The sequence below is a fragment of the Zalophus californianus genome, chromosome 3 (genome assembly GCF_009762305.2).
Source record: "Zalophus californianus isolate mZalCal1 chromosome 3, mZalCal1.pri.v2, whole genome shotgun sequence".
Classification (NCBI taxonomy): domain Eukaryota; kingdom Metazoa; phylum Chordata; class Mammalia; order Carnivora; family Otariidae; genus Zalophus; species Zalophus californianus.
In genome coordinates, this window is record NC_045597.1 from 163042799 (window position 1) to 163331156 (window position 288358).

The window sequence follows — 288358 nt, forward strand, 5'->3', positions numbered from 1 at the left end:
TCAGATCTATAGATGATGGGAAACATTATTTATTTCAAGAGATGGTAATGAGGATTAAAATTTGGGTCAAAGCCAAGGTATAACTTATTGGTTATAAAGAATTGCAATTTGATTTTTAAAAGAATCAACTGTACTTGGCATGAGTGGGTTAATATGTAAAAAAATCTAGGAATGTTTAATGCTTACTTTGGGGCGCCTGGGTGGCTCAGTTGGTTAAGCAACTGCCTCCGGCTCAGGTCATGATCCTGGAGTCCCGGGATCAAGTCCCGCATTGGGGTCTCTGCTCGGCCGGGAGTCTGCTTCTCCCTTTGACCCTCCCCCCTCTCATGTGCTCTCTCTCTCTCATTCTTTCTCTCAAATAAATAAAATCTTTAAAAAAAATAATAATGCTTACTTTGAATCAAGCTGATGATAAAATTGCTTTAAAAATGTTACTGTGGGCAGTATTAATAAAAATATTTGCTCTGATTTTGGGAGATAATAGTTTCACTGGACTCTTAGAAAAATAATCCATGTTCAGGGTGCCTGGGTGGCTCAGTTGGTTGAGCGTCCAACTTTTGATTTTGGCTCAGGTCATGCTATCGGGGTCCTGGGATCGAATCCTAGGTAAGGCTCTGCACTTAGCTGGTAGTCTGCTTGAGATTCTCTCTCTCCTTCTCCCTCTGTCCCTCCTCTCTCTCAAATAATTAAAAAGGATTTATTTATTTATTTATTTATTTGAGAGAGAGAGAGAGAGGGAGAGAGAGTGTGCATGGTGGGGGGGGGGCAGAGGGAGAAAGAAACTTAAGCAGAGTCTGCTCTGTCTGAGCCCAGAGCCCAACATGGGGCTCAATCCCATGACCCCGAGATCACGACCTGAGCTGAAACCAAGAGCTGGACGCCCGACCGACTGCATCACTCAGGTGCTCCAAAAAATAAATCTTTAAAAAAAAAAAAAAATCCGTGTTCATTTTAGGAAAACGATGATCAAAACCAAAAAACCCTATAACCCCACCACTCAGATAATATACACACATACATGGTACATGTACTTTTTTTTAAAGATTTTATTTATTTATTTGAGAGAGAGAGAATGAGAGAGCACATGAGAGGGAGGAGGGTCAGAGGGAGAAGCAGACTCCCTGCTGAGCAGGGAGCCCGATGCCAGACTCGATACCAGGACTCCAGGATCATGACCTGAGCCAAAGGCAGTCGCTTAACCAACTGAGCCACCTAGGTGCCCCATGGTACATGTACTTTTATAGAACTTGTGGTGGTTTTCCTTTTTGCTTAAATTATCTTTGTGGCAGCAGATGTATATCTAAAGCCTTGGATTCTTAGATTGCGCTGAGGTTTTTTTTTGTTTTTGTTTTTTAAGTTTTTATTTTAATTCCAGTTAGTTAACAGTGTTATATTAGTTTCAGGTGTATAATATAGTGATTCAGCACTTCCATACCACACTGGGTGCTCATCACAATAAGTGTCCTTCTTAATCCCCATCACCTATTTAACCCATCCCCCCACCCACTTCCCCTCTGGTAACCATGTTTGTTCTCTATAATTTAAAGAGTCTATTTCTTGGTTTGTCTCTCTTTCCACCCCCCCCTTTGCTCGTTTGTTTTGTTTCTTAAATTCCACACATGATTGAAATCATATGGTATTTGTCTTTCTCTGATTTATTTCACTTAGCATTATACACTCTAGTTCTATCTATGTCTTTGCAAATGGCAAGATTTCATTCTTTTTTATGGCTGAATAATATCCCATTTTATATATATATATCATATATATTACATCTTTATCCATTCATCACTTGATAGACACTTGGGCTGCTTCCATACCTTGACTATTGCAAATAATATGCTATAAACATCAGGGTCCATGTGTCCCTTCAAATCAGTATTTTTGTATTCTTTGGGTAAATACCCAGTAGTGCGATTGCCAGATCGTGGGGTAGTTCTATTTTTAAATTTTTGAGAAACTTCCATGTTTTCCAGAGTGGCTCACCAGTTTGCATGGCCACCAACAGTGCAATAGGGTTCCTTTTCTCCACAACTTCACCAACACCTGTTGTTTCTTGGGTTGTTGATTTTAGCCATTCTAACAAGTGTGAGGTGATATCTCATTCTATCTTCCCTGTGTTAAAAGCTCCTTGCTTAGTGGTGATTCTCAGCTGCCAGAAATTATAATCACAGACCTTCAGAGCCAGAAGGGCAGTTTCATCAGTATCACGTGGGAACTTGGTACAACTATAAATTGGGAAAGACCAACTGGATCAGAAACTCTGGGGGTGGGAACTAGCAATTTTGTGTTTTAATAAGCCCTCCAAGGTGATTCCAGTCCACACTGAAATTTAAGAACTGACCTGAGTTAAACCCTTTAAGTTTTTCAGATAGAGAAGGTCCAAAGAGGTTGTCACAAGTCAATTTAGGAAAGCACCAGAATCATCAGGCAGTGATTCCTAGGATGACCATCATGCCTTGGAGATCTGTTTACTGGGCTAACTGCTAAACAGTATTTGAAAGAATGCTAGGTGGAAATAAGTGTAATGGGGGAAGAGTCTGTTTACCACTTAACTCACCTGGTGGGCTTGTTACAGTTCAACAGTAGCCTTTTAATTCCCTGAAGTTTAGTCTGAAAGAAAAGTTTCATCTAATTTGTTTTATTCACTTGATTATTCATATGTATCTTATTCCCTGAAGCAAGTTTATATATCATTTAAGTAACTACCCCCGGTTTTGTCACTACCCTCTAAGGAATCTCTAGTGTAATCCTACAGCTTTCATTTTTAACAAGCTCCTTACACTTAAGTTTGAGAACCACTAATATAGATGTTTGAAATTAAGAAAAAAAGCAGATGGACTAGACTAACATTTTCAATATATTTTTTTAAGATTTTATTTATTTATTTGACAGAGAGACAGCGAGAGAGGGAACACAAGCAGGGGCAGAGGGAGAGGGAGAAGCAGGCTTCCTGCTGATGCAGGGCTTGATCCCAGGACTCTGGGATCATTACCTGAGCCGAAGGCAGAAGCTTAACGACTGAGCCACCCAGGTGCCCCATTTTCAATATTCTTTAATTTGTGTTCCACATTGAAAATTCCAAATAATTTGCTAATGTGTTTATCATACAGCCAATATAACAACACCAGAGATTGCTCCAGAAATTTGTAATGGCATAACATTCTAATGATTTTTTTTAAAGATATTATTTATTTGACAGGGAGAGACGGAACACAAGCAGGGGGAGTGGGAGAGGGAGAAGCAGGTTTCCCTGCTGAGCAGGGAGTCCGATGCGGGGCTCGATCCCAGGACCCTGGGATCATGACCTGAGCCCAAGGCAGACGCTTAACGACTGAGCCACCCAGGCGCCCCTTCAAATGATTTTTTGAAAAAGTATAATATAGGTTTTTCATTATCTGGGGAAGAAAAAGGTTGGGGGGAGATCACTGTAGGAGGGCCAAGACATCACAAAACCAGGAACAAGAGTTTAAATCATGCATTCTGTTCTGAACTACAAATGTAGTCAACCCTGACTTTGCATGGCATAAATTAAGGTCACGGACAACTCAGCAGTTGTCTGAAACTTTAAGATTACATTGTGTGGAGTAGTCAAGATTTAGGAAAACAGATACAGTATCTGGGAACAAGAACAGAATAACTGCAAAATCAAAATGGTTTACCTTGAATTTTTGTAGCATTTTAACATTTTTCAAAGTACTTTCACATAAACTTTTATTTTATCCATGTAACAACGCTGTGAGGAGGGAAATTAGCATCAGCAAAACCGTTTTCGAAACTTTAAATACTGGATCTAGGAAGAAAAAAAGGCGAGGAAGCTGACAGAACCAAAGAAATGACAGAAAAGGATCTCATTTGAGCAAGCACAAAAAGCTGAGGGCCAAAGAACGGAGAATTGAGCGCAGAACTAAGACTAACCTGGCGGGTGGGCAACTGCTTTAGCGGGCAAATAAGTGCAAAAAATCCCGGGTGCGGGAAATTTGGGATTAGGAAACTTGAATTTACTTATCTGTACCAAAGAGAATGGATGAGGTTAAAGAAAAGAAAAATGGAAAGCAAGGAGGCACTTAAAGCTGCACGGAAGTTCTGTGGGCTCCTACTCTACAGTCCAACGACCACGGGGTTTCGGCCTCAAGTTGAGAATAACGCAGAGGGGAGTCGCACAGGACTCAGGCGGGAAGACAGCCGAGCCGGGCAGCGCGTTCACTTGGACCAACAAAGGCCGCCGGGGACACTTCCCGAGCCACGCAACTTGCGGGGGCCGAAGGGTTAACGGCGCGCACGACTCCCGCGCGCTTCCCGGCCCCCCCGTCCCGCCGTCGCTAGGAAACGACGAGAGTGGGGGAGGGGCGGGCGGCGCGGCCGAGGGTGGGAATCTTTTTCGGGCGTCCGGGGGCGGAGGGAGGGGAGCGCGCGTGCGCGCGCCCGGCCGTCCGTCGCCGCGGTGACCGTCCTCGGAGTCCATCGGCTCGCGCCCCGCCCCCGTTCTGCTGCCCCCTCCCCTGTGGCGCGCAGAGGGTGTTTCTCGCTCCTCCCGAGTTGCCGCCGCCGCCGCCGCCGCCGCCGTCGCCGCTGCTCCTCCTCTCCCAGTCTTGGGTTTCCCAGGCGCTGCTGCCGCCGCTACCTCTGCGGTCTGTCTGAGGAGGAGGAGGATGTGAAGATGGCGGAGCTGCAGATGCTGCTGGAGGAGGAAATCCCGGGGGGCCGCCGGGCCCTCTTCGACAGTTACACGAATCTGGAACGGGTGGCAGATTACTGCGAGAACAACTACATCCAGGTGCGAAGCATGTGCCGGCCTGGGCGCTTTGGGCCTCTGGCTGGTGGACGCCGCATGGGGGATCCCCGGGCCGGGGGCCGCTCGCCTGGGGGCGTAGGGCCCAGCTAAGCCTCCGAGGGCGAGGGGTTGGGGGAGTAGAGTGGGAGCTTTTGGGGCTGGTGAATTGGTGAGAAACCTGCGGCTGGAGGAAACTGTAGCTTTAAAGCATTTTTTAAAAAGCCATGAATCAGTCCTCGGTGCGGTGTGTGTGTGTGTGTGTGTGTGTGTGTGTGTGTGTGTGTGTGTGTGTGTGTGTGTGTGTGTGTGTGTGTGTGTGTGTGTGTGTGTGTGTGTGTGTGTGTGTGTGTGTGTGTGTGTGTGTGTGTGTGTGTGTGTGTGTGTGTGTGTGTGTGTGTGTGTGTGTGTGTGTTGTGTCCCCGCCTCTTCGCTTCTCCCCTCGGCCGCCCCCACACTCGGTACCCGTCAGTGTTCTGGATGGCGGAGGAGGCGGAGAGTGGCTTTTTCTATTTGACAGAATCCTCCCCCATATGGCAGGGGTGTGGGGGGATTGATGGATCACCCCCATCCCCCAAGCTCTGGAGGATTTTTAAGGGGCTATGTTGCTGCAAAGTAAAGTGCCTTAGTTTTATATTCATATAAATGCCTCAAGAGACTGGTAATTTTGCTTATTTTTTAGTTTCTAACCGGGGATACAGTAGAAGAGCGGTTGTCTCTTTTTGGAAGTTATTGCCATTTTCCTCCCTGTGGAGAATGCATGATAATGAGCACCCCCCCCATTCCCGTTAGAATAGTTAATTTTCCTGTGGGAAAAAGAATTGTGAGTATTTTTCGGCAGGGATTAGGAAATGATCCTCATGGTTTAATTTTTCCCGAGATGGTTGGTTTGGCACGAAGACTCATAGTGGTAACGTTGTGTATATGTATATGGAGGTGGGGTATATTGGGTGAGATGAGATCCAGCTGCGCCTGCATGAAGCAAAAGATTCTGTGGATTAAAAAAAAATCCTTAAAAATTATCTGAAAGGATAGGTTAAAACACTGCAAATTCAGCATCTTTTGTTTTCCCTATGGCTTATTCTGAATCACAGGTTCTACCTCCATTTTTTTCCCTTCTCATTTAAATTCTCTTGGGATAAAGGTGGAAATGGAAGAAGTATGTTAAATTGTTCTTTCACTATGGTCTTTTTCTTTTTTTTTTTTCCTCCCTTACTCCCACTTCCATCTCTCCAGGCATCCTTCTTAGTATCAGCTATGTTGGGAAGCATTCTCCAGTCTTATATAAACTAAAAAAAAAAAAAAGGTGTTAGAATTTATAGGCTCATAAATTTTGTAAGGATTGCATAGTTGATTAAGGATGTTATTGTGAGATTTTACTTGATTGGATATATACTGAACTCTGTATTATCTTGTAGGGACTATTTGTATTGGGGAAGGAACCAGACCTAATCCAAGGCTTTTCCCTCCAAAGAGGCAGTTGAAAGTATGGCTAATAGGAACAGAAAAAATGTGTCTTGGGTCAAAGATTCATACAAAAAATACAGTGGTCCATATTTGGAGGGTGCTTTGCTAATACTGAGTGGAATAGGAAAGAGTCAAATGTTTAGTTGCTCAATTTTCAACTGATCATTATTCAAAAGCCTATAGCCTGGCACAGTGTAAAGGGTTGATGATACACACCTAATGTCTACAGAATTTCATAGTGTAGTTAATAGGAGAGGCTGATCTGTGAACAAATGAATAATGTAGTGTGTCAGTTTATACTCTGTAAGGGACTGAAGGTGGGAAGAAGGACTGGAGGAAGCTGTGCTATTCTCAGGGAATTCACAGTCTGTAGGAGAGGCAAATCTAAAGGACTGAGTGGTAATTCCATTGCCTCCTGCAACGTATTATGGGATTATAGGTCAGAAGAGACATTGAGAGTGGAAAAGTGACTTCGTAGCGGTTATTACCAGGAGTAAAAAATGAGAAACAGATTTGTCTCTCTTTAGAAAATAATTTCTATTGTGATTTGAAGGTATAGTTTTTCTTAGATTACAATTGATACATAAAGGTAAAGTATATGGATTAATAAAGCTGAGAGGTTAAAGGGGTTAGGGATTGTCCTCTTTTTAAATATTTTATACATTTCTTCTAGTTGAGAGAAGAATATTACTGCCACCATTATCTGTTTGTTTTAGCAATAGGATTAAAAATTTAGTGTGGTGGCATTTTAAAATTCATAGTATAGATATTTAAAGCGATGGATTTAAAAATATTTTTCCAATTTAGCATCTAAAATAGATTTTACACTTTAGATTTTACCGCCCCGGTTATCATCTGTTTCATGATTCAGTGGGTATATTATTTGTGTTTTTCTCTTCCCAGATGACAGCTCTTTGCATGATTTGTTTGTAGTAAAGTTGATAAACAGAACATGCTGATTGTAGATTTCTGCTGACCCAGCTGTACATTTGACCCAACTGGCTCTTTGTGACCAGAGAACTGACCAGCAGCGGTTTTGATGCTGCCTCTTACCCTGCAAAGTTAATTGGTTGTCAGTTTACCCTTGTTGTAACATCATGCCCTAACCACTAGCTCAAGTTAACCAACCTAACATTCATTTTATTTTGTGGAAATGTAATTTTTGCCAGTAAAGGAGAAAAAGATAAATCTGTTGATTATATGTAACAAAGGGTAAGGTTCTTTGTTCAGTGTTCTTAACTAGCTGGTTTTAACTATAGGAATATCCAAATAATTACGTTAAATAAGAATATTCTAAATGTGGATTATATTTAGTGTGGATATTGAGCAAAGGAAGGAAAAATGATTGTGCTGTCCTTCTGGAAACTACTGTGTTTAAATTGTTTCTAATAAAAACATCCTTCAGATATATTACTGGCATTAAGAGTGACTAGGTATTGGGTTGCCTGGGTGGCTCAGTTGTTAAGCGTCTGCCTTTGGCTCAGGTCATGATCCCAGGGCCCTGGGATTGAGCCTCGCATCCGGCTCCCTGCGCGGGAAGCCTGCTTCTCCCTCTCCCACTCCCCCTGCTTGTGTTCCCTCTCTCACTGTGTCTCTCTCTGTCAAATAAATAAATAAAATCTTTAAAAAAAAAAAGTGACTAGATATTGCCTGTGTTAACACACACACAAAATCTACAGGTACAGCAGTGTTGTAAGTAGTAGTTTTCTAGGTTACTAATGCAGCTAATGTGAAAAATTTAAAAATAATTTTTAGTAAAAATTTAGATGGTTTTATTATTTCAACCTCTAGAGTGATAGTAAAAGTTTTTTTTTCCTAAAATGTGATGATAAAAAGTTACAACTAACATTTGCTGATATTTACCTGATTGATTTTATTTCTTCTCTGTAAAAAAGGCCTTAGTAATTGTTAAGGGTTTTTTAAGATACGTGTAAGACCTGTGTTTCTTTTTTCATTCATTAATATAAACATTGATACATTTATTAATATGAACATTGATACCTAACCTAAGAAGTATCCAGAAATTTTAAACAGTATTTTGATTGACTTGGAATCTACCTTTTTACAAATAGAAGAATTTTATGATAATATGAGTTGCTTTAATGTTTTGGTAGATGAAATAAATTTATAGTTGTTACTTTCTAGAGTAATTCTGAAAAACTAAGTTTTTAAAGAAAGTATTTTATTTATTTATTTGTCAGAGAGAGAGCAAGCACAAGCAGGGGGAGCGGCAGGCAGAGGGAGAAGCAGGCTCCCTGCTGAGCAAGGAGCCCAGTGTGGGACTTGATCACAGGACCCTGGGATCATGACCTGAGCCAAAGGTAGATACTTAAACAACTGAGCCATCCAGGCATCCAAAAACTAACATACATAGTTACATTTTTCCTTTTTTTAAAAGATTTATTTGAGAGAGAGAAAGACCATACATGCGCCAACACATGAGTAGGGTGGGGGCAGAGGGAGAGGGAGACAAGCAGACTCCTCCCTGAGTGGAGAGTCCCACTTGGGGCTTGATCCTAAGATTCTGAGATCATGACCTGAGCTGGAAATGAGAGTCGGACACTTGACTGACTGAGCCACTTAGGTGCCCCTACCTTTTTTCCCTTTGTCAGATAAAATAGTTACTGCTTTTTGTGAGTGATAATTCACATTAGATAAATAGTAAAATCGCATTGTCCATGGTTTAGAGTAAGAGCAAAATCATTCAGTAACATGGATTTGCTCAGAAGAACAGAAATTCAAAATGTTTCTTAAGGGGAGCCTGGCTGCCTCAGTCTGTAAAGCATGCAACTCTTGAGTTCAAGGTCATGAGTTAAAGCCCCATGTTGGGCATAGAACTTACTTAAAGATAATAAAATAAAATATATAAAAATTTTCAAAAAATGTACCTTAAATTTTATCTGAAATATATATATTTTTGCTTTTGAATAATAGGACAGATGTCATTACTGGTTTCCCTTTTTTGTCTTTATCAACAAGGATACTCCCAGAATTCATTAAAAATTGCAGGAAGGAGCTAATAAGAATCATGGAGCTAGGGCGCCTGGGTGGCTCAGTTGGCTAAGTGACTGCCTTTGGCTCAGGTCATGATCCTGGAGTCCTGGGATGGAGCCCTCCATCGGGCTCCCTGCTCGGCAGGGAGTCTGCTTCTCCCTCTGACCCTCCCCCCTCTTATGCTCTCTCTCTCTCTCTCATTCTTTCTCTCAAATAAATAAATAAAATCTTTAAAAAAAAAATCATGGAGCTAACAGAATCATGGCTTGTTACCAGATTCATAAAAAAAGTCATTACTAAAACAATGTAAAGGTTTAAAATTCTTATTTAATAAAAACTATTTGAATACATCCTCACTGTTGAAAATTATTAGGAAAAATTAAGGAAGAAACTTAAAATTGCCCAGTCATTTTGAATATACATTTGGTATTTATACTTTTAAATATTTTTGCTATACACCACTATATATCAAAAATGGGTTCATGTTGTTTATTACCTCTATACCTTGCTTTAAAAAGAAACTTTATTACCATTATTATTTTTTAAAAGATTTTATTTTTAAGTAATCTCGCCACCCAATGTGGGGCTCTACTTAAAACCTGGAGATCAAGAGTCCACTGAGCCAGCCAGGTGCCCTTAAAAAGAAACTTTTAATGGTGTTGGTTTGACTTTGTTTTTTTAATAGATGTCACAGAGTATACAGAAGGGGTTTATCTTTATGTGTTTGAGTTCTTTTGTTCTCACAAATAGAGGAATCTTAAAGGCACCTAGTGTGAAGGAGAAAGTTACTTGAGAGTAGATACTTGAAGACCTATATTTACATCCTTCTCTGTGACTTTTGTCTTTTACTCCACAGAGAGGAGAGAACCACATAAGTGGACATCAGACTGGGAGACTGAATTTCCCTAGATTCAGTTGACTTAATTCTTCAGGATTTGATTAAGGTTTATCATCCTCAGAGAAATTAGTCCTGACTTTCTAGCAGATATTTGGTAATTGGATTTTTAGTAATAACCCAGTCATTATCAAGACATTTGATAAAATTGCAAACACAGATTAAATTATATTCCGAGACTCTTACTCATGGTTAAAAACCATGAATGGATGTTATATTTTGTCATATGCCTTTTTCCATATCTATTAAGATGTTCATTTTACTTTTAGTCTGTTGATAAGGTGAATCGTTTGATTGCAAAATATATTTAAAAAAATTACAGAAAGTTTAATCAGTGAAGTAATAGGCATTTTGAGTTACAGAACATCTTTCTTTTACAAGAGATGGATTTATATTAATGTCTAGAAATTTGCTACAATAAGCAACCTTGGTTAAACAGGTGTACATTGTATATTGACTGCTATTTATGCACTCTGCTATATGCTATATTTGTGTGTGCAAAAGAACTGTTTATAAAACCTTATAACATTATTTAAAAACCTTTTCATATTGAGATCACTAAGATGGTTTTTTATTTTTATTTTTTTAAAGATTTTATTTATTTATTTGACAGAGAGACACACAGCAAGAGAGGGAACACAAGCAGGGGGAGTGGGAGAGGGAGAAGCAGGCTCCCCGCGGAGCAGGGAGCCCGATGCGGGGCTCAGTCCCAGGACCCTGGGATCACGACCTGAGCCGAAGGCAGACGCTTAACGACTGAGCCACCCAGGCGCCCCTTGGTCACTTTTTTAATTTCAAGGATTTTGATAGGATGAGATCTGATTGTGTTTGAGGTTCAAAGATGCTAGGTGGTGCTAGGATTTTTTGCATCCTAGTTTAACAAGTCCTGTTTATTTTTTTTTATTTTTAATTTTTAAAATTTTCAGTTTTTTTGCTGTTTTTAAAAAGTAATCTCTACATCCAGTGTGAGGCTCAAACTCATGCCCCCGAGATCAAGAGTTGCACGCTCCACTGACTGAGCCAGTATGGTGCCCCTCACAGGTAGTTGTTAACTACAACTGTATGATGGCAGTATTTTTCTAGTTAAAAAGAATTTCACAGCTTTTTGCAACTAAACTGTAGTCTGTAAAGTTGTAGTTCACATCATAGACCCACAAATAGTTGTATTTTAATTTTCTAGATACAGTGATATTTTAATTTTCTAGATACAGTGCCCTGGGTTCAAGGACTTTATCCCCACATTGAATTCCTTTAAGAATGGTATCTTCTTAACTTTTTATACCTCAGGCCCTCTTTTGTAAATATACAAATCAACCTACCTTCTTCTTTTATATCCGTTTTATGGTTATACACTGACTTAGGGCATAACTGTTATAACTCGCAGCTTCTCCAGCATTTTGCCAAGATGGAGGGGTTTAGATGAATTAGGCCTTCTAGAAGTTATATCAGGGCGACAGATTTGGCAAAGTTCAGAGGTTCAGAGAGGAGTCTTCAGACCCTTTGTGACCAAATATTGTATTATCATTTAGTTTATGACTACTGTAACTCCTATTTTGAACTTACGTGTATGAGGACATTTATTTAAAATGCTAAGACATTTAATATGATACAATATCTTTTGAGTATACAACCTTATAATCCTATGGTATTACTTTCAAATTTTGAAGGAGATTTTGTTATAATACAGAAAATTTGATACTACCTATAGTTCTTAATTTCTAAATATTCAAACTTGTATTTATGTTAATTTTCTGTTGCTGTTATAACAAATTACCACAACTTCAGCAGTTTAAAACAACACAAATTTACCATTTTATAATTCTGGAGGTCAGAAGTCTGCAGTGGGTCACAGAATTGTGTTCTTTCTGGACGCTCTAGGGGAGAATCAGTTTCCTTGCCTTTTCCAGATTCTAAAGGCTGCCCACATTCCTTAGCTCATGACCCTCTTTCAAATTCCAAGCCAGAAGAAATTCCATCACTCCAACCTCAGCTTTTGTTTTCACATCTTTCTGTCTCTGCTTCCATCATCACCTCCCCTTTCTCTCCCCCTGCTTCTGTTGTCAACATTGCCTTCTCTGACTCTGATCCTCTGTCTTCCTTTATAAAGACCCACGTTGGGCCCGCTCTGATAATCTTTCCATCCCATGTTAAGGTAACATATTCACAGATTCCAGAGGATTAGGATGTGTTCATCTTCGGGGGCGGGGCACTATTCAGTCACAATATATGAACATAGCTTTTCCTTCCTTTATCAGTAAATGGCAACTCTAACCCCCTTGATACCTGAGCCCAAAAACTTGGTACTGTCCTTGACCCTTCTCTTTTGCATTGGATTAACAAATGACTCTATCTTCACATGTCTGGATCTGACTTATACCACCTCCCCTGCTACCAGCCTGGTCCAAGCCACCATTATTCCTCAGATTATAGCAATAGCAAGAGCGATCTTTTAAAAATCTTAATCAGATCATGTTCTGTTCAAAACACTCAGAGACTTCCCTTCTCACTCAGTATAAGAACTAGAGTCCTTAACATTGCCTACAAGCCACGAATGATCTAGTTTTCTAGTATTGAATCCTCTCCTAATTTAATTCCTCTCCTCTCCTTTGCTTACTCTATTCCAGTCACTTTGGCCTCTTTTTTGAACATAACAGACATGCTTCTGCTGCAAGACTTTTTTTTTTTTTTTTTTTTTAAGAGAGAGAGTGAGCACAATTGTGTGCACTCAAATGGGAGGGAAGAGAAGGGGCAGTGGGAATGGCGGGGAGAGAGAATCCCAAGCAGGCTCCATGACCAGTGCAGAGTCCTTTTCAGGGCTCGATCTCACGATCCTGAGATTGTGAACCGAGCCAAAATCAAGAGTTAGTTGGTTAACTAACTGAGCCACCTAGTCCACCCGCCCCCTACTTTTTAAAAACAAGTTCTGACTACTTTTATTAAAGAAAAATTTTGCATGAATTACTTCCACTAGTCTGTTCTGGCATGCTTCTGATGATACCAGAATCACCTGGATCGATGATAGCCAGTATACATACTCTGTAGTATTTACCACATGCTGTGCCCAATTTAATATTGTTGCCACTGTAGTGATGGACACCAGTTTTGGTCAACCTGGTGTGGTGTTCTATTTGAGATTACCTCAAGGCTGGGCAGTTGTTGGTGAGGATGACCAGTTTTACTTTGCCATGTCTGACCATTTTCAGAGTCTGCTTCTACCCCAACATGTGCTTTCCATTTTTCATAAGGAATTGGAGCCTAGAGTTGATCAATTCCAGCAACTTTTTCATTTTCTTTGTGCCACCATCTTCCTCCCTTAGGTGCAGGATGGCCCCAACCAAGAGCAGCTGCCAGAGTAGCCAGATACGGGAAAGATGCCTCAAAATTTTTTTACTTTGCATTTACCATGCCCTCCACCAGGAGTATTCATTCCCCAGATAGTTGTATCACTGGATCTCTTACCTTTTTCATGCTTTTGACCAAATGTCAACTTCTATTTTTTTTAACTTAAAAAAAAAACTTCTAAAAATTAATTTTTAGTCCAGTATAATTAACATATGGTATTACATTAGTTTCAGACATATAATACAGTGTTTCAACAATTCTATACATTACTCAGTGCTTATCACAGTAAGTGTATGCTTAATCCCTTTCACCTATTTCACCTATCTCCCTACCCATCTCCTGTCTGGTAACCTTCATTTTGTTTTCTATATTTAAGAGTCTGTTTTTTTGTTTTTCCTTTTTTTTCTTTCTTCATTTGTTTCTTAAATTCAGATTTAAGGAGTGAATTTCACATACATATGAATGAAATCATATGATGCTTGTCTTTCTCTGACTCATTTCACTTAGTGTTATACCATTTAGCTCTATCCATGTTGCAAATAGCAATATTTCATTCTTTTTTATGGCTGAGTAATATTCTCGTGTGTGTGTGTGTGTGTGTGTGTATACACAGATATATATACACACACAAATTTATATATATGTATACACACAGATATATATATACACACACACATATATAAAAATAGATACACATATTTATATATAAAATCATCTTTTTTTGTGTGGGAGCTCCATTATGGGGCTTCAACTCATGACCATGAGATCGAGTCACATGCTCTCCTGACTGAACCAGCCAGGCGCTCCATACCACATCTTCTTTATCCATTTATCTATTCAATGGACATTTGTGTTGCTTCCATAATTTGGCATTGTAAATAATGCTGCAATAAATATAGGGGTGCATCTATCTTTCTGCATTAGTGTTTTCATATTCTTTGGGTAAATACCAATAGTGGAATTACTGGATCATGTGGTAATTCTATTTTTAATTTTTTGAAGAATCTCCATACTGTTTTTCACAGTGGCTGGACCAGTTTACAGTCCTACGTACAGTGTACAAGCGTTCCCTTTTCTCCATATTCTTGCCAACACTTGTTTCTTGTGTTACTGATTTTAGCTGTTCTCTGACAGGTGTGAGGTGCTATCTCAGTGTGGTTTTGATTTGCATTTCCCTGATGATTAGTGATGTTGAACATCTCTTCATGTGTCTGTTGGCCATTTGTATGTTGTCTTTGGAGAAATGTTCACATCAACTGCCCATTTTTTATTTTTTATTGATTTATTTTTAAAATATTTATTTATTTGACAGAGAGAGACACAGTGAGAGAGGCAACACAAGCAGAGGGAGTGGGAGAGGGAGAAGCAGGCTTCCTATGGAGCAGGGAGCCCGATGTGGAGCTCGATCCCAGGACCCTGGGATCATGACCTGAGCCAAAGGCAGACACTTAACGATTGAGCCACCCAGGCACCCCTCAACTGCCCATTTTTTAATTGGATTATTTGGTTTTTATTTGTAGAAGTTCTTTATATATTTTAGATATTAACCCATTATTGGATATATCATTTGCAAATATCTTTTCCCATTCAGTAGGCTTTTAGTTTAGTTGATTGTTTCCTTTGCTGTGCAGAAGCTTTTTATTTTGATGTAGTCCCAATAGGTTTTTGTTTTGTTTTTTGTTTTGTTTTGTTTTTATTTTTGCTTTTGTTTCCCTTGTCTTAGGAGACGTATCTAGGAAAATGTCGCTATGGCTGATGTCAGAGAAATTACTGCCTGTGCTATTTTCTAGGATTTTTATGGTTTATGGTTTTAGGTCTTTAACCCATTTTGAGTTTATTTTTGTGTATGGTGTAAGAAAGTGGTCCAGTTTCATTCTTTTGCATGTGGCTGTCTGGTTTCCCCAACACCATTTGTTGAAGAGAGTGTCTTTTTCCCATTGCATATTCTTGCCTCCTTTGTCAAATATTGACCATACAATTGTGGGTTTATTTCTGGGTTTTCTGTTCTTTCTAAAAATTTTTTAAAGCTTTATTTATTTATTTTAGAGCAAGAGAGCTCATGTGCGGGAGGAGGTGGGGGGAGGGTGGGGGAGAGAGAGAATCTCAAGCAGATTCCCCTCTAAGGGTGGAGCCTGACCGTGGGGCTGCATCTCATGACCCTGAGATCATGACCTGAGCCAGAATCAAGAGTTGGAAGCCCAACTGACTGAGCCACGCAGGCATCCCTGAGTTTTCTGTTCTTTTGATTTGTGTGTCTATTTTTGTGCCAATACCATACTGTTTTGATTACTACAGCTTTGTGGTGTATCCTGAAATCTGAGGTTGTGATACCTCCAGTTTTGTTTTTCTTTTTTAAGATTGCTTTGGCTATTTAGGATCTTTTGTGGTTCCATATAAAACTTAGGATTGTTTGCTCTAGTTCTATGAAAAATGGTATTTTGGTAGGGATTGCATTAAATCTGTAGATTGCTTTGGGTAGTATGGACATTTTAACAATGTTTGTTCTCCCAATCCATGAGTGTAGAGTATCATTCTATTCATTTGTGTCATCTTCAATTTCTTTCATCAGTGTTTTCAAGTACAGGTCTTTCACCTCCTTGGTTAAGTTTATTTGTAGGTATTTTATTATTTTTTGTGTAATTGTATATGGGATTGTTTTCTTAATTTATCTTTCTGCTTCTTTATTGGTATATAGTTATGCAACAGATTTCTGTATATTGATGTTGTATCATGCAACATGACTGAATTCATTTATTCTGTAGTTTTTTGGTGGACTCTTTAGGGTTTTTTACATATACTATCAGATGATGTGATATAAATTGTGAAAGTCATCTGCAAATAGTGAAAGTTTTACTACTTCTTTACCAATTTGGATGCCTTTTATTTCTTTTTGTTGTCTGGTTGCTGAGGCTAAGACTTCTGGTACTATGTTAAATAAAAGTGGTGAGAGTGGACATCCTTGTCTTGTTCCTGAAAAGCTGTCAGTGTTTCACAGTTGAGGATGATGTTAGCTGTGAGTTTTTCATTTAAGGACTTCATTATGTTGAGGTATATTCCTTCTAAACCTGCTTTGTTGAGGGTTTTTATCGTGATTGGATGTTGTACTTTGTCAACTGCTTTTTCTGTGTCTTTTGTAATAATCATATAGTTTTTATCCTTTCTCTTTTTAAGTGATGTATTTTGTTGATTGATTTGCAAATATTGAACCACCCTTGCATCCCAGGAATTAATCCCACTTGATTGTGGTGAATGATTTTTTAAATGGATTGTTGGATTTGGTTTGTTAATATTTTGTTGAGGAATTTTGCATCTGTGTTCATCAGAGATACTGGGTATCTCTGGGTAATTCTCTTTTTTTGTGATGTCTTTATTTGGTATCAGGGTCATGCTGGCTTCATAGAATGAATTTGGAAGCTTTCATTGCTTTTCTGTTTTTTTTGGGGGGGGGGACTCGTTTGAGAAGAGTAAGTATTAAGTCTTCTTTAATTAAAAAAAATTTTTAAGTAGGCAACATGCCCCAAGTAGGGCTCAAACTCAAAACCCCAAGATCAAGAATTGCATGCTCCACTGACTGAGCCAGCCAGGTGTCCTGGTATTAATTCTTCTTTAGATGTTTGGTGGAATTCATCTGTGGAACCATCGGGTCCAAATGTCACCTTCCTTGATAACCCTTCCTGGTCTATATAAAGTTATAACATACTTTGTTTACTCTCCTTTTTGCTTGTACTTTTTTTTCCCATGCTGTATTTTTCTTTGTATTACCATTTAACATACAATGTTATCTTATTTGTTTAATTTGCCTCTGTCTCCCCTGGCTGGTGAGCTCCGTGAGGGCAGGGGGTCTCCCCCCACCCCCACCAGTCCCCTACCCACCTGAGAGAGGAAGGGGGTGGACGGGGAGAGGGAGAGAGAGAATCTTAAGCAGGCTCCACCCCAGTGCGGAGCTTGATGCAGGTCTCATGAGATCATGACCTGAGCTGAAATCAGGAGTCGGATGCTTAACTGACTGAACCACCCAGGTGCCCCAAAGGGAGTCTTTTTCATTGTCAATATCTGGAACAGTGCCTGGGACAAAATAGGCATTCAATAAATATTTGCTAAAAGAATAAGTTAGGTTTTTTTCTTGTAAGCAGTAGAAAATACCCAAATGAGAGTAGTGAAATAAATTAGTTTTCCAGAATGGAAGAGTTTGTATTTGTATGTACAGGTAAATAAAGTTGGTGAATACTTTTCATTTGTCTAGGATATTTGATATAGATGTGACCAACAGAATTGTAAGTGGTATTTCACATATGGCTAGTGCTTTGGAGTTAATTCTGCAGTTGATTTGCTTTCACTTAGTGCATGACTTATTCTATAGTGGATACTCATTAAATGTCTGAGTGGCTCTCACTTTTTGGGTAGTGAGCAAGGGAGATATTCCTATTTTTATTATTTATTTATTTATTAAGAAGATTTATTTATTTTAGAGAGAACGAATGGGAGGGTCAGGGTGGGGGGAGAAACCCAAGCAGACTCTACGCTGAGTATGGAGACCAACACAGGGCTCGATCCCAGCACTGAGATCATGACCTGAGCCAAAACCAAGAGTTGGATGCTCAACTGACTGTGCCATCCATGTGCCCCAAGATATTCCTATAGTTAAGTAAACTCAAGCTTAGCTGTGACCCCATTAAACTAAAATTCTGTGAAGATAGAAATTGTGTTCGTTTTTTTTTTTTTTGCCTATGTCCCTTGTGGTTTGTTGAGTAAAATGATTGAAATTATGACTCATACAATTTAAAATTTTTACATGTGTATATGTTTTTCTTCTTCATTCAAGAAATACTTATGAGTATCTGTTCATGCTGGGAAATCATTGATAACTCATGGAGCTAACAGTCTAATTCTTTGACCATTTTGATTGCTATGAAGAGCCTCTGTTCAGTAAATTCTGAATTGGCGGGGTTTGGACTAAATATAACATGGCACTGCTTTTCTTTGTTGTTCTTGCTGACTGTTATTTGGCTTTATCTATTTATCTATTGAACACTTTGAATAGAGGCAAGGAGATGCATTGTTAGGAACTTCCAGAACCTACAAAACAATATTGAATAGGGGAAGCAACAAGGGATGCCTGCGTTTTTCAATACATAGTACTACAAGTCTTCTGTCGGGAGATCATGTTTGAATAACAGTCCCTTCTCTTCTCCCTTAAACCCTTTTATTGTAGAAGAGCAGACCAGGTTCAGAAAGAGAACTTGAATAACTTAGCTTAATATATAGTACTGTTTTGAGAGAAGAAGAAATTAAAATTTATTGACGTTAAATTCATATTTTTCCTGGGTTTTTATCAGCACATTTGCTTATAATGTAATGTGTATAATTATGAATTTTATTCATGTGCAAATAACAAAACCTCCATATAACATAAATTTAATGTCAGCAGTTTAGTCGATGGTGTAGATGTGTTATATACATGTAATGATAGGGCATTGTATCTCAATTTTTTCTTGTTTTGAAGTGAATAAAGACTGGATCACTCGTATTATTAACATGACTTTTTAAAAAAGATTAAAGTCTGATGAATTCAGATTGGTTTAATATTATTTGGTGTTATACATGAACTGTTTTGACACAAGATGTGTAAATTAGACCAGATCATTTTGGCTGCTACTTTAATCCTGCCTCTGTCTTTCCAAACGTAACAGTTGTCATCAGTTTGTTAAAAACCCTATTTAATTGATGTTTTGGGTTTTATTTTAAACAACATTGACATAACATAGGACTCACCATTTTAACTATTTTAAAGTGTAAAGTTCAGTGGTTTTTAATATATTTACAGAGTTGTGCAACCGTTACCAAACTTCATTTCAGAACATTTTCATTATCCCAGAGAGAACTTGTACCCGTTAAATAGTCACTCCATGTCCCTGCACTCCCTGGCAACTGCAAATCCACTTTCTGTCTCTATTGATTTGCCTATTCTGGACATTTCATAGAAATAGAAACATAATATGTGGCCTTTCCTGTGTGACTTATTTCACTTTAGCATAATAATATTTTCTGCATTCATCCATGTTGTAACATGTTTCAGTACAGGCATGCCCTAGAGATATTGGAGTTTGATTTCAGAGCACTGCAATAAAGCAAATACTGCAATAAACAAATGAAATGAATATTTTGGTTTCCCAGTACACGTAAAAGTTATTTTTACACTATAGTATAGTCTATTAAGTGTATAGTAGAATTATGTCTAAAAAAAACATTGTACATTTTGTTAAAAAATACTTTATTGCTGGAGTGCCTGCCTGGCTCAGTTGGTAGAACATGTGACTCTTGATTTTGAGGTTGTTAGTTTGGGCCCCATGTAGGGCTTAGAGATCACTTTATTTTATTTTTTTAAAAGATTATTTTTTGACAGAGAGACAGCAAGAGAGGGAACACAAGCAAGGGGGAGTGGGAGAGGGAGAAGCAGGCTTCCCGCCGAGCAGGAACCCCTATGCGGGGCTCGATCAGGACCCTGGGATCATGACCTGAGCCGAAGGCAGATGCTTAATGACTGAGCCACCAAGGCGCCCTTAGAGATCACTTTAAAAAAATACTTCATTGCTGGGACGTCTGGGTGGCTCAGTTGGATTTAAGTGTCTGCCTTTGGTTCAGGTCATGATCCCAGAGTCCTGGAATTGAGTCCCGCGTCCGGCTCCTTGCTCAGCAGGGAGCCTCCTTCTTCCTCTGTCTGCAGCTCCCCCTGCTTGTGCTCTCTTTGTCTCTGGCTCTCTCTCTGATGAATAAGTAAAATCTTTTTTTTTTTTTTTTTTTTAGAGCCAAAAGGCCTCACATTTATTACTGAACCAACCTACTGGTGCAGAGGCATAGTCACAGAGAAAAATCATTTCCATGATAAGACAAGTCTATGGCCAGGTAGGAAGGATGTTTACAGAATGATAGAACACATGATCTTCATGCAGCTTAATTAAATATGTGTGCCAATTAAGTGTGTCATTTCATGATGTGTGACGCCTTATAGACCTAGCTTGGTTCTTCTCCAGTACCTCCTCTTGGAGTTGTACCTGATCTTAATACCAATTTTCATCCGAATCCACTGGGGAATGGGACGATTCTGCTTTTGTTTCTTGGCCAGGAGTCGCTTGATTCTGAAAGTCTTGTGAGAAGACATGGTGAGAAGCAGCCAGCCATACAGAGCAGGATGGCGGCGAAAAAGAGAAAGCGAATAAATAAAATTAAAAAAAAATACTTCATTGCTAAAAAATGCTAACCATCATCTGAGTTTTCAGGGAGTCATAATCATTGGTCACAGATTACCATAATAAATATATTAATGAAAAAGTTTGAAATTGTGAAAATTACCAAAATGGAGAGAGACATGAAGTGAACAGATGCTGTTGGAAAAATGGCACCTGTAGACTTGTTTGAAGCAAGGTTGCTACAAAATGTTAGTTTGTAAAAAACACAGCCATCTGGGAAGCACAGTAGAATGAGGCATGCCTGTACTTCATTCCTTTCTATAGCCAACTATTTCATTATATGGATATACCACATTTTGTTTATCTATTCATCAGTTGATGGATATTTGGGTTGTTTCCACCTTTTGGTTATTATGAATAATGTTGCTGTGAACATTTGTGTGTAAGCTTTTGTCTAAACATTATATTTTAAATCCTCTTGGGTGTACATAGGAGTGGAATTCCTGGGTCGTATGGTTGCACTACTTACATTTCTACCAGTAGTGTATGAACGTTCCAGTTTCTGTACATCTTTGACAGTATTTGTTATTTTCTGCTTAAAGTTGTAGCCATTGTAGTTGGTGTGAAGTGGTATTATGCCATTGTGGTTTTGATTTATATTTTCCTAATCACTAATAATATTGAGCATCTTTCCAAGTGCTTATTGACCATTCTTCAGAGAAGTGTCTACTCAAGTTCTTTTATTTCTTCTTTGTTCACTTTTTAATTGTGTTGTTTACCTTTTTGTGGAGTTGTGAGAGTTCTTTATATATTTGGATAGCATATCCTTATTAGATATACGATTTGCAAATATTTGTTTCTAGTTTGTCAGTTGTCATTGCACTTTCTTGATCATGTCCTTTGGATGCATGTCCTTTGATGCACAGAAGTTTTTAGTTTTTGTGAAGTCCCAAGTTATTTTATTTCTTGGGCTTTTGGTGCCATATTTAAGAAACATTGCCTGAACCAGGGACATGAAAATTTATACCTATGTTTGCTTTTAAGAGTTCTGTAGTTTTAGCTACAAATAATATGTGGCTTATTGTATCTAACTTCTTTCACTTAGCATAGTAAACTATGAGTTTATCCATGTTGTGTAGCATATATCAGTACTTTATTTTATGGTTGAATAATATTCCATTGTATATAATATTCTAGTGTGTTTTATTTAGGTCTTTGATCCATTTTGAGTTAATTTTTGTATATTTTGTATAAGGTCACAATCCAGATTGAGCCAGCCAGGAGCGCCATTGAGCATCTTTTCATGTTTTGGCCATCTGCATGTCTTCTTTGGAGAAATGTCTATTCATGTTCTCTGCCCATTTTAAATTGGATTATTTGGTTTTTGGGTGTTGAATTGTCACCTTTTGAGTTCTTGATACAGATTATTTGTATGTTTTCTCTCTCTTTTTTTCCTGATTAGTTCTGGCTAAAAGTTTGTCGTTTGTATTGATCTCAGAGAACTAACTTTTGATATCAGTGGTTTTCTTTAGTGACTTTCTGTTTCAATTTTATATTGTTATGTTAATCACCATACATTACATCATTAGTTTTTGATGTAGTTTGTGCATAACACCCAGTGCTCCATGCAGAACGTACCCTCTTTAATACCCATTACTAGGCTAACCCAATCCCCACCCACCTCCCCTCTAGAACCCTCAGTTTGTTTTTCAGAGTCCATCGTCTCTCATGGTTCGTCTCTCCCTCCGATTTCCCCCCTTTCATTCTTCCCCTCCTGCTATCTTCTTTTTTTTTTCTTAACATATATTGCATTATTTGTTTCAGAGGTATGGATCTGTGATTTAACAGTCTTGCACAATTCACAGCACTCACCATAGCACATACCCTCCCCAATGTCTAGAACCCTCACTGAAATGGACAGATCATCTAAGCAAAAGATCAACAAGGAAATAAAAAATTTCTTTCTTTTTATTGACTGTGCTCTCATGTGTTATTTCCTTCCCTCTGCTTTTCTTTGGTTGGGGGTTAATGTATACTGCATTTTCTTCTTTCTTAAGGTATAAACTGATGTCATTGGTTTTCTTCCTTTCTAATATAGACATTTAGGGCTATACATTTTCCTCTTAAGTACTGCTTTAGTGGCATCCCACAAATCTTAAAATCCCCCCGCCCCCAGACATTTCCCCCCACACTCTCATTTCTCTTTTAATGGCTTTTGTTGAGCAATGAGTTATTTGGAAGTGTTACTTAATTTCCGAAGATTTGGGAATTTTCCATGGATCTTTCTGATAATTTTTTTTTTTTTTAAGATTTTATTTATTTGGCCACCTGGGTGGCTCAGTTGGTTAAGTGACTGCCTTCGGCCCAAGTCATGATCCTGGAGTCCCAGGATCAAGTCCCTCACCTGGATCCCTGCTCAGCAGGGAGTCTGCTTCTCTCTCTGACCCTTACCCCTCTCGTGCTCTCTCTCTTTCATTCTGTCTCTTAAGTAAAGAGAGAGAGCACAAGTGGGGAGGAGAGGGAGAAGCAGGCTTCCCACTGAGCAGGGTCCCGCTGGAACCCAATGTGGGGCTCGATCCCAGGACTCTAAGATCATGACCTGAACCAAAGGCAGACACTTAACCGGCTGAGCCACCCAGGCGCCCCTCTGCTAATGATTTCTAATATAATTCTTCTATAGTCGAACACTTTGTTTAACTTGAATTCTTTTAAATTGTTTTGAGACTCTTTACTGGCCTATAATAAGGTTTAATTTGGTTAATGTTTTGTGTGCATTTGAAAAAAATGTGTATTCTGCTCTTGGAGTGTTCTCTAAATGTTAATTAGGTCGAAGTGGTTAATGGTTAATGGTGTTCAGTCTATTATGTTTACTTTCTGTGTATTTTCTCAATTTGAGAGAGGGTTATTGTGATCTTTGACTATACCTGTGGATTTGTCAATTGCAAGTCTATCAAGTTTTGCTTCATGTATTTTGAAACTCTGTTATTATGTATATAAATGTTTACATTTGTTTTCCCTTTATGAATTAGCATTTTTATCAGAAAATTTTTGAAAATCTGTGGTCATTTTTTTTCCTCTGCAATCTACTTTGTACTTTTGTAGCTACTTCCATCTTCTTTTGGGTAGTATTGGTATAGTATCTTTTCTCATTCTTTTGTTTCTATGTTATCTGTGTCTTTAAAGTGTATTTCTTAAAAAGATTTTATTAGAGAGAGTGTGTGTGCACTAGCAAGAGAGAGTGAGCATGAGCCGGGGGGAGTGGCAGAGGGAGAGGGAGAAGACTCCCCACTGAGCAGGGAGCCTGACATAGGGCTCAATCCCAGGACCCTGGGATCATGACCTGAGCCGAAGGCAGATGCTTAACCGACTGAGCCACCCAGGAGCCCCTAGAGTGTATTTTTTTTTTAAAGGAGCATATAGTTGGGTTGTGCTGTTGTATTTACTTTAACAATCTCTTTTAGTTGGCATGTTTAGATTATTTACTTTTTTGTGATTAGAGGTATGTTTAGGTTCATAAATTATATCACTTGTTTATTTTGTTTGTCTCATCCTTTCTTCTCTTTTTATACCTTCGTTTGGTTAGAGTAATCTCGTAATTCTATTTTTTTTTTTAAGATTTTATTTATTTATTTGACAGAGAGACAGCGAGAGAGGGAACACAAGCAGGGGAAGTGGGAGAGGGAGAAGCAGGCCTCCCGCAGAACAGGGAGCCCGATGCGGGGCTCGATCCCAGGACCCTGGGATCATGACCTGAGCCGAAGGCAGAACGCTTAACGAACTGAGCCACCCAGGTGCCCTGTAATCTCATAATTCTAGGGTGTCTCCTTTGTTGGCTTATTAGATGTAACTCTTTGTTTTCCAATTCTAATGGTTATTTTAGGGTTTGTAGTACTTACCTCAATTTTTCTTTTTCTTTTTTTTCAAGATTTTATTTATTTGAGAGAGAGAATGAGAGAGCACGAGAGGGAAGAGGGTCAGAGGGAGAAGCAGACTCCCTGCTGAGCAGGGAGCCCAATGTGGGACTTGATCCCGGGACTCCAGGATCATGACCTGAGCCAAAGGCAGTTGCTTAACCAACTGAGCCACCCAGGCGCCCTCAATTTTTCTTCAGGTGATGTTATAGCACTTTTTGCATAGCTTGAGAATCTTTCAGTATTATACTTCCGTTTCTCCTTCCCATCTTTTATACTGTTGTCATCATACATTTTATGTTCACATTTGTTATAAACCTTGTAATACATTTTTCTTAATTTTTGTTTAAATAGTTATCTTTAAAAAAACTTAACTTTAAAAAGAATCATATATTTACCAATGTAATTACAGTTTCCGGTACTTGTCATTCTTTTGTGTAGATCTATGTTTTTATCTGGTGTTATTTTCCCTCTCTGCCTATCCTTTATGACTTCCTTTAACAATTCTGTGCAAGTCTGTTGGTGATTATTATTACTATTATTATTTTTTGTATGTTTCCTTTGGTTTATTTTGAAAACACCTTTCCTTTGTCTTTATTTTTGAAAGGTGATTTTGTTGGGTATAGGATTCTGTGTGGACAGTATTTTAAAGATTTTATTTATTTATTTTAGAAAGAGGGTGCATGGGGCGCCTGTGTGGCTCAGTTGTTAAGCGTCTGCCTTCGGCTCAGGTCATGATCCCAGGGTCCTGGGATCAAGTCCCACATCAGGCTCCCTGCTCTGTGGGGAGCCTGATTCTTCCTCTCCCACTTCTCCTGCTTGTGTTCCTGCTCTTGATCTCTCTCTGTCAAATAAATAAAATCTTTAAAAAGAAAAAAAAAGAATGTGCATGAGTGGGGGGAGGGGCAGAGAGAAAGGGAGGGAGTGAGAGGGAGAGAATCTGAAGCAGATTCTGTGCTGAGCATGGAGCCTGATTCAAGGCTTGATCCCATGATCCTGAGATCACAACCTGAGCCGGAACCAAGAGTTGGACACTTAACCGACTGAGCTATGTGGTCGGTATTGTAAAGATGGTGCCCCATTGTTCTCTGGTTTACATTGTTTGAAATGAAAAATTTGCCTTCATAGTTTGTTCATTTTTAGGGTTATGTCTGATTTCCCCTTGCTGCTTGGAAGATTTGCTATCACTTTTTTAACAATTTGATTTTGATATGCTTTTGTGTAGTTTTCTTTCTGCTTCTTGTACTCAAAACTCATTGCACTTCTTTGATCTGTGAATGTAGACCTTCCATCAGATTTTGAAAATTTTCATGCATTTATTCTGCAGATATTTTTTTTCTGTCTACTCCCTTTTCTGGGAACTTCGGTAACATATATATTATGCTATTTGACGTTGTTCCACAGCTTACTGATACTCTTTTTATTAAGTTTTTTTTTTCATTTTGGAGAAATTCTCTTATGTCTTCAAGTTCATTAATCTTTTTTTGTGTGTAATGTTTTCTGTCATTTTTGGATGTATTCTTTATCTCAGACATTATAGTTTTCATTTCTGGGAGTTCGGTTTGGTTCATTTTATATTGGTCGGGTCTTTGCTTAACTTCTTAAATGCATAGAATATGGCTATAGTGATTACTTTAATGTCTTTGTTGCTAATTTTAATATTTGTGTCCATTTTAGATTGGCTTCAATTGATTTTTCTCCTCATTATCAATATATTTTCCTCCTTTTTTATGTTTGGTAACCTTTGATTATCACTCGTGATTATTAATTAACTGGGTGCTTGATCTTTGTTTATCTTCCTATAAATGTTCTTAAGCTTTATTCTTGAACGCAGTTAAGTTACTTGGAAACTGTTTGATCTTTTTGTGCCTTTCATGATTTGTTTGGTGTAAACAGTGGGTTTTTTAGTCTGGGCTGATTATTCCCCACTGCTCGGAAGGCAAGACCTTCTGTGTAGTGTAACCAGTGAGTTGGGAACTTTTCCATTTTGGCTGGTAGGACAATTCACTGTTCCATGACTTGTAGGAGGACCAGGCACTCTTCCTTATAATCCTCTTGGTTGATTCTCTCTGCACCCTTGGGTAGTTTTCTCCTATGCATGCACTGATCAGTATTCTGCCGAATACTAAAAGGAGACCCTCTGCACATCTCTGGATTTCTCTGTGCAACACTGTGTTGCTATTGACTTATGAACTGTTTTTGCCTTGGTCTTCCCAGTTTCTTGTCTCTGTCTACTGAACTCCCAAGTTCTGCCAGCTCTACCAATAATATCTATTTTAGCAGAATTCTTTTCTTCTTCCAATCCAGGATCCAGTTTGGGATTTCTTATTGCACTTATTTGTCATGTCATTTTAATTTTTAGAACAATTCCTTAGCTTTTCTGTATTTTCACTGTATGGACATTTTCTAAAGGTACATACCGGTGTTTTGTTTTGCTTTTTTTTTTTTTCTTTCCCCTTTTGATTGTCCCTTAATTTGGGTTTTTCTGATTGTTTCCCAATGATAACATTTAGTTTATGCATCTTTTTATATTAGGCAGTAAATAGTGATAATAGGTTCTCAGCACAGTGCTTTATATTAGGAGTGTGTACCGTTATTGGGATGTTAAATTTGACTACTTTCAGCTATGTTTGTCATATTTCTGTTATGTAAAGCTACTTTTTTCCTTTTTTAGATGATTTTCTCACATTGCTTTTCATATCCGTATATGATTTCAAGGAGCTTTTTCCTGTATTTTCTTCTAGGAGTTTTATGGTTTCAGGTCTTATATTTAAGTCTTTAATCCATGTTGAGTTAATTTTTGTGAGTGGTGTAAGATGGGGTCCAATTTCATTTTTCAATATATGATTATCCAGTTTTCCCAGCAGTATTTAATGAAGAGATTATCCTTTACCCATTGAGTACTCTTGGCTTATTTGTCAAAATATTGGTTGATGGTAGATGTGAGGATTTATTTCTGGCTCTTGATTCTGTTCCATTGGTGTGTCTATTTTTAGATCAGTATCATAATGTTTTGATTACTGTAGCTTTGTAATATAGTTCAAAGTCAGAAAGTGCGATGCTTAGGTTCTTTCTTAGGTTTCCTTTGATTATTTGGGGACTTTCATGATTTCACATGAATTTTGGGATTGCTTTTTCTATTTCTGTGAAAAATGTGGCACTATTTCTTATAGCTGAATCTGAGTGAAACACCCCCTGCTCCCGAAGACCTTGCATAATGCTCACTATTTAATTGAACTGTCATTGTGCTTTTTATTTCCCTTGCCAACATTGTGATACTTGGTAGATTAGTGTTAAGACATTTGTCAGTAGTCTTTGGGTGTGGAGAGAAACTGTGATGTATTTAAGTTTGTTCTGTGCTACTGCTTATTATTTTTGTTACTGAGGTATAACTAGCATACAGTATTATATTAGTTTCGGGTGTATAACATAATGGCTTGATATTTGTATATATTGGAAAACTATTACCACAGTAAGTGTAGTTAACATTCACCACCATACATAATTTTTTTTTCTTGTGATGAGAAGTTTTAAAGATCTATCTTAGCAACTTTCAAGTGTATAATACAGTATTATTAACTATGGTTACCATGGTGTACATTCAGTTCTTATGAGTTATTTATGTGCTACTGATTATTGGATCTCTAATATCTCTCTTGCCTTTGAATTAGAGTGTGGTAGCATCATTTGTTTTTTTCTATTTATAAGGCAGAGGTGGAGGAGCATGGTTGAAAGGCCTCTGATGACTTACCTAGCCTGTTGGGCCTTCTTTCTTGAAATTTTTATTTTTAAGATTTTATCTGTTAGAGCACAAGTGGGGAGGGGGGTTGGGGAGAGCGGCAGAGGGAGAGGAACAAGTAGACTCCCCGCTGAGTGGGGAGCCTGACATGGGGCTCGTCCAAGGACCCTAAGATAATGACCTGAGCCAAAGTCAGATGCTTAACTGACTGAGCCACCAGGTGCTCTTTCTGTCTTTAATTTATATTTATATTTATGATCATCTGTGCTTTAATATTTTTCCTCATGGACAACTTTTTTTTTTGGTAGGTAGAAAAGCATAAATATGAAAATGGAAATCAATCTGTAAATAATTGTTTCAGTGTTTGTAATTGTAGTTATAAATTATTTCAGAAATGTCGAGAAAATACACAGATTCTCAAATGGCCTCATTTTGTTAGATTTGAGTTTAGTATTTTCAGGTTTTTGTTAATCCATATATAAATAAAGCCAATTAAGAATTTAGATGTATTGGGTGCCTGGGTGGCTCAGTTGGTTGGGTGACTGCCTTTGGCTCAGGTCATGATCCTAGAGTCCCGGGATCGAGTCCCGCGTCGGGCTCCCTGCTCAGCGGGGAGTCTGTCTCTCCCTCTGACCTTCTTCCCTCTCATGCTCTCTCTCTACCATTCTCTCTCTCTCTCAATAAATAAATAAAAATCTTTAAAAAAAAAAGAATTTAGATGTATTTCGGGGTGCCTGGATGGTTCAGTCAGTTGTGTCCAACTCTTGATTTCTGCTCAGGTCATGATCTTAGGGTGGTGAGATGGAGCCCTGCATTGGACTCCATGCTCAGTGTGGAGCCAGCTTAAGATACTCTCTCTTCCTCTCCACTTGTCCCTCACCCTTCTAAAAAAATAATTTAGATACATTTCTAATTTCTTGTGACTTGAAATGCCAAGTGTTACTGTTGATTTGTTATTTTCCACATGTTCCTTACATTAATGATAAAGCTTTGTGTTTAATCTTTGTTTAGAAAGAATCTTACCTAGTGTAAAGTTACCATCTCCCAATTGCAAGTGGAAGACCGACATTGATATTGTTGTTCATAGAAAGGGAAGTTACTGTTTATTTTTTATTTATTTTATTTTAAAGATTTTTGTTTGTCTATTTATTTATTTGAGAGAGAGAGAGCACAAGAAGGGGGAGCAGCAGGGAGAGGGAGAAGCAGGCTCCCCGCTAGGCAGGGAGCCCAATGCAGGGCTCCATCCCAGGACCCTGGGATCATGACCTGAGCCGAAGGCAGCCTCTTAACCAACTGAGCCACCCAGGTGCCCCAGATAATTAAAAAACATTCCAACTGGGCCAGCAATTGCTTGCAAATAGTGACAATATATTGTAATGAAAAACTAAAGAACCATATAATTTTTTGTGAATAAGTATTTTCTTTTTTTTAAGCATTGTTTTATTTATTTTTAAAATTTTTGTTTCATGTTAGTTTTTAATCTCTATACCCAAGCTGGGGCTCAAACTCATGACCCCAACATTAAGAGTCACATACTGTACCAACTGAGCCAGTCAGGTGCCCCTTTGTATTTTCTTTTTTTATGAGATGAGATTGCTTGTGATAAAAATTTGCTTGTAGGGGCGCCTGGGTGGCTCAGTCGTTAAGCGTCTGCCTTCCACTCAGGTCATGATCCCAGGGTCCTGGAATCGAGCCCTGTGTTGGGCTCCCTGCTCCGCGGGAAGCCTGCTTCTCCCTCTCCCACTCACCCTGCTTGCGTTCCCTCTCTCCCTGTGTCTCTGTCAAATGACTAAATAAAATCTTTAAAAAAAAATAAATTCTCATCAGGCATAAAATTAAAAAAAAATTTTTTCTTGTAACTCTCTGTGGACTTTTCCACAGAATAGTTCTTTTCCAACTACTTATCTTTGAGAAATTTAGTGTTGTAGACACAAACCAGAGAAGTCTGTCAAATGTTATTTTTGTGTTTGGCAACTTTTTCAAGTTTGTGCTAACAAAAAAGAATGCTTTGTTGTATCTTTGAGGGAAATAATTCTACTTGTGACATAAGGAACTAGTAAGCATGGACATAAGGAACTAGTCAGCATTGTGAGGGATATACCATGTTGCTGGCCGAAAGGGCTCTCTGGGGAGAGCAATTTATAAGATAGTAAACTGCTGGCAGGAAGGAGGACAAAGGACATCTATTGTGAAATGTCATTCTTTCACATTTTCATTTTCTAATCTTACAATATTAGCTTTAAAATTGACCCTGTTTACCCTATACCTGGAGGCCTTCCTTGGTTTTGCTACCCCACTTCATATGCTAGAGTAGATTTTAAATTTATTCAGCCATTCATTTATTATTTACTAAACTTCAGTTTGTTTTAATTTTGTTTGGTATTCCTTTACTTTGGTAGTATTTTTTTTCCTCTTGAGTATGAAATGGGGTTTTGCTCCTTAAAAATTGTAATTAAGACCTAGTGATTGCCCCAAGGTGTGCCTTAGGTACTTTTATTGTTGATAGTTTGTTTAGAGGCCTTGCGTGTCCCTCAGAGAGTAATAAGTCATTATGTAAAAGGTAAAAATGTGATGGGTTTGTTTTGTGGCCAAACCATGGAGGTGAGTGGAAAACTTTTTGTAGATGAATATCATGAGATCTAAACTTCAATTCTACAGTCCTACATCTAGTAATTCTTTTTTTCTTCTTTTTTCATCTGTAAATGGGAAGGATGATACCCTCTTATTTTATTCAAGTTTTGTTCATAGATCAAAAGTGCACTGGTTTTCGACGAATAATCTTTTGTGTGAGATTCTGATGGCATAGGGAATTAAAAAGAAACTAATAATAAGCAGTGATTCTTGTTCTCAAGATATGTCTAGTCCTGTTATCGCATAATGGAAATAGGATCCAGTACACAACCATACCATTCCTAAGTGGCATGATGAAATTACTTCCCAAGGAAAAGTGCAGTGGGAAGTTGGAAAACAGTTCAATCCAGCAGACATTTATAGACCTCCACCATGTTCTAGCCTTTCTGGTCAGCGAAGAGAACAAACGTAGGACAGTAGTTCCTGTGTTAGAGCTGGGAGAAGAAATTACATAAGGATTGAAATTCTACTTTTGAAATACTTTAGGTTTATTCTGAACAAACTGTATTATATAACATCTAACTATTACCACTCTTTGGTTTCAAACTGGGTGTTACAGTTGCTTTTAGTTATTATATGTTGGTAATGAATTTTTGGTTTGGCAGTTTAAGGCCTGATAGTTGTGACAGGAACATTCACATATAAGAGTTATTGTTTGGGGGCACCTGAGTGGCTCAGTCATTAAGCATCTGCCTTCGGCTCAGGTCATGGTTCCAAGGTCCTGGGATCGAGCCCTGCATCGGGCTCCCTGCTCAGTGGGAAGCCTGCTTCTCCCTCTTCCACTCACCCTGCTTGTGTTCTGTCTCTCACTGTGTATCGCTGTCAAATAAATAAAATCTTTTAAAAAAAAAAAGTTATTGTTTTGTAATGTTTTCAGAATTCTGCAACTTGGATGCTTTCTAGATACTTAGAATTTGGTATTAACCAGGTAATTATATATTAACATGAAGGAGAAATGATTTGAAACAAAAAAGGCTTAGTAACTCCATCCTAAGTAAAAATAATGTCATTAAGGTTCAGTCTAGTACTTTTATGTTTATTCATTCTTGGTGAGTAATAGTCTCCACATTAAACATGAAAAGTTCTTTAAAACTCAATCATTATTTTAATTGGTCTGATGCATGCAGGAAATAATTAGCTTAAGAAGTAGTGGTAAAAATATGCATAATTTAGACACATGCCTTTTATAGGCTGAAGTGACTATGGAAGGGTTTTTTTTACAGGTTTAATTATAAGTTGTGTGTTGACAGGATAATTAAAAGTTGTATGTTAGTAGATTTATGAGCCAAAATTTAATGACGGTGAAACTAAGTTACTGGAAATTTTTTCTCAATTTTTTTAGCTCAACAGTAATTTAATATTATTCCATCAGGTGAAGTAAGGAATTTCTTTTAGTTTTAATTTAAAAAGTTAAAATTAGGGGCATCTGGGTGGCTCAGTTGTTTGAGCGTTCCACTCTTGATTTCATCTCAGGTTGTGATCTCTGGGTCATGAGATCAAGCCTCACATCAGACTCTGCTAGGCAGGGAGTCTGCTGAGATTCTCTCTTTCCCTCTGCCCCTCCCCACCATGTATATATTCTTTCTCTCCCTCTCTCTCTCTTTTTTTTTTTATTAAAGATTTTATTTATTCATGAGAGACAGAGAGGCAGAGGCAGAGGGAGAAGCAGGCTCCCCGCAGAGCAGGGAGCCCAATGCAGGACTCAATCCCAGGACCCTGGGATCATGACCTGTGCCGAAGGCAGACGCTTAATCGACTGAGTCACCCAGGCGTCCCATGAGAATTATTATTTTTTAATTTTTTAATTTTTTTTAAAGATTTTATTCATTTGAGACACAGATACAGAGAGAGAGAGAGCAGGAGCAGGGGGAGAGGCAGAGGGAGAAGGAGAAGCAGGCTCCCCGCTGAGCAGGGAGCCCGATGTGGGGCTCGATCCCAGGACCCTGGGATCATGACCTGAGCCAAAGGCAGACGCTTAACCATCTGAGCCACCCGGGCGCCCCGAGAATTATTTTTTTTTTAAGATTTTATTTATTTGTTTGAGAGAGAATGAGAGAGCGAAAAAGCATGAGAGGGAGGGGAGGGGGTCAGAGGGAGAAGCAGTCTCCCCACCAAGCCAGGAGCCTGATGTGGGACTTGATCCCAGGACTCGGGATCATGACCTGAGCCAAAGGCAGTCACTCAATCAACTGAGCCACCCAGGCACCCATTCTCTCTCTTAAAATAAGTCTTTTTTAAAAAAAAAAAGTTAAAATTAAAGAACTTTTTGTTTTCTGGACCATTTGGAAATAAATTGCTAATCCGATGTCCTATCACTGCTAAAACACTTGAATGTGTTTTTCCTAGAAACAAGAACATTTTTTAATTTAATCACAAAATAACCATCAAAATCAGGAAATATTATCTTTTTTGAATATTCTAGTTGACATGGTTTATTTCTCTATAATCTTAGGACTAGAACATTAAGAACTTAGAGAAATATATCACTTTATATAGAAGTAACTTTTTTACGAATTACAAATTTACCTTTATGACAAACCAAATTAAATAAAAAACAAAAAATGAAGCCAAAAGTTTTTAAGAATTGTACGACTTTGAAATTGACAAAATGATTGTGGTCATATAGTCTAGTATTTCCCACACTAGCATTGTATAACGTGTAAAAAATTTGTGTTGTAAAGTGGATACTGCAAAATGTGCCTCCTTTTGAACTTACAAGGCATAGTATAATTTTAAATTTTCTGGGATGTCTTGTAGTAAAGAAACCTGTTTAAATTACCTAAATGTAGGGGCGCCTGGGTGGCTCAGTCGTTAAGCATTTGCCTTTGGCTCAGGTCATGATCTCAGGGTCCTGGGATTGAGCCCCACGTCGGGCTCCCTGCTCCGCGGGAAGCCCGCTTCTCCCTCTCCTGCTCCCCCTGCTTGTGTTCCCTCTCTCGCTGTCTCTCTGTCAAATAAATAAATAAAATCTTTAAAAATAAATAAATTACCTAAATGTATATCATAAAATATATTAGTCCTTAAAACTATTTTTGCATGCCCAAGGGCTATTAGTAAATACTATAGCATAGTCTTGGAAATACTGCCATAGTTCATTTTCTTTTTTAATAAATGTTGAAGCTTATGTCCATAGAATTTGAACATTTTTTTTTAAGATTTTAAAATATTTATTTATTTGAGAGAGAGAGAGCACATGTGCGCATGAGCAGCGGCAGTGGGGAGGAACAGAGGCAGAGGGAAAAGCAGACTCCCTGCAGAGCCGGAATCCTGAAGTGGTGCTGGATGCCAGGACCCTGAGATCATGACCTGAGCTGAAGGCAGACGCTTAACTGACTGAGCCACCCAGGCGCCCCTGAACATTCTTTTGAAGTCATTTATCCTTGGACCACAGCTTTTGGACTTTCATCTGAGTTTTTATTCAGAAGTTTTAAGCTAAGGTTGCCTTGGTGGCTCAGTTTAGCATCTGACTGGATTTTGTCTTGGGTCATGATCTCAGGGTGTGAGAATGAGCCCCACCTCGGGCTTTGTGCTCAGCAGGTAGTCTGCTTGAGATTTTTCTCTCTCTCTCTCCCTCTGCCCCTCCCCTCCCCCTGCTTACACACACTCTCATTTTCTCAAATAAATCTTTTTAAGGAAGGTTTTAAGCGATTACAGTCCAAGTGTTTGGCAGTTCTTTGCTACTCCTAAGTTTGTCTGTTTTCCCTCCCCTTCCAACCCCATACTTCCCACATGGTTTAAAACAAAAGTCCATTTCTTGCTCTTAGATGGCCTGCTCTGAACTTAGGAACCTTCTGTGGCTCTGCTGCTGTCCAGTATAGTAGTCACTGGTCATCTATGGCTATCTAACTTTTTTGAATTGTGATCTATTTTACATTCCATAAAATTCACCCACTTAACTACAGTTTGATGGGTTTTAGTATACTCAAAGATTGTGCAGCCATCACCACTGTCTGATTCTAGAACATTTTCATCACTCCAAAAGAAACCCTTTGTTACTTTCCCATCCCCCTCTTCCTCTGTCCCCTGGCAACCTCTTGAGTTTTCTGTCTCTATGGGTTTGCTTATTCTAGGCATTTCATATAAATGGAATCCTACCATATGTGATCTTTTGTGTCTGGGTTCTTCCATTTAACATGTTTTTAAGGTTCACTATGTTGTAGCATGTCAGTACATCATTTTGTCTTTTCTTTTTAAATAACAGCTTTATAGAGATGTAATTCACATACTGTGTGATTACTTGTTTAACATGTAAAATTCAGGACTCTTAGTGTCTTTACAGATCTATGCAGCTATAACTATTAATTTTACAACATTTTTATTTCCTCAAAAAGAAACCCTGTACCCTTTAGCTGTCACGTCTTATTCTCCTAGCTATTCATTCAGGTCTAAGCAACCACTAATATATATATATATATTTTTGTTGTTGTTGTTGTTTTTGCTTGTTCTGGACATCTCATATAAATTGAATCATATACCATGTAGCTTTTTGTGTTTTTTCATTTAGGATGTTTTCAAGGTTCATCCGTGTTGTATTATATATCAGTGCTTCATTCCTTTTGATTACTGAATGAATATACATTTTATTTATCCATTCATCAGTTGATGGATTTTTGGATTGTTTTCACATTTTTGCTATTATGAATAATGCTACCACACATACAGAACATATAACATGATACATATACAAGTTTTCCTATGGGCATATGTTTTTATTTCTCTTGAAATGAGAATGGAATTGCTAGATCATATAACTCTATGTTTAACTATTTGTGGATCTGCCAGATTGTTTGTAGTTGTATCCTATTGTATGAGGACTCCAGTTTGTCCAAATCCTCACTGACACTTGTTATTGACTGTCTTTTTGCGTATAGCCATCTTAATAGTCATGAAGTGGCCTTTTTGTAGCTTTAGTGTTCATTTCCCTAGCAACTAGTGATGTTGAGCATCTTTTCATGTGCTTATTGATCGTTGGTATATCTTCTTTGGAGAAATGTCTGTTCAAACCTATTGCACGTTAAAAATTGGATTGTCTTTTAGTTTTTTAATTGCAAAAGTTTTTCAAATATTTAGGATACGGTCTCTTATGAGGTACATGATTTGCAAGTAATGTCTCCCATTCTGTGCATTTTCCTTTCATTTTCTTGATGGTATTCTTTGACCTACAAGTTTTTAATTTTAATGAAGTCTAACATACCTATTTTTTCCTTTCTTTGTGAGCTTTAGTTGTTATATCTAGGAAACCAAAGCCCATTTCAAAGGTCACAAAGATTTGTTCCTATATTTCCTAGGAGTTTTATAGTTTTAACTTTGACATTTAGGTCTTTGATCCCTTTTGAGTTAATTTTTACATATGTTGTGAGGTAGGAGGCTATAATATTTATTCCCTTGCATGTGGATATCTAGTTGTCTCATCATGTGTTGAAAAGACTTTCCTCATCAAATTGTCTTGGCACCTTTGAGAATTACCCATAAAGGACGGTTTTATTTCTGGACTCTTAATTCTAAAACACTGATGCATGTTATCATGCCTGTACTACAGAGTCTTTTGTAGCTTTGAGATTCTGATGTATGTGTCTTTGAAAAGAATTTTGTTCTTTTTCAAGATTATTTTGGGGGTGCCTGTGTGGCACAGTTGGTTAAGCATCTGACCCTTGAATTAGGCTCAGGTCATGATGTCAGGGTCGAAAGATTGAGCCCTGCGTGGGGCTCTGCTCTCAGCATGGAGTCTGCTTGGACTTTCTCTCTCTCTGTTCCTCCGCCCTATGCTCATTGTCTCACTCTTTCTAAAATGGGTAAATAAATCTTTAAAAAAAAGATAATTTTGGTTACTCTGTCTCTTGAATTTGTATGTGAATTTTAGTATCACCTGTTAATTTCTGCCAGAAAGGCTGCTGGGATTTTGATAGGGATTGTGTTAAATTTATAGGTATACTGGAGGAGCCATCTTAATGATATTAAGCCTTCTGATCCATGGACATGGGACGTCTTTCCATTTAATTAGGTCTTCTTTAATTTGTTAAATGATATTTTCTAGTTTTCAGTGTCTTACACTTCTATTTTAAAAGTTGTTTCTAGGGGCACCTGGGTGGCTCAGTCATTAAGCGTCTACCTTCGGCTTGGGTCATGATCCCAGGGTCCTGGGATCGAGCCCCGCATCGGGCTGCCTGCTCTGCAGGAAGCCTGCTCCTCCCTTTCCCACTCCCCATGCTTGTGTTCCCTCTCTCACTGTGTCTCTCTCTGTCAAATAAATAAATAATCTTTAAAAAAAAAAAAGTTTCTAAGTATTTTTTTTTATTGTATTGTAAATGAAGTTGATTTTTTAATTTCCTTTTTGGATTGTTTATTGCTATTGTATAAAAATATAATTGATTTTTGTATATTGATCTCATATGGTTACCTTTTTTTTAAAAGATTTTATTTATTCATTTGACACAGAGAGGGAGATCACAAGTAGGCAGAACTGCAGGCAGAGGGAGAGGGAGAAGCAGGCTCCCTGTTGTGCAGAGAGCCTGATGCAGGACTCGATCCCATGACCCTGAGATCATGACCTGAGCCAAAGGCAGATGCCCAACCTACTGAGCCACCCAGGAGCCCCTCATATGGTTACTTTAAATTAATTAAATTTAAATGAAAAATTTACATTTCCACTAGCTACCTTTTAGTGCTCTATAATCACATACGCCTAGTGACTACCACATTGAATAGCACAGATTTGATTATTTCCAGCATTGAAGATCTGTTGGATGTACAATAAAAAAACAAAACAGAAAAACCAAGAGTACCTCTTTGCCTTTGATTTTCCTCTGTCCAGAGGCACTTTCAACTCTTATTTGTTTCCTCATGTATATCTCAGTATGTCCATGCTCATATTATTATTTTTAATGTTTTGGACATTTCTACTATGAGAAATGGAGACTTTGTTTTCTTACACTTTCTATCTTTTCAAGATGACTTTTAGCAATTTTGGCTTTATTCCTTTTGTCTATTATATTTATGTAAATATTCACATCTGAAGCCTAGAGTGGACTGTGGTTATACTTTTTATTTGAATGTTTTCTTTTCCTTGGCACTAATAATTTCTTATTTTTGGCTGATTCATTACTTTATGTATCTATTTCTAATTCATCTCTAAACTCTTCCCTGGACATAAAATCTTAACATATTTAAAACATATCTGTAATCTGTCAGTTGTCAAGAACTGTGAAGAGTCTGAAATTTAACTCTATACTATCAGGTTAGATGGTCACAGTTTTATGGATGCAGTGGCAGAAGATATGAGACTCTAGGGTCAGAGACAAAGGACTTTATTACTCGCAGGAATAACATAAGGCAGAGTATCAGCATTTTCTTGCACCATGCTAGTTCCCCAAACCCCAATTCTCAGGGTGATATGAAGAGAGACATATCTATGCATGCATTGGGTTGCATTATTGGGAGGAGCCTGAATGTTTTATATTGGTCAGTAAGCATGCCTGCCCTTTGCTCCAGAGGGAAATGGCCTATCTTCTAAAACTGTTTTCTATACAAACATCCTTGAAAAGATAGTCTGGAACAAAGTGCTTTTGCTCACATGATATACAGAAATGCAAAAGACCCATGAAGAATTATCTCTAAATTGCCGGTTTCTTTCTTTTTTTTTTAAAGATTTTATTCATTTATTTGATAGAGAGAGACACAGTGAGAGAGGGAACACAAGCAGGCAGAGGCGGAGGGAAAAGCAGGCTCCCTGATGCAGGGCTCGATCCCAGGACCCCAGGATCATGACCTGAGCCGAAGGCAGACGCCCAACGACTGAGCCACCCAGGCTCCAGTTTCATTTCTACTCTAAGGAGACCCATTTCTTGGAGCCCTTTGCCATTTTCTCCAGTCTGGATCGTTTGGGTTATTGTTTTAGTTCTGCACTGCTTTTGTCTCAGAAATTTCCTTTGCCTCTGGATTTACCTTTTTGCCTTTTGATGTAGATCCTATTTTCTGGATCCCATGATTCCTTCTTTCTTGATTTTTCGTTTTGAGAAAGGGTACTGGGAAAATTTTTAAAAATTTGACACCTGTGTGCTGAAAATCTTACTCAACTTTTCTAGTGAATGATTTGACTAGATATAGAATTATAGTTTGGAAATAATTTTAACTTCCAAATGACTTAGTTGCTTGGGCATCTGACCCTTAATTTTGGCTGGGGTCACAATCTCAGGGTTATGGGAAGCCCTATGTCTTATAACTGGCATTATTTATTGAGCAAGGTAGTACCCTTTTACAAAGCGGTGTCTGCACTAAATTAGTGGGTATAGAAATTTTGAGTAATTCTACTGTATTATTGAGCAGGCCAGTGAAGAATTTTTCCTTTGTGGTTCTTCATGAATCCTGTGGAGATGTAGCTAAAAATAATTTTTTGTTTGTTAGAGCAAATGTTTCTAATGGGTTTTGCTGTGTCAGATCAGTTTAGAAAGAAAAGAACTGTATAGTTAATCAGCATATTAATACATTTCTAGTCTGTAATGCTGGACCTTGAATGACACAGTTCCTGTGCTGTTGATTATGGTGGCAGTAGCCCAACTAGTCCAGGTCCATAGTTGTGGAACGGAATGTGGAATTTTAGTACATATTTTGTACTAAAATAAGTGAAAATACAGATAACATGGTGTCCAGAATGTGCTATTATTGGTCTTGTTTTCATAGAAGCATGAGAGGTGGTTATTGAAAAAATGTTCTTTTTTAAATTTTACTTATTTGACAGAGAACGAGAGAGGGAACACAAACAGTGGGAGTGGGAGAGGAGAAGCAAGCTTCCCACTAAGCAGGGAGCTCAATGTGGGGCTTGATCCCAGGACCCTGGGATCATGACCCGAGCCAAAGGCAGATGCTTAACAACTGAGCCACCCAGGCACCCCCCAAAAAAATTTTTTTTAATTATTATGTTATGTTAATCAGCGTAGAGTACATCATTAGTTTTTGATGTAATGTTCCATGATTTATTGTTTGCGTATAACTACCAGTGCTCCATGCAGAACGTGCCCTCCTTAATACCCATCACCAGGCTAACCCATCCCCCCACCCCCCTCCCCTCTAGAACCCTCAGTTTGTTTTTCAGAGTCCATAGTCTCTCATGGTTCGTCTCCCCCTCCGATTTCTCCCCCTTCATTCTTCCCCTCCTGCTATCTTCTTCTTTTTTTTTTCTTAACATATAATGTATTATTTGTTTCAGAGGTACAGGTTTTTGATTCAACAGTCTTACACAATTCACAGTGCTCACCATAGCACATACCCTCCCCAGTGTCTGTCACCCAGCCACCCCAGCCCTCCCACCTCCCACCACTCCAGCAACCCTCAGTTTGTTTCCTGAGATTAAGAATTCCTCCTATCAGTGAGACCATATGATACGTCTTTCTCTGATTGACTTATTTCGCTCAGTATAATACTCTCCAGTTCCATCCACGTCATTGCAAATGGCCAGATTTCATTCCTTCTGATGGCTGCATAATATTCCATTGTATATATATATATCACATCTTCTTTATCCATTCATCTGTCGATGGACATCCTGGTTCTTTCCACAGTTTGGCTATTGTGGACATTGCTGCTATAAACATCGGAGTGCATGTACCCCTTCGGATCCCTACATTTGTATCTTTGGGGTAAATACCCAGTAGTGCAGTTGCTGGGTCGTATGGTAGCTCTATTTTCACCTTTTTGAGGAACCTCCATACTGTTTTCCAGAGTGGCTGCACCAGCTTGCATTCCCACCAACAGTGTAGGAGGGTTCCCCTTTCTCCGCATCCCCGCCAACATCTGTCGTTTCCTGACTTGTTAATTTTTGCTATTCTGACTGGTGTGAGGTGGTATCTCATTGAGGTTTTGATTTGGATTTCCCTGATGCCGAGCAATGTTGAGCACTTTTTCATGTGTCTGTTGGCCATTTGGATGTCTTCTTTGGAAAAATGTCTGTTCATGTCTTCTGCCCATTTCTTGATTGGATCGTTTGTTCTTTGGGTGTTGAGTTTAATAAGTTCTTTAAGATTTTGGATACTAGCCCTTTATCTGATATGTCATTTGCAAATATCTTCTCCCATTCTGTTGGTTGTATTTTGGGTTTATTGACTGTTTCTTTCCCTGTGTTAAAGCTTTTTATCTTGGTGAAGTCCCAGTAGTTCATTTTTGCCCTTTGGCGATGTTTCTAGGAAGAAGTTGCTGTGGCTGAGGTCGAAGAGGTTGCTGCTTGTGTTTTCCGTTAGGATTTTGATGGACTCCTGTCTCACAGTTAGGTCTTTCAACCATTTTGAGTCTATTTTTGTGTGTGGTGTAAGGAAATGGTTCAGTTTCATTCTTCTGCATGTGGCTGTCCAATTTTCCGAATATCACTTCTTCTCTCTTTTTTTTTTTTAATTTTATTTATTCATGAGAGACACAGAGAGAGAGGCAGAGAGAGAGAAAGGCAGAGGGAGAAGCAGGCTCCCAAGGAGCAGGGAGCCCAACGTGGGACTCGATCTCAGGACTCCAGGATCATGACCTGAGCCGAAGGCACACGCTTAACCATCTGAGCCACCCAGGCGCCCCCGAACATCACTTCTTGAAGAGACTTTTTCCATTGAATATTCTTTCTTGCTTTGTCAAAGATTAGTTGACCATAGAATTGATCCATTTCTGGGTTTTCTATTCTATTCCACTGATCTCTGTGTCTATTTTTGTGCCAGTACCATACTGTCTTGATGATGACAGCTTTGTAATAGAGCCTGAAGTCCGGAATTGTGATGCCGCCAGCTTTGCTTTTCTTTTTCAACATTCCTCTGGGTATTCAGGGTCTTTTCTGGTTCCATACAAATTTTAGGATTATTTGTTCCATTTCTTTGAAAAACGTGGATGGTATTTTGATGGGGATTGCATTGAATGTGTAGATTGCTCTAGGTAGCATTGACATCTTCACAATATTTGGTCTTCCAATCCATGAGCATGGAATGTTTTTCCATTTCATTGTGTCTTTCTCAATTTCTTTCATGAGTATTCTATAGTTTTCTGAGTACAGATCCTTCGCCTCTTTGGTTAGATTTATTCCTAGGTATCTTATGGTTTTGGGTGCAATTGTAAATGGGATCGACTCCTTAATTTCTCTTTCTTCTGTCTTGTTGGTGTATGGGAATGCCACTGATTTCTGTGCATTGATTTTATATCCTGCCACTTTACTGAATTCCTGTATGAGTTCTAGCAGTTTTGGGGTGGAGTCTTTTGGGTTTTCCACATAAAGTATCATATCATCTGCAAACAGTGAGAGTTTGACTTATTTGCTGATTTGGATGCCTTTGATTTCTTTTTGTTGTCTGATTGCTGTGGCTAGGATGTCTAATACTATGTTGGATAGCAGTGGTGATAGTGGACATCCCTGCCGTGTTCCTGACCTTAGGGGGAAAGCTCTCAGTTTTTCCCCATTGAGAATGATATTCACTGTGGGTTTTTCATAGATGGCTTTTATGATATTGAGGTATGTATCCTGTATTCCTATACTCTGAAGAGTTTTGATCAAGAAAGGATTCTGTACTTTGTCAAATGCTTTTTCTGCATTTATTGAGAGAATCTTATCCTTTCTTTTGTTACTGTATTGTATCACGTTGATTGATTTGCGGATGTTGAACCAACCTTGTAGCCCAGGAATAAATCCCACTTGGTCGTGGTGAATAATCCTTTTAATGTACTGCTGGATCCTATTGGCTAGTATTTTGATGACAATTTTTGCATCCATGTTCATCAAGGATATTGGTCTGTAATTCTCCTTTTTGATGGGGTCTTTGTCTGGTTTGGGGATCAAGGTAATGGTGGCCTCATAAAACAAGTTTGGAAGTTTTCCTTCCATTTTTATTTTTTGGAACAGTTCCAGAAGAATAGGTATTAATTCTCCTTTAAATCTTTGGTAGAATTCTCCTGGGAAGCCATCTGGCCCTGGGCTTTTGTTTGTTGGGAGATTTTTGATGACTGCTTCAATTTCCTTAGTGGTTATGGGTCTGTTCAGGTTTTCTATTTCTTCCTGGTTCAGTTTTGGTAGTTGATACATCTCTAGGAATGCATCCATTTTTTTCCAGATTATCTAACGTGCTGGCATATAGTTGCTCATAATATGTTCTTATAATTGTTTGTATTTCTTTCGTGTTGGTTGTGATCTCTCCTTTTTCATTCATGATTCTGTTGATTTGGGTCATTTGTCTTTTTGGTAAGTCTGGATTTATCAATCTTGTTAATTCTTTCAAAGAACCAGCTCCTAGTTTTGTTGATCTTTTCTACTGTTCTTTGGTTTCTATTTCATTGATTTCTGCTCTGATCTTTATTATTTCTCTTCTCCTGCTGGGTTTAGGCTTTATTTGCTGTTCTTTCTCCAGCTCCTTTGGGTGTAGGGTTAGATTGTGTATTTGCGAACTTTCTTGTTTCTTGAGAAAGGCTTTTATTGCTATATGCTTTCATCTTAGGACTGCCTTTGCTTCATCTCAAAGATTTTGAACAGTCGTGTTTTCATTTTCATTTGTTTCCATGACTTTTTTAATTCTTCTTTAGTTTCCTGGTTGACCCATTCATTCTTAGTAGGATGCTCTTTAACCTCCATGTACTTGAGTTCTTTCCGACTTTCCTCTTGTGATTGAGTTCTAGTTTCCAAGCATTGTGGTCTGAAAAGATGCAGGGAATGATCCCAGTCTTTTGGTACCAGTTGAGAACTGATTTGTGACCTAGGATGTGATCTATTCTGGAGAATGTTCCATGGGCACTAGAGAAGAATGTGTATTCTGTTGCTTTGTGATGGAATGTTCTGAATATATCTGTGAAGTCCATTTGGTCCACTGTGTCTAAATTTAAAGTCTTTATTTCCGTGTTGATCTTTGGTTTAGATGATCTGTCCATTTCAGTCAGGGGGGTGTTAAAGTCCCCCACTATTATTGTATTGCTGTTGATGTGTTTCTTTGCTTTTGTTATTAATTAGGTTATATAAGTGGTTGCTCCCAAGTTAGGGGCATACATAGTTACAATTGTTAGATCTTCTTGTTGGATAGACCCTTTTAAGTATGATATAGTGTTCTTCCTTATCTCTTATTATAGTCTTTGGTTTAAAATCTAATTTGTCTGATATAAGGATTGCTACTGCAGCTTTCTTTTGGTGTCCATTAGCATGGTAAATGGTTTTCCGCCCCCTGACTTTCAGTTGGGGGTGTCTTTGGGCCTAAAATGAGTCTCTTGCAGATAGCATATCAATGGGTCTTGTTTTTTTTATCCAATCTGATACCTTGTGTCTTTTGATTGGGGCATTTAGCCCATTTACATTCAGGGTAAGTATTGAAAGATATGAATTGAGTGCCATTGTATTGCCTGTAAGGTGACTGTTATTGTATATTGTCTGTGTTCCTTTCTGGTGTATGTTACTTTTAGGCTCTCTCTTTGCTTAGAGGACCCCTTTCAATATTTCTTGTAGGGCTCGTTTGGTGTTTGCAAGTTCTTTTAGTTTTTGTTTGTCCTGGAAGCTTTTTATCTCTCCTTCTATTTTCAGTGACAGCCTAGCTGGAAATAGTATTCTTGGCTGCATATTTTTCTCATTTAGTGCTCTGAATATATCATGCCAGTCCTTTTTGGCCTGCCATGTCTCTGTGGATAGGTCTGTTGCCAATCTAACGTTTCTACTGTTGTAGGTTAGAGATCTCTTCTCCCGAGCTGCTTTCAGGATTTTCTCTTTGTCTTTGAGACTCGTAAGTTTTACTGTTAGTTGTTGGAGTGTTGACCTATTTTTATTGATTTTGAGGGGGTTCTCTGTGCCTCCTGGATTTTGATGCCTGTTTCTTTCCCCATATTAGGGAAGTTCTCTGCTATAATTTGCTCCAGTGTACCTTCTGCACCTCTCTCTCTTTCTTCTTCTTCTGGGATCCCAATTATTCTAATGTTGTTTTGTCTTATGGCATCACTTACCTCTCGGCTTCTGCCTTCGTGATCCAGTAGTTGTTTTTCTTTTTCTCAACTTCTTTATTTTCCATCATTTGGTCTTCTTTATCACTAATTCTCTCTTCTGCCTCATTTATCCTAGCAGTTAGAGCCTCCATTTTTCATTGTATCTCATTAATAGCCTTTTTGATTTTCATTTGGTTAGATTTTAGTTCTTTTATTTCTCCTGAAAGGGTTTCTCTAATAACTTCCATGCTTTTTTCAAGCCCAGCTAAGTATCTTTAAAATTATCATTATGAACTGTAATTCCGTCACCGTACTAATGTCCGTATTGTGTAGGTCCCTGGCAGTCGGTACTGCCTGTTTTCTTTTTGTTGAGGTGATTTTTTCTGTCTTGTCATTTTGTCCATAGGAGAACAGATGAATGAGAGAACAAAATGGTAACAGGGTAACAACGTACCCAGATAATATACTCTAAACAAATCAGAAAAGACCTGAAACCAGGGTAAAAGAAAGGGAAAGAAAGAAAAAAGGAAAATAAAAAAGAAAATAATAAAAACAAAAACAGAAGAAAACAAAAAAACAATATGATCATATATGATCAGGCTGGTGCATAGATCAGTGCCACACACTAGATTTTGGTGTATTTTGGTCTGTTAGAAGAAAGTGCCTCCCAAAATTTTGAAGAAAGAAAAACATATATGTGGGAAAATAAGGGTTAATATGATCAAGGGGAGGAATATGACTGTAAAGATGTAAATTATAAAAGATCTTATAAAAGGAATTAATAAGTTGGTTGAAAAACGAAAGAAGAGGATTTAAAAAAAAAGGGAGAGAATGTGATCAGGCAGGAGACTAGAACAAAGCCATACACTAGAGATTTGGGGTATATTTGGTCTGTTAGAAGAAACTGTATCCCAAAATTTTAATGGGTAAACAACTTATATATATATATATGTATATATATATATATGTATGTATATATATGTATATATATATACACACACACACCAAAAATAAGGTTAACTACTACAAAGGGATAGAATATGACTCTAAAAATGAAAAATAAGATTTTTTAAAAAAGGGATCAATAAGATGTTGGTGAAAAAGGGAAAAAGAAAACCAAAAAAAAAAAGGTTAAAATTAACTTTGAAGGACTAAAGAATTACGGGAAAAAAGCTATGAATTCTCTGTGCAGTATTCCACTAGCGCTGGAGTTCTGCTGTTCTCATTGATCGGTAAACTTGGTCTTGGCTGGCTGTGCTTGCTGATCTCCTGGGGGACGGGCCTGTTGTCATGGTTCCCAAATGTCTTTGCCGGAGGCAGAATTGCTCCGCCCTTGCCGGTCCGGGCTAAGTAATCTGCTGGGGTTTGCTCTCGGGAGCTTTTGTTCCCTGCCAGCTTTGCGTGCAGCTTTGGAGGACGAGAGTGAAATGGTGGCCTCCCAATCTCCGCCCTGGAGGAGTCGAGAACTCGGGGCTCCACTCCTCAGTGCGACTCCAGAGAAAAGCAGTCACTCCCGTCTCCCTGGCCTTCCGTTGCACTCCGTGCTCACCCGGCCTGTGACCAAGCGTTTCTATCTCTGGCTCACGACCCCGTGTGGAGTCTCCAAACCCAGCCGATCCCTGTGGTGCGCTCCCTGGCCGCTTCTCCCAGGGTAGGAAGGGGAGTCTCCCCAGATCTGCCGCTTGTGGGGTCCCTGCTGTAGGAGCAGTGGCCCGACTGTGCCGCAGATCACGGTTTATGGCAACCCAGAGCTGAGAGCCCGGTCCTCTGCTCCGTTTCTGCAGCCAGCTTCCCTGTTCTCATATCCAGGAGCTCTGCCGCACTCAGGCATCCCCGGTCTTTCTGTGACTCTGAGAGTCCTGAGACCACACTGTCCCAGTGAGGGTTCCACCCCCCCCCCACACTTTAGCCTCTGGAGCGACGGCCCTCAGCAGAGCCGACTTCTAAATTTCCGATTTTGTGCTCCGCGGCTCTATCAATTGCTGGTATTGGCTGATGGAGGCCCCCTTCCCCGCTGTCTAGCCTCCCGAATATCGCCTGGATTCACTTCTCCACACTTCCTACCTTCCAGAAAGTGGTTGCTTTTCTGTTCAGAGAGTTGTTGCTATTCTTTTCTTCAGTCTCCTGTTGAGTTCGTAGGTGTTCAGAATGGTTTGATCCCTATTCAGCTGAATTCCTGAGACCAGACGAAATCCAGGTCTCCTACTCCTCTGCCATCTTGCTCCTCCTCTCCTGGAAAAAAATATTTTTAATTGTAAGAGGAATACATAACAAGAGGGAAAAATACAAAGAATAAAAATTATCTGAAGTTTCACCATCAATGAAACTGTGAACATTTATTTCCTTTTAATAAGTACTGATATTACATAATTAGTATTTTCCTTCTAATATCTATCAATACATAATTTTAATACATATTCATTTGTAACGTTTTATACATACTATTTTACATATTTGAAATACAGTAAATTTCTACCATAAAGGCTTGAAGTTTAAAAGTTTAAAATGTTGGGGCGCTTGGGTGGCTCAGGTGGTTAAGTGGCCGCTTTCAGCTTGGGTCATGATTCCAGGGTCCTGGGATCGAGTCCTGTGTCGAGCTCCCTGCTCTGTGGGAAGGCTGATTCTCCCTCTCCCCACTGCTTGTGTACTCTCTCTCTCTGAGATAAATAAATACAATCTTAAAGTTTAAAAAGTTAAACAATAACCTGAAGTTTAAAAATATAAATTTCTTAGAGTTATAAGGCCATGTTGTTTAAACGTTCTGGAAATAGTTGGATTATATTCAAATTTATGTTATTGGGGGTGTGTTATTTAGGGTTTTAATATATTTAAAATAGTTTTGCATTTTTTATAAGATTGTTCATAAGCAGTTTTTAATACAGATTTTTTAATGATATGGTTGTGCTAACTTTAACTCTTTCTCTGTTTTTGGATGTTTAGATGGTTTCTAGTTATTTGTGTAACAGGATATTAAATGAGGCTTGTCCTGTTTTCTTAGAGTTATAGTTCATGCTCCAGAGGTGAGGACAATATCCAGCAGTTACCGCCATATTTTAATAAAGGGTGTTAAATTACTCCTATAGGACTTGTTGAAAGATGAAACTACTTTTTAAACACCTTGTTCTCTGTATATCTGTGAATGTACATATATTTGGGTATGTTCATACTGTTCATTTACATATATGTATGTAAACAAGTGAAGATTTTTTTTTAAACATTTTATTTTTTAGAGAGTGCACATAATAGTAGGGGGAGGAGCAGAGAGAGAGGGAGGGAGGGAAAGAGAATCTTAAGCAGACTCCACACTGAGTGCAGAGCCCAGTGTGGGGCTCTTCCATGACTGTGAAATTATGACCTGGACTGAAATCAAGAGTCGGATGCTCAACTGACTAAGTCACCCAGGCACCCCAAATGAAGACTTTTTTTAAGGGGGTGTAGAAATGCTGTGCTTCTCCCTCATCTTCATGTAAGTTAAGAGAGTTTTATGAAAATCAGTCATAGCAATTGGGGTTTCCTGTTAAAAGGACTGAGGTTTCACCGCCAACTTGAAGCTTGCTAATTTGTAGAAGTGCTTCAGTTCTGAAGTACAGGGAGAGAATTCTGGGTAGATCCTGACCCTAGTTGAATTGGGCATGGCATGGGAGTGGGCATGAAATTGTTCCCTGACTTCCCTGAGAAAAGTCTGAAGGTTAGATACAGCCTGGAGTTGAACAAGTAAGGAGGCAGTAATGGGAGGACCTAGTACTTAGAGAGTTTTGAGGGGCAAAATGGTGATTTTTCTCCCCATGGGCAAAATAAGTAGAGTAGAAGGTAACTGGAATAGAGCTATAAGAATCTTGCCCAAGAAAACTGACTGCTGTGGGGGAGTTAGCACTAACAGAAGGAGGCTATGTGATTTGTGCCTTCTAAGCTAAATCCAAGTATGGGATGTTAGCCAGGGATTGAATCGCCCATGTATAGAATCTCGGAGGAACCCATAATGTGCTTCACAGGAAAGAAGGGCAGAATTTGGTGTTAGCATAGAGCATTGACATCAGATTCCTACCAAATAGTTATGTAAATCCTTGCACTTTTCCTTTCATTGCTTTTCTTGCTTTTTTCTACTTTGCTGCTTCTGATTCTGTAGAAATGAAGTGTAAGCATTGTGAAGTGGGGAGGAAGAGTGAAAGAGTGGAAGAGCAAGGTAGAGGAATAATGAAATAACATACATTGCTCTCTAATTCTGGTTTGTGCAATTTTCAGTCTAGGCCTGAGCTGAGGAATTAGCATGAAAATTGAAGTTCTGATTTAGGTCAAAATGGTCTTTTTAATGTTTGAAAATGAAACTATTTTAATACCTGAAAATTACTAGAAGAGCTACAAAATTTGATGGTGACATAATCTAGGAGCAGGAAAAGGAGACCCCAACATAGCATGGGTAGGAGGAAAGATTTAGTTAATTTATGATTCTACCCTGTGGAGTTCATTTTATTACACTCACTATTATAGATAACTGTGCCGAGAACATCTGTGAACAGAGTTTTTGTCCACATTTCTCTTTGACTCTTTATCACAGTTTCCCAAAAGTGGGTCAAAGAGTATGAACATTTTATTTATTTATTTACTTATTTATTTATTTTAAAGATTTTATTTATTTGACAGAGAGAGAGAGACAGCGAGAGAGGGAACACAAGCAAGGGGAGTGGGAGAAGGGGAGAAGCAGGCTTCCCGCTCAGCAGGGAGCCCTATGCGGGACTCGATCCCAGGACTCTGGGATCATGACCTGAGCCGAAGGCAGATGCTTAATGACTGAGCCACCCAGGTGCCCCAGGTATGAACATTTTAAATATCTTGCCAAATTGCTTTCCAGAAAGATTATACCTCAGATACATTTTAACCAGTTGTGTGGATGGTTATCTGTCTTCATCTTCACCAGGCTTGATTGTTGTTTTTGAAATTTGCTAGTTTGTTTTTTATTATTATTATTTTAAAGATCTTATTTATTTGAGAGAGAGAGCACAAGCAGGAGGAGGGGCAGAGGGAGAGGGAGAAGCAGACTCCCCACTGAGCAGGGAGCATGTGGTGCTTGATCCCAGGACTCTGGGATCATGACCTGAGTCGAAGGCAGATGCTTAACCGACTGAGCCACCTAGGCGCCCCTTTTTGCTAGTTTAAAGCTGCAAAAAATGTATAATTTTTTACATTTTGTAAGTTTTAATTTACAAAGTAAAGTAAATTAAAATACTTTACTTTGCTTCAGTTACTGATACAGTATTAGCAAACATTATCAAGTTTTTGGTGGTTGCTAGGTGTTTTTGTGTTTCACCGTATTTAATTTTAAGTCTTCTGAGATAAATACTAATCTCATCTTCATTAGAGAAGTGAGAAAATTGAGACTTAGAGTAGACTTCTGGAACTTTAATGTGCATCTGAATCACGTAGGCATCTTGTTAAATCAGATTCTAAATCAGTACTTGTAGGGTTTGGTCCAGGGTTCTGCATTTCAAACATGTGGGTTCCATTTGATGGTGTTTATGCTAGTCATTAGACTACACTTTGAGAGACAGATGCTTGGAAAAGTTTAAAACCTTGCTTATGGTAACATAGCTAGTAAATGGAGGAGCCCAAATATGTTTGATTCCAGGCTTTAAGCATGAAACTGTGTTGTGCTAGTGAGGTTAAACTTTTTTTTCTTGTTTATGGCTTATTTTAATATTTTTTCATGAATTTTCTGATCTATTCTTTGCTCTAACTTTGTGTTTTTTTTTTAAGGGTTTTATTTATTTATTTGACAGAGAGAGAGGGAACACAAGCAGGGGGAGTGGGTGAGGGAGAAGCAGCCTTCCTACTGAGCAGGGAGCCCGATGCGGGGCTTGATCCCAGGACTGTGGGATCATGACCTGAGCCGAAGGCAGACGCTTAACGACTGAGTCACCCAGGCGCCTCCTACCTTTGTGTTTTTCTGAATGGTTTTATGTCTTTAGCTCTATTAGTTGTAGGTTTTTTTTTAAAGTAGACTTTGTTTTTAGACCAGTTTTAGGTTTACTGAAAAATGAAAGTGTAGAGTATTCTCATATACCTCTAACCCCACCTCCCCCCTGCTGCCCCTATTATTAACATGTTGCATTAGTGTGGTACCTTTGTTACAACTGATGAACCAGTGTCCATAATTGTTAACTAAAGTCCATTAGGGTTCATGCTTGGTCTTATATGTTCTGTGGGTTTTGACAAATCACAGTATCATAAGGAATAGTTTCACTGCCCTAAAATTCCCCTGTGCTCCACCTACTCAACCCTTCTTCCTTCCTCACAAACCCCTAGCAATCACTGATCTTTTTACTGTCTCCATGGTTTTACTTTACATTTTCTAGAGTGTCATATAGCTAGAATCATATAGTACGTAGCCTTTTCAGATTGGTTTCTTTCAGTGAGCAATGTACATTTAAGGTTCCTCCGTGTGTTTTTATGGTTTAATAGCTCATTTCTTTGTATTGCTGAATAGTATTCCATTGTATGATGTACCACAATTTGTTTATGTATTCACCTATTGAAGGACTTTTTTGTTGCTTCCAATTAATTATATTTGCCAAAACATTCTTGAGCAGGTTTTTGTATAAACCTGTTTTCTGCTCATTTGGGTAAATACCAAGGAACATGGTTACTGCATCACATAGTAAAAGTATGTTTAGTTTTGTAAGAAACTGCCAAACTGTCTTCCATTCACTATCAGTAAAAGAACGTTCTTGTTCCACATCCTCTTCAGCATTTGGTGGCGTTAGTGTTTGGTATTTTAGCCATTCTAATAGGTGTGTAGTGGTATCTCATTGTAATTTGCAGTTCCCTTGTGACATATGTTGAACCTTTTCATATGCTTATTTGCCATCTGTTTATCTTCACTGGTGAATCAGGTCTATTGTTTTTTAAAAAAATCTTATTTATTTAATTTTCCTACGATAATTCTGTTACATTCTCATCTGTCTCATATCCAAAACCTGTCTTCCTGATTACCCTGCCTCATACTTGAGATTAAAACCATTGTACCAAATCTCCTTCATCTTTCCACCTTAAAATCTATAAACCTTATACCTGCAGCAACTTTCTCCTTTTTCTCTTTTTTGTTAAAAGTACTGTCCTCTTTCTGTCAAAGACCACTTGCTCTTTTTGAGCTCTTTCTCAAATATTTTACTTTAACTCTCTTGCCTCTTCAACTGCTCCTGTCCCTTTGGAGCATCTGTATCAGCATGGAAACATGCTGTATCATCGCCCATCTTAAACTGTTTGTTCAACCCTATATTCTCATTTAGCTGTGGTCCCATTTCTTTAATTCCCTATATGAACATTTTTCGAAGATTTATCTACCTGTGTTTCCTTTATTCTTTTTTTTTAAAGATTTATTTATTTGTTAGAGAGCACAAGCGGGGGGGGGCAGCAGGCAGAGGGACAGGGAGAAGCAGGCTCCCCTCTGAGCAAGGAGCCCGATATAGGGACTCGATTGCAGGACCCTGGGATCATGACTGAGCTGAAGGCAGCTGCCTAAGCAACTGAGCCACCCAAGCATCCTTCTTCCTTTATTCTTAACATTCATTCTAATCTGGTTTCTACAGTACTATTAAACAAAAATACCTTTTTTTTTCAAATTAATCAAATGATTCCATATTGCCACAGCCATTCACTGGGTGCTTTTCTGACCTCATCTTTCCTGATTTCTCAGTAGCATTGACCATGTCTTCCTTCTTGAAATAGTTTCTTCTCTTGGTTTCTGTAATATTGCAGTCTCCAGTGTTCTACCTCATTCATCATTTACAGATTCTCTACTTTCTCATTATCTAGTCTCTGAAGGTTGGGTTCTGAAGGATAGTTCCTACTCATCTCTTCTCTTTATACTCTACACTTCATTTTTTTCATTTTGTTTAACTATTTTTTGGCACCTACTATGTATTGCACACTGTTTCTAGGCAGTTTTGGGGATACAGGAGTGTTCTGCATTTCCATGCTTTTAAATACTCCATTTTCTTCCAGACTTCTTGATATCTGTCCCAAATAGGTTCCCATTTTCTTTTGACTTTCTTAGAGACAACTCAGATTCAACATGATTCTAGTAATGCATAAGTGGGAACAGACTTCAGGATTTAGCCTTATATCCTTAGAAAAGAGACTAGTGATAAATAGTAATTGTGGAGGTGAGATCTTACATGTAATTGTGAATTTCTTAGCTTTTGAGATAGCAGAGGCTTCTTTGTCAATTTTGATTTGAGTTCTGTCTTATAGATGACATGTGTACATGTGTAGTAAGCCATTTGTGTCTACTTCAGTATTTTCTTGGTGTATTGTGGCTAAGTGCTAACACCATAATGGTGAAGCTTCACTAGGAAGTAAAAGTAGTTTTTGCTGACTTTATTATCAGAAATAGAAGAATTCAGTCACAGTTTGTTATGGTTAGTGTGTTTATGCTGGTGAGTTCATTGTTACTAAGCACCCTTTCCCTGTAGCTAATGAAAGACTTTAGTAGTGGCTGTATTTTGGGCATATAGGTATATTTTAATTCTAACTGAAAAAAATAAGAACTAATGGCTGTATTTTGTAGGAGAAAAATTCTAAAGTGTAGTCTCAAAAAAATGAATATTTTTGGTTTGGTTTTAGACTAGGACTATACTAGATTATACTTTGGGGTGGCATTGATCCAGAGGTCTGAAGATGACTCTGAAAGTTCCAATCTTAAAGTTTTAAAAAATTGATAAAACCAAATGATATACCATGAATTCACAAAGTTTATTCTCCATTGATCCCATTATCATAACCTAAAAGGTATGTGTTTAAATATACATATATATTGTGCCCTTAAGAGATTATCATTTATCCCTTTTTTTTTATTTAGTGGTTTTTATTGTGATAAATATACATATTGTACGATTAACCATTTTAACCATTTTTTAAGTGTGCAAGTCAGTGTTATTAAGTACATTCACAGTATTGTACAACCATTACCACTGTCCATCTCCAGAACTTTTTCATTATCCCAAACAGAAACTCTGTACCCATTAAACAGTAGTTCCCCACTCTCCTCACTCCTTAGCCCCTGGCACCTCTGCTCTAATTTATCTGGATGAATATGCCTATTCTATGTACTTTATATAAGTGAAATTATAACATTGTTCTTTCATGTCTTGCTTATTTCATTTTTTTAAAAGATTTTATTTATTTATTTGAGAGAGAGAGAATGAGAGATAGAGAGCATGAGAGGGAAGAGGGTCAGAGGGAGAAGCAGACTCCCTGCTGAGCAGGGAGCCCGATATGGGACTCGATCCCAGGACCCTGGGATCATGACCTGAGCCGAAGGCAGTTGCTTAACCAACTGAGCCACCCAGGCGCCCTTGCTTATTTCATTTAAAGTTATGTTTTCACGGTTCATCCATGTTGTAGCATGTACCAGAATTTCATTTCTTTTTAGGTTTAATTATATCCCATTGTTTGTATCCACCAGATTTTATTTATCCATTCATCTGTGGAGGGACATTTAGGTTGTTCCTATCTTGTAAGTAATCTGCTATGGAGACATTGGTGTACAAATATCTTTTTCAATACTTGCTTCAAATCTTTTGGATATATACTTAGAAGTGGGATTGCTGGATCATATAGTAATTCTATGTTTAACTCTTTGAGAAACTGCCAAACTGTTTTCCACAGTTTCCGCACCATTTTACATTTCTACCAGCAGTGCACAGGGGTTCCAATTTCTTTGCTTCCCTGCCAACATCTGTTATTTTCTGTAATTTTTTAAAAAGATTTTATTTATTTATTTGACAGAGAGATAGCGAGAGCAGGAACACAAGCAGGGGAATGGGAAGGGAGAAGCAGGCTTCCCGCCGAGCAGGGAGCCTGATGAGGGGCTCGATCCCAGGACCCCGGGATCATGACCTGAGCTGAAGGCAGACGCTTAATGAGTGAGCCACCCAGGTGCCCCTCTGTTATTATTATTATTATTATTATTATTATTATTTTAAATAATAGCCATTCTAAATGTGTATGGAGTAGTATCAGGTGGTTTTCGTTTGCATTTTTCTAATGATGTGATGTTGATCATGTTTTCATGCACTTTTTGGCCATTTGTATGTCTTTGGAGAAATCTCTATCAAATGTTTTTACTCATTTTTTAATTGGGTTTTTGTTGAATTGTAGGAGTTCTTTATATATTCTGGCTATTGATCCCTTATCAAATTATGATTTGCAAATATTTTCTCCCATTCTGTGGGTTGTGTTTTCAGTATCTTGATAGGGTCCTTTGCACAAAAGTTTTTAATTTTGATGAAGTCCATTTTATCTGTTTTTTCTTTTGTTGCCTGTGCTTTTAACGTCATCTGTCACCTTTTAAAATCTGTTTGCTTAGTGTACATATGACATTTTAAAATGTGAATTTCAAAAGAGAAAAGTTACTCTTCCATTACCCTAACATTTCAACTGATGTAAATTTTCCCTTTCCCTCACTCTTGCATGTTTTTACATAGTTAAATGCATACTGTATGTTTTCTTTGTAGTCATTTATAGAGTTTTTCCATGATTAAAGAAAGTATAATGAAGTAATAGAAAGCAATAACAAGTATAAATATTACATAATATAATGAAACAACATATTAAAAATTTTAGACACTGCGTAATAGTCAGGTTTGCTTAATTTATTTTTGCATATGTAGGTTGTTCCCCTTTTTTGTTGTTTCTAATTAGAGGCTTATTTTTTAATGCTACCGTAAGAATTTAGGAAAATAAAACATCATTAGAATGTAGCACATTTTACCATAAGTATATACTCACAAGTTCGGTATTACTTTAGCTTTCTTAAAAGTATTTGGCATCCTTTTTATGAGTTCTCTTTCTTCATCTGCCAAAACAAGATACTCACAAAGCAAATTTAAAACAGTTGTGGGTATGTTTTTTAAACCTTTTTTTTTCTTGTTAATTACTTGGTAAAAATGCTCTTTTGTTTTTGTCATTTTTCCTTCCCCCCATCATTTGTATAGCTGAATATTTTCCCATGTTCATATCTGTCTTGTGTTCTTTTTTTGGTAAATTGTCTATGTTTATCTAATTATGTTTTACTGTTTTTCACTATGACGTATGACTCATTCTAATTTGAATGCCATACTGTTTTTTTTTTTTTTAGACTGCCTTCTCCATCTAGAAATCTGAAAGCAAAGCATGAATATATTCTTTTATAGGCATCATAGAAATTAATAGTTGAATAATTCTGAAGGCATAATAAGTGTATATTTCTAATGTTTTGCACAGTCCTTTGGCAAAAACTTTCCATTTGCATGTAATGATTGTCATATATTTTAGAAGTTATTATTGGAATTTCAGTGAAATTTAGTGATGGGGTCTTTCAAATTTGGTTTAGTTAGGAGATTTGTTGGAATGCAGAATTGAAAGCTCAGTAAATAGGTATTCTAAGAATACTCCCCTTAGCCCCATTATTGAGTCAGATGCTGTGACTCTGCCATGACCTAACTAGATTAATTACATGTGTGATATATTTTTTTAAGATTTTATTTATTTATTTTTAGAGAGAGAGAGAGCATGAGAAGGGAGAAGGGACAGAGGGAGAGGGAGAGAAGTAGACTCTGCCCTTGTGAGAGCCTGACGCAGGGTTAGATCCTATGACCTGGAGATCATGACCTAAGCTGAAATCAAGAGTTGGATGTTTGAGCCACCCAGATGTCCCCACACATGTGATATTTTAATTTCTTACATGATGAGAAGGAAGTTCTAGCACATTTGATAAGAAGGAAGTTCTAGCACATTTCAGTCTTAATTCAGGGTTGGTAGTGAAGTAATGATAGGTTAATAATACTGAACTTCATGTTTTCTGAACTAAGGAATCTTTTTCATGCCTCTTTGTCCTTGTTTAGGCTGTTTCTTTTGCTTTGAATAACTTCTCTCACCCCTGCTTGGCAGTACTAACTCCATTCTTGAGACTCTACTTGGATGGTCATCTAAGCTAGTGGTCCTACTTGGGTATTCATATGCTTGAACATTTTGCATTGATATTTTCTGTTTGCCTTTCTCTGTATTCGGCTGAAAACTTTTTTTTTTTTTTTTTAAGATTTTATTCATTTGGGAGAGAGAGAGAGACAGAAAGCCAGAGAGAGAGTAGGGGTGGCGGAGAGCAGAGGGAGAGGAACAAGATTCCATGCTGAGTGTGGAGCCTGTCATAGGGCTTGATCCCATGACCCTGAGATCATGATCTGAGCCGAAACCAAGAGTCAGATGCATGACTGACTGGGCCACCCAGGTGCCTCAGGACTGAAAAATTCTTGAGTGTAGAGAAAATGGATTCATTTTGATATCCTATTGCATAATAAGATATTTGTCATGTAATATGTGTTCCGTGAATAAGAGTTTATTGAAACAAACTGATGGAATTAAATCATGGAGGGTCTAGAAGGAATTGTTTAATACTGTAGATGGGCCAAAGTACCCATGAGAATGGGTACTGGAGTAGAATTTAGGCAGCAGAATTGAAAGAATGTAAGGCACAGTTAGAATATGAGTACCTTATATTCTCCTGAGAACTAAGTACCTATCCTTTACCTAATCTGGTTATAGTTACAGTCAGAACAAAAATAATTGTATATTTTCCAGGTAGTGTAATATACTGGACTGGACTAGGCAAGAGACTTAGCGCTTGGGAAGAGAAAGAGACAATAGATCTCAAGGGTGTTATCTGTAGAGGAGAATTCTCTCCTGCATGTTCCCACTCATCCTCCCTAAATATTGTCATTCTCTTCCTGCCCCTTCCCCATTATCTATACACTTAAATATCTGCCAAACCTGTGATTATGTTTAGAAGTAGAAAGGAAAGGTAAATAATGGTAGGAACCTAGATATTACAGTTTTGAGCTGCTTCTAGAGGGCATAAAGTTCTTACTCTTTTTATTTCCAAGTACCAACCACAGAACACCAAATTGAGAAATTAGTTTAAATTTTCTTCTTAGGGATACATAATAACCATGAATAATAGCCTGGATGGTGCCAAACCTTATGGAAATCCAGGAAATCTCCCTTATATCACTTCTCTTATTCCACCTCCACTTCAGTTGGGTGATAAAAGTAACCATGATTCTCTGGAACCTTAAGATAGATACAGTTCAATAAATAATATGTGACTTCTGTTTGTAATAAGGTATGAAGATATGTAAGGCATAGTGCTTACCCTCAAGGGCTTACTACTAGGGGGTGTGGGGTCAATGAAACATGCACGTTATTATAAGATATGTGCTGAAAATCTGATAAAATGCTGTCGGAATTCTCAGTTAAAAATGATGAGTATCACAATCAGGGATGGCTTCCTTGAAGAGGCAGGAGTTGGTGAAGTTGATGGGTTACTGGTGAAGTAAATAAGCAAAGACACAAAGGTAGGAAATCATGATCTGTGTTTTGAGAACCATAAATCTCATTAAACTGTAATCTAAGGTCCTAGTAGGGTTGAATGGGAGATAAATTCTAGGCCATATTTAGGGAGGCTTTAAGTGATAGTAGAGGAGTTTATATAGAAGTAGGTAGGAGAAAGCTGTGGGGGCTTCAGAACTGATTTAGGACGATGAATCTTCAGGACAATCTTCAGATTGTAAGATACTACAACTGACCCAGGAACTAGTATAAGTAGTACCAGCAAGATATGAGGAGGGCCTGGAGTAGAATTTAGGCAGTGGAATTGAAAGAATGTAAGGCACAGTTAGAATATAATTATCTTTGCAACTGATAAAGGTATAGGATACAGAGAGTTGGAAAGTATCTTAGATGATGGAGTAATGATGTTATGAACAGAATCAGGAGGAAGTGGTTTTGGGGAAGGTGATGAGTTAGCATTTTACGATATAAAAGATGAGATACCGTGTAAACAAAAATAAGGGTTTGGGAGAGATGTAAAGTAAGCTGTAAATAGATTTTAAAATTCTGTGCTTGGAATTGACAGCTGAGGAAGGAATGAAGTGAAAAGAAGTGAAGGTACAGCAAGAAGAGAAGTAGTTTGAAGACAGAATTTTTGGGAACCTTTCCATGTAGAAAGTAATTGGTATCATGAGGGGAAGTAAAGAGATAGCAGGATTGGAAGGATTAATCTGCACAATATGGACCTGCAAGGGAGGTTACTATTCTGTGTAAGAATTTGTCTTCATGGGACTATTTGTATTTACCAGAGCATACGTTATGTTTTTTTATAAACCTATGATAATTTTTCTCTTATCTAAGTGATTTTTTTCTTTTATGGTAACTTAATCTCATTTAAATAGGAATATTAAATAGCTGGGTTGAAGTGTCCTATTGCCTTTAGTGCGTGACCTATAGCCATAATATAGTCAATAGCTAAATTTATAGCAAAAGTTGTACAGTCACAAGTATTTACTTATCAGATTTTGCTGCTTAGGAACTACAAAACAACCTCTATTAAAGTGCTGTTAACAGTTTCTTTTACATGAAATAAGATATTTTAGCTTCTTTTGTCATTAATAGGTTAAAGATAAAGTAGAAATTTTGATACCAGTTTTACTGAAATAGTGTCTGTCTACATTTATTCCAGTCTTTATTGAACACTTAATGGGGAAAAAAAATCTCAAACTTAGTAGATATGCTGCTGAAGTGAGCACAAAAATTTCAAACTTAGAATATCAGCTTTTATTATACCAGGTTCTTATGAAACCTTAATGTCCTTGGATTGACTTATCCATAGTGTAGATATGCAGCAACCCAACCCTTTAAAACTTCATTTTGAATTTAGAAATAACAAGAAAATGGTGATTAACATAACATAATGAAATAAAATTAAAAAAAAAGAAAAATAAGAAAAAAACCTTTGAGCCCAAAATAACTGTTTCAGTAAGCATACAAATGTAAAATACATTTCAGAAATATTTTAAAAAATTGTTTTGGAATTTTTATGCCTTAAAAATATTCCTTAGAGTTGACTAGGACAGAACACTCCATTTTCTGTTCTTTTGTATTAATGCATGTGTTACAGTTAAAAAAAAAACTGATAGCTTTATTTTTTTCTGACAAAGCAAGTAATACTTGCCTGAAGTAAAAAAAAAAAAAATGGACCATATTAAAAATCTTTATTAAAAGACCTAAATAAATTGTATTGCCAGTATTCAGAGAAAACTTATATTAACATTATGGGGCTTATTTTTTTCTTTTTTCTTGTGCACATATTTACTTACAGGCACCTCACAGAATTAGGATGATTGTGTTAAAGTTTCTTTGTAACCAGCTCTTTTGAACTTAATTATTTTGTAGCTATATTTCCATCTCAGTAATTCATAGCAGAACTATTTTCATTACTATATGAATGTACTATATAAATGTATTGTTAATCAGTTTTGTGTTTTTTCCCTTTTGCCATTCCCTCTGTCTGTGCCTTCTTTCATATTTGATTATTTTTCTAAGATAGATTTAGAGCTATAAATGTAGTGGAATTTATATAAGCTCAGACCAAAAGAGTGAAACCCTTGGAATAGAGATATGTTTTTAGGGTCAGTTATGGCCTGATGAAGGCAGAGAATATTTGTTCTTAGCGTCAGACTCAGATGTATCAATATTGTTAGTTGATCACGTGCTGAAGTGGTTCCAGAATTGCTGTATTGAAGGATTGGAGGGGTAGCTATATATTTGAAAATGAATGTTCTTAACATTCAAATTGAGTGGTAGAGGGTCTGATAGAGAAAATGGTGAGGATGGCTTCACTCTCAAATATGCCCATTGGAAATAGGTTAGGGGTAGAGTTAATGGCTAAGTAAAAATTATGGATTTCTGAATAAGTTCTGGTTCCAGTATTATAATCTCATGACTTAGAAGCTAAGATGGAATAAGCTTTTTACAAATTAAGGAGAAAAAATATAGATGGTTGTTCATATAGAGAGTTGTTTATATATAGGGTATTTATCCTATGAAAAAATTAACTCATGTCCCCATTGTGAGCCTCTTTTGGTTATTAGTGTAAAGTAATAATGATGTAAAAGTGTCCTGACATTGTTATTTGAAGCTTAAAAGGGAGCAGAGTTCTTTTTACACACTTACTTAAGACTTGTCATAAATGGTTTATTTATTTATTTATTTTTAAAAGATTCTATTTATTTATTTGACAGAGAGAGACACAGCGAGAGAGGGAACACAAGCAGGGGGGAGTGGGAGAGGGAGAAGCAGGCCTCCTGCTGAGCAGGGAGCCCGACGCGGGGCTCGATCCCAGGACCCTGGAATCATGACCCACTGAAAGCAGCCACTTAACCAACTGAGCCACCCAGGCGCCCCAACATTTTAAACTTTTAAACTTCAAGTCATTATGGTAGGAATTTACTATATTTCAAATATGTAAAATAGTATGTATAAAATGTTACAAATGCATATGTATATACAATTATGTATTGATAGATATTAGAAGGAACATCCTAATGATTGAGCCACCCAGGTGCCCCAAGATTTTTTGCCTCTTCTATTAATGAAAATAGTTGCTGTCTGTGAATTTTGTAGAAGAATGAGTATCACAGATAAATGAATTATTTCTAGTTCATTAAATGTAATCTTATTCTGTGGTACCAAGAAAAAAGTATTTATCTCCCTTAGTCTACATGTATTCTGGGGCTATTACCTTAATGTTTACAGGACTGTATTTGCATTCTTTTTTCATATTTACATATGAATTGACATAGTAATTCTTTTTTTTTTGTTAAGATTTTATTCACTCATTTTAAGATTTTATTCACTCATTCACTCATTGGGCTGGGGGAGGGGCAGAGGAAGAGGGAGAGAAAATCTTAAGCAGGCTCCACGTCCAGACGTGGAGCCCGATGGAGGGCTCCATCTCAGTACCCTGAGATCATGAACTGAGCTGAAATGAAGAGTTGGGTGTTTAACTGACTGAGCCATCCAAGTGCCCCAGAACTGACATAGTAATTCTTAAGCTTGTGTAAAGGACAACCCTATTTATTTATTTACTTATTTATTTATGGACAGACCCCCCCCTTTTTTTTTTAAAGATTTATTTATTTGAGAGAGCGTGAGGGGGTGGGCAGAGGGAGAGGGAGAGAGAATCTCAAGCAGACTCTGCAACAAGAGCGGAGTGCGATGCAGGGCTCCATTCCATGACTCTGAGATCATGACCCCAGTGGAAACCAAGAGTTGGAGGCTCAACTGACTGAGTAACCTAGGTGCCCCAAGGACAAACCGTTTAAATGGAAAGAAAGAAATCTGACTGCCTGTGTTAACTTATTTTGAAAAATACATTTAATTTTTATGCTAATGTTATTTAATGTTCAAACATAAAATTATATATAAACCACTTACAATTACAGCTCTCGTAAAAATTATAAATATGTAGTAAATTTATAAACAAAACTAAATGAATAAAAATAAGTCAGAAACAGCAACGTCATGGGTGATATTTTGCAAAAACTCAGTTGTCCTTGAAATTTGACTATGGTAGCAGGTTTACTGATTCTTTTGAGCAGTATTACAGAGTGTACGATGGACTTGCCCTGTGGTGGTTCCTTGGAATGAATGAAGTCTCCAAGTTTTTTAAGCAATTGCAAACCCTGTAAGAAAACTTTCATTTGTTTGTACAGCACAGTGTAATGTATATTTGGTCATCATTTGGTGTGAGTTCATTATTTATATCTTAACTTTGCTTGTTTTATCTCATTAATTTGCTTTATAATTACAGTAGGATGATTTGGGCCTAACACAATTGACCCTCAAAGCAGTGCTGAATTTGCTTTGTTTCTTAGTTATTTGGTAATTTATATTATGTAATGTTAATGTGTGAATTTTAAAATTTTGTAAATACATTATTATGAAAATAAAAAAATAATACAAAAAATTATTAAAGAGATCTGCTGATTCCCGGAGAATATCTGTGAACTTCCATTTGGGAAAGAGTGATTTAGTATCACTCATAGTTGTTCTTAAATAGGTGTAATCTGATATATTAAAAATCCTACAATCTGTGGCTCTTGTTTGAATAATCTGCTTAGGCATAGTGTGAAAAATTTTGGCAAACATTAGCTAGAATAGAAGAGTTGGAGTTTTGTTACCTTTAACTGTAGGGTATCCATGTTAAATTCTTAAAAATAAATTTCGGTTTATAGTATAATTTATAAGCATAATTCCAATTTTAAATAAGTAAGTTTAATGACAGTATAATTTTTACATCTTTAGAAAAAGTTTATTTTTAATTTTAAGGGCACCTGGGTGGCTCAGTTGGTTAAGTGTCTGACTTCGGCTCAGGTCATAATCTCAGGGTTCTGGGATTAAGCCCTGTGTCCAGCTCCCCACTGAACAGGGAGTCTGCTTCTCTCTCTCCCTCTCCCTCTGCCCTTCCCTCTGCTCCTGTGCTTGCTCTCTCTCTCTCTCTCTCTCAGATAAAATCTTAAAAAAATAACTTTAAAATTTTAATTCTAGTATAGTTAACATGCAGTGTTATATTAGTTTCAGGTGTACAATATAGAGACTCAGCTATTCTATCTATACATTGCTCAGTGCTCATCATGATAAGTGTGCTCTTAATGCCCTTCACCTATTTTACCCAATCCCCAACCTGTCTCCCTGAGGTAAGCATCAGATTTGTTCTCTATAGTTAAGAGTCTGTTTCAATTTATACATCTTTTGTTTGCATCAACATTTGTGAAATTTGACATAGATATGCCTGTCTTGAAAGTAGCTGATAACAGAATCCTGGAATGTATGTTTGTATGTTTGTTTTTAAGACTTTATTTTTTTAGAGCAGTTTTAGATCCTCCGCAAAATTGAGAGGAAGGTACAGAGATTTCAACACCCCCCCACCTGATTGGTACATTTGTTACAATTGATGAACCTATGTTGACACATCATTATCACCCAAAGTCCATAGTTTACTTTAGGGTTCACTCTTGTTGTTTTACATTTTGTGGGTTTTGACAAATGTATAATGACACATATCCATTATGGTATCATACAGAGTATTTTCACTGCTCTAAAAATTCCCTGTGTTCCACCTATTCATCCCTCCCCTGACCGGCCCCTGGCAACCACTGATCTTTTACTGTCTTCATAGTCTTGCCTGTTCTAGAATGTCATATTGTTGGAATCATACAGTATGTAGACTTTTCAGATTCATCTTTTTTCATTTAGTAATATGCATGTAAGGTTCCTCCGTGCCTTTTCATGGCTTGATAACTCATTTCTTTATGCCATTGTATGATGTACCACAGTTTTTATTCATTTACCTATTGAAGGACAGACTGGGATTGTTTCCAACTTTCAGCAGTTATGTATAGAGCTACCGTAAACATTCGTGTATAGGTTTTTGTGTACCCATGAGTTTCCATCTCCTTTGGGTAAATACCAAGGAGCTGAATTACTGGTTCATCTGGTAAGAGTATGTTTAGTTTTGTAGGAAACCACCAACCTGTCATCCAAAGTGGCTGTACCATTTTGCATTCCCTGATGGCATATGATGTGGAGCATCTTTTCATGTGCTTATTTGCCATCTGTATATCTTCTATGATGAGGTGTTCGTGAATGTCTTTGGCCCATATTTTAATGGAATTTTTTCCTATTGATTTTTAAGAGTTGTTTGTATATTTTGGATAACAGTCCTTTATCAGATGTCTTTTGTAGATATTTTCTTCCAGTCTATGGTTTGTTGTCTTATTTCTCTTGACATTGTCTTCTGAAGAGTAGAAGTTTTTAATTTTAATGAAGCTTAGCTTATCAATTAATTCTTTCATGGATCATGCCTTTGATTTTGTATCTAAAAAGTTATTGCCATACCCAAGGTCACCCAGATATGGGTGTTATGTTCTAGGAGTTTCTCCTGTGTTCTAGGAGTTTCATAATTTTACAGTTTACTTTTATGTCTGTAATCCATTTTGAGTTAGTTTTTGAGAAGAGTATAAATTCTGTATCTAGATTCTTTTTTTTTTCATTTAGATGTCCAGTTTTTCCAACACAATTTGTTGAAAAGCTTATCTTTGCTCTATTGTATTGCCTTTGTTCTTTTGTTAAAGATCAGTTGACTGTATTTATGTGGGTCTATTTCTAGGCTCTCTGTTCTGTTCCATGAAACTTTTTTGTCCCTTCTTTCACCAGTACCACACTGTCTTGATTACTGTAGCTATAGAGTAAATCTTGAAGTTGAGTAGTGTTAGTCTTCCAACTTTGTTGTTCTCCTTCAATATTGTATTGCCTATTCTATGTCTTTTGCCTCCCCTTGTACATTTTAGAATCAGTTTGTTGATATACACAAAATAATTTGCTGGTATTTTGGTTGGGATTGCCTTGACTCTATATTTCAGTTTGAGAAGAATGGATAGCTTGACAGTATTGAATCTTCCAATCCATACATGGACTGTTTTTCCATTTATTTAGTTGTTTGATTTTGTTCATCAGAGTTTTGCCATGTTCCTCATATAGATCTTGCACATATTTAAAAAAATTTTTAAGATTTTATTTTTTGAGAGAGAGTGTGCGCAAGAGCATGAGGGGGAAGGGAGAGAAAGGGGCAGGAGCAGACTCCCTGCTGAGCAGCAAGCCCAATGTGGGACTCGATCCCAGGACCCTGGGACCATGACGTGAGCCCTTAACCAACTGATCCACCCAGGCGCCCCAATCTTGCACATGTTTTATTAGATATATACTTAAGTGTTTTATATTTTTGGTTATTAATGTAAATGGTATTGTGTTTTTAATGTCAAATTCCACTTGCTCACTCCTGGAAAGCAATTGACTTTTGTATATTAACTTGTATCCTGCCACCTTGCTGTAATCTCTTATTAGCTCCAAGAGTTCTTTCGTCAGTTCTTTTGGATTTCTATATAGGTAATCATGTCATCTGTGTCCTCTCCTCTCAGAGGGTTCCAGGAATAATTTTTTTCTTTTAATAGATTAGAAACCATATAGTTTTATTAAATAAAATATATTCAATTCACACATAGTTCAAATAAAGTACTTCAAAATCCACTATGTGCTCCCTGGTCAAAAAAAACATTACAAGCAATCAAGAAGCATTCTTGTTCTTCTCATATAATGATCTAAGAGTTGTGCTTTCTTTGGTTTTCAAGACTGAGGCCAACTATTTAGTAAATATGGATGTACAGTAAATGTATGCCCTTTTAGGAAAGAGTTAGCTATACTTTGATATCTGTGAAGATTTTTTTTGTTTCAATCTCATCAGCTGATATTCATGACTTCTATATATTCATGATTTTATGACATAATTGCCATTAGGAAGATACATCAGGATTTTAATGGATTGCCAGCTTTTTTTCCTAAAGAGCGATTGGTACAGCAATATGTTTATAAGATTCAGAGTGTTCCTTTGTCTTATTTCAATGATGCCCTGAATACATACTTTACGTTGCAGAAGAAGAATGATGCCCTGAATACATACTTTATGTTGATTTACATCAATGTTATATCAGCCACAAACAGCATCTCTATTTAGGTTTTCTTCATACATTTTACATTATAGGGTCCTCAATCTTCCATAGAAAAGTAGATATATGCAAAGCCTATTTAATATAAAACGGACTTTCATATCTTTGATACAGCATCAGTCAGCTACATGATTTCATATATAGACTAGGAACAAAGGCAGAGCATGAAGTGATATTTGTTTTTCAAAAAAAATCTCAAATACTATCAATATAAAAAAAGGTGCATTGAAAATAATTACATCTTTCCAAATATCCTCTTGATCCTTTGAAGAAGGTATATTATCAAATTAAGTGTTTTAATTTTGAATTATTCTCTATAGTAAATACTCTGATTTAGAGTAATGTCTGAAAAGTGTTAATGACTTGCTGCTTTTACTATGAATTCAAGAAAAGTTGTTGATTTTTTTTTCATTGTGCTGAGCTTTTTACTTGTTAGGATGCAGTGGTGACTTCCAAGCTCCTTACATGCACAATCAGAATCTACAAGCCTTTATAGTGCTTTTTTTTTTTTAAAGATTTTTATTTATTTATTTGACAGAGAGAGACACAGTGAGAGAGGGAGCACAAGCAGCGGGAGTGGGAGAGGGAGAAGCAGGCTTCCCGCTGGGCAGGGAGCCCGATGTGAGGTTCGATCCCGTGACCTGGGATCATGACCTGAGCCGAAGGCAGACGCTTAACAACTGAGCCAGCCAGGCGCCCCTCTTTATAGTGTTTTTTAAAAAGTATTTATCTTCAGCCAAATTTGGTTTCAACTCTGTTGTTAATTCAAGTATTGAGGAGAGTGAAATTACTAAGGATTAAAATAGAAAAATAATTTTGCTCTCCCTGGAAAAACATATCTAGGTTGTTAATTTTGACTGTTATACTGTATAGAAGAGAGTGGAACATAGTGGACTTTTGAACAGTTAATGACCACTCAGAGAGATAATGACAGTTGTTACATAGAAGGATTTGTAGTTTTAGAAAGTGGTTTTACATTCATTATCTTATTTGGTGTTCACACTGCTTAGAATGGTTGATACAGAGGTTTATTTCCTCTGCTTTGTAACTGAGGAAATTGAGAAACTGTTACTTTTGTCCAAATTGATATGTTGTAGCAAATAGTAGAGCTTACATAAGATAAAAGGTTTCTGGTTCAGAGGCTTGTGTACTTTCTGCTGAACCACAGTCTTTCTCTAGAACTAGGACAAGAAGATGGTGTCTAGCATTTAGCAGCATAGAATATGTATCTTTACCATTGTTTTGCCTTGGGACCTTGGAAATAATTAACCACTTTTTACTGTGTACTCTGTTTTGATACTTAGCAATTTATGTCTCATAGAGTTGTAACACTTAAAATGCTTGAGAAGAAAGGTATCTTTTATTATTTTATTTTTTTAAAAGATTTATTTTATTTATTGATGGGGGGAGAGGGTGGGGAAGAGAGGGAGAGGATCTCAAGCAGACTGTGCACTGAGCGTGGAGCCCAATGTGGGGCTTGACCCCACGACCCTGAGACCATGATCCAAGCCAAAATCAGGAGGAGGACACCCAACCAACCGAGCCACTCACACGCCCCTTTAATTATTTTTATTTTAATTTCTCATTATTTATCATGATTATTACCCATTTTTATTTACTTTGTCAGTTTTATTTATCATTATCATAATTGTTTTATCATTATTATTACTTTAATGAGATATTACATTATAGATACATTTCACACTTAGAGTGGAAGGGAAGGACAAATTCAGGAAAGTAGAAAAATGGATGCCAGAATTTATACGTTCAAATCAGTGCTACCTTTCCAAACAGTAATCTTGATAAGCTATATATTTGCTGCCATTGTTCAAAATATCCAATGGAACTAATTTTTTAAATAATGGCTATAGGATTTTCTTTGCATTTATACGAAGAGGTACCTATTCAACATTAAAGTATTAGTCAACTCAATCAGTAGTTGTTAGGTTTACATGATATTGATAATTAACATTCAGAACCTTTTCAACTAGGGTGTGTAGATTCAGAAACAATGGTTTTGATGAGTGTTTTTGTAGAGTAGATTGATAGACTGAGTTATCTTTAAATTAATGATTGTTTTTTTTTTCCCCCTTAGTCAGCAGATAAGCAGCGAGCTCTAGAAGAAACCAAAGCCTACACCACCCAGTCCTTAGCAAGTGTTGCCTATCTGATAAATACCTTGGCCAACAATGTTCTACAGATGCTGGATATTCAGGCATCCCAGCTACGAAGGATGGAATCTTCAATCAATCATATTTCACAAGTGAGACTACACTGTTTCTCTGTTTTGCCTATGAGGAACACTTTTTAAACACAAGCTATCTGTATAATGCTGGCAGCCTTTACTGTGTGATTTAACTCACATGTATGATTTGGAAAATACAAATTCAGTGTCAGCTTGTTTTTGATTCTTTTTGTGGAGTGATTATCTGTGATTTTTTACAAGGAAGGAGATTTTAATGGTTTCTATTAAAATTCAGTAGTCATATTAAAATAATCAGCCTTGAGGTAAAAATGTGTCTGGTTTCTTCCAACTTTTACCAAGTTTCATGTTTCTTTATCTTTTTAAAAAAATATTAATGTGATAGTCTGATCACTTCTTTTTTTTTTTCTTGGTAGGATTTTTGTTTACCAGGATGGTACATACCTCAATAATGAAAATATTAATCTAAGTGAACTTACAGAATTATCTTTATATAAAACTTAAAAAAATTAATGTTACACTTTTTCCATTTTAAAAGCCATTCTCATAATACATAGAAAAAGAATAAAATGGAAAAAAAACCCTTTTTCTACTGTTCAAACTTTTTACCTTTACTACTTTGCTTGACTTTGTTTCAATACTTTTTTCTTGTAAATAGTTTTTAAAATGTAGCTGTGATTATATTATGTATAGAATTTTGGATTTTAGTCTTTTAACTTACTATGATAACAGACATCTTCCCATGATGTTAAAAGCTCTTCATAAACATTTTCAGTGGCTGCATAATGTTGCATGTATATGTCATTGCTCTCATAACCATTTCTGTATTTTGGAGCCATTTAAATACTTCGGTGAAGGGGCGCCTGGGTGGGTCAGTCAGTTAAGCATCTGCCCTCAGCTCAGGTCATGATCCCAGGGTCCTGGGATCGAGTCCCATGTTGGGCTCCCTGCTCAGCAAGGAGTCTGCTTCTCCCTCTGCCTGCTCTGCCTGCCGCTCTCCCTGCTTGTGCTCTTTCTCTCTCTGACAAATAAATAAAAACCTTAAAAAAATTGAATAAATACTTCAGTGAAAAGCGAGTTTGTAATTGCAAAATGAATTTTAAAAAACATTAAAAAGATAAAGGTTTTGATATGCCTGCTTCTCTTTGTTGAGATCTTTGGAGCTTTTCTAGTTTAGCACTCTTGTTATTTGAGTAACTTAATGTAGTAGTCATTTTTTTAAAAAATATTATTTATTTATTTATTTATTTGTCAGAGAGCACAGCTGGGAGAGTGGCAGGCAGAGGGAGAAGTAGGCTCCTGATGTGGAACACCATCCCAGGACCCTGGGATCGTGACCTGAGCCGAAGGCAGACGCTTAACTGACTGAGACACCCAGGTGTCCCTTGATGTAGTATTCAACACTCTTTTATACCTAGATGATTAGAACTCTTCTGGAATAACAAGTTTTAAAATGTGCATCATAAAAAAAGGTACATTATATTTTCTTTTTGTTTATCGTAAGAGTTTAGGACTCTTCTGAAATTGACTAATCCAACAATTTTTCAAAGTCTGAACCTTAACTTATGTAATTAAATAAAATACCGTCCAGATAATCAAATCAGATATGGGAGGACTCACTTATATTTCTGTTGTTTGAAAGTTCATCAGACTAATTTAGAGGGATTTTGTGTTATTTAATACTAAATTTAATCTTAAATATGAATTTGCCATGGTAAGGGTTTCTTTATATCCCATATAAACTTTTTTTAAAAAATTATTTGAGAGTCAGAGACAGCACGAGATGGGGGAGGGTCAGAGGGAGAAGCAGGCTCCCCACTGAGCAGAGACCGATGTGGGACTCAATCCCAGGACCCTGAGATTATAACCTGAGCAGAAGGCAGATGCTTAACCGCCTGAGTCACCCAGGTGCCCCTAGATTTTTTTTTTTTTTTTTAAGTAGGCTCCATGCCCAGTGTGGAGCCCAGTGTGGGGCTTTGAACTCATGACCCTGATCAAGACCCGACTGAGCCACCCAAGTGCTCAGTAGATTTTTGAAGATGATTCAAAACAAAAATAAAATAAATAAATAATTTTTAAAAAGAAGATTCAACATACTCAGGGCTATATAAACTTCTGTAGATTTTGTCTAATTTGCTGCTTGTTGTATTGCTGTGTCTCTTAAAGTAAAAAACAAGGGAAACCTGCAAAGAATTGGTGAGTTTCGTTTTTTTTTTTTTAATTGGTGAGCTTTAATGAATGAGAGGTAAATTTTAATCTGGAGAGACCCCTTAGAAGAAATGATGATGATGAAATGGATGAAGTTGGTTTTCTATAGGAATGTTGACAAATTGCTAATCTGATAGAGAATTTTGAATTTACACTTGAAAGTCTTAAAATTTCTGCATGTTTGAAGTCTTAGCAAAGGACCCAAAATCGAAAGAAGTGCAAATGCAGAAGAAAAATTAATATATTAGAGTTCCTAAAGAGGATGAACAGCTTGTTATTAGTTTGTAAGAGAAAGTAGGAAGATTGTGAAGGTAGAAGACAATAAGCAAATGACAGTGAAAGATAATCATCTATTTTTTTTAAGTAATCACCATACCCAGTGTGGGGCGTGATCGAACTCATGACCCCGAGATCAAGAGTCAGATGCTCTACTGACTGAGCCAGCCAGGTTCCCTAATAATTATCTGTGTTTTGATTAGAATTCTGTACTACTTTGGTAGAGGAGAGTAGCAGTCTTGAGGAAGAAAGCGAATAAGTCTACCCTAAGTTGTAGTTATATGTATTAGTTAATGAGAACACTTTATTTTTGAGTAGCACATAAATCTACGTATAATTAATAGGTCTAATTAATGCTGTCTTTTAAAGTATTTTAATGGAATAAGTGAAAAATGGGAGAGGTGAATGGATAGAGATTTAGTAGTCAGAAATAACAGGGGCCTGAGTCAGAGCCCTGAGTATGTTGAATCTTCTTTTTAAAAATTATTTATTTATTTTATTTTTGTTTTGAATCATCTTCATTTGGAGTTGAACAATCCCTGGATGGGTGAGGGATCTGCAGCTGTCCAACACCTGTTAATTCTATACAAAATAGTATGTTGGGTGAGAGGTTGAATAGGAGAAATGGGGTGATGAAGGCTATATCTAAGAAATGAGTAATTTTTAAGAAAATTACATATTTTTTATCATTTGGTTTAAGGATTGAAATATTTTTCAATTATGTTTAATGTACAGGTAGAGTCGTTTGTTTTAAAAGTCAGTTGAACATCAAAACTGTTACACTTTTTAAACTGAAAGATTATAGTATGAGAAAATATTTTCTGTTTACAAGGCAAATACTCAGTAAATACTCTAAATACAAGGATTGGCAAGGTTTTTCTGTGAAGGGCCAGATAGTCAATATTTTAGGCTTTGTGGGCCAGATATGGGATATCAGTCTCATTCTTCTCTCTGTATGTTTTTAAACAACTATTTAAAAATGTAAAAAATATTTTTAGCTTGTAGGTGATATAAAAGCAGTCTGCAGGCCAGATTTGGCATGTAAGCTGTAGTTTGCAAGCCCTTGTTCTAAAATACTGTTTTTTCCAAATGTTTGGTACTTATATTTTTTATTATTCTTATGCTTTATTAAAAATATTATGTTTATAGAGGGAGCCAGGAAGTTCTTACAATATCTTGAGACTAGATTTTTTTTCTCCAATTTGAGCAAAAATAGTAGGTTCCAAGAATTGAGAGAGAAGATTGGGTTGAAGAAGCAAAGAAATGGAGGTTCAGTCAGGTCAAAGACAAGATCACATGTTTGTTGGAATGGTAGTAGGTATCAGGAGTTGTTTTGTAAAGATTGTCTGGTAGAGTGGTTGAGGACTAGGAGATACTAGATTCTGAGGTATTTGGTTTCTTTCCTTATCAGTATCTTTTTCCTGTCTCCTGGGTAAGAACCTTATCACTCTTCAGCCTCTTGTGCTCTAGCTATTTCTCCATAGGTTTGGGAGCGGGGAGGGTCAGGGGTCTAGGTTTTACTTTGGTTCTTCTGCTGACTTGCCTGACATTTGACCTACTTGAACTTCAGTTTTCTCGTTTGTAAAATGGTAGGACTGATTAGATGATTTCTGAGCTATCTTCCATTTTGAATTCTTTTTTCTTTTGAGATTCTCACAAATGAACTTGATTTATATTTGCTTTTTTTCTTTCTATTCTGCTGGCTTTGCTATTCACCTCAATCTGTGCCCCACTAAACTCAACCTTCTATCACTCTGATGTAACAACTATTTTCTAATTAGAATGTGAGGATGGGAATTCCATTGACTCTACCAATTATGTATCATGAAGATGTATCAGGAACATACATAGTTGTGTTCAACACAACAAAGTAGTAACTCCTCCTCTAAATGTCAAAGGTTTTGAAAAACAGGATAGAATTGATTACAAGTATTTAGTATCAGACTTTTTTTGTAGTAAATGGATAATAGGGTGTTAAGTAGTGTACTAATTTATACCACACTCACCATCAGAAGTATTAGGATAGGTTCTCGATATGGATTACCTTAGGGATTTTAAAGATCGCAATTTTATTATTATTATTATTTTAAGATTTTTATTTTTAAGTAATCTCTTACACCCATTGTGGGGCTTGCACTTAGAACCCTGAGATCACGCTCCACTGAGTGAGCAGCCAGGTGCCCCAAGGATGGCAGGTTTGTTTATTTTTTTTAAGATTTATTTTATTTTTTAAATAAATGATTCTAATACTTTCTTCTTCAAGATTTTTTTTTTCTTTAAGATTTTTATCCATTTATTTGATAGAGAGAGAGTGAGAGAACCCAAGTAGGGGGAGTAGCAGAGGGAGAAGAAGAAGGAGGCTCCTCGCTGAGCAGGGAGCCTGACATAGGGCTCAATCCCAGGACTCTGGGATCATGACCTGAGCTGAAGGCAGACGCTTAACCGACTGCCTTCAAAATTCAATTTTAAATTAAGGAAGTCCTACTAAAGACTATCAATATGTAATTATGCATAGAAAGTAGGATTTATACAGTTCTTAAATTAACTTCTTATGTATAGTTTATATCATTTTATTAAAAAATGAATAACTGAAAATTACCATTTAGTAGTAAGTAATTTATTTTATGGAAGATGAATAATTTAAAGCATATTTGTCATTTAAATAATTAAATGCTTATTTGAAACATTAACTTACTAATAAAAAAATGGAGACATATTTGAAAACATCCAACTTAGTTGAGTTAATCCACTATAGCTATTTGCAGATGTTTTCCCACACATATGGTCAGCTGCCTGAGGTAGTGCTGTGCAGTACAGTCAACTCTCAATTATCTGTGTTAATGGGACACAACAGAGCATGGATAATCCTAAAACAAAGTACTTTATACAGTACCTTCTTGATATCTGTTGTGGCTTGTGTATGTGCTTGAATCCATGAAGGAAATGTGAGAATGGGTCTCAGGCTTGCAAGGGAGCTGGGAGCCAGTATGACTATCTCAAGGTGATAGGTGTTTTAGAGGCCTTGGGTTTGGCACTGCATAGCTGAGGTGTCTTGGGGGGAGCCTGCAGCATGTGAGATCAGACTTGACAGTCGCAATGAGAAGGATAGAGAAACAAATTGATAAGGATCTGTTAATAATAAGAGTAGTCCACACAGTTGCAGTGATATTACTTGGTGTGTTTTTGGTTAACAGGTAGCAAAAAACAATGGTGTTTATTAGAAGTGTACTTGCATTAGTTTTGGTAGTCTTTGCTTTTTAAACACATTCTTTACTTGCCACAGGTAAGTGCTATTATTGAGACCTTTACTAAATAAGAATAAATTTATTGTCATGTAACTAGTTAGTTACTTCAGAAGTCCAGGACAAATTTGGAATACTTTTTACTTACTATTAAAATTCTTCCTAAATATCAATGTTGAACTTGTACTTCCAAAATTTAACTTCAATGCATTCTAGTTTTGTAATGTCAAAGAATATTATGAAGGCAAATGCAGTGGTGATTAGTGAAAGCTATGAATTTAAGAAAAACAGAGTAGCCATATTTTTTAATTAAAAACATCATAGGAGCTTTACAAAAATTCTTTTAAAACTGACAGTTGGCTGTGAGTTGATGAGTGCTGAAGCTCGATGTTAGGTATATATAGAGAGGGGAGTGTTCATTCTATTACTCTATCTAGTTTGAATATGATTTTCCCCAAAAGAAAGCTTTGAAAATTTGAAGTAGGTGATTGCTGAAAATTTCAGAATGTTATGGATCAAATTTTCTCCTCCTTTGTTTTCGGTTATTATTCAGACTCCAGATAAAACCATAGCTATTTTCTGAATGTATATTTGATTTTTGTTCACAAGAACTCCTACATTCAACCTAGTATGGTAGTAGGATGGTAGGAATACAAATTATGCTCTTTGATTTTCTTAACCATTTATTACTTTTATTAATGTAGATGTTTTTAAAAAGCTAATGACACCAAATATCTGTACTTAGCCAGTCACTAGAGACATTAATCTCTTAAGTCAACTCTTGTAACAAGTTTGGAAACAATGAGTGCATAATGTAAGGACAAGTGAATTTATTCTTTCCTCTACATCATTGGTTTTCAAGCAAGGAGTTATTCCCCCCATGGGGACATTTGGCAATGTCAGACACTTTTGGTTATCACAACTTGGTTTGGGGGAGTGCTACAGGTCTACTGGGATACTTCTTCACATCATACAATACTCGGTACAGCCTCCCACAACAAAAAATTATCAAAATGTCAGGAGTGTTGCTGTTGAGAAACCCTGCTCTAGTTTTTCTAAGATGTAGGAATTCTTTTAGAGTAGACAACTAGGAATATTATATAACCAAACTAAAATCTTTTGATTTTCCATGGATGTATGCTGTTAAGAATTATGTTTTAAACATGCCTTCAGTTTTTACTGAGAATTTATAAAAGAAGCAACATTTTTCTCTTCAAAATTCCTCCAACCAATTCCTTTTAAAGTTTAGTGCTGGGAAAATTGTCCTTCCTGATGAAGGGTTATGTTTTCTTGTAACTCACTGCACTTTGCCTTCCCTCGCAAGAAGCTGCTATTTTCCTTTGCTATATTGGTTTTTGTTTTATCCTTAGTGTAATGATCTGCGGGTTTGGGCTGTGTGTTTGTGTGCATATAAAGTGAACAAAAAAGTAGTATGTAAGTGCCTCCAGTTCCCAGGCTTGATTGGGTGTTTTCAGTGCTTTTTAAAAAAAGTCTCAATTTTTTTCAGACAGTTAAAAAATATGTGCTTACTATAAAATGTAACCATATATTAATGCAGATATGGAAAGTTGCTTCCCCATTTTTGTTCTCCAGAAATTTATTAATATTTTCACCACAAAAATTTGAAACTGAATTTTAATTTGCAGTAAACTTAGAATTCTATGGGTGGTTGGGTTTGCATTCTTATGGTTTCTTTTTTTTTTTAAGATTTTATTTATTTATTTGTCAGAGAGAGAGAACACAAGCAGAGGGAGAAGCAGCCTCCCTGTTGAGCAGGGAGCATGAGAGCCTAATGTGGGACTCGATCCCAGGACCCTGGGATCATGACCTGAGTCGAAGGCAGACGCTTAACCAGCTGAGCCACCCAGGCGTCCCTTATGGTTTCATTTTTGAATAGGATAATTACATTTCTAAAAACTGGAATAGAAACTGTCTCAAGAAGATTACATTCTCTGATAAATTTTCTCTTATTGATATGGTGAAGACCAGTTATAAAAAAAAGGTATCCAAAAAAGTACCATATTTTCTTTGGTTTTTGTTTATTTTGAAGCATACTTAATACATATGAAATCTTCCTAGCCCATGTTTTGAATGATTCAGGATGACTCATTAAAAATTATTCAAAATGAGATTTTTATTTCTCTGAAGTTAAAAGTAAGTAAATACCAATATTATCACTAATATATAAATTTCTTTTTTTCTGTTACAGTAGCTCTCCCAAGTAGTTGGAAAGAAAAGCAGATTTTGTAATTTTTACTTAACATGCTCAGAAAAAGCTCAAAGATTATTTTTGCCTTAAAAAGAAATATTTAAAATGATAAGGTTACTACCTTGGCCAGGCTTTGATTTGATGCTTCATTTAGATACTAGTTGTGAAGCTTATGGATACTGTTGCTTTTAAGATCTTTTGGTTGAAATAGGAGGCTTCGGATTTGTTTCAAGTTCCCTTCATACCTTGAGTAGTTTAGAGGAATAATCAGCTTTCAGATTTCTTTCTTTGTTTTTTAAATGTTATTTATTTTTTATTTTTTTAATATTTTATTTATTTATTTGACAGAGAGAGACACAGCGAGAGAGGGAACACAAGCAGGGGGAGTGGGAGAAGGAGAAACAGGCTTCCCGCTGAGCAGGGAGCCCAATGCGGGGCTCGATCCCAGGACCCTGGGATCATGACCTGAGCTGCAGGCAGACACTTAACGACTAAGCCACCCAGGCATCCCGACTATTTTTATACTTTTATATTTATATTTTGTATTTATATTTTAGGGCTCTTTTTTTTTTTGTAAATAAAAAGGCATTTGAACACCAATGGAAATTATACTAACAGGTTATTTTACAATGTAACCAAATTAATACCTGGGGCTTTCTTTATCATTGTGTTAGTTTAAATATTAACGGAGGGGAAAAAATTAGCATTCTTTAACCCACAGGTTGGCACACTTCTGTAAGGGCCCAGCTAAGAGATACTTGAGGCTTTGCAGGCCATGCAGTCTTTGTTTTAACTACTCATCTCTGCCCTTGTAGTGTGAAAATATGTAAGCAAGTAGAATAGCTATGGTCCAATAAAATTTTATTTATGGAAACTTGGAGTTTGCATAAATATGGAAATTTGAAGTCTGTCTAATTTTCACATGTCATGACATTATTTTTCTTCTTTTTAAAAACCGTGAAAACATGTAAACACTACTCCTGGGTTGTAAAAAACAAAACAAAACAAAAAACCACTTCAGGTTGTTAAAAACAGGTTGTGGACCAGATTTGGTCTGCCAGCCATGATTTGCCAACCCTTGTTTTAGCGTAAGAATGGAGAAAGCCAGTAGGTCCAAAAAGGACAAAATTTAGCAGTTGGGGTTAAGTATATGAATAATGATATTAAATCTATAAGCATTTATATTTTGATTTTTCTGGGCAATAGAGCTATACATTTTTGTGTTGTGTTTATATTATATTTTGCAGACCGTTGATATTCATAAAGAGAAAGTTGCAAGAAGAGAGATCGGTATTTTGACTACCAATAAAAACACTTCAAGGACACATAAGATTATTGCTCCAGCCAATCTTGAACGACCAGTTCGTTATATTAGAAAACCTATTGACTATACAATTCTAGATGATATTGGACATGGAGTAAAGGTAAGTATAATTTTTGTCAACCTTTTAAAAACAATAGTCCATAATGGAACTAACTCTTTAGAAAATTAAGCTTTTGTTTTTTCTTTCCTGGAGGCCCAAGTTTTGGCCCAGTTGTGGTTCTGAAGATTCCTTGCTGCTGCAACTATTTTATCCTTCTTGCTGCTTCTTAGTGCTGTTTTCAAGTTTTAAATAGTCATCTTTAAATGAATTGCGTTTATGTAACCAGTTATGAGACTACCTCATATAGATCGGGCACATAAGTGTGGTATAATTTTTCTAATCTTTTAATGATTTAATATGACTGATTAAAAAATTACTCAGCATGTTCTTAAAGTATCTACCTTATCTCAAACATTTATCAACAAAACTTTGGCATTTTCAGAAAGAACATGTATAAACAACCATGTGCTTTGAAACGTTCTAAAATAATTTTACCTTAACATTTTGGGTGAGAATAGTGTAGATGAAAGTAGTATGTGAATTAATATTTCCACTGCTTTTGAGTATGTAGCCATTATATATTTTGGCTATTTTTTTTTAAATGTATTAGAGTGTCTGCTGTATATGTATAGTGCCATGATCAAAACTGAGGTGCATATAAATTTCATTTACATTGGTATTTATACTTGAGAAACTATTTGGAGCTTCAGCTAAGTATTAAGTTAAAGCTTTCACCTTAATCAGTGATTTGAAAGGCAATGACTTATCAAATGTGACTTTGAATAAATATTTACATACGTGAGAAACTGTATAGTTTATACAGTTGATGTATGTCTATATAAGCAAATTTAAACTAAAAAAATACCCTATTACTATGGCTAGAAATCAGTTAAATGTAAATTTAATGTAGGTCTGGGTAAAAGAAAATATACAGTGTAAGTTTTTTAAAATTTTTTTTCTTAGAATTTTGATATAAGCACTATTTGGAATTTGATATTTAATTTTATAAAATACTTAAAATTTTATAATTTTGAGGTTTATTCAAGGCTAATAACTGCTAATAGAAAATTTTAGGGTAATGCCAGAATCTAATTACAAAAGGCACTTAGATGTATAAAACATAATATTTGTGCTTGTCCACTTATATAATAAACACATGATTTCCTTCCCACTCCAGTTCTTTCTTAATTCAAGTAAAATGTTCTTTTGGGACTCTAGTCTTTCTTGTTATTTGGACTTTTAGTGTTTAGGGATCACTGTTTGAAGAAATCTTTAATAAAGTTAAGTTTTTGAATAAAACAATGTCATATAATTTCATCAAAAAAACCCTCCTGTTCATGACACATTCTGCTTTGACCACTCTTTCTATGATCTACTGAAACATTATTTTTTAATGCTGAATGCTTAACTTGTTTTTTCTTTGTTTTTTTCCTTTCTCTTCACATCCTGAAGTTCCAACTAACCTTTCAATGCTTTTTTCCCTTACCTCTTTTATTTGCTCCATTTATGCATTAAGTGGTTGCTTAGATTTAAGGTAAGAGATTCCAGGGCTGGATTTCCATTCTTTATTCTTATGTAGAGTATTACATATGGGGAGTGAAGAGATATTTGGCACTTGGCCTTCTAAAATCAACAAATAATTCCTCTTTTTAATTTTAAAAAAATTTTTGTCATGCAACTCTGTGGTGTGTTTTCATGTTCTGTGAGGGCAGATTTTTTGTCTGTTTTGTTCACCTGTCCTGTGTGCCTAAAACAGTGCCTGATGCATACACTAGGTGCTTAATAAATGTTTTTTATTCAAAAATGCTTATTTTGCAATGTTAATATATTTTGTGAAACTAAAATATAAGTTGCCCTATCATAAAATGTCTTTATGAAGTAAAATTAGATGGACTTTTGTAAATGTAGAATTTATTTTATGGATTGGAGGGCCAATTATTGTGCTTTATTTAACCCTCCCCCTGTGTAATAGCCTTTTTATTCTATAAATGGTGTGCTTTATTATACATCTTGTGGCCGGTATGTCATTATCTCTTGACTCTTATTCAATGTAAAGAAATTGAGAAGTGGAAAATATTCTGTGTTAGTTTTTTTTAAGTTGCAGTATCATGTATTTTGCAAAAAGCAAAATTAGTTTCTCTTTTTGAAATTGCTATATAAGATATATATCTCAGTATAAACTCACTCTAAGAGTTTTACTAGCTGAGTATTATATCAAAACATTACAAGTTCATGAGTGTTTAACAAAATACACATTAAGAATTAGAGAAGTAAGTTTTAGTAACACTTGAGGGTTTGTTTTTCACATTTTAGTATTTTGGAGAATTAATGGTAAAAGACATTCAAGTGTATTCAAGAAGCGTTTAAATAGAAGGTTACTAAAATTATTTCACCAAACTGAGCATGTATTTCCTTTTTGTTCTTATTTTCTTAGCTGAACTTTATAATTTCTTTTCAAATACATTTTCTTTCCAAAACCCTGTTATTTGCCATGTCTTCAGTATAGAAAGTGTTAACAAGAAGATAACTGAGATCTGAATCATTAGCTACTGATACTAACTATGGCCACAGACATTTCAACAGATCCTGGTAGAGAGATGTGACTAGAGGAGTCAAGCAAATAAACTTATTGCTGAGTAGAATGTTGGGTCCAAGCCCTCAGTTTTGGTGAGTGGGGCATGTGGAATTGTGAGGATATTCCTTCTGCATTAAATACAAAGAACTAGACCCAAAGCAGTGTGTGACTACCTTGGCTCTTTTCCTGTAAATACTATATTCAAATTTTAGCTATTGATGTGTTTTCTCCAAAGTGATAAAAGTGCACAGAAAGATTACCTGAAGGAAAAACACAGAAATGGACCAATTCTTTTCCCCTTTTAGACCAGCTTGCTTAAGCTACTATCCCATATTTCCTCCAAACTCTACAATGATTCCTTCTTGACCTTCCTGGATTCAGGATCTGTTCCAGGTGGGAGATAGACCAAAATGAGTAGGAAATGAGAGAAGCCCCTAGAAAGCAAGGAAATACCACACTTGTATTAGATTCCTTAATGTCTTTGCTGTGTGTACCAGAAAGCTCCACTCGTGAGTACTGTGGCTCTATGTAGGTGTTTCTGCAATATCTGGGTAGGGTTGCCTGGTAAGAAGAGTACCCTGAATTCATCCTAGAAGCTAGAATGCACCAGTGCTGTGTCTTTTCTTTCTTCCTGTCCTCCTTGTGAATGTCTGTCTTCTCTGTAAACTTGTAGCACATGGTTAATAATTTTAAGTGAACCAGAACAAAGTAGAGTGAAAAAAATGTTCAGCGTAGGGGGCCTGGGTGGCTCAGTCATTAAGCATCTGCCTTCAGCTCAGGTCGTGATCCCAGGGTCCTGGGAATCGAGCCCCACATCAGGCTCCCTGCTGGGCAGGAAGCCTGCTTCTCCCTCTCCCACTCCCCCTGCTTGTGTTCCTGCTCTCGCTGTCTCTCTCTCTCTCTCTCTCTCTCTCTCAAATAAATAAAATCTTAAAAAAAATGTTCAGCATGTAACAAATCATTTCTCTTTTTATTCTGGTATTGAAATATGAGTGGTTTTGGAAGGGTTATTAATGGAATAATTTAATACATTAAAGTAGAAAATAGAATTAAAGAGGAAATGTTATAGTTGGAAGGGACTGCAGATAATAAACTAGTTCAGTGGTTTCCAACTGATCTTGGAGACCTGTGGATTATATCAAGTGCCCTAGAGGTCTCCTGATGTTTGTTGGTAGGATTATCTGCTACTTCGATTTCCTCAGTTCTCCATGAACTCTATGTTTGCACTTGTTGCTGTCAGACTTTTGATGCCTCTCAGACAGACTCTAAACAAAGATCACCCTTGGAGGCCATACACATGGAATTTGACTTAGAAGAATCCTCCATACTAAAAGTTGAATTTTTAACATTTTATATAGCATGTTCTCATGGTGGTTCATGGTCCTTTTCATCTGAAATTTAGGTTATTTTTTCCTTTAGTTGACTGGGGAGAACAAGTTGTAGAGTTTAATTCATAAGAACTTTGAAAACAATGTGGTGATATTTTTACAACAAAAGGCATAAAAAGCTAAAGGGTGGAATGCCATATTGGAAGTGTTTTCATATGTACCTGAGGCCATAGAAAGATGGAATTTACCTTGAACTGGGATACCTTTCTTTGAAATGGATTTTTCTTTTGAAAGCAGTGAAATTGTCCCTCATGAAGCTAAGCTTTAGTACTTTTTAAATAAGTATATTAATCAAAAATAGTAAGGACTACTAATCTGTTAGTGTAGTATTTATTTCAGTTGAATATGTTGTGCAAGCAGATTCTAAAGGAGGGGTTAAGGATTTGTTTTACAATTAACACACTAAGAATATAACACTTCTGAAAATTTTGCTTGGGATCTTTAAGATCCTTAACCCTGTGTAAAAAATGGCTTTAGTTTTTCACTCGAGTGTGTTCTTTAACAAGTGTTGTTATTCTCTACAGAAGGATGATAAATTGCTTCTCACATTTCCAGCTTTCACGTGCAGCTCAGGGGTCACTCTTGAGCATTTATCTGACACATCATTTGGAGGGAAAACTCCAAAGCAGCAACCCTTGGGAGACCCATCTGGTTTTGCCTATTCCAGTCTTAAGCCACCAATTCTATTTTGGCGAAGGCCGGTTGTCAGAAAGTATTTTTAAAATCAAACAGATTTGCTCATCTTTATTCCTCTTGTCCTTCTTTCTTTACCTCTCTTCCCCCTTATTCCTACTCTTTTATTCCCTTATATCTGTATCGGATTATTTCAGGACTCTTAGTACCTTGGGCTTTTTGTCTTTCTCTTACTAAAAACTTTACCTCTTCTGAATTCATAGTCGAACTCCAGATTACAGCTTTGATTTCCCTCCAAAGATCTCCTGGTCCTTTTCCTGTCAGCCCTGGGAATTGAAGTAGGAACATACGTCCTCTGAGGAGAGGGATGGAGCCTCTAGGAAGCCCAAGAACTCTGTCCTGGCCGGGGCCATGGGGACTAACACTGGACAGTGAATGAAGGCCCAGAGGTGCCTGACCACAGCCTCCGCCCGTCCTCACTACTCCACGTCCAGATACAGACTCTACGTAGTGCTCTTCTCTCTGTGTATTGAAATCCTGCTCTTTTTTTTTTTTCTTTTTAAACAACAGTCCAGCTTAGATTTTTCTCTAAACCTTTCTGTAGTTTTTCCTTCTCATATTGATATTTCTTTTTTGGAGATTTCTATATAATTTGTAGACATTCTTTTTTGCTTAAAACACAGGAGTCTTATTCCACAATACTCTAAGTTCCTTAAAAGCAGAGGAATCATTTTATAGGCCTTTGTGTCCCGTTCTACCCCACCAAATGTCTCCCTTAGTTTTCATATTTCTTTTCCCTTGTACCTAGTAGTCTGGTAGGTGAGTGGTTGAGAAATGAAGGATATACCACAGATACCATTTTAGAATGTGTCTGCCACTGTTTTATCATAGCAGGTCATATGTCAGTGGGAGATTTCTTCATAGCAGAAGTGACGTCCTTTGTGAACTTAGAGATACCTGGCCAGCCAGCTTTATAAAAAATACTGAAGTTCACAGGGTACTGGAAAGCACTGAGTTTTATAATGAACATTATATTATGATATATCAAGGTTCAAGGAGGTATTGAATGTACCAAAAAAGCATATGAAGCAAGAAAGGTAGGAGCATTGTAGAAAAAAATATTAAGGCATAAGAATGGGCCTGATGCTTGGTGCTAGTTTGTAGCGATCTCCAAAGCCTCGGAAATAGGACCACTCTTTGAACATAAAGGAACTTTTCTACCTCCAGTTTTATCTGCATTCCTTAGTCACAGGCCAGTGGCAAAGTATTTGAGCTTTATCACTTAAATGAAATATTTCTTCTGCTTTGAGGGGTTTTTATTGGTAGGAAAAGAAGCGGGGGGAATGTTTCCTAAGGAATGTTCCTCCTTATACTTAAAACCTGCTTTACTTAGCTCTGAATAATGACTTTCCCCTTTATGGAAACAAAAAATACCCACATAATTGAATGATTGTTGTAGTCAGCCACCAAACTTCATTCTGATTCCCAAATAAGACTTTGGAAAGTATGATGAGCAATCCCACTCGTGGTTCAGGACCATTAACTACATGTTTATATGCCAGATGATAGTTCGGTTTCTGTTTACAATTTGTTTTAAAGTTTCATGTGGAATTGCTGTTATAAAGTGGGTTTTATTTATTCCGAGTTCCTGGTGTGTTCTCTCTTTCTCTGTCTCTGTCTCTTGGTCTCTCTCCCTTGAGGTCCCCTTCACCATACACACAATTTAGTCCTGTGTTTTGCTGCTTGTGAGGAAATGTTGTCTCCCCATAAACTTCCCTCAAAATAGTGTTTAAGACCATGGCAGCTATCCAGTAAATTTTTTTGTCAAATGATTTTATATTTGAAATATACTTTCTTAAGTTTAATTATAATACAGATCCTACCTATGATAAACAAATTAAGTTTTATTTGGCAGTTATTCCTGTTCTTTTTCCTTTTCCTCAAATTAGGTGGCAATATTTATATTCTTTTTTTTTTAAGATTTATTTATTTGTGAGAGAGAGAGAGCACAAACAGGAGTGGGAGCAGAGGGAAAGGCAGAGAGAGGGGGAGAGAAGCAGACTCCCTACTGAGTGCGGAGTCCCACAAGCCCATGACCCTGAGAGATCATGGGTCCTGAGCCGAAATCAAGAGTGGGATGCTCAACTGCTCCACCTAGGTGCCCCCCAGTATTCATATTCTGCATAGCATATTTATTGTTTTACTTAGCATAGAAGCATTTTTCACAAAGGAAAACCACCTTGAAGAAATATTGAAAAACTCTTTTAGCTTAATATAAGGGTACAGTATCAGTGATGTATAAAATTAGATTTTTTGGACATTCTGCAGGGCCTCTTTGGTTTCTTCACGGATTTAAGTTACTTATCCAAACCCCATAACCAAGCAGATACAATCATTTGATGATCCTACAGATCATAAAATGTATCAAGTTTTGTTTATGGAAATGTCCATCAGATTTTAATTTATAGATTGTTTATTTTATATTTTTTAATTGTTTAAAAGATTTCTAGAAGATACTGCAATTTAAATAAAAACACCTCAGATACCAAAACATTGAATCAAAGTTGGAAAGCTGTTTTCAAGTATTTTAGCTATTCCATGTATAGAATAAAATTCTCTTTTACTTTTTCTGTCCCTGCTCCTTTTCCTTCCTGTTTCTAGCAAATTGATGTAGTTTAGTGTTGGCTCACCTACTTCTCCCTCGTCACTTAAAGTAACTTTGGGTTTCATGTTGTTTAAGGTTGAGCTTAAAGGACTTTGGTTACTACTATAAAAAATCTTCTGGTATCATAAATGAAGATTACAGTGTGAAAAGCTACTGGTTATTCGTCATATTACTCCTAAAATTTTCCCTAAATGTGGATTGATTTTTTTCCAAAACTTTTTCTGGCATTTTCATTTTAAGATACGATTAGCATACCCTCTGCTTATTAATGAGGGGGAGAACAAGGAGAAGTTAATTTTTATTCTTACTTGATAACTGGTTTGTTTTGTATTTGTTTAAAAGTAACAATAAAAGGATTTCAGATAAATGCTTCACTTTAAAAATATTGACATCTGAAAGGTATCATTTGTCATTAAAGATTGTTTTAACATCACACACAACTTGTTCACTGGGCTATTCATTTGAAGAGTTTGTTTCTGGATATATTATTTCTTGCCTATTCAGATAACAAGTAGTATTTTAGGAGTTTTAAAAATTTCATTTAAGCCAGAGTTACTTTTGACAGCTTCAATACTCTGTATACGATTATGATTTGTTTTCTTAAAATTTATATTTTGAAATTACAATTATAAATGTATTCTGATTTCAATGGTGTCCTGTCTTGCAGTTTCATTTTATAATTTGAATACTCCAGACATACTCTTATTAGAAAAGTTAAGATCCCACCCCCTTTTGTTTTTTGAAGTGTTTGGCAATCCAGAATATTAGGGGCTTAAAATAGGGTCAGGTATGAACCTATATGTTGACCATTTACTCTGACCCATTGGTAATCTCAAATAATTTGAGATTGCATTTGAACTATATTTGTGAATGACTTCTCTTACCCCTTTAAGACATCCAGATTTCTAGAGCTTTCTGTATAAGTTCTGATACACTTCTTTGGTGCCATCAGTTGTTCCCAGATTACACTACTCTCCTACCTTTGCATTTTCAGTTAGAGATAGAATAGTGAGGAGTAACGGCCCAGCTCTGATTTAGGACTCTGTTACATCTTTCCCATAATCTTTATTTTGGGCCTGAGTGGGTCTAATTCCCAGTGAAACTAGGACATTGCCAGTGGCCCCTGTATTGCTCATAATTGAATGGGATACCTCAGCCCTAACTTTCTAGTTCAGAGGTTTAGGAACATGCCTTAACTTCTGGCAGGTTTCAGGCGGGTGATTCCTTAATAAGAGAACATTAAAGAAATCTGAATTGTAAGGCTGATCCACTATTTTAAAAATTGAAAATTTTTTTCGGTGTATCATACAGTTTAACTATTTTATATTCTCTAGTTACAATGGATCAAAACTATACTGCATATTTTACTGGGAAATGTGTATTTTTTTATAATATACTTGCCATCTAAAAAAGGAATTGTTTAAAGGCATTGTTTTTGAGTTTCTCTTTATTAAAACTAAAGTTCTTATAGTTATCCTATTGAATTTCAATTAAATATAGTATCAAATAATCTAACCAGTGATCTGTTGGTGTGATGGCCTAATGGCAAATACAGTCTTTGCATATAATTATGTTTACAATCATTTGAAAATCTCATGTTAGGAAGAGTCCTTTGAGTACAACTGTAGAATAACAGTAGAGTAGAAATTGCATATGAAATGCATGGCCTCTAATTTCTTTTTCCTCTTTAAACCTTACCCTCCTTTGTTAAATAGCATAACATTATTTCCCACAAGTGATATTTTGTTTCACTACATACAAGTTTTGATTGTTCCTCAACATTTTTTTAGGTGAGTACCCAGAATATGAAGATGGGTGGGCTGCCACGTACGACACCTCCAACTCAGAAACCCCCCAGTCCCCCCATGTCAGGGAAAGGGACACTTGGGTAAGTATGTAACTAAGTAATAATTGAAAACCATTTCATGTAGTGTTGAAAACTAAACACTACATACATTTAAACTATTTTTTAATATTTGAAACAAGAACATTTTCTCCCTAAGATTAACTTTTTTGTGTGTGTAACTTTCCCCTTTTCTGGGAAACCCCTTTATACTTTAAAAAGATTTTGTTTAAATGTTATTTTTCTAATGAATTTTAAATTTGAGGTAAAATCCTAGTCCAAGTTCATGATTTATTATAAATTGCACTCTAATTTCAGAAAATTTTTAGAGTATTTCATATTACATTTGACTATGCTTATTTACACGATTCTTGTGAAGAACACTGTGTAGATTACAAAATTCTGTATATTCTTTGTTGTTATGAGAATATCGAGCTTAATTTAGTCCAGCAGAAGTGAGCTCTGGATTTGACTTCTGGCAGAAATGGCCAATTAATGTAAAAGCGTCTAACATTTTTCTTCTGTAGCATCATAGTACAAAAATTTGGTTTATTGTGGCACCTGGCTGGCTCAGTCAGAAGAGCATGCAACTCTTGATCTCAGGGTTGTGAGTTCCAGCCCCACGTTGGGTGTAGAGATTACTTAAATAAAGAAATCTTAAAAAAATTTTATCATGGAGATTTGTGATCAGTCTGGACATAATATATCCCAGAAGCCAGATGACTAAAACTGTGGTCCAGCTCTGCTCCTGCTCTTTTGTCTTGCATAGTCAGCCTCTTCGCAATTCAGTTTTTTCATCTGTAAAAGGGGGTAATAATTGTCCTCTATTAACTTTTCAGAGTCATTGTACCACAAATTGGATTTTTAAAAAATGTATAAGACAAAATGCTTTGACAACCATTGGCTTTATTACATATGCTTAAAATTTTTTTAATTGGCAATGTTGTTTTTGGCCCCCTCACCAAAAAAAAAAAAGAGAAAGAAAATGACAGAAAACCTAATTAATCACCATGGGTCAGGGCGGAACAAAGATGAGTTAGGACATAAAAGAGGATAGTGTTGGAAGAAGAGTTACAGTTAGGACAGTGGGAAATAAAAGAATAAAAATGAATTCCAGCCAGAAATAAGATGATTTTATTTGGGGACAACAAAACAAATTCTGCTTAGATTAGAGAGGAAATTAGTAGATCAAATAAGATTTAAACTTCAGGGTAGAATGTTGATGACATGATAGGGTGTAATTGTGCAGAGGTAAGAGTAGAGAGATCAAGAGGAAGTATTTATTTTCCTATGGAATGTCCACATTTCTATCATTTGTAGTGCCCAACAGATTTTGTTAGGTTTTAAGTCAAGATGCTTAGCAAAGTAACCCATTGTCATCTCGAGTAAAATAAAACTTTGTGTTGCTCTCAAATTTTGAAGATTTATTCATATACCAGAATTTTTTCCCTTGTGTATTAGCAAGGGTTCTGCAGGGTCATTGGAGATCAGAGTTGCTGAACACCACAAGCCAGTTGATGGTCACAACCTGACTTTTTTTGCATAGCCTTTGCCTAGCCATCATATTTTGTTCTTTTGCCCCTAATTTTTTACTTTGTTTTTATCATTGCCTTCATTGTATTGTTCTCATTCAGCAAAGGGTTTTTTCTTGCATGAAACAGAATGTTTTTATTGTCTGGGAAAATTGGAAATCAGATGTTTGGAAATTAATCAGTTTCCTATCTTATGTTTTTTTTTATATTTACATTATAATTTCAGAGATGCCTAAACTTTTTAGTATTTTAAATCCAAGTTCCTGGCATTCCTTTTTCTTCTTTGGACCCAGTATCTCATTTATTGCCCTTTACTTCTTTTTAATTATTAATGTTCACATGCATTTGTGCAAGATTTTGAGGGTAGTAGAATGGACAGGGTCAGTGCAAAGTGATCTCACCCAAAATCAATGAACCATAATAACTTGAGTAGCCCAGGAGAGCAGTTTTAAAGGTACCCTGGGACTTTGCGGGGAGTGAATTATTGAGAATTTTACAAGGGAGCAACATCATTTCAGGAAAAGAAAGCTTTTTAATTTTCACATCTTGAGATCCCAATTTTTATTCTTTTAGAAACCAGAATCTTATCTGCAAAATGTCAGTTTCATGTCAATTGACTATCATGTCATAAAGAATTTAGAAACTTAGGGATGAGAGCTAATTTAATAATCACTAATGTGCCAATGTGCATCCTATTTCTGATCATATTTCCTTCCTTTTCTCATTCTCTTCCTTTTAAAGGAAATTTTGAGAAGGACATATATTAATAAAATCCAGTCCTTTTTGTGCTTTACAGTTCAAAACAAATAAGGTAGAAAGACTTAAATGGTCTTTTCTTTTTCTCTCCTTTTTAAATGCTGAACTCTGAGGAGGGCAGGAGGTAAAAGAGAGCAAGGTTAAAGTTGAAGGAGGTGAAATGAGAATGGAGGGAGATGAAACTTGTGTATTTCTGTGTATGGATATAGTTCAGTTTCTGTGTATTTACTTTATGGAAAGGGAAATGACTTGTTACAGTTGCTATTGATCTTCATTGTGGGGGTTGTGGAGCCAAATTCTGGATTTATTTACCCTATCTTTGAATATCTTTGGTTAGGGAGAGAGGGGTGAGGAAGATAATTAGTGCATTCATGCAGTGCAGTTGGGAAGCTTTTCACATGGTATTAAAATAATTTGAACTCATCCCCCCCATCCTTCCCCCTCCCCCCAAAAAAGAGAGGACAGTCTGGGAAACACTGGCTTACTTGGTGGGAGAATCTTTGTGCTCTCAGAGGATGAGTGAACAAGATTGCATTAGTACAGGGAATGAGGTTTGAGACTAAAGAATAGCAATAATCCTCAAAACCCCAATGGCAGAGAAGTGATACTAAAGGAAAGACTGAAATCGGTAGCTGGGTTATGTTAAAACATAAATACAAATTGTATTTCACTACTGGCAACTCTTTGAATTTGTTGTGCCGAAACTTGCTAATCACACAATACATACGCTCTTCTTTTTGTAGGCGGCACTCCCCCTATCGCACACTGGAGCCAGTGCGTCCTCCAGTGGTACCAAATGATTACGTACCTAGCCCAACCCGTAATATGGCTCCCTCGCAGCAGAGCCCTGTGAGGACAGCTTCTGTGAATCAAAGAAATCGAACTTACAGGTATTTTCTTTCCCTCAGTGCAAATGTGATGGTCATAGTACCATAATTTGTTTAGATTACTTCAGTTAAATCTCTCTCCTTTTCCAAGCACTAAGTTCTTTTCCTCACTCTACTCCCCCAGACCTCATCTGAATCCACCTCTCTCTCCTCATGTTCTGATGAAGCTTTGAGGTCAGGAAGTTGAAAAAAACAAACAAAAAACAGACATCTTAAAATACAAACTTCTCTACAAAATTAATAGTTATAGTTGACCTGAAAAAAAGTTACGGACCAGATGCGGGAAAAATAGTTACAGATCAGATATGGGAAATTGCAAGTTGTTTTTTGGTGGAACTTTACAGATGAAAAACTATACATAATAAAACAGTAATATGGGATGGTACATCAAGATATCATTACAAATAAAATTAATCAACCTGTTTAGGAAAACTTTTTATTATAAAACAAGTTTCTTCAGAGTGTAAAAATTTTTTTTTTGTTCAAAAAATTTTATGTTCAACACATAAAATTTTTGTGTGTTGAACCCTACTACTTACCACTTACATTTCTGAGGAATTTTTCCTTCTTTCTCCATTTCAGTTTCAAGCATCTTTTGATGCTTATTAAAATGTGGTCAGAACAAGTTTCTTGAACTCAGTATTTTTCCTGTTTTACTCAAATTAGTACATGAAGTGGAGGGTTTTTGCATTATCTTTCTTTAGCAGTACTCATTTCAGAAAGTTTGGGGAAATGCGGGTGATATCTGACTGTATATAAATAGTCCTGTTTGGGCGGCTCTCCTTTCTTCAGCAGCAGTGGGAGCAGCGGAGGAAGCCACCCGAGCAGCCGTAGCAGCAGTCGGGAGAACAGTGGAAGCGGGAGCGTGGGCGTTCCCATTGCTGTTCCTACTCCGTCTCCTCCCAGTGTCTTTCCAGGTAACACATGAACAGCGCCTCGTCTTCGCTTGTCTTTTTTGAATTTGAACTCAGTTTCTGATTTAATTACAGGGGCTTTCTTCCTGATGATCAGGATTTTTTTTTCCCTTTAGGACTCCATAAATGTTGGGAAATCTTTATGCATTTGTCATTTTTAACCAAGCAATTCTGAGTTTATGCTCACATACTTCTGTTATTTGGCTTTGGGTCTTTGGTGCAGTGGCTCAGTTGGTGCTTTGAGGTTTCAGGTACCTCCTGGGTGTGATTATGTTTAATTCCAGCTAGTGTTACGACATTGCATGTGTCTGGACACGGTCAGTGTTAGAGTCACATTGGTAACAAAGGATTGGACAAATTTAAAGGTAGTTCTGGCAGTTAAATTTAGTGGACTTTTGGAACTTAATACTCTCTGAAATACTACCTTTTTTCCCCCAAAACATAAAAATGTGCTTGTTTAATGTGAAGACACCAAAGTTAAAATTTAGTTTTAAAAGCATGACACAGAAGACCTAGGGATAGAATTTTTAAATTTAATTTACTTATCATGGTAACCAAATAGATAATATCTTTTTAAAAATCATGAAAAAGATTTGTGTTTTTCTAAATTTTTTTTTAACCTAATATGTTTTTGTCTGGAATATGTGTTTATTTTCTGACTTTTGTAATTCAAAATGGAATACTGTTTCCTAATGTATTATGTTTAGTTTTATATACTATTTACAAAATACAGTGCTAAAAATTACAATATAAAGGGAACATCTTTCTTCCAGAGTAGTGGCTTTCAGGAAAAATGGAATGCTGTTTTTAATGAATTAAAAAATCTGTACATTACCCTGAGCATTTTGATTTGCTGCAAACCAAATAATCCTTTAATATAAGCTTCATTTTTTTTTTAACCATGCTCTTCTATTCTTGGGTTAGTGTTAAGCACTGAATATTTAACATTAGGTTCTCTGAGACCTTTTCTATTCCCACCTAATGGGCCTGCCTCATTAATGCTACCTCTTACTGTCTTTCCCCTCAGCCCCTGCTGGGTCTGCTGGTACTTCTCCCCTTCCTGCTACTTCTGCATCCGCCCCTGCCCCTCTTGTTCCTGCTACTGTCCCTTCCTCCACTGCCCCAGACGCTGCTGCTGGGGGGGCCCAGGCCCTTGCTGACGGCTTCACTTCTCCAACTCCCCCTGTTGTTTCTTCCACTCCCCCCACAGGTGAGTACGGCTTGTTCCTTTGGCAGGCACATCCAGTCATCTGGCTCTTTTACCTGGAGCTCTGGCTTTATGACTTTTGTTTGTGCCGTGTGTGTGTGTGTGTGTGTGTGTGTGTGTGTGTATGTGTGTGTGTAAAATCTGAAGAACAATGGACTAACTTAGAAAATGGCATGTGACCAAAAAGTAGAATTTCCTGAGGAAGGATAAAGTTCACATACATTTCTCCAGCACAGTAACACAAATATACATTTTTTTAATTGCTTGAATTTCATTTACTGGAGATTTGTGAATTTAGTGTGAAGCCATCTTCTGTACAGTTTTGAGAAGTTGTTGTTAGAAATAGTGTTGCAGATTAAGTCTTTAACAAAGAGAAAAGCCTATGGAAATAATTTTAAGGTATATTTTATAGGAAATATTTGATGTAACAGTTTGGAAGTCTCTGTAAGTCTATCAAAGCAGCTCTGGAAACACATAGACAATGGACTTTTTAAGAATTTCAGGTTTACAGGTTTACTTAAGTGTTACTTAAGGTTGACTGGTGTTTTAGTTTTTAAAACTGCATCCTAAAATCTGTCTTGATGGGGAAGGGGAAAAAGGTTCAGTTGCTACAAAATATATTTGCAAAGTTAATAGTGATGCTGATTATTAGCAAACAAATTCTTTATTATAAAAATGTATGTGTTTGGACATGTATCACCTTAGCTTGTCAAATACTTCATAGAATATATATTTAGCTCTGCTGCTATAACCAGATGTTTAAATGTGTTAAAGGACACTTTTAGCTAAAATGGGTTTTGGATGTTGTTTTATGGGATAGCTTCTGTAATAGAACTTTTTAAGAAAAGCTTTCCATTGTAAACATAAATGTGGGCTATTCTTTAATCTACACACGTTTCTGTTAGGCCAGACCGTCTAGTTAAATATAGGAATCTTGTTATGCTCCAGCACCAATGAAGTAAAAAATACATCTTGAAGTTGGTTGTAGGCCCAGAAGGAACAAATCACTCCCACCCAAGAGTCAACATTTTTGTAATAAAATCATAATAGGTACTGCTTCATAGTCTGCACTGAATAAACATTTGTTATATGAGTGGATAAGTATACTTTTTCTTAACAAAAAGCAAGGTGAATGCCTTAATAACAATTTATGTCAGTATACTTTCTTTTATACTGTCTTTGAATCACCAAGTACTTTTTTCTTTTCTTCTTAAAGTATAAGTTACATACAGTAAAATTCACCCTTTTTAGCATGTACATTTTTTGTCAAATGTATACAGTGATGTAACCACAACTCCAGTCAAGATGTAGAATAGTCCTATTATCTGCAAATTTCCTCTATGTTCTTTGTAGTCAGTCATTCCTTTTTACTTCTAGCCCCTGGCAACCCTTTGATCTGTTTTGTTTTGTTTTGTTTTTGTCTCTAAAGTTTTGCCTTTGTAAGAATATGTAAATAGAAGCGTATGGTATATAGCTTTTTGGGTCTGGCTTTTTGGCACCAGTGCATTTGAGATTTATTCATGTTGTTTCATGTTTCATTATTTTGCTCCCTTTTATTACTGAGTAGTGTTCCATCATTTGGATGTACCACAGTTTGTTTATCCCTTTCCCTGTTGAGGGACGTTTGGATTGTTTCTGATTTGGGGTTTTTATGAATAAAATTGCTGTAAGCATACACATGCGGACTTTGTGTGAGTGTAGGTTTTCAGTTCATTTGGGTAAACACCTAGGGAGGAGGATTGCTGGTTTGTATGGTAAATGAATGTCTAATTTTATGAGAGACCGTTGAATTGTTTTCCAAAGCAGCTGAACACGCGGCCACCGGCAGTGCGTGAGACATCCCTGCATACTTGTTAGCACTTGTATTGTCCATTTGCTTTTTTTTTTTTTAATTTAGCCAGTCTAATAGGTATACGGTAGTTTCTTGTGTGGTTTTGATGTTCTTTTCCCTAATGACTAATGATTTAGAACATTTTTTTGTGTGCTACTTTGCCATCTGTTTATCTTCTTTGATGAAATGTCCTTTCAAATGTTTTGCTCCCCTCCACACACCTTTTGAATTGGGTTGTTTTCTTATCAAATTCCTTTATTTCTGAATGTAAGTCCTTCATCAATTATACGATTTGGAAATATTTTCTTCCATTTGTGACTTATCTTTTTATTCTCTTAATGGTATCTTTTAGAAGGGGAGTTCTTCATTTTGATTGTGTCTAGTTCATTGGTTGTTTTTTTTCTTTTATGGATTGTGCTTTCAGTGTCATACTTTCAAACTTGTTACCTTACACAAGGTCACAGATTTTGTTCTGTTTTTTTTTTTTTTCTAGAACTTTTTAGTTTTAGATTTTATAGTTAGGTCCGTGTTAATTAAACTGTAGTTTTGTTTGTTTTTTTAACCCAAAGCAAAGTAAATGCCTTATTAATTGAATGAATAGAGAGTCTTTTATGTAGTGTTTTTTAATTACTGAGGACTTATGTGAGATTTTAGACTGGATCTAACTTTATAAAATTCATAATGGTTTAATTATCAGATGCTTTTAACTTGAAGATGGTAGGTTTGTTATTAGTTTGTTACAGATTGATTACTAAAATGCCAATAATGTATTTGTATCTGGTGATTCAAATGACAAAATGTACCTTTTAATTAATAATTTATTAGTTTATATATTTTTGCATTTTTTATCATTGTTACAGAGACTTGACAGATTATGTTTAAGCTTGAATGCTCCAGATTTTTTGTACAACAGAATTGATTTTTAGGTTTTGATGCTGTCATAATGTAAAATGATATAGCAGATCTTGAGTACTTTTATAATATTTTTTATATGAGTTCATATGAACCCAAGTTTGATAAAGTTATGGAGTTACTGAAGCCCAATTTTACTCAGGTAAATCCTTTTTACGATCATGGATAAGATGAAAAATTGCCAGAAGTGTTTTTCTTTCTTTTCTCCTTTCCCCCTCCCTTTCTTCCTTCCTGCACTTTCTCCTCTTTGCTCTTCCCTTTCTCTCTCCTCACCTCCTCTCTCACTTCTGCTCCCTCCCCTCTCTCTCCTCCCCTTACCTCCCCTCCTTTCTTGCCTGCTGGAGTGACCTCTCATGGGTGCTCCAGTGCTCTGTCTGATCCATCTGTAATAGTAGGCCTTCAGCTGAGTGAGGTGAAGTGTAAGTGGAGTCAAGATAAAATTTAGGAACTGGATTGCATTAGGGAATTGGATAGATTAAGAAAGAATGTCTTTAGTTAGCATTAGCTGTTGAAGTACTTGGCAAAATTGAGTGAAATTGCTAATAAATATTATAGGTTTGGAGATAGTATTACAAATAAGATATATTTTGATTCACTTTTTTTGTATCTTAACTTTTTTCTTAATTGTAAATTTCTAAGCTCTAATTTTAAGACAAAATAATCTAGCTTTGGAGATGGAGATTTTTTTGATTGAATAAAGATGTGTTTAATTTGGAATTATGTCACCTGATTGCTGAAATACTTTGCTTTGCTTTAAACTGCTTTGCCACCTTAAATTTGCTGCCATTATTATTATTATTTTGGATAAGACCGTGTGTCAAACATTTTTTCTTTTGCTTTCCCAAATGTCATTCTTGTTTAGTTTAGTTTTGTTTTTTTAAGGATTTATTTATTTATTTTACAGAGTGGGGGTGGCGGTGGGGAGGGGCAGAGGGAGAGAGAATCCAAGCAGGACACAGGGATTGAATTCAGGAGCCTGAAATCACCACCTGAGCTGAAACCGAAACCAAGAGTCAGGTGCTTAATCCGCTGTGCCACTCAGGTGCCCCTTTTTCTTTCTCCCTCCCTCCCTCCCTCCCTCCCTCCCTCCCTCCCTCCCTCCCTTATTTCCTTCCTTCCTTCCTTCCTTCCTTCCTTCCTTCCTTCCTTCCTTCCTTCCTCTTTTGAGAGAGAGTGCATGTGAGTTGGGGGGTGGAAGCGCAGAGGCACAGAGAATCTTAAACAGGCTCCACGTCCAGAGCCAAGTCTGACATGGCACTCGATCTCACAACCCTGAGATCATGACCTGAGCTGAAATTAAGAGTCGGATGCTTAACCTACTGAGCCACCCAGGTGACCCTTGTCTTGTTTAGTTTTCAGTGGCCATTTTTGGGGGGTAGAGGAGGAAGTAAGCCATAAATTTTAGTTGTGATGATTTTGAAACCCTATCAAATTATTAGTTTAATAAAATTGTAATTAGTAATCTATTTAGAACGTAGCTTTTCCAAACCTAATTTTATTTACTTATTTTCCTGCTTTTGCACTTTGATATATCAGCTCACCAATAACTGTGACCTTGCATGATGTTTATCAGATAGCAATTAAATTAGCTAAACATTGTTATTTTTAATAATCTTATTAAGATTCAGGCAATGTACCTAAAGCATTTCATTACCTGAGATAATTATCTTTTAATGACAAATTTATGCTCTGTCCCTTTTCCAGGTCATCCTGTTCAGTTCTACAGCATGAACAGACCTGCTTCTCGCCATACTCCTCCAACCATAGGGGGATCGTTGCCCTATAGACGCCCTCCTTCCATAACGTCGCAGACAGGCCTTCAGAATCAGATGAATGGAGGACCTTTTTATAGCCAGAATCCAGGTTAGATTTTCTTTTGCATTCTGTAGAATATATCTAATTAGAAATTTCCATTACGGGGGAAAAACCTTTAATTACAAATTACTAACACATAATAGGTGTTTAGTACTGTTTGTTGAGTGAATGGAAGAATGAATACAAGGTTGCTAATACTGTATCATCCAGTTCCTTTTTTTTTTAAATCAGTACATGATTTCCATATAAAGTTGTAGAACTTCATTTTTCTGAACAGAATCTTTGTGCTAGTGATTGTTTGCTTTTAAGAATAATGTTGTAGTGAACAGTATTTCCTTCTTATTTAATCAGATATCCTTGCTCTATGAATACCAAATAATGAAAATTGAGTGTTCATGAACAGAGTTTGTAAGTGGTGTAGTAAAAGAGAAATATTTTTGAAGCTGTTTGTGCTAGGCACTTACGCGATCTTACTCGATTCTCATACTAAACCCATGACGGAAAAGCTAGGGCTTGGACAGATTGGTCCAGATACTACAGTCATCTTTCTGTTGCGTCATGCATACAGAAAAAATCTGGCACATATTTAAACCATATGTAGCCATTATTTTTGCTTCTGTCCCAGAGAGGGTAAGAGCAAATATTAGACCGTATGACTGTTGTGGACATGGTATAGCAACTTACTGTGTTTTTCTGGATTTTTGCCCAGAGGCCAGTAAGCCTGTGTATCTTTAATATTAGGGGACAACCCATTCCATCTCTGATAAGCCCTGAAACTGGTCTACTGTGGCTACTACCTTTTGGTGAAACTTTATTTCTTTGGAGTCATGCAGAAGAAATTTGATCCTCCTTCTACATAACTGCAGTTTAAAGAATGCTTTTATATATATTATCCCATTTGATTCTTATAATCATGTGATCATTTTCATCTGTATTTTGTAGGGTGAGGAACTGAGGTGGACATCAGGTTAGGATTTGAACTTAGGTCATCTGCCTCTAAGTTCCGTGTTCTTTCTTCATACTAGCCTCCTTACCTTCAGATTTTAAAAAATCTCTCTTTTACTCTCCTAGTCTTCTCTTTGGTGGGGGGGTGGGGGGGGTGAGGAGGATTATCCACATTGTGATATAAAATGCATGAGAGCTAGACACCCTGTTAGTCTTTTATACAGTTTGATCCTGGGAATAGTGCTCAGTAGATTCACTGGTTTTCTGTGAGATGGACATCTGGCAGCACTGTTACTGTATTTGGTTGGGTTTGAAAGGGCATGATAACATAGGGATTAAAATATGGAACACCCAGCGTCTAGTGCCACGTCATAAGAGTACAATAATTGTTTTCTAATGAGATTATTTCAGAAGCAAGTTAATGAAAGGAACACTTTGATCAGGGCTTAACTGAAACCCCTTTGGTTGTCATTGATTCTTAATAATCTAGCCAAAGAAATAGGAACACCAATTTATTATTCATCTTGTCAGCAGCAAAGAGGGTCACCAAAATAAATAGAGTTAAGCATAAGTTAACAGTTTTTAACCTTAAATATGCAGGTGAAGGCCCTTGGTGGTAAAGAAGTATGTGTGTACACACACGCGTGCATACACACACACACGTACATTTACATATATAGACCTAGTTTGGTAAGTGTCCTAGTTCAGGCTGCTGTCATAACGTGCCATAGGACAGGGTGACTTATAAATAACAGAAATTTATTTCTCACAGTTCTGGAGGCTGAAAGTCAGATCAGGGTGCTAACATGGTCAAGTTCTGGGGTTCTCTTCCAGGTTGCAGACTGCTCTCTTCTCGTATCTCACATGGTGGAAAAAGAGAGGGAGTTGTCCAGGTCTCCTTTATAAGGGCACTGATTGCATTCATGAGGGGTCTACCCTCATGACCTAATTTCCTCCCAAAGACCCCACCTCCTAATACCATCACAGTAGAATTTCATGAATATGAAATTCAGGGATGCATAAATATTCAGTCCATAACATTAAAGAATCAATAATAATCAAGGTCTTTGGTAATAGATGATCCTGTATTTTACTGCTCACAATTTCTTAAAGCAAAGACTAAAAAATCTAATTCATAAAGTGAGATGTTGGTTCCAAGAAATGTGACTGTATATAGTTATATGAGCGAGGTATTTATGAACAAGAATGGTATTTTACACAGGGAAAATATCAAGCTGTAACCATTGAATGTTATTAAAAAGAAACAGTGAAAAAATAATATTGGGTTGGTGGTATTGCAGAAGAGAAGCCATTAACATGTATCCTCTAAATGATAGTTAAGTTACGGCATTACCATAAATTTCCAGAAGAATACAGATGTGGGGCTTTAGCAAAGTATGAATAAAGAGCAGTAGCAAGAAGCAATTTTCAAATCCTTATATTAGGCAATCTTGAGGGTTTGTTAGAGAATGCTTATTATTTTTTTTTTAAATGCTTACTGTAATAAGAGCAAAAAAACAGGAAAACAACTGAAAAGTGTTACATTCTTAGATGACCATGTAAACCAGATAAACCCTTTATACTGATTATTAACACAAGCTGTGTTTTTAAACTTTTGTGTTAATTTGCTACTTTTTCTTGGCATAACATCTTATGGTGATTTTTTTGCTTGGAAAGGAATAACAATGATCCAGTTCTTTTAACCCTTCTGAAACTACAGAACTGATAATTATTTGGTAACCATATTCTTTTCCATCAAAAAGCCTCCTTACTGGGGTGCCTGGGATCAATCCCCGCCTTGCCTAGGGCTCCCTGCTCAGCAGGAAGCCTGCTTCTCCCTCTCCCACTCCCCTGCTTGTTTTCCTCTCTCGCTGCCTCTCTCTCTGTCAAATAAATAAATAAAATCTTTAATTAAAAAAAGCCTCCTTACTGAGTATGATTAGTTGAGTTCACTTTTAAATACTCCCTGCTGTTCGTGTTTAGGAAATATTTCACTCTTAAAATGAATTGCTTAAATCATTTCCTTCACTGCAATGTAAAATATAAGCACCTAAACTTGAATGTGCTCTCAGATGTCTATAACCTCTAAAGGTGGTGGTTTTTTTTTTAAGATATATTTATTTATTTTAGAGATGGTGGGGGAGGGGGAGAAGAAGAGAGAAACTTAAGCAGACTCAGCACCGAGTGTGGAGCTCACTATGGGGCTCTCACAACCCTGAGATCATGACTTGAGCAGAAACCAAGGGTCGGACACTTACCTGTGCCACTCAGGTGCCCCAGTGGTATCCTTTAATGGTTTTAAAAGTAGTATTTAGAATGTTTATTATGTCTGATTTTCTCAGAGTATTTATAAATCTGTAGAAATAAGCTGTAAAATTCCAGGTTATTTTTTCAAAACGCGTTGAAGTAGACATTTTAAAACAATAAGTCTCAAAGATTATGCTCCAAAGGATTTTATAAATAACCAGGAAGGTCATGTTTGGAAAGTCTGTATATTTCATCAGCAACAGGCTCATCCTCTAAGTTTGGTTTGCTTGCAGAGCCTATTACTTTATACATGTCTTCTTTTGCTGTGTGTAGAACTTGAGATCTCTTTATAAACTCTAGTTTGGTGAGGCCATCTCTTCACATTAACATCGTTAGTGTATATTGTGAACATAAAATTCCTGAATCTAAGTTTGGAGATCTTTTGGTGGTTATAGGGAAAGGGTCTTGTCACATGAAGAATCATCTTAGCTAAGTAGAGTGAAAACAAGTGTCTAATTACCTCTGCTCTTCCCTGTTCACAAGATGCCTGGGACTAGAACCAAATATTGCAGGTAATTCTTCTCATCAAAATCCTGCTTAAATCTCCTAGAATGGTTCATTTTCAGCTCAGCTGTAATGACAATAAATCTAGTCTCAAGTAGGATGTTCTGGTTGACAGGAGTTCTGGTCAGATGAAATCTTAACATGGTCCGGAAAAAAAAATCCTGTGATATCTGAGTTAATTTGGACCATCACATTAAAATTTTGCCCTGGGGGAAAAAAGTAACATTTGGGGTGACCTTTGTAAACTGTTTGGAACTGACTTTTTTAAACATGGTCTGGCTTTGAGAAAAATCCAACTTGTTTTGTTACAAAGTAAATCTGTTTTAGAAAGATTTGTGATTGGTTTTTACCTGGGCTGTTCTTGGTGGATTTCTTAAAACCATATGGTTTCAGATTTTCACTTGCAGAACTAGAAAAAAAATAGAGAACATACTCATCTTAAAAAATAATAATACACTTGATCTACCTACAAAATGACTGTTCTGAGTTAAGCTCCTAATCATTTTGGTTTTGCTGAGCACCAGAAGGTCATTTAAAAAAAAAATTGGATGAGAAACAGTGACCAAAGTGGGGAATTCCCTACTTTTCTGTTATAGGACAGGTTGGGACTGGTGCTAACAGAAGAGGAACATTTTCATCTTATTTGATGGGAACATACACCCAATAAAAACTTTCCTAGAATGCCAGTTGCTGTTTGCTTCTCTTTCTCTTTTATCAGCTTTGTCTCTGCTACTTCTGTGTTCATTATGTCATCTTCTTCCTCCAAGTTTAGAAACACAGGGTATTGGGAACATATCCGCAATTGTCCCAAGCCTCCGCGAGGGGGAGACACGGCATCAAAGGGTTTACTACCAAGAAGTAATGACTTTAGGGAAAAACCTAATTAAAAGGTGCGTTTTAAGAAAGTACCCATTTCTAGGGTTATTCTACGTTGCCCCTTATGTCTAGATATTCTTCGGTATTGACTAATAGCTTAACTCTTGTCTGTATATCATCTGCGTTCCTTAGTTACCAAGTGGTCCTTTTTCACACTGTTACTAAGATCTCTTCTCTTCTTTGTGCTTATGCTGCCTTGATTTTTGGGGGCCAGGTCCTGGGTTAGGCATTCTGCATGCATTAGTTTTTTGTTTTTGTTTTCTTTTTAAGTCTTGGCAACCACTCTGTAAAGCAAACCACTCTTTTTCATCACATTTATGGATTAGGTCCAAAGAAGTTATTGCTAGGTGTTTAACAACAAGGAAGTGGGGAATCAGATACTTGATGCTGAGTGACTTTGAAGCCCAGTCTCTACCACTGGGTACTCTGTCACCTAAGGCACTTCCCTACTTCATACCTACCCACTTACTCTTCCAGGTTTGTATTTTCCCTCTGTGCTCTTTTGTGCCGGCCATATATATAGAAACATTTCCAGTCCTGTGAACTGGTCATGCTGTCTTGTACCTCTCAGCCTTTGCCCCTCACTTGGTTCTCATCTTGTCTTTCTCCATTCTTGTCTGCTTGTTCAACTCCTTTTCTTCTGGTGCCCGCTCAGAGAGTGTTTCTGCATGGCCTTCCTTACCACTAGCGCGTCCCAGTGCCCCCCAGCCCCCACCGGCGCCTCACACCATCCCCATGCCGACTCTCCCACCACAGCCCCCGCCAGCGGATTGCTATAAACATTGTGGGGTTAAGGTTATTATTTTGTTTTGTAACCCCAATTAGAATGTGGTTTCTTTGAGGGCAGTGACTCTTTTTCATCTTTTCAGTTGCATTAGTCTTAACTGTAATTTAGAGTTAATAAAGCTGTTCTCTTCTTTTATGGGAAGATGCATACTACACTTTATACCCATTCTGAAGGAAACTATAATTGTAGAATTAATCTTGGGCAATTGTTTGGCATGTACCTCATTTATTTATTTACATACATTAAACATTTGTTGTAGGCTGACTAGTGCTAGGCACTGTACCAGGTGTTTGGGATAGAAGGAAAGGCACCCTGGGGAGGAGAGAATGATTTGAATGAGTTCAGTGTTTTTTTGGTATGAATTGGGATTATGAAAAATTGTAATGACACAGACCTAACTCTCAGAATGGTTTTGATGCTGGCCTCCTAGCAGAGTGCTTGCCACTTACTAGAAAGTCAGTAAATATTTAATGAATGAATGAAGAACCAATTAATTTGCCTGTTAATGAAGTAATGAAAAGTATAAATTTAGGATGTTGGGATGCAATTTTTTTTTCCTGGTATTGATGAACATTTAAACTTGTAACCTTTAAAATCCTGAAGACCAAATTATTTGTAATAATCTGCAGAAATTTTTTGAGAAGACATGTTGTTAGTGATATGACAAGATCAGTTTGCCGTTACATGTTAGAATAGATCTGTATATAATAAATGCTTCCTGTTACAATTTTTAGAACTTTCTTTAAACTCCCCTCAGTACTTTGTTTTTTGTGTTAATGTATTATCCCTCAAAAGAGGATCTTTAAGATAGCTTATAAAATATTTGTACATAGTGGTTTCCCTCCTTATTATGTTCATTTTATTGTATTAGCCTTTCCTTTTAATGTAACTCGCCCTTACCCCTTATCCTCCACACCTTTTTTGTTTTTGCAGTATCTCTTGCTCCTCCTCCTCCCTCCATTCTACAGGTAACTCCTCAGTTACCTTTAATGGGATTTGTGGCCAGAGTCCAAGAAAATAGTAAGTTTATGTCTTCTTTATGCTGTAGATCAGATTATAGGCATAAAATGTCATTTATATATGATTGGCTGAATAGTAATTCATTCGCTGATGCTTCACATATTTGCATATTATGAACAAGTCACTGGGTGAGCAGCTAGTGTGAATGATAAAATAATTAAGATGAAGTCCTCTGCTTTCAGGTAACTTAAAATCTGGTAGTGAAGATAAGACAAAAGTAAAATAAAGCACATGTAAGAAAAGAAAGACCACATCTAACCAAGGAGATGCTACTTAGTCACCAGATATCCCATCTTTTTCTTGGGGTTGCTCAAACAAGTAGTAGCCTAGTTTCCCATCACTGGAGTTGTAGGGTATTGTGGCCAGCTTGAACATCTTCCTCCAGTCTTGTGATTCCAGGTATAAAGATGGCCATGCCGTGGTAGGACTCAGGGGACCAAATTGCCAGTCTGTCTCCCAAAAGGCCCCGTAGATTGGCGATGAATTTACATTGGCCTGTGGTCTGGGGTCGAGACATGCAGGATTAGATAACTAATTTTATTGACCCATTCAGTAATCTCCTAGGGAAGCATTAAGGAAGCTCAGGAGCCTGATACCTACAAAGCAGGAGGCCTGTATCACATTCAGGGAGGAATTGCTGTTACACACACCCGGGAACATAGTCCGTAAGATAGACGAATTCTCTTTTTATGAGTGGTCTATACAAGGAGCCCACATCACAATCATCAGGTTGCATGATGGGCATGGAATCTGAACCAGGGGAATTACATTAATGAAAGTTTTAATGCCATCAGTATGAAGAAGCCCAATGTATGCATCTCGTAACAGGGATGGCCTGACCAGAGGGGTAGAAATGTTTGCACTCTGTTGCTTAGGACTCCTGCTTCTTCGATGGGCATTGCTGATACTAGAATGTGAGCTCTCATGAGAGCAGGAATTTTTGGTTGTTCTGTTGGCTGGTTGTTTCCCCAGCACTTAGAGAAGCATCTGACACAGAGCAGACACTTTAGTCCCTGGATTTTGTTTTTTTGTTTGTTTGTTTTTTTGTGCTTCTATAGCTAACCAAATGCCTCCTTTTTATGGACACATTTCTTTGTTGTATTTTAACTGGTTATAATCCAGTCTTACTTGCCTAAGGGCTCAGTGTCTCTTTCAGGTGCCTTTGCATCTCTGTTTGCTAGCTTCTGAAAATAGTTTAACTTTTGCTTATTGGAAGGTAAACCATGAGCATGAGCACCTCCAATATTTAGCAGTGTGATTGCCTTTTGGGATAGTCTTTTCTTTCTTTCCATAGTCATATATATATATATATTTCTCACCTACAAAATGTATAAAAATAAGAAAACTTTGTGTATGAGGTGAGCTGTGGCTTATTTTCCAGACACAGCAGACTTCTGCATTCAAATGAATGTTGTTCTCTTCAAAACATTCACCTTGAAAAGATACAGACTTGTCTTTTAGAATTATCTTCATAGTTTTCAGGTATACTATTTTGAAGATACTCTGGTAGCAGATAGTCTGTAATAAGATCGATGTTTGGAAACAGTTTGGAATCATTTGGAACCAGGTATACTGGGCTGAGTAGTGCAGCTATGATTCTATTATTCTTCTTATAATCCTTCTATGGCTCCCCATTGCTCTTTGGATAGAATTCAAACTATTGGAAGGCCCTTCCTGCTTAGTCCTCTTCAGCTTCCTCATGCCTCTTTCTACTGAACTCTGGCCCGTTCTTTGAAGGGTTCCTACTTTCTTACCTTTGTATTTTTTTTTTCCTTTACATCTGACATGAAATATCTACCCTCACTCCATCCTACCCTCTGGCCATTAACTCTTACTTATTCTTCAGGTTCAGGAAACCTTTCCTGACCTACATAAGAGTTTTGGTCTGTTGCTGTGTTTTCCATAGTGACTTAAAGCACTTACTGCACGTAATTACTAGTGAAAATTTGGTTGTCCGTGTCTCTGTGATTTTTGCCTATTGCTCTGTCCCAGTGCTGAGCATAGTAGCTAACCATAGTAGGCTCTCAGTTGATGTTTGTTGAACAAATAATCGTGAATCACGACTTTAAAGTTACTGATCTCGTCCCATAATAGTGTATCTCTTAAGATAACAGGCACTGAAGTTCAAATTCCTGCTCTTCCACTTACTTAGTGTAGGACTACTTAATCTTGGAAAGCCAGTTTCCACATCCATAAAACGAGGATTAAAAACATACCTCACAAGGTAAAGATTAAATGAAATTATCAGAAAGTGCTAGCTGAGTAATTGGAATATTTTAAGTAAAAAATGGTAGCTTATGTCCGTCTCATTAAACTAACTCTGAGGTGTTCTAAGAAATGGTAAAAATAAGCAATGGCAGAATCTTTGAGTAATTTTGTAGTGTAATTTCTCAAGGTGATTGTTTTGAAAGACAGTGTTCCTTTGGATCTTTGTTTTTATGTAATTGTTTAGTCAATCTCTTTACCTTGTAAGTGCAAATAGGTTATATTGTTGATTCTTATCCCAACCATATGTAATTTGTCATAGAATATATGCTAAATCACCTATCTATAGTTTTTATTTAAAAAACCCATTAGGAGTAAAAGAATCCCTTTTAATGGGTAAAGTTTTGAAGTGCGTCAAGCAGAGAGGTTGGGAGGTAGACTGGCAGCAGGTGGAAAAATACTGGGATAGGACAGAATGTGATCCTGGTGTGGCCAGTCCTCCCCAGACACCAGCGGTCTTCTCAGATTCATCAGTAGGCTTAGATGACAGATAGAAAATAAACAGGATTGCTCAGGGGATTTCACAGAAACAGTACTGGTACCTCATAAATAAGAATTAATAAATAAAATTGGGCAGCTGATAAATGCAGCTTTACCCAGTTTATTTTGTTGAGCTGTGCTCAGTTATGTACCAAGCATTTTGAAAGCTTTGAGTTGCCTGAGTTTGGAGATAATCTTTTAGATGTTACTATATGCTGATACTTGAGCTGTGGGAGCAGATCTCCACAAGGAGAGATTTTTAAGTCACTCTTGGATATTTAGCTTGAGGAAATTCTGGATCATAAATCAGTCTGAATTAGTTGAAATTCTCTTTCTCTATAAAAAACAGCAAACACAAACATCTTCATGGATGAAGTTACCCAAAGTCTTGTGATTTCCATTCCACTAATTTGGTAAAATGCTATTTTAAAAAAAGTTCATTGAAAGGAATGCAGATTGCTAATATTTGACTATACACAAGCGCATTCTAATTTATTATAAATTAAATATGCTTGTACATGTCCAAATTATTATTATTTCTGATAACCACTGCTCCTTGGATATAATATAAAACGAAACTATATTGTACTTATCTCTTTCTTTGAAAAAGAGGATTCTGCATTAGCATAAACAGGTTCCAAGAGGCTCATTTAATAATTACTGTTTTGGCTAAGCTTTATTCATCACCCATCAGTCCTCACCCAAAGGGAGGAGAAAGTCATGCTTGGAGATTTGAAACATTATAGTTGGTGGGGAGCCTTCTCCTTCTCTTGCCCACTCATTTTTTGAAAGATCATTATTTTCAAGTCTAGATTTATATTCCGTGTATATAGAAGCTTGGATAGGAAATACTGAACTTTGCATAACGTGTAGTTTTGTTATCAGCTTGGTACATTCTCAGTTTCAGATACACCACCTCCACCACCACCTGTGGAAGAACCAGTCTTTGATGAGTCCCCCCCCCCTCCTCCTCCCCCAGAAGATTATGAAGAGGAGGAAGCAGCTGTGGTTGAATATAGTGATCCTTATGCTGAAGAGGACCCACCGTGGGCTCCAAGATCTTACTTGGAAAAGGGTAAGTTTCAGAGGGATATCTAGAGGGATGGGAAGACACCTCTACATAGAAATGGAATTTACTGGTACTGAAGAGAACCTTACTTATTTTTTTTACTGATAGGTAAAGTTTTGCTTGCACAACCTATGCAACATCTTATTAGTTTACAAGGTTCGTGATTTTTGAAAGTCACACTAGTAAAATTCTGTGACTATCCGATTTTATACTGATGGTTATTTATTGTTCCTACTGAACATGCTTTTTTATGAGTGGTTTCTGTAAGACAAAAATTTTAAAAATTGGGTTTTTCTGGAATGCCTCAGGAAGAGGATGATTTTTCCAAATTATTAGTTATTTTTGTGGTATCTTCTAGTAGATATTTTAGGCCAAGCATCTGCATATGAAACTTTCTTCTAAACAAAAACGGTTTCTCAGTTTCTTTGCAAAGTAGTACTGGGCATTTTTTTAAGTGAAAAATTTCTCTGAATGAAACTTTTCTGACACAGGCTTCCAAATCTCACCAAGACTAGCTCAGAAAAAAATGTATCCTATTTTGAAATTTTCTATTAAGGAAATCAAAGCCACTAACTCACTGGTTTTAAAAATTAACCACATTAGAATCACTGGGGGAGCTTACCCTAACAAATAGTGGACTTCCACTTTTGGCCAAGGTGAAGCAGATCGGATTTACCTTTCCTCCTAAAGCAGGAACGAATTCAGAAAAAAGTATAAAAAATAATGATTTTCAGACATTGGACAACAGGCAGTGGTAGACTATGACCCCATGATGGAGAAGGAAGTCAAACAAGGTAAACCTTTGATTGTCCTAGCTTGCTAACTAGGGGAAATTTCTGGGCTACAGTACAAGGACGTGGAACCCAAACAGAGCCTGGAGATCTCACTGCATAGACAAGGTAGAGATCAGAGTCTTGGGAGGCCACAGAGAAGAAGTAGTTACACAAAGAGGACAGAGCTCTGGAGATCTGCAGAAGGGTCTCTGTAAGTCTTTGATTAAATACTCATCTGTGCATGTGTGTGAAGAAACTACCTGAGATTGGAAAAGAACAACCAGAAAGAAGTTTACAAAAAAATTATTGGAAATAACAAGTCTGAGAATAGTTCATGCTCCTGAACCAGCCAGAGTAGAAAGACCTTGCAATATACAAGGCACAGAGAAGAGGCCTCAAAACTGTGTCCCCTTAGTGATGGGGCCAAATTAGCCCTACACTAAAGGTTGCTCTGGACTTCCCTAATAAATGCTTAAATGCAAACCTTGAAAGCATCCAACTGATTTCAAGTAACTTAACTGATCTCCAGATCAAAATCCAACATTGTTCAAAAAAGTAAAAAAAATCCAGGGCACCAAAAAGTGAGATCCACAGTGTCTAGCATCCAATCAAAAATTCCAAGGCATGTAAAAAAGCAGGAAAATATAACTCATAACTAAAAAAAGTCAGTCAGTAGAAACAGAGCTAGAAATGACTGAGATGGTGGAATTACCAGACAGGGCTGTTATATATTACAAATGCCCATGTGTCCAAGAAAGTAAAAGAAAACAAAAAAACAAGAGAGAAGCAGAGTATCTTTAAAAAAAAAAAAGAGAGAGAAACCCATATAGAATTTCTAGAGATGAAAAATAACAGTATATAAAGTGACACTTCAGAAGAAAAGATCAGCAACTTGGACGATATGGCAATAAAAACTATCCAAAATGAGAATGGAGAAAACGCAAAAAACAGCAACAGATATGTGGGACAATATCAAATAGTTCATTTGCAGAAGATACGATCTGTTGGGTTTTTTTTTTAAGATTTTTTTTTTTATTTGAGAGAGCGAGAGAGCACAAGCAGGGGGAGCAGCAAGGGGGGGGAAGCAAACTCTCCTGCTGAGCAAGGGAGCCTGATGCCAGGCTCCCAGGACCCTGAGATCATGACCTGAGCCGAAGGCATACACTTTACTGACTGAGCCGCCTAGGTGCCCCAGAAGATAACGATCTTATATGTAGAAAATCCTACAAGGAATCCAGAGAGAAGCTGGTAGAACTAAAAGCAAGTTTAGCAAGATTGTAGGCTACAAAGTCAATGTGCAAAATTCGTTGGATTTTGTTTATTTTTTAATTTTTTTAAAAGATTGTATTTGAGAGAGAGATAGTGACAGAGTTAGAGCATGAGGGGGCAGAGGGAGAGGGAGAAGCAGGCTCCCCACTGAGCAGGGAGCCCGATGCGGGGCATGATCCCAGGATCCTGGGATCATGACCTGAGCCGAAGGCAGACGCTTAACCAACTGAGCCACCCAGGTGCCCCAAATTATACGAGCAACAAACATTTGGCGTTTGAAATTTACAAGACTATACCTTTTGTAGTAACATCGAAAATATGAAATACTTCAGGATAAATTTAATAAAATATATGTAAGACCTATATGATGAAAACTGTAAAACATTAAGAGAAATTAATAAAGGCCTTAAATCAGGAGATATATTATGCTCTTTGATTATTGTTCAATAATTGGGTTTTCCCCAAATTGATCTGTAAATTGAATGCAATTTCAGTAAAAATCCCAGGAGCCATTCTTATAGAAATTGACAAGGGGATTCTAATAGTTATATGGAAATGCAAAAGATCTCGTAGAATCAAAACAGTTTTTTTTTTTAAAAAAAGACTAATGTTGGATTTAAACTAAGGCTATAGTATTCGGGACAGTGTGGTGTTGATAGAAGTACAGAAATATAAATCAATAGAATACAGAATCTAGAAAAAGATCCATATACATTGTTTAACAAAGGTTGTCAAGGTAATTCAATGGGGGATGGGTAGTGTTTTCAACAAATGTGCTATAACAATTAGATAGCCATCATTTGGGGAGCTTATATTAACAAATAGTGGTCTTCCATTTCTGGCCAAGGTAGAGCAACAGTCATCAGATTTATTCTACCTAAAACCGTTAGGAGTGAGTCCACAAAAATTTGTGTGGTGAAGTAAAGGTAAAAAATTCATGTTCATGTACTTTCTTACCCTTATTTTACCATACACAAAAATTAACTTGAAAGGTATTTTTTTTCAAAGATTTTATTTATTTATTTGACAGAGACACAGCAAGAGAGGGAACACAAGCAGGGGGAGTGGGGGAGGGAGAAGTAGGCTTCCCGCTGAGCAGGGAGCCCGATGCGGGGCTCGATCCCAGGACCCTGGGATCATGACCTGAGCCGAAGGCAGACGCTTAACGACTGAGCCACCCAGGCGCCCCTAGAAATGTATTTTAGACCTAATGTACAACCTAAACTGTACAACTTCTGGAGAAAAATATAGGAGAAAATCTTTATGTTTTGGGATTAGGAAAAAAATTATAGAGAGCACATAAAAAATTGATAGATTGAATTTCATTAAACTTTTCTTCTTCAAAGATGCTGTAAAGAAAATAACAAGGCAAGCCTAGACCGGGAAGGATTTTTGCAAAATAACTCAGTAAGGAGGCAAACAGCTTGTAGAAAAAAAAAATTTGACCACACTTCACAAGTTAGCTGCATGAATTGCAGATAAGCACATGAGAAGATGCTTAACATTATTAGTCATTATGGAAATGCAGATTAAAGCCACTGTGAACCAAACTAAATCCTACTACACACCCTCTAGAATGACTCTAGTTAGAAACCCTGACAATACCAAGTGTTGGAGGAAGTGTGGTGAAACTGGAACTCTTAGGCTTTGCTGATGAGAGTGCAGCATGTTTCAGCTACTTTGACAAATAGCTGTCTGTTTTCTTATGAAATTAGACATACTTGCCCACCTGATCTGGCAATCCCTTCCTACATATTTACTTAAGAGGAATGAAGATCTATGTTCATGCGAAGACTTGAACTCAAACCTTCATAGCTGCTTTATTCATAATAGCTAAAACCTGGAAACAACTCAAGTGTCTTTCAACTAGTGAATGGATAAACTAGTTGTAGGATATCCATCCATTCAATGGAATACTGTTCAGCAAAGAAAAGGAACAAACTTATTGATACAAGCAACAGTATGGATGGATTTCAAGCATTATTCTTAATGAAAGAATCTAGACACTAAAGACTCATACTTCATGATTCCATTTAAATGAAATCTAGAAGATCAGTGGTTTCCAGGGACCAATACTGGTGGGTGAGGAAATTTACGTAGGGGCAAAAGGAAACTTCGGAGTGGTGGGCATGTTCTGTATGATGATTGTGGTGGTGGTGGTGATGTACTTGTCATGTATACAGTGCATACATTTGACAAAACTCATTGAACTCTACACGTAAGTGGTTGTATTTTGTGTCTAAATTACACCTTAATAAAGCTCTTTTTAAGAAAAAAAGCCCAAAGTCCTACAGTAGTAGGGTATGGCTTTGGGCATTGACATGTTTTACAAACTCCCTATCTTTACAAACTCTTAGATAAAGCGATGACAGTTTTCAGCTCTGAAAAACCAGCTCAGTTATTCCTTAAAAGAAGGGCACAATGGAAGAGAAAGGTTTGCTTTCTAAAAATGTACTCTTCAGTGAGTATGTTAAAAATCTGGGGAAATTTATAAGAGAGGAAAGTGAGTTGCTTTCAGTCCAAGTAACTCTTTAGAGTTTAAAAGAATATGCCTGAATTGTTCTCTAAGATGTTTTTCAAAGTTTGATTTACCTGTTAAGTTCAGAATTTTAACATGAAAATCAAGTAAGCTCTTACTCTTTCTGGCAAAACAAAAAGAACCAACCATGCTTTGCTTATGGTTGCTTTTTTGTTTGAATGTGCATCAAATGTTAAGGCTGCTGCCTAATGACTCATTTTGTTAGCTTAGACTGTAGGGCCTGCCTGCATTCTAGAGTCACCGAGGCAGCATTTAATATGTCTGCACCTCCAGACCTAAGAAACCAGAATCCATGGGCATGCATCTCAGGCATCAGAATTTTTTAAGGTTCTTCCGATAATTCCAAGGTTGAGAACCACTGCCATAGGAGGTTTATCTTAACCTTTGATTACTGCTATACTAGCCAGATGGAGATAATGTGTATACGTGAGGATCTTGATTTAACTTGGGTAAAGAACAGATGTTTTTATGTATTTATTATGTGCTTAGCATAATGCTAAAGTTACTACGTATGTAAGGCAATTAGTCTCCCCATTTTGCAAACTAGGAAATTGGGGTTCAAAAACAATTTATATAACAGAAAATGTTAGTGTTACAAAAAAGATAGTATATCATAATAGTTACTAATGATAATAAAAGAAGCTAACATTTATATAATGTTTACTTATCATAAACAAGGCCCCTGGGCTATATCTTGTATGTGCATTGCTTCATTTAATATAACAGTGTTCTGTTGTTTTGAGGTATTAGCACTATTGTAATTCCCATTATACAGTTGAGTAAAAAGAAGCTTAACAAAGTTAAGTATGTTCTATAAACTTACAAGTGCTAGAGCTGAGATTTGAACTAGGTGATATAACCCTAGAGCCCATATTCATTTTTTTTTTTTTTTTCCCTTAGAGCCCACATTCTTAACCACTGTCCTCAGCTTGATCTCAGACCTGGGATTGAGTCTTACCTGTACTTTTTATTAGCGTTAAATTCTTCCTGGCAAACTTCAACTTGTCAGTGCCCATTTTATGTCCCTTCCTTCTGTCAAGCCATCTGTTCTTGTGTTCTTCCAGCTCAATGATGTAACTTCTTGGTAGAAGTATAAACCATGTATGGTAACTCATCAGACAACATTTCTGTCTTCACAAGACTATGACAGTCCCTTGTCTTGTTTCACCTTTTATCTCTAAAAATCAGCATAAGATGCTCCATTAATGATTGTCAAAAAGTGAATAGGGCCATTAATTCTACCTGGGGATTCCAGAAAGCTGGTCAGAGGACATGGCATTTGTGGTGTGTCTTGAATGATGAGTAGGAGTTTCTCAGGCAAAGAAGAAAGATAAGAAGGGCTGTCCAGAAGGATTCACTCAGAATCCTCTGAGTGAAAGGGCACGGTGGTTTGGGATATGGTGAGTAGTGTCACGTGTAACATGGTGGGTTGTAGGGAGAGGGTGGGGTATGAAGGGAAGTGAGTTGTAATTAGTAGTGGGAAGCCTTGAATACCTGCCTGAGGTGTTTGCATTTTTTTTTTCTTTTTAAAAAATCTAATGGTAGAAGGAAATTGCGGAATATTTTTAAGCAGGTTTATAAGTTCCCATGAACTTATATTTTAACTTTTTTTTTTTTTTTAAGATAACCTGGTAATAGTGGTAATACATTAGGCAGTAAGAAAAATAGGAATAGGGAAGACCAGGCTGGATACCTTTCTAAGCAAGAGATGAGGGCCTCAAGTGAGGCCATGGTGCTGAAAACCTTGTTCACATAAATAAGCAGATACAAATGGAAGTATTTTTCATGTGGCATGCCACTCAATTTTTTTTAACTCCTTTAGAGTTATCTGCCAAAAATCAAATAATGTTCTGCCTTGAAAAATTATGTTTGATCATGTGTCAGCTGGTAACTCCAGTATAGTATTTCTTAAATTTTGTTAAAAGCAAAGGAACTTTGCAAACAGGTTGGGTTGATCAGTGGAGTGATTCTTCTTAATACCACACCAGTATTTTGAATTGTCCCTTTGGCACCCAGAACTGTTTTGTACTTTTAGTCCACTATTAAGGATAAACAGGAAATGAGAATTTTTATGACTGATGTCTGATTGAAGGTATCTCCAGGAGACCAGTTTTAGGAAGCCATACATATATATATATATATAAAATTATTTCCAGCATAGTTAACATACAATGTTATATTAGCTTCGGGTGTAAGGAAGTAGTATTTTTAAAGCTGAAAATCTAGAAAGTATCTCTATAAAATTATCTGTCACTCCTATTGCTCAGAAGATCTTTAGGTACTGGGTGATAGGTGTATTCTTAAAGCCTGCTGCCCCAACTAGGGCAGTGACTGCTGATGATGGAGAAAAGTGTTTAGATTTGAGAGGTTTAGGAGGTAGAATTAGCAGGACTTCTCCTCCTAATTACTTGCAGGGGGTTTGCATTTCCAGAAGCATTAAGAATGTTATCAATTCAAAGAAAAGCTAAAAGATGTTAAGTTTACTAGAAGTACGAAGTACTCTACATATCTTGTATTCTCTCCATTTAGTTAAACTTCTGTGTCATCTAATGTATTTGTATTTAGGTGTTTGGTTCTGTTTTGAGAAGTACACTCTACGAACTCTTCCGAGGCTCCTCTCAAGTATTTTCTGGTATCCTTAATAGATTGCTGTAATGGCAAATATTCAGAGATTAAGAAAGCCATATTAATTTTTACTGAAGCAGGCCAGAACAAAAAGTAACTAGGGCAAGTCACTAAATCATAAGTCCCTGTTGTTTTGTTCTCTTATTTATGTGAGGATTAAGTTTGCATGAGAAACTAACAAAGTCAGTATATATACTTATCAGAATGATGGCTAGATGGAGATTTTATTGAGTGAAGTTCTGAGTGGTATAGTAAAGGTACGAAGGATCCTTTTATAAAAATAAATCTTCATGTGGAGTTGAGCAAGTTATAAGGTATCCCAAGTTGAGGTCTAACAATCAGCAACCAGAGATTGTGTCAGCTTTGTTACCAAGTTAATTAAGCAGTGAAAATTACAGGAGGCCTGACAGATATCTTTGTTTTCTTAAAACTTTTGGCCCATCATTGTGGATATGTTAAATTGGCAAAATGCAGCCTGTGTTTTGAAAGAATATATATAGTAAACTCTCACTTTTGACACACGGAACTCGTGGGAATTCAACTGCTTATTCTACTTCATGAATAGGTATAGGTTCTAGAAACTTGGAGATGTCCGCTATTCCCTTATTCTCATTTTCTCACTTGCCTTTTATGGTGCATCTTACTGCACTAGTATAATTCGCATGTTTAAAGATACGTGTTTTTACACAATATGGTGCTTAAACAAGCTCAGCTGAAGTAGCAGCCATCTTGCCCGATTCTGGTTCAGTAAGGTATTTTCCCCTAGGCTCCTGAAGGGTAAGTTTGACTAAATGTGATTTTTTTTTTTTCCTTCTCTTTTATACTCTTCTGAACCTGACCTCTCCAAGATGGGATTTCATTGTATATAACTGGGTATTAGAAAAAAATTTTTTTAGTTTGTGTTTAGAAAGTCACTGAAGTACTGCGGCAGTTGGGAAAGGATGGATATTCATTTATTTGTGTCTGTCTTCCTGGGGATGTTATTCTTTTCATATCCTATTTTTTTCCCCTCTCTAGTTGTGGCAATTTATGATTATACAAAAGACAAGGAAGATGAGCTGTCCTTTCAGGAAGGAGCCATTATTTATGTCATCAAGAAGAATGACGATGGTTGGTATGAGGGAGTTATGAATGGAGTGACTGGGCTCTTTCCTGGGAATTATGTTGAGTCTATCATGCATTATTCTGAGTAAAGCTCAGCAGAGCTGTGTTTCCCGCACAGGAATAGTCAGGTCTTCCCAGATTATCAAAAGGCCCTGGGGATTCCCCTCCAGTGAAATGAAGGAAGGATACAAATGACACAAACTACTTATGTTTTTTTGGTTTACTCCCCAGTATTAAAAAAGCAAGCTGAATCTGAACAAATGGATCTTTCTGCCATTATTTGTACTATGCTGAGCTGTTTGGATTAAAATAAAGTGACCATTTCTAAATATGTCAGAGGTATAACAGCATATAACTCTGTAAAACAAATCAGGTTAAGACTGAATCAGAAAATCTGGGATCTTTCTCAGGAATATTGTACACCCTTGGGATTTCTCCTCCTGCAGAATCTGTGGCATTGGATGTTCTTCAGTGCCTGTGCTAGAGGGTCAGCCTCGTGGCCCTAGTGCTGTACCCTAGCCCCACACTTTCTTCCACTTGGATGAGGAGGAGACAACTAGTATTTAAATAGCATACGTAACCATTTTTATAACTGTCTCGATGGCTTTTTTCCTCTTAACACTGTAAATTCCGCATTCTCTCAGCACTTGAGTGCACCAAGTGAGTGAGTGCTGCTGACTTGCATCCCCCCTTCATGTTTTTCAGTTTGTAGATTGAGGATGATGAAGTGAGTCCCCAAACATTGCGAGGGTGGTTAACAGTTGCTGGTTTGATTTCAATGTGCTGCGGCCGCTGCAGGAGACTGAGCTGCCACCGAGGGCTTGTGGGCCCAGGCGTGTGACGCGTGGTCGCCTGGCTCACAGACTGAAGCAGGCGTGTGAAGCTAGACGTGAGGTTCCTGAGGTTCTGAAGAGACTGACCTGGAGAAAATGTTGTGCTCTAGGCATCCTAGACCTTTGCCTTAGGCACTGTTTCCAGGAGTAGAATCTTGGAGGTCAGACCAGCTATTTTACTTCTCTCACTATTTAGGAAAACATTCTTTCTTGGAAAATAGCAGTTATTGTGAAGTCCCTTGACAGTCACTGGGAATCAAAGGCTTGCTACTGTGCTCCCCGAATGTTGTTAATGGCCAGTGTTAGCTGCTGCTGAGTCTACTTATTTCTAGGAAAGGTAAATACTCTCCCGGTTTTTGATTGGCTTTTGAAGTCGCTGCTCTTGGCAAGAATTTGAACCTTCTATCTTGGACTAAGAATAGTGGGATGAGAGGTTTAAGGCCAAATACTAATCTACTTACATAGATAAAAATCAAGATAATTTTGAGCGAAACAGTATTTTTTTCTGTCTGTACAAGTTACAGCTTCAAGTGGAGCCTGTAAGGCAGCTGGCTTTAACCATCGCTTCTTTAGGCAGTGTAAGAAATACTCATGAAAGGGTCCAGGAGGGTTTGCTGCTCAGCAGCTGGATTTTGTGGTGAGGACCCAGCTCACGGGCCCAGAGCTGCCATGGGTTTGTCCCCGTCCCAGGGACTTTGCCAGGTCATTTCCCGGTGCTGGGTAAAATGGGGAGAGGCAAGCACTGCGTTTATTTCAAACGAAGGCCTTGAACAGGATAATGTAGGTAGGGGGATCTGATTGAAAAATGAACAAGTGCACTAGTGTATGAGGGAATTCAGATGGTGTAAGCAGAAGTTAGTATTCCACTTGTAGATCTGTTTTCAGAGCACAAAACTTCATCACTATTTAACAGACCCAGATATAGGGTTCCCTTATCAAGACTTCTTGTTTTAAAGTTGCAGGGGGTTTTCCCCCACATATTGCAAGGTAGCTATTTTGCGTTTAGATTTCTTCAACATGAGCGTTCATTAACTTGCCTCCACTTCGTGCTTTTGTTAGGTCATCTTGACATTCTTTATGCTCTGTTTTCCTTTAAAGTAATGGCCCTGAGTGTCCTCTGAGCCTTCAGGTTCATTATGGACCAAGACTATCTACCTGGATAGGTTAAACTCTTCTTAGTGTTGGTGTGTAACTAGGAAAACTGTTTTGAAATTTAGATGTGTTCCAGTTTTTACTTCAATAGCTTTGTGCTGAGAAAGCTTAGTGGATTTTTAAGGCAAGAAGGTATTTTGAAATCCAGTGTAGTATTCACAGCTCACACCTACAGAAGCAGAGAAGATAATTGTGCAAAAAAAGTTGGTGGCGGTCACCTTGCTTGTTGGACCCCTGCTGGATTGTGGCCTGCAGAAGACACTGGTGCAGTCCTTCATACTGAAGACCTGCAGCAGAGGGGGCTCCATCGGTCAGCTGACTTTTTCTGTATTATTTAACACTAATGTATACAATTATTTTAAAAACACCTGTTGGATTTTCTGCATATTTTAAATTTTTGTACAGTTCTGAATTCTATATATTGTCTTGGAAGGATTCTATGTAATGATGACGGGCCAGGCCTACAGTAATTGGAGACTTTTAATGTATGTAATATTTCACAGATTGCATGCTATTAATAGTCTGTGAAGGTAGTATTTCTTGATTTATTGTAAGTTCCCCCCCCAATTTATTTATTTTTTTTATGAACTACAGGATGGTTGGTAGTAGGAATTCCAAATGAATGCAGAAATCTTACAGGATACATAATATTGTGGCAAAGATGATTCAAGTCTAAAATCTGACTTGTAAGCAACCATTTTAACAGGATAGAGGGAATCTAATGGGAGAGGGGATTTTTTATCCTTCTGAAGTGCTTTTCCTTAAAAAAAGTAAAAGTGACTGAAGAGTCTCTCCCCCTCCCACCCCCCACTTTTGGTACTACTTTTTGAAAGGCCTGGGGGAGATGAATGAAAATAACTTTCTTGTTGACCTTACGGCTAAGGCAATAAATCAAAAACCAAATTAGTGTCAAGATCTAGACCTGAGAGATTCAGCCTGCTGTATTTGGAGTAAATACGATTCTTTTAAGATGTCTTGTTCAGTATTCTCCATTTTTTGGCTACCTGCTGTTCTCATCTTTGGGGTGGCAAGGGCCTGCTACTTTTGCTGTGTTCCTAGAAGTCACTAGGTGAGACTTTCTTATCCCTCCCTTTCTTTCCCTCCATCCTGCTGCTGTTTCTTACCCAGCTAGACAGAAGGTTTATGCATCTTTACAGTGATGTCTGTGATGGAGCTGTGCTCCCTAGCAGTCTTATGTTGATTACAGATGATTACTTAGGATTTTTCCGCTTGAGAGGCATCAAAATGATGGTAGTTTGCTTTTATCCTTTTGTGTTCATTTTCTTTTAGCAGGTACCTTTCTGCATTAAGAACTGTTCCTTTTATTTTTTAATTACCTTTTCTCCTCGGTGGAGAGAGCATGACATATCCTGAAGGCCACCTTTCCCTTGGAAAAGGGTTTGATGAAGGAATTGGCAGTCACCTGCCAAGTCTTCGAAAAAAATGGGGATCTGAGTCACTTCCCCTCTGTTCACTTCTGAACTTCTTTGGCCAGGAACTCCTGACTGGTGTTAAGGTGATGATTTCCCTTCCATGCTTTACTTAGAATCATAGAATTTTAGAGCTACGTTGAGATTTAAAAAATTTTAGTTCATTTTAATTGATGAGGTTAGATGTTTCATTTCAGATAATAGCTAGTTAACAGTAGAGTTCCTGACTCAACGCCTGTACTTTCTACAGCTGTCTTAATTGAATATGCTGTATGTTTCTTTAAAAATTATGAGTGCTACTTGATGTCTTCAGGAAGATACTTGAAAAGATACGCTGTTTCGATAAATTCCATCAGTATTCAAACTGTTTAAAGAAGTGTACTAAGCACAACTTAGTGAAAATTATCTTCATGTTAACCCTTCTACTACTCCACTCAGTACTATGTAGCAAAAATAGGTTACCTGATTTCAGCACTGGCAGGAGCACAGCAGAGAGCCTTAGTTGAGAGCCTTATAAAACAGTACTTAAATGGACATTATGCTCATAACCTTACGTTTACTTTATTCCTGTTTCTTATCGAGAATTTCATAAATCTTAAAAAAAACTGACAAATGAAACGATAGGGCCTAGCTGTGTATAAATGATCCTTGCTCAGTATCTTGAGATTTTTTTGTAAAACACAAACACGAAAAGCTTATTTTCACATTACGATGGAAATGTCTTTTGCAACTTCAGAATTCTATGGAAAAGCAGTTTTTCATATTTTGTGTCCATGCATCTTTTTTCTTAAAATGGTTTACAAGAAAGAATGTTAAACAACTTGTGATCTGGCCAGTTGTATTTTTAAGCTCCTGCAGGGAGGGTTGGTATCCTGAATTGAGTAGAAATCATGCAGGAAAACTTGAGGGAGCAGTCTGTTGCCAGTAATGTTTCTTGTGTGTGCCATTAAGCCACCTCCAGCTGAGTGTGGGGGAATCTTCACTTTTTAATTTCAAAATTGTATTTGAAATTGTTGTTGTGTACTAAGAACTTGACCTAAATAAAATTCTACAATGTCCAAATGTCTTGTGAATGCTTTTATGCAAGTAACCGAAGAGGTTACTAAGGTGGTAAATCGAAGTGTACTGGAGAGAATCCTTCCCTATTGCTCTAACCTGAGGGTTTTCTGATCACTTGCCCCTAAATACAATTCTTTTAATACAAAAAAGGAGAGGGCTTTTTTTTGCCCTCGTTTGACAAATGATAGTGATTTGTAAATAAGTTATAAATACACATTTATACATACCTTGACGTGGCAGGCCAACACATAATTGGTGTGATACCAAAGCTTTGAAACAAAAAGCATCCCATTTTGAATTTGGTTGTACTTTGTTTAAAGAAGAAAATCTTAGTTTCAATAGTCAAAGCTTTCTTTCTCCTCTATTGGTACAAACTAAAAGTTAACCAGTTGAACATATCAAATTGTAGTTTAATTTACCTTCCCACTTAATTTACGGGCACCACAACATAAACAGCCCAAACCAATTTCTTAAGGATGCCGATCCACAAACAGTCAAGTCCCCATGTTTAAATGAAATCTATGTATTCTTTTTATTAAGGATTGGGTAAGCAGACATAATGAAAACACAAACAAAAATTTACACTGTATGACTACTGTCCTAAGCCGTTACAATAGTTCACCAACAGTAACTGGTAATTTGGAAAATAACTTAATCCAGCAGTAGAACAAAAAAAAACAAAAAAACATCGTCAGTAGTACTGAATATATCTCTCTCTCATATATATATATCTATATATATCTATATATAGGTTTGCACAATCAGGGAGCAAGGCACATAATGAAATGAGAGCGTACATTTAAGCAGAAGAAAATAGCAACAAAGCTGAAAGAAAAACTGTAACTTCACCTTTACCGAGCTGTGCATAATCATAATCTTGAATAATGTTCTCTATTAGGTACTTTATAATGCAGTTCCTTTTGCCTTCTTTTCATGCTTTAAAAAACTATATTCCTACATTGTATCTATCTATCTATGGCAAAGCTCCCACAGCCTAGATAACAGTGTAAGCCTTGACTCCATTTTTTCAAGAAATGGGAAAAGGAGCAATCCCAGTTAAATATGTGCAACTTTCCTTTAAAACAGTAAACAGTGTTTTTACAACATTTAGCACAAGCTAATGATATTGTAAATGTACATTTCTATAAAAGGAGTTCACTAGTGGCAAATGGTAAAATTAAGCAAAATCATTTGAAACATTCCAGTTAATGCTTATTTTCTAGTTAATGCTTATTTTCTAGGAGGGATTATTTACAAGAAGAAAAAAATATATAGGAAGTAGGAATCATGAAAAATGGCAGTTTTTGGTATTAGGTTACAATAAATCTGACAAACAATGGACAGTTCCCAAAATGCAAAGACTTTCTGTAAGTGCTGCAAGCGTGTTCTGCCTAAGAAGAGGTTGAGGCTTCAACAGTTAAGAGCTTGGTATTAATAGCCATCTGTGATCAACAGGGTCACTTCTGAACTTAGCCATCTTTTAATATGTAGTAATTGCCATCACCCTGACTCGACTCACTTCTCTAAATGTCTTTGGTAGAAAACGGCCAGACCCCATTCAGGTAGATGAAAGCCATCTCTTGTGAGACAGACACTTTCTCTATTTCTGCACAAACTACAAATACTCATCTTCCTTCTCTTTCATTAGCACCTCAAAGTTTGCTTGTTGGATATTTTTTAAATGCTATTCCTCCAAAAGAGTTCAAGGCACTGGGGATTATAGCAGATAGTGTCTTCTCTTCAGCAAAGAGCAAACAAATTGGAGATTTTTTCCCCTTAATGTGTTTATCAAGTATATTGTTATTTAGCAAATTTATTCTACAGCTTATTTTCAGGTTTCTTTTACATATAGACCTTCCAAGGGCACAGTAAGAACAGAGCACTTATTTAGTTGGAGGGATAGACTGGTTAAAAGTGTAGAAATGTTCTACTGAATTTTTAAAGGAAAATCAATCTTAAAAAAAATAGGATATTTCATTGTACTTGCATCTCTCTGTGCATCAAATCTCAACTTGGTGCGTGAGCACATATTCCTGTAGGGCTAGGGATAACCCACATTGATGTAAAGTGTATAAGCAAAAGCCAAAAGTGCCAAAAGGTACTGGCAACCTACAAGGGAGTTTTAGAAACAGACATCTTCTCATCAAGTGTAGAAATCCAAATTATTATACCTACTTAAAGCAAATCATTACACCTATAATCATATAGGGCCATACAGGTTTTTAACTGGTCTAAACTTGAATAAAATCTGAGACACTGTTTTCAGTTGTAATTTGTTAGCTCTTGAAGGTATATGAAAAATTAACTAGGGGAAAGGTTTTTTGTTTAAATTCACCTCGTGTTTGTAACAAATTGCTTTTAGCAGAAGAAAAAAAGGTGACAAAGGGTTCTGTTGGTGGCTTGATAGTCAAATAAAACCGGTCCATACCATTACCTGACACTTTTTTTCCCAGGCTATTTCATTACCTTACATCCTTGACACAAGCTTATTAGCGGCTGTATGCTCCTAGAAGAGCAGCTTCTGAAACTAACTGGATGCACAGCTCCTATTAATCTTGATCTCAGCTGTCACTGTATTGGAGTTATTTATTCATGATCTCCCAATTTTGTCTATAAACTTTCTTGATAAACTCAGCACTTTTTAGTGGCAAGTAAACTTTCAGAGAGAGGACTTCCAGGATAGTTCGTGGCCCTTAGCGGAGTATATGCTGCCAGTGGGCAGGAGCACTTTGATTTTAGAGGGCTGTAAAACACCGGCACGTCTACGTTACTTTGACATTTTCTGGTGAAAATTATTTCCTGTAATTTTTAAGTCACCAATCTTTCTCATCTTAAAAAGTCCCAGAAATGAAAAAAAAAAATCCCATTTACAGTTAGGTGGGTACCTATAAAAGCCATAAGAATACCTATCCTAAGGGAATATTATAGCAGCTGAAGAAATAATGTGTTTGAGTAGTAAAAACGCAGCTGAATAAAATTTCAATGAGTCTAGCATTTATATTCTTACCTAGAACCTATGTCGTTTTTTTTGTTTGTTTTTTAAAGATTTTGTTTATTTGACAAAGAGAGACAGCGAGAGCAAGAACACAAGCAGGGGGAGTGGGAGAGGGAGAAGCAGACTTCCCGAGGAGCAGGGAGCCCGATGCGGGGCTGGATCCCAGGACCCTGGGATCATGACCTGAGCCGAAGGCAGACGCTTAACGACTGAGCCACCCGGGTGTCCCTATGTCATTTATTAACAGAATAGGCTCTGCTGCCCTTCAGAATTAGTACCCAAACCTTAAGCACAGGGTGATCACCAATTCTGAAATGATCTGTGGTAGGAGTGGAGGGTGTCACTTATTAACCAAGTCACTAGCTGAAACAGGCGCCTGTTTGCACTGCCCTCGACAGCACGCTATTCACTTCTCAGTACAGCCAAGTCAGCTGCCCAGATGTTCTTCTCTGACCAGAAGCAGATACATGGGTTTGGAAGGCTTCTGAGCAGACGGCAGTGGAAGAAGGCAGTCCGTGTTCTCCAACAACACACCAGAGAGAAGTTCCAAAAGTTAACAGTCATCTCAAAGGAACTCCACACAACTTCATCCCAACAAAAATCCCACTAGGGAGTAAAAAGCTAGAAGTATAATCTAATGTATTATTTTGTGGGTTTTTTTGATGCAGTGTTTCACATAAAACAAAGGGGGGAAAAGTTGATTAATAGCCTTTTCTGTCTTTGGAGAAACGTAAAAGAAAACCACCTGTTGGAGACAAGCCCTGGGATTCGGGCATAAACAACACAGCTCTCCTCTTGGTGCTGCAAGCGTTCTAAAGGATGTCTGCTCTTTCAGGAAAGTGATAATGTGGGAGCATCAGTTTGGATGGCTGTCAGGACTGACACAAGCCAAGAAGTCCTAGGGAACCCCACACTGACTAAAGCAAGGCTGCATCTTAGGGCCCAAATCATGGGTGAAGGAAGACTGAGGGAATATTATTGTTTTTCCCCTCCAGGAAAGTTGAAGTCCACCTTCATATAAAATAAAGACCATCACCACCACAAAAACCCTAGTGATGAATATTTCTATCACTGGATTCCTATTAATCACTTTACCTGACAAATAAGGGTGATCCTTAGAATATAAAAGTGCAGGCAGCAGGCAGAACTGTGGGAAATTACTTCACTCACGAGTTACAGCGGAGCTTGGCCATCTGTGCTCAACCATTACCAAAATTGCTGTGCGTGCTTAAATTAACAGTGCCGATGTGTTAAAGGTCACTTCATAAGCCTAAAAATATCAAGCGCACAAAGTTTGAGAACAAATGAGAAGATCCAAAAAGTATCTTTTAAAGAGCAGGGCTTTAAAAAATGCACAATGGTACATATTCTTATTGCTCTATAAGCACAGGAACTGCTGAATAATATCCTAGAGATCTAGGCAATGGAGAGGTGCCACTTCATATTCTCTCTGATGCAGTCCTTTTTTTGGAGGTGGGTTTATAGGAGTATCTTGTGTATATAGTACAACTTTAGCTTATTCTTAAATTCTTTACTATCTCTGCCCCACTGCACTGACTTCACTTTTTTCTTATGGGACAATGTCAAAGATTTTTGCAGTTTGCACTGGTAATTCTTATTCACGACAGGTAGAGACTTTGATTACAAGATGTGCTCATGTATATCACTGCTGGGATGGCTAGTTTTTATTGTTTAAGAGCAGCTCTGAGATTGCATTTTATTTGTAATGGTCACTTCATCATCATAAACTGATGAGACAGTACATATTTCTCTCATATACCAAGGAAAATTCACAGAACAACAACAACAAAGGTGTTAAGCGTAGTGTGAAGCATAGAGAATGTAGTGTGTCATTAGAGCAATGATTCCATTTTATACCAAACTGCACATGCAGAATATGTAATGTCATTCACTGTACTTGGACTACACTACTCCACCAGAACACCCGGGAACCTGGACAAATCTCCACAACCAGGCCACAGCAAGCAAGAATCCGAGTGTGCTCTAGTAGCTAAGGATGAAATGGTCAAAAACCTCTCTTTTCCCCTTCCTCTGGGAGAGTCCCATACTCCAGTGGATTCTCTGTTATACACTACAGTCCATACATAACCTGACAAATGATACCTGCACAGGGGGCAGTCCTGCTTCTTTCCTAATCACCCATTCTAGAGCAACACACAAAAAAGACGCAATTCAGAAGCTAATTTTGTTTTTGTAATGATGCACTGTATCGGACATGGGATGTGTATATTTGATAGAGCAATTGTCTACAGATCTCTACTATCAACATCTACCTAAAGCACACACTATAAGATAACTGGTGACCCAAAAACATACTGGGACAGAGCATTCCAGGGGTATTGTGTCAGATATTCCCTTATGACAAATCAAAACAAGAATCACGAAGCCAAGCTTGATGAGGCTTCGCAAAGCTCATGGAAAAGATTCCAACAGTACAAAAAGAACTATCCAGGATTGCAGTACTAAATCACCCATGTACTGTAGGCAAAGAGCTTACCTGTGACAGAACACATCCTAGATACAGGTGGGATCATGGCGGCACTACAACTAGAATGGTTTAGTTCCATCGTGTGTTTACTTCCTATGCACAACGGCGGACGGACACAGCATCTGTGGAAACTTCCCCATTCTGCACTAGTGACCCACCCATGACGCTGACAGTTTCCTGATTTAAAGTGCCCCTTCATGTATAAGTGATGAAGTGTCAGCCAAGCAGTTTGAACTTCAGCCAACTGGGGAAGAAACAAACACAAGAGTCCCATCGATACACCAAACACTCTGCTGTCTTCGCAAACTGAGAAACAGCACATAATACATCTATTCCTTATTATATAATACACAACATGCACAGAGAGGCTGCACATGAACACTTATGAAATGCCTTCTAAGTCAGTGATTAGAAGTTTTTGGTCCAATCCACGTGGCAGGTAACAGAAATCGTAAGGGACAGGACACGCATCCCCTTCCATGCCTCTTCCACCAAAATATGCAAACCCATATTCAGGTCAGGAGAGCAAAGGAATACTCACTCACTCTCAGCTATGTACACACACACACACACTGTCCGTACATGTATAGCCATGCGTGTCCACGCACACGTACACACACGTACAGCTGGATACTACCTGAACAACATCATACTAGGAGGCTCTGAACACCAGAGGTCGTAGGTGTCAGGTGAGCTGATTGTAGAACTGATTACAGATACCATGAAAACAAAGTCCTGCGGTAGCTACTACCAGTCCCTTGAGAGCTTGGTGTTCTGGTCTCTCTTCGGGGGTGCGGGAGGGGGTCCTCTCCGCAATGTTGCATAGCCCGATATATGACTACCTCCGTAAGCGGCTTTCTGCTGATCAGAAAGCAGTTCCGGGGGGGGGCGGCGGCAATGCCATATCATCCATGGTGGCCGTGGGTTCCGCTCTGGACATGCGGGAGGAGGAGAGCGAACCATGCCGGGTGATGGACTTGCGTTGCAGTGTCCTGTTGAGGTCGGCAAGGAATCCAGGCTGGACACTAAGGCTGGACTTGGGAGAGGTGGGCACTTGCGGCACAACTGTGGCCATTGCTGGCTGCTCAGAGATCTCTGCTTGAGTGAGGCGGGTGCTGTCGTTCCGTTTGGGTCGTGTGGGTGGAGGGGCCTTCTTCGTTGATGTTTTGGACCATGGCTGTGGTTGAGGATTAACGACTGCCACTTTTGGAGAGGTGTTTCCCGAGAATACAGCTGGAATCTCTATGGGGGGCAGAGGAAGCTCTATTTCAGGTGGAGGGGGTGGAAAGTCGGAATCGGATGGAGGAGAAGGAAATTCTACCACAGAGTCCTTTCCGCGCCCACTCAGGACAGATGTTTTTGTCGACACACACCCTTGTTGGAGAACTCCAGGAAGGTTAACTCCAGAAAGATTTAGTTTTCCGGGTTTGGGGGGCGCCGCCGGAGGTGGTGGGCTCTCTTTGCTGGGAGATCCTGAGGGTTCTGCTGGCGATGCAAACTTGCTCACTAGACTGTCTACTGAGGGTCTCTTGGGCTCAGGGTGCTCCGTGCAACTGCTGGACTTAATGCTGGAGTTTCGCTGTGGGGTTGGGGGAGGTTTCTTTGCCCCGGGGCTGGATGTCTTACTGGTCTTTTTGCCTGGAGATCCACTTTTGTCAGAGGCAGGAGAAGCTGAGGGCGTAGCTGTCAGGGGTGCCGGGACCGGGGCCGGTGGTGGAGGAGGGGGAGGGGGAGGGGGAGGAGGGGGAGGAGGGGGGGGAGGAGGGGGAGGAGGAGGGGGAAACGCCAGGCTGCTCTCAGGAGGAGGGGGGGGGAAATCCGGAGAGGGGACAGGGATAGAGCTGGGCTGCCACTTGGGTTTCGCTCTCACAGCAGGAGGGGACTGTGGGGCCACATGTGCGGAGGGAGGCCTGAAGGGCTGCTCCACGGGAGGAGGGGCTGGAGGGGGCGGAAACTGGCTGGCTATCTGCTTCACGACTGAGGGCACCGGAGACAGTGGAGAGGGAGGTGGTTTTACGCAGAAGCTCTGCTGCTTGGGTAACGTGGGTGGGGGGACTGGACCAGGAGGAGCAGGGGGAGAGGGTGCGATATGGGACACAGGAAAAGCTGGCTGCTTTTTTGCTGGGGGGGCTGGAGGAGCAGGTGTGGGTGGCACAGCCTGTGTCATAACAGGGGGCACAATCTTGGTGCTGGTCGGTGGGGGCATCGTCACAAGGGGTTTGGGGGGCGCTTGGGGAGGGAGGGGTGCAGGGACAGGAGGGGGTGGTGGGGGCGTCGGAGGGGCCACCTGAGTGGCATGCTGAACGTGATGGATCTTCAGTGGAGGAGGTGGAGGGCTGAACTGTGGGAGGGATGGGGTACAGGGTGCCGGTCTGAGCTGGGCCATAGCTGAGCCCGGGGTGGGGGGCGGGGGCGGGGGTGGGGGCGGGGGAACGACCCCACTGGGGGGCACCAGGATCTGAGGCTTTCCTGACTGGGAGGTGGAGGCCAGAGACTGCATCACTGAGGGCGGCGGAGGCTTGAACAGGGGTCCTGAGTGCTGAGAAGCATTCTGCAGCCTGGTTATTGTGCTGTACTTGACGAACATGGTGGCTGCTGAGCCAGCTGAAGGTGCCGACTGACTGGGCAGAGGTGGGGGAGGTGGGGGGGGGGCGGAGGGGGGGGGGGCGGGGGCGGGGGTGGGGGCGGGGGTGGTAGAGGCGGGGAAGGCTGTGAGGCAGTGTAGGGGGTGACCAGCTTGGGCTGTGGGGGTAAAGGGGGCATAAGTGAAGTGTAGGGTCGATTCATAGACTCCATTCTGGCCTAAAAGGAGCATAAAGGTGGGGGGGTGGGAGAGAGAAAACACAACAAACACAACAGTTACAGTGGTAAGCTTTGCGTCAAACTAAACAGCAAGGAATCTGGGACATGGGAGAAAGGACTCTGCAGTGGGACAACGTCAGGAAGGCGAAAATCAGACTCCCTGGGCACCAAGGGTACAGGGAATTTGTTCACCCAGCAATACTCTCAAATGGCAAGACTGCCTAACAATCTAGGGAAAATGTCCTGCTGATCAGTGGCGGGCTGTCTGATCTCCGAGCCCTGACTTTCACACGCCTGCCACGAACAGGAGGCCCCGTGGGAGGACCTCTGTGCCCTGACCCCCCTGGACTGTGGCAAGTGGAGACGTGATGGCTCGAGTTCACCTTTCAGTCCATGGCCGCATCCACATCAAGCAGATGCCATAACTGGGTTTAGGAGTGCTGGTGGAGGGCCTCCCGAGGCGTGAGGATGGCTGTGTGATGCTAGCAAGCTGACACGGGAGAACATGAGAATGTTCAGCAGGGCGTGCACAGACACACACTCGTGTTCGTGTGAGACACTTGCATCCAACATGCACAGAAGTCCAGCAATGCAGGTAAAGGGGGGGCATTCTTTACATTTGTTTTACTGGAAAATACATAAAGAAATGCTTTATAAACATTACAGCAAAAGATTATAAAAATACCATACAGAAAAAGCCAGGAGAAAATGAGGGGAAACCTTAGAAAACTAAAGGAAATATATCAAGGAATGGCAGCTAGAGTTTGCCAACAACCTGCTGACCAGCCCCTTGGGCACCTCTGGCACTGCCTGGGTTACCACATCTGGTCATATGTGTCATGGAGCCACTCATGCACGAATGTGGTTCAAGTACTTTTGAAAAGAGCAAAGGAAGGGCCCTTGGTTTAATAAAGCTTGGGCATGTATTTTAGGTGCTTTGAACAGACTCTGAGGATCCAAGATAAACCATTTGTTTCCAAACTACAAATGACATCTAATTAGCATCAAGAATGCTCAGGTTAGTAGACTAGAAGGCTCAGGGTGGGGCTGAATTCTAATGCCCACCAGGACACTCACATGTTTCTTTAAAAATTGCACAAAGTAAAAGCATTAGTCTGCGAGACTTGGTTACAGGAGTCACCCAGGTTAATGTGTTTCCAAAGAACAGCCCCTGACCTTAACTTGACCCTGTCTTGGCTGCTGCAGGGGTGCAGACCTCAGCCGTGCTGGCCTTCTCATTTGGCACCTGAGGCTGAGGTAACAGAAGAAACACAGGTGGGGTCAAGACAGACCATCGATGCTGCACAGAACGGTTTGCGCTCCAGAAACTACCATGACCAACTCTGTGGCTTCAGCACAGAGCATTCGGACCTTTATTATTATTTTTTTTCCTCTTGGCCTTTCACTTAAAATGTACATGGCTAACACTATTAAAAATTTAGTAAGGGAGCAGACTTTTCTTTAGATATCTGAATTGTGCAAATCTGCTTCTCTAGCTACACATACGGAGTTATTAGGACCAGATAGGGCTGTTTCATCCAAACTGAATAAGTGGGAAAGGGAGACAATTATTTCTTAAAATCTGAGCCCCTGATAAGGGAGTTAAACAAACTGTCAGTGCTTTGAAAATTCAGGTCATCAGAACCAATTTTCAAATATTTCTTTCTAAGACAAAGTGTTCCACCCCGACACTGGGCTACTAATGCCTCTTGCTGAGGAGCAGTTAATACACCACATATGCAAATAAAAGAATACATTAAAGGAAACGATCCATTTAATTCTCTTTGGTGAGTGTACTTGTGTAAGTGATTCAGACCAAAAGAACAAAAAAAATCATGATGGTTACTGGGTAGAAACACAATGCTCAGGCCAGCTGTGCCACTGGCCCCTCAGTGACGGCAACGGCGTGAGCGCCTCCCGCTCAGCGGGCGAGGGCAGCTGCGACACGAGGCTGCCCTCCGAACTTCAGAGGCAGTCTGATTTGATGGCTTTCACTCGGGCTAGAGAACCTACATATTTCTAAACAGTCCTGCAATAATTATAATTCATCCTTCAGTGTCATTGAACAAGCTACCGTGCAAAGCTCAGGGATCCAAAATTTTAAAGGGATTAATCTGAATTTATGTCTTCTGCATATACTAAAATTTGAGAAAATCTCATGTGCAGAGAAATGCCAAAAAGCGTAAAAGAATAGAAGACGAAGGAGTCTGAATAGATTAATAATGAGTAACGAACCATTAACAGCTTCTCTGAAACAAAGTTAGGTAGGGCCCTGGCACTAAATGGTGTTGCTCCATCCCAACTGATTAAGGTGAAAGGGAAGAAACCATTATTCCTTAAAAGTCTGAACCATTGATAGTCATTAAATTGCCAGTTTGAGATCTTAGGTCACTAGAGCCAATTCACAGATACTGATTTCTGAAGTGAAGTCAAAGTAAGAATACTGAAATAGGGCCAAGGAAGAGTTCTAATAAAGGAATAAAAGCAACAAACTAACCCACAGAATATCAAAGATTTTTTTTTTATATAAATTATCACCAGTGTGTTACCTACCTTGCTGGACTCTTCCAACTGAGTACCACGTTTCCAGGCTTCAGAGAAGATGGAGCTCACAATACTCTGGGAGCGGACATGTCCTGCTGGCTGAGTATCAGATACTCCACTGTCAGATTGAGTAGAATGATTTGACTGAGACTCTGTTTAAAATAGATTTTCAAAAATAGGATAAATAAAGTTGTTATTCCCACAGTACGAATATGTACATTTAGCGAGCTCTTTTACACAAGATCAGATGCTATGCAGGACTGCAACAAGTTACTTTTACTCGACTCATTTCGTATAAACACAGTCTGAACTTTCCTCTAGAAAACTTTCCTTATCTTAGGGCTAATAGGAAATCTTGATTCTTTTTAAACAGTTCACCATGACAGACTGAACATTACAATGAAAGATTCGTGTAACGTTACTGGTATCCTGACAACCTTGAAGAGGTGTTCTTGCCTTGCCTGGAGGCCAGGCTACAGTGTAGCTGCTGCCGGGTGGTGCCAGTACCTGAATCCCTAGAAAACACTTCTCACTTGAGCTCAGGGTTGCTGAGAATGGTGGAGGATACACTGGATGTGTCTCTGACATTGAGGGTGAGGGACCCCAAGTAAGGTTAGATAACCATGCAGAAGGAAGCACCTAGCCCACTGGCCAACATCTGGTGGAGATTCAGGTGTTAAAGCTAGCCCTATCAATGACTCTGGGGGGGGGGTATTATGAGATTGCTTTTTAATCCAGTCCAGCCAAGTTAGCCGAAGCAATACAGAGACAATAGCCACAAACTCCTTTGGATAAAGTTAAGACATATCCTCAGGCAAAAATACAGGATAAAACCTTTGTTTTCTTCTTTCTTCATCATTCAATTGCTGAGTCTTTTTAAAGTTTTTTATTTTAATTCCAGTATAATTAACAGTTATATTAGTTTCAGGTATACAGTATAGTGATTCAACAATTCTATACATTACTTCGTGCTCATCACAATAAGTGTCCTCCTTAATCCCCATCACCTATCTCACCCATCCCCCGCCCACCTCCCGTCTGATAACCGTCAGTTCTCTCTAGTTAAGAGTCTGTTTCTTGGTTTGCCTTTGTCTCTCTTTCCTTTGCTCATTTGTTTTGTTTCTTAAATTCCACAGATGAGTGAAATCATTGGTATTTGTCTTTCTCTGACTTATTTCACTTAGCATAACATTCTCTAGCTCCACCTATGTTGTTGCAAATGGCAAGATTTCATTTTTTATGGCCGAATAATATTCCTGTGTGTGTGTGTGTGTGTGTGTGTGTGTGTGTGTGTGTGTGTAGGTGTGTAGGTGTATATATATATATATATATATATATATATATATATATATATATATACACACAAACCACATCTTTATCCATTCATCTATCTATAGACATCTGGGCTCTTTCATAGTTCCATAGCTTGGCTATTGTAAATAATGCTGCCATAAACATAGGGGGGCGTGTATCCTTTTGAACTAATGTTTTTGTATTCTTTGAGTAAATACCCTGGGGTGTGATTCCTGGATCGTAGGGTACTTCTATTTTTAATTTTTGGAGGAACCTCCATACTGCTTTCCACAGTGGCTGCACCAATTTGTGTTCCCACCAACAGTGCATAAGGGTTCCTTTTTCTCCACATCCTCGCCAACACTTGTTTCCTGTGTATCTGCTGAGTGTTTTTTAAAAAGTTGCAACTTCACTAGCCTCCTGTATCCCTATTTAATTACTAACCAGAACAACCGCCTATAGGATAGGAGGCTGGAACATGTGAATCCTTGAGCTCTCTTCAGCATGAATGTATAAGATTTTGCAATTTATATTTAAAAATCTGCATAATACTTAACACTGTATAAGGAGGGATGATGCTGGACTAGGAAAAGGCACCACACCACTTCATAAAATGTGTGGATAAATGTACCTGTATTAATGCTATATTAATTTAAAAAATATCATGGCATCTTTTATCTCAATCTTTCCCTTAGTTTTTCTAAAATCTTAACTTGTGACATACTCTTACCTTGCCTTTCTCAATCCATTATCTCAAAAGTGTCTTCCTCCCCTTTAATAAACATTTATACAGAATAGTTTTAGATTTATGGAAAAGTTGCAAAGCTAGCACAGAGTTCCTACATACCTAGCACCCAATTTACCTCATTATTAACTTGCTATATTACCATGTACATTGTCACAACTAAGGAACCAACACTGACACATTACTATTAACTACACTCCAAACTTTATTTGGATTTCACTAGTTTTTCCATAATGTCTTTTTTTTTTTTGGATCCAGGATACCACATTATAGTTAGTTGTCAATGTCTCCTATGACAGTTTCTTAGGCTTTCCTTGTTTTTAATGCTCTTGACAGTTCTGAGGAGTACTGGGTCAAGTATTTTACAGAATGTCTCTCAATTTTGATTTGTCTGATGTTTTTCTCTGGATTTGACTGAGTTATGAAACTTGGAGAGGGAGACCAAGAGAGGGAAAGTGCCAATCTCATAACATTATGTAAAGGGTACATGCTATCAATAGAACATATTACTGAAGGTACTGACCTTGATCACTTGGCTGGGGTACTGTTTGTCAGGTTTTTCCACTGTAAAGTTACTCCCCTTTCCCCACATCCAACTACCCTCTTTGGAAACAAGTCACTCTGCACAACCCACACTTGAGGAGGGAATTAAGCTCCATCTCCTTGAGGGCAAGTGTCTGCATAAACCATTTATAAATCTTCCCTACAGAAGATCGGTCTCTTCCCCATTTATTTATTTATTCAATAATGTGTATCAGTATGGACTGATGGCTGTTTACTTTATAATTTGGATTATAATCTTACACTATGTTATTCTGTTGCTCAAATTGTTTCAGCTTTGGCACCTGGACACTCTCTCAGGTTGGCTCCTGTGTCCCTTTACACAGCCCCATCACTGTGTTTTTTGAGTACTTTCTTCATCCTAAGCTGCTTCAGGCTCATCTTATTCTCTGCCACAGCCCTAGTTCTTTGTTCTGGAAAATGGTATTAGAAAACCAAGATCAAGGCACTCTATTTTCACTGCTCTTGGGGTGTCACTGCTCCTACTTCTCTCAGTGGACAGCACTAAGAAATAAATGCCTACTAACCCATACACATTCTCATTTTGTTTCTACTTACTTAGAGATGAAATAGCCATACAACTTTTTAGTCAAATGATTCTTTTTTAAAAAGTTCACATTTTTATTTTATTCTAAAGCAAATAGATTCTGAAAATGGTAGAATTTCCTTAAAATGTATATACGTAGCCGGGTAAAAACATTTACTGAAAGATTAATTTATATATTATACTAATAAATAATGGGAGGGTTTTTTTTTTCATTTAAATATTTCCTAGTTATTATTTCTTTCATGTGATGTCAGAACAAAAAAAGTATTTTGCTTTTAGAGGACATAGTTATCATTCATGGGGAAATTTCCATTTTGAAGGGAAAGAAGCATTTCCATTTCCATTTTGAAGGGAAAGAAGCATTTATTTTAAGGTGTAATCATAGCATACTTGTTTAAAGGATGTGGGAATCTGAAAATAAGCACTTTTTGAGTATCACTGATTTCTTGTGAAAACTTTAGTAAGTCTGATGGCTTAAACAGTGATACTGAACTAATTCTAGTTATTTCCACTCTGCTGAAATGTCAGGAAACCTATGGGGAAGGAGGGCAGTTTCATCATGGATTTTGAGTATGCAGACTTCCTTCAAGCAACTTTTCTATCCCCAGGTATATATTAACAGTCACAGTTGTTCAGCAGTATGATTGAGTTTGAAATAAACTTTATAAATATATATAACAACACTCCTGGATTTAAAACTATATACTGGTGCTCCATACCAAATACATTTATGAACTAGCCCATGATATTGTCCCCTCTTACCACCAAAACAAAATTTTTTTTATAATTTAGACATTAGCTACAGCTCTGGTTTTAAGAACCTTGCTGAAATAACCAAAGCTGCTGTCAGTCTATAGAGATTTCTTCATATTGGCTGTCAGCATTTTGAACTACCTGGGATGCTTGAAGAACTGGATCCTGATTTAATGCTGGAGCTGGATAAGGAAGTCCAATCATAAGCCGACTCTGTCCTCTTCAGGGCTTCTTGATAGTTCATGTAGAGCTGTTTCCCGTACTAAACAGAAGGCAGTAAATGATGACAACTGAACATTATTGGGTATGATACAGATGGATGAGGTAAGAAAGGGGGATACTTTTCTGTTTACTGATTCATAGTTTGCATTAAAATTTATACCTATAGTACTTCAAAAATTATTTTTAATACCAGTAAATTACCATCAACTCTTATTTATCCTCATTTTAAGAAAGGGAGCAAGAAGTTAACACTTGATTTGTTCATTATAAATATAAAGATTTTTTTGTTATTCCTAAAGCAATTTTGATTTTATAGCTATCATAAATTTTATTTTCACTTAATGGGCATAAATATTCCTTCATGTTTTATGTGTAATCCTCTTCAAGGTGTCCTTAAAATTTTTTTCAAAGACTTTTTTTTTTTAGAGCAGTTTTAGGTTCACAGCAAAACTGAGAGGAAGGTAAAGAAACTCCCCATATGCCCCCTGCCACTATCCGTGCACAATCTCTCTCATTTATCAATATTCTCCAACAGAGGGTACATTTGTTTCAATCAATGAACCTACATTAACACATAATAATCAAAGTCCACAGTTTACCTTAGGTTCACTCTTGGTGTTATACATTCTATGGGTCTGGAGAAATGCATAATGACATGTATTCACCATTACAGCATCACACCAAGTATGAATATTTTCACGGCCCTAAAAATCCTGTGTCCTGCTTATTTATCCCCCTCTTCCCAACCTGAGGCAATTTAATTCTCAAAAAATTTCTTTTGCTTAGGCTAAACTCTGCTGTATAAGAATCATATAATGTGTTCGTCAGAGCCAAAATAAATCACTCGGATGCTACACAAGCTTTTACCAGCAGTATTATTCCATGGATACCAACTGTTAAATGTTTATCCCCTAAGACATTTAAAAAACAAAACTTAGGCCTCAGGAAACACTGACAAAATCATAAACATGAAATGATTAGAATAACTGTCATGACAATCAAAACCATATCATGAAACACCTCATTATTCTATCAAACCAAAACAAAACACCCTACCTTTGCAATGCGGATACCATTGACCCACTGATGCAGGGTCCTCACATCATCACAACAAAGGTACTTGATGTACTGAGATTTCTTCTGGATCTGTGGGTGCTGCAAGATTAAAGGCAAAGTCCAATTCAGTACCCTGAAGAACTAAAGAAAAACTACCAAAGCTTAAACAGACCCTGACAAGTTACAGGTCATCAGAATTACAGCCAAAAATAATTTGTACCTCTTATATGGCCATAAGGCCAAATAACATGGCCCATAAGTATTTTTACAAAATAAACTACAAAGCAAGGCCCCTGGATGGTTCAGTTGGTTTAGCAGCCGACTCCTGATTTTGGCTCAGGTCATGATCTCAAGGTTGTGAGATCAAGCCCCTGCTTAGGATTCTATCTCTCTCTCCCTTTCCCTCTGTCCCTCCCCCCCTGCTCTCTCCCTAATAAATAAATTTAAAAAAAAATTAAAAAAAAACTACAAAGAAACGTGTTAAATTTTAGGTCAAGATATGCAAGTTAAAAAATACCTTTATAGCACAGCAGATCCCCAAATACCCTTCTGTATTTCAGAGAAACATAGTCCATTGAGGTTAACAAACTCAACAGAACTCATCTATAAGACTGTGAAAAGGGAAGATTTTGATTTCCCTTTGAGCCCACTGGAATCAGGAATTCAGAAGACTCCAAACAAGAGGGTGTTTGGTAAAGCTTCTAGTGCTTCTGTGGAGGTGTACCAGTGGGTGGGGTGGGTGAGTGCAGGGCACAGCACCTGGAACATGAGTGGGCGCTCACACCTGGTGCAGTGGTGCCCCCTGTTGTGGACTAAGCACTGCTCTGCACCCTATCTGCCCACAGCACATGCCCTCCAGGGAATGAGCAGCTTTTCAACTGCATCATCAGATTCAGTTTTCACTTTTCAGCTGCAGTTTGGATGGGAGGTGATTCACTAGACCAGCTATACAATGCAAGTGCTAGAACAGACTTAAGGTATTTTAACTCTACTGGGCCACAACCACTACTTCCCTGGAAAGAAAAACCCTAAATCACACTTGGTTCTGAATGTAATAGTTGTTAATTATTACTTCTCTTTTCAGTTATTCTGAAAAAGATTTTTTAAATCGCTACATTTTACCTGGGGAAATATTTAAGATTATGTTAAATTATAAGAGGCTTTAAAGATTCTCTAACCATATTTGTTGTGGAAATCCAGGAGATCAATAAAATAAGCAATTGGGTAAGTTCTCAATGCTGCAGAAATAGATGACCACCCATGTAAGTTATGTATCTGCATTGTTAGAGATCAATCTTGGGGCACCTGGGTGGCTCAGTTGGTTAAGCATCAGACTCTTGATTTTGGCTCAGGTCATGATCTCAGGGTTGTGAGACTGAGCCCCGAGTCAGGCTCCACACTGTGCATGGAGCCTGCTTAAGATTCTCTCTCTCCCCCTGCCCCTCCGATCACCCTACTCACTCTCGCATGTGCTCTCTCTTTAAAAAAAAAAAAAAAAAAAAGGTCAATCTCTCTGGTCTACAACGGGAGAAATTTAAATCCATTTATTCTATTCTATACATTGCTATATAGAGCTCAGCTCCTATAATAAAACATTTAATACCAAAACCAATTTAGTTACTAAAGGCTAGAGTGAAAGTTTTAAACAATAAATCATCAACAAAAAGAGGCTGGCAAATGGCATGGATGGAACTAGAGGGTATTATGCTAAGCGAAATAGAGAATGACAAATACCATTTCACTCATACGTGGAAATTTTTTTTTAAAGATTTTTATTTATTTATTTGAGAGAGAATGAGAAAGAGAGAGAGAACACATGAGAGGGGGAGGGTCAGAGGGAGAAGCAGACTCCCTGCTGAGCAGGGAGCCCGATGTGGGACTCGATCCCAGGACCCTAGGATCATAATTAATTTTGGCTGTAACACACACTGCTGGTTGCCTTCCCCACACCTATTCCCTCTTCCTTACTTCTTTTCTTAAAGAGCCCCAATTTTTTTGGATGTCCGTCGACCTTTTATGTCAGGGTGTGAATTCTAACTAGGCTAAGCCAAAAACACTGGAATAAACTTAACCAAGGAGGTGAAAGACCATACTCCAAAAACTATACAATACTGATGAAAGAAATGGAAGTTAACACAAAGAAATGGAAAGACATTCCCTGCTCATGGATTGGAAGAACAGGTATTAAATGCTCATACTACCCAAAGCAATCTACAACTTTAATGAAATCCCTACCAAAATACTAATAGCATTTTTCACACAACTAGAATAAATACTAAAATTTGTGTGAAACCAAAAAAGATCCCAAATAGCCAAAGCAGTCTTGAAAAAGAACAAAGTTGGAGATATCATAATCCCAGATTTGAAGATATACTACAAAGCTGTAACCATCAAAACAGTATGGTACTGGCACAAAGAAAGACACACAGATCACTGGAACAGAATGGAGAACTCAGAAATAAACCCATGCATATATGGCCAATTAATCTGTGCCAAAAAAGGCAAGAATATACAATGGGGAAAAGATGGTCTCTCTTCAACAAATGATGCTTGCTGGAAAAACTGGACAGCTACATGTAAAAGAATGAAACTGGGCCACTTTCTTACACCATCCACAAAAATAACTCAAAATGGATTAAAGACCTAAATGGGAGACTTAAAACCATAAAACTCCTAAAAAGAAAATACAGGCAATAATCTCTTGGACATTGACTCTACAACATATTTTTGAATTATGTCTCCTCAGGCAAGGAGAAATAAAAGAAAAAATAAACTATTGGGACTACATCAATATAAAAAGCTTTTGCACAGCAAAGGAAATCGTCAGCAAAACAAAAAGGCAACCTACTGAATGGGAGAAGATATTTGCCAGCGATGTGTCCATTAAGGGGTTAATATCCAAAATATATAAAGAACTTTACAACTCAATCCCCCAAAAATACTGTGATCAAAAAATGAGCAGAGGATCTAAACAGAATTTTTCCAAAGAAGACATATAGATGGCCAACAGACAGATGAGAAGATTACTTGTCATCAGGGAAATGCAATTAAAACCACAATGAGATATTACTTTACACTTGTCAGAATGGCTAAAATGAAAAACAAAAGAAATAACAAGTGTGGGTGAGGACATAGAGAAAAAGGAACACTTGTGCACTGCTGGTAGGAATGCAAGCTGGTGCAGCCAACTGTGCTAAACAGTATGGAAGCTCCCCCCCCCCGCCCCAAATTAAAAATTACCATATGATCCAGTAATTCCACTACTGGGTATTTACCCAAAGAAAAGAAAAACACTAATTCAAAAAGATATATGCACACTTATGTTTACTGCAGCATTATTTACAACAGCCAAATTATGGAAACAACTCAAATGTCCGACAGATGAATGGATAAAGATGTGATGTGTATACACGTATACACACACACACACACACACACACACACACACACACACACACACACTAGAATATTACTCAGCCATTAAAAAAAAGGTGGGGGGGAATCTTGCCATTTGCAACAACAGACTGACCTAGAGTATATAATTTTAAGTGATATAAGTCAGTAAGAAAGACAAATATCGTATGATTTCACTCATCTGTGAAATTTAAGAAACAAAGCAAATGAACAAAGGAAAAAAAAAGACAAAAAACTAGACTCAGATACAAAGAACTGGTGACTAGCACGGACAGGGTCGGGGGGGGTGCGTGAAATAAAAGAGATGAAGGGTACACATTTATCTTGATGAGCAATGTATAAATTGTATGAATCATTACATTATATACCTGAAACTACTATAACACTATGTTAATTATGCTTCAATTTAAAAAATAATTTAAAAAAAAAGTGGGCATGTACTCAGGCCAATGACTCTCAAGAGGAGGACTCAGGAGGTAGCTCCTGGGAAATATTTCCTCCCACTTGAGAGAGACAAGTACGGGGAGAAATAGTCCGTCTTCTTCTGCTGGAAAGAAACAAATATAGGGAGAAACAGCCATCTTCTGCTGGATTTTGCTAAATCCATTGCATGGATCCATCCTCCATGTGATGCCTACAACTGCAGTGGTCATCTGTAACTGTGAGGTGAGCCAGCCTGAGGATAAGCTGATATGCAGAAGATGGAAGAACAGGGAAAGAAGGAAAGAATTTCGGTTCTTATGGACAACTCTGAACCACTGAAACAACCAACTCTTGCTGTCTTCATGTTATGAGGATCCCCCCCAAATAACTTTCATATATATTGATGTCTATTGATATTTACCATCTAAGAAGATTAAAACTAAGAAAAATTTAAAATATGAGAATATACAAGTATTTGTTCCACTACACAAGAGAGCAAAGATATCATCATATCATGTAATCTCTTAGAAAACTCCCTTATACGTTTATGAGAGAATGAGAGTGTAAGAGGCAAATAACATCTCAGCATTACTGGAATAATAATTTTGACTCACAGACGCCTTGACAGAGTTTCAGGAACTCCCAGGGGAGCTTGGACTTCATTTTCAAAACTGCCAGATTAAGCTACTTCGTAATGACTTTTAGAAAATTATTTGCTGCTGTTAACCTAAAGGATATAGTGGTATTCTCCAAAAAAGGTTTATTTAATAAAGGGGCACCATTACAATGGTATTTTTATTTTTATCAGAGCAATCAAAAACTCCACCCAAAACCCCAAACCCAACTGATAACTCTCAGAGAAAAGCAAAATCAAACAATGATATAAACATATAGACCTAAGTAGTTACCAAGAGGTGACTAAAATAGAGCCAATGAGAAAAACTTAATCATTTCCATAATTATCTTGAATTTTAAAATGTTGTCTTTAACAGTAGCATCAATCTAATTAGGGCTATGTAGCTAGAGGTCAGCTGTGGTGTAAGCACATACTTCTTTTCCTTACCATTCTTCACCATTCCTTTAAAAGCCTATAGGAAAAGCAAAAACAGTATACTTGATAGAGATACAAACCATTCTAAAATGTCCAATAACTCATTCTATGTCTAACATCAATTAAAATTCCTAAAAAGGGAATGTGTTTACCTTTAGCACTAGACAATAATCTGTAGGTGCTTTGTATTTGTTCCGGTAGTCCTGTCCATAATAAACATTGACATGATCCAGTTGGAGAAAGCATACCAGTTCCCGAGAGACCTAAGATAAAAACACCAAAAAGACTGACTTAACAATAATGTATAAACAAGCAAATACCATACCTGGTAATAGTTTCTAGTTGAGAATAAAAACTTTACAAAGTGGAAACCAATCTATTTTGCAGTTGACAAGACAGTGACATTCTCAATGTTCCTTCTTTAACCCAGGATACAACAAAAAAGCAGTCCATTTCTGTCTGCCATTCACAATGAACACAGACTTGCTTGGAAAGGGTGGCATTTTAAGGAGACTTTAAATATAATACAGCATATCAAATATAGTATATAGTAGAGCTCTGGAAAAAAACATCATGTAGTTTGGTGCTCATAATGCGTATCTCAAGTACAATGATTCTCAAGTCAGGGTTTCCTCACCTTAAATAGAGGAAACAAAATATGCCTCTCGGGAGGGTGGTAAAGCCTAGATGAGAGGATGCTCTAAGGAGTTTAAAATAGTGAGGGCCCCCACTAAGCACAAAAGTGGCAGCTACCAAGGGGACCCTCAGCAGGAGCATATTATCCAAGAAAGGCTGAAATACCTATAATCCCAGAAAGCTATTCTCCCCAAACAATAACAAGCAAAAACTACTCTGACAGAAGTTCTGAAAATAATAAATAAAAGTATGACTTCAAATGTGGCAAGAGAACTGAAATGGGCCCAATGAATGACCAGAGAGTGAACACGTCCAGGTTTCTTCTTCTTTATAATAGATCAATAAACAAAGCAAAGCAATATTCTGTGTGTCCTACAACAGCTGAAACAAGGGACGCCTGGGTGGCTCAGTCGGTTAAGCAGCTGCCTTTGGCTCAGGTCATGATCCCAGGGTCCTGGGATCGAGTCCCACATCGGGCTCCTTGCTCAGCAGGGAGCCTGCTTCTCCCTCTGCCTGCTGCTCCCCCTGCTTGTGCTCTTTCTCTCTTACTCTATGCCAAATAAATAAAATCTTTAAAAAACAAAAAAAGAGTTGAAACAAATCAGAGCCTGGATTCACCTTGTCAGCATACTTACTACAAATTAACTGTCATAATGAGGAAGCTCAAAAGTCAGCAGAGGGGACACACCTTTGCTTTTCCTTTAGGGACATAGTAGATACCAGATGCTCGCAAGAGAAAATAACGCTTTTTCCAGGACTTTTTGCCATCATCTTTCAACCACAGGACTCCTTCAATTTCTGGTACAGTTACAGAACTTCCACAAAAACATTCCTAAAATAAGAAGATGATTTGGAAAGATGTGATCTTTGGATTCTCAGAACAAAATTGTGTTTACTCCTGTGAAGTTCATACTGTAATTATACCAAAATGGCTTTGGTATTAAGGCCACACTACTAATATTACCTCAATTAGAACTTTGTATTCTAAACATATAGATTCATTTTGAAACTACTATGGCAATCCCTATGAACTTTTACCTAACATTGTTTTGAAGAATCTAAATTGAATTGTCAACTGAGCTGCATACAACAGGATTTAAATGCATCTGTACAGCACAGTAACACTAAATTTAGTAAAAGTGTCAGTTAACGTAAGCATTAGACTTTATTTTTCTCCAAATTAACAACACATTTAGATTAGCTGTCAAACCAAATTTGTTTTAAAAAGCAACATGCTAAGTGAGTAAATACTCACAATTTAAAAACTATCAATTTATATGATTCTAAAACAAAGAGGACATTTATTTTTTAAATATTTAAAACTAGGTTGAAAGGAATGTAAACAAACTCAAAATTATGAATTCTAATGTCTGTACTTAGATAAAAATGTAATTAAAAAATCAATCATGTATTTGGCAAGAGAAAAATAGAAATCCTCACTAAATGTTAACATAGGACATTTTGAGCCTAAATTAACTTCTCTCTTCCCAAAGTACAGAGAAACCATGAATTACAAAGAGGATTTTTAATTGTAGCTATTATCACTATGAAAAGCTGAGTGCTGATCTTCATCTTCCTGCCTTATTGCTAAGAATTTATTCTGGTTTTCAAACATACTAACTTCTTTGATTTTAGTTCTCTAAAATCAGCAAAGGCCAAAAACCTAAAAACTGAATTATGTTTGAATTTGTTTTATTAAAATAAGGGGATGTGTGTTTGTGTGTGTGTGTGTGTGTGTGTGTGTGTATAAAATGATCATAATTTTTTTAATTGAGTTAAAGCTAAGGCTTGAAATATTTTGTAAATAACCAGTATATTCAAATTTCTCTCTAGGTGAGCAGATAAAGCACCACAATCATGTCCTTCATTGAGCAGCCTTTTTCCCCACTTGTCTGCTCCTAACAGCTCATGACTCCTTTTAGTCCACTAATATATTACTTGGCAAAATAACAGTTTTTAAGAGGTTCTTCAGTGGCCTAACATTCACACAGCTGAACTCTCCCCCTCAGGCTATGGAGGAATATAGGCTTCTCTAGTTACAAGTGTAATTATGAATATATAGCACTGACATACTTGACTTCAAAAAAGGTGCTTAATATTTTAATATTGTAATGTGCAGGAAAAAAGGGGGTGGGGGGAGTGAAGAGTCATACCTCTAATAGCACTTCTTTGTTTCTATCTGCCATCTCAGCGGTTTCCTTTTTCCCCAGAAGGTAATTCTGGAAAAATAAATAAATGAAAGTTAAAGATAAACCCACCCTATTATTCCCTTGGCACAGGTGCATATATGATTTCTTCTAGAGATATAGCAACTGTGTCTGCCTGTAGAGAATGACAGGAATACTGCTTTGAACATTAACTTGTGCCTGAGCATCATTGCTAAAATGCTTAATGCTGGCCTTCTCCTTACTTTAGCCATTATCTTGAAATATTTCATAAACTGCCCTCCCCCAAATCCTGGGATGATACCACAATGTTATGTACAACTAATGAAAGGACCTGAAAGGTTTACAAATTAAGTACAATGAGTAAGGTAAATTTCCTTAAAATATGCTAAGCTTAACTGACCCAGATGCAGAAAATTTATGTTCTGGCTTTGAAAGAAGAAATCCAATTCTCTGACATTATCATAATATCACTTGCCTCAACTAAAATCTGAATTCAATTAGCCTTATAAAAAACTTTTTTGCAATCACCTATAAAAAAATCTATTGGTATTCCCAAATGTGTATTATTCACTAATAATATCCAGTAAAGATGTGTCATGATTAAGCTGTCTGAAGGATATTTAATACTTTTAACACTACTCTTTTTCATTACTACTACTTCTCTCACCTACTGATTTTTATAAAATATTTGTGTATTATGAATTATTAACTCAAACATTATTCTGGAATAAACAAAGATGCCAAATAAATCAAGGTAACATATATTAAAAGTGGAACCATTTATAATCAAGGTTATTGAAATTAAAAAAAAATATTAAAGTGTCAACTGGATAAATGGAGAAAGTAGAGAACTTAAATATGTAAGTACTCTTCTTTGATGGAAGAGAAGCTCACCAAGTAAATAGCTGAATTCAACAGCTCTGGATTACAAAAAGCAGAAACCTGGTAACTCCCTGGAGTTACTTCTGCTGCCCCAAGGGCTCACTCCATCTGGCTCTGGGTGACTGGTAATCTCTTTGAGGCCTGACACCTGGGCCCCAGAGGACTTTCCACCTCAGTGGAAGTAGTAAATGGAAGCAGTTACTACTCCCATAGTAAATGCTCCCGTGGGGTTTTGCAATCACAATGCTCCAACCAGGTGGTTGCCAGTTTTTTAGCTCTATTAACTTAAAAGTAATAGAATAATATGAACATTTAGAAATCATGATCTCTGTAAGATATTTGGCCTCACCTGTGGGTTTTTGAAAAGTGCATATTTTTCTATACGTTCCATAAATACAAGCTTGTTTTGGCTATCTCTTGTCCAATTAAGAAGATTTTCAACCAAGTTTTCGTGGTCTTCAAAGATTCTCTCTGTCCCAAGATAAAATATCAGTACTTTGTTAGTATTCATCAGAACTGCATCAAAGACATGAAACCTTGTGAAGTAATTCCAAGCAGAACCACAGAATTTTACTTGACATTATAGCTCTTGGCCCTTAGAAATGATCTAGTCTTCCCTCTATTTTCAAATAAGGAAACATGCCCACTGTGTCAACTGACTTCAGCAAAGTCACACAACTGCTACATGGAAGAATTAGGACTAAAATCTAGGTCTTCTGTTAGGTTTTCCTCAGCCTTCAGCCTTTTCCCATCCACCCTTGAAAAAACAAAAACCAGGGGTGCCTGGGTGGCTCAGCCAGTTAAGCATCTGCCTTCAGCTCAGGTCATGGTGTCAGCTCCTGGGATCGAGCCCCTCCCTCCAGCTCCCTGCTCAGCGGAAAGTCTGCTTCTTCTCCCTCTCCCCCAGCTCATGCTCTTTCTCTCTCTCTAAAAAAAAAAAAAAAAAAAAGACTGTAGCCAATTACATAAAAGGTAGTAGAGAAATATTATATATATGGGTCTTTAACCTACAGCCACGGACATATTCCAAAAATTAGTATCCAGACATTTTCTGTGTATCATGATGCCACATCTATGAACTCAGACCTTTCTAATTCTCTAAGAATAGTTATGAGTATTATTAGAATACCTTTTATACACATTAATAAACTAATAACTTATGTTTAGGGGGCTATGTTTGTGCGTTCTGACAAAAGGGTTATCAAATTTTTATTTCTCTGGAAACCAAAGTGAAATATTTAAATCGGTACTAAGAGAAATGCAAATACTTTTTAAATTAAAATATAAAGTTAAAATTGATTACTGATTAAATAATACCTAATAAAATAACAATTGCCCGGTGCTATAATCACACAACACTATAAGAAGAAAACTTTTTTTAGAGTCAATGATGGCGTTAAAAATTAGGAATTTTTAAAATTAGAAAACACCACACTAAACTATAAATCATAGGAAATTAAGATTTAGTACGTCTAGCTAAAAATAAAAAAGATAGGCTTTATGTTTTCCCTAAAAGTCAAATGCTGGTATAAGAAATTCAGAACAAATATGAATAAATAGAATGGTCTTAGTAAATGTGTCTGTCTATGCAGTTATTTGAAGGGAAAAAGTATCTTGTTACTTAAAAAAAAAAAACAAACAGTTTTAGCCATAAGACGATCTGAAGTGAACTGGGAATGATCTTGTATCCAAAGCAATCTCAAAATACTTGGAGAAAAAAAAGATAACGTAAAAAGCTAAGGCTATATATAGGAAAAAAAAGATGACTCAAAGTGCTTTAGTTAACATGAAAACGGTTAGGATTGCATAGAAATTAAAAAGTAAATAAAGCAATTAGATTACTAACCCATTTGTAATTCAGAGATGGTTTCTACCAGCGACCAGTCTAAACTATAACCGCAGTGGGATTTGTCCATTAGGTTATCCAGCACTTGTCTCACTGTCTGCCTCTCATCCACCATCATTGTTTTAGAACTATCATCAGACATGTGGACTCTAATCACCAACTATAACAGGTAAAAAGGAAATTAAATACAAACCAAAATGAGGCATTCTAGAAATTTCTTCCAATATCAAGTCATCTTCTGAGTAATGTTGTTCTTAGTTAAATATAAATTAAAACACAAAAAATGACTATTATGCAAGAAGGATATTCTAAAATTAGGTATCAAATAACCTACCTAAACAAATTGAAAGCATTTTTAAAATTATAATAACAGATAAGATTATAATAAGACTATTTTGTTTTACTCTTTTAGGAAAATTTAAAACAAAGTTATTTCTTTATAATAACATTTTATCTATAAAAAACATATATGAAAAATATATTAGGAAGAAATGTCCCTCTACTTCTCTGTATCTTTAAGGTATGTTATATAAACAAGGCAATTCTTTATAAATCTGACAGAAAAAAACTGATAAAAAAAATCCCAAATGAAGAAAAAGCCCAAATATCACCTTTTTCACTTGTGCCTCTTTAATTTTCTCCAGGGCAACTCTGATCTTCTCAGCTTTCAATTTTGCTGCCTGTTCTTCCTGTGAACACAAAGCACTGCAGATAAACTAATGCTAAAATAATGAGAATTTTTGAACTCTTTTTATCTTAAGGATGTTGCCAGTATTGAATTTCAGTAAGACTATAACTTCACATACTTATATAGAGCACATTTAAAAAATAACCCTGTTAACAAAGTGAGAACAGACATAGTACACAAAGGAACAGTTTTAAGATGCAAACTTTAAGATCTCTTATATTAAGAGACCAGATTCCATCTTCCATCTTCTAGAGAAAAAGAAATCTGTGATATAGCAAATTAATGAGTTTGATTCTGTCAATCTGAAGCAGATGAATTTCAGACAGAAGAAACAGGAGTGTATAATGGGCTCTGTGCTGGCCTGCCAGTTTGCCATACCTGCACAGTCCCTTGACTCTGAATTTATACCCGCCTCCGAAGTATGGGCAATCTTTTGCATACTAATGTTTTGTTCTGTTATACTGAAAATGTATCATTACCATAAAACAGCAAAAGACAGTACCTATTTCTTTGCAACCACATAAAAATCCTTAATAAAAAATATAGGCATGTTCTCATCAATATACCAATGCAAACAAAGGAGGATGCATTATACTCTAGGTTTCATTCTGTTTTGCAAAGTACACAATATAATCAATGTCTCATGTTAGTAAACTCAAATTTGTTTCTATTAATTCACTGATGAAATTCTTAAAATGCTAAATATAATTTTCCAAATATTTAATTTCTAGTGACTTCTTTATAAAATTTAATTATAAGTAGTAATAAAATTATCAAGAACTATAATTATAGTCACACCATTTATTTTTTCCTAAAATAACATATAGTATTGTAATATAGGTACTTACCTGTACTTTCCAGCAATAGGCCATTGTACACTGTAGCCTTAATCTCCAGTTGAAAAAAACTCATGTAAGTAAATCTTCGCTTTTTATGAAGGATTACTTTCTAACTCTAAGCTTTTGATTACTCTGGAAAATATCTAAGGAAAATATACACTGCCATCTTATATATTCCTATATTTAATATAAGACTTAAAACAAAAGAAAGACCTAGTTATATCAGCCAATTTTATCTGCTCTGGATTATGATTAAAAACCATCCATTTCATTCTCTAGGCTATCTTCCCTCATTTCAAGCTTAGTAGTTACTACTCTGTAGAACAGAGAAAACAGTAGTTAGAGAAGACAGTGGGTTTGTTTGCCAGAAATCGGATCCTTTTCAATGAAAGGAGCCAGTGAATTAACATAATAACCAAGGTGTGGAAATACTATCTGTAAACCCAATTAGAGAACAAAGAACTTTATTTTAACAATGAAGGGGGTAAGATAAGACTTGATTCTTAGACTATTATATAGTCATTTGATTATAAGATCAAATCATTGTGTCCCTGCCTTTATGCAAATAAACATAATTATAAAATATGTTGCCTAAGTAATTTTTTTATTTTAATAAGTTACTTTTTTCTTTTTAATGCAGGCTATACAATGAGAAAACTACACTACTGTCATTAAAGCTCTCAGTTTCTGGAATAATGTGTCTTAGATAAACAAATCATTGTTAGTTAAATTACCAAACCTTGTGTTTTTGATGAGTATAGCACATACTCTAGAAAGGAATTTTGAATACTACCATTTCCCAGTGGTTTCATGAAACCAGCTGACAGGTTTTTTTGGAAGAGAAAGAGGGAAGCAGGAACTTTATGAATGTTTTCTCAATGGGATAATGATCTTCTGTTTCTCATGGCTCATTTGCTACATCTTTGTATTAGTATGAATGACTGTTACAGAGAGGAAAAATTTACCAAGGCATATTTTCAAGTTTTACTTCATGTCTCTGAAAAGCAAATTTAAAAATCTCAAAGTCTGATAAGGAAAGACTGATACATAAAATCAATGCTTTGTGTATTTGGAATATAAACATGAACTTCTAAAAGGCCAAATTCTTTTATAACATTATAATTATTCTGCAGAAGTTAAAAAAAAAACTGAAGAAAATGAACAATCCAGTAAAAAAATGGGTGTTCTAAAAGACATGAACAGACAACTCACCAAAGAAGATACACAGATAGCAAATAAGCCCATGAAAAGATGCTCAATATCATATGTCTTTAGGGAACACCAAATTAAAACGAGATTATCACTATATAGCCTATTAAAATGGCCAAAATCCAAAGCACTGAAAACATCAAATGCTGGTGAAGTAGAGGATCAACAAGAACTCACATACATTGCTGGTGGGAATGCAAAATGGTAGAGCCACTTTGGAAGATAGTGTGGTGGGTTCTTATAAAACTAAACATGCTCTTACAATATGATCAGGTAATGCTCCTTAGTATCTACCCAAATTTCATTTGGGTAGATACTAAGGAGCATTACTTCCATCCAAAAATCTACACCCAGCTGCTTCTAGCAGCATTATTTATTTATATTTTTATTAGCAGCATTATTTATAATTGCTAAAACTTAGAAGCAACCCAGATAGCCTTCAGTAGGTGAATGGGTAAACTGTGCTACATCCAGCCAATGGAATATTACTCAGGGCTAAAAAGAAATGACCAAGCCATGCAAAGACATTGAGGAAACTTAAATGCATATTACTAAGTGAATGAAGCCAATCTGAAAAGGCTGCATACTGTATGATTCCAACAATGACATTCTAAAAAAGGCAAAACTACGGAGAAGGTAAAAAGATTAGTGGTTGCTAGGGGCTGGGGAGAAGGAGGGATGAACAGGTGGAACACAGCACTTTTGTAAGAGTGAAGCTATTCTGTATGATACTACAATGGTAGATACATGCATGTCCTTAACACATTTGTTGAAATCCACGGGATGTACAACATGAAGCGGGAACCCTAATGGAAACTATGGACTCGGGGTGATAATGATGTGTCAACAAAGTTCATCAGTTGTATCAAATGTACCACTCTGGTGGGAGATATTGATTATAGGGAGGCTATACATGTGTGGGGGCAGGTAGTATAAGGGAAATCTTTGTACCTTCCCCTCAAATTTACTGTGAATCTAAAACTGCTCTAAAAAAATAAAGTTTATTTTAAAAAAGAATATACAAATTTAAATATTACATTCTGATATTGGTTATAAATATAAAAATAGTATTTTCATACTCCCATTTTAGTGTGATATTATTTGCCAAATACAACAGAACACAACCAGCGCTATCTTTTGAAGGACTGATATAAAAAGTCGTTTAATTGTAAGATTAGTTTAAACCAAGTTTCTGTTCTACAGGCTAACAGGAAAATATTGACACAGTGGAAGAAAGGATAAAAGAAACAAGAGATTCAGTGCAACCATTTAACATACGTTAAACAAATTAGATTTCCTAGCCATCAATAAGAAACCATCTTTTTGTAAAGCACCTAGGTGGGGCTATTTTAACTTTAACATCCAAATTTAGCTCTTCCATTTGCTCAAAATACTACTCTTTAATAACTACCTAAATTGATCTGTTTTAAAACTGTATAAAATTCAAATTTAGGAGCTCTGTGCTTAATTTCAACCTAGGCAAATTTTAGTTTATTCTTCCCCAGTTTATTAACAAGGATGATCCTTGGTAGAAGCTTTTTGAAGAAACAACTGATCAAGATACCTCTTACTTTTAGAGTCTGAATATCATCACTGGAGCAAAACTGAAAATTAAAATACTTATATCAAATTGCAAGATTCATAGTATTTTATGCTTCCATAACCTCTTCCTGAGAAGGTTTGATTTTTACCCACATTTCCATAGTATATTCATATCTTTACTTTTAACCATTACAACCTAGGGGGAGGAAGAAATTGTTTTAAGCTCATAAAGTATGCAATATAGGAAAGATCAATACATCTTTGCTGATGTGATTAGACTCTACAGGAAGAAGACATCTGATACTTTACTTATAGAGGCAATGTAAATCTATGTTCAATGTCTGCAGCCTAATTTCAATACAATGAACAAAGCTTTATTCATCTCATGTTCTCCTCTTTTTGCTAATACAGACCACCTCGGTCTTAAGCCTTCTGCCCCCTTATCTTCTGACTATCCCTTTCTTCACGTTTGTCCCACAGCTATCCTCAACGTAAGTAAAAGATATCTTACACATATAAGAACTTTCTCCTCTACCATGTCTCTTAAAAGAGCAAAAGACAACCCATTTTCTACCTAAAAAACTCCTGTGCGGCTATCAATAACCATCAAATGCCAAGCCTCCTCAAATTTACATAAAGAACAAAAACTCAGTGAAGATCTTATGATTAAATGAAAGGCAATGCTGTGGTTACAAAGTGTTAAAACATTCTCTTGAGTGTAAAAATTAGAATACTGACAGGAAGAGTGACAGTTGCTAAGAGATGGCCAGTGAATTCCTTCAACTAAAAAAATTATTAAGGCTTTGTAGGTTCAGAACAAATCCAGTTGAAATTAAGGGGCTCAAAAGGAATTAGCAGTTTCTTTAGGATCTAGTTTATTTCACACTTTACAGCAATAAAAAAATTAGATAAATTTAAAAAGGTTCAAAGAGGGCGCCTGGGTGGCTCAGTTGGTTGGGCGGCTGCCTTCGGCTCGGGTCGTGATCCTGGAGTCCCTGGATCGAGTCCCGCATCGGACTCCCTGCTCAGCAGGGAGTCTGCTTCTCCCTCTGACCCTCCCCACTCTCATGTGGCCTCTCTCTCTCTCTCATTCTCTCTCTTTCAAATGAATGAATAAATAAATCTTAAAAAAAAAAAAGGTTCAAAGAAAACTTGGAGTGGTAAGTTCACCACCCATGAAATGCTCTACTCTAGAAAATTACTTAGAGCCACAATAATAACAGTAACAAACTACTTTACTTCCCTGACATTGATAGACTTTCACTGAGAAGAGAACTAACATCAACTGAACACCTAAAACTTGCCACACACTAAGAGGCGTGGTTACACATGGCATCGCATTTAATTCTCAATAATGCAAGGCAAATATCACTATTATATACATTGTACTGATTAAGGCTCAGAAAGACTAATCTTTCTAAGATCAAACAGGCAGTTACCCAATGACTAACTACTTGCTCTCTCCACTAGCAGTAAGTAAAAACTAATTGTCAAAAATGAAAGACTTATAGTAATATAATAGCACTTTTATAACTTCTCTGAAGCAAAGAAAAATGGTGGTTAGCATTACAACAGTTCTTGAAGGTCACTAAAGGACCATTCTGTGACAGATGTTTGTTGAGACTGTGCAGGCTTGGGTCTGACTGCAGGGGATAGAGTTCCTGCTTTCAAGGAGCTTACCTTTAATAAGAGACAAGACAATAAAGAAATAGATGTGTGGTTAGTCAGTCAGGGATAAGTTCTACAGAAAAAAATAAAGCAGGGTAGAGGAGTGAAGAGTGACAAAAAATGCACTGTTAGATGAAGAGGTTAGGGAAGCCATTTAGAACAGTACCCAGAGATTTAACGGCATCAGATCAGCAATATGTCCTTTGCCCACTGCACCCATTTATGGAACTAATGCCATTCCTAGAAAAACTGGTTGGCATAATTTTTGCAGATGTTCCCAGCTCAGAGCTGTATGTGGGATAGTTATTTCATTAACAGTGGTATAGTGACAACTGGATTTATGATGGAAAAAAAAACACAAATAAAACAAAACATTCTTTTGCTGCTTTGGCACAGTGCTACTATGTTCATTCTACTGTGTACTAATTACTGGGTGTTACAATATCTTAGTTTGGAAAAGTGTGTATCAGAGGTGGGTAACTGGGGTACCATGCTTTTTGGGTAAGGGGAGCCAGACTGCCACATGGGGGCATGCAAGATGTGTAAACCCATTTTTGTTTCAAAACAGCCAAGTGCTCTGGTATTGACGGCATTGACACTGAGAGGCTCCTGCAGCTTGGGTTATCTAGGAATTTCTGCTACCTCCCTGACTCCACGCCCCATTCCAGCCTAAATGTTTAGGTTCTACACGAGTGAATCACATTCCTGCTCAAATTTCTTGTATGTAAGCAGGGTAGTATGTAGGAGGAAGCTGGAGCCAGACGTTGGCTACACACACCAGCAACTCTGACACTTGGGTAATGGGAGAAGAGCAGATGCAAGCAGAGGTGGCTCTGACGCTGCAGTTGGCACCACTGTCTCATGGGCACAGGGAGAAGAGAAGTTATGGACTGCATTTATCCATAACTTGCACAGACTAACTCTCCCTGTGGTAGGAACTTTGTATTGTTCCCTGCTACATCTCCAGGGTTGTGAACATAGTAGGTATTCAGGAAATACCTGTTGAATGGACGAAGTTATTCTCTTCAACAGTTTGCCGCTACATTTAGGAAAAAATACAAACTCCTCAGCATGCCTTGAATAATCTGGTTCCTGACTACTTCTCCAAACTCAAATCAAGACACTCACTCCTGTCTTCATTCAACTACTGTGGCTCCAGCAACATAGCCTTTTTTTAGCTTCTCAAACCTGCCAAACTCTTCTCCCTGGGCCTACCTACAGGGAACACTAACCTGCACCCTCAAGCTGGCTTTTCATCCTTCAATCTTTAGGTTAAATGGCGCCCCCTTAGAAGGGCCTTTTCTGAGCTTATCATCTAAAGGAAATGTACTCCCAATACTCTCCCCAGTATTCTCTAATGCTTTACCTTTGCTTCCTCCATAGCACTTAACATGATTTAGAATTTGTTTATACTTGCTTATTAATATTTTTTATCTATCTTCCCAAGCAGACTGTGAGCTCCTGAGGGAGGGGGTATATGTCCATTTTATACAAAGTTATAATCCCAGCCCCAGGATAATACATGATACAACAAATATTTGTTCAGTAAATAAACAATGGAAAGGGTAAAATATTACATTTGAGAGCAGTGTACAAAATGGACTGGAGGAAGGAGAGGCAAGAATGAAGAGAGCAGTGTGGTAGCTGATAAGAGATTAGGAGCCTATTTTAGGGTGCTGGCAATGGGAACAAAATGGATGGGTGAACTTAATCCTGCAAATTCTCCACTAGAGCTTTAAGATAATAACTGAGAAGAAGAAAGGCAGCATGGAGGGTAGAAGGCTCACACCTTGGTAACCAGGAAAGTCATAGCATTCTGAACAGAAACAGCAATGTCAAAAGAAGGATATAAATCATGAGGCAGCAGGGTGAGTGTAGCTAGAGATCTGTGGGACTGGAGGTGCTGGTAAAATGCTGGTAATCTTCCAAGAAATACCTGATAGCGACCTGGAAATATGTTGCTCTTAGGTAGAGAGATCTGATCTAGAACAGAGATCCTATTTGAAGTTATAAGTGTAGATTGCAGGCAAAGAGAGAGTGAACAGAGGAGGAGCTGAGGAAAAGGAAAGAACTTTGCTGTGGTTCTAAAGTAAAATATGGCTATTATCCACTTAGACTTCTACATTTCCCTAATCTTAAATTGTTTCTACCCTATTCCTAGATCTACTTTAAAGAGAAACTCAAGCAAGAGAAAGGGTTTTACTGATGACTCTTGGGTCTTCTCTTTGAGCTGCTTCTCATGGAGATTTTAATTACAGCCTTATTACCCCCTTTCACAAATTTAAAAGGTTAATTAAAAAAACCCTCATACACAGTAATAGAGACATTACCCATAATCACCATCATATTCCAAAGAAACTATCTATAACCAAGTCTGATATTCTTGAATTTAACATTATTTAAATAAGATAATGAAATAAAAACATGACTATAAAGGAGGTTAAAATCTCTTCAGCTTCCCTATTCTGTTATTCCTTAGTTAATAATGACAATGGCTAAAGGATTTTAAATTGATCTAAAATATTAGCCCAATGAAAATCCAGTTAGACTGATTCAAACCATTCTTAGGGCAGAGAATTGAGAAATTAAAATTGCAGCCTTCTCTTCCAATTTGATTAAGCTAATGTAAAGTAAGATTCTGTTTATATAAATAAATGTTTTAATTAAACAGTGTGTTTATAATATAAACAAGAATTAGAAAACAAAATTTGTTAAAGAAACAGCATGGATAGATAACTTCTAGTAATAAAAGTTAAAATTAAAGCAGTTTTTAGACTTTAAAATGAAGTGAAATGTTAAACTAGAAAAAGTGCAACATACAGGAAGATGGGCAGGTATTTACAATATTTTCAATATTTTCTGATATTGAGGGTAGAATATTAAGTCATTATATCTTAAGTCATTAAGATCAGTAAATAATTACCTTCAGTAAGAAAAAAAATAACAACAAAGATGCTGAAATAAGAAAGCACAATCTGAGAAATCTGAGAACACAATCAAAACCAGAAATTATATTCTACCTGAAAGACAATAAATATTTACATGCAGGTGGAAAGAAGAAGTATCACCTTGGTCAGCAAATGAGAAGGTTTTCCTGCAATGTTTCTCAGAAGAAGGGAGGTTTCCCTGTCCAGATAGGAGTGCTTGTGCAGAAAAAGAGAGAGAAAAACAAAAAAGGCAACAGAAGTCAGTGGAGGTTTTGTGTGTTTAAAATATAAAGTAGACAAGAATGATTCTCTATCATTAATCTCACGTCTTTTTCCTACAGTGAAATGTGTCCATAAGAAAACTTAAAAAAAAAAAAAAACAACAAAAAACAAAAAGAAAGAAAAGGATTGGGAGACAGACACCCTCTATGCCAATAGGCACGCCCTAGCTGACTCGTGCCAGTCCCTCACTCTGCAAAAATGGATCATGCACTGCATAGATCACAGAGCCAGCTTGTCTTCTAGGGCAATGTTTGTGAGTACTGTGCGCACAGCACAGACAAATAGGTGTCGAAGACCAATAACTAAACATATTCCTTCCTCTAATCAAAGCCTATAAAGACCTATATAGCTTTAAGTAGTATATTCTTGTGAAAACAGAATAAGACTTTTAAAAACATTTTTAAAGACTCTGCAAGTATTTCTGATCAATTCAATGACAGCTACACCAAGAGAAAAAATGTCCATAAATATTTTGCCTAATGGATATCACCTGTTTTCAGTAAAATCTTATTTATTCACTCATTATATCAGAATACTAGTAAGATTATATTGCACAGTAAAGGACTTACATAGAAAAAAATGACATGAACAAAATATTATAGTTCCTTTAAACTGATTCAAGCAATTAATATATTTTCATAAAAATGATTTGTGAATAACAAAGGCCCTAACTATCCTCTTTCCCCTTAATAACTTTTTAGTAACATGTTCAAGGTAGTTTATGCAAATGTATTTAAACTCACAAGAGTATAAATCAGAGCTGTTTCCATATAAATGTAATTTAGACTTCCTGTCCCTAAATAATTCTGAATTAGCATCTATTTTTTAATGCTGTGTAATTACTAACCACCATTTAAAACAACACATTGGCGGGGTGCAGGGTGGCGCATTCGGTTGAGCATCCTACTCTTGGTTTTGGTTGGGGTCCTGATCTCAGGGCTGTGGGACTGAGCCTCCACATGGGCTCTGTGCTCAGTATGGAGTCTGCTTGGGACTCTCTTTCCCTCACCCTCTGCCCCTCCCCTCCACCTAAAATAAAATTATTAAATAAGTCTTAAAAAAGTAAAATACACTGGTGCAGCTGAGTGGTTATAGAAAATATTCTACGACATTATATTTTATATATCTAGCTATATATCAAGTTATTCTTAAGAAAAAAGTTCTTTGGAAAGAAATATTAGAGCAGTACCCACTCTTTTTCTGTTCACTGTCACAGATAATAAAACATACTACTTCAAGATCAGAAACACTGTTAAAGAATATTAATCTTTGCTCATATCTACAGTATGTTGAGTTTACTATATAGTATTTCATTGCCTATGTATTTTTTTTGTTTTTAAATACAAGATGAATTATAAGCATACCTGCCCTTTTCACCCACTCCTGCAAAAAAAAAAAAAAAAAGCCCAAAACAAAGAAAAAAAACTAAGGTTAAAAAAAATTGGACATATTCATCAAGATCCACACTAACAGGGTCAAACAATAACAACAACAGAGACAATTATCTCTAGGTCCTCATTTACCTAATGGTATAATCCTCCGGAAGGTAAAGATTAGTTGGCTTATCCAAAAGACAAGAGGCAAGAGAAATTTCTAAAACTTCAATTTAATTTGAGGTTAACAATCAGCTAAGACCAGGGAGAAAACTGGGAAGGACAATTAAAAAGAGCAACTTTAACTTTTTTTGCTCTTATTCCCATTCATTTTTTGCTATTCACATGTAATGGGAACAAGTGTATTCTTACACAAATATGTAAAATACATAGAAAATAATTTATAAAAAACCTGCTCGTTTCCTTTATCTTACTCAAAGATTAGTTTCTCAGAAGAAGATCCCCCAAATAAGTAAAATACTTAAATTCTATAAAAAAAAAAAATGCTTCAGGCCATGAAAACAAACTTTTTTTGGTAAATATAATTCTAGACATTAAATTCAAGTTTAAACTTAAAAATCTTATAAGATTTACTCAATCACTCCTCAAACTCAGATCACCTCAAGACTTCAAATCACTAAAAAAAAAAAAAAAAATCCATGATCTATCAGCAAGAAACAATGATATCTAACTGTATTTGTTTAAAGACTCAGAAGTAGAAGTTATCCATTTAAAAATATTAAAAGGGTTAAACAGCCTAAAATAAAAGGGAGATAATTATATTATTATAGCTAGTGTACCAAAAGTAATCCACATCTAAAAAAATGAGACCATATACAATAACTGAACAAGACGATAAATTATTTTGTGTGGGACAGTCAGGTAGCTATTCACGGCTTACTCACTAGCAGGGAGGGAAGCCAGGCCTGCATGTTTCCTCCACCTAAGCTACAGGTATTTGTAGCAGAAAAAATGAAAACGTAGAAACCACAAGCAGCAAACTCCTTCCTTCAATAAATGCCTTACTTTATTTATCTTCCCCTAATGGTGCCAGTCATACGTTGCTCTAGAATTCCTCAGAAAGGGGGCCAGGGTGTCGGGAGAATTTGTTACTGGAGAAAGATGCAAGAGGGATGAGAAGAGTGGTGTGCAGCTGGAGGACTGAGAAAAGCAAAGGACACAGTGGTTTGGGCATGTCCTTAAATCAACCTTCTGTCTTGGAACATGTTGCTGATAACAAAAATGCACATCACTTCATTTAAATAGGGCCTTCTTATATTTTCTTTCATTCACCACTAACAACACAAAGTCAGTGGCTTATTTTTAATCCATTTCACTGGTTTATTAGCTTATTTTCTTTCTCTCTTCCACTTTCCACAGGTTTCAACTTTAAGCCTGGAACCATGCAAGGCACTGGAGATGCAAAGGTGACCAGGATAGGCATTCCTTGCTCTAACAAAGTTTAGAGTCTAATAGGGAGATTAACTGACAACTACAATACAATGTGTTAAGTGGTATGGAAGCAAGTAGGAGGTACAGGGGCTAACGCAGAATCAGGGGCTCAGGGTAAGTATTTCTGAAAAAGCTTAGAGTCCTGGAAGATGTGTAAGAAGCAGCTGGGGGTGCAGTGGGAGGCAGAGACAGAGAGCATATAGGGATATCAGAGGTTCTGAAAGGAGGTAGTACTGCCTTCAAGGTGACATTTCAAAAAATGGGGATATTTTGGGCTGTCACAATGAAGAGGAGGGGGGTGTCATTGGTATTTATTAGGAGAGAATGAGAAATGCTGGATGCCCTGCAGTATGGAACAATGTCATGTGATAGCAACAAAAGTCCCACATCACACATGAACTTTATTGTCTTTATATGGAAAAATCACATAGATGGGAAATGCTGTTCATAACACAATCTGAGCTTAGAACCTAACTCCATTTAAATGTATGGTGTATTTTAAATATGATGTATTTCTGTACGATTTGAATATTGAATTTAATAATGAATATTAAATCTTGACTTTTCCAAGAATGCTATTTGCCCTGTAAAACAAATTTAGGGAAGCCTGCAGTTTTTGTCCAGAATTTACCAAGAGTTATTATGTTGGAAAATCATTTCACCAATAGAAACCCAGCTTGAAGAGCTGCCAACACCAAAACTGGCAGCATCAATGTGCATTCTGTCACATGCAAGTAAATGACAGGAGACATGTGAAATTCTTTTTCACAGAATAACAGATATTACTAAGTTAATGAAAAGACCTAAAATGCAAGAATTCCTGAGCTTTATTAATAAAGATGGTTTAAAAATATTCCAAATTACTATGTCTTATTTAAAATAGTTACAGCACAATGAGAAATCTAAACTGTAAAAAGAAATATCAAAATCATTTTATCATGGCCTCATCCAAAGTTATAAGATAGGGAATGGTTTTGTCACAATTATACATAAGACTTGGGCGCCTGGGTGGCTCAGTCGGTTAAAGTGGCTGCCTTTGGCTCAGGTCATGATCCCAGGGTCCTGGGATCTAGTCCTGCATCGGGCTCCCTGCTCAGTGGGGACTCTGCTTCTCCCTATGCACCACCCCCTCACTCATGCTCTTTCTCTCTCTCTCTTTTTTTAAAGATTTTATTTATTTATTTGAGAGAGAGAATGAGATAGAGAGCATGAGAGGGGGGAAGGTCAGAGGGAGAAGCAGACTCCCCCGCTGAGCAGGGAGCCCGATGTGGGACTCGATCCTGGGACTCCAGGATCATGACCTGAACTGAAGGCAGTCACTTAACCAACTGAGCCACCCAGGCGCCCTCTTTCTCTCTCAATAAATAAAATCTTAAAAAAAATTATACATAAGATTCATTTGTAAAAATTTTATACTTCCCCATTTTCTTTTGTTTGAGTCTATAAATTGTCTCAGCACATTATCCCTATTTTGTTTAAGGCTTTTTTTCTTTTTCTATTACCATATACAGGTATGTTTTGTCTGCTATTATTTGTCACAATATGTTTTAGTTCTAGGCCCACCCATATTTCTGCTTTCTCTATCCTGTAAAAAATGACTTCTGATCTTTTCACTTGTCTTAAACCCAAATTATAAGTGGGTGTATGATTATGTCATCGTGTCTTTTACTACAGTGGTGGCCAAACATTTAAAAATTGAAATACATTATTATATTATAAATCACTTTTTGGTTATTCTCCTCTATCATGGGTATTAGAGCATTAAATTCATTTTAAAAAGTAGATACGTTGGTAGGTTAGATTATGTATGAATTTCATTTGGGACAAAGATAGTGATTTAAATTGTTATAAAATGGGAGTACCAGGACTGAAAGGATTAGGAAGTGAAATAAGCAGATGACAATGCAAGTGTTAGAGCAAGCATGGCTGATACTGAAGAGTGTAAGGGAGGGGCCGAAGGTGAGGTAAGGAAAGTGTTTTTCACTATGCCAGATATAACCCATTAGTAGATTGTGAAACCAATTCACTGGGTTACTGGGTTATTACCAGGCAAAGGAAGGAAGGAGGGTCAAAGGGAATCTGATTCAGCAGGGTGGGGGTCAGGAACTTGGGGGCTTTTTATGCTTCATAGATGATTCTGAAGCAGCACCGTCCAACTGAATACAATACACAAATATAAAATTTTTTAGTAACCATATTAAAAAGAAAAAGGCAAAATAAACATTAGTATCTTTTATTTACCTGAAAATATCCAAAATAGTATAATTTCACAAAGTAATCAATAAAAAATATTAAAGAGATATTTACATTTTTTAAATACTAAGTCTTTGAAATTCATGCTGTATTTTATCTTTATAGCACCTCTCAATTTGGATTAACCACATTACACGTGCTCAACAGCCACAGTGGCTAGTGGCTACCATGAGGAACAGGACAGCTCTGAAGCATCCAGATTTGTCAACACTGACCAGAGGATACATTTTTGAAGAAAGAAATTAGGTTTTCGGTGAAGCATCAGTGTAGAAGAGTCATTCTACTTGATAATGCCATTCTGAAGAACAGCTAAATTTGTAAATAGCTTAAGAAATTTACAAAAGCCCTTAGCTTCAGAATAGAAAAGAAAGCATGTGGTTTTAGGCTCCGATACACAATTTCTCTATATCAGATATGCTACCACCTATATGATCTTACCATAAGTATTAATATTCAATGGTACTGTATCATACAGTTCCGCATTTGTTTTCTGCTCATTTATTTTTAAAATTGGTTTAATTTTTATTAAAAAAACCTGAGGTTTATCAGGTTTCATCATCAGGAGTTCTAAAGAATGCATTCTTCTTCACTGCTATTTAAGTAGTCCCATGGACATGTTTACAGAACTTACAGCTGTCAGCTCAGCCTGCTCTTCTGTGAAGTCAATATGATGCTTGGCCTGCTTGCTGGAACATCTCAGAGAAATAGCATGCTGTGAAAATGCAGGAAGGAAGAAAATGATAGGTAAAGGAGGTGGAAAAGGTCCAGTCTCATTATCATGCAAGAAGAGACAACGATCACTGAAATGAACTGTTGAAACAAAACAGTAATGAAAAGTTGCATGCATCTTTCATTATATTATGCAAAAATAAAAAAGAACTAAATGATCCTAACCCCTTGATAATGTATATATAGAAAGAACAAAGCAAATGTTGCAAAATGCTAAAAATCAGTGAATCTGAGTAATGAGTTTCATGAGTTCTTTGTACTATTCTTTCCATTTCTTGGAAGTTTCATACTATTTTAAAACAAGTTTTTTTTTTTTAATCTATTCTCCGTAGACTCAACCTCACACAAACTCCCATATTTCCAAATGCTTATTGGTTAATTTCAAAAAAAAAATGACTGCCTATAGACCATGTTATTAAACAGTATGATGGAACATTAGTTATTAAAACTCAACACATCGTCACCAAAAATGAAGGTAGGCAAAGTGACAAAAACAGTAGAAACAGTACAGGTGCAAAGATTAAATGCTGTTACATTCTTAAAGATGGAAAGGAATTATGGGATGATATAAACAGTTTATTTAATATTAGGTTCCATTTCCACAAAATATTTAAATACTTTTCTACAAAAAAAAAAAATCTCCCCCAAATCTAATTTTTACCTCAAAATGAATCTGGGGATCAATTCTACACATCAATTTTGCTCTAAACATGTACAGTTCCAAAGACTTTTGTTCATTATCAAGCTATCAAATTCTCCAACAATCCCTCAAAAACTCCAGAAGTCTCTGCAAAGTTACTGATGGATCACCATTTTCTTGAACTGAATCTGTAACACGTTAGAATCAAGTACCACTTACAAACCAGAATCTTGTGCTGATGTAAGGGGGTAGGGGATGGCAGGTGTATAGAAAAGCACTGATCTCACACTGGAGCTAAAACGTAATCAAGAAATGGCCTTATACCAAAGAACAAAATAAAACACATCCTCTTGATAGCTAACACTTTAGATTACAACTGGAAAAATGAAGTGGTCTGTGAATACACATTAGTGTTTCAATAAAACAGATTTACATTCAGCCTTTACTGACGTGTGCATTTTTCACAAATACTAAAAATGAGCACAGCACTGATGGTAAAGAACGCAGACGTTAGGGCTGGAGGGACTGAGTTTGAGCCTCAGCTCAGCCATTTACTGGCAATGTGACTCTAGGCTTACATTTAACCTGTTTTCTCATGTGTAAAATAGTGATAACAGCATTTTCTCCAAAAGTTGCCATAAGAATTAAGTGAATAACATTACTATTATTACAAAAGTGGGAAACCAGCAGCCCTCATCTGAATTTCATTTAAGCCTCAATTCATTTAAATCAGAGCTAGTTTATAGAATTGTTAAATTTTAACAATATGTGTAGGAATATACTAAAACACCACAAGATGGGGATGTTACTGCATAAATCTCTTTGCCCTTTTTCTTCCGCCCTTGTAGTTCTGTCTCTAGGTCTGGATCTAAGAGCACTGGCCAGTCTAGCCTTGTCTTGATTCTCCTACAATTCTGTGATGAAGCAGCATGGTATTGCAATATGAGCTCTAAAACCAGACTGCCAGGGTTCAAATCCTGGGGAACTTAGTCACTCTCTGCCTAAGTTCCTTCCATTGTGAAAATGGAGGTAATGGAATCTATTCCACAAGACACTGCAGATTTAGCACGTTGTTAAGCACAATGCCTAACACAGAATCAGAATAAGCGCTCAATATAGTAGGGGATATTATTTTTCTATTTTTCCCCCCCTTTTTTCCCTTCTCTCCTATTTACTAGCCGTTATATAGCCAGTAAATGTCTGAATTCTTTTTAAAATTATTTCTTTTAGGCACCTAGGTGGCTCAGTTAGCTAAGTGTCTGCCTTCGGCTCAGGTCATGATCCTGGGAGTCCCGGGATCCAGCCCTGCATCATCATCGGGTTCCCTGCTCAGCGTGCTTCTCCCTCTGCCCCTCACCCCGCTCATGTTCTCTCTCTCTCTCAAATAAATAAAATCTTAAAAAAAATTTTTTTTAGGGACACCTGGGTGGCTCCATCATTAAGTGTCTGTCTTCGGCTCAGGTCATGATCACAGGATCCTGGGAGAGAGCCCCGCGTCGGGCTCCCTGCTCAGCAGGAAGCCCGCTTCTCCCTCTCCCACTCCCCCTGCCTGTGTTCCCTCTCTCGCTGTCTCTCTGTCAAATAATAAAATATTTAAATTTTTAAAAAATTATTTTTTATATTTTATAGTCCTTATTCATTTGAAAAACAGATGAATCCATTTTTATTCTTTTCAAAAAAAGGTCCTTTACCAGCCCTCCACCACAGAAAATAAAAAGAAAAACAAAACAGACCTAAAATCAAATAACGAAGACCTTTTATTTCTTCAGAGATGAAAAATTACACAGATTAATAGGAAATACACAAAACAAGCATCATGGCATATATGCCAATGTCGACTGGGGTAGCATGTTTGAAAAGTATGAGTGAGAACTAGACTTTCACCCTGGTTTTCACTCAATCTTCACCTCTTCTTTCATCTGATACCCATTCTTTTTGCTATTTATTAACCTCACTAGGCCAGGGAAATCTGGAATTAAACACCACATGGGTACCTGTGAATTTCAGTGAAATGTAGCAACACAGCCATTAGAATTTTAAAAGAAATGTAGCTGGGGTAATTGAGAAGTCAATTAATAATCCCAATCTTTTTAGATATGTAGGCCTCTTAAAGTTTGAGAAAGCCCTGTGTTCTTATCCAGTTAATACTTCAGACCAAAAGGTTGTTTGCTAAGAATAATTTAGGACTTAAATGCCAGTGGGGTCCCCACCCCAGTGCTACAATAAACACAACTGCTTATTTTCTTTTCACTACCTCAAAATTTCTGCACACATTAATTCTTGAAATAGTTCTGAAAAGTGAAGGAACTGGAAGAATTTATTGCACTGAACCTATAATATGCTGTTGGCATATCACAAAAAGTTATAATGGTATATCCATGAAAGATTTCATTTAGGAAAAAACTATAAATATGAGGAAAACAATTATAACATTCAAAAGTTTTAGTAGCTCAGATACTAAGGAATATTTTCCTATCATATTATTTATAGTAAAATCATCAAGTATTAGAAAGATTCAACAAAGTCTTTTGAATCTGCCATAAACTACAATAGTTTTTTTTTTAAGATTTTGTATTTATTTGACAGAACGAGAGAGAGCATAAGCAGGGGGAATGGAAGAGGGAGAGGGAGAAGCAGGCTCCCTAAGCAGGGAGCCTGATATGGCGCTCGATCCCAGGACCCTGGGATCATGACCTGAGCCAAGGGCAGATGCTTAGCTGACTGAGCCACCCAAGGGCCCCTACAATAATAGCTTTTAAAAGCATTTTCATTTTAAAAGTACATTTTCATGTATAAATTTCCAAATTCAGAGGAATCATTAAAGTTTAAATCTCACCAGAAAATATAAATGAATGTGCTAACATTAACCTTTTATCAGTGAACCCTATTTTATATAAAATTTATAATATGCAATTACCATTTATATTTGCAAACTTCTACCTAATTGAAAACTATTGCTTTATCAGTTAACATAAATAAAAGTACCATAACAATGCCAGGAAATCAGCTGCAACATTTATCTCGCATTGGTTAAGATACAAAGAGACCTTATTAAAATTTATTTCAACCACACTGAATTCCAATTTAAAAACTTAGATGAACATCACTGATGGACTTCAAAAGAATGCTGAAATTATTCCATAATCCATTTTTATGCTTATCCACGGAAAATATTTTATACTAAAACATTCTTTAACATTTAGGAAATAATCATTTTTTAACAATCAGCTTCACTTTATTTTTAAGATACTGATAAAAACTGGGAGGCAAATGTAGTTTCGTAATTCAAATACAGGATTCTCAGTTACTTGACCTACTTAATTTCTTCTTTGGAATAAATGCCCCTACCAAAGGGATAGTGGGAGGCTTAAATGAGACAATATATGTGAAGTGCCTGAAAACACAGTATTTCAAGAAAAGTCAGGAAAGAGAAAGGCAGGGAAAAAAGACTTACTCTTCCTGATGTGAAACTGTACTGTGCCTATCCCTGTTCGCTTTCAGAGAGCAACAAGACAAAGAGATAAGCCACAGTATTATTTCATTTTTAGATGGGCAGTTTACCCATGTCCCCAAGATGGAACAGTACCAATCTCAAACTAACTTTTCTAACTAGGCTCAGATGTTTGGCAAAGAACTAGGAGGCAGTATGACTGGGAAAGTTAAGAGAAGGAGGAAAGAAAGGAAAACAGAAGCAGAGGTAATGGGAAAGCAAATCCTGTAAGGACCTGCAGGCCATCGCAGGGATTTTGGTTTTATAGTAAGATACAAAGTCTTTGGGTTTGAAAAGAGGAGGGGCAAGATCTGACTAACTTTTAATAGGACCACTCTAGCTTTGGTATGGATGGTAGACCCTTACGGAGAAGGTAAAACATAGGATAACCAGGTGGGAGACTATTGCAAAAATTTACATCAAGATGATGTTGGCTTGGTGTCCTCACTGAAGGTGGTGAGAAGTGATCAAATTCTGGATATACTCTGAGGGTAAAGGCAACAGAATTTGCTGCTGCACTGGAATGGGAATGGAAAGAAAAAGAGAAGCAGACAAAGACTCCAAGGATTTTGTTTGATGCACTGGAAGGATGGAAGAGCCATCAACTGAGATGGAGAAGACTTTGGAGGAGTTAGTTTGGGAGAAAAGACCAGGGCTTTGGCTTTAGACCAGTTAAATTTGAGCTACCTATTAGACATCCAAATAGAGATACTGATTAGAGATAGGATGTGTGACCCCGGAGTTCAGGGGAAAGGCACACTGGCAAAAGATACCTTGTATTTCTTTGAATCTAAGATGACTTAATACTGGTACTTTGATTTTTTTCAGGAACTGTCAAAAGAAAACTTCGCACAGAACTGCCACCTCGCTGACAGTGACAGATGCCCCCCGTTTCTAAAACATACTCTCTCAACTTTGGCACAAATTTGGGTCAGATAATTCTTTGCTGTGGTGGCTAACCTGTATGTACATTGTAGGGTTTTACCAGTACCCTTGGCCTCTACCCACTAGATGTCAGTAGCACCCTTTTATCAGTGACAACCAAAAATGTCTCCAGACACTGCTGAATGTCCCCTGGGGGGCAAAATAGCTCCCAGTTGAGAACCACTGTTTTAGAGGAATTAAAATGTGGGGGAAAGGTGTGTCTTAGATAAATGAAATAGGGTATTAAAATGCGGGAGTTGTCAGTGCTTAAGCTCACAAGAGTGGATACAGATAGAAAAGGAGTCAGGATTGTACCTTGGGGCACTCCAATGTCAAGAGACTGCAGACAGGAAATGGAGATTATGCTAGATATGGCTGAGTGGTAACCATCTTAGTAGGCCCAAGGAAAGCTGAATGTTAAGCTAGCACTGGAGAAAAGCAGAGGGGCACCCCAATGTACATCATGTAACCTCAAAAGTCTCCAGAAGCAATAGAAGTGATGGTGGGAATGAAAGGAGAAGGACTGACTGGTTGAGAGCATACTTAAGCAGTTCATTAACAGATTCCTTCCTTTACTCACAGACCAACAGTGGTCTCAGGTTCAGACTGACAGTCACTCACAGGATCCAACAGACCACAGCTTGGCACCAAGTTCACTTAGTTCTACAGAAAGACAAAGTGCGCTAGCATGAGACATGTTATCTTTAAAAAGGCCACCAGGAGCCCTTTCTGGACCCACCATTCTAAGGGACAGAAATCATGTAGGTAAGTACAGAAATCACCCTGGCTTAGGGAAACTTCATACTCCACAGGAACCAGCAGTACATTTTAACAGCCAATGAGTGTAGGTTCCAGGAACCCTCGAGGGATGTATTTATGTTCACTTACAAAACTGATAAACTTCACACCAGGAAACAAAGGTCTGTGTCTATTCATAGGCTTCTAAGTTCACTCACAGTCTTCCTGGTCCATATGCACTCACTAATCAGGGGTCAGTTTATAGTAAACAATATTACCTGGAAACATTCTGTATTTATTAGTCAATTTCTAGTAAAAAAAAAAAAAAAAAAAGCCAGGGGAAGGAAAACACCCAAGATCATTTCCCATGAAGAAGAGGGGTTCAGACTTGCTAATAATCCTTTCTATTTTAAAGCAGTGATTCTCAGAGTGGGGACTTTTGCCTTACAGGGAACATATAGCAATGTCTAGAGACATTTCTAGTTGTCACAACTGGGGGAGGTGTGTGTACTACTGGCATCTAGTGGATAGGACAGGTGCCAGCGATGCTGCTAATTTTCCTACAATACACAAGATAGCTCCCACAACAAAGAATTATCTAGCCCAAAATTTTAGTAGTCAATGTTGAGAAATCCTGACCTAAAAGGATTAGATGGAAGTTCATATACTGAACACTGAGGACCACCTTCCATTGCAAGCCTTCTTTCCCAAATGGGCTGCTAAAGCATTCACAGCTGACATATGCCCTCTATGAAGGAGAACGAAAGAATCTTCTCTGGAGAAGCTCACACACCTGAGAGAAAAGACCTAAGAATGATACTAGAGCAAAGACTATGAAAGACGGCAAAGAATTTTAAGATGATATTAATAAACACTAATTTTGTTTGAACTAAGAGACTTAATCAACTGGGGGAAAGTCTGGAGTTGAAACAGTGATAAACAAACAAAAAAACTATTTTTAAATCTCAAGACAATTATTAATTCCAGGGAAGCAAAATGTAATGGCCCAGAAAGAAAATGTAATAAAAGCATATAGTTTAGCACCAAACTGCACGTACGTAGTCATGATAATATAAAAACTGAATAGTAAACCAACCAAAATATACTGGGAGGATAGGGGAGCATGAGAGAAGAAGGGAGAGGAGTTGCCTAAAGAGGAGCTCTCTATATCCTAATCTTCCAGAGTGAGAAGTCAGTAGATACACATACAACTGAAAAATATAAAGAAATAGCAATATAAATATAGATTTAATGACACAGAGGTAAATATCCTGAGAATCAGCTAAAAGAGTAGAAAGTTCTGGCCTCTGAGAGGATATGGCATGTGTGTGCACATGTGTAGCAAAATTTTCTACAAGTCTCACAGAACTATTTGACTCTTTAAACTCCAGACATGCAAAAGTAATTAAAATATTTTTTAGAGATTGTATTTGAGTGTAGGGACAATTTGATACATGGGTTTGGGATCTAGTAAGCCTCAACTGGTTTTCTTGATTTGAAGAACTGACCGAATCCATAAAAAAGTACACCAAACCAAGTTTCAGGTTTGGTTAAACCACTTTTCTACTCATCCAGGAAGACAAAAGAACAGGATGGATAGAGAAGACTTTAACTCCTTTCCTGCTTTATTCCTAGTTTACTCACCAAACTTTATACTTCAGTCTTACACTAAACATTATATTACTGAACACTGGTATCTTTGCCCACGAATACCAGTAGGTCACATCCAAAGAATTTGCTGGGAGAGGACTTTTCACTTTTTACTTTGTTTTTATTGTGTGAGTATATTTTTACAGATGAGACACACATAAAGATCCTTAATGATTAGTTTAACCTGACCTCATGCATCTTGACCCAACTCAAAATAATCTGATTAGAAAGAAGGAATATCAACATATAAAACACAGAATAACCAAGAAAGTACATCCTTAATAAAATATTGCTCATATCCCAACAGGTAAATCTAAAAGACATAAATGATACATACTATAGAGCTGGTGCTAAATATAATCCCTAGGTATCATAAGAAAGAAAGAAATTTTTGAGTTCTCTACAGAATATATACCAGATGAGCTTCATTTTAAATAAGTGAAAATTTACTTTTAGATTGTATACTTTTTCTTTACAAGCAATTAAACTCAAATTTATCTCTAAATCACCATGATTCATGCTTCTTTTATGCTTCACAGTGCCCAGAACTGGGTACATTCATAGGTACAAAGAGTTACTGACTGATGGAAATTAATCTAATGAATTAAATCAACGGGGAAAAATTAATAATGTTGAGTAATAGGTGTAAATTTTAAATTTCTCTATAATTCTTTAAACCTTGTTTTACAAGATTTTACCTTAGTAATGATTATTCATAAATAGATTATTTTACCCTGTGGTAGAGAGGACTGTAAACATAAACTGAACAGAAGGCTGGCTTTATTTTACCCACATTGATCTTTCTTGTTGCTACCCTGTTAACAATATTGCCTTCTTCTTGACAAAAATATTCAATAAAGAATTTCCCTACACCAAACTCAGCTTTTGCTAAACTTATTTTAACAAAAATCTCTTCCTTGCCCTCACCCTATCACATCCAGAAGAACTCTGTCCTTTAAAAATCTGTTCACATATATTATCACTTTTGATTATCTGAACCACCATATGAGGATTAGACCATGTACTATTAGCTCCATTTTACTTCTGAGAAACTGATGTTCACAGAGGCTGAATAACTCATTTAAGGTCCTATGGGTAGTGAGTGGCAAAGGGAACACTTGGAACCCAGTTTTCTTGATTCCAAGCCCAGGGGCTCTTTCCACTATAGTACACTGACTCTTTGATAATAAAATAGAATCTTGGAGGACTACAGTGGTGGTAGGCACCTTTTTCTTAAGTTGTTGTTTTATAATAAACACACATTAAACAGCAATTACTATTATAACAATTATAATAGCTTTGCAAAATGTCATCAAATATAAACCACACTTCAAGTTTTTTAATCATGTGAAACTGATATTAATCCAAGGGCTTCAAAAAGTCTAAGAATAAAATGAAGAAACTCTCTTAATCATTGTGACATTGCTATATCTGGTAATATATTCCTTCTGTAGTGATTTTAAAACTTAGTTCAGAAGGATCCTGACAAATTTTAAATGTAGAAAAAATAAGAAAGTTAACTAAGACTACATTTTAAAAATACCATTTCCACCTTTTTAAAATACTAAAATAGCAGGAAAAAAATTCCATCTACTTACCTCAGTAACTGGCTGCCCCTGATGTGTCAAATCCAGTTCTTGAGGGCGTGTTACTTTATCAATATCCAAAGAATCCATGCTGGAGGTTGCAGAGGTGATGCTGGAACGAGAGGAGTTACTAATAGAGCGCACTTCAGCATCGCTCACTGTGCCTGCTGATGCTGTTCTTCTGTGCTGATTAGTTATTGAGGGCTTAGTATCCTCCAGTACAGATTGCTGAGCAGCCTCATCCATGCTCAAGGAAGCCTGTTCTAACTGTGCAGTGATGTCATCCAGGGAGTAGTTGGCATGTGATGGTTTAGTTATCCTGTTAGATGAAGAAGACAATCCTTTCAAAGTGCCATGTTTTGATGTATGTCGGCTGGCAGGTAATTTCTGAGTGGGTTTTGTTTCTGTGATTTGACGCTTACTATTTCCTGCACCAATACTGCTGAGCTCCTGCTCTATGGAGCAAAGATCGGCCATCAGGGCATCCAGATCCACAGTTTCTCCCTGATTCAGAGCTTCTGCAACGAACAATACATACATGATGTTTCCAGGATAGACTGAATCAGAATTTATATATTCTATTATAAATCTGTCAATGAATGAAGGGGTAAGAAGCAAAGAAATTTATCCTATTGGGCCTAAAGCCTATTGAATATATTATTTCTAAGAGTTTTTTGTTTTAAATCACAGAGAAATTTTTAGAAGCAAATAGTCCATCTTTTAAGATTTGTAGTAATCAGCGGAGAATAAAATTATGAGATGAAAGATTAAAAATAATGCAAAAATCATATACTGCCCTACGGTTTTAACCACATCTCCCATGCAACTTTTTGCCACAGGCTCTATACAGGCTCTATATCATTAATATGATCAGTGCCATGGTAGAGCTGTTAATACTTAAAGAGCTGAGAGCATAGAGAGAAAAATGCAAAGCCTAAAAAATTACAGATTATGATGTCAATTCCAAATATTAGAAAGTTCATTAGGGAGAATACAATAAATAAAGGCCAGAGGGGCTGATTTAAAACTAATTAACAAGTAACTTCACTGGACTTTATTCCAATGAAAATACAACAGTACAAGTAGTTTTGTCGTGAGGTACCACTTGAGTATGTACTTTGTCAATTATTAATAACTAGAAAACTATTTTAATTATGTTCCAGTTCAGTTTTTTTTTGTGATCATGTGAATTAGTAATAAAATGCACAAACCAAGAAATACAAGAACTCACTCAAGTTATGCATGTAGTTTCTATATTGAGCTACTTGGAACTGTAGCTGTGTTGCTTCTGCATTATATAATTTAGTATACTAAATATATATTTAGTATACTATCTTACATTTTACTTCCAATTACATCTTACCATTCAGGTTGTATATGGAGAAGCGATAAGAAAAATTGGCCATATTTGTTTCCTGACGAAGAGGAGATCTTTTTACTGGTTCCATGGGCTTGTCAGAATCCAAACTCTAAAGAAAGTTTAATAAGTCATATTATTTTTAGGCTTCAATTATAAAAAAGATAAATAAAGCTTGCTATTTGATTAGGTGAACTGTCATATAATAGTTAATAAAACCAAAGTCCTTCTAGTTTTAAGGACAAGTATAATTGTTTTTCATATTATTTTGGTTATAATTTTTCAATTTTTAGATAATATGCTTATTACTTAAGGCATTTAAGACCATCCCGGTTTGGAGCGAATGTCTTTCCAAATACATCAAGTATAGTGACTGAGCTCATTCACTATTAGCTAAATATATGAATATGGGAAAGGTAAGATACAAAATACAAAGGATCAATGCAGAAAATTCTGTTATCTCTTCCCTCAGAGGGATTTGTTTTTGGTTCAGCATAGTCTCATTCTTGGCATGAAGTACCCTGAAGATAAGGCATAATTCTGGACTCAAAATAAGTAGATCCAAGATCAGTTTTTTTCTTTGTATTTGTGTATTTTATTAAATTTTTTTTCATCTTAATTCTAGTTAATTTATACTATATTAATTTCAGGTGTACAATACACTGATTCCACATTCTATACATTATTCAATGCTCATACCGTTCCCCCTGCCCTCTGTTAACCATCAATTTGTTCTCTATAATTTAGAGTCTGTTTTATTGGTGTTTTTTTGTTTTGTTTTGTTTTTGGCTTTCTTTAATGATATACTTGGATCCCTTTCTCTTTCTCTCTCGTTTTTTTTTTTTTTTTAAGATTTTATTTATTTATTTGACAGAGAGAGAGAAAGAGCACAAGCAGGGGGAGCTGCAGGCAGAGGGAGAGGGAGAAGCAGGCTTCTTGCTGAGCAAGGAGCCTGATGCGGGGTTCAATCCCAGGACCCTGGGATCGTGACCTGAGCTGAAGGCAGATGCTAAACTGACTGAGACACCCAGGTGCCCTGGATCCCTTTCTTTTTATTCTTTGCCTATCACTGGTTTTTGATTTGTATTTTAGGTTTGTATATAACATCTGCATATAGCAGTCTGTATTAAGTTGATGGTCACTTAAGTTTGAACCCATTCTTTACTTCTCTCCCCCTCACGATTTAGGTATATGGTACCATACTTTACATCCTTTTACTTTTTGAATCCCTTGACTGATTTTCAGAAACATACTTATTTCACTGCTTTTGTGTTTCCTACTTTTCTTACTCCTATTTATGGTTTTCCACTCAGAGAGTCCCCTTTAATATTTCTTATAGGCCTGCTTAAGGGTCATGAATTCCTTTAACTTTTGTTTGTCTGGGCAACTCTTTATCTCCCCTTCTATTCTGAACGACAGCCTTGCTGGACGGAGTATTCTTGTTTGAGGGTTTTTTCCTTTCAGCACTTTGAACATATCATGCCACTCCCTTCTGGCCTACAAAGTTTCCAGTGAAAAATCAGCTGACAGCTTACGGGGTTTCCCTTGCTTGCAACTGTTTTCTCCTGCTGCTTTTCAAATTCTGTCTTTATTGCTACTTTTTGCAATTTTAATTACTATATATCTTGGTGTGGACCTCCTTGGATTGATTTTGTTGGGGGCTCTTTGTGCCTCCTAGATCTGGATTTTTGTTTCTTTCCCCAGATTTTAAGTTTTCAGCTATTATTTCTTCAAATAAGTTTTCTGCCCCCCTTTCTCTTCTTCTGGGATCCCTAAAATGCAAATGTTACTATATTTGATGGTGTCACTGAGTTCCTGAAGTCTATTTTCATTTTGTATTATTACTTTTTCTCTCTTCTATTCAGCTTGACTGATTTCTATTATTCTGTCCTCCAGGTAACTGATCTGTTCTACTGCTTCTAGTCTACTATTTATTCCATATACTATATCTTACATTTCAGTTATTGGATTCTTCATCTCTGATTGGTTTTTATTTTTTTCTATCTCCAGTGAGTATCTCTATGACCATTACTTTAAATTCTCTATCAGTCATATTATTTACCTCTGTCTTATTTAGCTCTCTTGCTGTGATTGTGTCCTGTTCCAACCCAACTGATTTTTAAAGTTCCAGGTGTTAAGTCCCACTGACTGTAAGAACAAAGGGAAATTCAGCCCTGCTAGTTTTCAAAGCCAAATGTTATGAGGATACACCTTCCCCATGCAGGCTCCCTTGTCTGGGTCTGTTTCTCTCCCCTCTCTGTGCCCACGATGGCCCTCCCTCGTGTCTTTGTCCTTCCCCCTCTCTTGGATGTGGCTTCTTCTCTACATTTAGCTGTGGCAAGTTTGTTCTCCCAGTCTTTAGGTCATTTTCTGGGTTATTACATTGATGTGGGGGTTATTTAGCTGTATTCATGAGATACAAAGTGAGGTGAGAATCTTCCTACTCTGCCAACTTCCATGGAAGTCCCAAGACCCAAGATCTTAACAGAGAGTGGCTACAACTTCAGACAATGATGGAATATCCTTGTTCTTCTCAAGCTCTATTAAGATAAGGACAAACTGTAACCCAGCTGTGATACTGCCTACAATAAGTCTAGAATTATACTGTACTTCAGGACAGAGTATCTTGTAAGTTATCTCACTACCTTTTTAAATGACACTTGTCCTCTCTAACCTTTCTACAATAAAGAATATAAGATGCTTATAACAAAGAAATTCAGGGAAAAGGTCTGTAGTTAGTGTCTATTTAAATAAATTACAAATATTAAGAATAGCCTTTTAAAACTTTCATTTCTTTTTATAATTATCAAATTGATTTCAAATAAAAAAGAATGCTGGATAGACTGTACAATCATCGAATTAGATTACACTGGTGCCTTCTTTATTCATTTGTCTCAAGATAAAAGGAATCCATTCAGATAGTGTCCAACCAGTTTTTAAAGCTATCATATGAAGGGGATCCACAATCATTCACTGCCTTATTTCAAAGTTTCACAAAATAGGAAATTCTTCAACCTCAAATCCTGTTCTTCTGCTGCAATTTAAGTCCTAATGCTTCTCTCAGTGGAAATGAAAAATAATAGGTAGGTTTAATATTTTCTGTAAAATAACTTGAATATAATTGAGGACATATTAAGAGTCTATTTACCAGTTCAAATAAACATACTTGTTATAATTATCTGCTGTGCCCACAGTGCTGGGGGAACAAAAGAAATAGTAAGAAATACTCCTTGACACCGAGAAATTGGTAACCTAGTAGGGTGGTTTTTAAACTTTTTTGGGGGGTGGGGTGGGGTGGGACAATTATCATGAGAATTTGGTAAAAGCTCTGAACCTTCTTCCAGGAAAATGCACACAAACAAAAATACTTTACAATGATTTTAAAAGATTCACCAACCACTTAAAATGTAAACTCAATTTAATATAAAGTTGAAAATCCCATTAACATGGTATGTGTGATATGGGTGGATGCACAGATGACACTTGGTAATAAACTAAAATAACAAAACAAACAAACTTGAGGTTTTAGCCACTAATAAAGTACATAAAATATTTTTTGAAAACATCTGAAGTGTTAAAAAGCAACTTGTTAGCAGTGAGCCATTACACAATGGTTAATCTGTTTTGTCTCTAAAGACAGATTTATACAATTAAAAAAAAAAAAAAACAGTCACAGCATTAGTTTATGAGCCAACATTTTTGGTGAGTGACTCTTCACTTTATATGGCAAGGAATTTAAAATACTGGGAAGAATATAAGTACCAAACCACTAGAAAAGCCATCTGCAGTAAAATAGCATAGAGTTACTATTCCATCTTTTTTAAACCTAAGATCCAATAAAACAAGATTAAAAAAGCTTTGCCATGGTTTTATAATGAAGCCAGAAATGAAATTTTGTACATAGTCTAGAATTATGTAATAGAAAATACTTGCATGTGAGGATATTACTTATGTTGTAAAATGTAGTAAATATTCACATTTATTAAGTTATGGAATAGGATTTGCTAAAATTTAGACTTTTAGATTTTGGGTTTTAAACCTTTTTAGCCAGCAGTCTCAGTTTACAAAACAGATTTTAAATAATCCCTCTAGAGGAACAGAATCTCTTGTCACAGGTATTTTTTTGTTTTTAGACTCCTTTAAATAACCACGTAAGATAATACCTTGTGTTCTAGAGTTACCATTCATTTTCCTGTTAACATTTTGGACAATTTCCCTTTATAGCAGTATTTAAAAATGGAACCTATATCCATATCCCTATGTCTACACAGTAAACTTTTAGCACACAGTGATGATTTAAAATCTTCGAACAATTTTTCAAGCACGATTTCTAACCTGAGTGAGTTTGTCTAGCTCCCCTAGCCAGGCTCCAAACATTTTGTCCAGGTCCTGATCTTCCTTATCACTGTCTTCTTCAGCACCATGGTCAATTTCTTCATCTGATAACTGATCCATCTGAAATATAGACATTTGTGCAGAATGAAGTTTAACAGGTTAAACTTGAAAAATTATGCAGCACATGTATATTGTAACTCTCTGGAGTGAAACCTTCCAAACTAGAGATTATATTATGCAAGGAAATTAGAAGTCATTAATGGAGACAGGGTTGACAAATGAGTAGGGATGAGTAATTAAGTCTCAAATTTTTAGGAAATTGTAAAAGAAAAGAATGTATCAGATTTTGACCAGAATCGCAAGTAACAATAATTTTAAAATTGCAGAGCCCTCCCATTAATCAGAGGATATTATAGAAGTGCAGTTTTCTCCACTCACAGATCCTGTTAACACCCCAAAAACCACAAATAATTTCAAGACTTCAATCCAGCACATTATCTCACTTACTCTGTAACAATCTATTTACATACAAATAAGTATAACTTGCAAAACCTTAGTCCAAAAAGCACTTCAGAGAAGACAAAATTTTTAATCTAGTTTAGTCTGTTGAATTAGTTCCTCCTCTTATAGTGTTCTTTCTACCTTACTTTCTCATCAGTTCTGACAAAATCCAAGGAACCAGAACTGAAATAAACTTCAGAAAACCAGAATTGAAAACTTTAAATTCATATACAAAATTTCCTATATGTGGTGACTTTTCAAGTATAAATACTTGAAAGAAGAGATTATTTTCTTTCTTCTCATTAATAATGTGATATCTGACATGGAACCTGCATATTGTTTTGTGAAGCGAAGAAAAGATTACACAAAACAAAGAGCAGTGAATGAGCAGATACTTAAAGTTCTTAAAGATTAATCTGATTAATATAAAATATTTCAATATTAAACACAATCTCTGAGAATCTTTTTTAAAATTCCGGTATAGTTAACATACAGTATAATATTAGTTTCAGCCATACATTGTAGTGATCCAGCAATTCCATGCATCACCCAGTGCTCATCACAGCAAGTGCGCTCCTTCATCCCCATCACCTATCTCACCCATCCCCTCACTCACCTCCCCTCTGGTAACTATCAGTTTGTTCTCTATAGCTAAGAGTCTGTTTCTTGGTTTGTCTCTCTCTGAGAAATCTTTAGTAAAGCCTACTACCTTTGCTTAAACCAACATATTCCAAAGTAATTTGACCACAAATCCTTTCCCTTCAACTTGGAATAATACCTATTAACTTTCCCAAGGACACAATGAATATCATCATTCTATATTCCATGCTCTTGACTCACATTTCTGAAACACAAATTTTGTTCCAGTGGATCTAGGCAATATTTGGAATACTACCTATTGGTTTAAACAATTCCTCAGAGATTAAAGATATCCTTAATCTTAAATAAGAATTTGTACATATTACACCTCCAAAGCAACAATCAACAAAAGTAATTGTGATCCTTAAAATGTGGTTATGAGCTATGTGAGGAATTTAATTATCTAATGGGATGTCATGAAGCTAAATGTTAAACCTTATTTTACTATATAAAATTTTGCAGAATGGGTCAAATAGTGTTGCAAAATCAATCTGAACTGGGACGCTTAGGTGGCTCAGTTAAGCGTCTGCCTTCGGCTCAGGTCATGATCCCAGGGTCCTGGGATGAAGTCCCACATCGGGCTCCTTGCTCAGTGGGAAGCCTGCTTCTTCCTCTGCCTGTCACTCCCCTTGCTTGTGCTGTCTCTCTAACAAATAAATAAAATCTTAAAAAAAAAAAATCAAACTGAACTTAGTTCTAACGATATGGAAAATCAGATCCAATCCCATTTAATCACTTAAGGGAAATAATTTTCTTAAGCTTAATACTACAAAGGATCACAGTTTATCAATATCTCTAATGTAAACTGTTAATTCTCGTTTCTTAATTTCACTCTCAAAGCATGTATAAATCAGGGAATTCTCTTGACAAATGGAAAATATATCCACCAATTCCCCAAATTATACATCTGACTCTTAAAGAGATTTGGTTTTTATAATTTGTTTGTGTTAATACTAGTTGTAGGATTTTTATTCATTAATGAACTATTTACAGAACTATCTCATACTTCATTGTTCTACCCAGGAAAACAAAATGTTAGTACAAAAAAAAACCCCTCATCTGACCAGGTAACTTAATTACTCAAATGATAGTTGCTAGTTTGAGAATACCGAGGAGCAGGAATATCCAGTCTTCGTAATGAAGGCCAACAAGCAACAGAACTGGGAATTGTAAAACTCAACTTCCTCTTCCTAACCTTTAAAACTAAACACACTGGAATAACCCAGAAGCTAAAATATTCTAGGAGGAATTCTGCTTTGAGATAATGAAACTTATGCCTGCACTTCCCTTTTTTTTTAAATTTTTATTGTTATGTTAATCACCATATATCACATCATTTGTTTTGGTGTAGTGTTCCATGATTGTTTGTTCATAACATCCAGTGCTCCATGCAGAATGTGCCCTCTTTAATACCCATCACCAGGCTAACCCATCCCCCTACCCCCCTCCCTCTAGAACCCTCAGTTTGTTTTTCAGAGTCCATCATCTCTCCTGGTTCGTCTCCCCCTCTGACTTACTCCCCTTCATTCTTCCTCTCCTGCTATCTTCTTTTCTTTTTTCTTAAAATATGTTGCGTTATTTGTTTCAGAAGTACAGATCTGTGATTCAACAGTCTTGCACAATTCACAGCGCTCACCGTAGCACATACCCTCCCCAATGTCTATCACCCAGCCACCCCATTCCTCCCACCCCCAACCACTCCAGTAACACTCAGTTTGTTCCTGAGATTAAGAATTCCTCATATCAGTGAGGTCATATGATACATGTCTTTCTCTGATTGACTTATTTCACTAATCATAACACCCTCCAGTTCCATCCACGTCGTTGCAAATGGCAAGATCTCATTCCTTTTGATGGCTGCATAATATTCCATTGTGTATATATACCACCTCTTCTTTATCCATTCATCTGTCGATGGACATCTTGGCTCTTTCCACAGTTTGGCTATTGTGGACATTGCTGCTATAAACATTGGGGTGCACGTACCCCTTCGGGTCCCTACATTTGTATCTTTGGGGTAAATACCCAGTAGTGCAATTGCTGGGTCGAATGGTAGCTCTAATTTCAACTGTTTGAGGAACCTCCATACTGTTTTCCAGAGTGGTTGCACCAGCTTGCATTCCCACCAACAGTGTAGGAGGGTTCCCCTTTCTCCACATCCACGCCAACATCTGTCGTTCCCTTACTTGTTAATTTTAGCCATTCTGACTGGTGTGAGGTGGTATCTCATTGAGGTTTTGATTTGGATTTCCCTGATGCCGAGCGATGTTGAGCACTTTTTCATGTGCCTGTTGGCCATTTGGATGTCTTCTTTGGAAAAATGTCTGTTCATGTTTTCTGCCCATTTCTTGATTGGATTATTTGTTCTTAGGGTGTTGAGTTTGATAAGTTCTTTATAGATTTTGGATACTAGCCCTTTATCTGATATGTCATTTGCAAATATTTTCTCCCATTCTGTCAGTTGTCTTTTGGTTTTGTGGACTGTTTCTTTTGCTGTGCAAAAGCTTTTTTTTTTTTTAATTTTTTTATTGTTATGTTAATCACCATATATTACATCATTAGTTTTTGGTGCAGTGTTCCATGATTCATTGTTTGTTCATAACACCCAGTGCTCCATGCAGAACATGCCCTCCTCAATACCCATCACCAGGCTAACCCATCCCCCTACCCCCCTCCCCTCTAGAACCCTCAGTTTGTTTTTCAGAGTCCATCATCTCTCATGGTTCGTCTCCCCCTCTGACATACTCCCCTTTTCTTCCTCTCCTGTTATCTTCTTCTTTTTCTTTTTTCTTAAAATATGTTGCGTTATTTGTTTCAGAAGTACAGATCTGTGATTCAACAGTCTTGCACAATTCACAGCGCTCACCGTATGTGCAAAAGCTTTTTATCTTGATGAAATCCCAATAGTTCATTTTTGCCCTGGCTTCCCGTGCCTTTGGTGATGTTTCTAGGAAGAAGTTGCTGCGGCTGAGGTCGAAGAGGTTGTTACCTGTGTTCTCCTTTAGGATTTTGATGGACTCCTGTCTCACGTTTAGGTCTTTCAACCATTTGGAGTCTATTTTTGTGTGTGGTGTAAGGAAATGGTCCAGTTTCATTCTTCTGCATGTGGCTGTCCAATTTTCCCAACACCATTTGTTGAAGAGACTGTCTTTTTTCCATTGGACATTCTTTCCTGCTTTGTCAAAGATAAGTTGACCATAGAGTTGAGGGTCCATTTCTGGGCTCTCGATTCTGTTCCATTGATCTATGTGTCTGTTTTTGTGCCAGTACCATACTGTCTTGATGATGACAGCTTTGTAATAGAGCTTGAAGTCCGGAATTGTGATGCCGCCAGCTTTGCTTTTCTTTTTCAATATTCCTCTGGCTATTCGGGGTCTCTTCTGGTTCCATACAAATTTTAGGATTATTTGTTCCATTTCTTTGAAAAAAGTGGATGGTATTTTGAGGGGGATTGCATTGAATGTGTAAATTGCTCTAGGTAGCACTGACATCTTCACAATGTTGGTTCTCCCAATCCATGAGCATGGAACGTTTTTCCATTTCTTTGTGTCTTCTTCAATTTCTTTCCTGAGTATTTTATAGTTTTCTGAGTACAGATCCTTTGCCTCTTTGGTTAAATTTATTCCTAGGTATCTTATGGTTTTGGGTGCAATTGTGAATGGGATCGACTCCTTGATTTGTCTCTCTTCTGTCTTGTTGGTGTATAGGAATGCCACTGATTTCTGTGCATTGATTTTATAGCCTGCTACTTGACTGAATTCCTGTATGAGTTCTAGCAGTTTTGGGGTGGAGTCTTTTGGGTTTTCCACATAAAGTATCATATCATCTGCAAAGAGAGTTTGACTTCCTCTTTGCCAATTTGGATGCCTTTGATTTCTTTTTGTTGTCTGATTGCTGCGGCTAGGACTTCCAATACTATGTTGAATAGCAGTGGTGAGAGTGGACATCCCTGCCGCGTTCCTGACCTTAGGGGAAAAGCTCTCAGCTTTTCCCCATTGAGAATGATATTCGCTGTAGGCTTTTCGTAGATGGCTTTTATGATATTGAGGTATGTACCCTCTATCCCTATACTCTGAAGAGTTTTGATCAAGAAAGGATGCTGTACTTTGTCAAATGCTTTTTCTGCATCTATTGAGAGGATCATATGATTCTTGTTCTTTCTTTTGTTAATGTATTGTATCACGTTGATTGATTTGCGGATGTTGAACCAACCTTGCAGCCCAGGGATAAATCCCACTTGGTCGTGGTGAATAATCCTTTTAATGTACTGTTGGATCCTACTGGCTAGGATTTTGGTGAGAATTTTTGCATCCATGTTCATCAAGGATATTGGTCTGTAATTCTCCTTTTTGATGGGGTCTTTGTCTGGTTTTGGGATCAAGGTAAGGGTGGCCTCATAAAATGAATTTGGAAGTTTTCCTTCCATTTCTATTTTTTGGAACAGTTTCAGGAGAATAGGTATTAATTCTTCTTTAAATGTCTGATAGAATTCCCCTGGGAAGCCATCTGGCCCTGGGCTTTTGTTTGTTGGGAGATTTTTGATGACTGCTTCAATTTCCTTAGTGGTTATAGGTCTGTTCAGGTTTTCTATTTCTTCCTGGTTCAGTTTTGGTAGTTGATACATCTCTAGGAATGCACCCATTTCTTCCAGATTATCTAATTTGCTGGCATAGAGTTGCTCACAATATGTTCTTATAATTGTTTGTATTTCTTTGGTGTTGGTTGTGATCTCTCCTCTTTCTTTCATGATTTTGTTGATTTGGGTCATTTCTCTTTTCTTTTTGATCAGTCTGGCCAGGGGTTTGTCAATCTTGTTAATTCTTTCAAAGAACCAGCTCCTAGTTTCGTTGATCTGTTCTACTGTTCTTTTGGTTTCTATTTCATTGATTTTTGCTCTGATCTTTATTATTTCTCTTCTCCTGCTGGGTTTAGGCTTTATTTGCTGTTCTTTCTCCAGCTCCTTTAGGTGTAGGGTTAGGTTGTGTATTTGAGACCTTCTGCACTTCCCTTCTGAGCACATATTATAATTGCCCATAAGGAAGCTATACTGGAAAGAATGAAATAGGAATATAATTTTGCATATAGTTTTTCAGAGCATAAGCAAAACAGTTCAAAATGAACGGGTTTTTTAAATTATTACGGTGCTAAATGGAACTACAGACTCCACATCAAAGACTGCTGGGTTTTTTGAGCTTTTCCTATTCAAACCCAATAATTATTTGGATTTTTAAGTATCTCTTTAAATATTTTCATTAATACTTTTATTTTACCTAGACTACTGCAGATCAAAGTAGAGGAAAATATGGCTAGGGAGTAATAACAGAGAGTCATTAAATAAATGGAAATTCTGAAGCAACTATTTGACTTTTACTATTCATGTAATCTTTGTCAATTTTTTCCATCCTTGAATTTGTCACCATGTGGGTTATTTTATAAAAATTAAGACACTTATTCAGACTTTTCCAAAAAAACTTAGGTCCTACAACATTTCTAAACAGATCTACACCCTAAAACAGCATTCTTCCTTCTCTAGAAGCTGAAGTTGATCCTTATTCTCCTACCCCCAGAAATGGCATCATTTCTGATTACTACACACACCAAATGAGAGCACCCCCCCATTTTTTTTTTTAAAGATTTTATTTATTTATCTGAGAGAGAGAGAATGAGAGATAGAGAGCACAAGAGGGAAGAGGGTCAGAGGGAGAAGCAGACCTCCCGCTGAGCAGGGAGCCCAATGCGGGACTCGATCCCGGGACTCCAGGATCATGACCTGAGCCGAAGGCAGTCGCTTAACCAACTGAGCCACCCAGGTGCCCCCCAAAAATTTTCTTATAGGCTCTGTACTGTTAAAGACAGCAAATCTGGTACAGAAATTCATCCTCTATTATATATTGATATCTGTCTCCAATTAGATCATAATTCTAAATCTGAATTTCCCCAACATAACGCCCTGACTAGAAATGACAACAGCAGAAACTGCAAATAAAATAATCATGAGATTGACTCAAATAAGACAAGAGGAAAAAGTGAGATTTAAAAGTCAAGGACTAAGGTGATATAGATAACCTTGAAAGCCAAGTCTATTCTTTTCCCCAGAAGGCAACCATATTCTTAAACTTCAGAAGTGAAAGGGTAGGGAGAGAAATACTATTTTAGTCAGAGGACACAATACCTGTGTAAGAGTTACTAGAGAAGAGAAAGACCAATAGAAGGCTACTGTAAATATTATGTAGAGATAATTATAGAAATGGAAATTGAAGTCCTCAGAAGGACTACAACTTACACAAGTCACCTACAGAAAAATACATGGTAATGAATGAGGGTGCCTTATTTATTACTGAACTCCTTTTGTTCCTTTAACAATTCAAAAATTTTTTTTTGTAAAAATAAGTATAAACCACATGAAAACTCAGAATGCAGGAGGAGGTGCAAAGCTGCCACTATAGCATTTCTCCTGGTCTAACAGGCTCAACATCCCAAAGAGGCAAGAGAAGATTTGATTTAATATTTGCTGTACATCTACTATGTGCCAGAAACTGGGGGAAGAGAGATGGACATGATAGGCTCTGTCTTTAAGGAATATATAATCTAGGGACGCCTGGGTAGCTGAGGCAGGGTCCTGGGATCAAGTCCCCCCATCTGGCTCCTTGCTCAGCGGGGAGCCTGCTTCTCCCTCTGCCAGCGGCTACCCCTGCTTGTGCTCTCTCTGACAAATAAATAAAATCTTAAAAAAAAAAAAAAAAGGAATATATAATCTAGTAGGGGACAGACAAGGGAACCAACGATGATAAAACAGCATTAAGTGCTTTAACAGAGGTATGTTATGTGACTGTGGTTTAACTTAGTTTGAGGAAAGAAGAAAGGGATGACGCTTCAGTCCAGACCTGAAGAATGAATGTGCAAGGCAAAGAAAGGGAAGGGTGTTTTAGGTGAAGGGACCAGTATGTGGAAGGGTATAAAGCTGTGACAAAGTAAGACTTGTTGAGAACTCTAATGACTTAACATTTCTAATGCATAAGATGTGTGGTGTAGACCCATGGAAAAATGGGGCTGGAGAGGAATTAGGGGCAAAATTACAAGCCATATCAAAGAGTTTGGCCTTGATGCTATATGGCAAGGTATTCCCAATTGTGGTCTACTAATGATCTACATCAAAATTATCTGGGGTGGTTCTTGTAAAGCCAGTTTTAAAAATGGCCTGTCCAAGATCTACCAAATACTAATTTCTAGGGTCCTGGGACATTTTTAACAAGTCACCCCAGGTATTCCTTATGCCTACTGAAGTCTGACAACTGCTGCAGTGTGTTGTGTTATAATTACTGGGAGGACTTGGCAAGACAAAATTAATGCAGTTTCACACAACCACAATTTGGCTAAAAGCAAAATAAGACATGTACTCCCAAAGCCCATTAAGAAATTAGGCAGTGAGGGGCGCCTGGGTGGCTCAGTCGTTAAGCGCCTGCCTTCGGCTCAGGTCATGATCCCAGGGTCCTGGAATCGAGCCCCGCATCAGGCTCCCTGCTCTGCGGGGAGCCTGCTTCTCCCTCTCCCACTCCCCCTGCTTGTGTTCCCTCTCTCACTGTGTCTCTCTCTGTCAAATAAATAAAATCTTAAAAAAAAAAATTAGGCAGTGACAAAATTCCTTCATTAACATACCCTCATTACCACAGTTCCATGCTTCTTCGAGTTATTCATTTAGATATAATTTTTAGTTCTTTATGCCCAGTTATGTTTCAGTAACTCTATCACAAAAACAGTTTATGAAAAAATTCCTATGCTGCTCTACTCTGATAATTCCAAAGAAAAACAGGTATTAGAGAAGGGAGGCTATAAAAACTTCCAGGTTCAAGGAGTGCTCCCAAATGTGCAAGATACAACTCTTGCAAAATAAAGCAGGAGGAAGGAAACCTAAATCAGACAAAAGCAACAGTAAGAAAAAAACTCTGTTAAAATTAGTAAGGCACAAAAAGAGGAAGAAGACTCACCAAAAGGAGGAGGGAGGAAGTCAGAGCAGAGAAGGAAAAGGAGAGAAATAGGACACAATATAATATAAAATGAAGTGAGAACTGTGGGGGATGAAGGGCCATTAACTATTCATCTGACTAGGGCACCCAGAGAGAGGTGTGCTTGATTTACTTCTCTCTTGACCTACAACTCCTCAACACAGAATACAGTTCTGCTGTGAATTAAATGACATCATTTGTAAACTGCCCAAATGGAAATTGGGAATTTAATGAACCAACTGAATTTATATGAGTTTTTCACAGAATCAAAATATTAAGTGTGTTGTATATATAACATTTTCCTCAGGTTTTATCTTTTAATTTTGGATGGTCTTTTGTTTGTTTGTTTTGTTTTTTGTGTGTGTGTTTTTTAAGATACTGCTAAAAGTTTTATTTTTTTAAGTTATCAAATGTGTGAATTCTTTTCCGGGCCAACTGTTGCACTGTTTTGGTCAGTAAATTCTTCTTGACTCAGAAATCAGAGAAATGTTTTTGTAAATTTTTAGTTTTATTTTATTAGTCATTCTTTTCTGTAGTTATTACATTTAACATAGGTAGCTTAGTTTGGCATTAGAGAACCTTAAATTGATTTTTCCCAAAATTTAATTCTTTTAAATTTATATATTTATGTTCTATATATACACCAGGTTCTTTTTCTGAGGATCCTTTTCCATTGTGTGCCTATTCTTAAATAAGCACCACTTGGTATTTTATTAATTTATAGAGCATTTAAGTAAAAAAAAAAAAAGTCAAAAGTTGCTTTTTGTAAATCGATCACTGAAGTTTTCTCTGTTAAGGGTAGTGGTCCTCCACAGAAATGGCCCAAGTTTTACTTAGGGTCCAACACTTGCCTACAAACAGCATTATGTCAAGTATTGTACAGGATACAAAGGCGGCAAAAAATACATTCTATGATTTCAAAGAACATTAACCCTAACTGTGGGAGAGATGGTAAACACTGAAGTATCTTGATTAAAAAATTCTCTACGAACAAAGTTCCTTTTGTAGCCCTGTGCATGAAGCAAATTTAAAGGAAGCTATAGTCTCTGAAGTGTTGAAAGAGGACTAAGAAGGAAGCAACTTGTTATTCCAAGGCTTCATAGGAGCAATCTGAGTAAACTGGCCATCAGGAAACTTGTATGGCCTAGTCCTCTGGGAGTGAGCTGACATAACTAAGTTTTGTAGTTTCTACATGGAACGAAACTTCCCTAGTAAACAAGAGAGGTGTACTATTTGTGGGCTGGCCATCTTTCCTTACCTAGAGGAAAAAGAAATACAAGGGGAGGTGATTCACCCCTTATGCTAACTCCTTTATTTGTGTTTCAGTTTTTGACAACCCAAGATGTAACTAACACATCCTGTTCATTACCATGTACATTAACTCTAAGATTACTAAAGATCACATAAGGAAGCATAAAAACAAACAAGATAAATCAAATCAAGGTGATTTGTTAATGTTTTCTTTATCAAGCACTTAAATGCACCCCTGGCAAAGGAATTCCTTTCACAGCAGAAGGAACCATATCTTTCTTTATTTACATTGGATTTTTCATAATATTGGATATTGTTAATCTATTAAACCCCAAACAGGAACACCTTATCTAAAGTGAAAAAACCAATCTAAGTTCAATGGTCTACAAAGAAACTCCTAACATTCCTAATAAATAAGAAGTTCTAACGATCTATCTTATAATTACTAATTACACAGTATAGCATAAACCATAATCTGAAATCACAGAGCAACTAAAAAAAAAAACCCAATGAACCAATAAACAAAAAGAAATAATAGTAGTAAGTGTAATATTCTTTTATTTATATTCCACCTTTTCAAGTTCAAGAACTGTGAGAGAATACATTTCTGTTGTTTTAAACCACCCAGTGTGGTGAGTTGTTATAATAGCAGTCCTAGGAAACACATACAGTCACTGTAAGTTATCTGTAGAAATGGGGCTTCCATGACTGCTTCCAGAGATGTTTGCTTATTCTGCTCCACACTTGGGACTGTTCCGGCTATACTACCTACATACCAGTTATCTTTGGAGATAGCTGATATTGTGCATGTATTCTCCAGCTTCAACTGGAGGGAGAGTGCTAGACAGTAGTAGCCTGTGGCTTAGGAGCCTTTTGGGCTATATTTTGAATCATCATTATGAACTCAAGGTTTCAAAGAGATAGAGGAAATACAGGAAGGGTAGAAATAAAGATAGATATATGTTCATGTGTGTTTGTAGGTAGGTCCACTCAAAGGGCCTAGTAGCAATGACACTCCAGTAGCAATTACCATACCTAGCACTCAGTTTTTGGTTTCTAAATACATATTCTACCTAAAAAGTAACCAGGAACCACTGGAGTAATGATTCAAGTGTTGGGGCTGGAGAAAAATAAGATGAGATCCTAGAATATCTTCTTGTGCTAGAAAGTGTTCAATTAAGATGGGGACATGTTGTAAGGACATAGAAACCAGCCTGAAGGAGATCCATAGAGCCTAATATGGGACAACTTAAGCATCAAAATCATTTATGACAGGAAGAAACGATAACCCATTGAATAAAATAAGAATCCACGAACCCATACTGATATAAATAAATACATGGGAAAGAAAGCTCTTCCTCATAGGATGCCAGTGAATTAATACAGATGAAATGACAGAAGATCACCATTTGCAACCATTGTAATAACTGATTCAGGTAAGAATCATTGACAGACGCTAAACCTTATGGGTAAAAATTTGAGAAGACTATTTACAAATTGTCAAAATATCTCCCCACAAATTACTGGGTGACACTGCCTTAACCAAGTGATAAAATTTAATTGGGGCAAACCCACATCACACACTTCCTGAGAAATTATGCACTGAGAAGATACATTATCATTTTCTGGTATTCCTGACAAAATGCATTACCTGAATCAAATCATAAGACATTTTACAAAATAGCTGGCCTGTGGTTAAAAAACACAAAGGTCAAGAACACAAAGGCTGAGGATGTGTTCCAGTTTAAAGGAAACCAAAGAGACATGACAACTAAATGCCATGCTTGATCCTGGACTGGATCTTGGACCCAGAGAAAATATGTAAACTTATAAACATAGCTATAAAGAACGTTATTGGGACAATTGCCAAAATTTGACTATGGGCTGTGGATTAGATTACAGTACTATAGCGATGTTATATTTCCCAAATACTACTGTAGTTATGTAAGACAGTATCTGTGCCCTTAGGAAACATGCACTGAAGAATTTAGTCATAAAGGAGCACAATGTCTGCAACTCATTTTCAAATGGCTCAGGAAAAAAAGGTATGTGTGTATGTGAGTGTGTGTAAATACATATAAAGGGAGAGAGGAATAATAATTAGACAAAAAGTAAACAATAAGTGAATCTAGGTAAAGGGAATGTGGGAGTTGTTTATACTCTTCTTACAACTTTTCTATAAGTTTCAAATTACATGAAAATAAATTTAGAAAGAGAGAGAGGGAGGGAGGGTAGGAGGGGAGATAAAATCTGCCCTCAGGAAATTGTAGTTTAGTTAGGAAAACACAGTATGTCAACTAATGTGTCATTTAAAATTCAGAAATAAACTTAAAGGAAAAAAAAACCATACAGGCTGAAAAACATTTTTACCAAATAAAATAATGCAGTGTAAGGTCCCTGAAAAACAACTGCATATTTCTCCAACACATGATTTTTATTACTGTATGCATGTATTACCATTCCTAAATTGCATTTGCTTGTCTACTCAGTTAACATTTTTGGCTTATTCTGGTCATCATAAAATTAGTTTTAATGCAAATAAAAACTTACCACTTTAAAAAACTAACTACTCATCAGATAATTTTTCACAGAGGCAAAGACAATCATTTCTAACCTTCAGATGAAAAAACCAAGTAACTAAGTAAAAAAAAAAAAAAAAAAATTGGTTAAAGTCACACCAGGTCAGGAAGAAATTAGAATTCATTCTAAATAAAAAACTAGTACACTTGACCTGTGAACAACACAGGTTGAACTGAGTGGGTCCATTTTTATAAAGATTTTTAAAATAAATACAGTACTGTAAATGTATTTTTTCTTATGATTTTTTAATAACATTTTCTTTTCTCTAGCTTACTTTATTGTAAGAATACAGTATATAATACACATAACATACAAAGTATGTGTTAATCAACTGTTTACATTAGTGATGAGGCTTCTGGTCAACAGTAGGCCATTAGTTACATTAGGGGAGTCAAAAGTTATACTCAGACTTTTCACTGCATTGGGGTTGGCACCCCTAGTCCCTGCACTGTTCAAAAGGTCAATTGTATTTAATCAAGTAAGAAGGCTTAAGCTAAATAAAGACTTCAAGATAGGTTTTTCAAGTTGCTTTAAGAATTTTGTTATTAAATGTGAGAACAAATGGAGTAAGACACTTGTATCTTGCAACATCCAGATGGCAAGTGCCAGAGTTGACCAAATAACTCCTATCCAACAAAGCTGAAATGTCTGCTTTGTTTTATCTATCTCATAAACATAAAAATCCTAGGAAAGGCACTTATAACACATTGCTAATAGAAGATACATTCAATTTAGTCCCCCATACGATCAAACAATCCATCTAAATAAAAGTCACATCACTAAACTGTAATTAATTATCACAGAGCAATTCATCAATGTCAGCACCAGAAGGCTCAACTATTTTTCCGTGCTTTTGCCCTCTTTCTTATTTAGTGACTACTGTCTTGGTTCAAATCCATACTATACTGTCCTCAGATTATTCTAGCAACTTCCCAACTTACCTCTCTTTTCATAATCCATCACTGTCAAACTAATCTTCCTTAAAAACTTTTTTCATGCCATGATTCTGCTCAAACACCCACAAGGGTTCCCCATGACATTCTGAATTAAGTATAAACTCTTCACCAAATGATTTCACAGCCTCTCTGACATAGCCTCAACCCGAATTTTCAACCTCATTTTCTATCCTTCAAACAACCTAAACTACTTAGGTATTCTCAAAAAACAAGCCAAGCTTTCTTAACTTGGTCTTTGTTCATGTTTTCAACCTGACTGCAACATCTCAACCTGTCAAAAGAACGAGAGAATACATTTCTCTCTCTCTCTCTCTCCCTAAAATCCCACTAAAATGACAGTAAACAATTACAAAAGGGAATAAACTCAAAGGCAATGAAACTAGAAATGGCAAAAGCATCCAAAGATCAGAGATTCTGGCAAATTTCTGGAAGACAGAGACAGGTAGAAACAGGGAGATGAACCAGAGCAGGAGCCATCAAAGCAAGCATTTTCATTCAATATTTATTCAACAAATATACATTAAGCACACACTATGTGCCAAACACTGTTCGGGAAGTTCAGGTTATAGTTACAAAGGTGACAAACAAGGGATCTGCTAACAATAAACTTAGATTCTAGTCAAGGTAGAGAAATATTAAACAACAAAAACAAAACAAGTAAGACCCATGACAACTGTGGTGGTAATTAAATTAGAATTGTATGGAAAGTGACAGAGTAGCTGTTTTAGACTGGATGTACAGAGAAGGCCTCTTAAGTAGTGATATTTAAACTGAGATATGAGTGACAAGAAGGAATCAAACATGCACAGATCAGAGAGAAGAGATTTCCAAGTAGAGGGTACAAGTCTGGTGTGTCAGGGAACAGAAAGAAAAATTAGTCTGATAGGAAGAGAGGGCCAGATCATTCAAGGATTTGTAAACCAAGAAATAGAGTTTGGTTTTTATTCTAAAGCAGCCCTCTCGAGGGCAATGAGAAGCCATCCCTCACATCCCTTCTGCTGCAGAAGTGGGGAGCATTCTTGGAATTAGAACATAGATGGGCAAAGGAATATAAGTGGGAAAAAGAATGCAGGACAAGAGCCAGTATTCCCCACACTGGCACTCCCAGGGAAATTCTGGCATTTGCTTCCAGGTTAATGAAAATAAAAAAACAACTCTCTCGAGTATAATGCCTTCAGGAGTCAGGTGACCAATATAAATACCAGCAGTAGCCAGATGTAAAACAATAGGGAGTGGTACGGCCTGAAAACTAGAGGGCACAACCTCAGCTAAAAACACTCAAAGTTTTAAAAAAGTTTATTCTAGAATCAGATAGTGAAGTTGTACAACCCTGTAAATAAGTTTTAAAAAAATGTTGTATATGTGTATTATATCTCAATTAAAAAAAACCTAAAGAAAAGTTTAAGCATAACTGCTAAACAAAAAAGTTAGATGCTACTTCCTCCAAGAGGACTATGAACTTTGTACCTCTCTATGGCACTTAGAGCAAATCAGCTTTATATTATGTGGTGGTTATTTGTGCACTTGCCTTATCACCCTCCACACCCAACTAGGTTGCAGATTCAGGAGAGAGACCATATGCTTCTCATTTGTCACCCCACAGAAAAGAGACATATTCTTTCTTCATCTGAATTTCAACTTTTTTCTGCTAAACATTTCTAAGATGACTCTGAACTTAAGATGACATCTAATTTCAGAGGACTCAAAGCTAAAGGTGCACTAAGAAAGAAAGAAAGAAGAAAGAAAAGAAAGAAAGAAAAGAAAGAAAAGAAAGAAAAGAAAGAAAAGAAAGAAAAGAAAGAAAGAAAGAAAGAAAGAAAAGAAAAGAAAAGAAAGAAACTTTGTTTTAAATTTTGCAAGCCAGAACAGAAAGAAAGAAAGAAAGAAAGAAAGAAAGAAAGAAAGAAAGAAAGAAAGAAAGAAAGAAAGAAAGGCTAATTTAGCCAATTCTCAATAAATGCTAATTTCAAGTAACCAAAACATTTAAAATTAATTTCCCTATCAACAGAGGAATGGTTTTTAAAAAAGTCAAAGAAATTTCTACAATGCACTTTGATTTTGGCAGAATTTTTGATATTTCTATAAGGCTATCTGTTTCCAGGGATAGGATTTGACTCAATAGCTGTATTAATACTACTACTCTCCTAAAAAGTAATGAGTGAGTAACAGTAAATGTTCCTGTACAGAATAGACTAACTAATTTTAAACAAAGAATCTAATCAAATTCAAAGTATAAGGACATTTATCAGTAAGTTTATCACATTGTATCTCCTCTCAACTTTCTTCAACTCCCTTTGTCTCCTTTCCAAGGTTTCATTCCAAAATGCTGTATGCCTGTTCTGCAACCTGCTTTATTATCTCCATTTCTTTAGATTTTTCTCTTCTCAATCTGTCAATCTTTTTTCTACCCATATCCCTGAAAGAAGCTACTCTCAATTCCTAAATTTCACACAATTGCTAAAATAGACTTTTAGAATTAGCCAGAACTCTGAATTCACATAATTGCTAAAATAGATTTTCAGAATTAGCCAGAACTCTGAATAGAAACTCAAGGTTGGGGAGAAATCACTTTACTAGTAAATCCCACATACAGTAGTAGTTCTTCCTCCATCTTTGTATATCAGTATTTTATTCTGGCAGGAGTCAGAAATCCAATCAGAGATGGCTCATTATTTCTGACATTAACCAGCCACAAATAGAAATGGTAATATTTAATGGTCAAGAATTGCTTTGGGTGAAAAGATAGGGCAAATAGTTACTGAAATTTTCAGAATGAGTTTAGTTTATAGGATGTTTAAACAGCAAATGCTAAAATAGCCCCTAAAATTTTAACACAAACTGGTTAACAAGAAAACTCAAGTTGGGGCACCTGGGCGACTCAGTCAGTTGAGCCTCTGACTCTTGATCTCAGCTTAGGTCTTGATCTCAAGGTTCTGAGTTCAAGCCCTGTAACTGGGCTCCATACTGGGTGTGGAGCCCACTTAAGAAGAAAAAAAAAAAGAAAACTCAAGTATATCTTTTCTTTTTATGCCCTATGTTTGAATTAGTAAAGGCAGAACCTTTATTACCTTATACTACTGGAAGTGTTCATTTAAAGAAAGTCTGCAAGATCTTCCTAGCCCAAGCCATCTAGGACTAAACAAGGAGTCAGGAGAGACTGGACATTCTTTTTTTTTTTTTTTTTAAGATTTTATTTATTTATTTGACAGAGAGAGACACAGTGAGAGAGGGAACACAAGCAGGGGGAGTGGGAGAGGGAGAAGCAGGCCTCCTGCTGAGCAGGGAGCCCAATGCGGGGCTCGATCCCAGGACCCTGAGATCATGACTTGAGCTGAAGGCAGACACTTAACTGACTGGGCCACCCAGGTGTCCCAAGACTGGAAATTCTTATTCTACCACTAACTAACTACAACTTCAGGCTAAATCATTTAAATCCGTAGTTCTCATTTTCTTAACATGCAAAAGAAAAGATGGACTAGCAAATCCAAAGGTCTCCCCCAACCCCTTCCAAACGATTTTTGTCTGAAGTTCTACTTCTTAATTACTGACTTCAGTCTAAATAGTCTTAGGGAACTCAGTGACTCCATCAGGCATAACAACATTCATATTATAGGGATCTCAGAAGAAGAAAAGAGAAAAGGGGACACAAAACTTATTTGAAGAAATAATAGCTGAAAACTTCCCACATTTGGGGAAACAAACAAAAACCCAGATCCAGGAGGCACAAAGAGCCCCTACCAAAATCAATCCAAGGAGGTCCACACCAAGACACACAGTAATTAAAATCACAAAAAGTAGTGATAAAGACAGAATTTTAAAAGCAGCAAGAGAAAAGCAGACAGTTACATACAAGGGGAAACCCCATAAGGCTATCAGCTGATTTTTTTCAGCAGAAACTTTGCAAGCCAGAACAGAGTGGCATGATATATTCAAAGTGCTGAAAGCAAAAAACCTGCAACAAAGAATACTTTATCCAGCAAGGCTATTGTTCAGAACAGAAGGAGAGACAGAGTTGCCCAGACAAACAAAAGTTAAAGGAATTCATGACCATTAAGCAGACCTACAAGAAATGTTAAAGGGGACTCTTTGAGTGAAAAGACCATAAATAGGAGTAAGAAAAGTAGGAAGCACAAAAGCAGTAAAATAAGTATACTTCTGAAAATCAGTCAAGGGATTCACAAAATAAAAGATATAAAGTATGACAGCATATACCTAAATCGTGAGGGGGAGAGGAGTAAAGAATGGGTTCAAACTTAAGTGACCACCAACTTAATATAGACTGCTATATGCAGAAGATGTTATATACAAACCTAATACACAAATAGAAAACCAGTAATAGATAAAGAATAAAGGGATCCGGCATGCCTGGGTGGCTCAGTCGTTAAGTGTCTGCCTTCGGCTCAGGTCATGATCCCAGGGTCCTGGGATTGAGCCCCACAGCAGGCTCCCTGTTCCATGGGAAGCCTGCTCCTCCCTCTCCCACTCCCCCTGCTTGTGTTCACTCTCTCACTGTGTCTCTGTCAAATAAATACAATCTTTAAAAAAAGAAAAAAAATAAGGGGATCCAAGTATATCGCTAAAGAAAACCAACAAACCATGAAAGAGCAAGAGAAGTATCAGAGAAAATCTATAGAAACAACCACAAAACAAGTAACAAAATGGCAATAAATATATATCTATAATTATGAGCGTCAATGGACTAAATGTTCCAATCAAAAGAGACAGAGTGGGTAAAAAACAAGATCCATCTATATGCTGCCTACAAGAGATTCAATTCAGACTGAAAGACACCTGCATTTTGAAAGTAAGGAGATGGAGAAACATTTATCATGCAAATGGATGTTAAAAGAAAGCTGGGGTAGCAATACTTATATCAGAAAAAGACTTTAAAACAAAGACTAACAAGAAATCAAAAAGAACACTATATAAAAGGGACAATCGAACAAGAGGATGTAACAACTGTGAATATTTATGCATCCAATATGGGAGAATACAAATACATAAAACAGTAATAACAAACATAAAGGAAATAATTAACAGTAATAAAATAATAGTAGGGGACTTTAATACCCCACGTACATCAATGGACAGATCACCCAAGGAGAAAATCAACAAGGAAATAAGTGGCTTTGAATGACACTGAACCAGATGGACTTAACATACATATTTAGAACATTCCATCCTAAAACAGAATACACATTCTTTTCAAGTGCACGTGGAACAGTCTTCAGAACAGATCACATATTAAGTCACAAAACAAGTCTCAACAAATTAAAAAAAGCTGCAGTCATATCATGCATCTTTTCTCACCACAACGCTATAAAACTAGAAATCAACCACAAGAAAAAAATCTGGAAACAGCACAAATACATGGAGGTTAAATAACATGCTACTAAACAATGAATGGGTTAACCAAGAAATCAAAGAAATCAAAAATTACACAGAAACAAATGAAAATGAAAACACAATGGTCCAAAATCTTTGGGATGCAGCAAAAGTGGTTCTAAGGGGGAAGATTATAGCAATACAGGCCTACCTCAAGAAGCAAGAAAAATCTCAAACAATTTGACCTTACACTTTAAAGAGCTAGTAAAAGAAGAACAAACAAAACCCAAAACCAGTAAAAGTAAGGAAATAATAAAGGTTAGAGCAGAAATAAATGATACAGAAACTAAAGAAACAACAGAACAGGTCAATGAAACCAGGAACTGGTTTTTTGAAAAGACCAACAAAATTGATAAACCTCTAGCCACACTCATCAAAACAACAAAATCACTAAGAGGAGAAATAACAACCAACACCAATTGTAAGAGAATATTACGAAAATCTATATACCAATAAATTGTACAACTTAGAAGAAATGGATCAATTCTTAGAAACATATAACCTACCAAAGCTAAAACAGGAATAGAAAATTTCAACAGACCAATTACAAGTACTGAAATTCATTCAGTAATCAAAAAACTCCCAACAAACCAAAGTCTAGGACCAGACACCTTCACAGGCAAATTCTAGCAAACATTTAAAGAAGAGTTAATACCTCTTCTTCTCAAACTATTCCAAAAAATAGAAAACTTCCAAATTCATTCTATGAGGCCAGTTTCATCCTGATACCAAAACCATATAAATACACCACAAAAAAGACAACTACAGACCAATCTCTCTCATGAATATAGATACAAAAATCCTCAAGAAAATATTAGCAAACCGAATCCAACAATATATTAAAAAAAATCACCTGCCATGATCAAGTGGGACTTATTCCCAGGATACAAGTGTGGTTCAATATTTGCAAAAACAATGAAAGTGATACAATCAATATGAGAAAGGATAAAAACCATACGATCATTTCAAAGGATGCAGAAAAAGCATTTGACAAAGTACAACATCCCTTTATGATAAAAAAACCTCTGCAAAGTAGGTCTAGAGAGAACACACCTCAACATAATAAAGGCCTTATATGAAAAACCCACAGCAAACATTATACTCAATGGTGAAAAACTGAGAGCTTTTCCTCTAAAGTCAGGAACAAGACAAGGATTTACAATCTCACTACTTTTATTCAACATAGAATTGAATCCCTAGCTGCAGCAATTAGACAACATAAAAGGAAATTTAAAAAAAAAGAAAGAAATAAAAGGCATCCAAACTGGTAAGGAGAAGTAAAACTCTTAATATTTGCAGATGACATATAATATATATGGAAAAACCTAGACTCCACCAAAAAACTACTAGAACTGCTAAATGAATTCAGTAAAGTTGCAGATAAAAAATCGATATACAGAAATCTGTTGCATTCCTATACACTAATAATGAAGCAGTAGAAAATGAAACTAAGAAAACATCCCATTTACAATTGCACCAAAAATGATAAGATACCTAGAAATAAATTTAACCAGAGGTGAAAGACCTGTACTCTGAAAATTATAAAATACTGATGAAAGAAATTCAAGAAAACACTAAGAAATGGAAAAAGACATTCCATGCACATAGGTTGGGAGAACAAATGTTGTTAAAATGTCTATACTACCCAAAGCAATCTACAGATTTAATGCAATTCCTATCAAAATACCAAAAGCAGTTTTCACAGAACTAGAACAATCCTAAAATTTGATTGTAATCAAAGGACCCTTAACAGCCAAAGCAATCTTGAAAAAGAAAAAGACTGGAGGTATCACAATCCCAGATTTCAAATTACATTACAAAGTGGTAGTAATTAAAACAGTATGGTACTAGCGTAAAAACACATAGATCAATGGAATAGAATAGAAAACCCAGAAATAAGCCTACAATTATATGGTCAATTAATCTTCAACAAAGCAGGAAAGAATATCCAATAGGAAAATGACTATCTCTTCAACAAGTGGTGTTGGGAAAACTGAACAACTACATGCAAAAGAATGAAACTGGACCACTTTCTTACAGCATACAGGAAAATAAACTCAAAATGGATTAAAGATCTAAACGTGAGACCTGAAACCTGAAAGGAGAGCACAGGCAGTAATTTTTCTGACATCAGCTGTAGCAACGTCTTTCTAGATATTGTCTCCTGAGGCAAGGGAAATAAAAGCAAAAATAAACTATTGGAACTTCATCAAAATGTAAAGTTTTTGCACAGTGAAGGATACAATCAACAAAACTAAAAGGCAACCTACAGAATGGGAGACTATATTTGTAAATGACATCTAATAAAGGATTAGTATCCAAAATGTATAAGGAACTGATACAACAGCCAAAAAAACAAATAACCCAATTAAAAAATGGGCAGAAGACATGAACAGACATTTCTCCAAAGACAACATCCAGATGGCCAACACACACATGAAAAGATGCTCAACATCACTCATCAACAGGGAAATACAAAAGAAAACTACAATGAGATATCACCTCACACCTGTCGGTATAGCTAAAATTAAAAATACAAGAAACAAGTGTTGGTGAGGATGTGGAGAAAAAGGAACCCTCTTGCACTATTGGTGGGAATGCAAACTGGTGCAGCCACTGTAGGTTCCTCAAAAAATTAAAAATAGGACTACCCTATAAGCCAGTAATTACATTACTGGGTATTTACCCCCAAAATACAAAAACACTAATTCAAAGGGATACATACACCCCTGTATTTATTGCAGCGTCATTTACAATAGCCAAACTATGGAAGCAGTCTAAATGTCCATCGAATGATGAATGGATAAAGAAGAATGATGAATGGTATATACATACAATGGAATATTATATAGCCATAAAAAAGAATGAAATATTGCCATTTGCAACAACATGGATAGAGCTAGGGAGTATAATGCTAAGCAAAATAAGTCAGTCAGAGAAAGTCAAATACCATATGATTTCACTCATATGTGGAATTTAAGTAACAAAACAAACAAGGTGTTCCAAGCAAACTCTTAGGTTAAAAAGTTAGCTTTCCTTTTCGGTTAAAAATAAAGCCAGATTTGGGTTTCTCTATAATAAAAAAAGAATACCAATTTAGGATAGCTGTTACCTGCATGCTTCTCTCTCAGAAAACCAGAAAGAACAAAGCTTAATTACTATTTGAGAATATTAACAATTCGAAGTTCAAGCAGAATTAACTCTACTTATTTGTATTAAAAAAAAAGTCATTTTCACCTAAGAATATTATTACCTTTTTTTAAAAGATTTTATTTATTTATTTGATAGAGACACAGCAAGAGAGGAAACACAAGCAGGGGGAGTGGAAGAGGGAGAAGCAGGCTTCCAGTGGAGCAGGGAGCCCAATGCGGGGCTTGATCCCAGGACCCTGGGATCATGACCTGAGCAGACGCTTAACTACTGAGCCACCCAGGAGCCCCAAAAAGATTACTACCAAGAAATAATACTGTTCATTCAACAAATGCTTAATGAAATACTACCATGAATTGGGCACTGTGCTGATAAGTTACAGGGAATACAGCTATTTAAAGGGTTAAATATGGTCCCTGCCCTCAGGCAATTTTATTAAAATCTCCAACAACAGAACAGAATTTTTATGTGATTTATATATTTTAAGATTTTTGTTCATTTATTTGACAGAGAGAGAGACAGTGAGAGAGGGAACACAAGCAGGGGAAGTGGGAGAGGGAGAAGCAGGCTTCCCGCTGAGCAGGGAGCCCGATGTGGGGCTCGATCCCAGGACCCTGAGATCATGACCTGAGCTGAAGGCAGACACTTAATGACTAAGCCACCCAGGCCCACCATTTATAGTTTTTATTTTAAAATTAATGTACCTACATGTTACAGTATTTTAAATTAGATGTTTTCATTTTACACAGACATAAACACACACACACACACACACACACACACACACACACGGTGGGGGGGGCAGTTAAAGAAGACAAATTTTGTAAGAAGGATACATTCAACATTTCCAGAATAATTTCTACTCTTTTGTCATAAGCATTCATCAAATAGCTGTTATAGCTGATACTGTATTTTTACTTGACCATACATGATTACAAAAAATTAAATCATGTTCTCCCAAAAAGCTTACTGGAAGTAAAATCAGTCATGGGTTCTATTAGCAAATAATCATCTAAATTATCTACATCGATGTCATAACATAGAAGTTAATATATTTTAGGCAATTCTTCAGTATGACACAGTTTCATAGCTAAGATAGCTAATATATCTTTAGAGAAAATACTTTTATACCACTGTCAATAAACATAAACAATGCTGTTATTTAAAACTCTTTAAAAGCTTTGGTTTGTAAATGTTGAAACAGAGATAACCTACAACCCAGCCATTGCACTACTAGGTATTTACCCCAAAGATACAAATGTAGTGATCCAAAGGGGCAACTGCACCCCAATGTTTATAGCAGCAATGTCCACTATAGGCAAACTATGGAAAGAGCCCAGATGTCCATCGACAGATGAATGGATAAAGAAGATATGTATGTGTGTGTGTGTGTGTGTGTGTGTGTGTGTGTATACACACACATATATATGTGTGATGGAATATTACTCAGTCATCAAAAAAATAAAATCTTGCCCTCTGCAACAACGTGGATAGAATTAGAGGGTATTATGCTAAACGAAATAAGTCAATCAGAGAAAGACAATTATCATATGGTATCACTGATATGTGGAATTTAAGAAACAAAACTGAGGATCATAGGGGAAGGGAGGGAAAAATAAAACGAGGAAATTTGAGAGGGAGACAAACCATAAGAGACTCTTAATCATAGGAAACAAACTGAGGGTTGCTGGAGGGGAGGCAGGGTGGGGACATGGGGTAACTGGGTGATGGACACTAAGGAGGGCACATGATATAATCAGCAGTGGATGTTATGTAAGTGATGAATCACTATAACTGATAAGAACAGATACTAGATCTTAGCCAAAAGGCTGAGAAGTGATAAAAAATTAGTTTATTTTAAAATGAAATTCAAAACATGAACAAAGATAGTGAACAAATATGTTCATCAAAGACAAATATTTTTTAAAAACAAAATGGGGGAAAACAGGGGGAGGGGGAGGGCAACTAAATATCCTACAAGAATAAAACCCAGTAAATTGGGGGTGTGTTTTATGTCCGTTATGGGTTATAACGCAGGTGTTGTAAATTATTCATAAAGCATTTAATGCATGGGAAAATGCCAGTGATGTAACTTTAAATGAAAGAAGCAAAACTAAACTGTGCATATAATAATGAGCTATATAAGTACACACAAAGATGAGAAAATATACCAAAAATTTAAACTGGTCATTTCTGGGTGGTAGGACTATGCTTTATTTTCTTTTTACATCTCTAAATGTTGCATATTTTCATTATTATTATTATTGAAGGGGGGGAGAGGCAAAACTGCAAACTCAAAATCCTCTGGCAAAAACTTATGCCCCAATTAAACTGATAAGATTCTGCCTTACTTCTGATTCCAAAGTACTGGATTATATTAACAACGATAAGCCTCTTTAAGTATTAACATTCGCAACCATACAAGCCAAAAGAATTATTCCAATAACTATATAGCTGTAAATTTCTACTTTAATGTTTCTAGTTATCTTTAATCTCCTCTATTTCTAGTACTGTCACATCAAAATATATGAACACTTCATCTATGCATTAGATAAGGTTATCATATGGAAAATCTCCATACCAAATTTTAATTTGTATCATAAAAATAAGCATGTGTAAATAACAATTTAGCTGTAAGAAACTACACAAATAGGGCAGCATGCAATGTTCACATAACATATTCCATGGCAACTGAAAAATAGAAAATACTGTTGAGAGAAATTAAAGACCTAAATAAATGGGTAGATACACCATATTAATGGACTGGAAAATGCAATACTTTGTATGTCAATTGTCCCCATATTGAACTAAGTATTCACTATGTAACTAAGTATTCACTAAGTAATTATAACCTATATCTGATTCTAAAATTTAGATGGAAAAGCAAATGAACTAGAACAGCCAAAAACAATCTGATAAAAAGACCTTGTGGTAAGCCACCTGCCTTCAAGACTCACTATAAAGCTAAGTAATCAAGACAATTTAGTAATGGCAAAAGAACTGAGAATTACATCAATGTAACAGAATGGACAGTCCAGAAATAGACTCATTTTTATATTGTCAAATGATTTTCAACAAGGATGTCAAAGTAGGTAAGAAGGAAAGGAAAGGTTTTGTTTTTCTAGCTTTACTGAGATATAGTGGACAAATTAAAGTACAAAGCATTTTTTAACAAATGATGTTGAACAGATATAAATATTGGGGGCAGGGGAGCCTTGACTTCATCACCACAGCATAAACAAAAATTAATTCAAAATGGATCACAGACTGAAATGTAAAGGCAAAAATTATAAAGCTCCTAGGAGAAAAGATAAGAAGATACCTTTTGCAAATTTAGTGTAGGCAAAGATTTATTAGGACAGAAAACACTAAACCACAAAAGTAAAAACAGTTTGATGAAATCCAATATAAGAACTTCTGCTCTTTGAAAGGCACCATTAAAAAAACAAACAGGCAAGCTACAGACTAAGAGAAAATATTCATAAATATATTTGATAAAGGACTTATAGAGACTATATGAAGACTTGCTACAAATAAATAATAAAAAAGGTAAACCAATGTTTAAAATGGGCAAAAGACTTTTAGTCACTTCCCAAAGGGCTAATATGAACCTGGAAAATTGCTCAACATTACTAGCAATCAGGAAAATGCAAATTAAAACTACAATGAGATACCACTACATATATATTACAGTGGCAAGTACTGTTGAATATATAAAGTGATAAAATTTTGGGTAAGTTTGCCAGTTTCTTAAAAAATTAAAAATACACCTACCCTGTATCACCCAGCATGTCCTCACAGGTATTTATCCAAGAGAAATAAAAACATATATCCATGAAGAGACTTGTACACAAATGTCATAGCAGCTTTGTAAGCCAGAAATGGAAGCAGCCCCAATATCTATCAACAGGTGAATGGATAAACAAGTAACAATATGGAACAATCTAAAAATCATTACTCTGCTTGAAAATAAGCCAGATTACAGGGAGAGGGAGAGATATTGGGGGGGGGGGGGAAACACTGAATGATTCCATATATAAAATTCTAGTTGATACAATCAACTAATACAAAGTTATAGAAAAGGCAAAATTTACCTGTGGTTGCAGTTGCTTCTAGGATGGGGAGAAGTAGAGAGAGTGGGGAAAGGTAAAGGGTAGAGTCCTGGGAAATGTTCTATATGTCACTAGAAATATCTGGAAAAAAATGCTCACTATGAACATGGAAAAGTTATGTCTATCAAAACTAGTGAATGACTAAATTAAATGTTTAATGGGTACCTTTAATTCACCTTGAATAATTCCCAAAAGCATACTGCAAAATCCAAATTTAAGCTTCTGAAAAAAGCCAGAATTTCAATTGTGGTGAAGAATAAATTTTATTTAGGTTTCACTTTGCTGAAATTTATCTATTTTTCTTCCACGAATATCACTTTCTAATTAGTAAGAGAATGAGAATGTCTTGCCCCAAATGCTTTATTTTTAAGATGGGTTCATATAAGAGTATTATACACTATGAAATGGAACTTAATCTGAAAGACTCATTAACAATAGTAATTCAGTAAAATTGTACAGTGGTTTCCAAAATGGAGGTGATTGTACCCCAGGAGGTATGAGTGATGATCTATAGGATGTAAGAACATATTAGTTTTTTATATTTAATTTGTATTATAATACACATATGTATTTTAAGTATAACATAAGGTAATAGAACATACAGGTTTCCTTAATACACAAAATAACACTGGTATCTTCTCTATGGTCACCTGTCAATCACACATCACATAAAGTAGTCAAAGTATTCTGGTAATAAGCAACTCTAAGTATTCTGAGGAGACAGTGATAGTATTTGCTAGGTTCTTTTTAAATAATGAAATAAAGAACCCACGTTTTTTTGGAAGCTGCTACAAAGGACAGGTGTTCCAGAGAAGATACAGTTTCAACAGTAAATGTTTTCCTTATTAGAAACAATATTTTATGGGGGCACCTGGGTGGCTCAGTCAGTTGTGCATTGGACTCTTGATTTTGACTCAGGTCATGATCTCAGGGTAGTGAGATCAAGCCCCATGTTGGGCTCCATGCTGGGTCTGGAGCCTGCTTGAGATTCTCTCTCTCCCTCTGCACCCCTCACCTCCCTCTCTAAAAAAAAACCCAAAAAACAAAAGACAATATTTTATGAAAAAAGTACATTATATAATCCTTCATGAAGCAGCTATTTTGACCTCAACAAAACAAAGTTGGGGGTGGGGAAGTAAGGTTTAATTTCAAAAGCAACCCTACTGAAGCAAAAGAGAAGCTGAAGAAGACTGCCAAGTGTTACAATATTTTATTGATGTAGTTGAGGAGTGACCATAGCATTTTGTACCAACCAGGTTTATTGGTTGTTTCATGGCAATTTAAAAAGAGGTGTCAAAAAGTTAAGCATTTATCTTTTACAAAAAGAGTCTAAATTTGCTGACTTTCTGTGGTGACTATTAGTAGTATGCTACCTAGCCATTGTTTTTAAAAACAAAAACCGGGGCGCCTGGGTGGCTCAGTCGTTAAGCGTCTGCCTTCAGCTCAGGTCACGATCACAGGGTTCTGGGTTCGAGCCCTGCACTGGGCTCCCTGCTCAGCGGGAGGCCTGCTTCTTCCTCTCCCACTCCCCCTGCTTGTGTTCCCTCTCTCGCTGTGTCTCTCTCTGTCAAATAAATAAAATCTTTAAAAAACAAAAAACAAACAAAAACAAAAAATTGGTTAATCTGTACCTGAAAAATAAATGAGGCATTTTAAAACTTGGTAAGAAAATAACTGTATTCCAAAAGAAAACAATGTGTGTCATCTTGAAATACTACACCGGATACTCTAAAAACAGAGAAACCATTTTCTAACTCTTTAAATGCTTTCCAAACACAGTTGTCTATGGATTTTAAACACATTTATTAAAAATCTATAAATGCAGGGGTGCCTGGGTGGCTCAGTCGGTTAGGTGGCTGCCTTGGGCTCAGGTCATGATCCAGCATCCTGGGATTGAGCCCCGCTTCACATCGGGCTCCCTGCTCAGCAGGGAGCCTGCTTCTCCCTCTCCCCCTGCTTGTGCTCTCTCTCTCTCAAATAAATAAAATCTGAAAAAAATACATATATATATATAAAATACATAAATATATATTATGTTATATATATAAATACAAATCCTTACACTGGTTTGCACAGGAAAAGCAAACCTTACTAGCCAAATCTGCAAAATTGATGAATGGAGATTAAACAATGAGTGTTTCCATTAACAAAGCATAGCGAAATATATACTTACTCTTTTCGGGTGTATGTCCCTATGTGAGCTGTCTTTTAGTTAAGACAAACATTAAAACCAAGTACCTAATTAAACAGATTTAAGATCCAGACTTTGGAATTTCTGTATTTCCAATTAGTAAACCCAAGATTTTTCAAACATAACACAGCACATTCATTGCTCCTGCTTTAAAAAATATTTATTTAAAAAATTTAGAATAAACAAAAAGGGTTTTGAGCCATTACTAACACGTATAAAGTACTTTATTCACAGATAAGGGGATCACTGATTCCCTTCACTAGTCTCTAAAGTCATTTGTTAAAATATATAAGAAGCCAAATAAGTCAAGAAAGAATTATTTTTTATAAATAAAATTAACATTAATAGATTTTAGCGAATGCTTTCAGGAGATGTAATACCAACTGTAAATAATTCTTCAAATAATAGTTTTCATTAAAACCTTTTTATTGAATTTCTATTCTATTTAAGGGACTGAGAGGTATTTCAGATGAAGAAACATCCAATACTCCAAAATTCAGGGGGGATTTAAGACAGTACACAATTATCTACAACACAAGGCAAATCAAGTAAGGTCTAGAAAACTGAAGAAGCAAGCAATTAATTCTGCTTGGTGTCTAACAGCTTCACAAAGAAGGTGTATAATGTTGAGTCTCAAAGGGTAAGTGGGATTTTGACTGGAAAAATTAGGGAGAACAAAGCATGACTGAGAACCACGGATAGAGGCATGTCCAAGCTGGGATACCTAAAGAATATACTGTATTTTCAAGATGCATTATTAGTTTTGCTGTCCTGACTTAGCTAACCCTTTCTTCACATACCAAACTTAGCAAGATCCTTTTAAAGGTGTTTCCCAAAAAAGCATCTAATTCTTAAGTATGGTCACAAAACCTGATTTATTGCAATTTTATAATATTTGGGCCTACTTATTATGTTTACAGTTCTAATTTTATCCAGATTCACCATTCTTTACCAGGGGGCTTAAATTCTAAGTGTTACATAATGATAAGACATCAATTATGAACCTCCCAACCTTTTCTTCTCATGTAAAAGGATGGCTTACTTGTCCCTTCTTTTCCAAACCTAATCTCTTCACTTGTTTTGAAATCCCAATACCTTGTTCTTCTTCTTGGATTCTGCTCCCTTGATTACATTCTCTACTGATTCCTTTTATCCTGGCACTTAAACTGGCATCCTCTCTGTTTTGGAGGGGAGAATACCTAGCTGTTTGACTTCTCCATTACATCTAGCTCTGCCTAAAGCAGAGAAACAATATGTTTTAATATATATTATTGTTTATTAATATTTTATTAATAGCAAAATATATACTGTTTTAAAAGCCAATTTGTAAATCAGGAGTCATGTATTTTAAGATATCTGCCCTAAAGTAACAGCAATAAGAGCATGGGATGAAGTTTTAGATTATGTAATCTGGGAGTTTTCTAATATTTCCCGACAGAACTTTCCCAGATGAAATCTTTACACAGCATCTCAAATATGTAAAATTGACAAAAGTGCTGCTAATACTTTTCTATGTTCAAATATATTAATGTATTACCAACTCAAAGAGACAAATTAAGAATTAAGTATGTCAGTTACAGTCTTATAACAATCTAAGCAATCCATTTATTACTATGAAGCTTTGTTTTGATTTCACCTAGATAAGTGGTTCCAAGTAGGTAGTAGCTTTTGTAGTCTCAGGATATGCTTCAATTAAATTTATTCAAAAATTTTTTAAAATAAGAATTTTTTTCTTTCAAAATTGGTCTTGAACGTGTTATGGTTTTCAAGGTGTGGGCATGTTTTAACCATGGAACAATATCTTTATTAGTATTCTAAACAGCTGTTGAAAAATCCAGTGATTCAGCTATTACTGAAACTGATCATTTCTAAGCTTAAATTGGGGCAAATGGCTAGAGTGCAAAGTAATGCCATCATTGGGCACTATGAATTCAAGACTAAAGAATCATCAGCCACCCCTCAGACGGAGAACCAGGTGCAGAGTTGACCCTTTCTGGATGTTGTAATGAGAAAAGTGAGGCCATCTTCCAGCTGCTTGCCTGCAAAGATGAGCCTCTGCTGGTCAGAGGGGATTGCCTTCTTTATCTTGGATCTTAGCCTTCACATTCTTGATGGTGTTACTGGATTCCACCTCCAGAGTGATAGTCTTGCCGGTCAGAGTCTTCACAAAGATCTGCATACCACACCTCAGATGCAGGACCAGGTGCAGGGTTGACTCTTTCTGGATACTGAAATTGGAAAGAGTGCAGCGGCCATCTTCCAGCTGTTTGCCTCCAAAGATGAGCGTTTGCTGTTGTGTATGGCAGAGGGTAATGCCCTCCTATGCTGGATCTTGGCCTTCACATTTTCGATGACGTCACTAGGCTCCATCTCCAGGGCGATGGTCCTGCCAGTCAAGATCTTCATGAAGATTTGCATTTTAACCTGCTAGCGAATGCAAGGACACTGCACACCAACACAGATACCCGTCAATGCCAAATGCTTCTGAATTAAAATTTTTTATATATGTACATGAGGGTGCCAAGACCATTCACTGGAGAAAGAACAGTCCTTTCAGCAAATGGTGCTGACTAACTGAATACGCACATGTGAGAGGATGAAGCTGGACCCTTACTTAACACCATACATAATATTAACTCAAAATGGGTTAAAGACCTAAATATAAGAGATTAAACTATATATAAAACTCTAGAAAAAAAACCATAGGGGAAAAGCTTAATGACACTGGATTTGCCAATGATTTCTTGGACATGGCACCAAAAGCATAAGCAGCAAAAGAAAAAATACAGTGGACTTCATTAAAATGAAAAATTTCTGTACATCAAAAGATACCATCAACAGAATAAAAAGGCAACCCATGGAAATGGGAGACAGTATTTATATATCATGGATCTGATATGAACTTAATATCCAGAACAAATAAGGAATTCGTACAACTCAACAACAAAAACAAACAACCCAATTTTAAAAACGGGCAAAGGACTTGGATAGACATTTCTACCAAAACAACAACAAAACCAAATGGTCAACAGGCACTTGAAAAAAATGCTCAATATCACTAATCATTAGAAAACTGCAAATCAAAACCACAATGAGATGCCACTGTATACTCATTAGGATGGCTATTATAAAATAAAATAAAACCCAGAAAATAAAGGTGTTGCTGAAGATGTGGAGAAACTGGAACGCTTGTGCATTGCTACTGGAGTGTTAAATGCTGCATCTGCTGTGGAAAACGGTACGGCAGTTCCTCAAAAATCAAATAGAATTACCGTATGATCCAGCAATTCCACTTCGGGGTATATACCCAAAAGAACTGAATGCAGGGACTCAAACAGGTATGTGTAGGACAATGTTCAGAGCAGCAAACATCTACAGATAAATAAATTGTGGTTTATACACACAATAAAATAATATTCAGCCTTAAAAAAGGAATGCAATTCTGATTCATGCTACAACATGGATGAACTCTGAAGACATTATGCTAAGTGAAATAAGCCAAATACCAAAGAACAAATACTGCACGATTCTACTTATATGAAGTCTAGAATAGTCAAATTCATAAAAACGGGAAGTAGAAAAGTGATTACCAGGGGCTAGAGGGGGAGGCAGTGCAGAGTTATTATTTAATGAGTAATTTCAGTTTGGAATGATGAAAAAGTTCTGAAGATAGTGATGATGGTTTGCACAACTTTGTGAATGTACTTAACACCACTGAAATGTGCACTTAAAAATGATGAAAATGGTAAATTTCATGTTGTATATTTTACAATAAAAAAGTGTGTGTGCTATTTATTTTATTATGGTGGCAGTATAAAAATGTGCTTAAGAATACAAGCTTAAGACTTATGCTGCCTGGCTTCAAACCCAACTATGTCACTTTACAACTCTGTAGTCTGTGCCTGTCTGCTCAGACAGTAACACAACCTACTTCATAGAATTACGGCAAGAATTAAATAAATTTTACACGTAAAGCATTTAAAACAAGGCATGTCATTTAGTAGTCACAATACATTTTCAATGAGATTTAAGTGAAACTTTTACAGAACCTTGAAGCTCCTCCTCAAAATTCCAGAGTTCAGTAAAACACTGAAAACCAGTGATCTAATCCAAATTTCTCATTTTACAGGTAAAGGAATTGAGAATCCAAGATAAGAGATTTGCCTGAGGTCACATATCTTGTTTTGCTAATATTAATTTTCCTAAGAGTTTGGGATTAACAATACTAATGCTGACACTGAACTACTTCAGAACCAAGGCAAACCCATGAGATTCTATAGAATCTATGAATAGTGTGAAATCATCCACCAAGCTAATCTTTATTTTCTTAATTTTTTTTTTTTTTTTTTTTTTTTAGAGAGGGGAGAGGGAGAGAGAGAGAATCTTATGCAGGCTCCATGCCCAGCGTGGAGTCTGCTCTCATGACCCTACGATCATGACCTGAGCAGAAATCAAGAGTCCGACACTTAACTGAGCCACCCAGGTGCCCCCCACCATGCTAATCTAGAAAATACAGTAATTATGAAAACCAAAGGATAGCAAAACCAAAAGTCATTCTAATTATCCTCAAAGACATGGTTAAAAACACCTTTTCAGAGAATAAAATATTAGTTAAAATATTAGTGAAAACAAATTATATCAGTTTTAAATTAAACCAGTTTGAAGCACACTACACCACTTTTAGCCAGTTACTTACTATATAATCTTAATGAGACCTCTGAATCTGAAAAATCAGCTGCTTTTTCCTACCAAATAGAGCTAATATTCATCATGAGGAGACGTCTACAAATAATTATTTATTAAATTCAAACAGAAGAGAGCGGCAGTCCAAATAACACAAAATGTCTAATCCCCAAAAAATCATGTATTAAAGCTTTGTAGACATTTTGGTACTTACTTGAATAGGGCTAGATCTGGTTTCTGGGAAATTCACAACACAAAAAGCAAAATAACAGAGATAGTCTTTGAAGGTCAGGCTCAACAAGAGCTAAAAAGCTTTTGAGTATCTCTATTTTGCCCTTCCTCCATTGGTCTTACTCAACTGGGCTCTCAAAGGATAGTACCACCTCCGCTTGGACTGTCCTCCCCATCCACATCAATTGAAATCCTACCCCTTCTTCTTCTTCTTCTTCTTTTTTTTAATCCTACCCATTCTTAAAGGTTCCACTTAAATCCCTCAGCTTCCATGCTCGCAATCTAGAATTAATCTCTCCTCTTTGCTCCCCTATTTTGTAACTTTACTCCAACATTTTAAATATGTAATGTGTTGCATTACAATTACTAGTTACTTCTTCCCTCACCTTACCCCCAGGAAAATCCCAAGAGCAGTAGGCTAGGGAAGAAAGGAAACATTTGCTAACACCTCAGAACCTTGAGAGGTGCTAGGCATTTTGCATACATTATCTCATTTAATCTGTTTGACAACCACCTGGGGAGGCAAACAGGTGGTGTTATTCCCATTTTACTGATAGAAAAGTACTGTTGAGAGTTAATAGCTTAGCCGTCACACTGCTAGCCAATTCCAGGGTTTATGGAGCCTCTGGTTTGCCTGGCTTCAAAAAAGGAGCTCTTTCCACCACCACTCCGTGCTGCAGGTCTTGTCCAATTTGTGTCCCCCACTCTAACAGACAGTAGGTATTCCATAAAGATTCGTCGGATTTAATATTCCTATGAGATCACTACCACCTTTTTTTTTTTTTTTTAAAGATTTTATTTGACAGAGAGAGAGAGAGAGAGAGACAGCGAGAGAGGGAACACAAGCAGGGGGAGTGGGAGAGGGAGAAGCAGGCTTCCCGCGGAGCAGGGAGCCTGATGCGGGGCTCGATCCCAGGACCCTGGGATCACGACCTGAGCCGAAGGCAGACACTTAACCAACTGAGCCACCCAGGCGCCCCCACTACCACCCTTTTAATAATCCGTTCACGCCCTATCCCTAGCCCGTTACCTTTACGGTTCCCATACAGCAGATTTTACAGACACACAGGCAGCTCTCCACATCTCCGAGAGAAATGCTGCAGACACATCAACCCTTACTGGGAGGTGAAGTGAAAAATCTTTCAATTCTCCCAGATTTCCCCAACCGCTCTTCCCACAGAATATAAGAAACCCTCCACACACGAGACATTTGATGCGACGCTTATACCCTTCCAACAAGCTCTTATTTCATACTAAGCAACGTCTTCGTGCTTACAAGCAGTTAAGGCTAATGCGGTTCCCAGCTCACACTGTGGGGACACCCCGAGACACTGTCTGAATAAGAAAACCACATCTTTCAGACTGTCTTAAAATGAAGGCATCCTAACACTATTACACGGCCTCCCTCCCCTCCTCATCCCCCCCCCCCCCCCCATGAACTGCAGTTTGGATTTCCGGCGGGAATGCACACAGGCACAGCAAGATGAGAGGGGTTCAAAGGCAAGGGAGCAATTACTTAGCCTCCTTAATTAGAAGACGCAGAAGGCGCCCCGCATTTCTAGAACTCTGCACTGAATTTATTTATGAAAGGTGGGGGGCACCGAAGCCCGAGGAATCCCAGACACCGAAATCACTGCTTTCTGCGGCTAATCGGGGACAGTCCTTTCCTCCTCGCGGTCCCGGGCCACCAGCACCCGGTGCCGGGTCCAAGCCCAACCGCACCCTCCCCAGGCGGTCCTGTATCTCATTGTCTCCCTCCGTCGCTGCCCCCAGGGACGCAGGGGGGGCCAGCCCTGGCCCCACCGACCCCCACCTACCCGCCGCCGCCTCGCTGGGCGTGGTCCAACGAGCCCGGCCCCGGCCCGGCAGCGACCCCGCCCCAGGCTCGGGCACCCGCCCGCACCGCGCCCGGATGGCAGGGCCGGGCGCCGGGAAAATGGAGGCGGGAGCCGCGGCAGCGCCTCACAGTCCGCGCCCGGCCGGCCTCTCCGCCCGCCTCGAGGGCGAGGCTGAGCACTCACCGCGGCAGCCGCTCGATCCTCCAGCGGCCCAGGGCTGGGCAGCCGCCGCTCCCGCCGCCGCCGCCGCCGCCTCCTCCTCAGGCGCGGCGCTCCTTCCCCGGAGACGCCGTGAGCGCCCGCAGCTCCCGCGCCGCGCGCACCGTGACTGACTGACTGACTGACTGACCGACCGACCGGGCGGCGGCGGCGGGGGCGGGGCGGGAGCGTGCAGCAGGCGGGGCGGCCGCAGCGCCCAGCGGTGGCCGATCCGAGGGCGGCCGCGTCCGGCCGAGACGCAGAAGGCGGAGCTGAGGGCCCGGCGGCGGACTTGCGGACCGACTCGCGCCCGGCCGCTCGCTGCCCCCGCCCGCCCGCCGCCAACCACTCACTTCCGGCGCAGGCGGCCGCGCCCGCCCCTCCCGGGCGTCCGCCCCCCCCCCCCGCCCCCCGTCCGCGCCCCCTTGCCCGCCCTGCCCTCACCCTCCTTCAGGCGCCGGACCGCACCCAGACGGGGCTGTCCGCGGTGCTCCGCCTTTCCTCCGCGCGCGCCTGTAAACCGCCTCCAGGAACCAGTGAATCAGAGAATGAATGAGCGAGGAAGGAAAATCCCGGTGCTGTCCCACCCCCTGCTCGCCTTTCGTTGGACGCAGGCCCAGTGGCCTCTGTCCCAGGGCCATGGGACTCCCAGCAGCATCGAGCAGATCTGTCAAGGACCTGTATGCATGCACCTATATGTCATTCATGTATTCAAAGACCCCAGCAATACATCAGATGTCTTAGGCGCTTAAAGGACCATTGTCGTTGCAGTCTATGAGGCCTTTTTTTTTTTTTAGGAAAACCCATTTTGGCCGACAACTCTCCGTATTTTCATGCACTATATTGAGAAGATTTTAAAAATTGGACATTTCCATTATCTTTAATTACTTTTTACCTTAGAAATTTGTTTATTTTGCGTTCTTAATTTGTCACCCCCTTACTGAAATTGTTTAGGAATAAGGTTTTGGCATTTTTCTTGATGGCATTTTTCTCAAGCTCTAAATTTCTGATACAGCTTATTTTGATGTAGGCTTGACTTAGACTTCTAAGTTTTAATCTTAAGTTTTTATATCTTTATTATGACCTCCTAAAGTCGATCAAAGGAAAAAAATAGAATTAAATCATTTTTGCCTGGCTCCATGCAAAGCAAGTTTATTGACAGCAGTAAAACAACTGACCAGTCGGAAGTGTTAAATGGAATTAGTTGCAGTGAACATTCCTTTATCATGTCTTCCCGTTTGCTTGCTAAGTAAGAGTATCTGCAACTTGAATTTTCACAGATAAAGAATTGACTGTACATTTCTGACACCTGGGCTCCCTAAGAACCAGAGTGTTCGTGTCCTGGTTTGGTTAATTACATCCCTTTTTTCAAATATTCTTGAGGATTTTAAAATGGTTCCAGTCTTTTTGCACAATCTGTTCCAAACTGGTACACAATCCGTTTCAGACTGGTATTCAGAATCATACGATACAGTTACTAGCTGTATTTCACTCTTGAGATATTTGTACTTTGGAAACGTAACTGGGCTTTTGCATTTAAGTTTTGTAGGTGCTTTAATATACTTGTGTAGAATACTGTAATCTCATAAATGAAGATGGTGCTGCTGACCAATTCCTTGCCTTCTGTTCCTTTCTTGTGGAATTCATCATTTGTTACCTCTAATTATAATTATTTCAGTAAGTTATCACCTTCCCTAATGAATGTAATACAACAGTTTACTTATTCTTATATCTTCCATAATACTAGCATGGTACCTACAATAAATATTTTTAAATTAACAAATGCAAACATTCTGATAAGTGATAATTCATACATATCTGTCTATAGCCTTTCATCCCATTTTCCTCATGACCAGGTTTATTGAGATTATACACAACTGAGTGCCAGACCTAATAAATCTCTATTGTCATCAAATACTATTACCAGGCTGAGTGATACTATACAAGGAAGATACTCCTCTCGTTGAACTTCCTTTAAAAAATAGATTATTGAGCACTTTTTAGATAGCGTTTAGTCAAGTATCTTTCCTCCCAGGGCTTAGGTTGGTCAAGGCTAGTAAGAAAGAAAAACAAAACAAAACAAAAGTCACTTTTAGCCATTGAAGAAAGTAAGCAAGTTCTCATCATTTCCTTTAAACCATGAAACCATTCATTCATTCAACAAGGATTTATTGAGTTCTAACTAAGGCCTAGGAATACAAAGGCAAGAAAGACATGGCAAGGTGGTTCCTGCCCTCAAAATGTACATAGTCTAGTGGGTAAAGGATGCAAGGAAGTCACAACTGTAGAGTTCATTCCCAGCTCAGGAAAGCCCTCCAATGGAGGGGATTTTTTTTTTTTAAGATTTTACGATTTTATTTATTTATTTGAGAGAGAGGGAGGGAGAGAAAGAGCAGGGGGAGGAGAGCAGAGGGATTGGGAGAAAGAGAATTCCAAGCAGACTACCTGCTGAGCACGGAGCCTGATGTGGGGCTCCATTTCCTGAGATTGAGATCATGACCTGAGCTGAAATCAAGAGTCCATCGCTTAACCAACTGAGCCACCCAGGTGCCACAGGAGGGGATTCTTGACCTGAGTATTCAGTGACCAAGGAGGACCTAATAACCTGATGAGGAAACAGGGAACTGGTGTTTCAGACAAAGACAACAATACCTTTGCAGGGATGGAGGTACCAAACAGCACAATGCTTTAGAGGCTCTGCGGGCAGTTCCATTTTGTCAGGACAGGCACAGAAGAGGGTCAAAGAGGTGGGAAGAAAAGGTAGAAGGGCTTCTTTAAAAAGGGGGTGGTGGGTGGGGCTCATGTGCTAAACCAAGGAGTTTGAACTTGATACTCTAGGAATTATTAATAAATAATAAAATCTTTGGAGATTTTAAGCCCCAGAACAACTGAATTTGCGTTTTGGAAACCAGGGAGACTAGACTGGGGCAGGAGTAAATCAGGAGGTGGTGGCAACAACTGGGATGAGATATGCTGCAGGTGAAGTGGGCAGGAGGGATTAGACGGGAGAAATATTAAGGAGGTGGACTCCATAGGATTTGATGTATAGTTGGACATAAGGGAGTAAATGAGAAGGAGAGAGCTCGGATGACCCTCAGGATTTTGGTTTGGGAGACAGACTGGAATGTCGTGGTCATCTCTGTGAAGTAGAGATCCCAGAAGGAGGAGCAGATTTCAGGGGACAGGCTGAATACCTGTAGGAGAAAGAGTAGTACCATAAATCAGGGCATAGCAAAGGATCTTAGTCCGTCATTTCCTCAAAGTGTGTTATTTGGAACTCTAGTAGATATGATCCCCAAACATAAAATTTTCCTTTAATCGAATAAGTGAAAAATGCTAGGCTAACCAAAATTTAGTGGGTTTCTAAACTAGAGTGGTTTTCAGTGGTTTTAATATGTTCACTGTGAATTTCTAAGAGACACATGTTATATGCAGCATTTCCCAAATGTACTCAACCTTGAACTGCTTTTTTTCAGTGGAACATCTCATGAAACATGTGTTCCACAGAACACACTTTGGGAAATGCTGACCTAAGCCAGATTTTTGGTTTATAGTAAAGAAAACTATAGCCCCAAAAGAAGTGACTTGCCTAAAGTTAAATAACTATTATTAGAAGACATTGGACTAGAATCCACATCTTCTGACCCCACTCACATGCTCTTTCTACTACATAATGCTTTATGAGCTACAAATTCATTCTAATACCTTTAGCAAATCATAGAGAGAAAAATGTTATAAAAGGATTATGGGATGTATCCTTTTAATTGAGGTTTCAAATCAGTAATTTCTAAAGCTATGCTAATTTTTAATGATTACCACTTTACATAAGGTGAAAAGAATTGTAGATTGAAAAAGTAGGACCAATTATTACCTTAGTATGGTCTTTCTGATAATTTAGCAGGAGAAATCACCTAACTAAATAGGACATTCATCTAGTCGCCCTAGCCCTGAGATATCTTTAAATAAAACAAACTTTTAGGAATGAATAGAAACATAAAAACTCGCCCCAGAAATTTTAGTGTTGATTTTTCCCCCCTTCATGTTGAAGGAAGGACAGGTTCTAAAACGTACTGAGACTATGAAAATCCACACCAGGTTTTGGCTTCCTCTCTGGCACAATTCCCCTGATTCTGAAGACTCTAATAGCTAATGGATGGGAAGATTTTCATATCCTAATTTCATAGTCTTTTTCCCCAGAGGAGAAGTTTTAGTACTTCCTATTCTTAGAAAAATGAGACAAATTGTTTGTTCCCAAGAGACTTCTTGGGACAAAACGACACTTTCTTTTTAAGAGTAGATTTTATACACGTTACCTTTGAAACTAATCATCACTGTTTTATGTTTCAGTAATTCAAAGTATTTATTTCATTTCTAGATGCCATATTCATTTTTAGTAGGCACACCAAGGACAATCCCATGTAGTATAAGTATGTTGAGTGAATGAATAATTATTTACTTAAAAAAATCAGTAGTCATAGTAGTGAAAAGAACACTACTTATCAATTTATCAAAACTATCTTTAGTGTCCACTCTGTCTCCATCTCTGTTGAATCACTTTAAGGACTACTAAAAAAATACAAAAAATAGTCTCTGATTTTAAAAAGTGATCTCACCCATTCTTGGAAAGGTTGGGAGAAAACACACTCTCATATCCTGCTGATGGAAATATAAATTGTTACAACCTTATTCTGGAGGGCAGTTTAGCAACAGACACTAAAATACCTTAAACTGTGTTTCTCTTTGATCAAGCAATTTCTCTTCTATGAATTTATTCTAAGAAGTAAGAACAAAACATTAGCTTGGATATTGTGGGATGATGGCAAATAACTGGAAATTCCCTAAATGTCCAGTAATGAGATTAAGAAAATGATTATTTCTAGAAGAATAGTTTTTGATATGAAAAGATATGCACAATATGAAAAAAACATATTACACAGGAAAAATCTAGAAGAGAATACAACAAGAAGGCAAAAACGTTTATTGCAGAGTCGTATGATTATGGTACTTTCTGTTATTTCTTTGTCTTTTAATGAATTTGTATTCTTTAATTGGCAATTAAAATGAATGAACCAAGTTAATATTTATGAAGATAAATAAATCTCTAAAAATGTTGAGGAAAATAACACAGAGAGCATATATTACTTAATAGAAAATAAAGTTATTTTTCATTTAGAAAGGGATTTCTGCATTCAAAAAACTGTTAGGGAGATGAAAACATATGAATTAACCAGAGAACAATACTCAGCTCTAATACAGACTCTAAATACAATAGGAGTTAAGGGAAGAGAGAAATTGAGTGGGGTTGAAGCAGGTTAAGTTGGGAGAAGTGAGATTTAGGTGGCACTTGGAATCTGAATGCCAAGAGGAGAAACAGGGTCTGGGGCAGTAATATAAGGTGAAGCAAGGGCCTCCCTTGGCCCATACTAGACACATCCGAACCCTCCCAGTTGAACATTAACAACTGCAGAACACTTGATCTTTGCCTGTAGAAGTATGTCCGTTTCTTTCCCACAAGTGGGATTTACACGTCCTATGGAATATAAATACGTGGTAAATAGAGTACTACATATCCTTTGTAATTTTTTTAAAGGTTATGTTAGGGTTTTTTTATGAGTAGCCCTTTTGGGGGGCATATTATCTGCAAAATCTGTAGAACTGGACATTTCCAGATATTTATTAAGAACAAACACCAGCTATTATGCAAGAGCAGTTATCACAACCTGCACTCTTACGAATGTCCTGACGGCCGCAATCAGACCACAGATGAATTCAACCAATTAGAACTCAGCAATCCTCTGATTAAGCACATGTTATAGAATGCTACTTTGGAGCCAGCTTTCTAGCTCAATAACTAAATTAGTGGTGGTAGTATTAGCTACACACACTAATTGAAAGAGTGAGTGACTCTGGTGTTTAGTGCTTAATAGTAAACTGTAAAGGCTATGCCCATCTCAAAAATGTCTGCAGTGTGAGAGCACAGGGCAGAACATGAACCTCCAACAAGTATCCCTTTAGTGTGGGTTATTGCCAGGTCTCGAGTTGCCACTGTAAACAGGGAAAAACATTCCAGATGGGGGGGTAGTTAGGGCCGGAGGAAGATGCAGTTCAGTCCATGACAGCTGCCCAGTAAATATTTGTTGAATTGAAGGGACTCCATCCAAGGTGAGAAATCAAGGCTGAAGAAGTAAATAAATACAGACACACTTGGTGGTCACAATGACTGGAAGCATAGTAATTAAAGAGTGGGGGGCGGGGAGCACCTGGGTGGCTCAGTTGGTTAAGTGTCTGCCTTCAGCTCAGGTCATGATCCCAGGGGCCTGGGATTGAGCCCCATATGGCTCCCTGCTCAGCGGGGAGTCTGCTTCTCCCTTTGCCCCTCCCCCTGCTCATGCTCCCTCTTCCCCCTCCCCTAAATAAATAAAATCTTAAAAAAAAAAGACTGGGCAGGGGGAAGATTGGAAACACACACATATACCTATATATTTTATATATATGATAAATGGTTTATAGATATTATCACACATGACGTGTTCAATTACACTGCATGATATGTTTAATATATTGTTCCTTATCAGCAATGTAAAATTCAATTCACCGTGCAAAGTTGCAATGAAGGTAGTACATTAATGTAGCCTTTCCATTGACCCCAGCACATCCATCTGTGATTCTTTGCTTCAGAAGATTTGTGTCTCACATTTTCTTTGAATAAATGTACGTCTTTAGCATAACCTAAAAGAAGTAATTGAGAGTGCTCAATCTGCAAAAAAAATAAAATGTTATCCAGGTTTCCAAACTTTATGGTCAAAATGTATATAAGTAATATATAGACAAAATGTGCTTTTTGAAACAGAAGTTTTATTTTACCAGAAACAATTTTAGATTCCTCTATTATATATTTATCACTTAACACTTTTATCCTTTATAATTCCTCTAGGCGATTGATGATTGTGTTAAGAAATTGTTCTCTCCCTTTGCTGCCTCATGGTCATATTTGCATGATTCTTTGAACTACTTGAGAAAAATCATTTGAAAAATATGTCATGGAAACACAAAGTAAACATGAATAGCTGATCACAAGAACTTTTGTTCAGTTATGGGCTTTGAGGCACGGCTATGCCAAAGAACATGACATCACCTAAAGTGCTGTCCCTGAGTGAGTCCCATCAGTCATGCTCTTCAAATGTCCCTAATTGTCCTAATTGTCCCTTCTTCACTGTTCTCTCTGCTACTACACCTCTCAAGATCTTTAGCATCTCAAACTAACATTTTGCAAGAGTCTGTGTCCTTGTTCCCACAAGCCTCTCCCTTCTCCCTTTGAAACACCCTGCATAATACTTCTAACCAACCTCTGGTACTACCAGGACCACTTTCTCTGTGTCATTTTTTCTGCTAAAAACAAACCAAAAAAAAATCTACAATCTTTAATTTGAAAAACTGTACAGCACAAAACATCAGGATAGTATGATCCTGACTTTGTTGAAAACAAAAAACCCAACATATATATATATCTCCATTGTTTAACTTTCTTTTTCTTTCTTTCTTTCTTTCTTTCTTTCTTTCTTTCTTTCTTTCTTTCTTTCTTTCTTTCTTTCTTTCTTTCTTTCTTTCTTTCTTTCGAGAGAGGGAGAAAGGGAGCATGCGAGGGGGGGAGGCGGGGCAGAGAAAGAGGCAGAGAGACAATCCCAAGCAGGCTCTACCCCCGGCATGGAGCCTGACTTGGGACCGGATCTCATAACCCTGAGATCATGACCTGAGCAGAAACCAAGATTTGGACACTTTACTGAACCACCCAGGCCCCACCATTGTTTCGTTTTTCTATTGCAGCTATAACAAATTATCATAAACTTAGTTGGCTTAAAACAACACGGAGTTATAATTATTTTACAGTTCTGGAGGTCAGAAGTCCAAAATCAGTCTCAGCTGGCTAAAATTGAGGTGTTGACAGAGCTGCACTCCTTCTGGAAGCTCTGTGAAGAATCTGTTTCTTAGCCTTTTCTAGCTTCTAGAGGCTGCCTGTATTTCTTGGCTCATGGCCCCATTCTCCATTTTCAAAGCCACAGCATAGCATCTTCCTGTCTCTCTCTGACTTTGACCCTCCTGCCTCCCTCTTACAGGCACCGTTGTGATTAACTTGGGCCCAACCAAATTATTCAGAATAATCTTTCCATCTCAAGATCCTTAATTTTATTTATTTGAGTCCTCTCTCTTTTTTTCTTGATGGGTCTGGCTAAAGGTTTGTCGATTTTGTTTACCTTTTCAAAGAACCAGCTCCTGGTTTCATTGAAATTTTCTATTTTTTTAAGCCTCTAATTCATTTCTTTATACTCTAATCTTTTTTTTTTCTTTCCTTCTACTCGGTTTGAGGTTTTTTAGTTCTTCTTTTTCTAGCTCTTTTAGGTATAAAGTTAGGTTGTTTATTTCAATATCCCTAATTACATCTGCAAAATCCCTTTTGCTGTGGAAAGCAACATATCCACAGGTTCTAGGAATTAGGACATGGATATCTTTTGAAGGGAGGAGCATTATTCCGTCTACCACACCCATACATAGATACACACAAATTTGCATGAAAAACTGAAACAAAGTATACCAAAATATTAGCAGGTTCGTTATCTCCAGATTAAGATTAACTTCAGGTGATTTTAATTTTTACTTCTTGGTATTTAATCAATATTCCCAGTTTTCAAAATGATCTTGCATCACTTTTTTTTATTCATAGAATGACAATGAAAAAATTAATGTCATTATAGAGGACATTTGCTATTTTCTCTGCCCTGTCCTCTTTTCTTTTTCTGGAGACAGTATGTTTCTTTCGGAACCGCTTCTCCTAACCCAGCCTCCACCTCAACCGTGTGGTTCTAAGGACAGCCGGCAATCATGGTACCTCTTTCCTGGTTACAGATGAGAGCATGTGATCCACACTGGGGTAACCAGAGACCTTCCCAGCATTTCTTTCTTTCTTTCAACTAGAATGGGGGGGGGGTGGAATTCTTCTCTGACGGGGCCCTCAGGAAAAGGCAAACTAGAAAATGTTGGTGAGTATGGTTCTAATATCATAGAAAACATGAGAGTAAAGCAGAGATGGGGAAAACAGGGAGAATCCCAGTGGTATTTGCACGTGTGGTTGGGGTTGTCTGAGGAATTGCTAGCTATATTCTTCTCCTTCCCTAGGTTTGGACATATAAACCAATAGATTCCTCTTTCTGCCAAAACTGGCTGTTACTATCATTTGCAACAAAAGAGTCAGGTTAAAATAGGTATGTTTTTAAGCCCATAACTATTCCCTCTTGCTTGTTACTGTCTTAAATTAGCTCCTCTAACTGGCTTCAAAGCTATTCACCACCTCCTCCTCCTCTGCCCCCGCTTCTCAACATTGTTGCACTCTGGCTGGCCTTCTCATCTTTCCTCACTCACTTAATGGCCTTTGCTTTTGTGGCTTTGCTCTTGTTCTCCTGGTCTGGACTGTCCTCACCTCCCCGCCCTGCCCATCCAAATCCTGTCCAACCTTCCCAGCCACCTCTAAGACACTCCATGAAATCCCCACCAAATTAGCCAGAGAACTCTTCCTTCTCCAGATGTTTATTTATTTATTTATTTTAAAAGATTTTATTCATTTATTTGACAGAGAGAGACACAGCAAGAGAGGGAACACAAGCAGGGGGAGTGGGAGAGGGAGAAGCAGGCTTCCCGCTGAGCAGGGAGCCCGATGCGGGGCTCAATCCCAGGACCCTGGGATCATGACCTGAGCCGAAGACAGATGCTTAACGCCTGAGCCACCCAGGCGTCCCTCTCCAGATGTTTGTAACATGCAAGGTCTGCCCCATGCATTCAATACCTACGTCTACTTTTTATGGTTTGACAAACTCCATGAGGACGAGAACCATACCATGTTTTACAAATTGCGTTCATAGAACTCATTGTTCAGGTTGATTGAGTAAATTGCATGTTAAGTCAAAGCTCTGAAATATTAAGGTGTAGTCCTTGGATGAAAGCATAGGCCATTGTGAATATTTATAAGCTGGACACGGCCTGGTACACTAGAAGATAGTGTCATGATACTAAATTGTCGTCCTTTATGTTGCATGTTTTCTCATCATTTCCACAGAGATAATTTAAGAATGGGAAGTAAGACCTGATGGGAAAGAATGAAGAAGCCAGAAACATTTAGCTGTGAGGGGGAAAAAATGGAAGTGAACCTAACAATAATTTTAATATTTGTGAAAATTTGCTCTACAGAAGAAGGGTTCTTCCTCCCTAGGAATTGAGATTGAGGTAGGGAATGAGCATACAATCACACGATGAAATTTAGGTGTGCCTAGATAGATTTATCACCATAAGAGTATCAAACAATTAAATGATTTCTGAACTTTGTATAATGTAGTTCTATGGTAGTTATGAAAAAAAAATTTGGGGGGAAAATGGCTTAAGGGTTATTTTGTCTAAAGGCAAGAAGTTGAGTAAAATGACCCCCCCAAAATTCTTACTAACTGTAAGGATCTAGTTTATAAAACTTTAATCTTACATAGAGGAGGGAAAAAAATTGAATGACATTGAAATGTTACAGCTATGTATGCAGATGCTTTTGTTGTTTTCTTCGTGAAAAGAGAATGTCTTATTACAAATACATGCAGGGATAAGTTACAGACTTTGCCTGATCTATTCATCTGCTTTCTTCCAAAGGAAAACTTAATTATGTTCAGGTATCACCCAATTTCTGCCTTTGAAATTATTTCTGCCTTTTTGCCTCAAGTATAAATTTTAAGTCCAAATAAGGTACTGAAAAACCTTTGACTGTATTTTCCTTTTTTTAAAAAAAAAAATTTATTCATTTGAGAGAGAGAGAGAGAGAGCGTGCACGCACAAGTAGCGGGGAGGGACAGAGGGAAAAGCAGACTCCCTGCTGAGCAGGGAGCCCAGGGTGGGGCTCGATTCCAGGACCCTAGGATCATGAGCCCAAGGCAGATGCTTAACCAACTGAGCCACTCAGGCACCCCTTGACAGTATTTTCTCCCTGGACTATGACACCCTCCTCACAATAATTCTAACATAAGCACAAAATAGCCCAATTCTATACAGTACTGTCCCTAAGAGTAGAACACCAATGATATATCTAAAAAGTGGCTAAAAAGTGATTCCAAGGGAGGTAGGAAATGAGTAGGTGGAGCACAGGGCATTTTTAGGGCAGTAAAACTATTCTGTATGATACTATAATGTTAGATAGGTGTCATTATGTATTTGTCAAAACCCGTGGGATTTTTACAGAGTGATCCCTAATGGAAACTATGGACTTTAGTTAACAAGAATGTATCAATATTGCCTTATCAGTTGTAACAAACGTACTACACTAATGCAAGATGTTTATAATAGGGAGACTTGGGAGGGGAAAGGGCGTGGGAGGTGGTAAAGGGAAATGTTTAGGAATTTTGTAGTTTCCTTCCAAATTCTCTGTAAACCTAAAGCTGCTCTAAAAAATAGCCTAATTTGGGGGTGTCTGGGTGACACAATTAGGCACCCAACTCTTGGTTTCAGTTGGGGTCATGATCTCAGCATCATGAGATTAAGCCCTGCATTGGGCTCTGCCCTTAGCCCTGAGTCTGCTTGAGATTCTTTCTTTCCCTCTCCCTCTGCCCCTCCCCCACCCAAGCTCATGCTCTCTCTCTCTCTCTCTCTCTCTCAAATAAATAAATAAATCTTTAAAAAAAGCCTAACTTTTAAAAAGTGATTCCAAACACCTGAATTAGTCCTTAATTAGGGAAAGAAAGTAAGCGTAAAATAGCTATATTCCTATCTTCTGTTAAGAATATTACATATAGGGCCGCCTGGGTGGCTCAGTTGTTAGGCGTCTGCCTTCGGCTCTGGTCATGATCTCAGGGTCCTGGGATCGAGCCCCGCATCGGGCTCCCTGCTCGGCGGGAAGCCTGCTTCTCCCTCTCTCACTCCCCTTGCTTGTGTTCCCTGTCTCGCTGGCTCTCTCTCTGTCAAATAAACAAATAAAGTCTTAAAAAAAATGTTACATATCACCAATATCTTTTTGTAATAAATTGCCTCCCCAGTCTTTTAAACACCCAGGAAAATCCTGTTGCTCTAATGATCAGAGTCTCATTGAAATTAAGTTAAATTTGAAGCCATGAACATTTTGTGTGTGTGTGTGTGTGTGTGTGTGTGTGTGTGTGTGGTTTTGCTTACTATGAACTGAAATTAGGGAGAATACCTGATTGTCCTCCATAAGAAACTGAAAGTACTTGTGACAAAATTTCCCAAAATAAGATGAAATCAGAGAGGGAGACAAACCATAAGAGACTCTTAATCTCAGGAAACAAACTGAGGGTTGCTGGAGTGGACGGGGGGTGGGAGGGTTGGGGTGGCTGGATGATGGACATTGGGGAGGGTATGTGCTATGGTGAGTGCTGTGAATTGTGTAAGACTGATGAATCACAGACCTGTACCCCTGAAACAAATAATACATTATATGTTAATAAAAAGAAAAAAATTTCCCTTTTCCTTTTCTACCTCGGCAATAATTCAGTATCCATTTCAGCTTTAATTTCGGAGGGTGGGAGAAGAAGCCATCTCAGCATCAATGCTGGCCCATCATGGAATGAAAGTAGTAAATATTTTCAGTCACTGTTCTTGTCATTACACTATATTTTAAAGCTTGAACAAATAATGGGGATACCAGTCCTCTAGAAAGAACGATTCCTTTCAAAGCTCTTTCACTTATGGACTTTACAGACGAGTGTAGAATTTGGCCACTATTATTGAAGGTAAGTAAAAAGGTCCTATGGGAGCACATAAGAGGGCATTTGCTCAGGGAATCAGTGTTGTCTGTGAGCTCAGGGAATGAATGAAGAAGAATGGAATGACTGAATGAAACAATGGGGAGGTTTGAGCAATGATATAGGCCTGGTCCACTAAATGCTTCATATGTATTTCAAGATCACCTTCTCAAGTGGACACAGCTAGTTCCTTTGTGTGGTTTACCACAGTGTCTAAAGAATATCAGTTGTTGGTGAAAGGGGGACCACTACCCTTTTTCAGTAGGGGAAAGAGGTATATCTTCCGATTTATCCTTTTTTAGCATCTGTATTCAGTTGTTCTGGCTATGCATCTCAATTCTCAAACTCTATGTGCAAAAAATACCACATTTCTTTGTTTTCTTGAATTATTTTGACTCGGAGTCTCCCCTTCCACAATGTAGGCAAGAAATTCAACATCAGTTATTCCCTTGTGGCTCCCCATCCTTTGCCAAGGAAGTATGGAGGCTTCACGTAGCCTCAAAGCCCGGGGGAGGTCCTTTCTGTCATCCACTCACTCTGTGTTCCATGGAGGTGCCCACTGCCTTAGTTCTCAGTGTCTTTCAGATCCACGACTCCTGCTGCTTTCATTCAACCCTTGGGTACAGCCATCTTTGATGAGCTAGAACTATTTGGCCACTTCTTCAGGCTACTACCAGGGAAGAGAGGGCAGGAAAACAAGGGTGCACAGAAATCTCTAATTTTCCTCAAGGCACAACCTTTTCCCTCATAGGCAGACTCCGTTCTCTTTTCCCTCCAGGAAATCCAGCACAGATTTCTGGAGGCGGAAGCGGTGGGGGGGGGGCGGGGCTGGTGGGCGCAGTTTAGGCATTTGAAAATAAAACCAAGTAGGGAAGTATCTTGCAGGCAACTTCTGCTTTTCTCCTTGTGATACATTTAATACTCCCCCGAGGAAAAGAAGCATGTGGCCTACTACCTTCCTGAATTTAGGATGAGAAAGAGGAAAATACACGAGGAAGCCATAAATACATATCTCAAAGCCTCATCCTCCCACACAGTCAGATTGCCCAAGCTTGCTGAGCTGAATGAGAATCTTTTGTCTGAAGACTTAATGATCAACTCCTAGTAAGCTACCTGATAACTATCCTCTTCCACAAATTCAGTTGAAATTCTGACGAGAAAGAAAAATCAAAGATCAGAGAAATGGGTGCATGCATGGAATTATTTCCATAGGTGACATTTATTAATATAAGATTAATTCCAGTATGTAAAATGTTCCAAGTATGAGCACCGATAATATGGATCAGTTGATAAAGTTAGAGAATTTCAGGAGTGACTTTGTCTTTTGAGAGCCTGATTCTCCCATAAAAATTGTTGATAACGAAGGACACCTGGCTGCTTCAGTCCATGGAACTTGCAACTCTTGATCTCAGGGTTGTGAGTTCGAGCCCAGTGTTTGGTATAGAGATTACATAAACATAAAATCTTTAAAAAAATATTGATGAGAATGTAACTTAGACAGTTAACAATTATACCGTTAGAAGAATCACTAGGTGATTAGTAGCAAATCCCCTCACGTGTATTTATGTTTAACTCATTCACTGATTTTTTTTCTCCTAAAATAATTTGGTAAAGAGAGAGGCAAGTCACTACCAGTAGTTTCTTCTATGATATATTTGCAACCTCTGTAATAATCTTTGCTGTGTAATTACTGTTTTTCTTCTTCCTAGCAGTGTAGAAATTAACAAAGAGAAACAGAGGAGTTTCCATTTTGTCTGGAGATTTCCTATTCTCTGTTCCTCTGCTCCAATTTTGGATACATTTATGCATGTGATAGCAATGCTAAGTAAAAGTTATAATTAGAATATCATGGTAATGTAGGATGAGATACATCTTTGCTGTTACCACAACAAATAATGGGAGACCACAAAGGCCTCCTATGCATTTTTTTTTTATTGAGAGGCTGTCCATGTAGAATATTTGTCAAACTCTAAGTGAAAGACTTTTTTGTCCTAAATATTTTTACCATATTTCCTATTTATGTTTTATGCTTCTACTTGTATAACCAAAACCTTCTTTCCTTTAAATATTATCCAAGGGGAACATGACTTTTAATTAAATATCAGTGCTTGTTTGAACTGTTCCTCAATTAGATCATATTTCCTTAAACTTATTCTAGAGGAGAAGATATGTACATCTGCCACCAATTACCCATGTCTATATATCATGGTTCACAGAATCAGGGACATTAAAACTGCGTGCAGGGAAGGCCAACAGCAAAAAAGTTACCAGCTCTCAGTGTAATGTGAGGATGTGTGCCTGATTCTTTCCTGAAGGCTCCAGAAAGGGGGAGAAAAATCTTTTTCCTCCAGCACTCCCTAAGCAGCATAGCAATTGAAGAACAAATCATCCACATGTACATTTTTTTTTTTATCACATAGAAATGTGTACTCCTAGAGTGTCATCTAGAACAAAGAACATAGATGATTCCTCTCAGATTTTTGGCTTGCCTAAACTCTCATTCTAATCCCTGTATCAGGTAGACCTGGACATTCATTCCCTCAGAAAAACTTTTGTTAGGGCTTACCATGTGTCAGCTATACTAGAAACATTAGATTAAAGGCCGTCTAGGACTAAAAAGCTAAATTATCTCCGAGGATCAGTATTGGAGCTCAGGGTCGGGGCAGGGGGCTCAGAGTGTCCGACCAAGCACTGGACATAGAGTGGGTGCTTTGAGGATGAGTTCAGCCAAGGCAATGGGAAGCTGTCCAATCTCCTGAGAGTAACAGCCATGGATCATGTCAGGGCAATGAATAGAACCCCAGGCAGGTGGTTAGCAGTAGGGAGTTCTGGAAGTGGGTAGCACTGCCCTTGTTATAGGTCTGGGGTTCATAGGTTCTGGTTCCTAGAAGGACAAGAGCAAGGTGGATCCCAGCGCTAGAATAACTAGACTGGGAACTGTAACATATATCATTGCTTGCTACCCAAAACCATCCCCATTTCCCTCCCTGGCAGCTGGGGGTGGCCATGTGATCCAATTCTAATGCAAGACATATTAAAAGATGTCTGTTGGGCGTAAGGGACAGGTTTTTGGGAAATATTTTGCTTTCCTGAGAAATAGGGATAAGCATTACTGGCAAGAACCCCTTCTTTTCTTTTTGTTTTCCAGCCTTGAATATAAGCATGCTGTATCAGTACATAGTGATCAAAGGCAATGCTAAAGTTGGCGGAGAAAAGAGAATAAGGCCATGTCTTTTTTTTTTTTTTAAGATTTTAGATTAGATTTAGATTTTTTAGATTAGATTTAGATTTTTTTAAGATTTAGATTTTAAGATTTTAAGATTCAGAGAGAAAGAGAACAAGCTGGGGTAGTGGCAGGCGAAGGGAGAAGCAGGCTCCTCTCTGAGCAGGGAGCCCGACGCGGGGTTCAATACCAGGACCTTGGGATCATGACCTGAGCCAAAAGCAGACGCTTAACGACTGAGCCACCCAGTCATCCCAAAGCTACATCTTTGATACTGTGCAGCCGCAATCCTAGCCCTGGATGCCACACCTCCAGGGCTTCTTGTTATTAAAAAACAAAACAAAATAAAACAAAACAAAACAAAACAAAACAAAACAAAACAACCCCACCTGTTTGGTTAAGCCTCTCTTGGGAATTCTGTTGCTTGCAGTCAAACACATTCCTAACTGAAATGGAAACCAAGGTAGAAACACCATGGAAAATAAGGGGTAGAGGTCGTGATTTAGCTATTGAAGTAGGAGTAAGGAATAGAAGAGAGCTTACAGGGAATTGGGTCAGAACTCAGTGATCAGAACAAGGGAATGGATCCAGACAGAGCACAACCAGCAGAAGGCTGGTTTTCAGGCTTCTTAAATCCCCTGTGCCAAAACCAGGACTGGACTCAGAACCTAGGAGAGGACAAGGGGTCTAGGTTAGGGCATGGAGTGTTTTGGGGGTAGAGAAGACAGAGAAGTGTTAAAGTCTTGCCTTTCATTGTCAAATTCTTCTTAAAATTTCATCGCATTGTTTAAAAGCATCAAAACAATGTCTCTCATCATATAAACCAAAAAAGTAAACACTGTTTTTCTGGAGTTCATGGAACATCACAAAGTTTTTTTCCCCATTAAAGAGTTGATTTAAATGTCTATTAAAGGCAAATTGATCTAAATTACAAAAATGAGAGTCAAGAGGTCTTACAGGACTAATACCTATGAAGGTAAGTCCTATGTCCTATGAGAATAACTTTTCTCAGTCTGAAAAAGTATGACAATAATATAAATGAAGTATTATATTAGCAAATAAAATGTCACATTTAAAGATGGCTAAAACCTTTATTAAAAAGTAGAAACAATATAGAAGGTATAAGATGTAGGAAAGCAAGTCTTGTCATCTGAAGTGACATTTAATCCTAATTAGATTCTATTCGGAATTGGAGAAAACATGATCTATATTTGGGAGTCTTGGGAAAAAAGAAGGGAAGGGGTAAACTTAGGGTTAAGAGGTGAGGACATAGCTGTGTTGGACAGAGTGGGAAGTTCTAGGAGACAGAGGGGCCTTGAGGACAGACTGGGCACCACCCTAGACATTAGTGGTGAAAATGAGATTCTTGCTTTGGGAGATTCTTCTTCTGGGAATAAAACTCTGGGAGCCAGAGTCCAGCATCTTTTCCCAGGGGAGCAGAAAACCATTGACTCAAGGGGGAAGGAAGTCATCATTGCTGACATGTCCCTATCCTCTCACTGGTAAGAAAGTACCTAGGAAATTGTACCAGACACCGTTTTGCAGGTGGGAACAAAGCAGTAGCAGCTAAGGTGAGGCCAGGCATGGAGTGAGGTAGCAGGAAGCAGGTTACCTGAAGTCAGGCCAGGAATGGGTTGGATGCGGTGGTGGTTTTAAAGTTTAACTGTGTTGGCCCAGGTGTCTTTCCCCCAGGCTTTCGATATTCCAGGTATCAAATTTCTAGGCACCCTCAAAGAAAGCTCTGGTCTGCTGGGTTATACAACCCTTCATCCAGAAAGAATGTGATCCACTGGATAGATCTTGAGGTGTGAACTGTCTCTAAAAAAGTGTAAGGTCCTACTGAGGTCTCAGTCCTAGAAAGCCTGACCTCATTATTGACTTTGCACGCATGCAGAGCGTTTTTGCTCTTCAAAAGCTCTTACTCTTCAATTTCAGACTTGGTTCCTCAGATTGTGTCTCCAATAGCTTTTTAGCCCACTGACCAAATGGTTGACCTTTCTGAGAAATCTGATCAGGAACTTGTATAAACAGGGAAGTCTCAGCTTCTGACCTGATTTGAAGTTGCATAAATGTGATCCCCTTTCTCACGGAGACTGAGTAAGTTGGTTTAGGAGCCCTGTCCTCCACCAATCAAGGGAATTCTTCTCAGTTGAAAACTATTTCTTCAAGGCCAGGAAGAAGGATTCAGCCAACGGGGACTCTTCCACACTTAATAGACAGGGGGAAGAAACCTAATTTTTCATTCAGAGTGGGCATAGGTGATTCCAGAGTCTCCCTGACCCCACAAAGACCTCTACCTGCTTGATTATGGTTGGCATTCCTTTCCCTGACAACTCCTTTCAGAGACAATTAGAATAAAAGACAATTGCCTAGTTGAAGACATACATTGACTGAAACTCATTCATACCAAGATAATAAGCCAGTTAATCGATAAGCTTAAGTGACTGATTTGGGAGAAGCTACTGGGTCCTTGACGTGGGTGATGATGTGGAGAGAGGCCTGCATGAAGCACAAAGATTCAGGTGAATCTTTTCTAAGAAGGAGATGAAGACTCTAAAGGCAAATGTCATTTATTCCACTCAAGAATATTGCTTTTGAAATACATAATGCACACTTCTTGTTATGTAGAAGGATATGCGTGTGGGAAGGAGGATTTAAATTGTCCAACTTCACTACAAAGCAGTTTCATTCTAGAACAGATAGTTTCAGGTTTCCATAGTAAGCTACTATATAATTATTATTAATTACCATTTCTATTAATTAGAATAATAAATGATGATAATACAAATATACATATGACCACAGGCTACTTATGACAAAAACACCGAGAATGAGCAAATTCACATGTTTCACTCAAATTGTTGGCTCAATCCATTTTTCAAATACGAAGAAATTGAAATCCTATTATCCCTCCTCATATTTGTAATGTCCTGTCTCCATTACTTTTACTTCTTAGGAACTCACTTCTAATGTCCACTCAGGGGCTTTTATTTTCCTTTTTAATCCCTGAATAAATGATATTTTATACTGCTTACAGTATTTATTTTATCGGAAAATTATTGCATTATGAATCTGCATTGTGAATTTGATGTGAAAGCTAAAAGCAGAAGTTTGAATAAATGAGTGTTCCATATGAATTAAGTTGGAATTTGGCTGACATTATTTTTCCTACTGTACATTCAATATATGCTGTAGGTGTGGTATAAAATAATAAGTTTTTATAGCCAGAAAGAAGTGTTGGAGGCCGTTTTTGTCAGTGTTGAATATTTCTTTTTATTTTATTTTATTATATTTTAATTAATTTTTTATTTTAATTCCACTATAGTAACAGTGTTATACTAATTTCAGGTATACAATAATTCTATCCATTACTCAGTGCTCATCAAGATAAGTGTGCTCTTAATCCCCTTTGCCTATTTCAGAGTCCACCCCCCCCACCATAACCATCAGTTTGTTCTCTATAGTTACTAGTCTGTTCTTTGTTTGTCTCTTTTTTGTTTCCTTTGTTCATTTGTTTTGTTTCTTAAATTCCACATATGAGTGAAATCATATGGTATTTGTCTTTCTCTGACTGACTTATTCCACTTCACATTATATTCTCCAGCTCCATCCATGTTGTTGTCAGCATTGAATATTTCTTTAAAGTCTCAAAAAGAATTCCATGGTCCTTGAATCATTTTAAATCACATCTAAAAGTCAGATTTATGGAAATTAAGGATGTGACAAAGTAAAAAGGAAAAAATTATGAGAAAAGAGAATCCTAAAATAATTTTGTAGTAGTTTTGCAATTAAAGTACTTTCAGAGTACTGAAGAGAATAACAATTTGATTTTGTGAGAAGTCTGAAATTAAGATTAAACATTTTTTAAAAGGATTTTATTTATTTATTTGAGAGAGAGAGAGCAGGGGGAGGGGCAGGGGGGGAGGGAGAGGGACAAGCAGACTCTACGCTCAGCGTGCAGCCCTGCGTGGAGCCCAAAGCAGGGCTCAATCTCATGACTCTGAGATCATGACCTGAGCTGAAACCAAGAGTAGGCTGCTTAACCAAGGGAGCCATCCAGGCAACCCAAGATTAAACATTTTATTTATTTATTTATTTGACAGAGAGAGAGAGCGTACAAGCAGAGCCAGGGTCTGGATTTCCCAGCCCGGCTGTGGCCACGTGGTAGTTCTCACCAAGGGAATGTGAGCAAGAGTGACTTTTGTCACTTCCAGACCAAGACTAAAGAAGCAGGTTATGACTTTCTACTTGCAATCTCCTCTTCATCCTCTTCCATCAGGCTGGAGGCACATGACAATGGGGGCCTAACTGAGGTGGAGCCAAAAATAAATTGGACCTTGATCCCCAAGTCACTGGAAGAAAGCTGCCTGCCAACCAGAAGTACTACATAAGCAAGAGGTAGGCTTCAAAATGTATCATAGCTGTAGGACAACAGAAATTTGTTACAGCAGCTAGTATTTCTCTAGCAATGTAAGTACCCTATTACTGTCATTTACTGAAAATTTCCAGTAAGAGATTCTGCTGAACTTTAATGAATAAATGAGATTCATTTGCAATTAATAGACCATTTGGACACAGATTTTTTTTTTAATTGTGGTAAAAAGCACATAAAAAACACATAACATGAATTTACCCTCGTAAAAAATTTTAAGCATATATTATAGTATTGTTAACTATAGGCACATTGTTATACATCAGATCTCTAGAACTTTTTCATCTTGCATGATTGAAACTTTATACCCATTGAACAACAACTGGACACGTTTTTATTTATTTTTTATTTTAAAAAATATTTTATATTTATTTGACAGAAAGAGGCATAGTGAGAGAGGGAGCACAAGCCGGGGGAACGGGAGAGGGAGAAGTAGGCTTCCCGCAGAGCAGGGAGCCCGATGCGGGGCTCGATCCCAGGACCCCGGGATCATGACCTGAGCCGAAGGCAGACGCTTAACGACTGAGCCACCCAGGAGCCCCAAGAACATAAGCAGTTATTAAAGACTTTAAAAACGGGGCGCCTGGGTGGCTCAGTCGTTAAGCGTCTGCCTTCGGCTCAGGTCATGATCCCGGGGTCCTGGGATCGAGCCCCGCATCGAGCCCCGCATCGAGCCCCGCATCGAGCCCCGCATCGAGCCCCGCATCGAGCCCCGCATCGAGCCCCGCATCGGGCTCCCTGCTCTGCGGGAAGCCTACTTCTCCCTCTCCCGCTCCCCCCGCTTGTGTTCCCTCTCTCACTATGCCTCCTTCTGTCGAAAAAATAAATAAAATCGTTAAAAAAAAAAAACTATTTTCTTGAAGTCTTAATTTCAGTACAAACATAACATAACATTTGACATTGCATAGCTCTTGCTATGTGCTAGGCACTTTTCTATGTGCCCTTTATATATTAGCTCAATATAACAAACAAACAAAAAAAGGCCTATCTATCTATCTATCTATCTATCTATCTATCTATCTATCTATCATCTATCTATATAAGACTTCAATTGAGGGAAAAATAAAACTGTATTGAGAGGCAAAACTCCCTTTTAATATCAAACCTAGGACTGATTATTAGATATTTCCAAATTAATGAATCCTAAATAATGAAATTTAGTATAAAGGAGGATATTTAAAATAATTACAAGATGATTTATTGTAAATATAAAATGTTCATTAAAATAGATACACAAACAAGACATGTTTCTGATATTTCTGATTATTTTACTGCTTGTGGTGGTAATTGCATTGGTTTTTCTTACCAAGATGCTTTTCTTAGCCTGGACTGCCACAGTAGATGAATGTTTCTGCCCTAGATTTAGGCATCTATTAAAAGAGTTGGTGAACGGAGTGATTATAACCCAGGATCAATCTTCATCCAGAAAGTAAACTAAAGGGTTGCTAATGGACCTTCAGCTAGAATAGGAGTTCTATCTTCTGCCATGTTGACTCCAGCACTACTTTCTAGAGTCGTAAATAAACATCAAAATGCCAGGCTTGCCCTTACCTACAAGAAGTAAATCATTACAGACATTCAGGGCACCTCCAAATGATACAGAAATGCTTCCTCTAAGTGCACCATGACTGCTGATCAACTTGGTCACATTTTCCAAACCAGTTGTGTGGGGTGGGGAAACTTAAACTCCCCAGTTTAAATTTAGATCAAGCTTCCATATCAAATTCCCACATTCACTCTTTATTTTAACCTCCCAGAGCAATGCTTTCTTTAATCCTTTGCTGTCCTTCCTGCTTATCTGCTTTCTTTTTTTTTTTCTTATATCCTAATCACTTTATAAGACCTGTTCAGGCTCTATCAAGGCTAATGCTTTAGTCTCTTCCTGGCATTTTGCAATCGGCTTTCGTTTGGTCCCAACAGCTGGGATCCGGAAGCCCTCACTCACAGGTTCTGTCCTGCACTTAGGTTGGGGAACAACTCTTGGTCAGGTCTGAGGCATTTTAAAGAGCCCCAGGCCAGTATCCGGACAACTCAGCCTCAAGTCCTCCTGTCTGCTGATGCCATTTGAACATTCTCCTTGTATTTATTCAAAATTGATTCCCCTATCATTCTTTCCCTACCATGTGTCAGGCACAATGTAAAACAATGAAGACCCAACAAATATGGAGACATAGTCCCTATCTTGAGGGTCTTGCAGTTTAGAAGTGTAGACAGGGTGAATGGAGGACTTCCAATTTTTAGCAGGGATGCCCCCTTGTTAATTGCATTATATTTATAGTATAACATGATATATATGTCATATAAATATGTGTAGTATAATACAACATATAATACAATATAATAAAATACAATATAATACAATATAGGTACATGATACTTATAATCATTAGGCCCTAACTTGTTCCCTTTTGTCAACATCCTTGACTTGGGACTTGACCCTCCCTGGGGTTGCATTCCTACCTTACTCAATAGGGCTCTTAGACTTAAATTTCTGGCCCTTGGCCTAGTCTCCTGCAAAAATTGGTGCTTTGTAAGACCTCTCTGTTCCTGATGGCCATCAACCTCCATCTCTGCTTCCAGCCTACTCCTGGATGCCTTGGATGCTTGGGTTCTTATTTTTTGATCCTTAGCTGTACCTACATGGACTCTTCCTGACATTAATCTATTCCTTATCCAGGCTTCTATCCAACGCCGAACCTAGAACAGTCCCAGAGTTCCTGGCCCACATATCTGATGAGACATTGCATCCTAGATTCTCTGGCGCTTCTTGATCTGGTCCATCTCACACCAACTGACCTTCAGTTATGTTGTTCTACTCCTGTCTGAACTTATTGAAATATTGCTCCTATGCCTGGAATACTTTTTCCTCTTTTGTGATATCCTTCTGCCACTAGTAGCTTTGGGGATTTTATTTTAAGTGTTTCTTTTTGAAACCATATTCCATAGAACACTGGTGTGTGAAGGGAAGTTAAAATAATTCTGTAAAAAGAAAGAAGAGTGATTTCTGTGGGCAAATGTTTGGGAAGTACTTGGATCAATAAAATTTGATTCTTGAGCTGAAGGCAGACGCTTAACCATCTGAGCCACCCAGGCGCCCAATAAAATTTGATTCTTTACCAGAGGACTTCTCAGAATCCTTAGTAAGCTAACGTGCATAGAAAATCCTCTATAAAGGTCTGTAGACCTTTCCAGTAGAGCCCACTTTTATGATATACTTCTTAACATCTTTTGGGACTTTTGAGTAGCACAGCTTGGAAGACACTGTTTTAGAGGTCAAAAAGGGCATTATTTAATTATAAATCATGTATTCATTTAATTATTTCTTATTCATCCAATCAAGATTTATTGAGAGCCTACAGTGTCAGGCATGATGTTATATACTAGAGACACTATGGTGATTAATCTTTGAGGAACTCGCAAACAGATATGAGCACGGTCATGTTCTCTGGAACTCGTACTCACTGATCTTCTTAGTGATAACTGATCTTAAATATATTTTACCACTGACTGACCTCATGCAAAATTTAGTGTTTCTAACAATTTTGAAGCAGTTGGTATAGTCAACTTAGATTTGAAGGTCTGCTTTAGGTAGCCCTTACCTTCTTGCCTTAGTTCTCTCATCTGTAAAATGGGAATGGTCATTGCTTATTTAAGGTGGGGTTGTGGTTAAGGGTTAAATCAGATAATATACATGGAAGTTATTTGCAAAGGACCATAAAAATATAATTTATTTTTTCAGAAGGGATAACTTATTGAAGGAGAAAATTATGGAAGAAAACCATGATGACAGCATTAATAGGTACTTGAAGCCTTATAGTCAGATGTTATTTTTCGTTTTTTAGACATTACTCCTTCTTAGGCAGAAAACAATAATGTTGATCCAAATTCAAATAACAAAACAGTTTTACATTTTTCAAATTTAACTTTTTTAAAAAGATTTATTTATTCATTTGAGGAGGGAGGGGTAGGGGGAGAAGGAGAGAATCTCAAGCAGACTCCCCACAGAGTGTGGAGCTCATGACCTGAGCAGATATCAAAAGTCGGAGGCTAAACTGACTGAGCCACCCAGGTGCCCCTCAAATTTAACTTTTAAAGAAGCTATAGGTCACTATTGAGTTTCTGTTCTCCTCCCAAATTACCATTATAATTATATTTGCAATCGAAACTTTGTTGGGTGGGGGGAGTGGTAAATTTCCCTCCAGTTAGAATATGTATTTAATTGGGCAGGAGTTATAGTAAACAAACAAAAACTTTTCAATGTTTATTTTAAGAAAAGGCTATTTATAAGAATCAGATCGTTTTTTTATGTGTATTGGGCACTAAAATGTTTACTGGAATCAATTTAATTGTCCTATGAAAATCCTAATTTTAAAGTGAAGTGTGATAGAAAAAGAGGATAATGGTCAGAAGAATATAATCATCTGAATTAATGAATCTGTTTTTTCATGGGAAGGGAGTTCACATATTGTTTTCGATAGGCAGTATTCTCACCAAACAGGCTGTTCTGTGTTCCTTACACCCAGGGGGAACTTCTAGGGGATCTACCCTCTGACAGTGCTCTAGTTGAATTATTAGTCAACAAATTTCAACACAATGGAAACTGTAAAAAGAATATAAAAAGACCTAGAAAGTTTCTTAGCTATTCCACTTCTGAGACAAATGGCTTATTATAAGGAAAGTATCTTGTTCTGATTTCTTAAGTTACAAATTAAGCCATGTGTGTTTTCATTTAAGTCCAGGGACTTTATTGATGTGGAAAGACATGGAAGAATGGCCCAAGGTAGAAGTCATATTGCTACTGATTCTTTGCAATTAGCTAATTTGACTAGCTCCTTTTCCTTGGAAGGAAGAGAAAACTCCCCGTGAGCTGGAGAGGACCCAAGAGATCATTTTTTTTATTGGTGAAGAATCTTGGGTAACTTTTGCTAATTCAGAATCATGGCTATTGCATATCTGGAATACCTTACTTGGAGGCAGCCTTCCTTACTGTACACATGGAAAGACAATTGCTTTAGGTATGCTTTGTCTAATGTGTGGAGAGCCAATCATTTTTTGTATATATAATTCTAATTACAGTAAAGAACAATGTCAATATGTAGTCATCTTTATTCATTTGCAAGTAAAAGAACTCTTCATCCTTCGTTGGAAAAAAATGGCTTTCCCCTGCACTGCTTGTTTCTTTTCTGTTTTGCAGTTGTTTCTTGTGACATTTTCCTAAACATCTGAATTTAAAATTATATCTTTGGGAGTGAAAATACTTTCTTAACTTTCCAAATTAAGAAATTGACTCAGAAAAATAGCACTGGCAAGGGTTGGAAACACAACTACTTATAAAATCATATGTAATTTGTACAACCTTGAAGTTTGGAGCTGCTTATGGAAATTCATGCCATCAAACCCTCCAACTTAATCAAATTCAGCTTTGTTAATGTCAGTGCTGGCTGGGTAGCCTCACTGTATGCAGGCAAGAAATAAAATGGAACACTGGTAACAGACAGCAGTGCTCCCTAGAATTCCAATCATTTGAGATTCACTTCTTTGAAATAAAATATTTTATTCTAGGAGTGGTGGACAAAAATTGAGAAGCCTCTGGAAGAAGTGCAACATTGGACCGTTGTCTTCAATGAGCACCCTGGGGATAAGCAATTCATTCATTTTTGGGGAAACATTAGGAGACCTAAGAACTGGAGGTCACTGATACAGTCACACTGGCCGGGCGCCTAAGGGCACTCTAATTACAGCTCTGCTAATAACTAGCAGTATGACTTTGAGCACCTCACTCCCCACCCCTTCACCCCCCCAGCCCCTAATCTCTTTTTCCATATGGGTACAATGAAGAAATTGTTCAGCTCTAAATTTCTACAACTGTTTTAAAGAAAGGAAAGCAGAGTGAGATGGAACTGGGCTTTTGTAACGAGTCTTGTTGTCCCTGACATTTTTGTCCCTGGAAAGTGAGAAAATTTGAAGGCCAAGCCCCAAGCTGCTTTCCAATACTGCCTCAGCTCTGTGCACCTATCTTGAGTTGTCTCAGGTGAACGGTGGTTCCTAATCAGGGAGCAAGGGCCCAGTGGTCAAATTTTCCCTACTTTGAGCCCTACCTAGACTGGCTTGCACTCAGTTTCTAAATTTTTTGTTAGCGTGACTGTGAACCCACTCTTTAATGACCCTCTGCTCCTCACTTTGAGTGTGAAATAGCCCAAAATGACTCAATTTTTTTCCTGCTCTATTGAATTCTAAGTCCCTGATTGACTCCCTCCTTTCTTTTCAGAGTGGGTCAAAATTGCCCCTTAAAGAGAATGCACAGAGTTTACCAACGCGGATTCTGAGTCACTTGGGACCCCTTTCAATGGTAGAGCCAGTTTATCTGCTACTACCCACCCCCCACCTTAAAAAAAACACCCAGCCTCTTAGAAAATACAGATTCCACATTCTTTCTGATTTTTGGAAATCACTGGGTAAATGTGAGTTAAACGCCTCTCCTCACACGTCACCTCACGGTCGGAGAGGTCAAATCGGTCACTCTTCTTTTCCTTCTTGTCCTTTCTCTGTGTGCTCCATGGGAGAAAACAACCGTATCGGAACCTGGATTGGAAGGGAGTTGCTGCTCCTGATTCAAGCGGCAAGAGGATCAAGCAGATTTGCAGAACTTGGAGAACTTTAGACTTAAGAGACCCCCATTCTTTTAGATTTAAAAAGTAACGAGGGAACAAGATAAATAATAAAATAGATGAAGATAATCTACAAGGATGCTTCCAGAAGTTGTCAATGCATATAAACATACACATATATATTTTCTTTCTCTCTCTCTCTCTTCATTTCCTTCCTTCTTTCTTTTCCTTTTCTTTCTTTTTTCTTTCTCTCTCTCTTTCTCCCTTTCTCTCCTTCTTTCCTTCTTTCTCCTTCTGTTCCTCCCTTTCTTCCCTCCTTCCTTCCTCCCCCCATCCTCCCTCTCTCTCTCTTTTTTTTTTTTGATGGAAACCAAGAGAGAGAGACTGGGTATCTCAGTGTCTCTCACCAGAACCTGTATTTATTTATTTAATTTTTTCCAGCTTTATTGAGATATAATTGCCATGTAACATTGTGTAAGTTTAAGGTGTAGAACGTAATTGACATATGTACATATTGTGAAATGATTACCACAGTAAGGTTAATTAATACATTCATCACCTCTCATAGTCATAATTTTTTCGTGTGTGGTTGATAACTTTTTAAAATCTGCTCTTTCTTTCTTTCTCTCTTTCATCTTCTCCTTCTTTTTACATAAATGAGCTCATACTATTCGTCCACTTCTATTTTTTTTCCCCTATGGTCATAATGTTTCATTGTTTGGGTATGCTGTAACTTATTGAAACAGTCCCCGACCGATAAACATTTTAACTCCACGTTTTGATGTGTTAGTTAGATTAGTCAGGAAGCATTGATAAAGAACTCACACTTTTTAGAAAGTTGGCTTTATAAGATTAACTTGGGGTAGAAAACACATCTCATAGCAGAGACCTCTTTTTGTGTTTCTTGATAGGTGGTAGGCACAATCTCTGTAAGGCAAAGCTTTCCTACATTACAAAATCTGCATACCCGGTATAGTTGCTTGTATCACCCATGCTTGGCGTTTGTTAATTGGTAAAATTACAGTATCTCATTTCAGAGGAAAGAAGTAAGCTACTGAGAGATCAAGCTGCAGGATAGTGGGAGTGGGCCAAGAGCAAACCCTTAGCTGTTAACTCGCTCTTTATTCATTAACTATTTCTCATTGTTGCAGGGACAGTTATTACCATTACCATTAAAATAGCTGGTTTTGGGCTAGAAGGTATAAATATAGACGGGAAGATTGATAAATCTCAAGACACAAGAAGTCTAAAACACAAGGGATGAAAAGAGGTCCATGTCAGAAAGTAAAAAATGAATTAATAGCAGTAGTGGTATTGTGATGCCCCAACTGAAATGAAATGATAAAAATCACATTGTCATTAATTTATACATTGAAAATAATTAAAAACAGTGCCTCACAGTATTGTTCCCCAGGATGAGCAAAAACTACAATTGTTTGCAAGATAATTCTCTATTCTTAAGTGTCTCTTCTATAATTCCAGGAAGATGTGATTTGCAGTGCAGTGAGCAATTACCACATTTCTCTTGTGGGCTGCAGCTAATGCTCAGCCTCACCTTCCTCCTCACTAAGACGTGCAGCAGACATCAATCATCATTACTGCACAGCCTGTCTGCATCCCTAATTAGGAAATAACACACAGTAGAGCTTAGCGGCAGAGTATGCAATATTTTGCATTTTAAAAAATTGTTTGTGGTAAGAAGCAATCCCAAATAAATTGCACAATAGCTTGTGTACTGTGAGCCCAGGACACCACAAGGTCTGAGGAAGCCAAAACCATTTGTCTGGTAAAATTTCAAGAATCTAATTGAACATATTCTCTTTGCCTAAGCAATTTGTAATTATGTTCTTGAGCACAAATAAGGATATTTTGAGGATTATTTCTCATATTTTTATGGTAGCTTTCCAGGTTAATTTACCTTGCCATGGTTGCTTCATGCTGTTTCCTTGACTATTTATTTGGCATCTGATGCAATTTTCTGTAGATCGTTCCAGCACAATGAGAGATTCTTACCGGATGGGAAAACACCATGATTTGTGTCTTATCGTTGATTTGCTCCTTTGTTGTTTCATCATATTGTCATGATTCATCTTGGCTATTTCTGGGCAAGAGAATGGTGGAAATTATTCTGATTTAAGGAAAATAAAGGCATTTGAAACTGCAGCAGGGAAGGGAAAGGGAGGTAACATTACTGAGGACCTACTGGGTTCCAGGCAGTACTCCAGGAACATTTTCCTCTTTTATCCTCCAAACACACCTGTTAGGTCTTCATTATTATCTCCCCTTTACAAATGAAAAAAACTGAAATTCAGATTACATAATTGCTTAATGTCACACAGCTTGCACAGTGGGACCATGATTGGAAACCAAGTTTGTCTAGCTCCTATCACTCTGTTTCTTCAAACAATAATAGCACCTCGGATTTATACAGAGCTCTATCATTTACAAAGCACTTTCCCATATGTTATCACCTTAATTTTCCTGAGAGCTCCATGAGGTATACACCATTATAAAATTTTACAGATAAGAAGGATGGAGCTCAAGGAGGCTATGACTTGGGGCGCCTGGGTGGCTCAGTTGTTAAGAGTCTGCCTTCGGCTCCGGTCATGATCCCGGGGTCCTGGGATCGAGCCCCACATCGGGCTCCCTGCTCCATGGGAAGCCTGCTTCTCCCTCTCCCACTACCCCCTGCTTGTGTTCCCGCTCTCGCTGTGTCTCTCTCTGTGTCAAATAAATAAATAAAATCTTTAAAAAAAAAAGGAGGCTATGACTTGCCCAAGATCAAACACATAATAGATAGCAGGGCCAGGACCTGGAGACTTATGAACATAAGGTTATCACTTCCTTCATGACACTACTGAAGGCTTGGAGCAAACCAACTCCCGTTTAGAAGAATGCAGATGGTTTTGCACCAAGTTTTGTGTTTATCTGTTACTCTATATTTCTATATCCCGTACACTTGGAAAATAACTTGTGAGAAGCACAGTTAAGACTTGGATGCTGTTGTTTTTTCCTTTTTTTAAAAAGATTTTATTTACTTATTTTGACAGAGGGAGAGACAGTGAGAGAGGGAACACAAGCAGGGGGAGCAGGAGAGGGAGAAGCAGGCTCCCGGCTGGGCAGGGAGCCCGATGTGGGGCTCCATCCTAGGACCCTGGGATCACGACCCGAGCCGAAGCCTGGCGCTTAACGACTGAGCCACCCAGGTGCCCCAAGACTTAGATGTAAAGGTAAAAAGACCAAGTAGTGTATTAGTGAATTAGAAAATCTAGGCCAAGAATACACATTTGTGGTTGTGCATAAAAGTAACAGAAATTAGATCTGAGGTCATATTCAAACTCGGGCATCTTGTTATAGTGTTGATGATGCAATTAGATGCTTTGCAGCCATGTTTAATAAAGAACTCTCTTGCCCGAAAAAACTACTCATTAAAAAGTTGGAGTGGAGTGGGGAAGAAACTGGGGGAGCAAGAGGAATCTTTCTCTACTCTTTCTTTTTCAATTTTTTAAAAAGATTTTTTATTTATTTATTTGACAGAAAGAGACATAGTGAGAGAGGGAACACAAGCAGGTGGAGTGGGAGAGGGAGAAGCCAGCCTCCCGCTGAGCAGGCAGCCTGATGCGGGGCTCGATCCTAGGACCCTGAGATCATGACCCGAGTTGAAGGCAGACATTCAAACAACTGAGCCACCCAGGCGCCCTTTTTTTTTTTTTTTTCCAATTTTTTCAAAAAAGATTTTGTTTATTTATTTTCAGAGAGAGAGAGAGAGAGAGCACAGCAGGGGGAGCGGCAGGCAGAAGGAGAAGCAGCCTCCCCGCTGAGGAAGGAGCCCAGTGAGGGACTCAGTCCCAGGGCCCTGGGATCATGACCTGAGCTGAAGGCAGACGCTTAACCAACTGAGCCACCCAGGCATCTCTCTACTTTTTCTAAATTGTGCTAACTCCCCACTCCTTTCTCTTTGACTTCCCCTCCCCCTCCCAAAGATGTTTACCTAATAAGAGCATTGGCACCAAGATGTAAATGACAGCTAAGCCTACCTTTTCTTTTTTAAAGATTTATTTTAGAGAGAGAGAGCAGGCAGGGGTGGAGGGAGGGGCAGAGGGAATGGAGAGAGAGAGTCTCAAACAGACTCCACGCTGAGCGTGGAGTCTGACGTGGGACTTGACCAGACTCTGAGATCATGACCTGAGCTGAAACCAAGAGTCAGATGCTCAAACCAAGAGTCAGATGGTCAAGTCATAAGCCACCCATGTGCCCTGTGCTTATCTTTTCAAAAAGAAACCTATGAACACAATTGGACTTCCAAGTGGTAGAATGTCCCCTGAGAAGGTTTTTGGAGTAGGAACAGTTTCTGTTGCTCTATTTTTACTGCAGGCAGCCACATCCCTAAACTTGCCCATATTCCCCTCCAAATACTCTTTGAACATGCTTTCAACAACACATATTTATTGGACAGAATTTGTGGCAGGCATGATACCAAATGTTGGGGATGTGTTAGTGAGAAAACAGACATACTCTCTTACAGAATATAAACTCCACGAAGGCAGGGTCTGCAATCTACAGAGTTAGCATTGTTCTCTGCCAACCACAGCCTCCTTCTCACTTTAGCGAATGTACTCCCTTGGGCTCAGTAACAACAGAGAACTAATGGAATGTGTATGGGTTATGGGTTTGCTGATGGAATCACTGAAGCCACTGAGTACCAGCAATGCATACTTTGTTGGAGTGTTTCTTTCTCTTTTCCTCCCTTCCTCCCTTCCTCCCTCCCTCCCTCCCTCCATCCCTTCCTTCCTTCTTTCTCTTATTACAACTCAAATTATTCCTAAAAACTGAAATGGGTTTAAAGAGATCAGGCTCTAGGGATGACCATTTTGGGTCTAGCCACACAGCATAGACCTTGCTTATTTTCTAGCTGTGTGCCTCTGAGGTTCATTTCCCCACCTGCCAAGTGAGGACACTTAATAGCTACCTTAAGTAGGTACTACGTGTGCATAGTAGGTGCTCAGTAAATGGAGCTGTTATAGTCACTACTAGTTAGATTTAGAACTCTTCATTAAGTAATTAATTACCTTTATAATATTGGAGATATTTTCTTTATAATATTGGAGGCATTATTTGTGGAAAGATGATATTTATAATAATAATTCTGCACATTTCCAATTGCAACGTATTACTTGCTGGACTTTTATTTAGCACATTCATAGCTTAGATTTTTTTTTTTTTTTTGATCATTCTAGGTAGGTTTTTTTTTTTTTTAAAGCTTTTGTTTATTTATTTGACAGAGAGAGAGTGAGAGAGCACAAGCAGGGAGAGTAGCAGACAGAGAGGAAGAAGCAGGCTCCCTGCTGAGCAGGGAGCCCAATTTGGGGCTCGATCCCGGGACCCTGAAATCATGACCTGAGCTGAAGGCAGATGCTTAACCGACTGAGCCACCCAGGTGCCCCTTGTAGGTTCTTTATATATTGTTAGATCAGCTAAGCAGTTGAAAAGTCAACAGGTATTTGTAACACATATAATACTTGCAAATATACATTTACATGACAAGGGAAGCTGGGTTTATTCCCCATTTAATCTTTGATAACTTTTTTCCACTTGTGACATGACACAGCGTAATGTGACACGACACAGCGTAATGTGACACAACACAGCGTAATGTGACCAAATGGTATGGCTCAGCTGTGCTCTCTCAAGTACCCTGTGGAGTCCATTGTGTCATCTCAATGCCTCAAGTTCACATGCAGCCAAGATTCCCGTGCTTAAGTACCAGCTTTGGAGAGTGCCTGCAGAGATACAAAACATCCATGTTGGAGGCCCTAATTCATTAAACTTTTGGCATGATTTAGAAAAACCGAGAGATCCTATAATACCCAAACCAAATTAAATTGTATTGTCTCATAAGAAACAACTAAAATTTGTGAACCATTCTCCAACAGCTACATAGCCTGTGGTGTGTTTGAAGGTTTTGCTGAGTCTATTTGGCCTTCAGATCCCATGTTTTGGCTCCCACTGAAGTTAATTTTCATTAGAAGGATGTGTTCTTATTAATTGGATACTTTCTTTAAAAGACAATATGCATAAAGGCAAGAAAAAAAAAACCTCCAAGTGCTTTTTCTATTTGCCCTTTATAGTTTTTTTGGGAAACATGCTGAGTGTGACTATATAGTAAATATGTCTAAACACACTCTTATGAAGGTAGACGCTTAACTGACTGAGCCACCCAGGCGCCCCTCCCAGCGAGATTATACATTTACTGTAATAATGCTGCTGTTGTTCAAAATGTTTGAAACAGCCTTCAGGACCTCTAGCATTTTCTTTGGAATGTCCTCAGTTGTGGAAAATCGCCTTTTGAAGATGGATGAGAGTTTCAGAAACAAAAACAAAAACAAAAACCCAAACCCCCAGTGGTCATTTGGAGCCAGGCTGGGCAATCAAGCTGGATGATTCCACTTGAAGTTAAAAGAAAACAAAAAGCGATAAATATGATAAAATCTGATAAAAGATTATGATAAACGTGGCGTATAAATCGACTTTGAAAACAATTCAAGAGTTCTAAAATAACTTCAGGCAATGCCAACATTATTGGAATTATATTGCCTTCCAAGCTGACTGCTTTAAAAATCTAACTTTTGAGGGCGCCTGGGTGGCTCAGTTGGTTAAGCGACTGCCTCCGGCTCAGGTCATGATCCTGGAGTCCCGGGATCGAGTCCCACTTCGGGCTTCCTGCTCAGCAGGGAGTCTGCTTCTCCCTCTGACCCTCTGCCCTCTCGTGCTCTCTATCTCTCTCTTTCTCTCTCTCTCTCAAATAAATAAATAAATCTTTAAAAAAAAATCTAACTTTTGAATCTTTTGTGAAAATTTAGTCTTATAACTTACTGGAGACACTTCATGCCAATGACTCAACAAAATTCCAAGAACTCAGGGACTGTGCTTTCAACAATTAAGGTACATTTTTACTCAAGTGCTTAGTATGATGCCAAGCATTTTGTGGCAACTGAATCAATAGTAGATGATGATGGTGACTGGCTTTGATACCAATGGCGTTGATAATGTAAGAAGACTTGGCAAGACATTAGTGACCATGTGCTAGCTGCTTCAGGATGGCTGGCATTGCCTTAGAATAGAAAAGGTAAAATTGCTATCTACTGGCAGTTTTTTGCCCTTTTTACATGGCAACTTATAAAACATGTGCCTTATGCTTGCTTCTAACACAGCTTATGGAAGTTGTGTTAGAAGCCACTGTATGCTGAAGAACAACCACTAACGATGGAAACATTTGGCACAGAGCAACGTTGGAGTGGCTCATTTGGAGGAAAAAAAGTCAGGAGAGGGCTTGCTAATCCTATCAGTGACTATGAACCTAGAGGAGGACTCACAGATCATTGTCCTACAAAGTACAAGCCACTGACAGTTTTCCATTACCATTTATACCTTGGGAAACATTTGCATTTTTATTCCAAGGTATATTAATGGATTTCCACAGGCAAAAAAGTATAGCATATGCCCTAAATATATAAGAAAAGAATTCTCCGTAGATTTTTTCCTGAAGGAGTTACATGGTAGCTGAGGAAATCAGGTTAGGCAGAAATAATTTAAAAAATGCAAAGTAGAAAGTGATAATTATTTGAGAAGTACAGGTAAAGTGAAATAAATGGCTGGAAGAAGGAGAGTCAAGAAATATTCTATGGAGGAAGAAAGATCTGATCTGAGATTGGAGAGTGAGACCAGAGAATAGCACATTAAATATGTAGGAGCAAAAATCCATGAGATCGTAGGGGAATGAGTGAGTTATTGAGCTGGCTGAATGTGGGAGTGTTAAGAAGGAGGGGCTGGAAGTAGGGAGAAGTAGATGAGATTTAGATTGTAGGGAGTGGGAAGGAGTGAACAGATGAGTGATACCATTTGAACTTTGCTTCATTAAAAACAATCTGGCAGTGCTGTAGCAGGGCGAGATCTCTTTCACCTAGTGTTCAGCAATTAGCTAATATTCGGACATTAGCTTGAGATGTTGTCAGCCCTATTAGATGTCAACCAAACATGAGGTTTTTTTTTTTTTTTAAGATTTTGTTTATTTATTCGACAGAGAGAGAGACAGCGAGAACAGGAACACAAGCAGGGGGAGCGGGAGAGGGAGAATCAGGCTTCCTGCGGAGCAGGGAGCCCGATGTGGGGCTCGGTCCCAGGACCCTGGGATCATGACATGAGCCGAAGGCAGACGCTGAATACCTGAGCCACCCACGCGCCCCCCCAAACATGAGTTGTAAATGCATCTTTAATTCTGTGGTTATAACATTCCTGATTGACTTAATAAATCAAACTTTTCACACATAAATGGCATTGGCATAAATGTGTTAGCTTTATACTGTCCACTAGCTGGACATTAAAAAAAAAAATTTAACCTTTGAGCTTGATGCAGTGCACTCAGAAATGCAGGGTCAGGCGTGAAATGCCTACTTTTTTTCTATAAAGTGATGAATCTGGAAAAATCCTTAGGGCAGAAGTAGTGCTCTATTCATTTACCTGTTTATAGCCCTTTAAGAGGAGGAATGACTTGTTCAAATTTTCTTAAACCTCTGTCTGCATCAGAGTGCAGGTTGGAGCAAGCTTCTTTTTAGTTCCCCAGGCTACAATAAACCCAACATCTGCTCTCTTTTTATTGGTGGATATAAAGCCAATGTGCGTGGCATTGGAATGCAGGTCCGGATATCAGACAGCTTGACCATGTTACCATCCATTATGCTACTTATTCTATTTTCAAGCAAAACAAAAACCAATCCCTAAACCTAAAACTTGTCATCTGTGCTCAGTTAACACCAAACCAGGAGTCAGCAAAAGTAGGAGTGTGGGCATCATTACAATGCTGAGTCACTCTCAGACGTTCATGCTTTCATGGAATTGAAGTTGCAATGTTTTGAGCATAGCTTTTAACAATACAGAGCTCTCTTAACCAAGTGTGGGAGTAATAATAAAACAAGCAAATTATAGGGAACTGGAGAAGGGATTTCACTACTGAGGAAGCAAACCAAGGGAATAGCTTTTACATGACATGTGAATTTGGTTCCCCACATATTCCAGTGTCCCTTCCAAATACAGATTTTTTAATTCATGTGGAACCAATGTCTGAAAATGTGTACTGCACACACAATAGATTCAGTGCATGAAGAACTCTGTATTTTAGGGTATTACTTAGAATGTTTTTTTTTTTTTGATACTTTTCCTCAGAATACTTAAATTAAGTATAATTTTAGCTCAGTGTTGTTGACTATAGATGACAAAGGACAGTGGAAGATGTAGATAAGATGTATCAATGAATGCTCAATTTTACTTTTTTCAATGAAAGATACCCACTATGTGCCAGACTCTGCTAGACTCTGCAGGTGTACGAAGTTGAGGAAAGCACGTTCTTTTTCTCAGGGGATTATATATAACAGGGGAACATAAGATAAATATACAGTTAACAAAATTACAAGGGAGAATATGTTAAATGCCATAAGTGAGCTTACAACCAATATGCCATGGTAGCTTAGAGCAGAAGAACATCCAGGAAAAGTTAAATGGAGGCCTATGTGTGAATCTCTAAGAATCTGGGTGTCTAGGAAGATGGTGGCCCCATTCATGGACATACGGAAGTGAGGAGGAGAAGTAGCTTTGCCTGTGAATGTGTTGTTTGAGAAAGCAGTGAAACATGGATATCCTGGAGGGAGTTGGAAGCCTGTCTAGAGAGAATTTGAGAATAGGATTGTGTATGGACTTGCAGGTATAAGAGTAGAAGTCGTGGAGGAGATGAGATCACCAAGAAAAACCATAGGGAACAGCAACAACAACAAAAAGAGCACTGGAAACTTTTAGGGAAAACCCGTTTTTAAAGGACAGGAGAAAGAAGAGGGAGTGGCCCTGAAGGAATGGTCTGAGCAGTGGGAGAGCCTGGAGAATGAAGCTTGTTGAAATTTAAGAGCGAGTTTCAGGAACAAGTGAGCAACACTCAGGATTGCAGCTGAGGGTTCTAGGAGGAGGCAGACCCAAATGGTGTCTAGTGAGTACAAGGTGATGGATGCTTTTTAAGAGAGAGGTTTCAGCAGAATGGCAGGGGCAAAAGCCAGATTGATTAGTAAAAGTATGAGGAAGTATACAAAACAAATTACACAAAGATCACACATTTTCCTGTTAGGACAACTACTCTGCCCTTAATGTCAGGGAAATAATGCAATAGCTAGAGGAAATTATTTTACAATAGATTAAGCATTTAAAAAAAATCACATTTGGTGAGGTTATCTGAGTCTTTCTCACGCCTGCCAATGTAAACCCTTTGTTGAGATAATTGAGTGGCTTGTCTTCCATGTTATTCACACTTGTTAATACCATGAATGAAAATTACGTATAGATAGCTATGCACCAAAGAGGCAGACCTCTGGAATGAGTGATGGAAAATAGCAGAGAAGATGCCACTTCAAAGAGCTTAGCATGTGAAGCTACTTTAGTCATTGATTTTTCTCTGTCTTGGAGTGCTGATTTCTCCTCCTGATTTCTGTGCTTCTCTTTGGATCCCAGGCTTTTTTCTTTAACGGTGTCTTAAGTGGTTGCAGACAAACAATGGCACTATGGTTACAAAATTACCCTGCAAACATCCCTTTTGCCTTCTCCAGTAGATTAAACAGCTGGTGATAATGGAAACAACAATAAGGTTGAAACAACAGTATCTTTTATTTCTATATTGCCTTTCGTTTCTCAAACCCTATTTGCGTATGGCTCCCATTTGACCTCAAACCAGTTCTATGGAGATGAACTTAGCTCTTTGGGATGGAAGTGAAAGGGCAGGGGGAATATATGATTTACTTATTGACTTTTTCCAGCACTACAGTAAACTCCATCTCCTTTTTTTTTTTTTTTAATGCTATTTTTCTTCTCTGGTTAAATTTAAGGTAGGTAGATAGCCAATTTTTCTATATTATTATTTTTAATAAGCTTATGTGCTCATAAAGACTGGGTAATTAGATATAGTCCTTGACATCTGTGAGAGTAAAACATCTACCATTAATACTCTATGTAAAAGAATAAACAATGGAAACATTGAAATAAAGTTACGTAATTATTTTTATTTTTGAAAAGATTTTATTGATTTATTTGACACAGAAAGAGAGAGAGACTGGGAGAGAGAGAAAGAGAGAGCAAGCACAAGCAGGGCAGAGGGAGAGAGACAAGAAGACTCCCTGCTAAGTGGGGAGCTTATCTCAGGGGCTTGATTGTCCAGGACCCAGGATCATGACCTGAGTGGAAGGCAGACGCTTAACCCACTGAGCTACTCGGGCACCCCAGTAATTATATTTATTTTTTGAAAATCATACTGAAAATGGAATGGCCCAACCCTGTAAGGGAACAGAATGAGGCGATTTGACTTTACCTCATTCCTGAAGAGCCTTTCCTCCTTTTGGTTGGATAATCCTTCTGTAAAAGACATTATGGTTAATAGATAATAGTTAAAGGTATTTAGAGTTAAATAAGGGGTATGGGGGGTTGGAGATAAGAAGGGGTAAAGTTACAGAGAAAGAAAATCATTTATTCATGAATTCTTTCATTCATTTAACATTTACTGATCTTACTATGTGCCATGTGTTAGGTGAGGTCTGGGGTATAGAGTTGCTTTGGTGAAGGACAGATATTATATATATATATATATATATATATATATATTTTAAGATTTATTTATTTATTTTTAGAGAGAGAGTGCACGAGAGGGATGAGGGGCAGAAGGAGAGGAAGAGAGAGAATCCCAAGCAGGCTCCCTGCTGAGCTCAGAGCCAGGTGTGGGGTTCAATCTCACGACCTTGAGATCATGACCTTGAGATCATAACCTGAGCTGAAACCAAGAGTCTGATGCTTAACTGACTGAGCCACCCAGGTGCCCCAGGACAGAATATTCTTTTGAGAGGACACCCTGCCAAAAGAGTGGAGCAGGAAAGGGAAAGCCAACAGTGAAATTGCTGGATGATATGAGGAGTGGGCTGCCACTGTCACCTTCTCCTTCCATCAGAAATCTTGCTAAACCTCAGGAAGAAAAGCTGGTTGCAGGTGGAGGTTTGGGGAACCCTCAGGTAGAGCACTTAGTTGAAACACTGCTGGATTTCAGTAAATGGCTGGGGAACTGTGCTGGGTTATTCTGCATCAATAAGACTTTACGATAGCTATGAAGAGAGAGAAGTCAAGAGCAGCTCCTAATTTGAAACCTTGAGATGATTTAAGAATGGATCGAAGTATCTTTTCTATCATATTCCTTTAGTGAGCACTGATATATTTTCCAAAAAATTGAAATATCCAAGACTGGAGGATCACGTTCCAGCTAGTGTTTTGATTTAATTCTTACTCAAGAGGGAAAATTACCACTTGGATCATCAACCCCAGTTTTTGTGGAATCAGATCTTTTTCCCCCCTCTCTCTGAAAGCTCTTATGTAAGAATTGTCCAGAGTTAAATGAGAGGTGACACGTTCATAGCCCAGAAGGAACATTGTGTCTCTGGGTTATCAAAACATTGATCATCCATCCAGCCATTTAGCAGGGATTCCCTGGAAAATCTCTGGCTTCTAATGAACAGTCAAAATATGTGAATGGAAAGACTAGATTCAGAAAGCTGTCTATATGAGAAGAAAATACACCGATGACAGATGCGATGTGTATTCTGTGACTTGGCAGACATGTGGTTATGTTGACTGTGTTGACAGTTGGCAGAGTTTAGGACAGAATGTCTTTGAGCAACTGCTTCGAAGTTGGGTATATTTTTTTACTGGTAGAGGGAGAGGTATTTGTGGTGGTAGCGATGGCCTATTCTATACCGATAAGAATGACATAGGCTCTATAAAGTTCACCACTTTGGCTGGCTCCTCTCATGGCTGATGAAGCAAACTAGAATGGCAAGTTCTACTGGCCATTGTCTGGGCCAGTTTGCACAGGTCTCTGATTGCTGTGAATCAGCATGTGTGAGGTTCCCTGGGCAGTGGAACCAGAAATACTGGTTTCTACCAACCGCTAGACTCCGAAGGACTAGTGTGACTAGTTGACTGTAACAGCAATTTCAAATCCTTTCTTGGAGGAGGCAGCGTTCATAAATAAATAAAAAACAAATACAACTGACTCAAACTGAAATCTGTGGCTTTGGTTTGATGTGGTGGATGGATTTAACCCAGCCGAAGAGAGAAAGCTAGAGTCTCTACATATATGCAATCATTGTTCAACATTGTCCAAAAGAATCATACATGGTGTTGAAACTTGTAATCATGTGACTAGTAGAATGATAATTATAGTGCTCTGCAAATGAGCATGTGAAATGATAGTGAGTAGAGTATTCGGCCTTTTAATAAAACAAAATAACACACTAATAATAGTTGGTGGGATATTAGGTACCCATTGCATATGCTTCCAAAGGGTTTTTAATTATAAACAATCTAGCCTTTATTATAAAGTCATTCCTTCATGTTTTGCTCTCTGCTCAAACTAAAAATTCACTTAAAAAAAAAAATAGCCAAGGCTCTTCACAACTCATCTCCATTACTTTAAAAAAGAATGGAAGCAGCAACAGCTGAGGAACATAATTTTTTACATTTCACGCAGTCCTCATTTAAAAGATATATACAGAGGCTTACGTGGTTGTTTCTCACCCCCTTTTGGGAATTATAAACAGATTGATGGCTCTGGGGCCCGGAGTTGGTGCTGTTTATACCCCAGGCTGATACAGCAGACGTTGTAGTTCCATGCATGGTACCCTGATTCCCGGGATTAGGAATACAAAAGCTCATCTGTGGGGAGAAGGAGAGTTTTCTGGAGGCACGTGCAGCTGCTGTGGGCGCATGCCAGCCTGTTAGCCAGCCTGACAGCAACACTGACGTTTCCTCTCAGCTTTTCACTTCAGGGCAAAGAGAAGCAGATGCTACCAAAGGGACTTCGCGTTCTTCACTGCACACAGAGAAGGGGAAATCCAGAGGGTCTGCGGATCGTTTCCCTCCCAACCACCTCTTTTCTGGGCCATTAGTTGTTCGGATCTTGGGTAGTCACGCATTTACCCCTGTAAGGCGCGTGGATCCTACTTGATTTTAAACATAAGTCAGTAAGCCTGTCTTAAAGATCGCTGCTCCCTGCCCCCTGTGGCCTTCTTAGGATGTAGGAAGATGGAGATTTAAGTACGTGATATTTCTGTGTACTGAATTCCATTTCTAGAATCGATTCTATATAAATAAGAACTAAATGTTGTTTTGTTATTCCCAATACATTTAGTACTGTCTATTAATTGGTCTAGTCATTTCAGAATTTAAAACTGAATGTTCAATTAAGCTTGCATAAAGGTTGTTTTACCCTTGGGAAACTAGAAAAAAAGAGAAAATTTAAGTCCATTTAGATTCATTCATACCACTGACATACGCAAATGATAATAGACATGCCATAAACCTTACACTTTGCTTATCTGATGTTTCATGAAGCTGTCAATCAATCTGCATATCATCCAGATGTCTTGCTCTCACCAAATTTCAGACTTGGACTGTGAATATTTGCAAATTTTTAAAAAAAGATTTTATTTATTTATTTGAGAGAGAGCCCGCGAGAGCACAAGGAGGGGGAGGGGCAGAGGGAGAGGGACAAGCAGACTCCCCGCTGAGTGGGGAGTCTATTTCAGGGCTCCATCCCAGGACCCTGAGATCATGACCTGAGCTGAAGGCAGACGCTTAACCGACTGAGCCACCCAGGCGCCCCGCAAATAATTTTTTTTTTAATTTAGCATACATTACTGATTGTCTCAAAGTATTTCAGTAATAATGTAACAGTCCTTAATTATAAGTAGAAAGCTAGAATAATCCAGCTATGGAAGCCAATGATGGAATGCAACTCAACCAAGTTTCTTTCTCTGTCTTGCCAGCGTCAGGCTAGAGGAACACAGACAGATTATGAATTTCCTCTGGGTGGTGTCACAGAAAAATGGAGAATTTGCAAGCTGGGCCAGGAGGTGTTATTATGTGGAGATAATAAACATGGTCACTGATTAAGTAACTCTGATAAAAACGTGCTTTTAGGGAACAATGAAATCTTTATATACTCCGATAGGACATTCAATATGTTTCCCAACTTGTGCATTTCCCATTTGAAGAGGGCGGGATCTCTAGCTGGGATGGCCTCCTCCCTGAATTTCAGAAGTGCTAAAATAACAAGCAGTGTCTGGCTGGGTGATTTTCCACATTCATCCTGTTTAAAGGAAGAAGCTTGTTCTACCGTAAACAGTTATGGGAACTGTTTGCTTTGGATGGGCTTGGTCCACATGGGCTGAGGAAGGCCTTCTTACTCTGGTTTCTTGCCAAGGTGGAAATTTAATGCCAAAGGCTTCCTAGTTATGTAGAGGCATCCTCTGATTTGAATAAATTTGCTCTGAAGAAAGTGTGTCAGGGAGTCTAGAGATAGTAGTAGTGGCTTGAAAAAACAGTCATTTGAACTAGTAGCTTCTGCTAACCTAGCATGGAGCAGAATTCATTGTCATATCTTGGACTGAATATTTCTTGAAACTGTTTTTGCCCCACCAATGGTTAGGAAAGGCTTTACCCTGAGACTATAATGTACATCTATGGAAACCTCTGGGGTTCTTACAGTCCCTTATATCTATTAAACCTAGAGAATCAGCGTTCTGGGTGACTTAGCACAATCATGAGCATATGTACAGCCCATGGGCTGGTACAGGTGGGTAGACAAAGGTAAGCTGGGTGTAGTGGCTAGAAAGAAGCCAGGTTTACATTCTAGTCATTCCATTACTTGTTGTACTCAGAGTGGATGATCTGTAAGTGTTGTGATTCTAAGCCCAGGCTCTAGAGATAAACTGCCTTGAGTTTGTGCCCTGCCTCTACCAATTATTTGGCATGTGACCTTGGACAAATTGTCTAAGTTCACTGGGCCTCTTCACCTCTGTAAAATGAGGATTATCATAGGGTCTCAGTAAGTTAATATATGTGGAGCACTTAAGATAAAAGCCAGCGCCAAGGTAAGTGCTCAGTAAATGTTAGCTACTTTTATTTTCTCCTTCTCTTGACATTATAGGTGATGTCAATTGATTACTGACTCATTGTCTAGCTTGATGGTTCTGGTTGGAGAGGGAATTAGAGGAGAATGAGAAATACGTGGTTGTACCATCTGGTCTACCTTAACACCTATATGTACCCATATCTGTGCACAAAAGCAAAACAGGGCCCATTGAATGCTCAAACATGTATCAAGACTTATCTCAGAAGTCACCTTTCTGGATTTTATGTTATTAGGCAGATCAGTTTTATTTTTAATTTTGTTCTGTCCTTTTGATAGTTGAATTCAAGTCATGCTTATTGTAGCTTAATCTTACCCAGAAGTTGCTGTGTGCCAATCCTCTAAGACTATTAACAATGACCTATGGGAACAGTCACTTTCACATACAAAGAGTGGTTGACCAAATCTATACACTCTCTCAGGTGTGGGCAGAACGTCTAAACTTCCACATAGCAAGTGGGAGGTGGGGCATTTACAAGTAGCAGATTATTGTATAACCATTTCCTGTGGCCCGGCCCTGCTCTGACTTCAGCTGCTTTTTAAAGCCACTGATCCACAGCTTTTGTTACGAATGGTAACCCCAGCACCTCCCCTGCACAGCTCCCCTAGCCACTCCCTATCTTGGATCCTGGCTGCCGTTTGTCACAGTAACACAGATCACGTTATCTGGATCCAGCATTCCCTTGTTGTTCCCTCTGTCAAGGACCCTGCAGTCCCTGGTGTTTTTGTGTTTAGTATGCTAGGCACATATTCTTTTGCTCATTCATTCATGCAGCCATCTATCAGGCATTTATTAAGGCCTACTATGTACTACAGGCATCGCAGTAGGCACTGGGGATACAAAGGCTACTGAAGCTCTCGGTAGCAGGGACCACATCCTAGACTCTTGAAGGGAAGAGACACACAGACAGATTGTGACAAAGGTAGGAAAACAGGAGGTGGGATAGATGGTTAGAAACATTGACTTTGAACCCGAGTGATTGGGTTCAAATTTTTGCTCTGCCACTGCCTATCTGTGTGAACTTGGACAAGTTTCTATGCCTAGTTTCCATATTCGTAAGATGGGGAGCATCATTGGACCCACCTCATAGGGTTGTGGTAGGAGTTAATATTTATGAAATACGTAGGAGAATGCCTGAAATATATAGTAAGTGCTACATAAATGTTTGTTAAATAAATAAGTGCAATGATAGTAATATACACAGGGTATTATAGGAGGAACTAGTCCCATTAGCAAGATTAAAATTTTGTTTCCACTCAGCTCTGCCCAGGTTTGAGGACCTCTTCCTACTCAGGAGAACAGAGAAAAGAAAACAAGCCAGGCCAGAGTTTGGCTGTTGAGCATCAGGACCACTGTTAGTGCAGGTCAACCTGTCCAGATCTTTTGCTTTATTTCTAGAAATGAAACTTTTGCCCTGATCTTTAGGCCAAACCTCTACCTTGTATTTTTTTTTTAATTTAAGTTTTAATTTTAATTCTAGTTCCCTGCATCTTTATTGCAGTGGCTGAGTCTTTGTCTTATTTTCTTGGATCCTTAGTCTCGGCCTTAGTTTCTGGTCAAGCCCTCAGTGCTTCTGGAGCAGAGGTTCTGCCTTGATCTTGACAGTCTGTCCTTGAACTCCATTCTCCAAGTAGGGTTCCAGCTACCAGTGGCCAGACCTCCTGCTGCCTGGATCTCTAACTATTACTGTTCTAGGATTCCCCATTGCTTTGTTTCTTCCACTTGCTCAGCCAATCACCTATTAATTTACTTTTCTGACACTATGCCCTGCCCACATGGCTGGTCCCTCCTTTGTGCCTATTTCCCAAGCATTGGCCTAACCTTCACAATCAGGTGTTTAGTGTCTGGTCTTATCTCACTTAAGGGCTGTTCTGCCTCCACTTAATTTTCCTTAGTAATAGAAAGAAAGTGGGAAGGAAGAAGGGCTGAGTCAGACATTTTCTATGTTGTTCATGAAGTGACTTACACAGTTTAGTTGCTGGCTCAAAGGGATTTTTGGAGTGTGCATCTTAGGAGGTATCTGTAATAGAAGTGCATTGGTGTAGGTGTACTTAGGAGTGGGTTGCTATATATAAAGTTTGCTACGTGGGACTTTTTTTCCTTGATGTCCAAGCGAGGGAAATTTCTTTGCTGATTTATCTCCCTGAATAGCCAGTCTTGCTCAATACCAGTCATGTATGTTCTATGACTCATCAATTAATGAAGTCATAATACTGCAGTTCTGATTTTTTACTTCAGTTCTTGCTACATATTTTTCATTCTTGGTGTTTACATGCGCATTCAGTATTTCGGGAATCCATGGGTTTCCTCTCTGTTTTCCTCCATTCCCATTTTTGCTTCCTCAGACTTTTCTAAACCTCGAATATAGTTTAAATGTCAGCCCAAAGAATCTCTCTTTCTGTGGACTTACTTCTGTTGAACATGGCCGCGTTCCTCTTGAATAAGACAATCTAATCATCTCCATTAAGATAATAACCACAGAGCTCTGTTACTGACGAGGGTGGTGTGAAAGTGAGACCATAGTGAAAGGGAAATAGAGGGCATAGTATAATCCCCTGCTTTTAGCAACATAACCTAATTTTCATTAGGCCCCATGTAGCTGCCTAATTTCCATTAGGCACCTGCTGATTCCTTATAGCCCCATACACAGAAGACAATCTTATTTTCCCTTCAATTGTATTTGGTACTTAGGTTTAATTGAAAACTTAATTATAAGTGCTAGAAGTCATCTGCAGAGTATTTCTCATTTGTGCATTATTTTATTATCCATTTTTTAAAAATGATGTGCATTTATTTTCTTGGTTGAAATAAATTTCATTTTAAATAGCATCTGACATTTGCAAGGGTTTTAAAGCACATTCACATATGTTCTCTCATTAATTCTCACAGCAGCCCTGTGAGGTAGGTGGAACATAGTATTCCTATTCTACAGATGAGGAAATAATGGCACAGAGAAAGATTGTAGGAGGGTAAAGTAGAAGGGGCATTTAGAAAGCAGTGCATTGGAGGGGGAGCCCGAGGATGTAGTCGGCTTGCAGCTCTGGCACTGTTGGTTGATTCCTAACTGTGCCTCAGGGCAATTTACCTAATCTCTCCACCTCTCAGTTTCTTTGTCTGAGAAGCAAGGGACTTCCATGCTCCATAGGCTTTCTTCCAATTCGAAGTCTGGATAATGTTTGTTTAAACAGATATGTTCATATTTACCTCCTCTGCTCAAACTCTGACAAGTGAGGAATATGAACACACACACACACACACAGACACACACACACAGACACACACACACACACACATGCACACGCACATGCACGCAGACACACACAGACATCAAGGCACTCCTTTGGACCTAGAGTTGAGACCAAGCAGTCCCAAAGTGAAGGGTGTTGCTGGCTGGGAGAACAAGGGAACTGGGAATATAGGAAAAGATGATTTGTTCTTGAAAAGGTTTAATGTCCATTCTAGGTAGATTTGAGGTGGCAAATCCTGGCTGGGACAGTGTTTGATCCAGTTCAGTGCAGACGTGGAGGAATTAGAGGATTGGAGAAGGTTGGAAAGTATGTCTTTTTAGGGGAGAAACAAACTGGGCATTAATTACAAAGTTTCACTGCATGATGGTTAATAGAAATGTGGTAACCATCAGAATTGTTTTAAAGATGATTTTTTTAAAAAGTAGTTTTCGGTTCACAGCAAAATTGAGAGGAAGGTACAAAGATTAGCATATACCTGCTGCCCCTGCATATGGACTCCCTCAATATCAATGTCACTATCATAATTTTGGAAATCTTGACATATAACTAGCTCTATAAATGCAAAACTGTGAAATGCCTTTTGAAGAAACAACGGATTCATTTTTTACTCATTGCACAAGAACCTGCGGTACCATTTTGGGAAGAGGAAGCCTTTCTCTTCCTCTCTTGTGTTACTTACAATGTTATGGCGCTAACACTTAGTCAATAAAGGATGTGACCACAAGGGTATCTGTTTTGTAACATAAATAACAATCTTGATGGATTTCAATTGTAGTGCTTTGTAACTGTGGTGTTTGTTTTGTGTGCCTATGTGTTTTTATATTTTTAATAGCTTAGATGCTTTTACTGATCGTATAATGCGAGTCATTGGTATCTGCTAGAGCCATCCTCTTCTCTCGATCAGTGGTAATTGCTGACAGAAGCATTTCATACATCATAGTTGGACTACTTCTTCACTGAATCCAAAGGGAGGTAAGTTCAGTGTGGGCAAGGAGCCTGCCTATGTTATTCACCTGTGTCACCTGAGTGCCCGGCAATAGCAGACCCTCAATAAAATTATGGATGAATAAAGCATATTCCTCCTAAAACTATAACAATGTTTGTAATGATCAATAGTGGAAAGAGTTACGTGATGCTACAAGATGAGTAAACTAAAAAACAACCTCGTTGTGTGAGGTAAACTACCAGGGCTTCATGCTATATCTTCAATCATGATATTTAGTGAATATCATTCCTTTATTTCTATGATCACAAAGGAGTCAAGTGTCCCTGGTTTTGAACAGACAGTGATAGTTTCTGTAGCTGTGTAATCAGGGATTTCGATTTCCACACTGGAAATTTTGCAAAGCAAATAGCCCATGTAGAGGTTGGTGAGGATGCTATATGCATCTTTGTTATTCTTAGGGCCTGGAAATAGAACGCAGGGTAAAATTACTGGATGGACTTTGCTGTGGTCTCAGGTTGAGACTCCAGTGCAGAGCACAGTAGGGGACAAGTGCCTCCACATTCTATCAAGAGGAGCTAGACCAACATTAGGGCTTGCTTAGAGATGCTCTAAACTGTTTTTATTTTTCCTCTTCTGACTGCAACAAGAGTTATTGGGAGAATTTTTAAAAAGAACAACTTTATTGAAATATAATTCTCACTTAATCAAATTCAATGGTTTTTAGCACATTTACAGAGTTGTGTAACCACTATAACTATCTAGTTTGAGAACACTTTTATCACCTGGGAAAAAACCTGTCCTCATTAGTGGTCACTCACCATCTTTCCTTCTCCTGGCCCCTGGCAATCATGAATCTGCTTTCTGTCTCTATCGAATTGCCTATTCTGAACACTTCATTTAAATGGATTCGTATAATGTGTGGCCTTTTGTGTCTGGCTTCTTTTACTTAGCATTATGTTTTCAAGGTTCATCCATGTTATAGCATGTTTCAGAATGTCACTTTTTTATGGCTGAATAATAGTCCGTTGTATGTAGGGATGCCTGGGTGGCATTGGTTAAGCATCTGCCTTCAGTTCAGGTCATGATCCCAGGGTCCTGGGATCGAGTCCCGCATCGTGCTCCCTGCTCAACTGGGAGCTTGCTTCTCCCTCTGCCTGCTGCTCCTTCTACTTGTGCTCTCTCTCTCTCTCTCCGTCTGACAAATAAACTTAAAAAAATCTTAAAAAATAGTCCATTTTATGTATATACCACATTTTATCCATTGATCTGTTGATGGATATTGGATTGTTTCCACTTTTGGACTGTTATGAATAATGCTACTGTGAACATTCATGTACACATTTTTGTGTGGTCTTGGGAGCATAGACCCTCTGTCACCTGGAGTTTGTGAGCACAGAGTATGGAGTCGGCTCCTTGACTAGACATGAAGCTGGCTGGAGCTGCCCTTCATAGCTAAGAGAAGAGAGGAGGTTGTACTGGGAGTAAGCTACAATTCCATGGTAAGCAGGGTAAAGATTGTGTTTTATAGGGAATAGAGTGACACTAGGGAGTAGAGTGACACCATGAAAAGTGTAACCATCTTGAAAAGACCCTGACCAAGAATACTGTCTGTATATGGAATTACTGCCTGAGCAAGAGCTCAGGGAGAATCATTAGTGGTTAGCAGTATAATCTATTCTCTACTTGAGGGAACAGAAAAGTGTTAGAGATCCCCAGTGGAGGGGTGAGTGTTTTTCTAAAGAACACATATAAATCCCCCACAGGAGAGTCAGGAGAGTCACAGAGGACACCAATAGCCAAATAAGATCGCACCAGCTAAGGAATGAAGAACCTTTTGCTTCGTTACTTCTCCTTTCTCCTCCACCCCTCCACCGGGGAGGAACAACAAACAAGGTGGGGTGTGGGTGGAATCAGGACTGTGTTCCACTTCCCTGTTGCAGGTTACTGGAACCCGTTAGAACCTGACTTAGAATGGAACGGAGGAAGATCTGAGAAAGAGGAAAGAGAGAAGTTTGGATATTAGAGAAGATTGAACCTGGATGATACCTTGAAATATGACTGTTATAAAAATAAAAAGGACCTAGAAAAGTCATACATTTTCTCAAGATATCGTCTGGGGTCAGGAAAAAGATCTGACAGAGTAGGTTTGAAGCATAAGAATGGGGGAAAAAATAAACTCAACCTATTTTCTGTTTACACTCTATAGAGTCTAGCCCAATTAATAAACAAGTTTTTGTCAGAGTAATGTTATCTTTAGACTGAATTTGGACTGCTTAGGACTTCTTTGGATCCCACAGTTGTGCTAGAGATGCCTTGCTGTAGTGGCTGCTCATATCCAGTACAGGGGCTGTCAGTCAAAGGACCTTGCTACCCCCCACAACAAAGGTAGGTGCCTGAACAGGCTGACCAATTTGAATGTCCTGTTTCTGGGTGGCAGTGATGGGTCTAGAAGTGAGCACATGACCCAACCAGGGTTAAGCAGAGTCCTTGTCCAGAGAGGGGTAGGAATTTTGGAAATCTTTCTCCTCCTGAGGCCATGAACTGTAAATATCACACGAACCTACTGTTTCTAGGACCATCTTTCCCTCCATGTGGAAAGAGCTTGTTGGAGAATGAAGCCAATCCAGGGAGAAGAGCTAAGAGACAGAGACTATCTGATCCATGATACACTGTTTGATGAAAAATGTTAGAAAAAATTCTTGTACCATTGGGATATGGAGTTGAATTAATTATAACCCTCAATTCTTGGCATATGTCACCAATGGTCACCACCTCTCATTTTATTTTATTTTTAAATTATTTGGGGGGGAGGGGCAGAAAGAGATTGAGAATCTTAAGCAGGCTCCATGCCCCGTGCAGAGCCTGATGTGGGGTTGATCTCACAAACCTGAGATCAACACCTGAGTGGAAATCAAAAGTTGGACACTTAGCCAACTGAGCCACCTAGGTGCCCCCAACCACTTAAAAAATTATTGCCTCCTCTCATCCCCCATCTCCTCTCACATTCTCCTCCCATTACATGCCCCTACTTAAATGTGTTTTATGTTTTTCAAAGTTACATGCATATTGAAGAACACATATTGACATGGTTTTGTGTGTATGTTTTTAATATAAACAAATGGCATTGTATTATAGACTTCACTAAGTTCACCCCCTGCCCTTTTTTTTTTTTTTAACCCAATACTGTGTTTTTACGTTCTAACAGCATTACTGTATGTCGCTCATTGACCTGATTGTGGCTGGGGCTCCTAGGTTGGCTCAGGCTCCTTCATATCATACACAGGACTGCCCTTGACATCTTCACATATGCCGAGAATACACCTAGGAATGGAATTTCTGGATGTTTCAGTTACCACATAAACTAAGAATTTGTCTTTTTCTGTTTAAGCCACTTGGCAATGGGTTTGTGTCACTTGCAACCAAAGGACTCCTACCTAATCTTCGCCTACTGGAGGTAAGGGGCCACTTGCCCCCTCTGCCTGGCCTCCTCGAATCCCCTTTAGAGAGGCCAATAATAAAGCAACATTTCTGGTGTCCATCCATGCTTTCAGACTCAGTAACTGGCTTCTCCTTTGGGAAAAGTCTCATCACCCCCGGTTCATATACTGGGTAATGGAAATCTGTAGGTGTTGTTTTGCTGAAAAAGTATTTTAATTTAAACAATCCATATTAAATGCTCTGAACATAGAAAGATGTTTTCAAACTTTGGAACTGCAATTATGTTTGGGACTCTCTAGAAACGGAAATGTCTATTAATGCTAAAAATACTTTACTAGATCAATCATCTTAACAATAAAATCTTATTAAAACAATATTTTCTCACCACAGGAATGTAAGTTATGAGACCTTGGTTAGGGAGATTTCCTTCTGTGGAACATAGATCTTTCTCCAAATGTTTTTGCTTACTGAACTTTTTGGGACTTCTCAGAAGTCTTCCTGTCACACACTGCTGCAGAAACTCCCATTCATGACCCAAAGGTCATTTGAAGTAGCTGAAGAATAATGAAAGAGCATTCTATTCCTTGACAATGAGTTAATATTAATAAGATGAATTTCAATAGGGGTAAATTCAAGGGATATAACTATAAAACTATTCACTGATGTTAACCCTAACATTGAATGGGTTCAAGAAAAGGTAGTCCTGGTTTGACAGCAATTCATTTGAAAAGGACATAGAGGTGGTAATTGACCTTAACTTAATGAGTAACAACAGTTGGAAGGAGCTGTTGGAAGCATCAGTGCAATCTGACGCAGCAGGAATTGAAGGGGTGTGCTGTGTTCAGCCTGGGAGGCAGGGGAGGAATCGGTCCCTTCTCTTCTGCTAATTTTACCATCTCTGGGGGATTTTTCTGAGCACTGAGCTTAAAAGAGACAATGACAAGTGGGAAGCTTCAAAGTGAGGACAACTGGCATGGAAAAGAAATCTAGAAACTATCATGTCAGCAAACACCAAGATAATACCAGCTGTTTTTTAAATATTTGGAAGGCTTGCATGTGAATAACGGTAACACCTTACATTTTATGTAGCTCCTCACAATTTTCATAGCTCTTTCATTTTTATCATTTAACTTGATTCTTCTATTGGCTTTGTGAGGTATCCAGGTAGCTATTGCTCTCATTTTTACAAATGAGGACACTGAGGCTCTAAGAGGTTAACTTCACTTTGCTCAAAGTAGCCCGTCAGTTGCATAGGGATGCTAGGACTAGAATGCAGTTGTCCTGACCTGTGTTTAATGATCTTTCAGTTGCCCAAACTTAAGAGCACATTCTGTGCTCTTGTGGAAGGCAAACCCAGGACCAATGGTGTTAGTGAACCAGAAAGCAATAAATGCAACATAAAGAAGAACACACACACACACACACACACACACACACACACACACACACACCAGCAAGTGCTCTCCAACAATGGAAGGGGTGACCCCCAAAGTTGTGGTGAACTTTGTCATGGATATTCTTCCAGTGGAGATTTGATAATAGCCCTTCAGGGATATAATAGAAAGGATTCCTGTATGGAAAAACATTGGACAATCTTCTTTGTTTTCATAACTGTTACTTTGTGTATTGGAATGGGAAGAAAATAATCGTATAAATATTCTGGCAACCTGCTATGTTTTCATCTGTCAGTTTGCTAACTAGAGCTAAGATCTGAAAATAAAATTCCATTTGAAAAAATATTATTCAGGCTCGTGGCAGATAAGTGCCTCGTTGATATATTTATGTCACTTTTATTTCTGTTTATCCCCTGATCAGAAGTACATTGGTGTCGATGTGTCTTTCACTTCAGCTATTTCCCTTAACACCAGTTGTACACAGACAAAAGAATAGGAGAATAATCATGAAAAATCAGCTCTGGGAACAGAGCTGCCTGGGCTGAGGGCTAAGTCCAAGCCACCTCAGAGGCTCATGAAGTCTGATGTTTATGCAGCCTCAAGTATCTTTATTTTTACTGTGTGTCTGAAGCTCACGACATGATGAAGGTTAGTAACTATGGAGACTGGAGTGATTTATTTACCACTGAGGAGGACCAAGGAGGTTTAGCCCTGACACAATCAGAACAGGCTTCCTCATGCAAACAGAGTGTCTGCTTATCCTTTAATTAAGGTGGATCTGTGGGGAAAAGATGGATGAATGGAACTGAGGAATTTGAGGAGATATTTTAAATGACGGTACATGAGAGCATAAGGGAGAAAGAAAGGGCTTGGGGAAGTATGGGGACTGATGTTCCTTCTCACCTCCATGTTTCTGCTTGTCCAGTCTTTTCCTTTTGGAATGCCCTTCTCCATCCAGAACAGTGACTTTCTCCTAGCTTACCCCGACCTTCTACACAAAGCCTACCCAACAAAACTCCAGACTCTAGTGCCGGCACTAGAGTCTGTGTCCCTCACCATTGTGCTGAACCATAAAGACAACATATGTTTATTGAGCCCTATCTCACAGGCACTGCACTAAATGCCTGTTTTATATGGATTGTGTCATTTGATCCTCACAGTAACCCCATATGGTATCACTTTAATCCCCATTTCACACATAGGTTAACTGGAGTTTGGAGACACGGAGTGATTTGTCCAAAGTCTCCAAGGTTACTTTGTTTAGGTCTACGAAGAGGAAAAGTACTAAAATGAAAGAACTCCTTTGCCATCCCGCACCACAAAGCAAAAGCCTTGGACTGTTGCTCATGAGTAGACAGTAGGCAGTTTTCACAACATCTACTTCAAGGGCTCTTCATTTTGTTCTTTATGGATATCAGGGCTTATTTAAACAAAATGGGTCAGTTTGAGGATACAGAGTTTTCGTGCTATGCCTTCTTTTACTGTTTAGTCTGCTCGTGCTGCATCATGCCATAGTTTTATTTGTTCTACCCAGATGTGAAAGACATTAGCTAACAAGGTCTGTGCTTATGTCGGAGCGGACAGGACTCCATTACTCCTGAGAGTAACAACAGCCCTTTCTGCTTCCTCTGATCATCCAAAACCCGTCCTAGCTGATGAGGCTTGCCTATAGTAAGTGGTTCTAGTTTTCTTATTGCCTAAAAATAAAGCAACTCTTAGTGTTCCATACTTTTGATGAGCTTTTTTTTTTTCTTTCTTTTTGCAACTGGTATTTGGCTGCAGTCACTCCTCAGGCATGCCCTCACTCCTCTTGTGGCTTCCTCAAGAGTGGTGAGCTGATGGTATTTTTGGTTTGGGGTTTGAGGGAGAAGTTTCAGGGAGGAAACAATGAAGCAGCCTGTGATTTCTTCTTAAGTCACATGCACAATTTACACTGACTCTGAAAAGAGTGAAATTAAATGTGAGGAGGTCAGCCAAGTCTGACTCTGACATAGGAGTCTGAGGCAGGTGCCCCCTGAAAACCTAGTTTGCAGAAATCACAGCTGTGCCTGAGTGATGACAAAGGATAACTTCATTATGAAACATAAAAGGGATGTCATTTGGGATGGGAAGGATTTTCGTGGGGGTTTTCCTGTAGGATTCAGTGCAATATGTCAGGCCATCTCCCACAGATCCTTATTGTTTTCCTTTTGCAACTCCAAAACTATGCTGAGCCCTGGCCTCATCACTCAGACATCTAGCCCAGCCCTGACAACCAGCAGGACCCAGACATGGCTAACAGAGACCCAATAGGCTCAACTTCTTAGACTGTGAGGAGCCCTTGCTCCTGTGCTCAATAGCTGTTGGCCAGAACTAGGATTAGAAGCCAGAAATGCCATGGAAAAGCAATGTGCCCTTGAAACACAAGAAAAAAAGAAAGATCAAGAAATGGTCTCTGCATTTGCAAACTCTTTTGCCTCTGCTTTCTTTCCCCAGGACTTCTCCCTTCTCTCTCTGTTGTAGACCATTTTCTCGATGTTTCGCTTCCTGAGTTAAGGCCTCTTCTATTCTAGAATTAGGCCAAGGGCTGTCTTTTGCACATGCTCAACTAAATGACCCCAAGTTGGAGTTGAAACGGTTTGTGGTCCCAGGGATTTCATAGGATAATCAGTCTTCTTTGTTTCAGGTCAAGCCCCTAAGACTAACACTCAAAATTCACTTGACACAATTATTCATGCTTTCTTGGAAGGAATCAGTTTGTAAAAAGAAGACCATGCTAAGCGTTATACTGCCTCTTGTGATATTCCCTGTGGGTTCGATTGAAAGGCACAAGGAAAGGTTCATGTGTAATATACATTTGCTGTATCGCTTGTACACTCTCTGTTTGATTTTGTCTGTTTGATTCTGTATATTTGATTCTTCTGTGGAAAACAAGAAAGCAAATGGGAAGGTTAAGCTCACAAGAAATGTTGATTGTACATCGAAAGTGAGCCAGCAGCTTTTGAGAGATCAGTGAAACTGAATGGTAAGTATAGATAAGGTGTAAGGAAATAGCTCGTGAATAGGTAGAAGTCATGAGATGTGTTCCATATAGACAATAAGTGAGCATTCTATAAAACATGTTAAAGAAAGAATAAATGAAATATATGATGGGAAAAGATACGAATGTTACTGATTGAAAGGGACTGGAGAGATCAAGTCACGATCATGCCACCTCTTGGCCGAGTTGGCCGACAGCTATGTCATCCCTAGGTGACTTTCATTGGTGACACCCATTTTGGTCCCACATGTCTTCTTCCCAAGAAATGAACATAAAAACCAGAGCTGCTCTAGGCTAATTGGGAAGCTGTCGCTGTAGCCAGGTGAACTTGCCCCTGGGTCTCTTTGAGAGAACAAGTGTATTCTCATCCCAGGACATCTTCTGTCTGTGGCCCCACTTGCTGCAATCTCATCTCTGGTCCTCATAAGCCCCACTGATAGGCTGATGTGGGAGAGAGAGGGGGAGGGAGAGAAAGAGAGAGAAGAGATATGAGTGTGGTCCTTCCCCCCACTTGCACCTTATTCTAAGTGTGTTCAACTCTTTCCCTCTGTTTCTCATGGTTTGTTTTATTTTATTTTATTTTTTAAAGATTTATTGATTTGTTTGACAGAGAGAGAAAGAGAGAGAGAGAGAGAGAGAGAGGGAGCTCACAAGCAGGGGGAGCAGGAGAGGGAAGAGCAGGCTCCTGGCTGAGCAGGGAGCCCGATGTGGGGCTTGACACCAGGACCCTGGGATCATGACCTGAGCTGAAGGCAGACGCTTAACTAACTGAGCCACCCAGGTGCCCCTCTCATGGTGTATTTTAAATAGATTTACTAAAGCATGCAATTTTGAGCGTATTCAGTTTTGAGGCTTTGAATCTTTCTGTGTTGTGGCCTCAGGGATGATTTGCTTGGTAGTGTTCTCAGAGGTAAATTCCCACGTGACATCCATGTTAGATTGTTACCATTTGGATATTTTCACTCACATCATCTCTTTCCTTGGATAAGGCTCCAATGGTGGATACTTTTACTCCATCAGAGGACCTAGGAAAGAGCTGTGCCAACAGAGTTTGGAATAGAGGCAAAACCAATTTTGGAGAGCTCCAATGTGTGTTGAAAAAGAAAGCAATCACATAAATGTGTTGTATCACATCCTGAATATGGTCTCAGGCCCTCTGCCAAGGTAGTCAGTGAACATTTTTTATGAATTTGATTTTTTTTTTCATTAGGAAAATTACTGAACCTCTGAATTACCCAGATTAGCAAAAGAAAGACAGCATGGGCCCTCTGTCATTCATTCAGAGCCCATTTGGGAGGAAGGAAGAATGGTGGTTGGTAAAAATGGATCCATAAATAACAAATGATTTTAATGACTCCGAGTGACTTAGCAGCTCACACTGAATGACCACCTCAATATATTATTTATGCCTTTTGTGTTTTTTCTCATATAACATCTTTTTTATCCCCTCTGCTTAGAGTATTCTGTTGTTCATGGATTTTGTTTTAACCACAAACTTTTTGCCACTACCAGTCACATGGTTCTAAAATGAAATATAGATTATAAAAGGAAACCTTTCCCACGCATTGATGAAATGGTTTCCAGCTGGTCTTAGCAGTGTCTCTGATCCCCCCTGGATGTAGGTGTTTATCTGCTAATGCTTAGCGTTTGGGACTTCCCCTGCTCAGTTTCAAAAGTGGGAACATGGAGATAAAGCCAATGTTTTAAGAGATTAGTATCTGAGAAGCAAAAAATTGGATGAAATAAATATCGCATGTGTATAAGAAGAAAGTTTTAAGCACTATATAGTGAAATTATGTCTGCCCTCAAAAAAAAAACCAAACTGAAAGCAACAACAACAACAAACTCCCTGTGTCAGAGAATACAAGGCTTGGTTGTTTTGTGATCAGGAGGAATGAAGTGTGTTCATTATTGGTGTGCGTGATGAAGTCCCAAGTGATATGTCAATTTCTGCAGAGGACCCTAGGTCCTCGGATGGAATCCCTACGGAAAATTGTCTGTCTGGCAAAGGAAAAAGGACCTATCAGGTACGTTGGGTCCCCTCCAAGTGCTCTGCTGTGTTAGTGGCTCTAAAGGTTTTTCCTGCTGCCACAGGTACTCGGGCCTTGGAAATGACTCCTTGGTCACTTGCTAACAGGAAAGAAGTTAGGAGTTAGTCATCTCTTCCAGGCAACTTTAAGGACCAGGGAGATCCCTGTGTCTGAATTTATAGGTTTAGGTAAATGTTCCTTTTCCTTTTCATTACACAACTTGCCCTCCCTGCCTGTGGTAATAGGCTTTTACCAGTTTCAGGGCTCATTTAAGTCAATCCAACTTTGGACTTCAACAAGGTAAATGGTGGCATCTTCCAGGGATATAGTGGAGAAATCACTCTCAAAAAGAAAAAGCATTGAAGTGCAAAGAAATAAAGTCCAGGGTGCCTGGGTGGCTCAGTTGGTTGAGCGGCTGCCTTCGGCTCAGGTCATGATCCTGGAGTCCCGGGATCGAGTCCCGCATCGGGCTCCCTGCTCAGCAGGGAGTCTGCTTCTCCCTCTGACCCTCTTCCCTCTCGTGCTTTCTATCTCTCATTCTCTCTCTCTCTCAAATAAATAAATAAAATCTTTAAAAAAAAAAAAAAAAAAAAAGAAATAAAGTCCAGAAGAATGCTCCAAGTGATACCTTTGCTTCTAAAAGTCCTCTGACTTCAATGTACCCACCAATCATGGACTATTTTTCCTTCATTCGAGCTGTCTCTGGCTAAAATGGGCGGGGTGAGTCTCTTCAGACAACAATAGGCAGTTTCTCCCTAGTTAATGGGCACAGTGGTAAGATTTACGTCAGGAAGACTTGCTGGAAAGAACAAAGTGGCCTCCTAAAGCCACCTACTTCCTTAGCAATAACTTCCCAGTTGAAATCGGAGTGGCACTTCTCAAACACGATTCCCCGAGAAGTAGTAGTTGCTTAAACCGCTAGCAGTTTTTATTGCTTTTTGACTATGGTGTATGGTAAAAAAAAAAAAAAAGTGTGAAAAATTCTGGGTTGAACAAATTTCAAGGAATTCGTTTTCTGAAGGGCATTAACAAATAATTTAATGTGTTAATATGAATCACATGTCTTGTAATTAATGGTTTGCAGAACACAGTTTGTAGACATTGAACAAGGGAGATGACCTGTGGAGAAGTGGTCCATACCGGGCTACATGGCCGTGAGTGTCACGGACCTCTTGACTGCCAGGGGTTAGGCAGTGCCACTGGGCACCCCCAGGTGTGACTGGGGGGATGGGTCTGAGAAGGAGGAAAGGGAGCAGGGTAAAACCGAGATGGCGAGGTGGAAGAGATGCTCAGTGACTTAGATTTCGGACTCCTGTGTGTCTGGAATTCCTACTACTCTTGCTGTGGAGCAAAACTGACTTGATCTCACCAGGGGAGGATGGCGTTGAATGATATAGCTCTCTGTGTTTTCATCGGGGTTGGGTTCCTTCTCCAAGACGGCTTCTCTTTTCCCAGTTATATGTATGTTATAAAAATGGGTATATTGTAGAATTGCCATCTTTTATTTTGGCCATGAACTTTAGTTCTCTCCTGGATAGTACACTGAGTCATGGATATTTGGGTGTAAATCCACAGCAGAAGTTCACTGAGAAGATAAACAAGGGGAATAAAGATATTCTGAGGTCAAGAAGATAGGGTGTGAAGCGGACAAAAATGGCAGGAGACTTTTGAAGGCAGAGATGGTGGAGAAAAGGCCACACCAGAAGGGGGAGAAGGTATTGAATAGCGTGGGGAGGCCAGGAAAGGAACTCATTCAAGACTTTCTGGAGGTAGAATCCAGCAAAACATTTTGTGTCAAGTAAGTAACATTAGAGAATGGGGGGGCGCCTGGGTGGCTCGGTCAGATAAGCGTCTGCCTTCAGCTCAGGTCATGATCCCAGGTCCTGGGTCCGAGTCCCGGCTCAGCGGGGAGCCTGCTTCTCCCTCTGCCTGCCGCTCCCCCTGCTTGTGCTCTCTCTCAAAAAGATAAATAGAATATTAAAAAAAAAAAATTAGAGAATGGACCCTAGAATTAGTTCGTTGTCATTATGAATGACTGGAAAAATACAAAGGAGTATATAGCAGAAAATAAAAATTCCTCCTTCCTACCTCCAGAGGTAGTCATTGTTAATTTGCAATATGTTTTCCAAATCCTTTGAGCCAACGATAGCCCTTCTGGAAAATCATCTTAAGGTAAATTACCATCCCGAGAGAAATTTAGAGGTGTACGTACAAACATCTTTTTGTAACAGGAATTAAAACTGAGGCTTCCCCTGAAGCACAAAGATGCGACACTTGCTGCATTCCGAAGGCGGTATGAGTCCAAATGCAAAATTTCTCAAGGATTCACCTGAAAATTGGTTATATGCATCTCTTACATTCCTGACTCACAATGGAGATAAGAAAGGGCTGAGAGAGAGAGAGTGAGGAGACGGAGGGTTTTTGAAGAGAGTATCTTGAGAGGAATTGTGCCATGGGGTCCCTCTTCCCCACCAAAGAGGGAGGTGGTGCTTTCCCTTGACTTCAGGCCCCAGGAGGGGGATTCAAAGGGACCACTTAACAAGCTTGGTATATGCCCCATGCAGCTCAGGACACAAAGCACCGGTTCCTAACTCACATTTGAGAAAGTTGTGGTGACTGGCAGCAGGGGAGAGCGTTTAGTCTGGGAAGTAATGCAATGGATCAAATATGAGTGCATCTCGGGAACCAGATGTGGAGCTTCTAGTAAGAGTATATACGGGAGATCATGTTAACAGGGATGCTATGCAAGACCCCCTGGGTGCTCATGACAGAAGCCCAGCAGAGAAAGTCTGTGCGGAGTGGGTGGCTGGAAAACAAGGGGCCACAGGGAGAGCAGACAGCCCAGGGGCATCACCTCTCCATCGAGGCAGAGCACCCCTGGGAAGGAGTCAGCTGTAAACTGACAGCCCGTCTATGACAGTACGAACTTTCCCATCCCACCCCGCTGACCCCTCATTCTTCCCCGGCCCTGGGTCAGTGTAGCTTCTGAGGAGGGACGGTCAGCAAGAAAAGACTGATCACAGCCTGTGACTGACCTAGCTGCGATGCGAGGGGTCTGACCTTTAAATGAAAATTGGAGTGTGGCTTCTTAGTCCAGACTGGATATTTTAATTTCTGAATGCCGAACGTGAGATTGAAAGCAATTGTAGGCCATTGTAATCAGCAAAGTCATGGAGCTGCCCAAAGTTTTCATTCAGGGTCAGGGGAATACTTTCCCTCACTGAATAAATTCTCTTTAAAGTCAAAATTTTGAGAGGGTCGTCTGGGTGGCTCAGTCGGTTAAGCATCTGACTCTTGATTTCAGCTCAGGTCATAATCTCAGGGCCATGGGATTGAGCCCCACGTGGGCGTTCAGCGGGGAGTCTGCTTGAGATTCTCTCCTTCTCCCTTTCCCTCTGCCCTTCCCCCATGCTTTCTCTCTGAATTAAATAAAATCTTTTAAAAAATAAATAAAGTATACATATTAAGTATTAAATTTAAATATGGAATATCAAATTATATATGTGGTATGATTTTAATCATATAAAATATGTATAGTTACATAATGACTATAAACATATAAACTCATATTTGATCCATTGCATTACTTCCCAGACTAAACGCTCTCCCCTGCTGCCAGTCACCACAACTTTCTCAAATGTGAGTTAGGAACCGGTGCTTTGTGTCCTGAGCTGCATGGGGCATATACCAAGCTTGTTAAGTGGTCCCTTTGAATCCCCCTCCTGGGGCCTGAAGTCAAGGGAAAGCACCACCTCCCTCTTTGGTGGGGAAGAGGGACCCCATGGCACAATTCCTCTCAAGATACTCTCTTCAAAAACCCTCCGTCTCCTCACTCTCTCTCTCTCAGCCCTTTCTTATCTCCATTGTGAGTCAGGAATGTAAGAGATGCATATAACCAATTTTCAGGTGAATCCTTGAGAAATTTTGCATTTGGACTCATACCGCCTTCGGAATGCAGCAAGTGTCGCATCTTTGTGCTTCAGGGGAAGCCTCAGTTTTAATTCCTGTTACAAAGATGTTTGTACAGTACACCTCTAAATTTCTCTCGGGATAGTAATTTACCTTAAGATGATTTTCCAGAAGGGCTATCGTTGGCTCAAAGGATTTGGAACAAGTATTTTCATTCTGAATGCCTGGTTGTTTTCTTCAACTGTGAGACTGAAGGGGGAATGGCTGGGCGAACCCCGGGATGAAACAGGTTGTTAAGGACAAGCTAGACCCTGTGTTAAGTGGTGCCAGGGCGGGCATTGGAGTTTTCCTATGCACCTATAATTTGCTTATCTGTTTAGTGCCAATAGTTGGACGTTCTTCACACTGCAGTTCTTGTAAGTAACTCCCAGGGTGGGAACAGTTACAAAGGGACCAGGCCCACATTTGCAATGGAAATAGGAGACTCTCGCAGGCCGGGGATGAATAGAGATTTAAATAACAATAATTAACATTTACATAGCACTGAGCATGTGGCAGGCCCTCTTCTAGCTACATTAGCATATGTTAATTGATTTGGACCTCACCCCAACTCTACCAAGAGGCCCTTTGAATACTCCCATTTTACAGATGAGGAGGCTGAGGCAACTGGTGGAGCTACTAAGGGGCACAGCTGAGCGTGGAACCCAGGCTGTTGGGCTGTACAGAGTGTTCTAACCATTGCATCGAACCGCCTCTGACGCCAAACGAAGCACTCTTGTTGGGATTATCCGCAGAGGTTTGGTTACCTTCCCGCAAAAAAGACCGGAACATTCTCAGAACGAACCTGATTGCCAGGCGTGACAAGCCTGAATGTGCAAAATGGGGACTGTAGTCTAGTTGGCTAGGTACCAGCTCCACCTTGGTGGTATCTGGCTTCGTTTCTCTTCCCCTTGACAGGGAAGTTGGGAGCCAAGCACGGTTGTGCTTGGTGCAGAGGGGATACTCACTAGAGGGTTGTCGTGTGGCTGAATGAATGATACAGTCTACATAGACAATGACACACATGCCTGCTCTCTGCATTTGTTTTCTATCTCCTTATCATCTTTAATCATCATAGCAACGGTATAAGCTAATATGATTGTCACTGGATTGCAAATGAAGCAGCTGAAGTTTAGAGTAAGCAAGGGCTTTAGCTTGTCCAAGGCTGTGTGGCTAGTTTCCAGACCACATTGGTCATGCTCTTCTGTTCACCTAATATCTGCCACTTACGTCCTATGATCTATCACAAGAGTAACATTAAGTATTCGCTTACGTATGTTCTCTTAAAATAGTCCGCTTAAAAGACCCAACTAGTCTATCCCCATTTAGATGCCTCATACTCAGTCTTGCTATTAAACTATTTCCTTTTGTCTCCAAACTGATTGTTCATATCCTTTTCATTAAAATTAAACCAGAGTAATTTCTGCATAATTTAGAACACTACTGGCTTTATTAGAAAATCCTTGTACTTGCATCTTCCTTACACAGCATATTTTTAAATTAATTATCCCATTCTGTTATATTCTCCTTCTGCATACAAACCTAGCAGCTCAGGGAGACATGTCCTGCTTCCAGCATTGCAAGAACGAATGCCCTGACCCGGAGTCAGAGGACCTGAGTCCTAGTGTTATCTTGCTCCTCTAACCAGAGTGGGAGAGTATTTTAGCTTCTCTTGACTTTAATTTTCTCCTACATCAAATGAAGAGGTGTGAGAGGTCAAGGAAGGTGTGAGTTGTACCCACCACTAATCTGTCTAGGAAGTCCTCTCTGCTGGCTCTCAATGCAGGTCTCAACCAGGCTCTATGTAGGCACTGGAGATGGCAGCCAAGGTGATGGGTAGGCGCGGTCTTGGTGAATATGAATACTCAGCTCCCCCACGGGCCTATGCCTGACATTTGTGGTCTGGGTGCACATAGAGGCCGCATACTTTATGTCTAAATATTTAAAAATTATAGATCAAGCTAGCAAACTGTTAAATAATATTTTATTTAAACATTAAAAATAATGTTTTCCTTTCCTACCTTGAAAAATATAGCTTCATTGTAACCTGGAATTGTCTTACTCCTCAGAGTTCCATGTTGGAATGTGGCAGCAGGGGGAGATCAGCCACTGGCCATGGCTTATCACCTTCCTTCCAATAGCCACAGTCAAATTATGAAGGACCTTGTGTGCAAGTGTGGGGTCACCCCAACCTGCGTGTCTAAGTTCTGCCCCCACTGTTGTAAACAGCTGTCCCGCCCCGCCCCCGCCGCCCTCCCTCGGGCTTGGCACCCTGGTGTGAGTACCTTGGTGGTGGGCAAGGATTTGGGCAAGATGATTGTCCAAGTCTTGGAAGGCTATTTGGGCAAGTATGCTAGGATCCTGGTCTTGGGTCTTGCAGACTCCTCACCCTGAGTGAAGGGGCATCACTGAATGAGGGCCCGAGTAGTTTCTTCGAGTGCAAGGTTGCTCTGACCTGATTGTTCTTCTCCTGTAGCTACCATTAAGGGTGAGCTCATTCTTTTCACCAGTGATCATTTATGACCATGAATGCTGATCACCCCCAAATTTATAATCCCACAGAAACTGACGGGGTAGAGAGTTTCACAGAGGCACAGTGGTCAACAACATCAAATGCAGCAGAAAAGTCCAGTAAGCTAAGGCCTGGAACGTGTCCATTGGGACTAGGAATATGGAGGCCATTGGTGGCATCAGGTAGAACAGATTCCTAATTAAGAAAGTTGAAAGGTGTTGAGAGTTGAGGAAGTGGAGGTAGAGAGTGAGGCATATAATGAATTTTTCTAGGGAATGGAAGTTTATTAAGGCTCCGTGTTAGAAATTTCACATATTCTTATTTAATTCTCATGCTAATCGTGCAAAAGAAATACCATTATCCTCATTTTACAGATGATATGTCTACTTGCCTGTGACATGATGTGAATTTCTATATGAATACAGATTTTCTTCCTGAATTCTAAAACCAGATAACACATAAATAGAAAGTCAAATAATACAGAGAAATAAAAAGGCAAGTCAATAAGCAATATAACCTTCATAGCTGTCTTTGGTTTCTAGGCAATATTTTATTATACCTTGCCTGTCTCCTTTGTTTAGTCTTGGCTCAGGGCCTATCTGTTTTATCGTTTGACAGGATTCAGAGTGCTATTTCTAACCTTCACTAGTAAAAATATTCAAATCACATGTTTTAAAGAATAATTCATTTCAGATTGTCTCTCTGCGGGAAGGGAGAGCTGATGAACTGGAAACACGGCACTGGGAATTAGAACTACAAATTTTGGTTCTGGTTCTTGCTATTGACAAACTATGGGATTTAGACAAGACAAAACACCTAATCCCTTGAGTTTCCTACCCTCTAAAACAGGGGTAATGATAGCTGCACCGCTTACCTTATAGGACTGACGTATAGTTAACTGAGATGATGTGTGTGAAAAGGGCTATAAAATGCTCTGCCGATGGCAAAGACTGGTGCTTTTGAATCAGGGGCATTCAGAGCCACCTCCTTATGTCAGGCCTCAGGCAATGTGGACTTGAAACAGGTGTACAAACCTTTATCCGACACCTTTTTAGCCAAACACATTTTAGAAGGGAGTAGAGTTTTTCCGATTTTAGAAAGGAAAAATAGTGCCTATACTGCATATTACCTAGCACCCCCATTGAGGTCTAGGGAAGCACCCTATAATCGCACACATGAATATTTCTTTAGCAAGACATAACTGTTCACATTATGAGAGAGAGAGACTTGTTTTCATATAGGTCAGTAGAGTAGGCTGAACAATGGCCACCCAATGATATCAGATCCTAATCCTTGGAACCTGTAAATGCGACCTTATAAGGAAAATGGATCTTGGTAGATATCCTTGAGTGAAGGATTTTGACATGTCACGTTATCCTGGATCATCTAGATGGGCTCTAAGTACCACCAAATGTATAAGAGGAAGACACAGGGAGATTTGATACACAGGGAAGAGGAGAAGGCGATGTGACTGCAGAGACAGAGATCAGAGTGATGCCATCGTAAGTCAAGGGATGATAGCAGTCACTGGAAGCCGAAGAGGCAAGAAACAGATTCTCCCCGAGAGTCACGGGAGGGAGTGCCACCTTGCTCACACCTCGATTTTGGCTCAGTGAAACTGATTTTGTACTCTGGCCTCCAGAACTGTGAGAGAATAAATTTTTTTTAATTTAATTTAATTTAATTTAATTTAACTTAATTTAATTTTAAAAATTTATTTACTTGAGAGAGAGAGAGAGCAAGCACAAGCAAGGGGACAGGGAGAAGCTCTCTCCTTGCTGAGCAGGGAGCCCGATGCAGGACTCGATCCCGGGACCCTGGGATCATGACCTGAGCCAAAGGCAGACCCTTAACCCACTGAGCCACCCAGGCACCCCTTGATTTCTCTTGTTTTAAGCCACCACGTTTGTGGTAACTTGTTATAGCAGCCCCAGGAAACTAATACGGTCAGGTTTTGCTGCAAAATGAGTTATGAAATAAAAGGCGAAGTGTTTTTTGCATTTGGGTATTGGAAATAGATTGTGGACCTGTATCTAGGGCTAGCACCTAAATATCTTTCAAAGTGATTCTTATGCCTGAAACTGATTTAATGCCGTATGTTAACTATACTGGAATTTTTAAAAAAAGTGGGGGCTACGCTATTTTCTTGACTCATAGCCAGTCAGAATGGCAGCGGGGGGGGGGGGGGGGGGGGGGGCGGGGGGCAGGCTGGGACTGCTGCCGTCACTCTCACTGTGGCCGTGACACTGGGTGACACTGAGGGACACTGAGGTAAGTTGGGGGAGGAGGGCAGGGTGGGCTCATCCAACAACAAGCTCTGAGCTGGGGCAGCAAGGTGTTTCACTGAAAGTGCACAGCAGTTTCTTGCCATGCATCAGGCAAATGGCTGGCTTCGGGGATTCAAGAAGTAGTGGTGTCTCCACAGGTTGGTGATTCTCAAGAGCCCAAGTAGATCCTCACAGGTGAGAGGGTCTGAGTCACAGGCATCAGGGGACATTGGTAGCAAACAAAGAGAACTTTCAAAGTAAGAGAAACTTGAAACTTGAAAAAATAGCAACCGATGCAGAACTCAGTTGTATCAGTGTGGTGTGTGTTTGTGTGTGTGTGTGTGTGTGTGTGTGTGTGTGTGTGTGTGTATGTGCAGGCTGCATCAGCGGGCTCCCAGCTTAAGGTAATAGGTTAGCACTGAAGCACTGGTCATGGGCCAGAACGACAGGGAGGCTTGATCAGTACTCAGCCCACGGAGAGCAGGGCTGAGGCCCCGGACGACTCACACCAAGCTGGACCTGGAAACTGGGAGGAGCGGGGTGTGAGTGGGCCCAGCAATGGAGCCACAGGCCAATGAAGGGAAAATCTCCGGGGTGGCAGTTGGCGGGGGAGGGGGGGGGGGGTCAGAGACAACAGCTGCTGACGTTGTCAACATCTTTGTCTTTTTGTTCGTTTTTAAAATCAACTTCCTGATGTTAAGTCCTTGTATCATAAGGCAGCCAACAGCTTCTGATGAAATTGCTTGAAATCTCCATTTTAAAACTCATTAAGTGTAGCTGAAGGCAATTTAAGAAGTATGATCTAACCTAAATGGCCAACGCAGGGCCTGGTTAAGTAAACTATGGGCATCTGTGCAACCAAACATTTTATAGCCGTTGAAATTATGTTTGTAGAGAGTTTCTAAAGGCCTGGGAAAATGTTTATGCTATAATTTGGTGTGAGAAAGGCAGGATACAGGATTGTTCATAGAGTTTGGAGAAACAAAATAAAAGCTTCATGAAAAACAGTCTAGTAGGCAATCCATCAAAATATATTAATACAGTGATAGCTTCTGGGTAGTGGGGCTAAGAGTATTTTTTTTAAACATCATCTTTCTGGGATGCCTGGGTGGCTCAGTCGGTTGAGTGTTTGCCTTTGGCTCGGGTCACGATCCCAGGGTCCTGGGATCGAGCTCTGAATTGGGGGGGGGTCCCTGCTCAGCGGGGAGCCTGCTCCTCCCTCTCCACCTGCCGCTCCCCCTGCTTTGTGCTTGCTCTCTCTCTCTCTGACAAAAAAGCAAACAAACAAACAAAAAACAACATCATCTTTCTAATTTTCCATTTTCCAGATTATCTGTGCATCACCCTTTCTCTTCGTTGTTTTCGTGTTTTATATATTACTAGTGTAATGGGAAGGACCCAATAAACTCTCCTTTCTGAAAGAGCTTACACCTAACTTTCTTTAACTTAATTCAAAGCATTTTGTGTCTTAAGGGCAATAATATCTACAAATAAAAATGGTATTACACGAACCTTTCCAATGATATAAACTCTAGTTACAAAAGAAAAAAAAAAAAGGCGGCTCTCCCTCCCCACCGCCATCAAGCTTAAGAAGAAACGAACTTAGATTTTTCTTCTCCCGTAAAGCCAGACTGGCAAGAAGATTCGGGCTGTGGACACGCACTGGAGAATCATGTTGTGGTGCAACATGGCTTGAATTTGCCCTTTAAACACTTTTGCTGCCGGGAGGGCTGCTTTCCGAGGTGGGTGTGTGTGCACGACGAGAAGCTGTCTCTTCCATTCCAGCCGGCAGATTTCCTCTAGGGAGTGAAGCCTTCAAGGTTCTTCTCAGGCATTTGTCTCTTCCAGGATGCCCTCCCTTCGCCCCGGGCTGGAGGAAGTGTCCTCCCTGCTTTCTCAACACCCCGTGCATTGCCTCTGTCACTGTACTCAGCGAGTGACCTTATTTCCCTGACAAGGCTGCATAAGGGTCTCCGAGGGGCAGACACTGTTTCCCCTTATGGTGGTCTTCACAGCACCTCACAGATTCCCTGGCAGATAATAGGTGCTGAATGAATATTTGTTAAATGAACTGAGGGATTTTTCCAAAATTGTGAAAGGAACTGTATTAGCTCCCTTGGGCTGTCATGACCAAGCTCAGTGGCTGGGTGGCTTAAAGCAACAGAAATGTATTCTCTCACAGTTCTGGAAGCCAGAAGTTTGAAATCAAGGTGTTAGTAAAGATGGTTCCTTCCTGAGGCCCTTTAGGGAGAGTCTATTCCATGTCTCTCTCATAGCCTCTGGTGTTTGCTGGCCATGCTGGGTGGTGTTTTGACTTGCAGCTGTATGATCCAATCTCTGTCTTGGCATGGTGCTTTCCATCTCTGTGTGCGTCTTCTGTGTACTGTGTCCCTATGTTCACATTTCCCTCTTATGAGGAGACCAATCAGACTGAATTCAGTAGGACCCCAATTCAGTATGACCTCATTTTGACTTGATTACATTTGCAAAGACCCTATTTCCAAATAAGTCACATTCATAGGTACTGGGGTTGGGACTTGAAGATATCTTTTTCGGGGACATGATTCAACCCATAACAGAAACTACAGGGAACCAGGGGATGCAGCCAGCATAAGATAATGGCCAGGCAGAGAGGACACCAGAGACACTACTAGCCCTTGGTAGCCAGGAGCAGGGGGCTGAGTCAGCCTGTGATCCAGAAAGCACAACGGGGTGGGAAATGGAGAGCCAAGCAGGTGGGTGCTAAAAACAAGAAAGGCAGAAACCGAGTCTCAGAATTCGGCAATGTTGCCAGGCATGGGGAGACAGGAATTTGGTGTTCGTGAGGGAGAAGAGCAATTTGCCAAAGTCTACTTCCATCTTGTCCTAGGCTGTTTCTCACATGACATCTGATGGTCTTTGGTTCATGGCATCTACTTAGCCTCTGGCCCCAGATGTACATGAGGAGTTTGGGCTTCAAATGAAGTAGGTAAGAAAAAAAGTCAAGCATTTTTCTCTTCTGAGTTGTAAAAGGAACAAAAATGTGTTGGCTCTAAGTATCATAACAGCATCTGTGGGAAACACACTGAACTGCACTCTGTCATTGTCCTAATCATGCATTTTCTGACAAGAAAGCCCATAAATTGGTAGCATATTTGGCAGGAATTAAATTCTCGTAAGTGGCTGTATGGTAAATTTATGTGCAATGTAGAGCATTGGGGTTTGAAGAGCAAAAGAAGACATACTGCCATTTCTCTTTGAAACCAGAATCTTAAAAATGTTTATTATTCATTGTAAAGAGCATTTATAATAACAAAATTGGAAATTATCTCAGTAAATGAATACCCCAATGTGGACTGGTTCCCATAAGCTATTCCTTTGTGAGAGTCATTTTTTTTTTCCTGAAATCTCATATGAACTGTTCGCTGTTTAACCTGAGAAGGATGTAGGACAGAATCTTAACATTTCCATGCTAAGAGACCTTAGCCCTATGTTTGTTATCTCCTACTACATATTTCTTTCTTTTTTTTAAAGATTTTATTTATTTATTTGAGAGAGAGAGAGAATGAGATAGAGAGCACGAGAGGGAAGAGGGTCAGAGGGAGAAGCAGACTCCCTGCTGAGCAGGGAGCCTGATGTGGGGCTCGATCCCGGGACTCCAGGATCATGACCTGAGCTGAAGGTAGTCGCTTAACCAACTGAGCCACCCAGGCACCCTCCTGCTACATATTTCTTGTCCAAGAATATAACAAACTTAAGATTTTTTAGTCTTGAATATCAGAAAGTGAAAGGGAAAATTGGTGAGTTAGAATGCTCTTAACTTGGATGAGGACCACATCCTTTGAGTTTAGTATAGTTGAAGTAAACGTATTACAAGTCAAGGAGAAAGACAAAGAGGAGGTGGCATGCCAGGCTGAACCCAAACAAGGGAGAAACTTGGGGTGTAGATCTATCAGAATTTCAGGAAAGACTGTTCAATTCCCTGCCTCCTGAACAGCAGACGGGTTTGCAAAGGCAAAAAAAAAAACCAAAAACCAAAAAACAAAAAACAAAACAAAACCCAAAAACCAAAAAAACAAAACAAAACAAAACAAAAACCCTGAGAACCGCGCCTTGTCATGTGCAACAGTAGTTTTCAATTACTTCATGCATGCTTTGAGTCTGTTTCGATAACCAAGCCTATCTTTTGTAACCCAGGAAAAAAGGAAATATTTGTCCTACTGAAGAAGCTGGACTGGATTTGAGCATTCCAGCCTCAAAGATAACTGAGACTCAAGAAGTTTTCTTCTTGAGCAAGAGTTCAAGAGAAGTTTATACTGACTTCACAATTGGCTCCAACCAAAAGTTTCAGCACCCTTTTACTTAAGGTATTAACTTACTTGACCCCTAGTTTGTATGTGGCACTGGTTAAGCAGAAAGGGGGCAATATGAAAACATATTTTAAAAATCTGGTTTTGAATGATGCCTGGTATGCAAAAATAGTTAATTCTTCCAAACTTGGCCTTTAGAGAAGAGGCTGGATTTAAATAGAGGATGACCAGCTGGCTAATTACATGTTGCCAATATTTCCCTCTGGCTACTTACTGGATGAGTCCTGTTTATGTCAAAGGCTGACTCTGTCCTTTATCCTCTTTCATGGCCAAGAAATGGAATGCCATGCATTTCATGTAAGACGAAATGTTCTGGTGACACCCAAAGCAACAAAGCCCGCTTCACTTTCTTAGTGAGCCAGACGAGGCAGGTGGTCCTAGAGAGGTTTCAGGACAGGCTGAACATTAGAAACAAGATTCCGCTTTACCATCCTCTCTATGTCCTTTTACAGAGGGTAATTTCTTATCCTTAAGATATTGTGAAGCCAAAAGCCCTTGATGGCGCATTCAAGGCGGGGTTTTTCCAGCATGGAAGCAGAGACTGACTTCTCGAAGCCACACCTGCCTAGCTGAACCCTGTGGATTAAGTGGAGAGTGGAGGAGGGGTAGAGAGTGGATTAAGGAGTGTGAGGTAGGGATGGGTTCTTCTCATTGCATGATTAAAAAAAGAAAAAAAAAATGAGCCTCCAGGGACCTCTGCAGTGGATGGCTCAGAAAAGGAACCAAGTATAAAATTGATAGAGCCTTGAAGAGAATGAGGCGTAGAGGTAGAAGGAAAATGAAGGTATGTGTGTGTGAGGGCCATGTGCTGGGTTATCACCTGAGTCCACCCATAAGAGGCTTATTAAAGAGTCAGGCTCTAGTAGGAATTGCAAACTCAAATGCCTCTAGGTAGGGACTAGAGGAAAATATAAATGTTAGAGAGTGTAAAACCACAGGGAATGGTGGGGACTGTGTTGAACTGCAGAACGTGTATCTGGTATAAAGGATTTTAAATAAATTAAAAATAAATTAAAACAGCCTGCTGACCAAATAAAACCTATCTGTGAGCTGTACTGTGCTCAAGGGCCACCAATCTGTGGCCCCTATCTAGTGAGAGCTCAACACTGAGGATCTGAATTTTTTGGTTGTATTTATTTGTTAAAAGTGTCTTGTAGGGGCACCTGCGTGGGTCAGTCGGCTAATCGTCTGCCTTTGGCTTAGGTCGTGATCCCAGAATCCTGGGATCAAGCCCCGCATCGGGCTCCCTGCTCTGCAGGGAGCCTGCTTCTCCCTCCCCCTGCTTGTGCTCTCTCTTTGTCAAATAAATAAATAAAATCTTAAAAAAAAAAGTGTCTGTAAATCCACTTTATATGAGGGAAACTATTGTCCGAACTCTCTGTCATGATCAAAGATTATGTAAAATTCTTTCATTTTTTTCTGTCCTTTTTCTATTGTCATGAAATGAAGGGCATGTCTTTGGAAGGAAGATGTCCATCTTGGAAGTTGTGGGGGGTGGGGGCTGCCCTTCATTTCCTCAATGAGTAGCTGGGAATAAACACTGAGAATTCCCCTCTATCGCCCACTTCAACCTCAGGGGTTATCAGCTTACTGCTCCTTAATCCCAGGCACCCTGTGCTTGCTCTCTACTACATCCTCCCCAAACCCCGGTGGCACCACAAAGGAAGCAAGACATCATAACAGTGAGTTTTAAGTCAGTTTTGTGAATAGGGCCGGAAGTTTTTGTTGATTAGAAGGAGAGATTACTTTGTTGCTTTGTATAAATAAATCAAAATAAATTCCTCCTAAAGTGGGTGCCTCTATGGGGGGAAGCCTGAATGAATAAGATTTACAGGTGGGATAATAATATTGAGCCAGGGACATAACTATGGTTTTTAAAATCTTCTAGGTCTCTAGAGCCTTATTTTTTTTGACCTCTCACCTGAGAATTTCTCTCTAAACTCCTCATTAGGGATATTAGTTTAAAATAGCTTTAATATATAGTACGAATTCCTTGAGCACATCCGAGGCTAAACGGTGGCCTTAGCTTACCCCTGTTACTATTGCGGAGTTTCCCAGGATCCACTGTGGTCAGTCTGGAGTTTCCGTGCATACCCTTCCACTGGTTAGACCACAGCCTTCAGGACCTTCTGCTGTAGTTACACATGAACGTCCATACCCCAGGTTGCCAGAACTAGCAAATAGTTAGTAACCACTTGGTGTGCATCTAGTAGTTGTATATGAAAAGTGAAGTAGGGGCGCCTGGGTGGCTCAGTTGGTTAAGCAACTGCCTTCGGCTCAGGTCATGATCCTGGAGTCCCGGGATCGAGTCCCGCATCGGGCTCCCTGCTCAGCAGGGAGTCTGCTTCTCCCTCTGACCCTCTTCCCTCTCATGCTCTCTCTATCTCATTCTCTCTCTCAAATAAATAAATAAAATCTTTAAAAAAAAAAAGTGAAGTAGAAATATGTATCAGATGGGTGATACAAAGAAGGGGGCTATCAGTCGAGCTGGAGTAGAAGGGTGGAAAAGTAGATTGGAGCCGGCTACAGGCAGTTTTGCTGCCTGGGCTGAGAAGGTCAGATATGTTCCTAGATGTAGGGAGCCCTTGAAAGTTTTTGAGCGGGGAAGTGAAATGTGGAAGAGACTTTTTGGAAAGCTTAACTTGGCAGACATTCCAAGGTGGTTCAGAGGAGGGAGAGACTATAGGCTTGGAAATTAAGGATAATAAATCCAAGCATTAAACCATCTAGAGACTTGTAGTGACAATGGGATACTGAGTTATGAGGATGAATAGCTAACATTAATTGGGTGCTCTTCATGTACCAACTACTTTGTAAGAGCTTTATAGCATTAATTAATAGTTGCAACAACACTTTGAGGTGGGTGCTATTAAATAACACTATTTTTTTAGACAGAAAAACTGAGTCTCAGAACAGTAAAGAAAGTTGCTCAGTGTTACTTGGTTAGGAAGTGCCAGAGTTGGGAATACAGATCCAGGGGCTCTGGCTGTAAGCCCTCATCTTCAACCATGCTCTACACTGCCTTTCAGCAATTGGTAGGTGCGTTTCTTGGTCCCTGGCCGTCCCCTGACATTGTGGCAAGACTGGGACCCAGCTTGGGACAATTGGTATGACTCTGCCTCATTGTCTATTATGTTTGTACACAGAACTCTACCTCAGACAGCATGTCTGCCCAGTTGTTGACTTTGAGACACTCTGAACACTTGCCAACGCTTGCATTGATTTCAAAGGAGACTTGTGAGCAAGATGCAGAAGATAAGGCACGAATACTACACAAATATGATGAGCAGTCATGGGATAATCATCATATTCTAACAGAAGAAGGAAAGAAATTCAGATCTTTCTGCCCTGCTGCTTTCCATTAGATGTTAATGGTGTTACCTGTCTGTCCTCCTTAACCTTGGGTCCGTGGGTATAGGATGCATTTACTTCCAAAATGGGAGTTTTAGAACTTATTTGCTAAATTTTTGGTGTTTTACTGGCATCTTCAGTCACCATCAGATGAAAAAAAATCTCTTGTGAACTCAAACTGACTACACGTTTTTCTCAAAGCTACTGTGAAAGATCCCCAAACATTTTGAGCCTGAAGATGTTCCAGGCCAATGCAGCCTTTTAAGAACAAAACCGAGAATAGAGGTCTGCCATTTAAGTTTCTGCGAACACCACTCTTACAAATCAAAAGCCTGATGCACAGTCAGCCAGAAGGTGGCCTAATTACATCATGTTTAAATTAAGGTAATTCCATATAGGTTGCATAGAACAGTTTGTATGTATTTTTCTCATTATGAAACTTTCCTATATAAAGATAGCCATTAACTCTAATTTTGTCTAGGGCTCTAGATTCATATAGTATTACCTTTTAAAATACTGCCTTATAATAAACACTACAGGATTAAAGGAATTCTGTTGTAGAAAAACAGACAATACTTAATTGTAGACCTAAACTATTTATAAATGACTGTCATCATATCATACAATGGAGGAACTTACACACGTGTTTGATTTGACATCAATTTCAACAAACACTGAGTGAGGACTTGCATATTATTGCTAAATCCACAATGCTATGTTGGGTTCTCTGTGCTGAGTTATGTCAAGAATAAGTTGTTTATTGTTTTAGCAGGATGCCCTCTGGTCAGGCCTACCTAGCTACGCTTAACTGCACCAGCAGATCAACCTATTGATTATCTGTTGAGTAAATTTTTAAGTTGAAACTTTGACCAGGCAGTTATTGGAATAGATTTATTTTTGCAAACAAGCAGATTACAGAGGCAAGCAGGCTTAGAAGGACTATTGAGAAATCTGGAAAACATTTTGTTTAGAAAGTTAAACAAATGTCTTTATTCCATAAGATAAACATCTAAATCTGAGTGGCTGCGTATAGAGCTTCTCTAATGTCAATACTTAAAGATGCATTGATAAACTTGTCAGTTTTCTATAAAAATATGTTACTGAGATATGTAAGGGTAAAGTTACAGAAAACTCACGAAATAAGTCTTAAAATTTCAAAATCATTCTTATTTGATTTAGTACAGGTCCAGCTTTAGTCAGAATGGGTAATAAAAAGTAGGACATTTATTTTTTAACAGTAGAGAATGTTCATCAAATCCTTGAGGAGAAGTTTAACATTTGGGTCACTCTTCCTAATGATATTGGGTTTGTAGAATTGATATCTCCGATCATGAACTAAGAATTCTATTTCTGCTTAGGAGCTTTAAAAATTGATTCTGTGAAATCAATTTTTAAGAGCCAAATTTCCCCAAATCCACATTTCTTATTAAATTTTACTTTATTTTACAGCATTTTCTTTAATATTTTGCCCATAGAACTGAGACTTTTTTCTGTTCAAACAATAAAATTCCTTAAAATGGGTTTTGGGCAGATGACATGTTAACAACAATTTAAAAAAATTTAAAACCATGTAATATGTCTTATAATTTGGGTGGTATTGTTTGGAAAGATACTTTATTTATTTATTTTAAAGTAGGCTCTGTGCCCAAAGTGGGGCTCAAGCTCATGACCCTGAGATCAAGATTGCATGCTCTACGCTCTATGCTCTACGGACTGAGGCAGCCAGGTGCCCCCTGGGTGGTTTTGTTTGAAAGAGCCAAGAGCCCCCTTCCCTCTTCCTCATACTGGTTCTGGCCGAAGTACTGTCCAATCCTCTTTCTAGATGTTTATACACCTATATGGCTACACTGGCACAGAGACACATGACTTTTGAGTTTTCCACTAATATTTTTATTCTATTTTCATAACATTAATTTTCTTGATAAAGCAGTAACAGACTTAATGGGACAAATAATGTTTAGCTCTGCCAAATAGTCATAAATTAACAGTGAAACAGCCCATTAAGCTGTACCTGTATACAGGTGTCTCATTAGGGAATCTTTTCTCTGGCCCGATGACTCCTGGTCACAGTTGGGTAATTCTTTGTTAGTGTCCAGGAGAATGTAGGAGCTGTGCTATACTCTGTCAGGACCATTAAACAGTTTGTTTCTGTCTCACATTATTGCTTTTATGAACAGAAAGAGCAGGGCACTTGAAAGCCTCACCGAGGGTCACCCGAAACAGATTCTGATGACCGTCAACCATGCCCTTCCTTCTTCCCCTCTCTGTCCGTCTTGCCCTGTCTTTGACTTTCATCCTTTTTCCGTTTCCTAAGTTTGCCAGGCACCCATAACTGCTGTTGATGTGGGGGATAAAGCACACATACACTTTACAAGTGGAGTTACATTTGCCAAGTGGATGATGCCCAAAGGCCAACGAGCACCGATTTCCTGGCCTTGTGTACAGCCAACACTGCAGTCAGAGAGACACAGGTGTGAATCCAGCACCTGTCTGTGGTCATAAAAAAACTCCATAACTGATACCTAACTCGGGTTCCTCTTCCATAAAATGGGGGTAATACGATCTGCTTCATATGGTTGTTGTGAGGAAATAGCAAAATAATATATGTAAGCTTTCCTAGCATAATCTCTTAGTGAAGGGTGGTTACTATCACCACAGTGTCAACACTTGCCGGGCGCTGGTGTGGGGGAGATAGAGAAAATCTCAGTGGATCTTTGATCCATCCCCTAGCTTCTGGGAAGGCATTTCAGCATTTGCACAAGGTTTTGTGAAGAAGTGGAAAAAAGTAGGGATCAAAAGTGAAGAGGTCTGGACAATTTGTTGGGTAAGATATTTTGAATTAGACAAAGTTCAAAGGGGTAAGTGCAAAAAGTTTACAGGGCAAAATCAAAATGCTACCATGCCAGATGGGGAAAGGTGGAATTCACCTCATTATGGCAGCCCTGATAGAATTAGTTAAATAAATGCTGTTTATTTATAAAGCCAATAAGCTAGTGGGATATATGAGAGGCAAAAGGCAGGAAGTGGCCTGTCAGCTCTTCCCAGCCCTGGTCTGACCCCACCTGTGGCTACTTTGTGTCTCCCCTTGAAGGAGGATGTGGGGAACTGGCAGAACTCCAAAGAAGAGCAAAAATGTCATTAAGGTTTGGAAAATAGGGCT

At 38.2% G+C, this 288358-nt stretch overlaps 3 protein-coding genes and 2 pseudogenes across 33 annotated transcripts; 1 reads left to right on the plus strand and 4 right to left on the minus strand.

Moving 5' to 3' along the window:
• The first annotated feature begins 4414 nt into the window (after window positions 1-4414).
• Window positions 4415-169506, plus strand: ABI2 (abl interactor 2). 31 transcript variants are annotated; one of them, XM_027589793.2, is made up of 14 exons: window positions 4415-4777; window positions 20274-20372; window positions 68369-68536; window positions 77659-77835; window positions 79292-79309; window positions 86827-86924; window positions 89911-90057; window positions 90847-90971; window positions 91996-92178; window positions 96623-96781; window positions 103086-103172; window positions 106819-106992; window positions 158126-158172; window positions 160556-161343. In XM_027589793.2, the coding sequence occupies exons 2-14, from the start codon at window positions 20349-20351 to the stop codon at window positions 160694-160696; spliced, it is 1548 nt and encodes a 515-aa protein (XP_027445594.2). In that variant the 5' UTR covers window positions 4415-4777; window positions 20274-20348; the 3' UTR covers window positions 160697-161343. The 31 variants fall into 31 exon arrangements, with proteins under 31 accessions (XP_027445594.2, XP_027445592.1, XP_027445586.2 ...); XM_027589791.2 differs by lacking the exons at window positions 20274-20372; window positions 160556-161343 and adding an exon at window positions 166138-169506 and having other exon boundaries at window positions 4418-4777; XM_027589785.2 differs by lacking the exon at window positions 20274-20372 and having other exon boundaries at window positions 4418-4777.
• Window positions 13064-13525, minus strand: LOC113919519 (annotated as a pseudogene).
• Window positions 20413-20628, minus strand: LOC113919888 (60S ribosomal protein L39-like). Its single transcript, XM_027589803.1, has one exon. The coding sequence runs from the start codon at window positions 20626-20628 to the stop codon at window positions 20473-20475; it is 156 nt and encodes a 51-aa protein (XP_027445604.1). The 3' UTR covers window positions 20413-20472.
• RAPH1 (Ras association (RalGDS/AF-6) and pleckstrin homology domains 1) lies at window positions 120289-211922 on the minus strand. The gene is given in 16 exon segments (XM_035726620.1): window positions 120289-126162; window positions 126164-127924; window positions 127927-128076; window positions 130630-130772; window positions 134661-134781; window positions 135798-135896; window positions 140838-140948; window positions 142010-142153; window positions 143475-143540; window positions 144721-144842; window positions 146218-146377; window positions 146829-146906; window positions 170220-170725; window positions 171571-171676; window positions 175900-176019; window positions 211603-211922. Coding segments are annotated over 15 exon segments (3828 nt in total). The 5' UTR covers window positions 211603-211922; the 3' UTR covers window positions 120289-126021.
• LOC113919887 lies at window positions 206616-207322 on the minus strand (annotated as a pseudogene).
• Window positions 211923-288358: the final 76436 nt, after the last annotated feature.

Excerpts from the sequence above, each read along its gene's own strand:
- ABI2 (XM_027589785.2), top strand. The coding sequence starts at position 4,661 with ATGGCGGAGCTGCAGATGCTGCTGGAGGAGGAAATCCCGGGGGGCCGC. Across the intron at positions 92,179-96,622 it reads TTCTTCCACTCCCCCCACAG|GTCATCCTGTTCAGTTCTAC; the intron begins GTGAGTACGGCT and ends TCCCTTTTCCAG. Across the intron at positions 103,173-106,818 it reads GGCCAGAGTCCAAGAAAATA|TTTCAGATACACCACCTCCA; the intron begins GTAAGTTTATGT and ends GTACATTCTCAG.
- LOC113919888 (XM_027589803.1), bottom strand. The coding sequence starts at position 20,628 with ATGTCTTCTCACAAGACTTTCAGAATCAAGCGACTCCTGGCCAAGAAA.